We start from the raw sequence: 288,358 nt of genomic DNA, 5'->3' as shown, positions 1-288,358 counted from the left end.
TCATTCCCAGAACAGCTTTTTTTTTTTTAATTCAATTTTATTGAGATATATTCACATACCATGCAGTCATACAAAGCATACATTCAATTGTTCACAGTACCATTATATAGTTGTGCATTCATCACCAAAATTAATTTTTGGACATTTTCATTACCATACACACAAAAATAATAATACAAATTAAAGTGAAAAAGAACAAATAAAGTAAAAAAGAACACGGGGTGCCTGTTTTTTTTGGCACCCATTTTTCTATTCATCCATCCATACACTGGACAAAGGGGAGTGTGGTCCATATGGCTTTCCCAATCACACTGTCACCCCTCTTAAGCTACATTTTTATACAATTGTCTTCAACATTCAAGGGTTCTGTACTGTAATTTGATAGTTTCAGGTATTTACTGCTAGCTATTCCAATTCATTGGAACCTAAAAAGGGTTGTCTATATATTGTGGATAAGAGTGCCCACCAGAGTGACCTCTTGGCTCCTTCTGGAATCTCTCTGCCACTGAAGATTATTTCATTTCCTCCGAGAACAGCTTTTTAAAACAAGATGCTCATGATAACAGCTCTCTTAACTATCCATCAAGAAATATGCTTTATGTATAAGACACAGAAGGCTAATGGTGATTTCAAACAGGCTTGATTTGCAATTAAGATACTTCTGTGGGCAACTCCGTAAAAATGTCCCAAGGTTAAAAGCAACAGAAATTCATTTATTTAAAGATGGTCCCATTCCCAGACATTAGCCAGAAGCTGGCTAGTTTTAAATAAATAATAAACTGAACAGAAAAAGGAATAAACAATGGATCTACTTCTGAATAGATGCACCAGCAAAATGAAAATCCCTAACTATGAAACTAAGAAGTAGAAGAAATCGTTTTATTAATAAAAACAGGGAAGTCCTATCTACTAACAACCCTTAGAAGAGAATTACTCTGCAAAGACATGATGTTAGATAATGTTAGGTGATGTTCTATCATCTAATTAGCATGGAAAAAATCTGTTCTAACAACAAAAAGTATAATTACCCTTACATGAAGCATATTCCCAGACTCAGTCTAGATAAAATGGGGTGAGGAGGTGAAGGAGTTAATATCTACAGCAGTGCATCTCAAATGCATAAGAATCAACAGAAGAGCTAGCTGAAACACTGCTTCCCTAGGCCCCACCCCTAAAGATTCTGAATTAGCTTTTCTAGGGTACATCTGTGGATCACATTTTGAGTAGCACTGTTCTTGAACCAGGATCCTAGAAAGAGTGAAAACCTAGAGTTAAAAGTCTTTGAATCAACCAAGGGGGGAAAAAAAGAAGGAAAGTTCTTATGTTTTCCAAGAAAAAAACTGGAGCAGAATTGCTTGAATAGCTCACTAAAGCTCGGCTTAAAAAAAAAAAGTGTTTAGGGATGATATTTTTCCCAAATGCCATCCTTCTAGATGCCACTTTCCAACTCAGAATGCAACAACAAACACTGTTCCTTTCTTCTCAAGTAAGCATCATCGATGCCTACTGGATGAGTGCTGCTGGAGAGCAGGATTCTGAATACAGGATTCTAAGGTATTACCAAAAAGGACACCTGTGGTAAGCCTTCTCAATCTACAGTGGTGAGATCTGGTTGTTACCACCTTGACCAAGTGATCAAACTTCTCATCACTAAGCAACCTAACTGTACCTCCTGATTTGAAAAAATATGAAGCAACCTCACATTACTTATGATCTATTCTTCAAAAAAAACTTTGATCTGAATCTAACTTTAATTTACAGGAAAAAGAGGACAGAGAAAAGGCTAAACAGCACTAGGAAACAATGAAAAAAAAAATATCCAGAATATAGAATACTCTATAAGACAAGTAGCCCAAACTCTTCAAAAAGTAAATGTATGAAAAACAAAAAAAGGACAACTGTTCCATTTTAAAAAGACAAAAGAGACATAAGAATGAAACGCATGAACCTTGATTAGAGCCTATTTTGAAAAAACCAGCCATAAAGAACCTTTTGCATATAAAGCAGGTATTAAATATGAGAAACTTACTGTTCATTTTCTTAGATGTGCTATTACATTGTGTCATGATGTCTGCAACTCACTTTCAAATGGTTCAAATACATAGACATGTATGTATGTACATACTTACACATGCACATATGTAGAGAAAGCAAATTTTTACAAATGTTGAACCTAGGTAGTTAAGTATATGGTGTTCACTGTACTATCGTTTCAACTTTTCTGCATGTCTAAAATTTTAAATACTTTAAAGTAATACTTTAGAGTAATATATTAGAATCATAGTGACTATTGTCTAGTAAACACTCATCTAATAGACTGATACTTACCTGAGAAAAATTTCTGCTTAATTTTTGTATTCTTAATATCTAATTTAATACCAAAAAGTTGGTTGTTTTAAAAGTGTTTCATGATGTTGGGAAATGATAAAATAATAAGTAAAAAAAGGTAAGACTACAGTATATATATATATATATATATATATATATATATATCCTAATTTTGTTGGGGGGAAAAAAGTGTGTGCACACAAAAAGGACTGAAAGGAAATATATACCAAAAGGGAAGGGAGGTTGGATTACAGCTGATTTCTATTCTCTTCTTAAGCCTTTTCAATTTTTCTACATTTACCAAATGTTTTAATCGCATTGTTATAAGGGGGGTGTGCAATTTTTCTTAAATTGTTTTATAATACCATTAAAAACTCATTTCTTATTTCAGATGAAATGACATAATGTCTGGGATCTGCTTCAAAATAATGGGGGGGTGGAATGGGGGGAAGGTGGGGGCAGGAGTGGGCAGAGGCATAGATAAAAGACTGCCCTGACAGTTAAAATAATTTTTACATGGGAGCATCATTACAGTATTTTCTCTATCCCTGGATGTATATTTGAAATTTTTCAAACTAAAAACTTTAAAATTTTTTCTCTTTTTACAGTTCTGTTTACCAACCCTGGTTTGTTTTTATACTGTTTTCTAAATAAAAAATACCTAGTACAACAAATAAAGCAACCCTAGAAAAACCTCATCTCAGTTTCTCCTAAATCCTTTGATATTCTTGTAGCACATTTATCTTCCTAAAGTATTTTTATCTATTACTTTCAGCTAACACCTGAATTTGTACTAAGTGACAGGCACTGTGCTAAATGACAGGGATACCATGGTGAATAAGACACAAAGAGCTTTGCCCTCCCTGTCTGATAATGATAAAAACATAAGCAGAGTATAGCAAAAGCACTATAAAATCAGAAAACTACAGGGTGCTGGAAGCATACAGGGTGAGTAGCTAACCAGGCTGGTGGATGGGGAGGGCAAGGTAAAAGAGCTATTCCCCTAGTCAAAAACATTCTATCCCCTTACACAAACTGTCCACTTCCTTCAACGTGGTCAAATGGTCTACACCGTATCTTCTAAATATCCGTCAAGCTTTTCTATCACACTATAACTATGCCTTTGCTTAAAACTTTCAGACATGCAAAAGTATTTATAACACAACAGGGCAATGGGCTATAAGAAAACTATTATAAAATGCTAAGGGAGGTACTTGTACATCAATGTTCATAGCGGCATTATTCACAATAGCCAAAAAGTGGAAACAACCTAAGTGTCCATTAACAGTTAAATGGATAAACAAAGTGTGGTATATCCATACAATGGAATATTATTCAGCCTTTAAAAAGAATGAAGTTCTTATGAATAGGGAGTGAGGTTTGGTTGGTTTTTACAGGTTAGTATGAAACCCCGATAAATCTCAAGAATAATTTGGACAGAGAATAAAAATGTATTTGCAAAGCCCCCTTGAGGGATTGGGGGAAAATGTGGAAATACTAAACTTTCCCATCTGGGGAATCACTGATATTCTCACAAGCATTGGGGACTACCAATTTAGAAGGCCGAGCCCTCAATCTTGAGGCTTGCCCTTATGAAGCTTGTTACTGCAAAGGAGAGGCTAAGCCTGCTTGTAATTGTGCCTAAGAGTCACCCCCAGAGAACCTCTTTTGTTGCTCAGATGTGGCCTCTAAGCCAACTCTGCAGGTTAACTCACTGCCCACCCCTCCTTAAATGGGATATGACGTCCAGGGGTGTATATCTCCCTGGCAATGTGGGACATGACTCCCGACGATGAACCCAAACATAGCATCAAGGGATTGAGATAGTCTTCTTGACCAAAAGTAGAAAAAGAAATGAAACAAAATAAAGTTTCAGTGGCTGAGAGACTTCAAATCAAGTCGAAAGGCCATTTTGGAAGTTATTCTAATGTGTTATACAGATACCCCTTTTTGGTTTTCAGTGTACTGGAATAGCTAGAAAGAAATACCTGAAACTGCTGAACTGCAACCCAGTAGCCTTTATATTTAAAGACAGTTGTATAACTATATAACTTATATGGTGTGACCATGTGATTGCAAAAACCTTGTGGTTCATACTCCCTTTATCCAGGGTATGGACAGATGTGATGGTTAGGTTCATGTGTCAACTTGGCCAGGTGACCCAGCTGTCTGGTCAAGCAAACACTGGCCTAACAATTGCTGTGAGGATGTTTGAGGCTGGTTTATTGGATCATTAGTCAATTGACTGCAGCTGTGCCTTCCACAATGAGAGAATGCAATTGGCTGGATTTAATCCAATTAATCAGTTGAAGACTTATAAGCAAGACAGATAGAGGACCTTCACTTCTTCTTCAGCTGCCCAGTGAAGCATTTCCTGAGGAGTTCATCGAAGTTGCTGGTTCATTTCCTGAGGAGTTCATCGAACACGTTCGTCGAAGATCCCAGTTCACTGCCTGAGGAGTTCGTCGAAGTTGCTGGTTCGTTTCCTGAGGAGTTCTTCGGACATCTTCCTTGGAGTTGACAGTTTCTTGATGGCTCTACAGAATTTGGACTCGTGCATACCCACAATTGCGTGAGTCACTTTTACAATTTGATAATCAGACACACTTCTCATTGATTCTGTTTCCCTAGAGAACCCTAACTAATACAGACAGATGAGTAAAAAATGGGGACAAAATGTAAATGAGTAACATGAAGGGATGAGGGGATGGGATGTTTTGGGTATTCATCTTTAACTTTTATTTTTATTCTTTTTTGCAATGATGAAAATGTTAAAAATTAATTGTGGTTATGAATGCACAACTATATAATGGTACTGTGAACAAGTGATTGTACACTTTGGATGACTGTCTATGGTGTATGAACATATCTCAATAAAATTGAATTAAAAAAAAGAATTAAGTTCTGTTACATGCTGCAACATGGACGAACCTTGAAAACATCACATTAAGTGAAAAAAGCCAGACACAAAAAGACAAATATTGTAGAATTCCACTTACATGAAATATCTAGAATAAGCAAACTCATAAAAGCAGAAAACAGATTAGAGGTTACCAGAGGCTGAGGGAAGAGGAGAATGGGGAGTTAATGCTCAATGAGTTCAGATTTACTGTTTCAGATAACAAAAGTTTTGATAACGGGTGGCAGTGATGTAGCACAACATTGTGAATGTAATTAATGCTATGAATTGCACACTTAAAAAATGGTTAAGATGGCAAATTTTATGTTATATATGACAGGGACTAGGATGTAGAATGGAAAACTTTCAGCTGAGCAAGAAAAGTGATGAAAGAAGGGTATACCAGGTGGAAAAGGGAAAGGGGGCAATTCTAGGCAGAGGAAACAAGCAGGAGGAAAAGGGAAACGCTGAGTTTTTAAAAGTGGTTCTTACAACAGGTGGGTAGAAGAGGGAGCCGCAGAGGATAAAACTATAAACACAGGATAATATGTAGGAGCTGGAACCTAATATGCCTGTCATGCCAACCTGTCATGTGAGAACTTAATTCTGTCAAATAAAGCAGGAGGCCTCAACTGGGGTCTGCAGGTGTAGAGATGGGCAAAAGGAGATCAACGACACATACACCCTCCATCCTGCCCTCAGAAATTCCATGTAAAATTTCAAATGTATATGAATATTTTCATTTTTTTCTGGGGAAAAAGCATACACCTTTTATCAGATTCCCAAGTCATCCAAAATGTATAAAAACCCACTGTTGTACGTAGTGGTGAATTATTCCAGGAAAGTGAGATTAAAACTTGAATTTTAGAAGATAAATTATCATATGCAATATAAGGAAGCGATAAGCAAGAAAACAATTTAGTCAACTACAAAAATCCAGATAGAAGATGGACAATTTTTTTTAACTAAAAACTGTATTTCCTCATAAAATTTTGGCCTATACAGAATAGGATTCTAAACGACCGACTTTCAGGATCTACCTTACATAATGTATGCATCAAGTTGCATAACATTTTACTCCACAGAAATGTGTAACATACAAATTATCAAAAAGGGACAAATCAATGATTTTAAATTCCCTTTGTAACTCACAATGAAGAACAACTCTTCACCACATACTAAAAAGCAACATCACTTAAAAAAGCAATAATATAACACAGTGTCAATAAGGTGAGAGAAAAACAATCATACTCATACATTGATAGTGCACACACTCTTTGACTCAGCAATTCCACCTCAATGAATTTATCCCTACATATAAATTCACACAAACACGTATACATAAGGTTACTCAATGGAGACTGGTTTGCAGGGACAAAAGGCTGGAAACCACCCAATGTGTTATCAGTAGAGAACTACTTTAAAATAAATCATGAAATAGTCATATAACCTGTATTATACAACCATTATAAATAGGAGGCTCTTCTGTTTATGATCTCTAAGATATACTAAGTAAAAAAAGCAAACTGCAAAACAATGTGTAGAATACTACCATTTATATGTAAAAAGCTACAAAAAAGGGATACATACACAACACTTGTAGTTAATACATTTGCTAAATATAGCCCAAAATGTCTCTGGAAGAATTCACAGTTGATAACAACAATTACTGGATGGATGAAAAGAGGCCTGGAGGAGAGCCTTAGAAAGGAAAAAGATCACTGTACCCTTTACTTTTCAAAAAATGTATGACTACAGTGCCTATTTAAATGAACAAATGAATGACTTTAAAAAGTAACACCACTCAAAAATTTTAAATTGATGGACCTGGGTATGTGGGGTGGGGCATATGTTGGCATTCTCAGCATGTGTTTTGTATTATTTCTATAACTGTCCTGTAAATTTGAATTATTTCAAAATAAAAAGCTTAAGAGGAAAAAAAAGTTAACACATGTTCACACCAGAACTGGAAATGTCTACACAAAAGAGATGTAAAAAATATAGCTGGGAATGAACATTGTGGGTAGAAAACGTGGGTGAGAAAATTGCCCTAATAATATCATTTAGAAGTACTCGAGTACTCAGTACTTCATACATATGAGGGAGACAATGGGCTAGACACTTGGTATACAGATAAAACTCTCTCATCCTTAAAACATTCCTACAAATCTACCAAGAAAAATTCTGCTAAATTTCAGGATTATTTAACACTTTTAAAGACTGAAAATCCCTAAATCTAAGATGACTGAAATAAAAATATATCAAAGCCCTAGTTGGTAATCCACTTCTTAACAAAGCTAAATATAACAACTCCAAGACCACAAAAATAATTATGTAATCATTTGATTTCCTGATGGAGTTTTTCACTATTTTAGACTTTGCTAGCTATATAACTGGTATAATTTTAGCTCATACCAAAAAAACAATGAACTGAAAAGCTTCTAAGTTATACTATGAAATGTTCCATTTTGAATTTGTAAAAGTGGAGAAAAGAACACTAAGTCAGTATTCAGGTAATTTGGATTCTGCTACTAACTAAATTTAATCTCTTCAGTCCTGTTTTCTATGTCTAGATGATCTCCAGAAGGAAAATTCTATAATTTCAAGATTTCACAGGGACCCTAGACCTGTAAACATAGATAAGAATCTTACAGTTTCTTTCAGCTCATTTTTAATCCTAACTTAACAACTAAAACTGAAGGTGAGATTCAATTCTGAGTTTACACGTTGTAGTTAGTCCATATTGGTAAGGCATTATAGTGTTTGCCCTTGTCTCAGGCATACTCCACTCAAAATGCTATCTACAGGATCCATTCACCTTGTTGTTGCCCGTCTCACAGCTTCACTCCTTCTCGCAGTTGCTCAATATTTCACTGTATGCCTACACCACAGTTCCCCATTCTGTTCCTCAGTCGGTGTACCCTTAGGCCACCTCTACCCACTGCAAATCATGAATACTGCCTCCATAAACACCAATGTGCAAATGTTCATTCATGCTCCTGCTCTCAGATCTCCAAAGTACATACCCTATAATGATGTACCCCTTGTGACCCCCATATGCTTAGCTTCTTGTGGAACCACCACGCTGACCTCAAGAAAGGCTACACCATTCTGCCTCTTCATCAACAGTAAATAGGTACATCCCTCTCTCCATGTTTTCTCCAGCACTTTTAGGCCTATTTATATTTTTCCTACAATTTTATAGATATATTCACATACCATACAATTATCCACAGTGTACATTCAGTTGTTCCTGGTATCATCATATAGTTGTACATTTATCGCCATAGTCAGCACTTGAACATATTGATTACTATGAAAAGGTGTTTTGTTTTTTTTTTTGCAAATAAAATAATATAAAGAAAAATAAAACGTCATAAGATACAACAGTAAGGACAGAAAACAACACCACTATCAAGAATTCCATATCCCTCCCTTATCGCCCCCTCTCATACACATTTAACTTTGGTATATTGCCTTTTTTACATTTAATGGAAGCCTATTACAATGTTACTGTTGACCATAGACTCCAGTTTGCTCTGATTACGTTTTTTTCCCAAATACCATTCCTTTTTCAACACTCTGCATGGCTGACATTAATTTGTTCTCCCACATGTGAAAACATTTTTATATTTGTAAATTTAGTGACAGTCTTAACAGGGAAACGATAATTGCAATGGTCCCTAGATTGTAAGCTCTTACAGCAGTCAAATCTATTCGTGAATTGTAATGGCTATCTCCAAACTCTGAGAAGCTGATCCCTTTGTGTATAACCTGATTGGTCTCTGGAACACTGGGTATCTGTGTGACACCTGAGACTCAGAGATAGAGCTCAGCAGATATGAATGTCAGTATTAACGCATACAGCAACTGTAAAAAAAAAAATAAAAAAAAAAGCTGAAAAAGAGCTTTTTCACATATAAATAGATATTAGAGATATGAATGAAGCAGATCTGGTTAAGACTAGGGCAAATCAGGTCAAAGGGTAAAGGCTGAAACTGACTGTGTGCTAAAATTTCCACTTCCATGTAAGACCAAGGGAAGAGATATTTATTTGGTACAGGATCTATATTTTCTAAACAGTATAACTTCTACAGTCAGTTTGTTCAAACACCACAATTACATGGAACTTTGAATAGGAAGTGAGATATGGTTAAGTCTGTATAGGTTAGAGTGAAATAGCAACACATCCCCAAGTAATCTGGGCGGAGAATAAAAACATATACGCAGGGCCCCCGAGGAGCTGGGGGAAAATGCGGAAGTGTTGGACTTCCTCAACTGGATTGCTGCTGATGTTCTCACAAACACTGAGGACTGAAGGTAAAAACATTTAACAGAATGCAAAAAGATGGATCATTTTCAAAAGGTCAATCCTAAAGAGTTAGTCCTGAATATTTCAAACTTGTGAATTCCTATTTATCAACAGCAAGATCAAATTCAAGTTAAGGCTTTGGAGAGACCTGATTTCAGAAGCGGTTCTCAGTTTCTAGTTCTATTATCTGCATTGGCCTAAAAGCCTAAATAAATTCTTAGTGTATCTGGGATTCGCGGTGCCTTTAAATTCCCTTATGACACTTACTGCCTTAACAGTTTGGCATTTCCCTTCAAACAAGTCAGTCTGAATTTCAAAAGTACAGTGGTTATTAGGAATACAATGACCTGAAAGTTAGAAAAATTTTAAGTTCTACTTTAAAAGCTGTAAAACTATCTACAAAAACACATCTCTGGGCCCTCAAGACCTAAGATATTTGCTATCTGGCGCTTTACAGGAAAAGTTTGTTGACTCTGTGTTAAAAAGGCATACTGGAATATTTGTAGGTAAAACATATGTTATTTGGAATTTACCTTAAAATACTCTGACAAAACAAAATTGGTCCAGGATAGACAGAAAAAAAAAAAAAAAACACAAAACACACACACATCTCTGGCAAAGCTAAACATCAACATCATGATTATAATGAGATACCTGTCAGTTATATCAGATTCCAAAGAACTTTAATTCAAAGAGCAGTGTGGACTAATTTCTCACAAGGCCCAGAAAAAAGGCTAACCAGAGTAGTGTCAAAAAGGCCAGCGTTGTATCTTCTGCCTTTTTCTCTTGTGTTTCATTAAAATTCAACTGTCTGGTGTGGTGGTTCCACAAGAAACTAAGTATGTGGGTGCCATAAGGTCCTGCAACCCATTATGAGGTATGTACTTGGAAGATTTGAAAGCAGAGACATGAATGGACATTTGCACACTGGTGTTTATGGAGGCAGTATTCATGATTTGCAGTGGGTGGAGGTGGCCTAAGAGTACATCGACTGAGGAGCAGAATGGTGAACTGTTGTGCGTGCATACAATGGAATATTCAGCAACTATGAGAAGGCGTGAAGCTGTGAGACCTGCAACAAGGTGAATGGATCCTGTAGACAGCATTCTGAGTGAAGTATGCCAGAAACAAAGGCAAACACTATAATGCCTCACCAATATGGACCAACTACAATATGTAAACTCAGAATTGAATCTTAGAGCACAGCCTAACAGGGGAACGATTATTGTAATGGTCCCTAGATTGTAAGTTCTTAACAGCAGTCAAGTCTATTCCTGAATTGTAACGGCTATCTCCAAACTCTGAGATGCTGATGCCTTTGTGCATAACCTGATTGGTCTCAAGAACATTAGGTATCTGTGAGACACCTGAAACTCAGAGGTAGAACTCGGCATACATGAATGTCAGTGTTAGAACATATGGCAACTATTAAAAAAGCTGAAAAAGAGTCCAGACTTCAATTAGAGACAGGAATGAAGCCAATCTAGTTAGGACTAGGGCAAATCGGGCCAAAGGATAAAGGGTGATACTGTGTTTTAAAACTTCAACTTCCATGTAAAACCAAGGAAGAGATGTTTATTTGGTGCAGATCTATATTTCCTAAACAATTTAACTCGTAGTTTGTTCAAATACCATAATTACATGGAACTTTGAACAGGAAGCGAGACCTGGTAGGTTTGTACAGGTCAGTGTGAAAACAGTAACACATCCCAAAGTAATTTGGGCAGAGAATGAAAATATACATGCAGGGCCTCCCTGAGGAGCTGGGGGAAAATGCGGAATGTTGGACTTCCTCACCTGGATTGTTCCTGATGTTCTCACAAACACTCAGGACTGGCAGTTTGGTATACCAAGCCCTCTATCATGGCACTTGCCCTTATGGAGCTTGTTACAGAAAAGGAGAGGCTAAACCTGCTTATAATTGTGCCTAAGAGTCTCCCTCTGAGTACCTCTTTGTTGCTCAGATATGGCCCTCTCTCTCTAGCTAACCCAACTCAGCGGGTAAACTCACTGCCCTACCCACTCCGTGGGACCTGACTCTCAAGGGATGTAAATCTCCCTGGCAACACTGGATATGACTCCAGAGGACAAATCTGGACCCAACATCATAGGATTAAGAACATCTTGACCAAAAGGGGGATGCGAAATGAAACAAAATAAAGTTTCAGTGGCTGAAAGAGTCCAAATGGAGTCGAGAGGTTACTCTGGTGGACATTCTTACACATTATACAGTTAACACTTTTTAGGTTTTAATGTACTGAAATAGCTAGAAGTGAATACCTGAAACTAGCAAGCTGCGCCCCAGTAACCTTGACTCCTGAAGACAACTGTATAACTATATAGCTTACAAGGGGTGACAGTGTAATTGTGAAAGCCATGTGGTTCACACTCTCTTCATCCAGTGTATGGATGGGTAAGTAGAAAAATGGGGACAAAAACTAAATGAAAAATAGGGTAGGATGGGTGGGATGATTTGGGTGTTCTTTTTTACTCCTCTTTTTATTCTTTCTAGTGTAAGGAAAATGTTTAAAAAATAGATGGGGTGATGAATGCACAACTATATGATGGTACTGTGAGCAGGTGATTTTATACCATGGATGATTGTACAGTATGTGAATATATCTCAATAAAACTGAACTTTAAAAAAGTCAACTGTCTTGGGGAAACAAAAAAAATTTAACTGTGAGGAACATGTGGGTGGGGGGAGCAGCCTGAGGAGCAAACAAAGTTTGATAAAGAAAATACAAAACAAGCTCTTAAGGAGTGTTGGTGAAATGAGAAATTCATGTAATATGAAAACATGAGATTAATTAATGAAATCACAAAAGGAAAATATTCAGCTAAAGGAGAAGATCCCCAGATCGAAGCTCAGTTACTGAGCCTGCCTGAGACTGAAGCTAAATCTAGAGACTTCTAGATTAAAGATATTCCTGAAGCAAAGAGGAAACTCATATCCACAGAAAATCTTGAGAAAGATAGCCAGTTTTTAAATATCTCCTGTTCATTTCAAGTAAGCTTGCAAGTTCCTTATGAACTATAAAATTGGCAAGCACTTACCACCTTTGAAAAAAGAAGTTGTCCCAAAATGCATTAACAATGGGGAAATATGTGCAAAGAGAGGAAGAAGATGTGGAGGTTACGGCCAAGTGAGTTCCACTGAACTCAGAAGTCAGATTCCAGGTTCATGTGGAAGTTTCTAAAATAAAGATAGATGTTAATGAAATTCTTGACAAAACCTGAAGATCAGCTGCAAGACAGCTAAGTCCTGAAAGAGATGTGGAGAGGTAAAAAGTGAGGAGTACAGCAATACCGAAGCACTGTCGTGGCAGTTGTGGAAACTGGAACTGCTGACAAGATTCTGAAAAAGACTATCCTCTTAACATAAATTAACTTGGAATGTTGCAGGTATTTTCAGGAATCTCTAACAGGACTGTACTTCTCATCAGAATCAGAGACATTCAGAAGAAAATGTGCAGGATTTAGTTACTTTGAACGAGTGAAAAGGAACATGGAGAAGTAGATATAGTCAAGTGTTCTCTATGTCAACCTCAAATGGCATATTTTGAAGAACAGAGTGACAGAATCTTATGAAAATTATATTCTGAGCCCAAATTACTATAAATGTAAAGAAAATTTTCTTCTTAAAAAAATTAAAAACCCAACTGTTCCAGTTCTTCTCTACCTCTAGTTTTAGGACCACAGAAGTCATAAAGCTTATTTTTGTAAACTTAACTTGCCACGATGCAATATGAGTTTAGTTTAGACTCTATTACTGTACATGAATCTGAAAATTGTTTAAAATTTTTTAAATTACTTAAGATAAAAATTCCCTACCACCTACTGAAAAATAATTGACAGAATATGGAGTATTCCACATCAAACTGGTTAACACATGAAACCCTACCGCTATATTTCCTGCACTCTTTAGCAAAACCCTGAATATCTAATTTTCAAAAGTGAATATAGGAGAACATGCGAAATGAAATGAAATAAAGCTTCAGTGGCTGGAGATTTCAAATGGAGTCTAGACAACCCTTTTTAGGTTCTAATGAATTGGAATAGCTAGCAGTAAATACCTGAAAATATTAAACTACAACCCAGAACCCTTGAATCTTGAAGACGATTGTATAAAAATGTAGCTTATGAGGGACGACAATGTGATTGGGAAAGCCATACGGACCACACTCCCCTTTGTCTAGTTTATGGATGGATGAGTAGAAAAATGGGTGCAAAAAAAAAAAAAAAGGCACCCAGTGTTCTTTTTTATTTTAATCACTCTTTTTCACTTTAATTTTCATTCTTATTATTTTTGTGTGTGGTAATGAAAATGTCAAAAATTAATTTTGGTGATGAATGTACAACTATATAATGGTACTGTAAACAACTGAGTGTACACTTTGTTTTGTATGACTTCATGGTATGTGAATATTTCTCAATAAAATGAATAAAAAAATGGAGTCTAGAGGGCACTCTGGTGGACATTCTTATGCACTGTACAGACAACACTTTTTAGGTTTTAATGTACTGGAATAGCTAGAAGTAAATACCTGAGACTACCAAGCTCCAACCCAGTAGCCTCGACTCTTGAAGATGATGGTATAAAAATGTAGATCACAAGGGGTGACAGTGCGATCATGAAAACCTTGTGGATCGCACTCCCTTTATCCAGTGTATGGATGGATGAGTAGAAAAATGGGGATAAAAACTAAATGAAAAATAGGGTGGGATGGGGAGGATGATTTGGGTGTTCTTTTTCATTTTTATTTTTTATTCTTATTTTATTCTTTCTGGTGTAAGGAAAATGTTCAAAAATAGATTGGGGTGATGAATGCACAACTACATGATGGTACTGTGAGCAGTTGACTGTACACCATGGATGATTATATGGTATGTGAATGTATTTCAATAAAACTGAATTTTTTTTAAAAAGTGAATATATGTGGTGATAGAATATTACCAATATTGGATTATAAAAGTAAGGCTTTTTGAGTATCCTTTTTTTTACTTTATGTTTATTCTTATGTTTTTTTTTTTTTTTGGAGTAAGGAAAATGTTCAAAAATTGACTGGGGTGATACATGCACAACTATATGATGGACTGTGAACAGGTGACTGTACACCATGGATGAATGTATGGTATGTGAATATATCTCAGTAAAACTGAATTTTAAAAAAGGTAAAGTGTTTCCAAATATAATACCCAATTTTTAAAAAATGAGGATCAACATGGTAGAGTGAGACGATTCAGGACTTCATCCCACACAGAAGCTTTGAACAGCCAGCAAGAACTGGCAGTAACAGTTTTCTCAAGGCTCCAGAAAATAAAGGACTGCAGTAACAGTGCAAGCACCCAATCAAGAAAAAGACTACTTAAACCCCCTAACACCAAGAAGGGTGAGCTGCCGGAGATCCCAGTACGGATCCAGGTTCTGATAGAAGCAGAGTCGCCCTCCTACACATACAGGAAGTGTGTATGTCTGGCCGAATCTGTCTGGTGGCAATCTGAGGCACTGCCTGTCCCAGAACTTGCAATGCTTAGGAGGTGGTTCAGAGAGCCCTTCCACAGAATGCTGTGGGAGAGCAGTCAGGTTGTGCTGCCTGGGGCAAGAGACTGCTGGCTGTAGGACACTGTAGCACAGTGACAGGACTTCGTGAGGAAACTGTTTCCCAGGGAAGAGGGGATATTTAAACTATGAAACTAGGGGAATTCCTAGAGCCACAAGCACGTGTCCAAAACAAGACAACCGCACAGATCATATCAGAGTCCCCTAAACTCTGGCATGGAGCTATTCCCTAAACTCACAGTTTGGATAAACCCTGAAGGAGAGCACAGGTCAATCTGCAAAGACTGAGAAAGACACTTTCTTTTTTTCCTTCTTTTTATTTCTGTTACCTCCTGGCAAACAGGGAAAACTCAGTCATAGCACTAGCTAGATAAAGCTTAAGAATAGACATCAGAGAGTCTAAATATATAAAGAGTCTAAACATATAAAAAGAATACCCAGATACCTATCTGAGACTCTATAAAAGTTTCACACACTAAGTTTATTCCTCAAAAACTTAAATCCTCTAGAGCGCTCCTATGCCAGCAAAGTCCCAAAACCCAGAGGCAACAGCCTCTTCAAGAACATCAACCAGATGTGTCCCCTTTTCCCATAATGTTAATACTCCTTATCAACAAGAACAAGTTAGGGTGGTCACTCCCTAGACATCCCTGAAGATCAGGAAAGTGATTAAACTAGAGGGAGGGGAAGCAGCAGACAAGACAGAATTTAACAAAGGATTATGAATACTGAATCTCTATATAATTTTCTTTTTCTTAGTTGCTGGCGTATTGGAATAGCTAAAAGGAAAGAACTGAAATGGTGGAACTGTAGCCTATTGCATTCTTGAAAATTTCCTCTATAGCTACTTGTTAAATCATACTTTGAAAGGAAGGAGAGAGGACGCTCTGAATTAATACGAAACTATTTCCTGGATATATTATTAGGTGAAAAAAGCAAGGCACTGTACATTACCATTTTTGTAAGAAAGAGAAAATAAGAATGAATATATGTGTGTGTGAATGCATATTCACATCCACATACATATATGGAGTAAATGAGAACAGAGCTAGAAGGTTTAGACATGGAGGCAAGACCTGAGTACTCTTTCAGTTCTGAATTTTAAACCATGTAAATATTTACCATATTAAAAAATATACAATTAAATAAAAAAGGAAGATGGCAAACCCTGATGACGAGCACAAACAAAAAGAAACTAATCAAACTTTATATCCAATTGATAAACAAAAAAGTGTTTGTTTAAATAACTTTTGAACACAGTTCTATGACTTTATCTTAAATGGGATATACTCTAAGAACAAAGGACTAAAAAAGAATCAACTGTACCCAGTAGGTTCAGTTAGTAATAATTCTAGTACTGTAAATTTGAATCTCTTTCATTTGTAGGATTTCCTACAAATGATGTTAGCTTTTAAATGGAACTTAAAATATCAATAAAAACTTTTGCTATTTTTAAACGTTTCCTAGCTCTGTCCACCAAAAAGGGCCTAGAAGCAAAGACAACCAGTAGCAATGTGCCCATCTAGCACCCAATTTTGGTTTATAAATACCATTTTTTATCAAAAGAAACCCTGCTCCTTGGAGAAATGCAAAAATACAAAAAACAAAAAAGCACTCAAAGATGAATGGGGGGCAAAAAGGACATGGGAGCCAGCTTGAACACAAGCTTATGCTGGCCAATTATGGGACAGTTTAAGCAACAAAAAGAATAATGACTATAATTGAATTATATACTAAAATAATTAAAACTCATTCAGTCCATAGTAATAGTCAAAAAAAATGAGAACAAAATTAGTAGCCTATACTCTTAAAAATGTCAGTAACAAAAAAACAAAAGGCTAGATTAAAGAACACTAAAGAGAGAAGACAATTAAATGCCATGCTTGATTTTAGATTGAAGCCTGAATCATGGAAAAAAATTCCTATAAGGAAAAAATTCTATAAGGAATCTTATTTGGACAATTGGAGAAATTTGAATATAAGTTGTATATCAGATATTGTATCAAAGTTAAATGTTAACAGTTTGTTAATGTATTTAAGAGAATGACCTTGTTCATAGGGGGAAAAGGGCACAATGTCTACAAATGACTCAAAAGGGTTCAGAAAAATAAAAACTAGAAGGAAAGAAGGATAAAGAAAATGTGACAAATGTTAACAACTGGTAAATTGGAATGAAAAGTATATAGGAGTTCTTTGTAGTATTCTTCCAACTCTTTTGCAAATTCATAATTACTTCAAAATTTAAAAGTTTAAAATATAAAAGGGGAAAAAACAAACTTTTTTTGAAAACATAACTAATAAATGTAAATAAATAACAGAATTAGAAAACCACCTTTATACGTCACCCAATGAAATAAATGATTTGGTCAACAGCCATCAGTGGATGCTAAAACCATTATGTGAAAGATTTCGGAGGAACAAGACATCATGCGGGTATCACCTCATACACAAATTATAATTGCAAAGGGAAAAGTGTACCTCTTCAATGGAGAAAACTGGTCAACAACACACTACGTAAACCTAACACTGAAAATAATGTAGCAAACTAACATCCTGCAGTCACCACCACATTAAGAAATCACTACTAGAAGTGGGAGAACCAGACATTTGGTCCCTTCTGATGAAATGCAATACGGATTAAAAATACTTCATCAACTATGAAGTGTTTTTGGCAAAAAATATTTAACCCAAATTTAATCAAACCTCTTTAGGCCTAACCTCCAATTTATAGGAAATAAAGGGAACAGACAGACAAGCTAAATGACATTTTAGGTACACAGTGAGAAAATTCCAAAATACAGAACATTCTTTAGAAAGTTGAGGCTCCAATGTTAATTACCTAGCTATGATAATGGTATTGGGTTTTGTATGTTCTTAGTTGGAACCTGATTTGAAATTAAAATGTATAAAACGTTGAGGAAAATGGCATTATTTTAAAGGGATGCATCCTGAAATATTTAGCTAAGAAGGAGCACAAGAGCTGCAACTTACTTTTGAATGGTTTAGAGAAAAAAAAATGTATACAAAGAACTGAAGCAAAATGTCTTAAATGTAAGTTAACAGTAAAACCCAAAAGGCATATGGATGTTCATTGTATTATTTTTTCAATTTTACGGATACTTGAAATTTTCCTAACACACAGAGTTAGGAAAAACTTGCCAGAAAAATACGAACAGGAATCACTCCTTAAAAATATGCTACTTACACACTTTATAATTTAACTTGTATGGTCAGTTTATTCAAACACCAAATTACATGGAACTTTGAATAAGGAATGAAATCTGGTTGGTCTGTACAGGTTAGTGTGAACCCCTGAAATATCCCACAGTAATTTGGGCGGAGGATAAAAAAGGATTTGCAAAGCCCCCTTGAGGGACTGGGGAAAAATGTGGAAATGTTAAACTTCCCCACCCGGGGAATTAATGATATTTTTGCAAGTACTAGACTCTACCATTGTAGTAGGCCAAGTCCTCGATCTTAGGGCTTGCCCTTATGAAGCTTGTTACTGTAAAGGAGAAGCTAAGCCTACCTACAATGGTGCCTAATAGTCACCCCCTGAGAACCTCTTTTGTTGCTCAGATGTGGCCTCTCTCTATAAGCCAACTTGACAGGTGGACTCACTGCCCTCCTCCCTAGTGGGACATGACTCCCTGACAATGTGGGACATGACTCCCAGGGATGAACCGGGACCTGGCATCATGGGATTGAGAAAAGACTTCTTGACCAAAAGAGGAAGTTTCAGTGGCTGAGAGATTTTAAAAGGAGTCAAGAAGTCATTCTATGCATTATACAGATTTCCCTTTTTAGTTTTTAGTGTATTAGAATAACTAGAAGAAAATACCTGAAACTGTTGAACTGCAATCCAGTAGCCTGGATTCTGGAAGACGAATGTATAACTAAATAGCTTACACGGTGTGAATGTGTGATTCTGAAAGGTGGCTCACACTCCCTTTATCTGGTGTATGGGCAGATGAGTAGAAAAATGGGGGAAAAGTAAACGAATAATAGGGAGATGGGATGTTTTGGGTGTTCTTTTTACTTTTATTTTTATTCTTATTCCAATTTTTTTGGAGTAATGAAAATGTTCAAAAATTGTGGTGATGATGATTACATGATGATACTGCAAACAACTGATTGTACACTTCGGATGACTGTATGGAATGTGAATGTATCTCAATAAAATTGCATTAAAAATAAAAAAAAATTAAAAAAAAATTAAAAAAAAGCTACTTAAGAGTCCTGAGGCTATCCTGGAGGTTACTCTTTTACAAGCCCCAGCTAGATATTCCAAAATGGCCATGGTAAGCCAAGCCCTAATCAACGGTCATACTGAAAATACTAAAGAATACCTAGGTCCTACGTGAGATTCTATAAAAGTTTCACTCACTAAGTTTATTTTTCAGAAACTTAAATCTTCCAGAGTGTCCCTATGCCAGATAAGTTCCCAAACCCAGAGGCAACAACAGCCTCTTGAAGAACATGAACCAGATGCATCCCCCTTCCCCATAATGTTAACACACCTTTTCAGTAAGAACAAGTTAGGGTGGTCACCGCCCAGATATCCCTGAAGACTGAGACAGTGATCAAACGAAAGGCAGGGGTAGCAACAAACAGGATTTAACAAAGGATTATGAACACTGAATCTTTATGTAAATATTTTTTTGTTTTTGTTTTTAGGGTATTAGAATTGCTAGAAGGAAATAACTGATATAGTGGAACTGTAATCCATAACACTGTTTTAAATTTGCTTTCTAACTACTTGTTAAATTGCACTTTGAAAGTTATCACATTTCTGTGTATATGTTCTATTTTACAAATAAAAATGTAAAAAAAAAAGTATACTATTTAGAGGGACAGTCAATAGAGTGGAGAGCAGGTACCTATAAAAACAAACTCAACTTAGGGCAGTTTTGCATTTATTATCCTACTCAAGGACCTGCTCAAAACCATTATGGTACAGTGCCAGATAGTGTGTGGGACACAAAGTAACACAAAGCAGAGTCACACAGACCCTAGGTTAACTGGAAACAAGTTACAACTGAAGGCCTTGTGAATGTGGTGAGATCTCGCTGGATGGCCAATGTGCGAATAGTTTCAAAGGACTGAGAAAGCAATCCAGACAAAGAGGTCATGAAAAAAGACAAGAGGCAGAAATAAACAAGGTTTATGTGAAATACAGATCCCAGCAGAGTTAAGAGAACATTTGTACAAAATTCATTCATTCATTCATTCATTTCTGAATTTTTATAATACTTAGGTTTTAGGAATACAAAAATATAATGCACTGAAGTATCTGCCTTCAAAGAGCTCTCAACGCAGTTAAGATTCACAGTCTAATTAAATACATTATAATAATAAACAAAAAATCCTTTAATAACAGAGAAAGAATTAATTAATTTACCAGAGGAATGAGACTGTAAGTTTTCAGAAAAGATGATACTTGATCCGTAAAAACTGAAACAGGTTTCAACAAGTAAATTCAAGGCAGAAAAAGGAAAATGTCAATATTTATTGAATGGCAACTAATGCCAACCTCTGCGATAAGTACTGTAATTAACATTTTTAGATATAAGGAAACCAAAGCTGAGTAATTACTGATCCAATATTTAAAAAAAGCTAGTTAGTGGTAGGCCTGGCATTCAAACCTAGAATCTGACTGCTGCTGAAACCCAACCCTTTCCAATACTTCTCAACTCTGGAGATTCATAAGCACTCAAGTTATGAATATAAGGTAGGGCAGAAACTTTATGAAATCAGTCACTCTACAAGAAAATTATTTAAATGCTCAAGGGCCAGAAAGGATGACATACTGAAAATCCTCTGAATCTAGAACTAGAATAGCTGGTTTACAATGGGGTGGGGAAAGGTTATCAATAAAAAAGGGTGTTCAAGCAGAAAAATTTCGCACCTAAATCACTGCCAAAAACAAGACAAAATACTTTTAAGTACTGAAACTACAACCCGGTGTCTTACTAGAACCCTGAGAACACAGTCACATCATATTATAGCAACAGGGAAACTTTCATCATAAAAAAAATAAAACAACTGACAGCTCTTAACCAGCAAAAGTTTCAATGCAAATAAAATCTCGGAATAAGGTTTTGTAGAAAATTAGGACAATCTGGAATCCTTGCTTAAATGACAGTGTACCAGTTTATGACACCTAGCTAAACATACTTTGATAAAGAAGTTTCTAATCTACAGGCCCCAACTAATTAATACTACTTTATCTAAAAAGAACCCGCGTAATTCTTAATTTTTGATAAATAACCTCAAAAGGTTTACAAAGATAAATTCATAAATGTGAAATTTCACTAGTATCTCTGTCAGTATATCTGTCACAATTAAAAAGTTTTTCACTCAATTTCTTATTCTGAGGTATGGAACCATGCAAATTTCAGCCATAAGTAACACTCCCCCCGCCCCAAAGCAATGTGAAAAGTGTATGGACCTATTTCTTAGCAAATATAGAGTTCTGAATAACCACTTCAAGTGGTTAGCAAAAATGTAATTAAAAGATAAAAGTGGTGGCAAAATCTGGTTTTGTTTTTTTTTTAGTATTTTTCACCAACCAAAGAGTACAAGGTAAGTCTTACCTCACAGGCCTCACAGATGATAATGTTCTTCTTCCCCTAAAGAACTGTGATGTAAGGCCAACTTTCCACCAAATTTTTTACTATGAGTAGAGGAAAGAAATTTTTTCCTATCTTTGGGAAAGATAAATGTCAAGAAAACAGACTAAGGAACTTCAAGCCTCGGCACAAACTCAAACCGATACAATATTTTACCTTCTTCAGGGGTAAGGAGGCCAATTAAAAAGTGCAAAAATATCTTATAGTAATAAAAGATGGGTGCCAAAAGCAATTATTAAGATTCGGAAAAGAAAAAAGCCACTAATTAACATGTTCTTTCACCAAATAGCCTTTAAAAGTTTCACTGTTTGAATTAAATACATCTATCACTGCATCACGTTCACAGGCAAAAAGTACTGCGTGTATTAGGTCTCCAGAGTGTTATTTAAAACCCAACTCTGAGCTCCGAAGAAGTGTTCCTTTTAACACAGGTTTTTTATTCATGCTCTAATGTCTTCCCAAAGTCCCTGAACAGTTAACTTAATGTCACTGGTGTAGAAATTACTTCAAAACATTCCTGACAGGTATTCTACGAGTAACGCATGCTTTTCTGATTTGATTTAAACAAATACAATTCTGGAATTCCCTGACTACCCGCCTCCTCCTTTCTCCGGAATGGCCAACAGCCACAAGGGTCAGAAGCAGGTATGAATATTTATTTTATTTGCTTTAAAAAAGGAATGCTTTTAAGATCCTAAATATCAAGCTATCAAAAGCCTACTTAAAATTCGCGGTATGGAGGAAGTGAATTATTAAAGGGACGCTTGTAGAGATCATGACCTAAAGCAAACCAGTGCGGATCTAACTCTTCCGAAACAGTAGGGCTTTGCCCGCCAAACTACGGACTTAACCTCACCTACAAATGATGATTTCAAGCCGCGTTAACGTCAAGACTAAACCTTCTGGTGTTTTACAGGTTTCGCATTCATCCCGTGAACACCTTAACCAACCATTCAAAGCCACATTGCATTCCGCTCTCGGCCCACCCACTTTCACTCCCGCCCGGACTCTCAGTTTAAATGCGCTTCCCCCCTCGAAACTTCAAGTCTTATCCGTGGCCTGCCTGACTCGGTCTTCTCGTCGCCACCAGTCCCCAACCGGGGCCTAGTCCTACCCTGCCCCCTTTCCTGGTCTCCCGAGAGTTCCAGTCCCCTCCCCAAAGGTTCGACCCTGCCTCAATGAGGCCTCCTGGAAGTCGGTATTCCTTGCTCCACCGACCTGTTCCCCAGGCGCCCCTCCAGGCCCCCAAAGCACGCAACGGCCGAGCCTGAAAATGGCGGAGACTGCCACCGCCAGCTGCAGGCCAGCGGCCCCATGCGCCGCCCCACTCACCGTCTGGCACTGGGCAGAGCTCCTGAAGGTGACAAAAGTGTTCGTCTTCACTCTATCCGGCAATGTCTCTCCTGTTTGTCCTCCTCCCACCGCCCCTCTCAGTCCCACTCCGCCGAAGGAGCAGCCGCCATCTTCCCCTCTGAGCCACCGAGCGCACGCCCCTACGTCATCACGCACCGATATACGCTATTATACGTCACGCGCGCCTGGGCCACGGGACGCCGGAGGCCCCGATCCGTGCATGCGCATAGGTGAGGGGCCGGGCTTCTGGAGGCCCCGCGCGGTCGGTGAAGTGTTTTCTTTGTTCACGCTGAGAGGTCTGCAAGCTTCTTGGGGGATGTTTCTTCTCCTTGGGAGCTAACCCTGATCCTCTCAAAAACACCCTACTTTCCAAACTTTGAATAAGAAGTTTGTCCCTGGGCTGCGAGGTGGTTACAGCAGGCTGTGGTCAAGCCGGGGAGAGTCCTGTGGGCAAGGCGCTTGACCTCACTACTTGTTCTGCTATGAAACGGGGACCCCACCTCACGGGGTTTAAGGGATGAAAATGAGAAAGCACCTAGTAGGGTCTAGCGTGCCGTGAGGGTTCCCACCTCCAGGTTATCCTCTTTCCTCAGAGTGGAGAGACCTCAAGAGACCCGTTATAAAAACTGAGCCCTAAGGTACAACCACTTTTTGGAAAACTGCCTCACCACTCACCCTACGACCCAGCAATTCCACTCCGAGAAGAGTGAACGCCTGTGTCCACCAAAGGCACTTAAAACAATGTTCAGAGCAGCTTTCTTCCTAACAGCCAAAAACCTGGAACAACCCAAATGTCCAACAGTAGTGTGGGCAAATAATTGTAGTATAGTCATAAACTGGACTACAACACAGTAATAGGAAATAATTAAGTGCTGACAAATGCAACATCCCCAGTGAATCTCAGATACTACAGTAATAAGCCAGGCACAAAAGAGGACATCCTGTGTGGCTGTATGGTTCCATTTCTGTGAAGTTCAGAATACAGCATCAAAACAAGGGACTTGTCCTTCAAGTTTTTAGAATGTAATTTGGCAATAAGAGTAAGGAATCTTAAAAATATTTATAACTTTTGAATCCATAATCCCGCTGCTAAAAATCTGTCCTAAGGATAGTTTCAGAAATGTGACAGATTTGGGTGCAAACCATTCATTCACATATTACTGATGATAGCAAAAGAAGGGGAACGATATAGATGGTACATAAACACCAGAGAATGGTTATTGTGGGGAGCCAGGGCCTGGGCTGCCCCTCCCTAATAATGGGTAATTAGGTGCCACAGCAGGTAGCAGCTTGCGTGACTGGGACAGAAGTTGAGGGTCATCAGACCTCCTCAGGGAGGAAAGTATGTACAGATGGTATTGAAAACAAAGCATTGAGACTCCCCTCCCCTGATCACTGCTGATAACAAACCTCCAGAACCTTGTGCCACAAGACTTTGTTGAAACTCATAACCTATGGAATGTTATAAACTGCCCTTTGCACTCCCTGCCCTTGTGGAGCGCTGGCTTCCATTATCCAGCCAGTTGCCACCAGGAAGAATCTTCTGTTTGAAAGTCGTAATAAACCCATGTCTGACTCCCCTGCCTGGCATGTTCTTTGATCTTAGGGCTGCATGGACCCAAGCCCTTCAAGAACTGGTTTGGAACAGTTACATAATGACACATACATACAATCACGCTGCCATTACAGAGTATCTATACAAAGAATTTTTTATGATGACATCAGAAATGCATATAATCTAATTTTAGTGGAACATGAATACATACAACTATATATATGCCTAGAAATATCTAAGGAAATATCTTAAAATATTCATACCAGTAGTGGGATTAGAAATGACTGTTTTCTTCAAATGCAGATGTTTTTCTTTTGTAATCACAGGAAATGGTGTTTTGTTTTAAAGCAGTACCAGATTCCTGATGTTGCATGTTATTTGTGTTATTAAACACAAATAAACACAATATACTGGTCCCTGTTGATTATTTAACATCACACATCATTTGGGGATCCACCAGAACCACACACCTTCAAGAGTTTAGTCTTCACACCTTCTGTTCCAGGAAGGAAGGATAATTAAACCAGGAAAGCAACAAGCGAATATTTGGGAAAGTAAAAATTTTACTCCAGGCTGGACTGTAAGAGTTTGTATCTCTAAAAAAGTATATTGCAGGTCATGGGAGTTGGAATGGGTGATATGGAAAAACCCATAACTCAGTCAACAGACCATTTATTCATGCAGCAAATGGTTACAGCCCTGTATTTCTACAAACTTCCAGGCACAGAATAAACTGGATCTCAAAGAGTTCATCGTCCTGTAGAAGAGATGGACAATTGCAGCACCATATGGTAAGCATAGGTCAGGATAGCCAGGATGGAAGGCACCCAATTCTTATGGGCTCAAGGGGATCAGGAAGGTGACCCTAAGGAGTCCACCTTAATTTGGGTTCTGAAGGAACGGTAGAAAAGAGAATAAGCAAGTGATCCACTTCTAGAGGTGGTGGTGGGGAAAGCAATCAGGTATAGAAAGTGTCCTGCTTCTTGAAAATCCTTAAAATATGCTGAGTTGAAGCAGCCATCTAATCAAAGGCAAAAGCTAGTCACACATCTAATCTCATGGGTCCCTGCCTGGAAATTGTTATTTTAATTGATTAGGAGATAAAGGAACCTGTTAACGACAGTACAAGTAGGCATTCGGCCATATTCAGAATGTGGGAAATTCTATTCAAGTGGTCTGCTTTCTTCAGCAACAAAAATATGATTAAAAAATGGAAGCAAGAGAGCGGAACTTTAGGCTTCCAAGCGGTGATTTTCGTGTTGTGCGTGACGAAAGAGCGAATTCAAAATGGGTGATGTTGAGAAGGGCAAGAAGATTTTTATTCAGAAGTGTGCCCAGTGCCACACCGTGGAAAAGGGAGGCGAGCACAAGACTGGGCCAAATCTGCATGGTCTGTTTGGGTGGAAGACAGATCAGGCCCCTGGATTCTCTTATACAGATGGTAGAACAAAGGTATCACTTGGGACAACGAGACAGTGATGGAGTATTTGGAGAATCCCAAGAAGTACATCCCTGGAACAGAAATGATCTTTGCTGGCATTAAGAAGAAGACAGAAAGGGAAGACTTGATATCTCAAAAAAGCTACCAATGAGTAATAGTTGGCCACTGTGTTATTTATTACAAAACAAATGCCTTGTGACTTTTTTACATGTACCATATTTAAATTGATCTCATACACCAGAATTCAGATCATAAATGGCATCATTTTTGGATTAGCTATATTTTAATGAATATGATCAAGCTTTTTGAATTTTGATAGAAATTCTGGTTTGGCAAATGCTATCACTATTTCCCCCTTCTAAAGGTTTAATTGGACTTAGGCTAGGTTGAATTAGTAATGTTCAACTTTTCACAAAGATGCTGAATGTCAACTCACAACCTAAAGAAGATTGGTTTTATATTTAGATTTATATAACTGGTGTTATGAATATATTTAAATACTAAGGAAATTCCTTCACTGTTTCATGGAACAGAGCAAGACTCACTTGGTTTCAGTTGGTATTCATCAGCCTGTTTAAAGGCAAGTGCTGAAAATAAGCTAGCTGTGTCCACTTTATCTTTCTGGTCTTAACTGTGTAAATCTAATTAAAATTCCCTGTATCTGAAATGTTGCCTTTTAATTAACAAAAAGCATTTTGATGTGGTTTATGTATAATACCAAATAAAGCATGCTGAACACTTAAAAAAAAAAAAATGGAGGCAAAAGAACTGTTACAGATTAACTGCCAAAGATTAGAGACTTAAAAGACATATCAACCAAATGCAGTGTGTAGTCCTTGTTGGGATCCTGAACTGAGGATCCACCTTAATTTGGGTTCTGAAGGAAAGGCAGAAAAGAGTATAAGCAAGTGGTCCACTTCTAGAGGTGATAGTGGGGAAAGACAAGAAATTTTGAGAAAATGGGGCATTTGTACACGGACTTGATGGGACACTGATGAATTGTTAAATTTGTTACATGTACTAATGCTGTTTTGGTTAAATTAAAAATACATTTACATGTTAGTTATATTCTGAAGTATTTATGGGTGAACTGATACACTGCCTGGGATTTTCTTTAAAAGATTCTAGCCAAGAGCTTCAGTAAAAATGGTAAAGTAAGGACCTCTGAATATCCTTTCCTCCATAAAAGCAACAAAGACACCAGCAAATGTTGTCAGAATCAACTTTTTCAGCTTTTCAGAACCCTGGAAGTAACGAAGGACTTTCGACTTTCGGAGAAGTGTTTATTCAAGGAAAAATGGCTGAATCTCCCAAAGATGTGGGAGGGAGGAAAGAGGGAGAGAAATGAAACAAGATTGACTGGGTGACAGGTCAATGAGCATTCACTATGCTATTCTATTTTTGTGATTTTTTTTTATTTTTCTTTAATAAAAGATTGAACCAATTGTTTCATTGATTTGGACAAAATGATGCAAAATTCAAGTTACAAATGGGGATACAGTGAAAAGAGACTCCGTCTCTCCCTTCTGTCATCAACCACCTAGGTCACCTCTCTGGAGGCAGCCACTGTTACCAATTTCTTGGGTTTCCTTACAAAGACACATGAAAATATTGGTGCATATGTGCTTTTTTTTCCTACGCCGGTAGGATAGTATACAAACTTTCATTATTTGCTTCTCTTTTGGCAATATAGGCACTTTTCAGTGTCACTTCACATATGAATGTATCAGTCTTTTAAACAGCTTCTCTGTCATCCATCATATGGATGAATGATAATTTACTTAACAGTCCTCTTCTAATGGACGCTCAGGTTATTTCCAATCATTTGCTAATACAAAATGCTGCAATGACCATCTTGCATCTTCTTTATGCTCTTAGATACAGCTCCATATGTCACCTTCCACTGGATTAAAGTAGACTATTTCTAGGGATCCTGGTCCTCTGTAAGCTCTAGATAATGCACCCTTCTTCTCCCTCTCCAGAGACAGAAAAAGCAAGCCGGCTCAACCCAGGAACAACAACAGAGCAGAAAGACAACAAACTGAAGCAACACGTGTCTGAATTAAAGACCAAAGAAGAGAATGCATAGTTTCTTTAAATATGTAGTTCAGATGCCTCGAGAAAACAAGATGTGCATATCAGAACACTGCACACACAACTACAAGTTTGGCTTGCAAAGCAGGCAGGAGAAGAGAGAACACCGTGTCCCAGGCCAGCAGTACCAGGTCAGATTCCTGGTTCTGCCAACAGTCCCAGATCTCCTGGTTCTGCCACCAGGAGGAACTGATGTTGGTCCTGGTTGCCTCAGTTGCAATGCCTGTTACAGAATTCTGGGAGCACTTAGCAAATTCAGTCCCCAGCCTATGGTATGCCCTTGACCACTATTAAAGCTTCATCCCCTTGAATCCTAAAGACTTTTCTGTCTCCTGTCAAATAGTCCTGGGTTCAAGTCTTTTCCAGAGTTTCCATCTTATCTCTCTAAATTTGCTAGCTACAAAATCTTGATTTTTCTCAGTTTCAGTTTCCTCCTTGGTAAAATGGAATAATATGGCTTGGTCTTCAAAGCAACTTGCAAATCTGACCACATCTCCTCATCTCGTCTAATGTCATTCTAGTCCAGGTTTTGGCAGCCTGCACCTGTAGGCTAGCTAACAACAACTTTTACATTTTTAAAAGGTTGTTAAAAAAAAAAGCTAAGAACATGTGGCTGAACTGTATGTAGCCCGCAAAGCCTGAAATATTTCCCGTCTTCCCCTTTACAGGTAATGTTTATAAACCCCTGCACTAAGCGAAGCCATTTTTCTTGAACTTTTGCAGTGGCCTCCTAAGGATTCACCCTGCTTCCCCTATCCTGTTTCCCCTCCTACCTAACACTAATCCATTCCCCACACTGCAGCCCTGATAATCTGTTTAAAACAATCATATATGACTCCCTTTCTTAAAACCCCATACCCCATGATCCAGGCCTGCTAACATCTGCAACCTCATTTTCTGATTCTTCCCTGACTCACTTCGGCTTGTTTTCTCTGCACCCCTACTGTGCACCTCCTCCTCTCCCCTGCATTTCTTTTTCTGCCTTTACTCTTACTCTTGTTCTGTCTCTCTTTCCCCTAGAATTTCCTATAGCTGTATCCTTGGCAGCCACCGTTTGCATCTCCTCAGAGAACTTCACCAAGCACTGACACTGGTGGGGCAAGTGTTCCCCTTCTGAGCTAATCATTGCTTCTTCTTGTCTGGTCTCTCCCCACTGGAATGTGCGCTCCAGGGAAGCTGGAGCCTTGTCACCTTGCTCCTTTTTATATCTCAACCTATATACGGTGGGTGGGTATGCAATAAAGTTTGTTGAATTAATGAATTATCGGATATTGAGAAGGATATAAGAGTATGAGAAGGCGTAAGTGTGTAAGGGTGGCCATAGAGTGTTTCTAAAAAAAAAAAATTCCCCAAAGAGTTGTAGTGAGGTTTCGATAAGATACATAAGGCACTTAACAGGGCATAGCCGCAAACAGGTGGGCTCCCCGCCGCAGCTTGCCGCTTTCCTTCCCTATTTCAAATGCAAATGAACCCGGGAGTTACATGCCCTTTTTAGCCAGCATCCCGTGTGTGTGTGTGTGTGTGTGTGTGTGTGTGTGTGTGTGTGTGTGTGTGAGAGAGAGAGAGAGAGAGAGAGAGACAGAGAGAGACAGATATGGAGGGAGGGAGGGAGAGGGAGATAGAGATTGATTCAGCCAATGGGGACTGTATTATTTAGGGTTCTCTAGGGAAACAGGATCAACAAGAGATATCTATAAATATAAGATTTTATAAAAGTGTCTCCAAGCAACTGTGGGGATACACAAGTTCAAAATCCATAGAGCAGGCAGTGAACTGGCAACTCCGAGGAAGGTGTTCGATGAACACCCCAGGAGAGGCTGGTTGACTCAAGAAGAGGTGAAGCTTCTCTCTTCTCCCTTAAAAGTCTTCAACTGATTGCATTAAATCCAGATGACTGAATTCTCTCATTGCAGAAGACATAACCTTCATTGATGTAATCAGTCACAGCTGCAGCCAATTGACTGATGATTTAATAAACCAGCCTTCTGGTTTATTAACCAGCCACATATGTCCTTGCAGTAACAGTTAGGCCAGTGCTTGCTTGACCAGTCACCTGGACACCATCACCTGGCCAAGTTGACACATGAACCTAACCATCACAGGGACCCCAGTACCACAACCATTATTAAAATATTGAAAAACTTTCATAAGGAACCACTGACCATCCCCACCTCCCTGGGCCTCACCATAATCCAGCAACTAATGGGTTAATGTCTCACAGCACAAAGGCCAGTGGCCCTTAGGTTGTTAAATATTTCAAAACCAATCCCTGTTTCTTGGGAATTAGTTTTAAGGCAGAAGCAAGTTTCTGTAAAGGTGGGTTCAAACTAGACTCTGAAAGATTCCAGTTTTATCAAGGGCTGCCCCTGAGCAGTCTTATATAGGGAGGCAAGCTGGCATCGTCATCGTTGTCATTGTCATCAGTCACCATCATCACTGAAGCCAGCCCATTTCCACCCACTGAGAACAGGGTGTATGTATTGAGGGTAGCTTTGTTCTTCCACTTCACAGAGGCACATGCAGCTGAAACATCCTCCTCTGATCCCGAAATGCAAATAGCCCATATGAGAGGAAGAGCTCTGGGTACCCCGGCTGCAGTTTGGAGGAGGTATGCCAGCACGGTGACCCCACAGAACCCAGGCAAAAGCTTTCTCAGGTCCCTGGGGGTGGCTGCAGCCCACTGGTCCTATCTGCCGTCTCCAGGCGTGCACACCCAGGCCGGTAGGGGTCCAGTAGGGGTCTGCAGGCATGAGCATCTAGAGTTCACATGTCCACAAGGGGAAATGGAGGTGGGCATTTGGTGCTTTCCTGTCCATGCTGAAATAAACTGACCCAGGTGAGAAGGCAAGTCCAGTTCCAAAGTGTCCCTTAAGGAATGACCAATGTTTACCCCTTGTGTGTGTGTTCGCCTTACTCTCTGATCTTTATATGAAGTCAAGTAAAATATTTCAGTTGTGAACCATTTGGCATATGGAAAAAGATGAGTAATATTCCTTGAACAAATGACCATAATGCACTACACTTTGTCCACTTTGCTAGATAAAGGGTGTGTTTAGAATAAAGTTGTGGGGCATAGAGCTTTTTCTCTATTTAGGGTATTTGTGCTACAGAATAATTTCCAGAAGTGGAAACACGAGGTCAGAGTATGAACACGTTTATGGCACTTGCTCCATGTGGGGGGTTGTCTTTGTTTAAATAAACCACCCAGACCCTCTCCCCTTCACCTGAGAACAGCACTTCACCTCCTTGCCCCACCGACCCCGGGGCTCCTCTGGGAGCTGCAGTGTTCTTAGAGCTCCCACCACCATGACTACTGTGTGAGTTGAATTGTGTTCCCAAAAAGACAGGTTGAAGTCCTAAATCCATGACCTGTGAATGTGACCTTATTGGGAAATAGGGTCTTTGCAGATGTCATGAGGTCACACTGTATCAAATATGATGGGTATCCTTACAAGAGGGAAATTGGCATGCAGAGATACAGACCCAGAGGAAAAGGCCACATGAAGACAGAGGCAGGCAGATTGTAGCAATGTGGCCACCAGCCAAGGAACACCTGGGGCCAGCCAAAGCTGGACGATGCCAGGAAGGATTTTCCCTTCAAACCTTTGGAGGGAGCCTGGTCCTATTTCTGGTTTTCAGCCACCTGGTTTGTGGTGCTGTGTTACGGAAGCACTAGGAAACCCCTTCAACCGCATCTAGGGGTGGGCACAAGCCTTGTGCCAGGCAATTCAAAGTCCTTCCCCGGGATTTTTGAATCCAAGTCCATAGAGAGCCTGTAGCAACCCCTCTCAGGTGGCAAGAGTGTCAGGGTAAGAAACTCAGGAATATTTATAAAAGCCTGTTCCCTGCTAAATGGAGGACGGTAGTCCATGATAAGAGGGTGACATTAAAGTGAAGAGAATAGGAAAGTTGAAGAAAGAATGTGGAGGGCATGTGAAGACTGGTTTCAATTGCTCCTTTATTCCCGCTCTTCCCAAGGTTTGGACGTTCGGTCCTTCATTGAATGAATCCCCTTTTTGCCTCAGGTTTATGGTTGGTCTTCTTGCCTTGTCAACCATTCATACAGATAGACCCAGGGCTTTCTAGGTAATCTGACTACACTTCCCCTGTTGATTCAGCCTCTCACTCCCCCAAATAATCATTTCATACCTTCTCTTTAAAACCTCACTTTCAAATAATGACATATTAAAAGAACAGGACCAGCATCTTTATTGTGACAACACCAAAAAATCTATGAAACGTTCCTTGCTAAACCTTGGAGACATGGAGATTTAATAAAATGAGCACACGTTCTGCAGATTAAGGATGCTCTTAGTTCAATGAACCTGGTGACACTTGTCTTCATGGGACCATATCTACCAACCTACAAGCCCGGCATTCACGTTCTCCGCCTTCTTTCCTATTAAAACAGACAAACCTCTGTTCCTATCCTCTCAACCACTCAACTGCTGGACTGTTTCTCCTCTCTTTCTGGGCTCTGCTTCTGCAGTCCTCCTCCACCCTACTCAGGAAGTTTCTCGGTCCCCTGGATCCTTCCCAGCAGTGTGCAAACACGTGCCATCTTGGAAAGGGACTCTCCCCACCTTCCCGTGTTCCACACAGCCCCTACAGTTCCTTCTCCATGTAGCCATGCACTGACCTCCAACCCACTATCCTTTGCTTTCCCCAAGCTCATGCCCACCTTAGAGCCACTACACTTCTACTCTGCCCAGCAGGACCTGCCACCTGATGTCACAGAACTGTCTTGTCCATCATTCCAACCTCCTCAGAGAAGCCTTTGAATAATCCACCTAAATTAGTCCCCTGTTCCAGTTTGCTAATGCAGCAGCAAAACACCAGAAACGGATTGGCTTTTATAAAGGGGGTTTATTTGGTTACAAAGTTACAGTCCTACCATCCTACAGCCATAATAGTGTCCAAACTAAGGCATCAAACAAGATGATATCTTCACTGAAGGATGGCCAATGGCATCCAGAAAACCTGTTAACTGGGAAGGCACATGGCTGGTGCCTGTCGATCCCAGGTTGTGTTCCAGCTCCTCTCTCAGCTCCTGTGTGTTCTTGATTCTTTCTCCCAGGATATTTCTCTCTAAGCGCCTGGGGGTCCTGTCTTAGCATATCTTGGGGCAAACTCTGGACTTCATCTCTTAGCTAAATGTCCTTCTGTCTGCATCTCCAAGCATGTCTAAGCTCAACTTCAGCAGGTGTCTGGGTCTGTGTGACTCTTTTTAAAGGACTCTAGTAAACTAACCAAGACCCACCCTGAATGGGCAGGGCCACACCTTCAGCAAAATAATTCAGAGTTATCACCTACAGTTGGGTGAGTCACATCTCCATGGAAACAACCTAATCTAAACATCCCAATATTTAATATTGGATTAAAACGTCTTTTCGGGGGACATAACATATCCAAACCGGCACATCCCCCTAGTCGTTCTCAATGTTATTACAGTCTATCTCCATTGCATTTAACACCACTGGAAACTTTCTTTGTTTATATGACTATGTCCCCTTACTGACTGGAAACTTCCTGAGAGAGGTTCTCAGGACCTAGAAGAGACCCTGAGAGAGCTAACAGGTGCTCAGGATACATTTATCCATCTAACAAAAGCCACATGGAATGTAGCTGAGATACACATAGAGAACATACACAACTAATGTACCAAGAGATTAAAGGAGTTTTGACAGAATGTTGGAGCAAAGTCTCGAGGGCCTGGAAACAAACTGTCACATGGAGGGAGGGAGCAGCATGCTCTGCTCCAGGCCAGCGATGCTGATCGGTTGGTTTGAAGAATCCTGAGAAGTCCCCTGTAGCTAAATCATGGAAGGACTGGTGGAATGTGAAATAATCTCATTTATGTACGTGTTTACATGAATGCTCTCTAGAGACATCTGCTTCCAGCATCATTGCAGAGAGAACCCCTCATGACACAAAAGCCTGGAAACACCAGGTTGATAGAATATGCCAGCAACGAATCTCCCCCCCAAAAATTAATGAAACTTGAACGTCCAGTTAAGCAGGAGAATCTTGAGGGGCAAGAAATACCTTGGGACCCCAAAGCCAGAGGAGATGAGGTTGAACGCAGTGATGCAGCAGTCTCGGCTGGGTGGGGGTAGGTGACCAGCTAGAGGCCCGAGTTCATCCTCCAGGTGGGGTCTTGGGCCTGGGCATGCAAAAGATGAGAACTGACCCCCCTGCATAAAGCCAGGAAGCTGCACCCCCAAAAGGACTTTGCACACATGCCCAGGGAGACAAGGAGGCTTGTCACTGTCTATGGCTCTTGGTGAAAAAAAATCTCTCCTGAGAAATCCAAGCCTGAAACTTGTACCCCATGTGGGTATGCCATTCAAATTTAAAGTGACCATGTGGTGTAGGAATCCCTAAGCTGAGAAATGATTATAAAAACTGTTCACCAGCCACAGATGCTACCGGCCTGGAGAAGTGCAAACCCCTCTGCAGAAAGACTTCTGTACCTCAGGCTGCATGCATTTCCAGAGTAAGAACAATCCCTACCAAGAGGAAAATAATTATCAAACAAATGCAGAACATATCTTAAGAACCTGAATAACTAAACTGAGACTGAGGCCCTGAATAAAGGGAACAGAAGGACTTATTTGGAAAAGATCAAACACAGTATCATGACTTAGAAAATCATAGCTATCGAAATTTAAAACTGAGTGAACAGGGCTGGGAATGCCAGAGAGGGGCAAGGGATATGTATGGGGAGAGACTGCTAACCAGACAAGGTTTTTTTTCTGGGTGATAAAATGTTCTAAACTGAAATGGTGACAATGGTTGCACAACTCTGTAAATACAATGAAAACCACTTTAGTGAATCTTATGGGACATAAATTATATTTCAATGAAGCTGTTAAAAACACCTCAGTGGATACATAAAACAGTAGATTTGAGGAAATCAATCAAAATATAGCACTGAGAGATAAGATGACCAATGTGAAAGAGAGGCTGAGAAATGGAGGAAAGAATAAGAAAGTCAAACATAAATCTCATAAAAGTCATGAAGGAAAGAAGAGGAAGAATGGAAATGAAATGGCAGTTAGAATGACAATGACTGAGAATTGTCCAAAATTGTAAATGACATGTGTCCACAGACTGAAGAAGCACTGTAACAATCAAATCGAATAAATAAAATTCATCTGTTAAACACTTTGTACCGAAATTGTGAAACACACACACAGAAAAGAAGAAAATCACAAAAGCAATCAAAAGCAACACATTATCCATATCCAAATAGCATTAAGATTCTCAGGATTCAACAGAAACAATGGAGACCAAAAAACTATGGAATAATAGTATTTTCAAAATACTCTGGAAAAGTTAATGTCTATGTGGAATACAGAATTCTACAACTACTACATAAAATGAGGGAGAAAGACACATTTGGCCAGAGGAAGGCTGAGAGAATTAGCCCTCTAGCTCTTATTCAAAGAACTAGCAAAGGAGGATCTTTGTGAAAAAGAAAATGAACGCAAAGGAGGAAATGGGATGTAGAAAGCAATGATGAGCAAATTGGTAAATACGAAAAATGTTTCCTTCTGGCAAGATGGCGGCATAGAGAGGTGTGGAATTTAGTGAGTTCTCTAGAGCAACTAGTCAATAGCCAGGAACAACCAATAAATAGTCTGGGGACAACCGTGACTGTCCACACATCGCACATCAGCATGGATCGCAGCATAAAAGCTGTTAGTAAAAACTGCAGAACCACACCAGGAGCCTCCTCCCCCCATGGCAGGCTAAGCTGCAAAACTTCGTTGTGGGAGAAAGCAGCAGAGGAAGGTTAGGAGCATGTGGGCCACCAGAAGGAAAGAGGGACGATAAAGACTGGGACTGTATAACTTAGTGAAACCTAGAGTGGTCAACAATTGTGATAAAATGTACAAATATGTTTTTACATGAGGGAGAACAAATGAATGTCAACCTTGCAAGGTGTCAAAAATGGGGAGGTATTGGAGGAAAAATACAATCAATGCAAACTAGATTCTATAGTTAACAGAAACATTGTGTTATGCTTCCTTTAATGTAACAAAGGCAATATACCAAAACTAAATGCCTATAAGAGGGGGATATAAGGGAGGGGTATGGGATTTTTGACATTGGTTATGTCTTTTTTATTGTACTTTAATTTTATCTTTATTTTTGTTGCTTTTCAGCTGTCATTTTTTTTCTTTTTCTTTTTTCTCTCCACCTTTTTTTTTTTGACTCTTCCTCTTTCTTTGTGGAAGAAATGGAAATGTCCTTATATAGATAACGGTGGTGGTGATGAATGTATAACCACGAGATTATACAGGGAACCATCAATTGTTTACTTAGGATGGAATGTATAGTGTGTGAACAAAACCATCTTAAAAAAATAGGGGTTGATGGATAAACCTTGAGGACATTACATTGAATGAAACAAGTGAGACACAAAAGGTCAAATACCGTATGATCTCACTGATATGAACTAATTATAATATGTAACCTCAGGGACATGAACCGTAGGTTACCAGAATATAGAATGAGGTTGCTTATTATGGGGGATGTTTAAGTAGGTTGAACTTAACCATTTGGAAATGGACAGAGGTGGTGACAGCACGTTATTGCAAATGGTGCTGAATGATGTGTGAATGTAGTGGAAAGTAGTGGAAAAGGGAAATTTAGAGTCAAGTATGTCACCAGAAGGAAAGTTGGAGGTTAAAACATGGGAATGTATAACACAATGAATCTTGTGGTGGACAATGTGAGTAACTGTACAAATATTAGAAATTTTTTCATGAACTAGAACAAATGTATGAAACTATTATTAGAAGTTAATAACGGGTATATAGAGAAAAAATGCACCTATTGCAAACTATGTACTACAGTTATTAATACTGTAACATTCTTTCATCAACAGTAACGAAAATACTATATCAACACTATGAGTCAGTAATGGTGTCGGGGGGATAAGGTTATGGGAGGATTTGAGTTTTCTTTTTTATTTTTCTTTCTTTTCTGGAGTAATGAAAATGTTCTAAAATTGAAAAAAAAATAATTGTGGTGATGAATGCACAACTATATAATGATACCATGAACAACTGATTGTGTACTTTGGATAATTGTATGGTATGTGAAAAATCTCAATAAAATTGAATTGGGGAAAAAAAAAAAAAAACTCTCCAGGGTTGAGACCATTGGTCTAAACAAATCAGGGCAACTATCTGCCCCTTGCAAAAGCCTGCTGAACCATGCACAATCCTCCCACGCCAGGAGTCAGCACATAGCACTCCCCAGGCTAGATCATCAGAGGTTTAAGGTGGGGCGGTGACATGGAAGACTTTGATGGTTGTGAAAGTGAAGCCTTCTCTTTTGAATGGTCTGAAAGGGGTGGTGCACAGATTTGATACCTGGAAGCACTATGGCTGGTCTAAAGCTAGACTGTGCAGTCTGACTAAAAAGCTAAGGATGCAGGGGAGCAGGAGGATCTGAGTAAGAGTTAGAGCCCTGATGAAACCACATTGGAGGTCCAGCCAATTTTTGGACATCCTGTTAGAGGGTCCCATAAATTCACTCTTGGAGTTGAAGCCTGGGAGTTATGTTTTCTCTCACTTGCAACCAAAAGCATCTTGCATTTGGGAAGGAGTTGCTTAAGAGAGAAGGGTAGGAGTGTAAATTTCCGCTTCCCAAGACAAGGTAGAGAAAACTGTGTTTAGTATTTCCTACTCATGCATGGCATTTAATTGGTATGAATTTCTGCAGCCTGAAACTTTTCCTGCTAGTTTCTGGGATACCCCAATTAAACGAGATTTGGGGTCTGCAGCCTACAGTGTAACAGGAGCCCTATGAAACCCTGCTCAGCTGTATGCAATACAGCCTTTCTGAATCTATGTGATCATAGAATCCTCATAAAACATTTAGGAACTTCACAGAACTTTACAGAACTAGTATTTTGAGAAGTAATTTTCTGAAAAGCTAGCATCATTCATGTAGCCACCAAAACCCCTTCATTGTGCAATATGTGAAATTTGACTAGACCCAGTTTCAAGAGCTATAATCAATTTTGGGGGACAACTGGGGAACTCTGAATATGAACTGGATATTAAATATCAGGAAATTCTTATTGGTGTTCGTAAGTGTGATAGTGCTAGTTATACAGGTGAATGCCTTCATTTTTTAAAAAAGCAAGCTTAAGTATTTCAGAATAAAGGGCTTTCAAATGTTTCCCAGCAAAACATACTACAGATGAAGCAAATGTGACTAAGGGTATCTGTTAGACATAGATGATGAACATACTCAATGAATATACTTTTCTTTCAACTTTTCTCTAAGTTTAAAATTTTTCATAATAAAAAGCTGAAAAAAATCTCACACCAATGGCATATCCTGTGGGCTTCAGTGGGTTTTACCAGTCAGCTTAGAACATTTATGGTGTCACTACCTAGCAATGCTAATTTTCAAGCTTCAGCTTTAATAAAACCAGAATAACTAGGATTTTCAGAAAAGGCTCTTCTGGTTGATTTAGTTCTCTGGTAAAACCAGAGTTTGCCAACAAAACACCTTTTTGTTTTCAACATATCCCCAAATTCTTTCCTGATTTTGCAAACATAGTTTGGTGAGCCTAACAATAATGATTCACAGTGGAGTAAAGATTTTGCAGGGTCTCTTGTTGACTATTCTGAAGAGCAAGAGGCTGTCCAGGACCACACAGGACAATGACTCTTCTGCAGAATGAGATGACCAGGCTTTGACCCGTAATACTGCATGAGGTTTCTTTTGCAAGAAATTACCTAATTTTTAAAATCTGCTTGTACTTCTCTCAGTAGCTACCATTTACGAGTGCCTAACTGTATGCCAGGCACTTTCCACTCTTCCAACACTGCTGTTGGGACTACATACCCCTCCTGCCACACAGCACACAAGCCTGGGGTTTAACTCAGGTCTATCTCCCAGCCTGGGTTCTTTCTGTCCCACCACTTGGTGACAACCTGCACACAAAACTGCCTCATAAAAGCAGTTCTGAAATGGGTTACCAGGGGCTGGGAAGAAAAAAAGAAAAGTTGGGGTTAATGGATGTTGGTGATGGAAGCATACTACTGTGAAAGTAATTAATTCTATTGAACACTTGAAAGAGGTTAAAAAGGGAAATTTTAAGTTGTATGTTTGTACAAGTTTAAGAAGATGGTTAGGAAAAAGGCATGTACTCAAAGGGCAAGATTTAATACAATTAATAATTCTTAGGGTTTCATCAAGGACACTTAACTGGCAAAAAAGTAATCCTGGAGACTTGGATTCTTTTCATAGTCTGATACCAGTATCAGTTGCCACACTACCAAACTCTTGCAGTAAGTTCTATCTAGAGAAGCAAGCTGACTTACCATCTATATTTGTTCGTCTGATGGTGCTAAAAACAGCTAACTTTAACTGAAAGCATACTATGTGTCAGCCACCACTAGGCTCTTTGTAATAATTTCCTTATTAAGTCTTCTCACAAAATCCATGGGATAGGTAGGTCCTATACTTATCCATATCTTACAATCAAGAACACTGAGGCTCCAAGAAGTGAAGTTGCCCAAGGGAAAAAAGATAATTGTAACACTGATGGAGAATATTGGTAACTCAGGAACCATGTTATTTCCAGATGAGCAAGAACTTCTGAAAATAAAAGTATTTTATTTTTGCCTTAGCCAGCCACTGCCATAAAACTCTCATGACCTTTAAAGCCAACTGTGTTCTTTCCCCAGCCTTCTCCTTGGATCCTGAGTTCATATCCAGCTGGCAAGTGCTCCAAAGAGAAAACCCCAAATTGTGAGGACAACAGGCCTATTTCCAGTCAGAAGAACCAAAGCTAGAATGTAGAGCCCTCAGGGTTCCCCCAACCCAGCCTCGGACCACGGTGCTTCACCTGTGATGGCTCATGATAGGACAGGTGCTCTCCCCAATCACCCCATCGAAGCACACCTGTTGCCAACCCGCAGTCCCAGCATTTGTACTGGATGGCCTTGAAGAGGAAGAGACTTCAAAGGGTTAGAGCCCTACAAAGTATGGGCTCTAAAGGAAAAATCTTCATTGGGGTAACAAAATGAGTGCTTCAGGACCACTTACTCCAAATTTACATTTTGCTCAACCTCAAAGCTATGTCCCCTCTCACCACCCCAAACAGGTTGCACCATCGTCTTCAGGTGGAAACACTTTCCATGTGAGCTCCTTCTCCGTCTCCTGGGTTAGACCCAATGGTACCAAGGCGCCCTCACAGTCACTAACAGTCATCCTTTCTTTAAGAATTCCAAACCACAAACTGGTCCGGTTTAATTTTTCCTTTTGCACCTGGGTAAGAATGTTCTTTTCCCCAAACGCATTTTACATGTTCTAGCCTGGTTTCAAAACTGTAAACTCACTGAAATTAAAACATGAAACCAAAAGTAACGTAGGGGCCAAATACCATGTTTCGAGGTAGTCAATAGTGTAGCGTATAGTTCAACTGTCCCACAGCAGCCTTCCCAGAGGCTCAGGAAGATTTAGCATGCTCAAAAGCCACAGGCAGCCACTGCAAGGTCCCTCTAAAGGACGACATGGTCACCTGGGTCCAAGAGTCCAGTTTGAGATGGCAACAAAACCAACACCAAGCTGTGTCGTTCTAGCCACAGGAAGCCCGTGTGTGTGTTTTCTAGCATAGTTTCTGCCCCAGCCCCAGGGCTGGGGATGTCAGCCCCCAAGCTGCCGTAAGTTTGGAGATTAATACTGAAAGCTACGCTTTGTCTGGATATCATCAAGAATCTGTTGCAACTCCTCATCTTCAAACCGCCCCTCCAGGCTACAAGAAAACCAAAAGAAATGGGTGATTAGTGACTGAAAATTCTCCCCACACCCTTCTTTAATGCATGCTTACCTGCCCCACATTCACTTATGGCCTCAGCACTTTCAACTATATTTCTTTTCTGTCTGCTTTCTTTTTCTTTTATTTCAAACATATAAATGGTATAGAAAGTAAGTTAACCTTAACAGTTAACTCTATTTGATTTAGATTTCTTTACTAAAATCTGACAGAAACTGATGGTCCTATATGTGCTGCCTCATTCCATACTTTCCCTTCCTTCCCCCAAAGGAACCACTATCCTATACTTGGTATTTATCATTCTTATACATATCTTTATACTAACAATACCCATGTATCCATAAATATGTAGCACTGTTTTCCAACTTTATAAGAAATGGCATCACACTACACATCTCCTCCTGCAAATTTTCTCTCAAAATTCATTTTAGCATTTATTACGTTATTCCATGTTGTTCTAGCTCATTAATTTTTTACTGCTATAAAATATGCATTATGACTATATAGCAATCTATTTACTCATTCTCTTGTTGACTGACAGATAGTTGCCAAATTTCTGCTACTACTAACCATGATGCAACGAACACTGTTAATATATATCTTATAAACCTGCCTGAACTCAAGGGCACGTACCTAGGAATGGATGCCTGGATCACAGGGTATATCATCATTAACTTTTCTAGATGTAGCCAAATTGCTCTCCAAAGTTATTGCACTAATTTACACTCCTACCATTCTTGCTAACACTTGGTATAATATAAATCCACCATTCTCACACATTGTCAACCAGGCATTTTCATTCAATGTTGGCTGTGTATCTACCCAAATTTTAAACATAATCCAATATACACAGAACTTACCATACCCAGTACTAACCTTGGGATCAGAGCCTTGGACTCCTCAGCAGTCTCCGGACAAAGGTTGGCCAAACAGGCCAACTCAAACTTATGCAGCTTTTTCTGGAGCAACAAGCTGATTATAGGGAAGAGAATCCAAATGAAAAAAATCAGCGACAGGTCCACAGGAAAAGGGAATCAAATACAGCTAGCAAGGGAGAGAGAAAGGAGAACACTTGCAATCCTTCTACTAAGGCTAGGTACGGCTGCAAAATCCTGCTTTCAAATCACTTCCTGTTCCTCTTCTTGGAGAACAGGGAAGTTCCAGCTATATCAGCCAGAGACAAAGACACAGCAGCAGAGCAGCCTCTGTCACCACAACTTTTGAAAAGCCCCTATATGCACAATTCAGGGACTACACAACCTTTGGCCCAGAATTTTATATCTCCTGTTCCCTGCTTTTCCTTGGCTTCCTTTGTTTTTAATTTTATATCAGTTACATGATGTTAGACATCCCCAGTCTAACAAGTATTTTGACTTGAAGGAAATTCTCTTTAAAATTTATCTAAAAATAAATCAACACAGGCATGGGCCTGCTTCTGTGCAAATATATGTGTAAACTGCATCTCCCATTAAATGTACTAGAAATGTTCAAACTGCATAAAGGAATGTTAATACAAATAATATTCTGGATTTTCTTGATTTCTTAAATAGAGCTCATCTATAATAAATTTGATTTCAGAGCAGACCCTCAATAATCCCTAGTAATCCCAAAGGATCTTCTTCTCCATCAACAAAAAACATTTACTGTGCTTATTATTCTACTACCAGAGTATTAGTCAGTGCTCAAAATTTAGAAAACAGAGAAAGGCAAAAAAGTAAAATCTACCTGTATCACAATCTAGACATAACCGACATCATTTCAGTACACCATTTCACACATCTTTCTGTTTTGAACATAAACTCACACATTTCTGTTTTTTAACTTTGTCACTTAATAAAGTGACTTTCATTTTGTAAAGACAATAGTGAGACTTAGTGACCTGGGAGGATGTTCATGATTGTAGTGTGTATGTGTGGGGAGGCTTGCTGTGAAAGGAACATGCACTCACAATCAACACAAATACCAAAAAAATCACCTGAAATTGTAATAATCAGGACTAAAATTTTCATGGAGAGCCTCCCTCCTTTCATGTATAACTTTAAGTATGTATATAATTAAATTATCTGTACACACACAACTTTTTTAAACAAAAGAAATCACAACAAATGCTGTTCAGTTACTGCCTTCTTTTTGACTCGACAATACGTACAGAAGATTTTCTCCATGTTAGTATACACCTAACTCTTACCGTGAACGTAGCATTCTATTGAAAGGTGGTGCCCCAATTTTTATATCAAATTTCCTGCTGTTGAACATTTTAGCTGTTTCCTATTATTCACTATTGCAAAACACACCTTTTGAATATAACTGTAAATATATTTCCTTGTACACTTATTTACTGCTTTTAGAGGATAAATTTGTGGAAGTAGATTTATTCAGACCAAGGACATGCCCATTCAGAAGGATTCTGAGATGCAGTACCAAAGTGAGCCCTGAAAGGAATGTACAAAGGAACTTCCCAACATAAATTTCCACCAGCAATGAAAGCAAAGTGCCTGCATCCTCGACATGTCACACTGCGTTTCCCATTCTGTTCAACCTTTTTAAATCTACTTGGGTGTATTACCATTTCTTTGATTTCCTTGAGGATGAACATTATTTCATGTGAATAAGCTAGCCAAATGAAGTTCTCATAGACTAAGTCCATTTTTTGAAATTGAGTGTCATCTTTTTCCTTTTTTTTTTCTCATGGTTGAAGTATTTATTAGCATCATTGAGAAAAGATCAAGAATCTGAAGAATTTGGCCATCCATAGCTTCATATGTAATGGAATGAGGTCACATATGGAGAAAGAATAAAATAAATCATATTACAAATGTTTTACAAAATGAACTTTAAACCTGGGGAACAGAATGTGGGAGGCATGAAAGAACACTGGAGTCATCAAGGCCAGGTGGAAAATCCCTGGGTGGTAGAAGGGATAGGATGGGCACTCTCAAATCACATGCTGTTGGGGAGAGCTAAGGATTCCCATTGCTTACTTTATTATCTGTAAGAGCTCTTAATATAAAGGATATCAACTCTTGCCCAGCTTTCTCATACTTACATTTTATAAATGGTATTTTATTTGATATAGAGAAGTTTAAAGATGTTTGTGCAAATTCATTTAAGTATTCAAGCAACTACTTAGTGCCTACAATGAGCTGGAAATAGCAGTGGTGAACCTGACCAAGTCCCTGACCTTACAAAACTCATATTCAACAATGATCTGTCAATTTTCCCCACACTTAGAAGTCTTGTTGGCCACAGCCAAGATAAAATGAACATTCACTGAAGTTATCATCTTGCACTTTTATGAATCAGAGTCTACATTTAAATCTTTAATCCCCTGGGAATTTATTTTTTTTGGTGTAAGTTATAAAGTAGAGTTCAAAGTCTGTTTTAAAAAAATTCCCCATTAACAATGTGATCTTTATCATGTTCTGGACTCTTCACTTTCTACCACAATATTTAGTGATGATAAAGCAGGGCATCAAATGGATTTACCACAATTTATTTAATCACTGTTGAAGGTTTAGATTGTTTTTTATCTTTGGCTTATTATCATAAATAACTCTCTGAAGAATATCTGCATATCTACACATTTTTGTCCATCTGCTGTTTCCCTAGGACAGCATTTCTCAAACTGTTTTGCCAAAATAGAACAAAGCACTACCTCCAGAGGACCTGGAAGCATGGGCTTTCTGCAACTTCAAGTTTTTTTTTTTCAATTCAGTTTTATTGAGATATATTCATATACCATACAACCATCCACAGTGTATAATCAATAGTTCACAGCACAGTACCACTGTATAGTTGTGCAATTTCAAGTCTTTAAGTCTCATGATTTAATTTAAAAATTCCTGAACATTTTTTGTTTTACTCCACAACATACTGTTTTTCTGTTTGCTTTCACGTAAAACTGGTACCTTGGGAAGATGTGTTTTCCCTGTGGCCTCCCATATGCCCGGCACATCACAGTGTTTCCCAGGCACACCCAACCTGACCTGAGACGCAGTACCTTAGGAACAAGTCTAGAAGTCAGTCACCTTTGAAAAGCAAAGCAGAGATCCAGAAAGAGAGAAGCTCCTGAAGAGATCTGATTTCATTAAAATAGAAAACCCTCTAAGACATTTTAGGTAACAAGTACGTCCCTCTTATTAAAAATCAAACAAACTGTACACTTTGAAGGATTCTATGTTATGTGAATATATCTCAATAAAATTGCATAAAAAACAAACAAACCAATCCCCACAAAACAATGCTACATATTTCTAATAGGTGTTTATGTGAATACATGGAAAAACGCCTGGAGGGCTACACTCAGCAAACTGAGCATACCGGCTTTGCAGGGAGATTACAGGATTACAGAAGATGGTCACAGGGGAATTTGGCCTCATGAGCAGTTGGTGTGTGTGTGTGTGTGGGGGGGTGTTCTACATGCAGACACTTGGCGTTCGGATGGATAAAAACTTCCTTTCAGCACTCACCTCCGGACACTGGCAATGGTCTCTCTGTTTTTGAACCTGCTGAAACGGGCCGTGTAGTTTAAGGTCTTCATGAAGACCTCGGAGAGCTCCTGTTCGTCCTCTGCACTCTCGTTCTGCTGCTTCCGGTGCTCCAGGAGCATGTGAACTTCTGAATTGAGAAGTGTCTCAGCAGTTTCAAACTCTGTGAGGAGCATAAATGGCAGATGAATATATCCATTCAAAAGCCTGGTTCTAAATGTTCATTTTCCACCTGAGACTAATAGCAAGTCTCTGCCTCCACTGAAATGTAGAGGCTTTAGATTCCACATTTTGACCTTCATCCACACTAGTGAACCATAAAGTACAGTGGAGGCTATGCAATGCTACAATTTAGATTATATGAGAGGGGTGTGTGTGTGTGTGTGTGTGTGCACACGCAAACACAATTCCTGACCTCAAAGAACACGACCTAGACATACTATTAAATAATGATGCATTATCATAACTAATCCACTTACTGATTTCAAAATAGAGCATAACTAAGCATTATTTTCCTCTAGTTTGCATGCACTCATAATCTTTATATTTCCATAATGCTAATATTATACTCTCAATTTTAAGAATTATCACCTTAGAGAAGGCCAAGGTGTCTGATTGCATTATTAATAACGTACTCCAAATTCTAGTTTTATACCTGCACTAATCTATTATTTGCTCATTCAACCTGGTCACAGCCTACTTTGTCCTATGCATTGGGCCAGGGGCTAGAAGCTCCCACCCTCCAGATGTGATAGCCTCATGTAGCCCACCAACTAAACCCATTTCAACTACTCCCCATTACACAAATCTCTTGCTCCTCATTTAAAATAATTCTCTTGACCACTGGGAATACCTATAAGCAATCTTTAAAAATCAGGTCTGAAACATAGAAAAAAAACCCTTAGCTTCTTTCCATAATACACAGCAACCTTTTCCTAAATTTTCAGATGGAACACTGTTAAAAACATTATTATCCCTTCGGGAAAATCATTTTTTCCCCTACATTCCCACAAAAGCATATGTTTCTAATACTTATCATAAAGTGTGAAGAGCTGGTTTCTATCTGTCTTTCCCATTTATCAGTGAGTGTCCCCAGAGCAGGACTGTGTTTTATTCACGTTTATAATCCCACCCTGATGAAAAGGGTGGGGTCTTCGTTTGCCAGGGCTGCTGTAACAAATACCACAGACTGGACGGCTTAGTTATGCAACCAGAATTTATTTTATTTGGAGGCTAAAGTCCAAAATAAGGTATCATCAGGATCGTGCTTTCTCTGAAATCTGTAGATTCTGGTGGTGGCTTGCTGGCATAACTCAATCTCTACATCCAACACGTGGTCATCTGTCTCCTACTCATTCTGCTTCTAAATTTCCTCTGTTTACAAGGACATTGGATCAAGGTCCACCCTGATTCAGTCTGGCCTCACCTAACCAAACAGATCTTTGAAAATACTGTTTACAAAAGGGTTCACATTCACAGTACTGGGAATTAGGACTTGAACGTGTCTTTGTGGGGGACACAATTCAATCATAGAAGGTGGCAATTTCAGAATTATACTGTACATTTTCTCTCAATTAAAAAAATAGTTCAAAGGATTTCTTTAGTTGGGAGGGGTGGTGGGCTTGACCAAAATTGAATCCTTTTTGGAAAAACTGGCCTACTACCTAATGTTTTCAATAGAGTTGCTGTTAATTACATCCCAAAGATGAAGGACAAATTTTACTTGTGAGTAAACATGCTTGTGAATACTCCACTATAAACTCTCAGAAACTTTCAGTACTGTTATCTGTAATTTTAGTCTTACAATGAAATACTACATATTTGTTTACTTTCTATCCTACAGCAAAGGCGTTCCTTCCCTTTTCAGTGCTTACTGCTGTTTGTATTTATCTAAATACATTCTAAAATACACAATTTTAAATTTTATATGGCTATACCATCTGAGAAATTGGTAAAGAGATATTGGGAACTCCTGAAACTGTAAATTAATAGGATATAAGCTCTAATTATATTCCTTTCAATTAAACTTCATGTGTATCAGATGTTACCTAATTTTACCAAAAACAAACATATTGAGCGTTAAAAAACAACAACAACAAAAATTAAATAAAAAGTCCCTAGACAAAACCCAAATGCAAAAAATTGGGTTAATTTATAATGAAATTAAGAAAACGATCTCCTTTTTAATTATTATACCTGTAGCCCTTAAAAAAGAAACAAACGTTTATTTCCATTACGCCTGAATTCCATGACACTGTCCTATGGCAATAATAGCCCAAACGTATGCCCATGACTTCTGCATTTTGTGCAACAAACTGGAAACAAACTTTATGTCTATTAACAAATAAATCACATTGTAGTACAACCATTAAGTATGATCCAGCCCTTTAAAAGAATTGGACAGGCTGCCTAGCTGTCTGGCCCCACAGACCAACCCACCGACGGTCGGACAAGTTTCTCTGTTTTCGTGCGCGTCATGTCTGGTTCCTCCAGCGTTGCCGCTATGAAGACGGTGGTTCAGCAGCTCCGGCTGGAGGCTGGGCTAAACCGCGTGAAGGTTTCCTAGGCAGCTGCAGACTTGGAACAATTCTGTCTGCAGAAGGCTCAACATGATCCCCTGCTGACTGGAGTATCTTCAAGTACAAATCCTTTCAGACCCCAGAAAGTCTGTTCCTTTTTGTAGTAAAATGAATCTTTCAAAGGTTTTCTAAACCACTTATCATGAACCAGTGAATATTCAAAGGAGGGCTAAATTTGAAGCCTGTACAAAAGCTTATCCCTGTAACACGTGCCATACTATACAGATTGCTACTTTTGTCAGTCCTTAATATCTACCTCTCTAAATTTTCATGAGTTTCTATTTCACATGGGTAATTATTTTATATACACTGGCAACAGCATACAATAAAAGACTTGGTATATAAAAAAAGAATAAGACATTTCTTTACACTGTATCTTTAAATTAAAAAGCTGTAGAATTTCTACAGCATAACTCCATTTTGGAAAGAAAAAGGTGCATGCCGGCTTATGTCTAATTGCTAAATAAGCATAAGATTAGTTTTGACGGATAAACAAGCACTAAACTGCAGTAGTTTCCTCTGGATGAAAAGGGTACGGAATTTCATTTTTTACTTTGGATGTAATTTTTAAAAGGGGAGGGGATTGTTAAAGATTTTCAGCGATTTTCAGTACCTTTAATAAGAGGCACTTTAAAATCTTGAGCTATCTGCTAGCTTTGGGTTTCTAAATTACAAACCAAGTACCTCCTGCTGCACAGAGGACACCCCCTGAGAGTGCAGTGTGCTTCCCCGGCTACCATCCCTCCAGCACCACGCAGTTTATTACGTAGAACAAACTCCTTAAGCCAGGTGGCCTGAGGCCGCAGAGGGGCGCGTGGGGAGAGCTAGTTGCACTTCTTATACTCCTGTGCACCGGCCCGAAGCTCCCCACTCAGGACGTGGGCCTGCCCGGGCGCAGGCGAGGGCCGACCTCGACCTCTGGTAGTTCTCCAACTACTCCGGCTCCCCTACGCCGGGTAGGTAGGCCCGAAAAGGCCTCACCGTCGGCGCCAAGGACGCCAGCGCTGGGGGCGTGAGATCCAGTCGGCCCCATCCGGCCGTCTGCCCGGGACCCGCCCGCCGCCTCCAGCTAGCCTCACCTTTGGGAAAGATGAGCTGTGACGCGTCCTCCTCCACGTCGCCGGTCCGCGGATCGCCGCCGCCCGCCGCCATGGCCACACTACCCGCGCGCCGCCGGAAGCGGAAGCGTGGGGCCGCCGGCTGCGCCTTGGGGGCGGGGGCGGGGGCGGGGCGGAGAGCACGCGGGGCGGACGTGGGTCCGGGGCAACCGCGTCCCGCTGCCCGTCCCCCCGAATGCCGTCGATTCGCGTTCTGGTGGGGGGTCCCTGCTCCTGAGGCTCGGCTTCCTCCTCTGGAGAGTTCGGACGACTCTTCCGCCCTCTCTGGGCCCCGGCGAGGACTGAGCGCTGAGCAGGAGACTCCGAAAGCATGCGGTGGGATTTCGGCAAATGCCTGAAACAGTTAAGACCTGCGATGGATTTGTAGCCGATCATCTGACGCTTCTGAGCAGGTGGGCAGTAAGATTGAGAGACTTTTAACACATCTGTTGGATCGTGTGGGTGGTACATAGAAAACTAAGCAAGTGGAAAAGGATAGGTCGTACAATCAAATGATCATAGTGCAGGACTCAGTAGTGAACAATATTTAGGTCGTCACAAAGTAAACTCTATTGATTTAACCAAAAATGTGTTGAGATATACCATGGAAGAGTATGTGCCTACAACTTGGCAGGTGAACTCACTGCCCTACCCCCTACGTGGGACCTGACTCCCAGGGGTGTAAATCTCCCTGGCAACGCAGGATATGACTCCCGGGGATGAATCTGGACCTGGCATCCTGGGATTGAGAACATCTTTTTGACCAAAAGGGGGATGCGAAATGAAACGAAATAAAGAAAGCTTCAGTGGCTGAGATATTTCAAATGGAGTCCAGAGGTCACTCTGGTGGACATTCTTATGCACTGTATAGATAACACCTCTCAGGTTTTAATGTACTGGAATAGCTAGAAGTAAACAACTGAAATTATCAAACTCCAACCCAGTAGCCTTGACTCTTGAAGACGATTGTATAACAATGTAGCTTACAAGGGGTGACAGTGTGATTGTGAAAACCTTGTGGCTCATACTCCTTTCATCCAGTGTATGAATGGATGAGTAGAAAAATGGGGACAAAAGTTAAATGAAAAATAGGGTGGGATGGGAGGGATGATTTGGGTGTTCTTTCTTACTTTTATTTTTTATTCTTATTCTTTCTGGTGTAAGGAAAATGTTCAAAAATAGTTGGGATGATGAATGCACAACTATATGATGGTACTGTGAACAGGTGATTGTACACCCTGGATGACTGTATGGTATGTGAAAGTATCTCAATAAAACTGAATTTAATTAAAAAAAAAAAAGAGTATGTGCCTGTTTTCTTTTGGTTTGTGAACGTAATAATTTTTCTAAAGATTGATTTGTTCTGTATCCGTATTTCCAGAGGAAATATATTGGGTCAAATCATAGTGGGCTACATGGTGTTGGCTTTCCTGCTCATCCTTCCATCATTCCGTCCAGCAGGCCTTCACGGAGCACCCACTACTGGGTATAGACCTTACTACGCACTGGTCCAAGGACTAGCCTGATGGCCACCACTTGGTACCCTTTGCACACAGACAGCAGGAGAGGAAACATGTGGAGAGGGAAGAAAGGAGAGTAATAACACATGTGGTGATGCTTCACAGGGCAATTTGTTCCTGAGACTTTTTCTTTCATGAAATTTTATAAACAATTATATGCAAGGCCCTGGAGTTAGAAAGATAAATCAGTCACAGATCTTAAACCACAACAAGTTCACAAAGAGTAGTCTATGCAAGATCTGGACACGATTAAACATAATAAAGCACAGAAAGCAGCAAATAGTAGGAGAGAGTCAAAGAAAGTGCCATGGAAGGATACTGAGGAAAAGAGGTCAGCTCTGGTTAGGGTTAGGTAGGTGGATTTGGGGTATTGGAATCGTTCCCTAATATTTAGTCAAACAGAGATGGGAAGAGGAGTATCATGAAAGTAGTCATCAGGTACATAAGAGTAATATTCACCTTTTAAGGTAAATTCAAATTTCATCTTCTTTATATGTCATTTTCAAGGTATCATTCTTAGGAAATGAAGGAAAAATATACTATTATATAGACCTTATACAAACAGGACAATGTTTGCTATAATAAATTTTTCATTAATGTCACTGTCATGTTTTCAATCAAAAGAATAATAAAAAGAGCTTTTTTTAGCTCTCTGAGAAGCACCATGGCAGTTGGAAAGAACAAGCGCCTTACAAAAGGTGGCAAAAAGGAGCCAAGAAGAAAGTGGTTGATCCATTTTCTAAGAAAGATTGGTATGATGTGAAAGCAGCAGCAATGTTTAATATAAGAAATATTGGAAAAACACTAGTTACAAGGACTCAAGGAACCAAAATTGCATCTGATGGCCTTAAGGGTCATGTTTTTGAAGTGAGCCTTGCTGATCTGCAGAATGATGAAGTTGCATTTAGAAAATTCAAGCGAATTACAGAGGATGTGCAGGGCAAAAACTGCCTGACCAACTTACATGGCATGGATGTTACCCGTGACAAAATGTGTTCCATGGTCAAAAAATAGCAGACCATGATTGAAACTCATGTCGATGTCAAAACTACTGACGGTTATTTGCTTCATCTTTTCTGTGTTGGTTTTACCAAAAAATGCAACAATCAGATTCGGAAGACCTCTTAACGCTCAGCACCAACAGGTCCGCCAAATCCAGAAAAAGGTGATGGAAATCATGACCCAAGAGGTGCAGACAAATGACTTGAAAGAAGTGTCAATAAATTGATTCCAGACAGCATTGGTGAGGACATGGAAAGTCTTGCCAATCTATCTATCCTCTCCACGATGTGTTTGTTAGAAACATAAAAATGCTGAAAAGCGTAAGTTTGAATTGGGAAAAGTCATGGAGCTTCACGGTGAAGGTAGTAGTTCTGGAAAAACAGCTGGAGGTGAGGCAGGTGCTAAAGTGGAACGAGCTGATGGTTATGACCCCTTGTGAGCTGAGTTACTCGTTTTCTGCCTGGACCCAGGTGATCTGCTCCTAACATAGAATGATGACATGTTTCCCAGTTCTCCGTATATGCGAAGTTAATGCACAGAACCTCCCAATTTAAGGTCCTCTCCCATACATGTTTGAGAAATCGGTTATCTGCCTTTACTTGCAAAGCCCTCACTCCCCGACATCCGGCTAGACTTACTTCAAGGAGCCTTTCCTAAACTTCCAGCCCATTAGGACAGACAGACTTGAAGAGCTTTGCTGCTTCAAGTGCCTGGAGAAGTTTCAGGTTCCGCAGGGCTTGACACTTGTCCACGTGTCCCCATACTCACCCAGCACTGGCTGTTAGTCCACACACCCAGTGGTTCATCTGGCTGGGGTGCCACTGGGTACCACTTCCTTGCTGGGGGCTGGGCAGAGTGTTTCCAACAGGCTCCATGTGGACTTGCACTCCTGACACAAAGCAGATCAGGTCCTGTGAAGTAACGGGTTGTCTGGTTTCCAAGTGAGGACCAAGATCTCAGCTCAGGCCTTGAGTCCAAGCCTGTGCAAATTGCAGTTTTCCACACCCTGGGTCACTTCTTTGGTTGGAAGCCAGGATCAGACGAAAAAGTGGGGGTGCTGGGGGTGGGGGTGTCTGATGGCAAGAGGAATTTGTTGGGCGACAGAGGGTCAACTCGGAGACCCCTCCTGCTCCTGTGCCCCATCAATGGATAGTACTGCAGTTTTGAAACTGGAGAGTCCCTTGTTTTTCGATTGGCCTGTATGCATGGAATTAGAGCAAGTAAGATGCAGGAAGAGACCCTAGAATGCTCGTCCAACAGCCTCATTTTACGACGGAGAAGGTACAGGACTGGCACGAAGTTGCCCAGAGCATTACTTCCTTAGGACTCTGCTATGGTTCTTTGTGTGGTATTGATTCAGAAAGTCATGTTCCCTCAGCCAGCCCCTAGAATAATGTTTACAAAATCAGATAGTCGAGCCAGGGTTGCAGAACCTAGATTGAGCTGGAAGCAGCTTTAGCACGCCTACCCCACCCCTACTCCCATCTCTGCTGATCTCCGACCAGATGGCTGATTTTTCAGATTTCAAAAGAATGTCAGATCCTTTAAAGCTGCCCTTTAATCTTCAAAAGAAAAAAGGCAAGATGGAATCCTATGCTGTTTGACTACAGGTGCTATGCCTGTAACCTCTAGAACCACCATTTCTCTTGAAGAAACACACGGGAGCTTAACCAGCAACCTGCAGCCTGTTTCCAAAATTGTCATCTGAGCCTGCCAGCATGGATATCTGTGGCCAGGTGTTTCTGGGTTCTGCCGGGGTAAGGGCCTCAGGACAGGGTGTATTTTTTAAAAATAAAGTTTCACCCTCCTTGCAAATGAGAATTAAAGCCAAAGACTGACAATCCCCAGTAGTATCCGAATGTTTGTATAAGAATGTTGCGTTTCTCCCAAATTTGTACCTCATCCTTTCTGGGGTATCCAAAAGGCAACAATTTTTTCCCCCTTAGGCCAAACCATCCTCCTATGACCGGGTTCTTTAATGGGATTAACATCACCAAATGATCTCTTAAAATGGAGCATTTTTTTCTTCAGTTTTAACTCTTTGGGCAAGGTGAGTTTCATTTGAAAACTATGCACCCTCTTTCTAGAAAAATCCACACACATACTTGGGGCTGCATACAATTTCAAAGGACGTGGAACACTACTTCAGGAAAGCTGACTAATAAAACCAGAGGCATTGCCACCAACCACAAAAAATATACGAAGTGCCAAGTTATGGGGGCATCATGAATCTCACACAAAATATGCTGACTGAATACTGTATTGTTGGCTATCTTAAAAAAATAAGACTTATTATTGCATGTAATTCAAATCAGATGATTAAAAAAGGGCAAGGAACAATTTTTTTACCCATTATGATTTATTCTCTACAATACTTCGTTAAAGAGTTCAATGATTTGCACTCAGAAGTTATATAGCCAAGAGGCAACCAAGTGTAATACAAAGAATTGGTCTGAAGTCTTTGTACTGAAGGCCATATAGTCTCTTGCTTCAGGGAAATAAGAGTGAAAACAAAAAGAACATAGAGCTTCCTAGATTCCAGAATTCCAATAGAAAATAACATCAACAGTTAGTGAAATTGTAGATGTTAACACATCATGGAAAACAGATCTTGTGCAAATATTAACACCCAGGACTTATTCTGTATAGATGATTTTTATCATAAACAATAAAATATATGTAATGTCTCAACTACAGACCTTTCATGTTGAAAGGGTCTCTAACATGAGTTGCTTTAATATTATGAAGCGAAAAAGTTAAGAACCTCACAGTGGAAACAATCCAACACCGACAAACTAATGATCAAAGACATTCTCTTTTAGTTAATGTAAAACAAGGACAATTCATAATTACAGAGAGAGAGAATGTCTTGGCTGTGGGTATCGTGAGACAAACCAACTTTCCAGACCGAAAGGCACTCACAGCTAGGGAAGTCACCAGCTCTAAACCAGGCCAGCAAAGTTGAGCTGGTTCCTGGAAGACAGTGGTTCCCTACTGTTCAGCTTGAGCAGCCCAAGGACAAAGGAAACACTAAGCAGAAAACATTCCCTCTCCCTAAACCTACCAATCACCCTCCAGGGATCTGGCCACCCTCCTCACTGCTTTGCAAGCACACGGAAGGCAGTTCCAGTTCCAGTTTGGAGCTGTCATCTCCCTACGCAAAGCTGCCCTGAGGGTGACCCCGACTCGGTGTTTTTTCCTGAGAACCCCCCACCCCCTCCCGCCCCGCTTCCCACCAGGTGACCGTGACCATGCACCTGCAGGCTGCTTCCTGACAAGGTCCCGCTCCGGACCGGCACCCGCGTGCCCATTCCTTGCAGGGCAGATGGTTTTTCCTTGGTCAACTCCCGCAGCCCCTGGACAAGGCCAAGGACTTGGAGCATTTCGTTGCTGGACTTGTGTGAGAGCATGAGGGAATGTGCAGGGAGTAAGGCTTCACTCCAAAAACCACTAAGCCCCCTTCAGTGTGGTACTGGGCTTCAACCAGCCCGATTCTTGTGCACTGATTTTTTTTTTCCCCATTTCATGGGTTTTTAAAATTTCTGTTCATTTTCTTAAATGACAGGTATCCTACCCCAACCTCAATAAAATAAAACAAAATTAAAAACATACTCTACGTTGGGGAAGACAAATAGGGCAACAATTCTACAAGAAAAAAAAACAGGCTTGAAGAGCATGGCACTGTAGATGCTTGCATGACTAGTCTCACTGAGCGTGCTCAGGGGTGAAAAGTTTAGCACCAATTTTTTTGCTTTTTTTAATCTTTAGAAATTAAACACAACTCTTAACATAGAACACTTGAACAGTAATGAGTGTAGCCCTATGTGTCAATACTCTTGTACAAATTGGAGATGGGTGGCTGAGTCCAGAGCTGACCACCCCGACATCGATCCACGGCACCTAAGAGTAACTGCCGTCACACTGGTTTGTAACAGGAGTGATTTACTGTTCTCAGCAGCAGGAAATCATGAGGCAATCCCTTCATCTTCAAAAGCTTTTTCTCATTAATACTGCCAGGGAAAGTGGCAGGATGTGAGAACCCGGCTCAACAGAAAGTGAGGGTGATGTGATGCAGGTGTCTCGATGATGTCAGCCCCTGCCCTTGCCCTTTCCACATCCTCGTGAACAGCAGAGGATGATGCCACGCAAATCCACTCACCCTTTCTCGTGTCTTCCAAGAAACGAGACAGCCGTGCCTAGAATAGCAAGCATGTCGTTTCTTAGATGGTGCCCCCACAGCCCTCCCACCCTTCCTGGCAGAAGAAAACTCTTGAAAAAATCTCTCGACTTAGATATTTGCTTATTTCAGAAAACCACACCATCACCACATCAACTAGAAAAATTATATTAAATCAAAACACGGTGTTTACTGGGTCGACACCCAATCCACTTCAAGAGTTCTCTAATCATGCTGTTGAAAACCAGTGTATCATCCTTAGGATCCTTTCTTCCAACTGGCCACATCTTCCTGGGAATCACTGTAGCAGTGCCTTTGTGATAATGATTTCAAAGCATCTTCCAAGTCTCCTAGTTCTATGAACTTTGCCACCAAATGAATGGAGAATAGGCAAGAGGGAGGAGAAACTTGCTGACAGATAACTTGGAAATCAGCAACATTGGGAAAGGGAAATATGTCCCATGAAAGTTTGAATGATCGAGAATAAAATGAGCTATTTGGAAATTTGCCCTGGTGGGGTGAAAGTTCCCAGCATGTGAGGCAAGATCAAGATTCACCTTCTTTAATCACACAGCCTTGCTCTAAAGTCCCATAAAGGACTGAAACATCCAGTCTTCCCGCTTCCACAGACAAACCAGGAAAACGAACTCCCCTGCTTAAAGGTCCCTCGGATGTTTGCCTGAAAAGGGAAAGAGCTTGGGGACCCTGGATCCTCCACTCTGCCAGCGTGTCCTCATAAAGCCCACCCAACTGCTCATCTGAACCTCTCTGCCTCCGGGAACCTAGATCCTCAGGCACTGCTACCGGTGGAGGAGTGAGGTGGCCTGGTGGCCGGGCAGGGACCGCTCCTTCCATGCCTGCGTGCAGTGATGCTGGCAAAGCCCTCCTGGGGGCACCTGTGCTCCATTCCTCAGCAGACGACACGACAGCTGACAAGGCCAGGAGACTCGATGCAGAAGTGTCGGAAACACCAACCGAGAGCAGGCCGAGGGAAGCCTTCGCAGCGTACCGAGCCGTAATGAGAACTGCCGCACCGTCCGCAGGGCTTCCGATCTCCATGTGGGTCTCTGTCCAGGAGCCTCAAAGGACTCGTGGTGCCCACAGTCAACCCTAACATGGCATCCACTTGTGAAGCACGGACGTTGTGATCAACTCTTGGTACACAATAAACTGGAAGTTTAAAAAAAGGAATTTAAAACAACCTAAAAATGTTTCTTGTTGGTCTCCGTTGCCCAGACTGCCAGAGGAACACACCTCCTTGCTCTGGGGAGGCGGCAGGGGTGTGTGTGGGGGGTCAGCCTTTAGAGACCACCAATTCCACCTTCCACTGTGTGGCCACCACGCATGCAGTGAATCGCCAGGGGCCCCTGCGCGCCGAGGGTCTTCTAAACCCACACAGCGATTCTTACCGCTCGTGGAGGAGCCCCAATCCAACGGAACCCCGTATTGAGGAAAGGCTGAGATAAGGCTTGGGCCCCTCAAGTTCTCTTTCATTCAGTGTAACCCCACCCCCCTCAGTCAGAGGGAGGCAGACTTGGCAACGGAAGCTAGCATCATAAAATGGTGCAGTAATAGAAGTAACTGGACCAGGAAGAGGAGGCATCTGCTCCAATGATGTCATAGCCACTGGTGGCCACGGGGGGATGGGACGGGTCATGCAGCCGTGTGTCAGGAGTAATGATTGTAGAGGGGCGGGGCATGGAGAGTGCCATTCTGGAAACAGTGCTGACGAGAAGCAATATATTCTGCATAACTGATTGTCACCTTCTCACTTCGGTACCTGTGTGAGCAAACGGGAAAAGAGTATCAGGAACCCCAGATGATTCATTCGGTAGAGTCACGCAGCAGAGAAAACCAAAAGCTTATCCCACATTGTGAAAAGAATAAGATGGAAGACCAAGAGCAATCTTATTACAAAAAATGAAAGACAGCACAAGAAAACAATGTTGTTATTACGAATGAACAAGATGAAAAAGCACAATCACAATTCACACCTGAGAATGTACTTTCAGAAAATCCCACACGTTTAAAAACTACAAAAGCTTATCATCAGGCTGCTCTTAAGCAATCTGCTGCTGGGATCTGGATGAAGAATTTCAGGGTCAAGTTACACGGGTGGAATATTGGAAGATGGTTACACCAAAGCCCAGTTTAAACTGCACATCTACTTTCAGGTTAAAGTGTGATAAATTTGACAGAAATGCAACAGTATGTACCTCGATTTGCAGAAGAGCAACAAACAAGTTACTTTTAACTGAAAGGGGCACAAATACCTAATTCTGGGTCAAATTCTGATGCAGCAGGTTAAAGGATCCTGGGGCTACACAGGACGGGTCCCAATTCCCGGATGAGTATGTCATATCACAGGGTCACCAGAACAGAATTCAGAGCACTTTGGCTTTGCTCTCGGAAAGAGCCATGAGTCGGATGCGAAGCATGGGGTGTTACAAACCTATGGAGCCTACTACAGACCACAGGAGCTGGGTGTGACAATCCTTACCCAGAGCCATCTCTTTCCCACTGAAATCACTCCTCCACTGCAAGGTGATTATTCCTGAATTTTGACAGGGAAATGGCTGTTCAAATAAATTATAATAATAATAATAGTAATAATGCTTTGTATTTGAAGAGTGTTCTTTCTTTTCCTCTCTTTCTCTCTCTCTCTCTTTTTGGAATCCAAAGCATTTAGAAAACACTGGGTTAGCTTCCAAGTAGACCTGGGAGGTTAGTACATGATTGTCAGCGTCTTACAGGTGAGGGGGCCACAGAGGCTGAGCCTCTCAGTGTTTCCGATTTCAACAGGGAAGGGGAGAGCACTGAGGGCTACTGCCCACCTCTAATGGTGCCTGGCCCTGGACTAGAAATTCTACATTCATCACTTGACCTCATCCTAAAACCACCCCAAGACATTGTCGCTCACAGTTTACAGAGGAGGAAACAAGGGTCAGAGCAGATAGTAGGCGGCAGAGCCACATCTACATGCAAGCTACTGCCCCAGGAGGCCTCCCCACGGAGGTCCTAGCTCCACTGCGGCCAAGGCACTTCCTTCTCCCTTTCTGTGAAGTACTTCTGGACTACCCTGTTGGCATGCGGCCTGTACCCGCTGCCACCTGGCTGCAGGGACTGTGAGGCAGCAGCCGCCTCCCGGCCTCCTCTCCTCGTGCCACTCCTCGCTCTCAGCCCCCAGCCCAGCGGGTCTGGTAAAGACACTCGCCTCCTGCTCCGACTCTGGCAGCGGTTTGGATGTGGGGACACGCAGGATGCTGTGGGACAGTCCTGACCTCTGCTGCCACTGCTTCTTCGGAACTTAGTCCTTGCCCAATTCTTTAGCTTAGGGACATTGGCAGAGAGGGTTTTTCTTCCCCTGTCCATCAAAAGTATCTCCCATCCAACCCCGATTATGTCAAAATGACAAGGAAGATGAGGTAGTGCCTTACCTGGTGAGTTTGATCGTTTTTCTGAATTCACTGGTAATTGGAGCTTTAAAGCCACCTTTCCTGAGCAAGGAGTCTATTGTCTGGATCTGATCCCAGTCTGGGGAGAGGAGAGGCCACACTGAGGTCAGCACACAGTTAGTGTGAGGGGAGAAACGGGATTCCAGAGGCAGCCAGGTCTGTGTGGGGCCAGGAGAGCCCCAGCTGTCTCTGAAGGTGCATGGCGGTCTCTGAATCGTGAGCCGGCAGCCCGACCCTGGGCACGATGGCTGTCCCCAGCTCCCCGCTCCTGCCAGATGTTACCCAAGGGCAAACATGGTCCCACCCGAGACCAGCCCACTGTATAGTGCTAGCCCTAGGGCCGCTCTGTGAGAGGAAAAGCAGCCAAAGCCTGCAGCTTTTACTGTTTTGTGTGGCCTTCAGTTGGACGACTTCTAGGAATCCTGTTTTCTATTAGAGAATTGGATGGCTGGAAGGAAGGAAGCAGTTCCTTTAGGAAGGAGAGGAAAAGCTGTACATCTACATACAATACACTGTTATATTTTTAATGGATAAAACCAACACATCAAACTGAAAACCAAAGAAAATCCCCTAAATTATAGCACTAAATGCCCAAAATCTTTTCCTCAACCAACTTTCAAATGGCAAAAGTAATTTGTCATTTACCCAGTATCATCTCAACTCACTATTAAAAACCATTTATAATGTGCCTCCCTGTACAGAATGTGTTAGAATATGACCTCAAAGAGGTGGCTAACTTGGGAAGACTGTTATAGCAAAGGAGAGGCTAGGTCTGCTTATAACTGTGCCTAAGATCTCCTCCTAAATGCCTCTTTGTTGCTCAGATGTGGCCCTCTTTCTCTAGCTAAGCCAACTTGGCAGGTGAAATCACTGCCCTCCCCCTTACGTGGGATCTGACACCCAGGGGTGTAAATACCCCTAGCAATGTGGAATGACTCCTGGGGAGGAATCTGGACCCGGCATTGTGGGATGGAGAACATCTCCTTGACCAAAAAGGGGATGTGAAAGGAAATGAAATAAGTTTCAATGGCTGAGAGATTCCAAAAGGAGCTGAGAGGTCACTCTGGTAGGCACTCTTACACACAATATAGACAACCCTTTTTAGGTTTTAATACATTGGAATAGCTAGCAGTAAATACCTGAAAGTATCAAACTACAACCCAGAACCCTTGAATCCTGAAGACAACTGTATAAAAATGTAGCTTATGAGGGGTGATAATATGACTGGGAAAGCCATATGGACCACACTTCCCTTTGTCCAGTGTATGAATGAATGAGTAGAAAAACGGGGGCAAAACAAAACAAAACAAAAAATAAATGAAAAAACACCAAGTGATCTTTTTTACTTTAATTGTTCTTTTTCACTTTAATTTTTATTCTTGCTACTTTTGTGTGTGTGGTAATGAAAATGTTCAAAAATTAATTTTGGTGATGGATGCACAACTATATGGTGGTACTGTGAACAACTGATTGTACGCTTTGTATGACAGCATGGTATGTGAATATATCGCAATAAAATTGAATTATTAAGAAAAAAAAAAAGGTGGCTAAAAGACTTCCTTTTTTGTGCCAAATCCATCTTGCTGTTGAAAAACTTTAAACAGAACCACAATGGAAACTAACAAGGCAAGTCTTTCCATATAACTAGTTCCATGATATTCCGAACAAAGTGTTTTTCTCTATTCCAGCTTCATACCCAATGAATACTGTATTTCACATACTATTTTCAAAAACAGACTAATTCCAAGAGAGAAAGAACATTGGGTTCCATATCACAGAATGCACACTTAAAGGTATACTTCTAGATACTTTTTTAAAGAGAAACTTGCCCAACCGGCTTCCTACCTTTTTAATGTCCCATTATAAGAACTTATAAACTACTGAGTTCTTTAAAAAGCAGCAGGGAGTATTCTTTGCCCTTTTCCTCTTCCTAGCTCCTACATGTCTTTTAGATTGCACCCGTAGCTCTACAGGCATTCAACATGTGTTAGGAAGGACACAGGCACTTTCTTAATCGCAGTTGGGCTGAGAGATGATGTGCTTCATCTTCCTGCCCCGTAATTGGCATAACCATGAACAGCAGTTATAAAATCCCAGGCGTCCAACTCACCTTGTTCCTTAGCAACCTCAGGCAAATATGTGGCCGTACGCTTGACGCCTTTTTCATTGATGAATTCAATCCGGATTCCATGGACCCCTACCTACAGAAAAATACAACCAAGTAAATGTCATTTACTTATTCTAATGGGACTTCAAGCATTCACATATATACTGACATTATCCCCTCAACAGGCTCAACTCCAGGTCTGGGGAAAAGGAGAATCTTGCTTTTCATTGCTAACTAAGCATTCTCTCTCAGGTGCTAAAGAAGTTTCAGATGTGAGATTATGTTTAGCCACCTCTCTGAGAGTATGAAGGTTAGAGAAATTTCTTTAAATAGCTCATCCAATAATTAAAAATATTTTACCTTTAGCCTGTTCCATTAAGTGAACATGCTGCAAAGTTTTAATTTGGGGTTTCATGATTCTTCACATCTGATTCCTAATAAAAACTTCTACCCAAGGGCCTTTCCAAGAGGGGTATGGAATATTTTCCCTTATCGCCATTACTATTTCTTATCAGACAATGGTAAAAGGATATGGGCGAGAGTGGATCGGGAAGGGGTGGGAAAAGAGGAAAGCCTTCCTGTTTTTCCTGTTCCCAACATGGCAGTACTTTTCCCATCACCTATGCTGCCCTCAACTGGCTCCAATCTCAGCTTCCCCATTCTCGTACCCTCTCTCTTAATGAAGGAGATACATTACCATGTACTAACCCGAACCCAAATGCAACGAGAGATGCAGAGTTCCAAATGCGGCTGTTCTCACCTCCCAGTCCAGGTAATCACTGGCATCCTCAAAGTTAGTGAGGAGGGAGACAGAGCAGAAAAGTTTAGGCAGCTCCTCTCGGGTCAGGGGGGGAAATCGGCTGTCCTTAAGTGCACTGGAGGGGGACAGAAAACACAGGTGAGGCTGCTCTGGAGTCGGGAGCCAACATTGGTGCCGAGAGCCTCAGTATTTGTGACTCTGGGGATGTGCGGCAAATATCTACTGTCTGTCAACACTAACAGGCTATGGACAACTGGGTGCTATTAAGTGACAAGTGACTCACCAGATTAAAACCCCCTACATTTCGTGATTACCAAAGAAAGAACACTCAAAATTGATCACTTAGGTAAAATAAAGTCAGGCAGTTGTTCTGAGTTTAGCAAATTCATGTATGGTTCCTAGTCTCTGGCGTCATTACCTGGTTAACGTGTATTCCCTGAGTCCTGAGTGAAGATTCATGGCTGAGAAGGTCCCAATGCAGCCACGAAGCCGCTTGTCCCGCCCTGTCTTCCAAGTCACAAAGAGCGGGCTAAAGGAAGCAAAACACAAAACACTCTCCAGCCCCAAATCAATCATGTATATGAACAGAACCTCTGGCTTTGTCCCTGTTCATCTCTGCTATTCCCCCAACGACTGTTTTCTGAGTTGCCAGCTAGCTGGAGGACTCTGCCTTTCTGGCTGGAAACAGAGAGGAAAACTGCAAGGTTCTTTGTGCTGCCTTTCCTGTGTTCCATGCCAACAACTTTCATTCACCCTGACCACATGTATGTGCTATTTTCCTCTTCCTCTGCTCCGTGCCTTTCTCCTCATTTTTAAGGATCCATGTTCCCCAGCTCCAGCCTTCATCAGGACACACCTGGCCTGGCCTGCAAGCTCTCTTCATAACATCACATTGTTTCCTATAATTACGTTTGCCCCTGGCAAATACAAATATCTCCCGCTGCTTGAATTTCCAGCAAAGAAAACCAATGTTGCCTCAAGAAAGCTTTTAATTAGCAGAAATTGTCACTTTCTGTTTCTAGACTGAAGTCACGCTTGACTAAGCTACATCAGGTTGATGGTGACAGATTTTTTAGGAAGAGGTTACAGGGTTGTCATCTCTTCCTGAAATTCTCGCCCTACCGCATACTCCTATGCCCTTACCTCTTAGATTCTCGAGTTACTCATTTCTAAAGAGTCACTTACGTTTTATCAGTTACCTATGTCTTTGTCCTTGTTACAAAGACTTCCAGCTTACCTCCCAATTCCCATCTTTTCCCTCTAATAAAACACCTGAACAGCGTTAGCAGAGTTGCTGATCCAAAACCTCCTCAAAAACCCCTTGAAGCTGCCGCCGCCTGCAGGATGGTAACATATACCAGACCCAACAGCCAAAAGCCTTCCCACTGGGACCACCATCTCCTCTTGCAAACGTGTGTCCCTCTCGATCCCATGGATGACGTTGATCCCACCCAGGCTCAGAACCACCACCCACTCAGTTGGGATCTTTCTGACCAGGCATCCCACGGTGATGAGGAAAGTCACCATCTTTTCCTCCACATTATCTCTCCTGATGCTACCCCATGCGATTAACTTCCCCCAAAGTACTATTCAAGTTTGTGTGAGTGTGATTTGCCACCTCAGAGGGATGGGACTTTTCACATGCCTTCCACTCCCTGCCCTGCAGGGCCACACACAACCTCAGTACGGCAGTAAGGTGAGGAAGGGTCTTAGGTCAGTGGATGCTTCAAAAGCATCTCCTGAAAACAAAACCAAAACGCGCCAGGGCTCTTCATACGTAACCTGGTCCTCTTCCATTACCGAATCCAGTGGATGTTCTAAATTTTGTCTGGACATTTCCTGTCATCCTATTCCCATTACCCCTTGCCCAAATGACGTTAAAGCTTTTTATAAGCAGCAGGCCCTCTCAAGAGAATGACGCCAGCAAGATGCCATTGGGTCTTCCTCACTGTCGCCTGCACCTGAGTTACTCACTAGGGGTCATTGGTGAATCTAGGAAGTCGCGGCTGCGGGAAGCCATAGAGGTGACAGTAGAGGACATCAAAGCAGTAGCAGCACATCTCCGCGGTCACCACCAGATTCTTGGCGGTGTTGGCAGTTCCATTGGGCCGGGGAAGAGGGCTCAGCGCTCCCGATGCGGGATTCATTCGGGTAATGGGAGAGTTTCCAGGCCCCAGAGTTAAGTCCGACACGTTCTCCCGCCCACTGCTGCCATCCACATGCTGGTGGTTTTGAAGAGGTCCTGAACTAGAGCCGGGCACAGTGGTGGACTGGTTCCCGTGACTGTGCGTTCCACTTCCAGATAATTTGGGCTTCTTGACCCCACAACAGCCTGCTGCCAACTTGGGCTCAAGTGGAGGAACACAACGTCTTTTTCCCATCCTGATTCAGTGCTTGAGATCTGGAATGCTGCAGAACCCTAACCAAAAAAAGAACAGTTAAGCATTAATTCAAATGGTTAGTTAAAAGGAGAAAGCAAAAATCAAAGAGAAATAGCCTGCATGGAGAGGGTAAGAGTCTTGGTCAAGTTCTCTTTACCACTGAAGCTCTGGGCCATCTGGTCACAGGGCTAGAAGGTATCTTAGTGCCAGGCCGGGGACTCCTAGCCTCTTCCTGAAGAGGAATAGTTTTTCATTTTCCGTAAAGGCTTATGCAGTGGCGGCAGGCCACCTGCAGCTCCCTCTCCCAGGCCTTGCCAGGACAGCCAAGGATTACAGACATTAACTCCTTAACCATCATTGTAACCCTATGAGTTGAGTGTGATTCGTATCACCCCATTTTTCGAGTTGAGAAAACCGAGACTCAGAAAGCTTAAGTAATTTGCCCAAGGCCACAGAACAGCTGAGATTCCATCAGAGACCAACTGCCTGTGCTGTTTTTAAGGAGAAAGCAATACTAAACAGAAGCATAAAAACTCAAGACTCTCCTCACTGCAAGTGTGCAAAGGTTAAGGAGTGGGGCAGCAGCTGGCTGGAAGCTGCAAGAGGGCATTTTTCCAGACAGACCCCACCTAGGGCTGCTCTCAACCCTTCTGTAGGCCCCAATGGTGTCATCCTAACTTGAAAGAACTCCAGAAAGACTTTCATGTTCATATTCTCCTTGTTAGTTAGCTGCCATTCTGAAAAGCACCCACTTAGAACACAAGGCTCACCTTTTCTGTCCTCAAAGTCCTCCTTACTTATTTACTCATTGGTTCTCCTTTGAATTCACTCTGATTTTTATACATGTCTCTAACCTTGAAAGACCCCACTCACAAAAACTGCAACCAGCAGCAACCTTTATTCACAAAACTGACCCATGCTCCCCAGTCCTTTTGTGAGGTAGCCATGCTGCTCTGTCGCAGCACAGCGGACAGACACAAAGCCACACATCCCAACAAGACCAGGAACCGAGGGCCAGGGGCCAGCACATCCCATGTGATGACAGAAGGGGAGGTGGAACACCCTTTTACTCACTTTTTCCCCTTAAAAAGTCTAAGATAAAAATGAATAGCTTTCTTCTGCATCAGCAAAGTGCCAATTCTGTACAGAATCAGGAAAGTGGATCCTAGATATTTGAAAGCTGATAAATCACAGTTTGTACAATTTTGCTAACTTAAGAAAATTACTTTTTTCTGAACTCATTATATATATATTTTTGGCAAAAAAAAAAACAAAAACAAAAACAAAACCCTGAAAAACAAAAAAATCCTAAACTTCTCCCAGTGATTTGAGCACGCGGGACAGAATTGTCTTTTCGGGCATGGCTCTACCACACCCTCTTCAGTTGTAAATTCTACAGCCTTTCAAATCAAACAGATACTCACATATCCATTAAGAAAGCCCTTCTTTCCACTAAAACAACTTGTTGTTCTAGTTGAAAGAGATTAAAAATTTTGACAAGCATTGTTTATGTGCTTTATGTCTGCTGATCCATAACAAAACATACCAGTTGTGAGTGATAAAGTTGTCTGAAAAATAGCCTGCACATGTTAACGTCTGGCTTGAAACTGCTTCCTTTAAAGAAAAGCCTTATGTACTTGATATAGTAAAACCTCCAATGACCTGATGTCAATGTCAGGTTTAAACTGCCAAGAGAGGGAGCATAAGATCTTGGTTAAAAACGCCTTCAGAACAAGATGGTCTGGGTTCAAATCACGGTTCCTCCAGAATGGGCTCTCTCTGACTTGGCTTCTTCAACTTAGGGATAACAGTGGTGCTTGTCCCATGGGGCTGTTAAAGAGTTAAGTGAGTCTGTATTTTCTTATTTATTTTTTAGAGCAGGTGGAGGTTTACAGAAAAATCATGCAGAATGTACAGAGTCCCCCACCTCTACCCACCGCCAGGTAAAATGAGCTTAACGTCTGCAAAGTGCTCAAAGCAGAGCCTGGCTGCTTAGTTCCACTGCCTCCACCCAAAAAAAGCTCCCGAGGGCCAGGCCTTGGCTGCAGGCTCAGTGCAGAGCCTCAAGGAGCAGGTGCCCTCCCAACATGACTGCACTGCGTCCCCGGAACCCTCACTGTGCAGCCAACGTCAGCTCAGGCACCACAAGCAAGACGACCTGCCCAAAGCCACACTGCCTCCACCAGAGTTCAAGGCCTGGGACCACCCAGCAAGCCACACTGAGGAATGAGGCTGTTGGATTCAGCCCCTTGCCTGAGGGTGTGATTAAAGAAAAAAAAAACAAAAAACATTCTAGAGTATACTAAAAACTTATCTAGTAGTTTGCAGAATCTTGTCAATGAAATTGGAATCCCAAAGCCAACACCCAGGTGCCATATTGAACATCCTAGGTCCCGCCACTGTCCAGAGTCTGCACGGTGGGCAGCAGCCAGAGTTTCTCACTTGACTTTCTGCCTCATGAAGAACTGAGGGTGGGGTCAGATGAAGTAGCAGGACTTATTTCCAGAGAGTTGGGGGTTTCAAAGGGCTAGCCCGGGTGAGGTTGATCAGGCTTGACACACACAAAAGTTAAAAACAAATCATCCTCCATGCCCACTGCCCCTGAGCCCAGCCACAGCTCAGGAAGGGCTCGCTGCCGCTCGCTGGTGGCACTGATGAGCGTGTTCCACACCCACAACAGGGCGACAGGAGGGGCTTCCAAATCGTGCCAAGGCAGAGGAACCCGGGACTAGAAGACTCTGCCCACGCAGCACACCCAACCACTCAGCCACAGTGGGACCCGATCACAACTCATCTATCAAGTGAAAACACTTTTACAACCGCCCACACCCATCCACACCATGACTGGAAACAGAGAACCAACCAAAACCCCATGGCTCTGAAGGCCCAGGCATTTCTCTGGAGGCCACCAGGCAAACAATTTAATCAATATTCTCAATTAGCGGCCAAAGGCAGAGTTAGAAATTTTCTGCATCAAAAAATACATTAGAAGGCATTTCTTGAAAAAATATTCTGTAAGTTTAGCTCTACGGAAAATTTTAAAGGTAAACTAAATAGAAATGAAGCCAGAGGACCCAATACCCTGATGTGACAAATTCCAACATATGCCCAGTCTTCCTTCATCTACACCCCACCTATTGAATTATTTTGAAGGCATATTTTTAAGGGAACTAATATTTCACTTAACTGCCAATATAGAGCAGATACTACATGAAGTACAGTTAAAGAATGTGAGCTAAATCGGGGTGCTGCTAGTAAGTAAAGGCTTCTTAGACAACGTGAACCACCATCTACTACAGTTTCATCAAAGCTTCCTGCTTAGGTATGACACTCTTCTAACCAGACTCCAACAAGGTAAGCTGTTCCACTCAGTTCCCAGGACTGCCCTACAATGGTCAAAGACACACTGGTTCCAGAGGCTTGGTCTCTGAGAGTGGAGCACAAGGTATCTCCAATAGAGGAGCATTTTAATAAACAGACTAGCCATCTGTCTGACCAATGATCACCTTTTCTAAAACTGAATGAATTTGTTCTCACCCTTCCCCAAAACCTCAGAACCACCAACAACAATCGATGATCTTTTGACCACAGTACAAGTAACTTAATGATTACTGTTAAGTGAACATTTCAGTTGAAATAACTGGATGGAATCAAGTGTAAAAACCCTGGAAGCATCTCTATCACCAAGACCCTTCTGAGCCTGCAGCTCAACTCCAGGGCCAAGTAAAGAGCCAGCAGTGGTGAGCTCTTGTTCCCACTGTCTGTCCACTTCAGAACACTCAACAGAATGAACTCCTAACAGGCCTATTTCCACCAGATGGAGCCAGTAGCCACAGTTGGACAAAAAGCTGGAGGAAATAACAGGAATTGCTGTTACCTCTTCACTGGAGCCGCACCAGCCTCCTAAGCCAGCATGAGTCAAATAAAGACAAGGGATCCCCTGGCACTGAGCACACCACCACACCCTCTTCAGTCACGCTGCTGCAATCAAGGGGGTCCTACACTTCATCAGGGTCCACAACGGAGGCCAAAGAGATGGGACTCTCCCCGTGTGGGGGCAGCGAGCAGGCCTTGCGGTTGTGGGTCGGGTGGCTTACACTTAGAAATCCCAGTTGGCACTGAACTGGCCTCACCTTCAGTTTGGAGGCTGGTCGCCCTCCTGTTCTCTCTCACACGGTGCCCTGCACAGAGTAGGCATGCAAAAGGAAAACAAAAGTGATGACCGAAGAAATGGTTTCCACCAAGAAATTCTCTGCATCATCTCTCGGTAATTTTATTAGTTTGTCTGTTTTATAAGCGGACCACTTATGGCCCAGCCCAATCTTTAGTTCCTTGGTTCTGTGAGGTGCTGAGGGTGATGGAATTCCAAGGATCTGCCTTCTCAATGATTCCAACTCTTCTCCGCCAGAACCAAGGGACAGGTTCATGATTATTCACAGCAAAGCGGACACTCCATGTGGAGAATCCATTCTAAAAAAAATTAGGCCAACTACCACCTAAATTCACTCTGGGTCCAATTTACATTGACAACTACCTTCTTTGAGACTTGGCCTCCAGTGCTACAACTGGGGGATGATTTTTGCTCTCATTTAACTTCAGGTGGCTCAAGGCTTTCTTCTGTCAGGCCATGTGATCTAAACTGCACTGGAGAACTGTTTCCCTTTTCGAATGAGGGGGTGTTTTAAGAACCACCCACTGGGGCATTCATTTGCTTGGGTGGCAAGTTACGATTTCAGAGATTAAGACAAACCATTTCTCATAAACTTGTTTATAAAACAAAGTATCAAGGCCAGTATCAAGAGAAGAGTGTGGGAGGGCCCTGATTGAGGTGACTGGCTGGGTGGGGGCCTTCCCCCCTCGCTGTGGGGCCCTTCCAAGGCTACGAGGTCCACTGAAAATGAGCTGACCTCTTCCCAAAGCAGCTCCCATCTTACTAAGACAGAACGTAGGCTCTGGGGTGAGACAGTCTAAGGTCAAACCCCAACTCTGACTTGGAATGGGCCGGGTACGTAAACTCGGGTGAGTTATCACATCTCTGTGGGACCCGGGCTCCTTGTGAGCACTCAGTGAGAAACACATGAAACCGCGCCTGGCACGGTGCCTTGGCAAATAGCTGCTTTTTATTTAGTTTCTGCTCTTACTAATACCACCACTATCCCTACCAATATAAGTAGGATTACTTCTAACAATAACATGGTTCTGAGTTCTTATAGTTTCTACAGAAATAAACACCCTCATAGTAGAATTCTATTAAGGATTATCACGTAGACTGAAGATCGTATTATTAACATCAAATTATTACTCTGATGACCTAGATGTTTTTCCTCTTTGGAGAGCAATGGCTACTAAAATCGCTTGTTGTTCTTTTCATTGAGATGCCAGGAAATTTAAAGAATCTTGGGCTGTGTGTGAGTTGTACAAAGGTCTGTTCTACTGGGATCCTCATTTAAGTTTACAGACTAACATTAAAAAGGGACTAAACTTGCCTCAATACACTCTGAGTATTCTGTCAACTGTGATAGGGGTTGATTTCAAATAATGACCAGATTAAAATATCTAGAAAAGCCTGGAGATTCCAAAAAAAATCTAGATTTACCTTCTGAAGACAAGCCTCAAAACAGCTTATTGGAGGACATGACCTCATAATAAAGAAAATGGATTTGGGAGGTGGGAAAAACCCAAAAAAGGATTCTCTGCATTTTCTTCCGTTATTATTTAATGTCTAGATGTCTGCTCAAATTAAGCTTTCCACAGACAGGAACAAGCTGTTGTTTCCTTTGTGACACAGGGAGTTGAACTGAAATTCAATTTAATAATTATATTATGGGTACTGAAATGGCACCTGAGCTATAATTCTGGCCTACTTATGGAACTATTCCAGGAAATAGATGAAAAACCCACAAACATTCTGGCAACCATTCCGAACCATCATTTCTCTTTTTGGAATCCCATCGCACACACACAAATGTATACCCAAAACACTTGGTATGTGAAAACTTTTCCCACAAAATACACATCTACCTATAAAACTGCTTTCTAAATTAACAGACTTAGAAAAATGTGCACAATTGTGCATTTCTGTGTCAACTCAGCTGAAGAAAAACATGAACGTGAGTCAAAAGTTTTGTTTTGAGCCTCCTATGAGGTACCAGATCTTTCTGGGCCTTGGTTCCTTCATTTGTGCAATGAAAATATTTATTCCCTGCCTCCCTCACAGAGGGGTGGTGACAATCCACTGAGAAGTGAAGCACTCTGAAAAACTCATCTTATAAACATTATCATAAATAGCATCATTAAACTGGAGGGAATGCAGTAGTCATGAACTTTCTTCCAGAACTCTGCTTAAAGTTTACATGTAGAATTTTAATTACTTTCAAATCTGTGATGGGATTTCCAGTAAAATAGTGGAGTCAGAGCCTAATGTTCCAGAAATCTCTGAAGACTATAACCCTACGAAGGACTTCCAATAGTTGACCTTGATCAGGAACTATATTAACCTCTGGGCTATGATCCTTGGTTGTCTTTCAAAAACTGGAAAGAGTCGGGAGTGAGCCCTCACGTACTAGAATGCAAAGGAAGTGCAGAACTTCATCCATCTAGGTCAGTCTGGGGGATTACAGAAAACAAACTTGTCTTTGCATACTTAAATTACTTTAAAAGGGACCAACTGGAAGAAACTTTGTCAACATTAGGACATGGGAGTAAAAAAATTAAAATGAACAAAGTGCACCTACATTTAAAGTCCTTGCACAGGCCTAAAACCAAAACAATGACAAAATTCTATTCTAAATATAGCCAAGGTAATACTCACTGAAAGCGGAAAGTCTGTATTACCAGGAGAACAGCTATCACAGAGGAGAGAAGCTATTTTGTCTCTGGAATGAATTCTCTTCCTTCCAATTCCATTCCTTCTTCCTGTACCTAAGGTTGGAAGGCAGGTGCAGTGAACAAACAAAATCAATGTGCAGAGGTAAGACACAGCTTTCGAAAACTCACAATCCAAGAGTGCGATTTCTGGAAAACAAACAGCTGGAGAAAAGGCCCTCCTACTTCAAAGCATTTCAAGATCCTAGTGCAAGGGTGTGACGGTAGTCTCATCTATTGAGTCACCTGGTCGTAAGAGTCATCACCAAAGGGGAAGGACACTGTGATCAAAGGTTTTATTGAACTTGGGAGATGAGACATACATTAAAACTTCTCCAACCACCAATTTAGATCGCAACCTGTTCTCAGACCAGGATATACTATTTCCAGGCTATCCCCTGGTTTCAGAACACAACTACATTCCCAGATCCTCTGCAGAAAGGATGCTGAAGAATCACTGAACAGCACTCCTGGCCCAGCCGGATGACAGACCCCCTTGGTACTCAGGTGGAGGTGATCCTGGACGGTAAGAATCATCCATCCTTACTGTCAGTTTTGGGTAAATCCCTAGACCACAGGTCTCCACCTGCTCTCCCCAGGCCCGCTTCCCCCCAGTACTAGTAAATTGAGATATTTCCAAAGATGTAAACAGGAGACTCCAGCCCCACCCACTCCATCCAAGGAGAGGGCAGTGAAAGAGGATAGGCCCGGAGGGATAAGGGTGAGGGAGTGGAGCAAAGAAAGGAGTTCAGATCAGGACAGGGAAAGGGGAGGACAAGGAATGAAGGGCAAAACCCATAGCCTGACAGGAGAGAAGCAAAAAACCCAGAGTGTAAAGAGGAGGGCTGGTGGAAAGGAGGGAAAGATTGAAGGTGGGATTGGGGGTGGGGAGCAGAGACGGGCAAAAGGAGGAAGCGCGCGTCTGAGCAGGGAGTTAAGCAAGAGGAGATCGAGTGGGGAGAGGAGAGGCCGGAGCGGGGAGGGGCATGGGAGACAGAGGGAAAAGGCGAAAGGTAAGGAAAAGGGCATAGAGAAGGAGAGTGCGGGGAGCTGGGGGGAGTTGGGGAGCCGACTGGGCGACGGGTAGAGCGGCCAGGGCCGAGCCGCTGGGGTGGAATCCAGACGCTGGGCGGGGGAGGGGGCGGCGGGACGGGGGCCGCCAGGCGGCGCCGGAGACCCCCAAACTTTCCACGGACCCGAGTCTGTTTCCAGGAGGGAGTCCGGGCGACAGCCTCGCCTCGCGGCCCGGTCGGGGACGGCTGTCCGCACCGCCGGCGCCCCCCGCGGCTCCCCACGACCCCTGCCCTCGGCGGAGACCCGCCCAGGCCATCCCCCCACCACGCTGTCCCGGTCCCCCGCTGGGAGCCGGCGCCCACCTTCCCGGGCCGGCGGGTCACGGCGCTCCGACGGGCCCCCCACTCGCCCAGGGGAGGAGGCCGGCGCGGAGGAAGGAGCGGCCGGGCACGGCGCAGCCCGAGTTTCCCACCTTTTCTTCTGGCCCAGACGCAGCCGGGGCGGACGGGACCTCTCGCTCTCTGCCTCCTCCTGCTGCTTCATGGAGCCATGCGCCTGGGTAGGGGTTCCCGTGAGAAGCGGGCCCGCGGGCGGGCCGGGCGCGCGGCGCGGGCGGGGCGGGGCGAACAAGGCCGGCGGCAGGCGGAGGCGGCGGCGACGGCGGCCAGGAGTCGCGGCTGGAGGTATTCCCCGAGCGGCTGGAGGACTGAGAGAGCCGGGACCCGAGTCTTCCGCTATCCCAGCAGCCCCCGGAGGCAGTGAGGTAATGGAGGAGGAGGCAGTCCTCCAGTGGACCACATGCCCTCTAGCGCGCCGCGAAAACCATAGAGATCAGGGACCCACCACAGCACCGCCCCGCCACTGTCACGTGGCTATGGTCCCCTCACTTCATTGGCTGGCGCCGACTCTACGGGGTTGAGTTTAGGAGACCGCTTTCAGTTCGCGGGATCGGTCCTCGGCAGTTGGAATGAGAAGGGAAGTGCTTGCTGAACGTTCACCCTGGGAGGAACGAGGCGGGGGCCAGCGGCCGGCCGGGAGCGGACCTCCCTGCTGTCAGGCTGCCCGCGCAGTGCACGCTGGGCTGCCCGGCTCGCGAGCGCGGGGCGCGCTGGGAGTTGTGGTGCGCGGGTCACGGACGGCGATGTGCGCGCCGAGTCTGCTGGTCTTCGGCTTCCTGCACAGAACCCCTGCCTTCCTCTCGGGTCCTTTGGACCTGCCGGCTCGGACTCCCGGCTCTGGTGCTCGGGTCCTCCGGCCCTAACGGTCGGACTTCCCGGCCTTCCGCTCCGGTCCTGCCAGCTCGGACCGCCAGCCCTGACGGTCGGACCCCCGGCCTTCCTCTCGGGTCCTCGGGGCCTGCCAGTTCGGACCCCCGGCCTTCCCCTCGGGTCCTTGGGGCCTGCCAGCTCGGTACCCCGGCCCTGACGAGCGGACCCCCGGCCTTCCTCTCGGGTCCTCGGGGCCTGCCAGCTCGGAACCCCGGCCCTGCAGCTTCGTACGCCGCTTGGGAGTTCCCGGCCGTTAGGCGCACTCCAACCTCAGCAACCCAACGCTGCGCCGTCAGCGGCTGTCCTGAAGCGCCAACGCTCCCGTCGCCTCGCCTGACCCGGCCGCAGTCTTAGAAAGCAGCCGGGAGGGACCGCTGAGACCAGCTTTAAATCCAGCCGAGCTGAGGCGAGGGCGAGGAAACTGCACCCGGCTTTAGATGTTGTATGGAAGCGGCGCCTACTTTCCTTAGAAGTCAATATCTTTTTTTTTTTTTTTTTTTCCAAAGCATCTTTACCCCTAAATCTCCAGGGGAGTTTACTGGAGTGGAATTACCCGGAGTACAGGATTATGCAGTTTGCCGCTCTTTAGTACTAGCAGGGCAAGGGCCTCAAAAACAATTGTTTTTTTAAATTAGGAGTAAATTATTTTAATTTAAAATACTTGTAATTTTGACAAGCTTTGATTTTACAGCTTAGCATTCTTGTTTTTAGTTATAGATGTCTTTATTTCTGCTCTGCTCTTTCACCCAATCTTTCCCAAACAGAAACTGCCTAGATCCTGCAGAAGAGGCATGCCCTGTTTTAAAGCAGTGGCCTGAATTAAGAACACAGATTCAAGCCTACAAATACACTGTTTTGTGTTTTGCTTTTCTGTTACTGCCCAAAGGAATCCTTAACATGTTTGCAGTCAAGGGCCAAAGAAAAGTATCCAGTAAAAAATGCAGATGAAATCTAATGGTGAAGATTTCCAGCAAAAACCTTTGCTCTAGGATGCATAATGTATGCAAGCATAATAAGATCTACAAAGCAACTGAGTGGCTGGTGCCTCATGGACCTGCAGGCCATAGAGCCTGCCAGGAAACAGGAAGGAAGAGATAGCTATGCTTTGTGGAATGAAGGTAACTTTAAACAAACAAACAAAAAAACAAGCCAGAAAACTTTCTAGAGTAGCCTTCAGTATTCCTGACATAGGCTTTGCTTACCTGCTGTTGAAGCTACATTTGCCTATTTCTAACCTTCTCTGAAAAATTACAAATTAGATGATCATAAGGCTTAAAGCCAGAAGTGCAGGAGGCAGCAAGCCAGAGATAGGTTTTTGTTTTTTTGCTTCTGAATAAGAAGACCAAATCCTGATTTAAGATAATCAGAATAAATTTCATGTAGTGAAGTTCTTTCTAGCTGAAAGTTCTAAAACATGGCATCTGGAAAAGGGCCTTAGTCTATTGCTCCCAGGGTGGTGCTATATAATCATTAAATAGCCCACAGATTTTGCTCCCTGGACATCAAGCTGCCAGGAGATAAATGATGGAACTAAGTTGGACTTGAAACCTTCCCAAATTAAAACAAAAACAAGCCTTAACTTTCAGCTTTGGAAAAGGCAGTTTACTGAAAAGGAGGATCCAGATGCTTCTGCAGTTTTTAGCTGATGCTGAAGGGCAAAGTGTCGAGGATTTCGAAAACGGTCACTCTGAGGTCACCAAGCCACAGCCTGAACTGAGTCAAAGATAAATAAAATGGAATTATGTGCAGGAGAAAGAAACTGAAGGCTGTATTTGCCATAAATATGGGAGAGGCTGTATCTTATTTTTAAAATTTCTTACACATAATACAGAAACCTAGCACATAGTAGGAGAACAATAAGTAAAGAAGGAAGCCAGCAAGCAGCAGGAAGATAATATACTTGGGAAGGGGGAACTGCAGAAAACTAGTGGCTCAAGCTCAATCCTGCCTGATCCTGAAATGTCACCCCAGTCCGCTGAATCATCTGTAAAATGGGGATTGTGGTAGGACATACCTCACTGGGCCATGCACTGATGAGCTCTGGGCAATTGCGAACCTGTGCTAATGAAATAAGGCTCCACAGGAGATATTGATGGGTAATGTACATTTTATCCATCCCGCTTTCCCGATAGGCATGAGTCTGGTCTTGGTTGGAGATAGTCTGTATCCATCCTTTTGGGCACAGAGACTAAGCCTCTCCAGGCACAGGGCCTGTCTCTGCTGTGTTCCCTATCACTGTCCAGCTGGGCACTTAGAAGGCATGACCAACACTTAGCTGACTATAATAAATCTTTCTCTGTATACACAGATGTGTACCTTGGTAGAAGATTTCAGAAATAGGAAGTAAGTTTAAATAAATTGAAGAGTCCCACAGTGTTTTGTATGTGGTATAATTAAACTGCATTTTTCTGAGAAGATGTGTTTTCAAAGTTTGTATATTCCATGAGTAGACATTTGAACCTCAAAAATTTCCAAACAGGTATTCATATTACCAATAAAATAAATGGAACAAAGTTGGAGAGCCCAAGTCACACAGTGATTTATTCCATAAATACTTCTCTTAAGGTCTACTTTACCAAATGCTGTGCTTTAGTATGTTGTGTTTTTTTATTGAGATTTAACATACATGTAATAACATGCACAAGTCTTAAGTGTACAGCATGGTGACACCTTACATCTGTGTATACCCATTAATCACTATCCAAATCAAGATGTAGGATATTCCCAGTAGCCCAGAAGCCTGCCTTTGCCTCTCTTCTCAGTTAATAGTCCCCTTCAAAGATAACCATTATTCTGATTTCCATCGCCATGGGTTAATTTTGCCTGTTACTGAATGTCATACAAATGGGCTCATACAGTCTATACTCTTTTGTTCAACATTATGTTGAAGAAATTCATCCCTTTGGTTGTGTACAGTTATAGTTCATTCTTTTTCTTTGCTGCATAATATTCCAATGAATGACTGTGCCACAATTTGTTTATCCAGCATTGTTTTAAAACAATCTTGCCCCCTTCTCTGAGTCTGGAGATTACATTACAAGGTTTCAGATTTTGGCACCCTCAGTGAAGGGGATGGAAGAGAAGGTAGGACAGTATGGTTCCATTCTACACACTAAATGTGGTTCATCCTCAAATCACCGTGGTTCAAAGATGGGCTCTTGTATCAGGCAGGACCCAGTCAGGAAGCAGGTCTTTCAGAGAAAGAAGTATCCCTCCACTTACCTCGCCTCATAGTGACTGAGCCCTATCCTGCTGTCTGCCCTCTGAGCTGTAGAGGACTTAACCATCGACATTCCAAAGAACATCACATCGGTACATGACATTTGTGACCCGATGAGCAGGAAGTAAGAATACTTTAGATGCTTTTAAAAGTCCCAGGTGTTCCAGAAGGTGGGAGATGAACCCTAATCCTGTGCCAATCAGGGCCCAGGCCACTGAAACCACTCTGGGCCTGACCTCAAAGAGCCCAAAGTGGTGGGGAGCCAGACTACCTATAGCTACGGAGGAGAGCCCTCCTTGCTGAAAACAGGCAGGAAGAGATTCCCATCTCTCCTCCCTCTTCCAGTCTTCCACCAGCGTCTCCCGTTGGCAGAACCGAAAGGAAATTGGGGAGTAAGGGAGTCTAGGAAGTGTCGTTTGCAGACCCCAGGCCCAGCATCACAGCAGAACAGAGGGCGGACTTGGCCTGAGCAGCAGTAGGGAAATATCAAGCAGAGCCATAACCTCAAGTTTTATCCTGAATAAGAAGATTACTGTTTTTCCTGGGAATATGTCAATAGCAACTCCTACTGATCTCTGTTGGAACCATAGAAGTCCTGGGCCTTCTTCCTCAGGTAGTGAAGGCTGTCAACCAGGCCCGAACTTTTTGGCACCTGAGGGCTAGCCCTGCTTTGGAACTTCTGGCCCCACCAGCGGCAGCTGTTAGATGAACCAGGGGAAGGAAAGGGTCAGAGGTCATATGCACTGCCCTTCCTAGCCCTGGCTGAAGTCAGGGGGACAAAGCCCAAGAGTCATTGCCCTATGAAAGTTACCTTTTCAGAGATATTCTTTTAGGAACCCTTGATATGCCAACACAGGATGGGGCAACAACTGGATTGAATGAACAATTAACATCTGACCATAAGGAGAAGGTCAGGGACCAGGGACCCAGAGGAAGAAGCTACATGACAGATGCTAGTATGGACTGAGGAAGATGACAGCTAGCACTGGGGCCCACTCCAGTTCATCCACATTGAATGGAAAGCCCTGAGCAGATGCAGGGTAATAACACATCAAAATACTGGGGGCACCTTGAGGGCCTGGGGAAAAATGTAGAAACATTAAACTTCCCCACCTGGGGAATTCCTGATATTCTCTCAAGCCTTGGGGACTACAATTGTAGTAGGCCAAGTCCTCAATCTTGGGGTTTGCCCTTATGAAGCTTTTTACAGCCTACTTATCATTGTGCCTAAGAGTCACCCCCGGAGAACCTCTTTGGTTGCTCAGATGTGGCCTCTCTAAGCCTACTCGGCTGGCAAACTCACTGCCCTCTACCCTACATGGGACATGATTCCCAGGGGTGTAAATCTCCCTGGCAATGTGGGACATGACTCCTGGGGATGAAACTGGACCCAGCATTGTGCAATTGAGAAAGCCTTCCTGACCAAGAGGGGAAAGAGAAATTAAACAAAATAGATTTCAGTGGCTGAGAGATCTCAAATGGAGTCAAGAGGTCACTCTGGAGGTTATTCTTAAGCATTCTACAGATATCCCTTTTTAGTTTTTAGTGTATTGGAATAGCTAGAAGGAAATACCTGAAACTGTTGAACTACAACCCAGTATCCTTGATTCTTGAAGATGATCATATAACTATATAGCTTATATGGTGTGACTGTGTGATTGTGAAAGCCTTGTGGCTCACACTCCCTTTATCCAGTCTATGAACAGATGAGTAGAAAAAAGGGGGACAAAAATTAAATCAATAATGGGGGGGGTATGAGATATTTTGAATATGAGTTCTTTTTTACTTTTATTATTATTTTCTTATTTTTTGGAGTAATGAAAATGTTAAAAAAATTGATTGTGATGAATGCACAACTATGTGATGATAATGTGAACAATTGATTGTACACTTTGGATGATTGTGTGGTATGTGAACATATCTCAATAAAATTGCATTAAAAAAAAAAAATCCTGGGGGCAACACCAAGGCTGAAGAAAAGGAACGGTGTATACCCGGAAGTAGCAGGAGTCCTTGCTCGCTGACCGTGCTGTCTCTCCCTGCTCTTAGAGCTCCTCAGGGTTTTCCAACTGAAGCTATGCAACTGCTGTGTTCACCTTATCAAAATGTGCAGCCCTCCACACACATCTACAGCACCAGACACAGATGCTTTTGGTTAAAAGAAAGAACAAATGAGTGAATTTCGAGGGCCAGATATACCATGAATACTTTCTTCCTTATCAGGGCAGGGATCTTAACTCATGAAAAAACTGAGTTCCTAAGCCATAGAGCCTTGGGACACCCGGTACATGTATCTCCAGAGATAGGGAGAACCCAGACCTCCCAGCCCTGGTGCTCAGCTTCCCTCTGAACTGCACAAAAGGGCAGGAAGAAGGGTGCAGGAGGTCCCAGGCACGGGATGGGACAGAGCCTTCTCTGCTCACAGTGAGGCATGAGGCAGGAGGGGATGGACATACGCACAGGGGACACACCGCAGAGCCCATGGGTCCCTGATCCACTGACAGCGAATATGGGTTTTCTAGCTTTCCAGCACAGAGGTATTTTTGACTCAGCACTGTGAAAGGACAACAATAGCTCAGCTTCTGCCAGCTGCTCAATTTAGAAACGAGACCTTCTCTACATGTTTCTCTCTCTTGCCTACTCTGAGAGAGGAGTTAACTTAGAATGTCCCCAAGTCAGAACTGAGTTTTTGCCTATTCTTTTTCTTTAACTGTGCACTTGAATTAAAAACAAATGAGGTTTCTGGGTCTCGAGGATCATGTAATACCTTGTGCTTGGGAATAAGAGGTGTTCCCAGTGAGGTGCAGGGAACGTCCCTGAGCCACTCCGCCACTCCCATCTCCCACCACCCCTTGCCCAGCCCATGGGGAGGAGAGGGCCGAGGGAAGATGGTCCCTTTCAGCAGCCAGTGCCTGAACCCAGCACCTGTACTCACCTCCTGGTTTTGGGTGTCTCCCTGAACTGCTATTATTTGCTTCCTTGTCCGTTTCTCCCTCTGGAATGAGAGCTGTTCCAAAATGGACCTGGAGATCATTCACCTCCATCTTCATTGCTCTCACTCAGCATAGGAACGTGCACATAGCACGGGCTCAATTAATGTTTAACATAAGATGGGGAAAACATGCTGAAAATGGTTTAAGAGACAGAGAATGGGGAAAAAAAGGAGACTCTATAAAATTGAGTTACTCACTAAGTTTATTCATCAGAAACTTAAATCCTTCAGAGTGCCCCTATGCCAACTAAGTCCTGAAACCCAGAGGCAACAGCCCCTTCAAGAACATCAACCAGATGTGTCCCCTTTGCTCATAAAGTTGACACCCCTTTTCAACATAAACAAGTTAGGGTGGTCACTCCCTAGACATCCCTGAAGATCGGGAAAGTCATTAAACTAGAGGAGGGGGTAGCAACATACAAGATGGAATTTAATAAAGGATTATGAATACTGCATCTTTATATAATTTTTTCTTAGTTGCTAGGGTATTAGAATAGCTAGAAGGAAAGAATTGAAATGGTGGAACTGTAACCTATAGCATCCTTTGAAATTTGTTCTATAGCAACTTGTTAAATTGTAATTTAAAAACTTTACCTTTTTTTGCCCCTTAAATTTGGGGCCCAAGGCAAATGCCTCACTATCTTTCCCTGCTTTAAAACCTGAAGCACACTTTTTCACTTTAATTATTATTCTGGTTATTTTTGTGCGTGTGGTAATGAGGGTGTTGGGGATTGATTTTGGTGATGAATGTACAACTATGTAACAGTACTGTGAACAATCGAATGTATGATTTGTTTTATATGACTGTGTGGTATGTGAATATATCTCAATAAAATGAATATTAAAAAAAAAAAAAACAAAAGTAAAAAAGAACACCTGAATCATCTCCCCCCCCCCAAAAAAAAAAAAAAAACTTTACCTTTTTATATATATGTTAGATTTCACAGTAAGGAAATAAGTGAAACTATGGTACTATAACTCCAAAAAAAAAAAAAAAAAGAAGCTAAGAGCCGACACAGACCCTAATGCTTGCTAATGCTTAGAGATGCTTGGAGATGCAGGCAGGAGGACATTTGGAGATGCTAAACTAAGAGATGAAATCTAGAGTTTGCCCTGGAGAAGCTAAGAGAGGACTCCCAGATACTCAGAGAGAAAGTCACTGGAATCAGAAGCTGAAAACAATGTAACTTGGGAGCAAAGATTAGCAGACATCAGCCAGTGCCTTCCCAGCTAACAGGTGTTCTGGATGCCATTGGCCGTTCTTCAGTGATGGTATCGTCTTGTTGATGCCTTAGTCTGGACATGTCTATGGTCTTAAAACTGTAACTTTGTAACCTAATAAATCGCCTTTATAAAAGCCAATCCATTTCTGGTATTTTGCATAACTGCAGCATTAGCAAACCAGCACAATAGGTTTAATGTGATTCCTGTCAAAATTCCAACAAGGTTTTTTGGAGGCATAGAGAAGGCAAAGGAACTAGAATAGCTTAAACTATTTTGTAAAAGAAGAATAAGGTGGAAGGACTCACTCTATCTTTATTATAAAGCTACAGTAATCAAGACAGTGTGGTATTGGCAGAGGGATAGAAACATAGATCACAGAATTCAGAACCCAGAAAAAGTCCCCAGACAAGTAGAGCCAACTGATTTTTAAAAATGCAATTTTATTGAGATATATTCACATACCATACAATCATCCAAAGTGTACAATCAGTTGTTCACAGTATCATCATATAGTTGTGCGTTCATCACCACAATCTTTGAACATTTTCGTTGCTCCAAAAAATAAGACTAAAAATTAAAGTAAAAAAGAACATCCAAAACATCCCATACACCTCCACACCCCCTATTGTTCATTTACTTTTTAAAAATACAGTTTTATTGAGATATATTCAAACACTATACAGTCATCCACAGTGCACAAACAATTAATTATTCACAGCACCATCATACAGTTGTGCATTCATTACCAGAATCAATTTTTGGACCTTTTCCTCACTCCAAAAAAATAAAAATAAAAGCAAAAAAGAACACCCAAAACTTTTGATCCCCTCCATCCCACCCTATCCTTCATCTGATTTGAGCCAACTGATTTTTGATAAAGGTGTGAAAGCAATTGAATGGAGGACTGATATTCTTTTCAAATGCTGCTGGAGCAATTGGGCATCAATAGACCAAAAAAGAACCTCAACCTAAACCTCATGCCTTATACAAAATTTAACTCAAAATGAATCATAGATTTAAATGTAAAACATAAAACTATAAAACTTTTAGAAGAAAACGAGAAAATCTTCAGGACCTTGGGCTCGGTGAAAATTTCATAGACATGACACCAAAAGCATGAGCCATGAAAGAAAAAATCGATTAACTAGACTTCATAAATACTTTTGCTCTATGGAAGACCCTGTTAAGAGTATGAAAAGACAAGCTGCATACAGGGTGAAAATATTTGCAAACCACATATCTGATGAAGGAGTCATATCTAGAAAATTTAAAGAACTCTCAAAACTCAGTGGTAAAATCCCTACATGAGTGATAAAATGACATAGAGCTATACACACACTTTATACCATGTCTGTTTCCTGGTATTGATCTAGTTATGGACAATCTAACCAATGAGGGCCTTTCTGTGCCATCTTTGCAACTTCCTGTGAACCTATAATTATTCCAGAAGGAAAAGTAATAACAACAACAACAACAGGCAAGCAAAGAGAACAACACAGATGAAGCCTGCACCGGTGGCAGAACCAGCTACATAGTTTGCACGGCCCAGTGCCAAGTGAAAACATTGGGCCCCTTGTTACAGAGTGCTTAAGGATTTCAAGATGGCGGGAGCAGAGTACTGATCAGTCATTGCCGAGAAAGCCACAGAGGGAGCCAGCACCTGTCCTTGCAGGTCACAGAGTTGATTCCAGGGAAGAATTTCCTAAAAACTCGCCCAACAGTGGAAAGGGTTGCCCTTCCCAAGTGCCAACGTCCATCTCCAGCCCCATTTCTGAGAGGTCCCCTGGGCCTGGCGCTGGCTCAAGCAGGAACATGTGACCCAGTTCAGGCCAGAGGAGGTTCTAAGCGGACGCCGTGGCTCTCCTTTTGCTGGGTCGGTGCATCCTGGCACTGGGCTGCTGGAAAGAGATGCCCTGCCATGACAATGTCTGAGCCTCTGCAGCAGTCAGCACCTGACGGTGAAACTGCCGCCAGACTTCTCACTTATGGGAGCTAATAAACTGTGTCCATTTAAAAAAAATTTTTTTTATTAGAGAAATTGTGGGTTTACAGAACAATCATGCATAAAACAGACCCCACCACCAGTACCTTGCGTTGGTGTGGATTATTTATTACAACTGATGTTAGCACTTTTTTTTAACTGTACTATTTTTTTTAATAGTAGATACCTTTGTTACAATTGATGAAAGACTATTAAAATAGTACCATTAACTATCATCCATAGTTTACATTAGGTGTATTTTTCCCCATATACCACCCTGTTATTAATACTTTACATTATAAACTATATCCTTTTATTAAAAAAATAATTAGTGTCTTGGACCAATAGAAACAGCAGCAGACAACAAAGGTGACTTCTGTGTGAGTGAGGGGGTTTCTTCACTCCCAAGGTCTACAGGGAAGAGAGAGTTAGCTAGAGGAAAGGTATTCTGTTACCTAAGCCCCCTCTTTCCTTCTCTAAAAAGTGGAAGGTCCCTAAAGAAGTCAGAAGACATTTTCAGGAGTAGCCACCCATTTTTACGGCCCCCTTTGGCAGCAGTCTCATTCAAGAATAACTTTCTGTTTGCCTCTGAGGAGGCAGATTTGGGTTCTTTTTCTTCTACAGAGACGGACCCCCCCAGTGGGGGTAACCCCACAAATAGAATGTGCTGCTGCCTTCCCACAACCCCCTGGAGGGTCCCGGGGGAAGGAGGGGACTCAGGCCCAATGGGGCCCTCTGTTTCTCACCTTCCAGGCAGAGTTCCAGGCTGGTTTGGGCCTTTGTTGCCGTCGACTGGGGTGGTGGAGGGACCGGCCCGGTGGCCTGGCTGGGGTCTCTAGCCCAGGGACTCCCCTGTGCCTCACCTGTGACAGGCCACCTGATCGGGCCCTGGCTCTTACCAAGCATAGCAAGGCACTGAGCGGACGGGCACACTCGGGCCCAGTAACCCATCACCTGAGCCACCAGCCAACGCTGTTTGCCATTTGAAATGTAATAGTGGCCCCTAAATTCAAACTAGTGTATTATAACCAATTCCACTGGCCAACTTCATATTTAAGGCCTTGTGACTTCTCCTACTTTAGCGGGCAATTGCTTCCAGGATTCTTATTACAAAGTGGCATTTTTTTCCCTTTTTTTTGAGATATTTCAGGAACTTTGGTGGGGACAGGGAACTGCCCCAAGATACCCTAACTAAACCCCTTTTTGAATCATCAGAAAGCAAGTGGTAATGAACAGCTTACGTCTGCAGCCTGGCCAGGCCTGAAGGAGCAGTTGTTTCCCAGGTGAACACACACGTGGCGTGGGGCCATGTCAGACCCCCTGGAAGAGCTGGCCCCTGCTGCCCGGCTGAGGAGGAAACGTGCCAGCCTGGGCTCACCTTGTGCAGGAGGGACTGGGAGGGGGTCACTCAACTAAATCTAATAACCTTCAACAGTAACAGTCAAAATTCAAAATTCCCTGGAATTCCTAATAACCACAATTACAGGGAGACCTTTTTCCTGGTTCCCAAGGGAGGTGTCTGAGGGAACATACATGAAGGGTGCCCTATACACAGTAGAAGGAGATGCCTTGCGCCATGAGAATATTTATGGTGTTCTAGGTAAAAGTCATGGGACCCTTGGCAAAGATTCTGATTTTCAGTCTTTGATCTGTGCTCCTCCTTCTGATGTCAGCCCAACAGAGCAGGAGAGGCTTTGCTTATTGAGCTCAGTCTGAGTTGGTTAAAAAATAAAACCTGTATTCGGAAAAAAAAAAAAAAAAAAAACACTTCCTCGATGATTCGCATCCCTCTCCAAACCAGACACACAAAAAAATCTCACAGAAGCTGTGGGGAGATAGATGTGTTAGCCGGAGAGAGGGCGGATGGGTAGGAGGAAGGCAAGGATGACAAATAGCCTGTTTCGGTGTGACGGCTCCGGGCAGTGGTTTTTCCCACCTGGGGAGCAGGTGTCCTCAAGGGAACCGGGCAGCCATATAGCAGCCACATAGAAGAAGCGTGGCATCCTGGGCCACTCTGCCAGGCCCTTCTGGATGGGGTCGGGGCTCTGAGTCAACAGCGTCCCCAGGACTGGAGGCTGGAGGTACCCTGGCTGGGGACATTGAGGAGCAGCAGAACCAGCCGGGTTTTAGCTATAAGGGGGAGGCCCTCCTTCCAGACCATTTTGCTCAAGCTCTCCTCTCCTGATTAAACTCCTCCGGTGCCGCATTTTGGGACTTGTCCTCAGGGTCCGACGGTGCTGGTCACTGTCTGGGCGTCCTCCAGGCCTGCCGGGAAGCCCTGGCGCTGGTTCGAGAGCCCCGGCCTGCATGCAGGGGGGCCTGGCTTCACCCCTGGCTCTGCTGCTCTACCCGTGAGTAAGGCTCTTCCTGGCTTTGGCCTCATTTGTGGAAGGCAGGAATTGTACTATATTTGGGATTTTCAGACTTCAGAGCAGCAAAACCCTGTTTTTGAAGAAAATCACTTGTGGAGCCCCAGCGAGTAACAACTAGCAATAGGCCTCCCTGGGTAGAAAAGGGAGGAAGACATGGAGATTTTGCTCTCCTGGACGTAGTGGCCTCTGATAAAGGTTACATATGTCCCGTGGGCCCAGGACAGACTCGGTTTATGCCTGAGGTCCTGGGATAATTAGTAATAGCACCCCTTTTCACACTTAAAGCGCTGAATCGTATGAGTAGAGGGTCCTGGGCGGCTGCTGAGCTCCCTCCAAGCTACATCAACCACAGCAGCACCACCGTCTGTAAGTTGGCCGTGGTTATGTTCTGATGAGCAGAGAAACCCCAAAACACACTCCAAATGATCTCTCAATTTCTAGAACTATTACATGGCTGTGCTCCTCCTTAAGTGAAAAGGAACTGTTTTTTTTTTTTTTTTAAAAAGACAAAAGGTAGAAACCCCAAACCAAAACATCTCACGGATATTAGAAGTGTTCTCTCCATCACATTAGGCAGCCACCTGTATAGCTGTTTGCAAAGACTCCTAACAAGATGTGGAAAACTAGGAGAAGGTTAAGTTGAGAAAGGAGAATATGAAATTTATGTACAGTCTCATCACAACTATGAACAAAATACACATAAATTTTTTTACAGAGACAGAACAAAACAGAATAATGGCTAAAGCATTCTTGAGTCCTAATCTCAAAATTCCAAAGACTCAACCTTCTCATCTGATAAACGGGTTCTAGGTGATAATGGATATAAACAGCAGAACAGTGCTGGCCACACAATGAATGGTAAGTATTAATACTATGAATAATAATAAAATATTAACAGTGTTTATCCCTGCATGAGGTTTTTGTTTTTTTAAGCAGTTTTATTGAGATACAGTCATACTCCATACAGTCCATCCAACTGTACAATCAGTGGCCCTCAGTATAATCACAGAGTTGTGCTTTCATCACCACAATCAATTTTAGAACATTGTCATTGCTCCAAAAAGAAAAAACCCATATACCTCATACCCCCATTATTGACCCTTAGCATTGGTGTGGTACTTTCATCACAAGTGATGACAGAATATTAAAATATTACTGTTGGTGTGAGTGGAGGCTGGGTGGGAGGGTGCTGGCGAGGAGGAGGAGCAGAAGGAGAAGGGGCACCTTCCTGGCCCTCCCCAAGGGACTGGCTCAGCCAGCCATTTGAAATTGTGCAGGAAATGAATGCTCCTAAATAGGTCCCATCTGTGGATGAAGGTCCCCTTCATTATTTGAAACCTAACAGTTTTGTGAAATTTCATGGCACGAGTCCGGATATGTGTGACCCTGAGTTTTACATGGGAGATGAGGAACAAAAGCATGCATTCTTTGTTTTAGAAAATATAGAAAGTGGGCCTCAACAAGAAGTTGATGTAAATGCTCCAGGAACTACCACTTTGGAAAGACAGACTTTCAATTGCATTCCAGCACCTGGGGAATGTACATGGGTAAAAGAAGCCCATGTTAATGCAAACCAAGCTCGAGTCAGTCCCCCATCATCCTCCATCCCAGTGGTCACAAGAGGAGCTGTGAAGATGATGAAGATGTGGACCTGTAGCCCAACCAGCATGAAGACCAACATCCAGGGGCCAGATGAGCAGGAAGTGTTGAAACCTCCAGTGGTCTGGAGAGCCAGAACATTTAGGAACTGAATCTTGCACTGGGCGACAACTGAACTCCCTGGGGCTCTCTTATCCTTTCGATGTGAATTTTCTCCTGCCGGGAGAGAAAGTCCTGCATGCCTTGGAAAGGCCTATGAGGATCGGGGTTGTTTTAAGGTAAATGATGTTCTTGAGTTGGCTGGCGTACTGTCTGTTAGCCCTGTGCTAAGTATACTGAATAATGGTGAAAGGGTCATGTGCCAGTTTGGATATATTATGTCCCCTCAAAAGCCATGTTTTAATCCAATCTTGTGGGATATTTAGATTAGGTTGTTTACATGGAGATGTGACTCACCCAACTGTAGGTGTAACATTTTGATTAGATATTTCCATGGAGATATGGCCCCAACCATTCAGGGTGGGTCTTGATTAGATCACTGGAGTCCTTTAAGAGGAGCCAGAGCCAACAGAGATGCCTAGAGATGCTTGGAGATGTGGACAGACAGACATTTGGAGATTCTAAGCTAAGAGATGAAGCCCAGAGTTTGCTTCGGAGGAGCTAAGAGAGGACTCTCAGATGCTTAGAGAGAAAGCCACTGGAATCAGAAGCTGAAAACAATGCAACCTGGGAGCAAAGGACCAGCAGATACCAGCCATGTCTTCCCAGCTGACAGAGGTGTTCTGGACACTATTGGCCATTCTTCAGTGAAGGTATCCTCTTGGTGATGCCTTAGTTAGGACACACTTGTGGTCTTAGAACTGTAAATTTGTAACCTAATAAATCCCCTTTATAAAAACCTATCCATTTCTGGTATTTTGCATAACAGCAGTTTTAGCCAACCGGAACAGGTTGCCTCTTCACTGCCAGCTCTGATGGAATACACACACAGCAGAACAAACTGCCCAGGCCTCCTGCTCCATTACTGACAAGAATTCATGTGGTTTTAGCCCAGAAGTTACAGCACATCAATCCATTACAGCTACTTGCCTTAACAAAGAGGAGAGCAAAACTTTTGTTTCAGGTTGCATGTCTGAATTGTCTCCCATCAGAGCAGAACTGCTTGGGTTCTTCATCCATGCCCTTTTGGGAGAAGGTTTGGCCACAGAATACCCTACATGCCTACGTGACCACTCATCTTTACAGTATATACAAGAAAGAATGTTCTTCCCTTGGGAAAATTTACCGTCAACTCAAGGGCTTGCCTGCAGAACAGCACCTTCACAGAACACTTATACTGAATTATTTGACAGCTTGTTCCAGCATCTTTTCATCTGCAGATGACTTCAGAGAACAGGAGCCATTTGAAATTCATTCTCCACAAAGACTATACAGCCATGGCTTGGGGAGTAGACCCCTCCAGTTGCCCAGTAATGCTCCTCTTGCAAGTGGTGAAACTCTCCTGGAGCAAGGGCAGCTTGTCACCCCAAGCGTCCACAACCTGATGGCCCTGAGCAACCCGATCAACTGGCAGAAGGAGGGTTATGACTTCAGGTACCACCAGATGGAACTCTCCTACAATATTAATCTTCATATTTCTTTGGAGGGGTGAGCCCTCCTCCTGGTGGACTGCCAGATGCACTCACAACCATGGATGATTCCACCAGACATGGTGAAGTTCCTGAACAGCCTTCTCTCTGTGGTGCTGCCTTCTCCACTCAATCAATTCTGTGTTTAACCCAGTTGAGAGTCCTGGATTATGGCAAATCTGATGAGATAACCAATGCCTTGTGTGCCAGTTTGTATGTATTATGTCCCCCAAAACGCCATGTTCTTTGATGCAATCTTGTGTGGGCAGACATATTAGTGTTGATTAGGTTGGAATCCTTTGACTGTTTCCATGGAGACATGACTCAATCAACTATGGGCAAAAACTTTGATTGGATAATCTCCCTGGAGGTCTTGCCCCACCCATTCAGGGTGGGTCTTAATTGAATCACTGGAGTCCTATAAAAATGTTCACAGACAGAAGGAGGTGCTGCAGCCAAGAGAGACATTTTGAAGAATGAACAGAAGCTGAGAGTGGAGCAGGAACACAACCTGGGATTAGCAGATGCCAGCCACATGCCTTCCCAGCTAACAGACATTTTCCCGATGCCATTGGCCCTCCTTTGGTGAAGGTATCCTTGTGTTGATGCCTTCATTTGGACATCTGCATGGCCATAAGACTGTAGCTTTGTAACCAAATAACCCCCTTTTATAAAAGCCTACTCATTTCTGGTATTTTGCATAATGGCAGCATTAGCAAACCGGAACACCCCGGAAGATAATTTCATGGAAATGCTCAAAAAATGACTCCCCAAGTTTCACAGCGGATGCTCTCCGCCAGTTGCCGTCACATCTCAGATTCTGTCTCCCAAAGCTGCTCAAAGTTGCCAAGAGAACGACGGCTTCCACAGCAGAGATGCGTGAATGGAAATGGACTTTAGAGAGGTGGTACCTATGAATGTAATGTGCAAATTGTAGTCACATTACTGTAAAATTCAAATACCATTTATACCATGCCGTTTTGTAGATAATTTGTATCCAAAATCAATGATTTTCCTGAAATCAAGCCTGGTAACATCTGAAGTTTACATAATGTTCAATAACGGCTTTTACCTTAAGGATTTTATGGAGCTTTTGAAGTTTGTCTTATAATTATGTAAATTAGTAACAAGGTATAAAATGTGTTTGATATTGAAAGTTTAATATTGATAATGTTGCTGATGATACCATTTCCTTAGCTTCAGCCAGGTCATCAGCCAGACTCTGTTGAAATGCTAATGTTAACGTCATTTGAAGAAAATTGTGATATTGAAAGAATAATTCTTCACTTCAAATTTCTATGTCTTTCCAAATAACAGTGGGTCTGAGTGTGTTCAGTGGTCAAAAGTTGGGAAATGTGGGAGACTTGCCATTGATTCACATGATCACAGTTTATATGCCATGAGAAATTCTGTCCTATCATTTCCCAAATGACCACTGAAGCTTTTTTCCATTTAATAGTTGTTAACAACCTGCAAAACTACTCTTTCACCTGGCAGTGGTTCCTAGACTTGGATTTCATGGACCAGTAATATTTTCAAAAATGTGGGGACAGTGTTGCCAATTTATTTTGCCAAGTAATCTGAGATAAATCACTGTGTATAGTTACCATTTTTTTTTTCATAAAAGGACAACCTCATAATAAATGTTAGCCCTTTAAATGGAAATAAATGTAGCTTTTTGCAAAAATGCTACATTGTCCTTGTTTTTCACATTTTGCCCCAGCGCATTTGGGAACCACTGTTTGTTGGGACTCACTTAAGGGAAAGCAGCCCCACAAAGTTGTGTTGTCCAAATATGAAAAGAGCAAAATAGCTCTCTTATTTAAAAAAGGTTTTCAGTTATTTTGCTAATAAATGTCATTTAGTTCTGTTACTGTTTGCTAAAGCTGCCAGAATATACCAGAAATGGGTTGGATTTTACCATGAGGACTTATTAGATTACAAATGTACAATTCTAAGGCCATGAAAATGTCCAAATTAAGGCATCAACAGGATGATACCTCCTCTGAAGAAAGGCTGTTGACATCTGGGGCTCCTCTGTCACCTGGGAAGGCACATGGCTGGATCTGCTTGTCCTTCTCTCCCAGGTTTCGTTGCTTTCAGCTCCTGGCATCAGTGCCTCCCTCTCTCAGCTCTTCCAAGGGCTTTTTCTCTCTTTGCTTCTGGGCTTTTACTGTCTTTTTTCGTCTTCACAAAGGACTCCAGCAAAAGGATTAAGACCCACCTTGAATGGGCTGGGTCACATCTCAATTGAAATAGCCTAACCAAAAGTTCACACCCACAATAGGTCTGCACCCACAGGAATGGATTAAAAGAACATGGCCTTTCCTGGGGTACAAACTCTAAACCAATACAAGTACCTTTGACTGTTTGAGACTTTAACATTTTTATTTAAGTTTATCAGTCATTCTAGATGTGCTAGATCAACTGCCATTGTCTGCAATGTCCTGATACAAGTGCAGGTAGGTTTTTCCCAGACCAATTATGTTTTTAACATAACAGTTTTCCAAGAAAATTTGTTTGTGTTAGAAAGCACATTAATAATACTCTAGTAGTGTAATTGTGGCAACAAGAATCTTTGGAAAGTTTAGAACAATACTTTTGTTAATTATCAGTTGTTTAAGTAAAGATTAATTTCTTTAAGTTAATAAATTACCTAGTTGGAAACAGATCAATTAAGTGATTCCTTTAAATATTTTCCTACGCAGCCTAAATTGACCTTGCTAACCAAGAAGACAGGGTCAACCTTGAAAATCAAGGAATTCATTATGCCTAATGAACTGAGGTGAAAATTACTAATTCTTTTAAACAATACTGTTAACTTCCTAAACTGAAATCTAGTTTTTAGTAAACTAATGTAAATAATCTGTTTATAATTAGAATCTTACCTGGTTTTCATTTTTTGTAACTGGTTAGTCTAGACCTTAAGCTTTTAGAAATAAAATCAAGGCTCCACTGGGTTTGTGGGAATAAAATTCATTTTGCATAATTGGCCTAGAACAAATTAAGATTAGTTTACCATGTACTTATTGTGCCAATGTGAATTGTAATTTACCAAGAAAAGTACATAATTTGCTTGGTCTTGCAGAAAAGCTCCCTTGAAATCTTTTTTTTTAATCTTCATTTTATTGAGATATATTCACATACCACACAGTCATACAAAACAAATCGTACATTTGATTGTTCACAGTACCATTATATAGTTGTACATTCATCACCAAAATCAATCCCTGACACCTTCATTATCACACACACAAAAATAACAAGAATAATAATTAAAGTGAAAAAGAGCAATTAAAGTAAAAAAGAACACTCGGTGCCTTTGTCTGTTTGTTTGTTTGTTTCCTTCCCCTATTTTTCTACTCATCCATCCATAAACTAGACAAAAGGGAGTGTGGTCCTTATGGCTTTCCCAATCCCATTGTCACCCCTCATAAGCTACATTTTTATACAATTGTCTTCAAGATTCATGGCTTTCTGGGTTGTAGTTTGATAGTTTCAGGTATCCACCACCAGCTACCCCAATTCATTAGAACCTAAAAAGGGTTGTCTAAAGTGTGCATAAGAGTGCCCACCAGAGTGACCTCTCGGCTCCTTTTGGAATCTCTCTGCCACTGAAGCTTATTTCATTTCCTTTCACATCCCCCTTTTAGTCAAGAAGATGTTCTCTGTCCCACGATGCCAGGTCTACATTCCTCCCTGGGAGTCATATTCCACATTGCCAGGGAGATTCACTCCCCTGTTGAAATCTTTTTTTAAATAAATAAAACCTGCCCAAATTACAAGTAAAAATAGGTATGTCACTGTTAACTATAGTCTATGGTTTGCATTAGGTGTATTTTTTCCCCACACACTGCCCTATTATTAACACCATGTAATAGTGACTTATTTTTTTTCTAGTTCATGAAAGAACACTTATATATTTGTACAATTAACCACAGTCATCATCCACAACAGGGTTCACTGTTATACAGTCCCATGTTTTATCCTCTAGCTTTCCTTCTGGTGACAAACACAAACCCTAATTTCCCCTTCAGCCACACTCATACACATAGTTCAGCACTGTTCATTACACACACAGTAATGTGCTACCATCACCTCTATCCATTTCCAAACATTGACAATCAATCTAATTAAAAATTCTGTACAAATGAACCATCAGTTCCCCATTCTCTACCCTCATTCTATCTCCTGGTAACCTGAATTCTAGATTCTGTCGCCATGAGTTTGCTCATTATAATAGTTCATATTAGTGAGATCATACAATATTTGTCCTTTTGTGTCTGACTTATTTCACTCAACGTAATGTCAAGTTCATACATGTTGTCGCATGCATCAGGACTTCATTTCTTCTTACAACTGAATAATAGTCCATCGTGTATATATATACACCACAATCTGTTTATCCATTCCTCAGTTGATGGACACTTGGGTTGTTCCCATCTCTTGGCAATTATGAATAATGCCACTATGAACATTGGTGTGCAAATGTCTGTTCACATTCCTGCTTTAGGTTCTTCCGAGTATATACCTAACAGTGGGATTGCGGAATCATATGGCAGTTCTATACTTAGCTTCCCGAGGAACTGCCAAATGGTCTCCAACAGTAGCTGCACCATTTTACATTCCCACCAACAGTGAAAAAGTGTTCCTATTTCTCCACATCCTCTCCAATACTTGCAGTTTTTTTTTTAATAGTGGCCATTCTAGTAGGTGTGAAATGATAGTTTGTAGTTTTGATTTGCATTTCCCTAATAGCTAGTGAAGATGAGCATCTTTTCATGTGCTTTTTAGCCACTTGTATTTTCTCTTTGGAGAACTGTTTATTCATGTCTTTTGCCCATTTTTCATTTGGGTTGTTTGTCTTTTTATTGTTGAGTTGTAGAACCTGCATGAGGTGTTTTTTTTTTTTTAATACAGTTTTATTGAGATACATTCACATACTCTGCAGTCATCCACAGTGTACAGTTAATCACAGCACCATCATATAGTTGCGCATTCATCACCACAATCAATTTTTGAACATTTTCCTTATTCCAAAAAGAAAATAATAAATAAAAGTAAAAAGAACATCCATCCCACCCTATTTTTCATTTAGTTTTTGTCCCCATTTTTCTACTCATCCATCCATACACTGGATAAAGGGAGTGTGAGCCACAAGGTTTTCACAATCACACTGTCACCCCATGTAATCTACATAGTTATACAATCATCTTCAAGAATCAAGGCTACTGGGTTGCAGTTCAACAGTTTCAGGTATTTCCCCCTAGCTATTCCAACATACTAAAAACTAAAAAAAGATATCTATATAGTGCATCAGAATATCCTCCAGAGTGACTTTGCGACTCCATTTGAAATCTCTTAACCACTGAAACTTTATTTTGTTTCATTTCACTTCCCCCTTTTGGTTGAGATGTTCTCAATCCCACGATTCCAGGTCCAGGCTCATCTCCAGGAGTCATATCCTGCCTTGCCAGGGAGGTTTACACTCCTGGGAGTCAGGTCCCACGTAGAGGGGAGGGCAGTGAGTTCACCTGCTGAGTGGGCTTAGCTGGAGAGAGAGGCCAAATCTGAGCAACAAACAGGTTCTCAGGGGAAGATTCTTAGGCACAATTATAAGTAGGCTTAGCCTCTTCCTTCCTACAGAAGGTTTTAAGAGACTTATTTTTTTCTGACTTTCCTAATTTGTGTCATGGACACATATTATATTTATAAGAAAAATTCAAAGTTTTCAAAAAAAAAAAAAAAAAAAATAGAAGTTAAATCAAATGCACCAAGAAGAAACGTTTTGCTCCCAGGAGCCCAGCCTGCTGCCTTTCCAAGTTTGAAGGGACTAGCATCTCAAGGGCTTCTGGAAGGCAAGACCATGTCCCTCTAGACTCTAGAGTTCAGAGGGAAGTGGGAGGTGGGGTGGGGGTGGTGGGAGACTGTGAGCACACAGCAAGAGCAGGTGAGGCCTGACACACTCCAGGCTTGCCCCTTTACCTTAGAAACAAACAGTGGGGATGACCACTGATTGAGGGGTGGTGGTGGCCATCTAAAGTCAAAGATAAAAAGAAAAAAAAAAGTCCAGCCAGAGGTGGGGCAAATGGGGGGAACATGAGAAACATGTTCCAACTCTAACCCTCCATGATGGTAGGGCTTTTGAAACAAGGGCTGCACTCACGTCCACAGTCCCTCAGCCCTGGGCCCACTGCCCCCAGGAAATATCCGGAGACCTGCACTGGGAAACACCAATGTTTGGTAAGTGAGCATTACCACAAATCCTTCCAATGAGGTTCAAGCCCTTCAGTTAGAAAGAAAAAGGAATGGCGGCCGACGTCCCACGACAGGACAAACCCCAGGAGGGGTGGCAAGGTTGGACGCCTGTCAACACCCATGAGCTGACAGCCCAGAGGGAACTATATCCGCAGAGGTGTTTACCTGCTGGAGTCCAGAGGCTCAAAGTCTACCTGGAGCAACTGGAATTGGTTTAATAGAAAAGTTCTGCTCTCCTTTCCACCTGCTCCCAGTACCTGAGGGACAGAGTTTTAGTTCCTGGCTTTTGCTTATTTTATCTGGAGGTCATGGTGGATGTTGAGGTATGTTGGAAACCACTGAGTGCAAGTCCAGTTACTCTGGGTCCTTGACCTAATTGCTCAATCTTTTTGGGCATCAGGTTTCTTCAGATGTAAATAAAAAAAGGGATAAATGCCCTCCTTTTACAAGCACCCAAATGCCCACCACCCATAGGACAGGTAAATCAGCTGTGGCATATTCACACCAGCATGGGTGAGTCTGACACTGGGTTGAGCAGCAGAAGGCAGGCCCATGGCATGACCCCCTGCATAGAATGTTCAAGAGCCAGGCAAGGTGGGTGCCTGGTGTTCAGGGTCACTGGGGGGTAGGGGGTGGTGGGATTAATGACTCAGAGAGGCCACAAGGTGAGGCTCTGAAACTGCTCGTGTTTTCTTTCTTTCTTTTTTTTTAAATTGTTTTATTCAGATATATCCACACACCATACACTCATCCATGCTGTACAATCAGCTGTTCACAGTACCATCATATAGTTGTCCATTCATCACCTCAATCTATTTTTGAACATTTTCCTTACACCAGAAAGAATCAGAATAAGAATAAAAAATAAAAGTAAAAAGAGCACCGAAATCATCCCCCCATCCCATTCTATTTTTCATTTAGTTTTTGTCCCCATTTTTCTACTCATCCATCCATACACTGGATAAAGGGATTGTGATTCACAAGGTTTTCACAATCACACTGTCACCCCTTGTAAGCTACATAGTTATACAATCGTTGCAGTTTGATAGTTTCAAATATTTACTTCTAACTATTCCAATGTCATGTTTTGTTTCTTGATCGAGATGTAATTACACGGGTGTATTCACTCTGGGAAAAATCCACTGGGTTTTATACTTAGGATTTCTGCACTTGTATGTACTTAAGACTTAAAAAAAAAAAAAAAAAAAAAAAAGACAACAAATAAAAAGTTCACAAACGCTTACCTCTTAGAATTGCACGGATTAGAAGAGCTAACGTGGGTGAGCTGCCTGAGAGTTTCCATCAGGCGCTAGTGCTACTTTCCATCTCTGCTCTGCAGTAGATGAAAGGTCAAATGACCAGGGCAGTGGCCAGATTGGGCAGGGAAGGATCATGATGCCGAATGAGCCGCGACCTCCCTGAGGCTCGGCTTTTGCCCGGGTCCATAACCATCCTGCAGGGGGCTGTAAAGAGCGCGGGCACGGCTGCAGCCCCCGTCCTGGCAGCCGCCGTGCAGACACGGGAGGCGTCGAGGCGCCCCACGGCGCTGCGGAGAGGGCGCCTGGAAGCGGGGAGGCCTCCCGCCCTCGCGGTCTAAAGCAGCGCCCGCCTTTGCTTCCGGCTCGGACGGAGAAGGCCGAAGGGACGCGTGGGACCCCGGGCACGGCTGCCGGGCTGCTCCGCGCCGGGATCCCGCAGCGCCTGCTCCTGAAGCTGTCACCGCGGCGCTGGAAGGGCAGCCCTCCAGGAAACGCCGTTCACGGTCTGCCTCCCAGGAAACTGCCTGCATTTCCAGCGGCCGCGTCCTCGCATTGAGATCTTGCCGGGAATGGCCGTGCCAAGACACCTCCATCCCCAGTGACCTTAAAAAAAATTAAGCTAATGGCAGTTTTATGTTTTGTGGACGCGGTCCCTTTCTACCCCGTGCCAACAAGAGCCAATCTTGGCCTCTGCTGCTTACGTCTCAGCCTGGACTGTTCAGGAAACTCAGCAGGAAACGGCGGCGGTGCGATTAAGATGCTTCTTAATGGCATTGTTAATTTTAGGGGGTAAAGTCGTACAACTAAGTTCCCGAGGAAACGTAATTGTAAACGTGCTAAATTAAGGTACGGAGTAAAATTGTCACCACCTAATCAGGCCCTGCTATGTTAAAACAGACATAACAGCAGGCATTTTGTGCAGGTCACTCCCATGACAATAATTTCCAGTGTTTACTCAGCCCCCAGGTGAGGGGGAGCATTGTTTTCAATGGCCCTTGTTCTCTCCCAAGTATCTTGGCTCTGCAAGGGCTAAAATCCACATATGATATCTTGCTCAGTACATAAGGCCCATATAATACATTCAGAATACGCACAGCCAGGATCAAGCAGGGGTGAACATGTCTAAGGCCAGAGGGGTGCTGCCTAGGAAGGGGCATTTAGTGCGACACAGACCAAACGAACGTGCTCTATTTGCAGAGCATCCTTCAGCAGGAGGAGGGCCTGGGGAAGAGTGACCAGAAGAAAAGTGAGCTTCCTGTGCAGAAGGGGGTGAAGGGAGGCACTCAGAAACGTGCCTCTTCTGGAAGACATGGCGTTCTGGTGTTGCACATGTGGTAGGTTCAGAATAAATGCTCTTGAATTTTCCAGGGAAAACTCATATACATAAAATATAGAATATAGGCTACAAGGATAAAGAATGGGGCTAAAGAATGGGGAGCAGTTGCTTAATATGTGAATGTTTAACTAGGTTGAACCTAAACATTTGGAAATGGACAGAGGTGAGGATAGCACATTATTGTGAGAATAATACCAGTGCTGAATGGTGTGCAAAGGTGGTGGAAAGCGGAAATTTAGTCATCTATGTCACCAGAAGGAAAGTTGGAAGTTAAAACATGGGAATGTATAACACAATGAATCTTGTGGTGGACAATGTTTATGATTAACTGTACAAATATAAAAAAGTTTTTTCATGAACTAGAGCAGATGTACAACATTTTATAAGAAATTAATAATAGAGGGGTATATGGGAAAAATGTACCATTACAAACTGTGGTCTATAGTTAACAGTAATATTTTAATACTCTTTCATCAACAGTAACAAATGTACCACACCAACACTATGGGTCAATATATGGGGGCATAAGGAGTATGGGAGGATTAGAATTTTCTTTTTCACTTTTATTTCTTTTCTGGAGTAATGAAAATGTCCCAAAGTTGATCATGGGGCTGTGTGCAAAATCATGTGATGATGCTGTGAACCAGTCAGTGATTGTATGCTTCTGATGGTTTCTGTACTGCTAATATATCTCAATAAAATTGCATTAAAAAGACAATGAATGGGGAGGCGGGGCAAGATGGCGGAGTGGTAAGGAGCAGAAATTCGTCTCTCCCCTAGAGCAGCTGGCAATTACCCAAGAACTATATGAAACAGTGTTTTCGGGGTCTCCAGTAACCAGTCACACATTGGACACAAGTTTGGAACTGGAGGAAAAGCTGAGATTGCAGTGAACATTGTAAGTTCCCCGGACCAGGGGTCTGGCGCCACTCCCCACCCAGACCTCACAGACTGTCTTGCTGCCCGCTCCCTGAAAGGGGGGAAAAAAAAAAACCAAAAAACAGCAATCTGCTGAGGGAAAGAAGGGAGGCTCAACCCAGCCTCAACTGCAGAATTAATTAACAAATTAATTAACTAACTTTGGGAGCTGGGGTGCTAAAGAAGGGGTGGGCTCCAAGAAGTGGGGGCACGTAAAAGCGGGCACCCATTCCCAGACTCCAAAAAAGCCATTTTTTTTTTTCCCTTACATTTTGTCCCTTCTGGCTTCTCACGGATCCCTTATCTTTTTGCATTTCAATAGCCCCCGGCAAGGGTGGAACTGAAGCGGTTGGAGAGTAATTATCAGACCATAGCCCAAAGCATATCTTTAAATGCTCTATTCTGACACTGACAAAACTTCCAGGCTGGGGAAAGACGTTTAAAAGAGACTCTTTTTTTTTCCCCTTTTTTCTTTTTCTTGATTTCTTTTCTACTTTTTTTTTTTTTTTTAATCTAAAAGTAGTATATGTGGTTATTTTCTATTGGAAAGCCCAGGTTGAGGGACTAGGCTGGGCTTGAGGGGAGACAGAGTACCCACAGTGTCTTTGAATTCCGTATTCACTACTGAAGGCCTCCATCCCCGTCTTTAATTGGCAACTCAGGCTGACCAAGGAATCTACCTGGAGAGGCCCCAAAGAGGAGAGAGGAGAAGGGAATAGTGCCCCTGAGAGGCAACTGGAGGTCTGAGGATTGGGAGAGTGGAGGGAGGCCCAGCTCAACTGGCAGTCCTCCTTCTGGGAATTCAGACCCCAGGGGCTGGAATTCAGATTCCGGCTCCAGTCAGCCACGCCCCCGATAGGATCAGAGTCACCAGGAGAACTAAAGTCTACATACCTCCTTACATTGGTGGGGGAGCTGTGGGCTGGCCAGCGCCACCTGCTGGACAGGAGAGGAAAAGCACCAATTCTAAAGGTCTCATAGGAGGGTCTCATTCTCAGGAAAACTCCATACCCTCCCAATGAGACCTGGGCCTCACTAGACTGGGAAAATCTGACTAGGGTCGACCATATCTGAGGAGACCCACTCACAAAAAGGTTACATAGAGGCAGAGCAAGAAACAGAAAAAAAAAAGAGGGGAAAAATTCTGATCAACTAAATAGAACCTAAGTTAGAGGTCTAGAATAAGTTGAACTGAATAACAGAGGCCAGAAAACAAAGCCAACCAATAAGAAAACCACTAGGTAAAAGACAGAAAACAAGCTCCAAAATAAACTAATCAAGAGAATCAGATGCCTAGACAATTTAAGATAACAAGCCATACCAGGAAACACGAAAACATGGACCAGCCAAAGGAACAAACTAATAGCTCAGCTGAGACACAGGAGTGGAGGCAACTAATGCTAAATAAATTTGATGAAATGAAGGAAGATATAGCAAAAGAGCTGAAGGATATAAAGAAGACACTGGCTGACCATAAAGAAGAATTCATAAACTTAAAAAAACAAATGGCAGAACTCATGGGAATGAAGGCCACAATGGAGGAGATGAAAAACACAATGGAGGGACACAACAGTAGATTTGAACAGGCAGAAGAAAGGATCAGTGAGCTGGAAGACAGGTCATTTGAATTCATACACACAAAAGAACAGATGGTGAAAAAAATGGAAAAATATGAGCAGGGTCTTAGGGAGCTGAGTGACAACATGAAATGCACAAATATACATGTTATGGGTATCCCAGAAGGAGAAGAGAGGGGAAAAGGGGCAGAAAGAGTAATAGAAGACATATTCACTGAAAATTTCCCAACTCTTATAAAAGACAGAAAATTAGAGATTCAAGAAGTACAATGTACCCCAAATAGAATAGATCCCAATAGACCTACTCCAAGACACTTACTGGTCAGATTGTCCAATGTCAAAGACAAAGAGAAGATTCTGAAAGCAACAAGAGAAAAGCAACCCATCACATACAAGGGAAAGTCAATAAGACTATGTACAGATTTCTCTGCAGAAACCATGGAGGCAAGAAGACAGTGGCATGATATATTTAAGATACTGAAAGAGAAAAACTGCCAACCAAGAATTCTATATCCAGCAAAACTTTCCTTCAAAAATGAGGGAGAGATTAAAACATTTTCAGACAAACAGACACTGAGAGAGTTTGTGAATAAGAGACCGGCACTACAAGAAATACTAAAGGGAGTGCTACAGGCTGATAAGAAAAGACAGGAGAGAGAGAGTTGGAGAAGAGTGCAGAAATGAAGATTATCAGGAAAGGTAAAAGGAGAGGAAAAAATAAGATATGACATATAAATTCCAAAAAACAAAATGGTAGTAGAAAGTACTGCCCTTACAGTAATAACACTAAATGTAAATGGATTAAACTCCCCAATAAAAAGACACAGACTGGCAGAATGGATTAAAAAACAGGACCCATCTATATGCTGTCTACAAGAAACTCACTTTAGACACAAGGACAAACATAGACTGAAAGTGAAAGGGTGGAAAAAGATGTTTCATGCAAACAACAACCAGAAAAAAGCGGGAGTAGCTATATTAATATCAGATAAGTTAGACTTCAAAAGCGAAACAATTAAAAGAGATAAAGAAGGACACTATATATTAATAAAAGGGTCAATTCATCAAGAAAACATAACAGTCATAAATATTTATGCACTAAACCAGAATGCCCCAAAATTCATGAGGCAAACACTGTGATCACTGAAAGCAGAAATAGATACCTCTACAATAATAGTTGGAGACTTCAATACACCACTCTTGTCAATGGATAGAACATCTAGACAGAGGATCACTAAAGAAACAGAGATGTTGAATTGTACGATAAATGAACTAGACTTGACAGACATTTATAGAACACTACATCCAACAACAGCAGGATACACTTTTTTCTCAAGTGCTCATGGAACATTCTCTAGGATAGACCACATGTTGGGTCACAAAGCAAGTCTCAACAAATTTAAAAATATTGATATTATACAAAACACTTTCTCAGACCACAATGGAATGAAGTTGGAAATAAATAAAAGGCAAAAGGTCATAAAATTCACAATCATATGGAGGCTAAACAACACCCTCTTAGAAAACCAGTGGGTAAAGGAAGAAATTACAAGAGAAATTAGTCAATACCTCAAGGCAAATGACAATGAAAACACAACTTATCGAAACTTATGGGATGCAGCAAAGGCGGTGCTGAGAGGGAAATTTATTGCCCTAAATGCCTATATTAAAAGAGAAGAGAGAGCAAAAATTGAAGAGTTAACTGCTCACCTGGAGGAATTAGAGAAAGAACAGCAAACTAACCCCAAAGCAAGAGGAAGGGAAGAAATAACAAAGATTAGAGCAGAAATAAATGCAATTGAGAACAGGAAAACAATAGAGAGAATCAACAAAACCAGAAGTTGGTTCTTTGAGAAAATCAATAAAATCGATGGACCACTGGCTAGGCTAACAAAAAAAAAGAGAGAGCAGATGCAAATAAATGCAATCAGAAATGGGAAAGGAAATATAACTACCGACCCTGCAGAAATTAAGGAGATAATGAGAAGATACTATGAGCAACTATATGCTAATAAACTAGACAACTTAGATGAAATGGACAACTTCCTAGAAAAGCATAAACAACCAACATTAACTCAAGAAGAAATAGATGACCTCAACAAACCAATCACAAGTAAAGAGATTGAGTCAGTCATCAAAAAGCTCCCAAAAAGGAAAAGCCCTGGACCAGATGGTTTCACATGTGAATTCTACCAAGCATTCAAGAACGAATTAGTACCAATCCTGCTCAATCTCTTCAAAAAAATTGAAGAAGAGGGAAAGCTACCTAACTCTTTCTATGAAGCCAACATCACCCTAATACCAAAACCAGGCAAAGATACTACAAAAAAAGAAAATTATAGACCAATTTCTTTAATGAATATAGACGCAAAAATCCTCAACAAAATACTTGCAAATCAAATCCAGCAACACATTAAAAGAATTATACACCACGACCAGGTGGGATTTATTCCAGGTATGCAAGGCTGGTTCAACACAAGAAAATCAATTAATGTAATACACCACATCAATAAATCAAAGCAGAAGAACCACATGATCATCTCGATTGATGCAGAAAAGACATTTGACAAAATTCAACATCCTTTCCTGATGAAAACACTTCAAAGGATAGGAATAGAAGGGAACTTTTTCAATATGATAAAGGCAATATATGAAAAACCCACAGCTAACATCACACTCAATGGGGAGAGACTGAACGCTTTTCCTCTAAGATCAGGAACAAGACAGGGATGCCCACTATCACCATTGCTATTCAACATTGTGCTGGAAGTTCTAGCTAGTGCAATTAGGCAAGAAAAAGAAATAAAAGGCATCCAAATTGGAGAGGAAGAAGTAAAACTTTCACTATTTGCAGATGACATGATTCTATATGTAGGAAATCCAGAAAAATCTACAGCAAAGCTACTAGAACTAGTCAATGAATACAGCAAAGTAGCAGGCTACAAGATCAACACGCAAAAATCTGTAGTGTTCCTATACACAAGTAATGTGCAACAAGAGGAGGAAATCAAGAAAAAAATCCCATTTACAATAGCAACTCAAAGAATCAAGTATTTAGGAATAAACTTAACCAAGGACACAAAAGACCTTTACATAGAAAACTATAAGAAACTGCTAAAAGAAATTGAACAAGACCTGAAAAAATGGAAGAACATACCATGTTCATGGATTGGAAGACTAAATATAGTTAAGATGGCAATTTTACCTAAACTGATTTACAGATTCAATGCAATACCAATTCAAATCCCAACAACTTACTTTACAGAAATAGAAAAACCAATAACTAAATTTATTTGGAAGGGTAAGGTGCCCCGAATAGCCAAAAATGTCTTGAGAAAGAGGAGTGAAGTGGGAGGTCTCACACTACCTGACTTTGAAGCATATTACAAAGCTACAGTACTCAAAACATCATGGTACTGGCATAAGGACAGATATACTGATCAATGGAATCGAATTGAGTGTTCAGAAGTAGACTCTCACATCTATGGACAACTGATCTTTGATAAGGCAGTGAAGCCGAAGCAACTGGGAAAGAGCAGCCTGTTCAATAAATGGTGTTTGGAGAATTGGATATCCATTTCCAAAAGAATGAAAGAGGATGTCCATCTCACACCTTATTCCAAAATTAACTCAAAGTGGATCAAAGACCTAAACATTAGCACCAAGACCATAAAACTCTTAGAAGAAAATGTAGGGCAATATCTTAGAGGTCTTGTGAAAGGAGGTGGTTTCTTAGACCTCACACCCAAGGCACGAGCAACCAAAGAACAAATAGACAAATGGGATCTCCTCAAAATTAAACACTTTTGTACATCAAAGGACTTTGTCAGAAAAGTCAAAAGGCAACCTACACAATGGGAGATGATATTTGGAAACCACATATCAGATAAGGGTTTAATATCCCGAATATATAAAGGAATCCTGCATCTCAATAACAGAAAGACAAACAATCCAATTAAAAAATGGGCAAAAGACATGAACAGACATTTTTCTGAAGAGGAAATACAAATGGCTCAAAAGCATATGAAAAAATGCTCAACTTCACTGGCTATTAAGGAAATGAAAATCAAAACCACAATGAGATATCATCTCATACCTACCAGAATGGCCATTATCCAAAAAACAAAATGACAAGTGCTGGAGAGGATGTGGAGAAAGAGGCACACTTATTCATTGTTGGTGGGAATGCAGAATGGTGCAACCACTCTGGAAGACAGTATGGAGGTTCCTCAGGAAGCTAAATATAGATTTGCCATATGACCCAGCTATTCCATTGCTGGGTATATACTCAGAGGAACTGAAACTTAAGACACAAACAGACATTTGTAAACCAATGTTTATTGCAGCATTATTCACAATTGCCAAGAGATGGAAACAGCCCAAATGTCCATCAAAGGATGAGTGGATAAACAAACTGTGGTATATACACATGATGGAATATTATGCAGCTGTAAGACAGAACAAAGACATGGATCATGTAATAATGTGGATGAACCTTGAGGACATTATGTTGAGTGAAGTTAGCCAGAAACAAAAGGACAGATTCTATATGGTCTCACTAATATGAACAGACATTAATGAACAAACTTTGGGAGTTAAAAGCTGACAACACAGGCGACCAGGAGATAGAAAGAGGGCAGAGATCAGCCATTTGATGCTGAAGGACTACAGAATGTTTAGGATTGATTGCATAGATCCAGAAATAGATAGCATAATACTGTGTGATGGTAGCACAGTATTATAAGTACACTGAACAAAGATGTCTGTGAGTAAAGCTGAAAGAGGTGGGATAGGAGAATGTATGACACCAGAGGTAAAGATAGATGATAAAGACTGGGACTGTATAACGTGGCAAAAACTGGAGTGGCCAATGACTGTTACTAAATATACAAATATAAAAATTTTTTTGCATGTGGGAAAGCAAATGAATGTCAACCATGTAGAAATTTGAAAAAGGGATGGTATTCAGGAAAAAACATAATCAAAGCAAACTGGAGTCTATGGTCAACAGTAACATTGTAATATACCTCCATTAAATGTAACAAAGTCAATACGCCAATGCTAAATGTATATGAGAAGGGGATATAGGGGAGTAATATGGGATTCTTGGTAGTGGTGTTATTTGCTGTCCTTAGTAGTATATTGTATTGTATGATGTTATTTTTCTTTTTATCAGTTTTTCTTATTGCTAAAAAGAAAAACAAACAATTTTTCTTGTAGTAATCAGTATGTTCAAATGCTGATTGTGGTGATAAATGTACAACTTTATGATGATACCATGAACAACTGATTGTACACTGTGGATAAATGTATGGTATGTGAACATAACTCTATAAAATTGTAGGAAAATATATATATAGGAGTAAAAGTGTTGGAGAAAACATGGTGAGAGGGATGATGCCTCACCAATATGGACTAACTACAATGTGTAAACTCAAAATTGAATCTTAGAACATAGCCTAACGTGGACACAATAATTGTAATAGTCCCTAGATTGTAAGCTCTTACAGCAGTTAACTCTATCCCTGAATTGTAAGGCCTATCTCTAAACTTTGAGATGCTGATCCCCTAGCGTATGTTGTCACAAACATTGGGACTGGTGGTTTGATGTGCTGAGCCCTCGAGCATGGGACTTGCCCTTATGAAGCTCGTGACCACAAAGGAGAGTCTAAAGTTGTATGTAATGGTGCCTAAGAGTCTCCCCCTGAGTACCTCTTTGTTGCTCAGATGTGGCCCTCTCTCTCTCTAACTGAGTCATCCCGACAGGTGAACTCGCTGCCCTCCCCCCTACCTGGGACCCAACTCCCAGGGGTGTAAATCTCCCTGGCAACACAGAGTATGACTCCCGGGGATGAATGTGGACCCGGCATCGTGGGACTGAGAGTATCTTCTTGACCAAAAGGGGGATGCAAAATGAGACGAAATAGTTTCAGTGGCTGAGAGATTCCAAATGGAGTCGAGAGGTCACTCTGGTGGACGTTCTTATGCACTATATAGGTAACACCTCTTAGGCTTTAATGTATTGGAATAGCTAGAAGTAAGTACCTGAAACTACCAAATTCCAACCCAGCAGTCTGGACTCCTGAAGACAATTATATAATACTGTAGATTACAAGGGGTGACAGTGTGATTGTGAAGACCTTGTGGATCACACCCCCTTTATCTAGTGTATGGATGAGTGGAGGAATGGGGATAAAAACTAAAGGACAAATGGGGTGGGATGGGGGGATGATTTGGGTGTTTTTTTTTTTTTCACTTTTATTTTTTATTCTTGTTCTGGTTCTTTCTGATGTAAGGAAAATGTTCAGAGATAGATTGTGGTGATGAACGCATAACTATGTTATCATACTGTGGACAGTGGATTGTATATCATGGATGATTGTATGGTGTGTGAATGTATTTCAATAAAACTGAATTTAATAAAAAAAAAGACAATGAATGGATAAACAAAATGTGATATGTATATATGATAGAATATTATGCAGCAGTAAGAAGGAATGAAGTCCTGAAGCATGCAGCAACATGGACGAACCTTGAGGACATAATATTGAGTGAACTAAGTCAGACACAAAAGGACAAATATTGTATGATCTCATTTTTATGAACTAATTATAATATGTAAACTCAAAGACATAAAATCTAGAATGCAGGTTACCAGGATGTAGAATGAGGCTAGAGAATGGGGAGTGGTTGCTTAATTTGTGCAGAAATTTTTAACTAGGTTGAATGTAAATGTTTGGAAATGGATAGAGGTGATGGTAGCATGTTACTGTGAATATAATTAACAGTGCTGTAGTCTGTGTAAATGTGGTTGAAAGGGGAAGTTCAGAGTCACCGGAAGGAAAGCTAGAGCTTAAAACATGAGACTATATAATATAGTGAATCCTGTGGTGGACAATGACTGTGATTAACAGTACAAATATTAAAAAGTTCTTTAACAAACAAAAACAAATGTATGTCACTATTACAAGGAGTTAATAATAGAGAGGTATATGGGGAAAATGTGCCTATTACAAACTATGGACTACAGTTAACAGTAATATCTTAACAGTCTTTCATCAACAGGAACAAATGTACCACACCAATACTGGGGGGTCAATAATAGGTAGGGATAAGGGGTTTGGGATGTTTGGGGTTTTCTTTTTCTTTTTGGAGTAATAAAAATGTTCCAAAATTGACTGTGGTGATGACTGCACAACGATATGAGGCTACTGCGAGTCTTTGATTGTATACTTTGGATGGAATGTATGGTATATGAATATAGCTCAATAAAATTTCATTTTAAAAAAAGAGGGTGGAGAAGGAGGGGCAAGATGGTGGAGTAGTGAGTGTGGAATTTAGTTACTCCTCTAGGGCAGCTGGTAAATAGCCAGGAACTGTATGGAACAGCAGTTTTGGGGACTTCCGTGACTGGACAAGCATTGTATACAGTCTGGAATGGGTGGAACAGCTGAGATTGCAGGAAAAACTATAAGTTTCCCTGGCCAGGGGGCTGGTGCCCCCCCGCCCCCCAGCAGATGGTCTTGGAACTGGTTCCCTGAGGGAAAAAGAAACAATTAGTGCTAGGAGCAAGGGGGGGGGGGGGCTCAACCTGACCCCAACTGCAGAATTAACAAATTCAGACTGCTCCAAGCACAGATAAAAGCTCCAAACACAGATAAACCAGGAGCGGGCACAAAAGGAGCCAGGAGGAATCTGTTCAGCAGAGAGGAGGAGGGGCTGACAACAACAACAACAACAACAAAACAGAGATTTGGAGTTGGAGGTATTCAGAATACTGGAAAAGGGATGGGCTCCAAGAAAAAGGGGCACATAGAGATGGGAACCAACTTGGGCTCTGGCTTCCAAACCTGGGGACCTGGGGTCTGGCTCTGAAAGTTTTTTTCTTCTTCTTTTCCTTTCTTTCCCTGCAACTCTTTATTTTTTTACTTTTCAATTGCCCAACAGAGCTGCACTCAGGCTTCAGCACTGCCCTGGGCAAGGGCAGAATTAAAGTTGTCTGAGTGTAACTATTCAGGTGAAAGAGATAATAGCCTAAACAGAATATCTTTAAATAGTCTCTACAGGGACTGTCAAAACTTGGGGACTGGGGAAAGACCTTGAAAAAGGATTTCTTTTCCTTTTTCTTTTACTTTTTTTTTTTGTTTATCTGTTTTTGTTTGTTTTTGAAATAACTATTCTAAGTAGCTCATTACAGAAAGCCTCAAATATTTGTAATTGGCCTCTGGACCCAGGCAAGGGCAGAGCTAAGATAGGTCTGAGCAACAAAGCAAAAGCCTAGTGGGGGAAATAATACCCTAAAGGACATAATGTTCCGAAGACAAGGTGGGGGGTGTGGGGGCATGTCCCAGCTCAAGTGGTGGCCCTCATTCAGAGAAAGACCCCGGGGCTGGCTTATAGAAACAGTTTGAGTCAGCCATGCCCCTGGCAGGGACAGAGTCTGCTGAGAATTAAAGGTGCTGCACCTCTTTACACTGGTGGGAGGCTGTGGGCTGCTGGACAGCATAGGAAAAGCACAGAGACTAGAGACTTCACAGATGGGTCTGACAAACTGTGGGGAATCTTATTCTCAGGGAAACGTGATACAGAGTACACCCCCCTCATGAGACCTGGTCCTGTCTGGACTCAGAAAATCTGTGGGGTCAATGATATCTGGGGAGACCCTCCCACTAGAAGGTTACACAGAGGCAGGGCAAGAAGCAGAGAAACAAGAGCTGAAAAATTCTGATCAACTAAACACAAGCTATGTTACAAGTCTAGAATAAGTTGAACTGAATGCCATAGAACAGAGACAGGACAAAGCCAATGAACAAGAAAACCACAGGTAAAAGAGGGAAAACAAGGGGTGACATCTTCAATGTGGCAACGTGAACAGCTACTGAAAACTTCTCTCCAGAGAGTCAATGAAAAAAAGGACAATTCTGAATTGTTTGAAACTCCAGAGGAGAATACAGACTGGAGAAGGGCCCTGCAGATGCTGAATTGAAGAAAGAGAAGAAATTTTAGGTAGGAATCTTCCATCCAAGACCCAGCCAGTCCTCTCCCCTGCCCCTTACTCAGGCTTAGTGTGGGAAAGGCACAGAATCAGCAGATGGGACTCTCCCACCAGGGACACAGATTTTAAAATCTCACAGCAGTGAGCTATATCCCCACTGTTTGAAGACCAGGGGGCAGGGAGAACATTTCAAGGCCCAGGTCAGTGAGGGACAAAGAGACTGAGAAAACATGCACAGAGACTGTGTTTCCAGCCCTGGGTCTGGAAATCCTTCCCCCACTCTCGAGGGAAGCAGCAGCTGGTGGCCATTTCTTTGCCTTGGGGATGGCTGGAGTACTGGGCCAGCTGAGGAAGTACTCTGCCACAGATGTAGCCCCACATTGAGCAAGATTTTGGTTGGCAAAGTGAGAACACAGGAATCCTGAAGTTTCAGCTTACCTGGGTAAGTAAAGCCTATGCTTGGAGGCAAATCAGCTTCTGAAGATGAGTAAGTTACCAAACAGTGCCATCTGCTGGACAGTCCAGAAAGTGCAAGGGATGAGAAGTCCTTTTAAAAAGATGCATCAGAACTTTTATTAGGACCACAGGAGCTGGTCTACATGCCCTGCACAGAAACTCAGCCCTGTTTTGGCTGAGAAATATGGACAACCCAACTGTCAAAGCAGGGCTCCAAAACAAACCCAGGTTTTGCTGGCCAGTGGAAAACAGCACCACTGGATGCCAGCAGATCTATATTACCACACATAGTGACTTGCTGAGGTGCCCAATGCCTACCTCTCATCCTATTCAAGCCATGGTGGGTGCCTGATTTGGGGGGAAGACTAGGCAGCAGAGCCAATCTGACAACTGGCCAGTGAGAGAAACAAAGAAATACAGAGATCAAAGAAAACCAACATGAAAACCCAAGACAAAAGAGAGAAAACAACCTCCAGGATAAACTAATCAAGAAAATCAGATGCCTAGACAGCAAAAAATCATGAGCCAACCAGGAAACACAAAGATATGGCCCAGTCAAAGGAACAAACTAACACCTCAACTGAGAGTCAAGAGTTGAAACAATTAAAGATTTTCAAACAAATCTTCTAAATCAAATCAATGAGTTGAAAGAAAACATGATAAGAGATGAAGGATATAAAGAAGATGCTGGGAGACCATAAGAAAGAATTTGAAAGCTTGAAAAAACAAATGACAGAATTTATGGGAATTAAAGGCACAATAGAAGAGATGAAAAACACAATGGAGACATACAACAGCAGACTTGGAGAGGCAGAAGAAAGGGTCACTGAACTAGAGGATGAGACATCTGAAATCCTTTACCCAAAAGAACAGATAGGGAGAAGAATGGAAAAATATGAGCAGGGGCTCAGGGAACTGAATGACAACATGAAGCACAGGAATATTCATGTTATAGGTGTCCCAGAATGAGAAGAGATGGGAAAATGGGCAGAAAGAATAATAGAGAAAATAATGAATGAAAAATTTTCAACTTTTATGAAAGACATAAAATTATAGGTCCAAGAAGCACAGTGTACCCCAAACTGAATTGATCCAAATAGACCTACTCCAAGACACTCACTAATCAGATTTTCAAATGTCAAAAACAAAGAGAATTCTGAAAGAAGCAAGAGAAAAGCAATCCATCACATACAGGGAAAGTTCAATAAGACTAAGTACAGATTTCTCAGTAGAAACCATGGAGGCAAGAAGACAGTGGTATGATATATTCAAGATACTGAAAGAGAAAAACTGTCAACCAAGAATACTATATCCAGCACAACTGTCCTTCAAGATTGAGGGAGAGTTTAAAATATTTACAGATAAACAGACACTGAGAGAGTTCTTGAAGAGCAGACCTCCCCTACAAGAAATACTAAAGGGAGTGCTACAGACAAATAGGAAAAGACAGAAGATGGAGGTTTGAAGAAGAGTGTAGAAATGAAGATACCAGGAGATAGAAAGAGTGTAGAGATTGGGCATTTGATGCTGAAGGAGTACAGAATGTTCAACAGAATTGATTGTATAGATCCAGAAATGGATAGCACAATATTGGGTGATGGTGGCACAATATTGTAAGTACCATGAACAAAGATGACTGAGTATGGTTGAAAGAGGAGTGCTAGAGGCATGTAGGACACTAGAAAGACACCAGAAGATAAAAACTGGGACAATATAGTTTATTTTAACCTGGAGTGGTCAGTGATTGTGATTGAATGTGCAAATATAAGAATGTTTTTATATGAGGGAGAATAAATGAATGTCAACTTTGCAAGGTGTTAAAAATGGGGTGGTATTGGGGGGAAATGCCATCAATGCAAACTAGAGTCTATAGTTAACAATAACATTGTAATATGCTTCCATTAATTGTAACAAAGGCAATATACAAAAGCTAAATGTCTATAAGAGGGGTGTTCTAGTTTGCTAATGCTGCTGTTAAGCAAAATATCAGAAATAGATTGGCTTTTATAAAGTGAGTTTATTTGGTTACACTGTTACAGTCTTAAGGCCATAAAGTGTCCAGGTAACACATCAGCAATTGGGTACCTTCACTGGAGGATGGCCAATGGTGTCCAGAAAACCTCTGTTAGCTGGGAAGGCACGTGGCTGGCATCTGCTCCCGAGTTCTGGTTTCAAAATGGCTTTCTCCAAGGAAGTTTCTCTCTAGGCTGCAGTCTGTCAAAAATGTCACTCTTAGTTGCTCTTGGGGCATTTTACCTCTCTTAGCTTCTCCAGAGCAAAAGTCTGCTTTCAACAGCCATCTGCAAACTGTCTCTCATCTTCAGCTCCTCTCTCAGCTCCTGTGCATCCTTCAAAGTGTCCCTCTTGGCTGTAGCAAGCTTGCTCCTTCTGTCTGAGCTTATATAGTGCTCTAGTAAACTAATCAAGGCCCATGCTGAATGGACGGGGCTACACCTCCATGGAAATTATCCAATGAAAGATCTCGCCCGCAGTTGAATGACCACATCTCCATGGAAACATCCAATCAAAAGTCTCCAACCCAATCAACACCAATATGTTTCCTGCCCACACAAGACTGCATCGAAGATAATGGTATTTTGGGGGACATAATACACCCAAACCAGCACAAAGGGGATAGTAGGGAGGGGTATGAGATTCTTGACATTGGCTGTGGTGTCTGACTTTTAAATTAAATTAAATTAAATTTTTATTTTATTTTGTCTTTTGTTGCTCTTTAGTTGTCATTTCTATTCTTTTTCTTTTTTTCACCTCTTCCTCTTTCTTTGTGGAAGAAATAAAAATGTCCTCATATAGACAGTGGTGGTGAATGCATAACTAGGACTAAGGTAAATCAGACTGAAACGTAAAGGACAATATTGACAGTGTTTTAAAACTTCAACTTCTGTGTGACACCAAAGGAAGAGATGTTTATTAGGTGCAAGCTCTATATTTTTTAGTACCACATTATATAATTTAATTTGTAGGTCAGTTTATTCAAACAACATAATTACTTGGAGCATTGAATAGAGAGTGAACTCTGGTTTGTTTGTACAGTTTAGTGTGAAGCCCTGATGCATCGCAGAGTAATTTTGGCAGAGAACAAAATGTATTTGCAAAGCCTCCTTGAGGGACTGGGAGAAAATATGGAAATATTAAATTTCCCCACCTGGGGAATTAATGATATTCTCACAAGTATTGGGGGCTACCAATTTAGAAGGCCGAGCCCTCAATCTGAGACTTGACTTTATGAAATTTGTTACTGCAAAGCAAAGGCTAAGCCTACTTAAAATTGTGCCTAAGAGTCATGCCCAGAGAACCTCTTTTGTTCGAATGTGATCCCTCTCTCTAAGCCAGCTCTGTAGGTAAACTTGTTGCCCTCCCACCCTATGTGGGACATGATTCCCAGGGGTGTAAATCTCCCTGGCAGTGTGGGACACTCATAGGTATGAGCTTGGCCCTGGCATCGTGGGATTGAGAAAGCCTTCTTGGACAAAAAGGGGGAAGAGAAATGAAACAAAATATCATTTCAGTGGCTGAGAGATCTCAAGTAGTGTTGAGAGGTCATTTTGGAGGTTATTCTTATGCATTATACAGATATACCTTTTTAGTTTTTAGTGTATTGGAATAGCTAGGAGGAAATACCTGAAATTGTTGAACCGCAACCCAGTAGCATTTATTGTTGAAGATGATTGTATAACTAGCTTACACTGTGTGACTGTGTGATTGTGAAAACTTTGTGGCTCCCGCTCCCTTCATCCAGTGTATGGACAAATGAGCAGAAAAGTGAGGACAAAAAGTAAATGAATAATGGGGAAGGATGGGGGTTATGACATGTTTTGGGTGTTCTTTTTAACTTTAACTTTTTTTTAAATTTTATTTTGAAATAAATTAAAACTTACAGGAACAGTTGCAAAAACAATACAAACCCCATACAAAGAACTCCAGCATACCCCAACCCCCTCCACTGATACCCAGATCAACCAACTTTAACATCCTGTGACTCCACCATTTCTTTCTTTCCCTCCCTCCCTCCGTATCTATCATCCATCATCTATTGCTCTGTCTTCTGAACATATGAGAGCAAGCTGCACACATCCTTGAACAAGCCATATAATTCACATATACATTTCCCACGAACAAGAACATTCATTTATGCAATCACATTAAGTGCAGCTAAGAAGTTCAAGAAATTCCACATTGATACAAAGCTTACATTCTATATTTCATTTTTTTCTTATGTCCCAATTGTGTCCCTTTGAGCCTCCTCTCCTCCATCCTCAGATCCCATCCAGGATCATCCTTGGCATTTAATTGTCATTATCTATTTAGACTGTCTTTTTTTTTCAATTCTGGAAACATACATACAGCATAAATCTTCCCATTCCTACCCCTCCCAAGCATTCCATTAGTGGGATTAATCACATTCACAATGTTGCAATGTCATCACCTTCCCACCATCCATTACTAGAAGTTTCCCCTCACCCCAAACAGAAACGCTACACTCTTTTCTTATTAACTCCCCATTGCCCCTTCTCCTTTCTCATAACCCATACTCTACTTTTCATCTCTATGATCATATTCTCTGATACTTTCTTTGTGTTTACCGTGGGGCTTAAATTTAACATCTTAAATCTATAACAATCTTGATTTTCTTTGATGCCAACTTAACTTCAATAGGACACATAAACTATGTTCTCCCCAACTTTGTCTTTGTGGTGTGTGGGGGTCTGATTCTTGTGGGGTTCAACTGGCGAACCAAGTTTGGGTGTGTTGTTGGTGCTGTCTGCCCTGAATGTAGGGCATGTGTCTGAGTGGTTAGGGAGGCAGGGCAGCTTTAATAATCAAACCTCTCAGGTGTTCCCAGAGATTTAAGGCTGTTCCAAGAGTCTAAACCTTCAGTTTGGTCTCGCCACAGATTGTCTCTGCTGCTGACCCACAAGTCCTTGGTATTGGCGTATGGTCCCTGGGAATTCCAAGTGGGTCCCTCTTCCCAGCCATGCCCTTCTAGGGCGTCTGCTGAGGGAAGGCTGTGCGAGGTCACAAGTGCACGCCGTCCCTCAAGGGAAACCCTGAACCGCTGAGCTGTGCACGGGTATTCCCAGCCTGCTGTAAAGATGGCTGAATGGGATGTGTTAATTTCTCTCTTTTCACATAGCTCCACCTTCCCAGCTCCAGGACAATTAGCTGTGGGTGCACAAAAGCCTATTGTCCATGCCCAATATTGTGGTGTGTGCTCATGTTGCTGGAAACACTTTCTGTCACATTGGGTTTTTTGGCATGGCTCTGGGCTGTGGCCCCACTGCCGGGCAGGAGCATTCCCAGCCTGCTGGGAAGATGGCTGCAGGGGCGTAGGTTTTTTCCTCTTTTGGCTAACCTCTACCTTCCTCGCTCTGAGACAATTATCAGTGGGTACATGAAAGGCTATCTTCCATGCCAGATATTGAGGTATTCACACAGCCCATTCCTGCCGCACTTCACTGTGTGGTTTTTGCTGCCATATCTGTAGCTGCTTTTGGGTTTTTTTTTTTTTTTAAAAAGAACTAGTCCACCTCCAAATGCCAACCCCTGATTTATCCATACTGAAGCACAGCTGCCAGGCATTCAGCAGGCTCACTCACTCATTTCAGAACACAGACTCCCGGTTTCACCAAGTGCACGGTCCCTGTGGATTTAGCAGACCTTGTCTAGCTGGTGCATCACTGGAACTGGTGTTCTGGGTCACTTTCTGGCTTTTATCTAGTATTTCTCATGAAGCTGTTTTCTTGCCCTGTCTCACCTAGCCACCATCTTAGGTTCTCTCTTTATTTTCACTTTTATTCTTCTTTTTTGTGTGTGATGATGGAAATATTCACAAATTGATTTTGTTGATGAATGCACAACTATATAATAGGAGTATGAACAATTGGTTGTACACTGTGGATGACTGAATGGTTTGTGAATATATCTCAATAAAATTGAATTATTAAAAACAAAATAGGGAAAATGAACTCCAGAATAAACTAATCATGAAAATCAGATGCCTGGACAGCTAAAAATAATGAGCTATACTAGGAAACATGAGAGTATGGACCAGCCAAAGGAATAAACACTTCAACTGAGATTCAGGAGTTGAAACAACTAATTAAAGATTTTCAAAGAAACCTCCTAAATCAAGTCAATGAGCTGAAGGAAACTGTGGCAAAAGAGATGAAGGATATAAATAAGACATGGGATGACCATAAAGAATTCAGAAGCTTGATAAAACAATTGGCAGAACTTATGGGAATGAAAGGCACAATAGAAGAGATGAGAAATACAATGGAGACATACAACAATAGATTTGAACAGGCAGAAGAAGGGATCAGTGAACTGGAAGACAGGACATCTGAAATCAAACACACAAAAGAGCATATAGGGAAAAGAATGGAAAAATACAAGCAGGGTCTTAGGGAACTGAAAGACAACATGAAGCACACAAATATATGTGTTATAGGTGTCCCAGAGGGGGAAGAGAAGGGAAAGGGGGCAGAAAGAATAATAGAAGAAATAATCACTGAAAATTTCCCAACTCTTATGAGAGACATAAAATTACAGATTCAAGAAGCAGAGCACACCCCAAGCAGAATAGATCCCAATAGAACTACCCCAATACAGTTACTAATAAGATTGTCCAATGTCAAGAACATAGAGAGAATTCGGAAAGCAGCAAGCAAAAAGCAATCCATCACATACAAGGGAAGCTCAATAAGACTATGTACATATTTCTTTGCAGAAACTATGGAAGTGAGAAGGCAGTGGTATGATATATTTAAGACACTGAAAGAGAAAAACTGCCAATGAAGAATTCCTATATCTGACAAAACTGTCCTTCAAAAATGAGGGAGAGATTTAAGTATTTTCAGACAAACAGACACTGAGAGATTTTGTAAATAAGAGAAAGAGACCTGCACTACAAGAAATACTAAAGGGAGTGCTACAGCCTGATAGGAAAAGACCGGAGGGACAGGTTTGGAGAAGAGTGTAGAAATGAAGACTATCAGAAAGGGTAAAAGAAGAGAAAGAAAAAAAAAAGATCTGACGTATAAAATCCAAAAGACAAAATGGTAGAAGAAAGTATTGCCCTTACAGTAGTAACACTAACTGTTAACGGATTAAACTCCCCAATAAAAAGACATTTAATGCCATAATGGATTAAAAAACAGGACTCATCTATGTGCTGTCTACAAGAAACTCACTTTCAACACAAGGACAAAAATAGGTTTAAAGTGAAATGTTGGTAAAAATATATTTCATGCAAACAACAACCAGAAAAAAGCAGGAGTAGCTATATTAGTATCAGAGAAATAAGATTTCAAATGTAAAACAATTAAAAGAGACAAAGACACTTATATTAATAAAAGGGTCAATTCATCAAGAAGACATAACTATCACAAATATTTATGCACTGAGCCAGAGTGCCCCAAAATACATATGGCAAACACTGACAACACTGAAGAGAGAAATAGATACCTCTACAATAATAGCTGGAGACTTCAATACACTGCTCTCATCAATGGATAGAACATCTAGACAAAGGATAAATAAGGAAATGGATATGAAGTGTAGGATAAATGAACTAGACATGACATTTATGGAACATGACACCCCACAACAGCAGGATACACATTTTTCTCAAGTGATCATGAATCTTTCTCTAGGATAGACCACACCCTGGGTCACAAAGCAAGTCTCAAAAATTTAACAATATTGATGTTATACAAAACACTTTCTCAGATCATAATGGAATGAAGTTGGAAATCAATAACTGCAGAAGGTCAGAAAATTCAAAAATATATGGAGGCTATACAACACACTATTAAACAATCAGTGGGTAAAGGAAGAAATTACAAGAGAAATCAGTAAATACCTTGAGGCAAATGAAAATGAAAACACAACATATCAAAACTTATGGGATGCAGCAAAGGTAGTCCTGAGAGAGAAATATATTGCCCTAAACACACATATTAAAAGAGAAGAAAGAGCAAAAATTGAGGAATTAACTGTTCACCTGGAGGAACTAGAGAAAGCTCAGCAAAACAGCAAACTAACCCCAAAGCAAACAGAAGGAAAGAAATAACAAAGGTTAGAGCAGAAATAAGTGAAATTGTGAACAACAGGAAAACAGTAGAGAGAATCAACAAAACCAGAAGTTGGTTCTTTGAGAAAATCAATAAAATCAATGGAACTTTAACTAGGCTAATGCGGGGCGGCAGGGGGGGATGCAAATAAATACAATCAGAAATGGGAAAGGGGATATAATTACTGACACTGCAGAAATACAGGAGATAATAAGAGGATACTATGAACAACAATATGCTAATAAACTAGAAAACTTAGACAAAATGGACAACTTCTTAGAAAAGCATGAACAACCAACACTGACTCGAGAAGAAATAGATGACCTCAATAAACCAATCACAAGTAAAGAGATTGAGTCTGTCATTAAAAAGCTCCCCAAAAAGAAAAGCCCACGACAAGATGGCTTCACATGTGAATTCTAACAAGCATTCAAGAAAGAATTAGTACCAATCCTGCTCAAACTCTTCAAAAAAATTGAAGAGGAGGGAAAGCTACCTAATTCATTCTATGAAGCCAACAGTACTCTAATACTAATGTCTGACAAAGATACAACAAAAAAATTATAGGCCAATCTCTTTAATGAATATAGACCCAAAAATCCTCAACAAAATACTCACAAATCGAATCCAGCAGCACATTAAAAGAATTATACACTATGACCAAATGGAATTTATTCTAGGTATGCAAGGCCGATTCAACACAAGAAAACCAATAAAAATAAATAAATGCAATACACCACATCAATAAATTGAAGGAAAAAAAACCACATGATCATCTCAATTGATGCAGAAAAGGCATTTGACAAAATTCAACATCCTTTGTTGATGAAAACACTTCAAAGGATAGGAATAGAAGGGAATTTCCTCAAGATGATAAAGAGAATATATGAAAAACCCACAGCCAACATCATTCTCAATGGAGAAAGACTGAAAGCTTTCCCCCTAAGATCAGGAACAAGACAGAGATGCCCACTGTCACCATTGTTATTCAGCATTGTGCTGGAAGTACTAGCTAGAGCAATTAGGCAAGAAAAAGAAATAAAAGGCATCCAAATTGGAAAGGAAGAAGTAAAACTTTCACTGGTTGCAGATGACATGATCTTATATAAAGAAAATCCAGAAAAATCTACAGCAAAGCTACTAGAGCTATTCAATGAATAGAGCAAAGTGGCAGGCTACAAGATCAACACGCAAAAATCAGCAGTGTTTCTATACACAAGTAATGAGCATCAGGAGTAGGAAATCAAGAAAAAAATTCCATTTACAATAGCAACCAAAAGAATCAAGTATTTAGGAATAAACCTAACCAAGGCCACAAAAAACCTATACACAGAAAACTACAAGAAGCTGCTAAAAGAAATCAAACAGGACCTTAAAAAATGGAAGAACATACCATGTTCATGCATTGGAAGACTAAATACAGTTAAGATGTCAATTCTTCCTAAACTGATTTATAGATTCAATGCAATACCAATTAAAATCTCAACAACTTACTTTGCAGAAATAGGAAAACCAATAACCAAATTTATTTGGAAGGGCAGGGTGTCCCAAATAGCCAAAATATCTTGAGAAAGAGGAACAAAGTGGGAGGTCTCACACAAGCTGATCTTAAAACATACTACAAAGCTACAGTGGGCAAAACAGCATGGTACTGGCATAAAGATAGATCTATTCCATTGGTCAGTACAAATGGAATCGAATTGAGTGTTCAGAAATAGACTCTCACATCTACGGATAACTAATCTTTGAGAAGGCAGTCAAGCCAACACAGCTGGGACAGAGCGCCTCTTCAATAATTGGTGTTTGGAGAACCGGATATCCATATCCAAGAGAATGAAAAAGGACTCCTACCTCACACCTTATACAAAAATTAACTCAAAATGGATCAAATACCTAAACACTAGTGCTAAGACCATAAGACTTTTAGAAGAATATGTAGGGAAATATCTTACAGAGTTTGTGATAGGAGGTGGTTTCCTAGACCTTACACCCAAAGCATGAGCAATCAAAGAATAGATAAATAGGATCTCCTCAAAAGTAAACACTTTTGTACATTAAAGGACTTTTTCAGAAAAGTTAAAAAACTGGGACTGTAGAACCCAGATTTGTCAATGATGGTGATTAAATGTACAAATAAAATGTTTTTACATGTGGGAGAACAAATGAATGTCAACCTTGCAAGGCGTTGAAAAAGGGATGGTATTTGGAGAAAGAATAAAAGCAATGCAAGCTGGAGTCTACGGTTAACAGTAACGTAATATGCTTCCCTTAAAATGTAACAAAGGCAATACACCAAAGCTAAATGTCTATGAGAGGGGGATATAAGGGAGGGTTATGGGATTCTTGTTAGTGGTGGTGTTGTCTGACCTTATTGTATTGTATTGTATTTTTATTTGTTCTTCTATCTTTTTTATTATTCTTTAAAAAATTTCTTTTGAAGTCATGAATATGTTCAAGTACTGATTGTGGTGATGAATGCACAACTATATGATAATACTCTGAACAACTGATTGTACACTGTGGATGATTGTATGGTATGTGAATATATCTCTATAAAATTGCAGGGAAAAAATAAACAGAAGGATACAAGTGCTGGAGAAAACATGGAGAGAGGGATGTACCTATTTACCATTGGTGGGGAGGTAGAATTGTGTAGCCTATCTGGAGGTCAGTGTTGTGGTTCCACAAGAAGCTAAGTATGTGGGTGCTATAATGCCCTGTAACCCCATTATTGGATATATTCTTTGAAGAACTGAGAGCGGGGTACAAATGGACATTTGCACACTGGTGTTTATGCCAGCAGTATTAATGATTTACAATGGGTGGAGGTGGCCTAAGGTACATCAACTGATGAACAGATGGTAAACTGTGGTGTATACATACAATAGAACACCGAGCAGCTGAAAGAAGGGATGAAATTGTGACATGCAACTAGGTGAATGGATCTTGAGGACAGCATTTTGAGTGAAGTTTGCAAGAAACAAGAAGACAAACATTATAATGCTTCACTAATATGGACTAACCATAATGTGCAAAGCTTGTCACTGCAAAGGAGAGGCTAAGCCTACTTATAATTGTGCCTAAGAGTCTCCCCCAGAGAACATCTTTGTTGCTCAGATGTGGCCTCTTTCTCTAAGCCAACTCTGCAGGTAAACTCACTGCCCACCCCCTCTACGTGGGACCTGACTTCCAGGGATGAGCCTGGACCTGGCATCATGCGATTGAGAAAGCCTTCTTGACTAAAAGTGGGAAGCGAAATGAAACAAAATAAAGTTTTTGTGGCTGAGAGATTTCAAATGGAATTGAGAAGTCACTCTGGATGGCATTCTTTTGTACAACATAGATATCCCTTTTTAGTTTTTAGTGTATTGGAATAGCTAGAAGGAAATACCTGAAACTGTCGAACTGCAACCCAGTAGCCTTTATTCTTGAAGATGATGGTATAACTATGTAGCTTACACTGTGTGACTGTGTGATTGTGAAAACCTTGTGCCTCACACTGCTTTATCCATTGTATGGATGGATGAGCAGAAAAATAAGAACAAAAATTAAATGAAAAATAGCATGGGATGGGGGGATGGAATATTTTAGGTGTTCTTTTTTTCTTTTCGTTTTATTCTTATATATATATATATATTGGAGTAAGGAAAATGTTCAAAAATCGATTGTGGTGATAAACGCACAACTATATGATGGTACTGTGAATAACTGTACACTGTGGATGACTGTATGGTATGCAAATATGTCTCAATAAAACTGAATTTTTTATTTAAAAAAGGGCAAATTGGGAACTTCTTTTCTGTTTGCTTTGCTTTTCTTGATACGAGCTGATAATATCAAGGCATTAGTAAATTTTTGCTAATATGATCATGAGCAAAAGGAAAGTAGTAAAATTGTTGGGAAAACAAGGTTAAAGGGAAAGTTTCACATTGGGAGAAAATATTTGTAACATTTTAACAGTCAAAAGGTTCATATCCAGAATGATTATAGAATAATTGCAAATCAATAAGACTCCAAAGAGAAACTGGCCATAATACAAATAGGCAATGTATAGCATAAACCATGTGTTCTAGTTTGCTAATGCTGCTGGAATGCAAAACACCAGAGATGGATTGGCTTTTATAAAAGGGGGTTTATTTGGTTACACAGTTACAGTCTTAAGGCCAGAAAGTGTCCCAGGTAACACATCAGCAATTGGGTAACTTCACCAGAGGATGGCCAGTGGTGTCCAGAAAACCTCTGTTAGCTGGGAAGGCACGTGGCTGGTGTCCGCTCCAAAGTTCTGGTTTCAAAATGGCTTTCTCCCAGGACATTCCTCTCTGGGCTGCAGTTCCTCAAAAATGTCACTCTTAGTTGCACTTGGGGTATTTGTCCTCTCTTAGCTTCTCTGGAGCAAGAGTCTGCTTTCAGCGGCCATCTTCAAACTCTCATCTGTGGTTCCTGTGCTTTCTTCAAAGCATCCCTCTTGGCTGTAGCTTCTCTTCAAAATGTCACTTACAACTGCACTGAGTTCCCTCTGCCCCTCAGCTCATTTATATGGCTCCACTGATCAAGGCCCACCCTGAATGGGTGGGGCCATGCCTCCATGGAAATTATCCAATTAGAGTCATCACCCACAGTTGGGTGGGGCACATCTCCATGGAAACACTCAAAGAATCACAATCTAATCAAAACTGATACATCTGCCCACACAAGATTACATCAAAGATAATGGCATTTGGGGGGACATAATACAGTCAAACTGGCACATCATGTGAATAGCTAATGAACCATATACAAAGTGCTCATTCTTACTAGTAATCAGGAAACTTTTCAGTCATTAGACTGGTAAAAATGAAGATGATACACCGACACTTTCCAAGGTAAGGGATTATGGGGAAAACACCTGGCAGCCCCTATCCAAATCCAACCCCTGTCCTGCTTTCATTCCTGTACAGACACTGCAGTGTGTTTCCATTTACTCTTACCTATCCATGTGTCACTGGAGAGAGACTGGACAGATGTATGCCAACTGTTAGCAGTGGTTTCCTCTCAACTCAGTTGCACGTGTGCACAGTGGCACGAATACAAAGACGGGCAGCAGGGTCCAAGAGGCAAAAGTGAAACAAACCAAAACTACCTAATTCCATCATTAGGGAAAAAGGAGCCTGTATTAACTATGGTATAGCCACCCTTGGGAAACTCGGTGGCTGGGGAAAAGAGCCAGGCAGAGCTCTCTATGCATGGACTCTCTAAGAAATTGTGAAGTGAAAAGAGAAGCTGCACAACAACCAATTCAGTCCAGATTCCATTTGTGTAAAAACACTGCAAGATGTTTCCATACATGCTATCTATTTGGGCTACTCCACAGGAAAAGAGGAGGTACATACCAACTGATAAGGGTGCTTTCCGCTGGTGAGAAGAGGGGGATTTACAAAGGGCAGGGTGGAGGTGAATTCTTTGTCTTCTCTCCTTGTCTTCTTCCCCAGCGAGGAGATGAACTTGCTGACCTGACCTCAGTGGGAAGGTGACCTTCAGCAGATGTATTGGTCAATGCTCATTTAAAGGCTGTATGTACTCCTTTAATAAAAGTAAACATTACTAGTGTAAATTAATGAATATGTATGTCATATATATGAATGTTAAAGTTCTTGACCTTGATAACGCTACCTAATGCGGTTATATAAATGAATATCTTTGCTCTTAGGAAATGTACATGGAAATATTATGTGTTAATGGAGCATGATGTATGCAAACTACTCTGAAATATTTAGAAAATGAATAGATAGACAAATAGAGTATTCATCTATAGATAAATAGATGGAGAGATAGATATAGATAGATGGATAAATAGAATGATGTGGCAAATGTATCAAAATATTAAAACTGTTGGATCTGGGTCTCTAGGGTGGAGGTGGGGTTTCAGGATTTCTCTGTTACATACTGTCTTCTAAATTTGAAACTATTTCAAAATAAAAAGTTTAGGAAAAAAATAATGCTGCTATGTATATTTGCATATGTCTTTATGTAGAAACGTGTTTTTATTTCTTTTGGGTATATAACTAGAAGTGGAATTACTGGGTCATATGGAACTTTAGGTTTAACATTTGAGGAGCTGCTGGATTGTTTTCAAAGGTGGCAGTACCATTGTACAATCCCACCACCAATGAATGAGGGTTCCAATTCCTCCACATTCTCGATAATACTTGTTATTGTCGGCCTCTTTTATTTTAGCCACCTCATGAGTGTGAAAGTGGTATTGCATGATTTTCATTTACATTTTCCTAATGGCTAATGGAGTTGAGCATCTTTTCATGGGATTAATGGCCATTTGTACATGTCTTTGGAGAGATGTCTATTCAAGTCTTTTGCCCATATTTAATTGGGTTATCTTTTTTATCACTGAGTTGTAATAGTTCTTTATATATTATGGATACAAATCACTTAGATATATGCCAGAAAATATTAGAATATTTTCTCCCATTCTGCGTATCTTTATTTTTGGTAGCTGGAAACTACTTGGCACCTCTATTTCCTTTCCAAAATGGGTTAGCATTTAACTGTAGTTTAGTGCTTGAGAAGTTATTCCTATATCTCACCCTGAAGTGCTGGCAGAGCTGCATGTAATGCTCAATTACTGATGAAGTAAGCCCTTAATTTTGGGAAAGAAATGGGGCATGTATGAGTGTGTCCTTGCATACTTGGTAGAATGCATTATTTTTTCTGTTTTTGTTTTTGAAGGAAATAAAAGCCAAACTAACAAGGGTAATTCTGATGGTGGCCCCAGTTGGGAACTGGGACTGAAACCTATTATGCCCAACCCATGCCAAATTCAACGTTTCTATTGTGAGTCTTACCCTTATCTGCAGAATGAGCTCTGGAGAAAGTGGATTGTTTTGTTTTGTGTTCAGCAGGCCCCCGTCGGTCAGGACCCTCAGTTTCAAGTGACAAAAATCCACCTTGGCTGCTTTAAGTAGATAAAGAATTTACTGAACAGAGGTGACAGAAGCACGTTATTGTGAGAATAATTAACTGTGCTGGATGGTGTGTGCATGTGGTGGAAAGGGAAAGTTTAGAGTCATGTGTGTCACCAGAAAGAAAGTTGGAGGTTAAAGCACAGGAATGTATAAAACAGTGACTCTTGTGGTGGACAATGTCTGTGATTAACTGTAAAAATATTAAAAGTTCTTTTATGAAGTGGAACGAATGTATGACACTATTACAAGGAGTTAATAATAGAGAGATATATGGGAAAAATGCATATATTGCAAACTATGTACTATAGTTAACAGTAATATTTTATACTCTTTCATCAACAGTAACAAATATACCCCACCATTACTGTGGGTCAATAATATGGGGGGATAGGAGTATGGGAGGATTAAGGTTTTCTTTTTTATTTCTTTTCTGGAGTAATGAAAATGTCCTCAAGTTGATCATGGGGCTGTGTGCACTACTATGTGATGATACTCTGAACCAGTAATTGTATACTTCTTATGGTTTCTATGCTGTATGAATATATCTCAATAAAATTGCATTAAAAAAAGTGGTATATATACTAAATGGAATGTTTTTCAGCCATAAAAAGTAATGAAGTTCTGATGTATGCTACAACATGGATGAATCTTAAAGACATTGTGTTAAGCAAAGTATGCCAGAAACAAAAAGACAAATATTGTCTGATCTTGCTTATATAAAATGCCTAGAAGAAGCAAACTTCTTATAGACAGATAGTTTATACGTTACCAGGGGTAGGGAGCAGAGGAAAGAGAGAATAAGATGATGAAAAATATTGTGAATATAATCAGTACTACTGAATTGTACACTTGAATGTGGTTAAAATGGGAAATTTTGAGTTGTTTGTTACAACAACAAAAAGTTAAAAAAAAAAAAAAAAAAGAACTTACTGGAAGACACAGGCTCCTTTGGAGAGCTGGAGAATCAGGCTGGCTCTGAGACAGGCTAATTTTGTACCTCGCCCCTTGTCCTGGGGACAGGGCTGCAGCTAACGAGCATGAGACCCCAGAGCTCAGGACACCCACACTGCTGCTGGCTGCATGTCCCAGCATTAAGTCTTTTCTGCCAGCTCAGAGGCCTAAGGTTCTCCTGACCATGTGCATCATTAGGGATGTACTTACAACCAGGGCAGACAATCTGACTGGCTCAGTCCCAGTCTCATGCTGTGGTAGAACCTTCTAGACCTTACTCACATCCAGTTCTCCCTCTCTTCCAGGGAATTAGAAGATTATACTCTCTAGTCTAGTGCAGTTAAAGACGGAAGAGTGTGATTAGTTCTGACCAAAAAGCTGTGGGTAAAAGTGATGGGTCTGACTTCTGGGCTAAGGCCTTGTATCACCCATGTGAGATCTTCCAGCTGTCTTTTCCCCTGGGGAGGTGACAGTGGGGGCCAGGTACCCCAGTGTGGCACTGACAAGATGCTGGACCCCCTTTCCGTCTGTGTCCCCCGTGCCTGGCTGCGTGGAGTGAGGACTTTGGACAAGCAGTGTCCGAAAGGGTTCATAAAGTGAGGAATATTCTGCTCTTAAGCCACTGAAATTTTGGAGTTGTTTGTCCTTGTAGGGCAGCTTAGAGCCTATACTGACAACATAAAAAGGATCTAAACATCAAAATCAAAAGGCAGAGGGAGGGGAAGAGGAAGGAACTTCAACATCACTTTTCAACTCATCTCTAAAAGAAGGGAGTTAATGATCAGTTTATTTCAAACCATATATTCCCTATTGCTTAACCTTGGGTCTATAATGTGTCACCCATCCTCTACCTTGACTTGTCCATTCTTGGGTTCTTTATTTTGAATCTTTCTTGTTTGGCTGGATTTCATCCTCAAGTAGCTTTTTCAGCAATGTCTGTCTGCCTGTTGCTTTTATATTTGAATAACCAACTTCACTGTGTATATTATTCTTAGATCACAGTCTTGGGTCATAGTCTTCTGGTACCAAATCTGGCATGGAGAAGCCTTAGGCCAGGCTGAGTGTACACCCTTGATGGGGCTTGCTTTTTGTTATTTTTTAAAGCAGTTTTGAGTTTTAATTTATATAACATAAAAGTCACTTATTTAGAGTATTCAGTATAATGGATTTTAGTATATTTACGGGGTTTTGTGATCATATTCTGATGTTGGAAATTTTCATTGCCCCCAAAAGAAACCGCCCACCCATTAACAGTCACTCTCCATTCCCTGACCCCCTTCGTTCCTGGCAACACTAATCTACTTTCTATCCCTATGGATTTGCTGATTTTGGACATTTCATATAAATTAGAAAATATGTGACCTTTTGTGCCTGGACTTGGCATGTTTTTAAGGTTCATCCATGTTGTAGCATGTATCAGAACTTCATTCCTTTTTATTGTCAAAGAGTATTCCATTGTATGGCTACATTGAATTTTGTTTATCCATGAGTTGACTGACATTTGGGTTGTTTATACTTTTGGGCTATATGAATATTGCTATGCCTTTAATTTTTGTGTGAACATCTGTTTTCAAATCTCTTGGGTATGCACCTTGGAGTGAAATTGCTCAGACATATGATAACTCTAGTTTTAATATTTTGATAAACTTCCAGTCTGTTTCCCAAAGCCTTTATACCATTTTACCACCCCTCATGAAGTGGACAAGGGTTCCAATTTCTCCATATCCTTGCCACATTTGTTTTTCTGTTTTTTAAATTATAGCCATACTAGTGGGTGTGAAGTGGCATCTCATTGTGGTTTTTTATTTGCATAACTAATGATGTTGAGCATCTTTTCATATGCTTATTGGACATCCATATATCTTCTTTGAAGAAATGTTTATTCAAGTCTTTTGCCCATTTCATTAATTGGGTTATTTGTCTTATTATTGAGTTGTAAGAGTTCTTTACATTTCTGAATACAAGTTCCTTACAGATATAAGACTTACAAATATTTTCTCCTAGTCTGTGGATTGTCTTTTCACTTTTTTGGTGGTGTCATTTAAAGGACAAACGTTTTTGATTTTGATGAAGCCCTATATATCATCGTTTTCTATTATTGCGTTTGCTTTTGGCACTGTATCTACAGAATTATTGCCTAACACAATGTCCTATATTATCTTCTAAGAGTTCTATGATTTAAACTCTTATATTTAGGTCTTTGATCCACTTTGAGTTAATTTTTCTATACGGTAAAGTAGGGATTCAAAATCATTATTTTGCATATGTGGCTATTCAGTAGTCTCAGCACCATTTGTTGAGAAGACTATTCTTTAGTTCAGTGAATTGTCTTGGTATGAACACTTATTTTTTATGCCTGAATGTCTGAAGAATTCTTTATCCTTAAAGTTCAGAAACTTAACTAGGTAGGGCTTTATGGAAATTATCCTGGATCACTTTTTATTTGTGTGTGTACCTTTGACACGTAGCTTAGGACTCTTCATTTCAGGGAAAACTATACTATATATTGGAATTGACTTTCTAAAAGAACTAATATCTCTTTCTGTTTCACTAGTTTTTATCATCTTTAAAGTCAAACAAAATTAATTTAATGTTGTTTATATAAAACATAGCTAGTACAGTAAATCTCTTCTATAAAATTATGTTTATCATCTCTATTATCTCCACATTTCTATCCAAATATGCACAGTGATATCTAGAACTATGATCACTAAAAGTTAACACTGATTTTTTTCCTAAGTGGTAGAACTTTGGGAGATTAATTTCTTCTCTGTACCTCTCTCAGTGGACTTCATTTTTAAAACTAAATATGTATAATTTTTATAAAAAAGCAAAGTCACTACTTATAAAAACGAGTACTGTCTTCAGCTTTTCAAACACCTTGAAATGTTTGAAAGTTATTCCATTCCTTTTTTTTTCCAAACAGATGCTTTGTATCAATGTCCATAGCCACATTATCTACAATATCCAATAGGTGGAAACAACCCATGTGTCCATCAACAGAAGAGCCATTCCTTTCTATCACTGTGATGTTTCGCTTTCCTAGTTTCTGACTTAGAGGTTTTCATTTATGATCAAACTAGGTAAATTTCACCATAGTCCAAATATTGGCCCCTTAGCACTATCTTAAAGGGTCTGCAAAGAATATCTCATTTAATCATTTCATCAATACCTTGGAAATAGAAAGTCTTGTTATGCCAGTTTGATGGGTATGATGACAGAGACTCAATGAGGTTCATTAGTTTGCCCAAGGACACCAGAATATGTGCAGGGAAAACAGTCCTAGTGGTGCCTGTCTTGCCCTCCACTAGTCACTAAGTGTTAATTTGGTGGACTGCTGAAGGCTGAGTGGGACTAGTTAGAGAGAAAAACTGGGGGCCACAGTCTTAGGGAGGCTCCACACTTCTCTAGTTTTTACCTGCAAGAATTCCACCAGGTTCTCATGGTAAGGAGCCAAGGAAAATCCCTTTCTGTATCTGGAGGGGAGGGAAAAGTAACCATTTTTGAAATATGGCCAGCGTGTTCTTCATAATAAGGCCTACTCTCCAGGAGAAAAGAGTTTACCAGAGCCTCATCTCACTTGGGGGAAGGACAGTTACCCATCTCTGGCCCACTCTTGTCTTCCTGTCTCACATAAGGCGGAAACAAAGCTGAGAAACACTTATGGGGGCCATAGCATCCCAGGGACAAGGGGCCACTAAAAGACTGAGGTTTAATCATAGACTGTAGACTGCTCCCCTGCCCCCCCACATACCTTACCATTGCACCGCAGGGCTGCATTGCGCAACAGAGGATCACAGCTGAAAGAGCGTGAGGCTCAGGCTCTACCTAAGAAAGAGCTCTTAGGGAAACCCAAACACAATGGGGAACAAACAAGGACACAAGAGGAAATGGAAGTCTCTAGCACCTACAGTTACAGCAAACACTAAGGACCGACTCCTACCCAAATTAACACAAATCCTCACACTAAAAGCTTACTTACCTCACTTCTGCTTACCTGAGACATCATGTCAGGCTTTCAACACAAAATAACAAGTCATGCCAAAGGCAGGAAAAAACACATGAAGAGACTCAGATACAACACAGATGCTGGAATCATCAGACTGCAAATTTAAAAGAACGATGGTTAAAATGCTAAGACTCTAATGAAAAAAGACAACACACAAGAACAGATGGGTAATCTAGGCAGAGAGCTGAAGACCCTAAGGATCAAAAGGGAAAGCTAAAAATAAAAACACTGTAACAAATGAAGAATTCCTTTGAGGATCCTTAAGTAGACTAGACAGGGTGAGAAAGAAACAGTGAACTTGAAGTTGGGTCAATAGAACTGTCCCAAACTGAAACACAGAGAAAATACACTGAAAAACCAGAAGAGAACATCCAAGAATTGCAGGACAGTTTCAAAAGGTGTAACCTATGTGTAACTGGACTATCAGAAGGAAAAGAGAGTCAAACTGAAGCACTATTTGAAGTAATAATGGCTAAGAATTTCCCAGAATTATCAAACACCAAACCACAGATCTTGGAAGCTCAGGAATCACAAAGCAGGATATATATGAAGAAACCTCATCCTAGGATATCATATTAAAACTTCAGAAAACCAAAGGTAAGAGAAAATCCTGAAAGAAGACAGAGAAAAATAAACTGATAAAGGAAAAAGGATGAGAAGCCCTCTGGGCTTCTTGTCAGAAACCATGCAAGCAAGAAAAGAGTGGAGTGAAATATTTAAAGAGTTCAAAGAAAAAACCCCATCAAACTAAAATCCTGTATCTAACAAAATTATTCTCTGAAACTGGAGGAAAAATAAAGACTTTCTCAAACAAATAAGCACTGAAGGAATTTATTGCCAGGAGATCTGCCCTGGAGGAAAAGTTAAAAGAAGTTCTCCAGGGAGCAGGAAAATGACATAGGTTAGAAACACAGATCTATGTAAAGAAAGGAAGCACATCAAAGAATGAATAAATGAAGGTAAAATAACTTATTTTATTTTTCTTATTCTTAACTGACGTAATAGATAACTGTTAGAAGAAATAACAGTAAACAAAGTACTGTATAAACGACATGAACAACAGAAATGTTATGACAGGAGCAATCATGAATATTGTGAATATTGTGTTATTATGTGAAGCAGTGCAGTGTTATTTGAAAGAGGAGTTCCATCAGTTATAAAAGGATGTGGCAAACTCTAGGGCAACCACTAAATATTTAAAAAAAGAAAAATAATTGATATTCTTATTTTTAATAATAATAAGAGAAGAGAGAAAAAGGAGTCATAAAAAATGTTCAATTAAACCAGAGAAGGCAGAGAATAAAGGGAAGAAAACAAAGAACAAGTGCAATGAAAAGAAAAAAGTTATCAACATGGTAAGACATTAATCCAACTATACCAATAATCAGTTTAAATACAAATGGTCTAATTACACCAATTAAAAAAATTGTCAGCGTGTATAAAAAAAAAGATCCAACTGTATATTTTCTACAAGAAACCCACTTTAACTATAAAGACACAGATAAACAAAAGTAAAGGGATGGAGAAAAATATACTAGGTTAACACCAATCAAAAGAAACATGGAGTTTGATGGGCTGAGCCCTCAATCACGGGACTTGCCCTGGTTAGACTGTTGCTGCAAAGGAGAGGCTAGGCCTGCTTAAAATTGTGCCTAAGAGCTTCCTCCCGAATGCCTCTTTGTTGCTCAGATGTGGTCCTCTCTCTCTAGCTAAGCCAACTTGGCAGATGGAATCACTGCCCTCCCCCCTACATGGGATCTGACACCCAGGGGTGTAAATACCCCTAGCAACGTGGGATATGACTCCTGGGGAGGAATCTGGACCCGGCATCATGGGATGGAGAACATCTTCTTGACCAAAAGGGGGATGTGAAACGAAATAAGTTTCAGTCGCTGAGAGATTCCAAAAGGAGCCGAGAGGTCACTCTGGTGGGCACTCTTACGCATAATATAGGTAACCCTTTTTAGGTTCTAATGAATTGGAATAGCTAGCAGTAAATACCTGAAATTATCAAACTACAACCCAGAACCCTTGAATCTTGAAGATGATTGTATAAAAATGTAGCTTATGAGGGGTGACAATGTGATTGGGAAAGCCATATGGACCACATTCCCCTTTGTCTAGTTTATGGATAGATGAGTAGAAAAATGGGGGCAAAAAAAAAAAAAAAAGCACCCAGTGATCTTTAATTGTTCTTTTTCACTTTAATTTTTATTCTTTATTACTTTTGTGTGTATGGTAATGAAAATGTTCAAAAATTAATTTTGGTGATGGACGTACAACTATATGGTGGTACTGTGAACAACTGATTGTACACTTTGTATGACTGCATGGTATGTGAATATATCTCAATAAAATTGAATTATTAAAAAAAAAGAAAAATGGAGTAGCTAAATTAATTTCAGACAAGGCATATTCAGAACAAGGTAGATTATCAGGAAGTAAAGGGGTCAATTCTCCAAGAAGTCACAATCCTTAGTGCATATGCACTTACCAATAAAGTGTAAACTAAATGGAAATGAAAATACAACTTATCAAAAATTATGGGATGCAGGGAAAGTAGTGTTTGGATGAAAATTTAAAGCACTACATATATATATAGGAAGGGAAGATAAAAAATCAATTATCTAAGCTTCTAGAATTGGAAACAAGAGAAAAAAGAGCAATTTAAATCTAAAGCCAATAAAGCCTAAAGCAAACAAATTTTAAAAATTAGAGCAGAAATCAATGAAATTGAAAGCAACCAAATGATACTGAAAATAAGTGAAACCAAAAGCTAGTTCTCTGAAAATATTTTAAAACGTGATCAACTTCTATCCAGGCTAACCAAGGAAAAAGAGAGATCACAAATTATTAATGCCAGAAATGAAAGAGGGTACATTACAATCAACCTTATGGAAGTAAAAAGAATTATAAGGGAAAGCCATCAATAACCGTATGTCAACAAATAGATAACTTAGTGAAATGGACAAAATCCTAGAAAGACATAAACAACCAAAACTGACTCAAGAAGAAAAAGAAAATGTGAATATAAGAAGAGTTTGAATTAATAATAAAAAACTTCCCCCAAAGAGAAGTTCAGAACCCAATGGCTTCACTGCTGAATTCTAACAAATGTTTGTAGAAGAATTAATACCAATCCTCACAAACTCTTAAAAAAAAATGGAAGACTCCTAACTTAGTTTATAAGGCAAGTATTACTCAAATACCAAAATCAAAGACATCAAGAGAAAAGAAAGCTACAGGTAAAATCTTTTATGAATATAGATGCAAAACTCCTTTACAAAATACTAGCAAATCAAATCTACCAATATATAAAAAGGATCACACACCATGACCAAGTGAGATAGATCCCAAGAATTCAAGGTTGGTTTAAAAATCCAAAAATAAATTAATGTGATATACTACACATCACGAGAATAATTATGATTATCTCAGCAAATGCAGAAAAAGCATTTGAAAAAAATCCAATACCCCTTAGTATCAAAATCATTCAGTGCACTAGGAATGGATTTTAGGATCAAGATGGCCCAGTGTGACGCTTCAGAGCTCTATCCCACCAAAGAAGCTTTAAACAACAAATAAGAAATGGCAGAAATATCTTTCTCAAAGCCCTGGAAAACAGATACAAGGTTGTAGTAACAGGACAAAACTGAATCAAGAAAAAGGCAACTTTAGTATGGATGATGGTGATGGAAGACAGCATTTTTTTAAATTTTAAATTCAGTTTTACTGAGATATTTTCACATACCATACAATCATCCACAGTATACAATCAACTATTCACAATATCCTCATATAGTTGTACATTCATCACCACAATCAACTTTTTTTTTTGAGCAAGCAAGCAGAAAATTTATTAAGTACACATGCAGAAGGGCATGTGGTTGCTTTTGCAAGAAGAAAGAGGTGAGAGGCACCCCACATTGCAGGAAGGGGTTGCTTTTATAGTTTTTTTTTTTAATTGAGATTGTTCACATACCATACAATTATCCAAAGATCCAAAGTGTACAATCAATTGCCCCCGGTACCATCATACAGCTGTGCATCCATTACCACAATTAATTTTTTTTCAACTTTTAGAACATTTTCATTACTCTAGAAAAGAAATAAAGACACCATCACCACTATATATTTAAGGATGTCTCCATTTCTTCCACAAAAGAGAGGGAAGAATCAAAGAAGGTAGAGAGACAAAAGAAAAAGAAAAAAAAATGACAGCTAAAAAACAACAAAAGTAAAGACAGAATTATACTAAAGTACAATAAAAGAGTCAGACAACAACACCAATGCCAAGAGTCCCATACCTCTCCCTTATGTCCCACTCTTATAGGCATTTAGCTTTGGTATATTTCCTTTGTTACCTTAAAGGAAGCATAATACAATGTTTCTGTTAACTATAGTTTCTAGTTTGCATTGATTTTATTTTTCCTTCAATACCACCCCATTTTTTTAATTAAATTCAGTTTTATTGAAATACATTCACACACCATACAATCATCCATGATACACAATCCACTGTCCACAGTATGATAACATAGTTACGTGTTCATCACCACAATCTATCTCTGAACATTTTCCTTACATCAGAAAGAGCCAGAACAAGAATAAAAAATAAAAGTGAAAAAAAACACCCAAATCATCCCCCATCCCACCCCATTTGTCCTTTAGTTTTTATCCCCATTCCTCCACTCATCCATACACTAGATAAAGGGGGTGTGATCCACAAGGTCTTCACAATCACACTGTCACCCCTTGTAATCTACAGTATTATATAATTGTCTTCAGGAGTCCAGACTGCAGGGTTGGAGTTTGGTAGCTTCAGGTACTTACTTCTAGCTATTCCAATACATTAAAGCCTAAGAGGTGTTATCTATATAGTGCATAAGAATGTCCACCAGAGTGACCTCTCGACTCCATTTGGAATCTCTCAGCCACGGAAACTATTTCGTCTCATTTTGCATCCCCTTTTTGAATACCACCCCATTTTTAACACCTTGCAAGGTTGACATTTGTTTTCCCTCATGTAAAAATATATTTGTATATTTTATCACAATTGTTGAGTACTCGAGGTTTTACTGAGTTATACAGTCCCAGTCTTTCTTTCCTTTTTCCTTCTGGTGTCCCTTATACTCCTAACCTTCCTCTTTCAACCATACTCACAGTCATCTTTGTTCAGTGTACTTACATTGCTGGGCTACCATCACCCAAAATTGTGTTGTAAACCTCCCACTCCTGTCTTTTCCTATATATCTGTAGTGCTCCCTTTAGTATTTCCTGTAGTGCCAGTATCTTGTTCACAAACTCTCTCATTGTCTGTTGTCAGAGAATATTTTAAACTCTCCCTCGTATTTGAAGGACAGTCTTGTCGGATATAGGATTCTTGGTTGGTGGTTCTTTTTCAGCATCTTAAATATATCACACCACTTCCTTCTTGCCTCCATGGTCTCTACTGAGAATTCCACACATAGCTTTATCAAGCTTCCTTTGTAAGTGATGGATCGTTTTTCTCTTGCTGCTCTCAGGACTCCCTCTTTGTCTTTGACATTTGATAAACTGATTATTAAGTGACTTGGCATAGGTCTATACAGATCTATCCTTTTTGGAGTATGCCGTGCTTCTTGGATCTGTAATTTTATGCCTTTCGTAAGAGATGGGAAATTTTCATTGATTATTTCCTCTATTATTGCTTCGACCCCTTTTCCCTTCTCTTCTCCTTCTGGGACACCCATGACATGTACATTCATACACTTCATGTTGTCATTCAATTCCCTGAGACATTGCTCACCTTTCTCCATTCTTTTCCCTATCTATTCTTTTGTGTGTAGGCTATCAGGTGTCTTGTTCTCCGGTTCCTGAGTGTTTTCTTCTGCCTTTTGAGATCTGCTGCTGTATGTATCCATTGTGTTTTTCATCTCTTGTGTTGTGCCTTTCATTTCCATAGATTCTGCCAGTTGTTTTTTCAAACTTTTGATTTCTACCTTATGTTCACCCAGTGTTTTCTTCATAATCTTCATCTCTTTTGCCATTTCTTCCCTGAACTCATTGATTTGGTTTTTGATTTAATTTAGCATATTTCTTTGAAAATCTTTGTTTCATTAAAGTGAAACAATATCTCAACTGTATCTTAATTGAGGTATAAGTTTGCTCCTTTGGGCCATATCTTCATTTTTCCTAGAGTAATTTGTAGTTTTCTTTTGTCTAGGCATCTGGTTTCCTTGGTTACCCTAATTAGGTTTTCCCAGACCAGAATGGGTTCAGGTCTCGGAATGGGTTATATTCAGTTTTAAGTTTCCCTGAGGGTGTATCTTAGAAGATTGCCAGACTTTCCTGTGAGGTCTCTAGCTGCTGTGCTTTTCTTAACCTGCCTAGTAGGTGGTGCCTGTCAGCCTGTCACTGCTGACTGGTATAAGGCAGTGTGGCTCCTTTAGTTTCTGTTTTGACTGTGTTCCCCCAGGCTCTAGGGAAGGCCGGCCCTAGAGCTGGGCCCCACCTCCTTCCTCTTAGGGAAGATAACACCCTCTAGGGAGTTATCTTCTGCCTTTGAATTGTTCCTTTGTCTCCCTGACTGTGTTATCTCCACCCGTTTGAGTCAGATTGCTGCGAACTGAAAATGGCCAAGACTCTCTCCACTGAGCTACTCAGGTTGAGAGAGCGAAAAAGGGAAAGACAGCCCTCTTTCAGAGCCAGTCCAAAGCCCCCCAGTTTTGCCTATTGGTCAAGAGAGAGCACCTAGTCTTCTGGGCTCCCTTTCTCGGGGCACAGTTTTCTGTCTCTTTAAGGTCTGTTGTCTCTAAAAGCCTCTGTCTGCTTGTTAGGGGTTTGTCCATGTTTTACAGCTTGTATTCAGCAGTCCACATTTGTTAATTAAAACCCCAGTTGGAGCTGGGCTTAGCAATATTCACTTGCTCTGAGACTGCTGCTTTCTCCTACAGTGAGGTCTTGTAGCTCAGCCTGCCATTGGTGGAAGAGGCTCCTGGCCCAGTTCTGCAGTTTTTACTTACGTATTTATGCTGTGATCTCAGCCATTCCACACAATCTAGATTGGTGTATGATCCCAGGAGTTGTTACAGATTATTTACTAGTTGTTCCTGGTTGTTTATTCATTGCTCCAGGGGAGTAACTAAATTCCACTCCTCTCTATGCTGCCATTTTGCCCATCCTCCCCTTCCACATCCAGCAGATCTATATTACCACATACAGTGAAACTGCTGGGGTACCCTGTGCCTATCTCCTATTCCTGTAGCATGCCACAATGGGTGCCTGATTTGTGAGGAAAACTGGGGTACAGAGCCAGTCTGATGACTGGTCAGCAAAAGAAATAAAGAAATATAGAGACCAAAGAAAACCAACATGAAAACTCAAGGCAAAAAGGAGAAACAACCTCCAGAAAACTAATCAAGAAAATCAGATGCCTGGACAGGAAAAAATCATGAGCCACACCAGGAAACACAAAGATATGGCCCAGTCAACGGAACAAACTAACACCTCAACTGAGATTCAAGAGTTGAAACAATTTAAAGATGTTCAAACAAATCTTTTTAAATCAAATCAATGAGTTGAAGGAAAATTTGATAAAAGAGATGAAGGATATAAAGAAGACCACAAGGAAGAATTCATAAGCTTGAAAAAACAAATAACAGAACTTATGGAAATGAAAGGCACAACAGAAGAGATGAAAAACACAATGACGGCATACAAAAGCAGACTTGGAGAGGCAGAAGAAAGGATTACTGAACTAGAGGACAAAACATCTGGAATCCTACACCAAAAGAAGAGCTAGGGAAAAGAATGGAAAAATATAAGCAGGGGCTCAGGGAACTGAATGACATGAAACATAGGAATATATGTATTATAGGTGTCCCAGAAAGAGAAGAGAAGGGACAAGTGGAAGAAAGGATAATAGAGGAAACAATCAATGACTATTTCCCAACTCATGAAAGACTTAAAATTACAGGTCCAAGAAGCACAGCATACCCCAAACAGAATTGATCCACACAGACCTACTCCAAGACAATTACTAATCAGATTTCAGATGTCAAAGACAAAAAGAATTCTGAAAGCAGCAAGAGAAAAGCAATCCATCACAAACAAGAGAAACTCAATAAGACTAAGTGCAGATTTCTCAGTAGAAACTGTGGATGTGAGAAGGCAACAGTATGATATATTCAAGGTACTGAAAGAGAAAAACTGCCAACTAAGAATCCTATATCTGGCAAAACTGTCCTTCAACAATGAGGGATACTGTTTAAAATAATTACAGATAAACAGACTCTGTGGGAGCTCATGAACAGGAGACCTCCTTTACAGGAAATACTAAAGGGAGTGCTATAGACAGATAGCAAAAGACAGGAGAGAGAGGTTTGAAAAAGAGTGTAGAAGTGATGATACAAGAGATAGAAAGAGGGTAATGATTGGGCATTCGATGCTGAAAGAGTACAGAAGGTTCAACAGGATTGATTTTATAGATCCTGAAATGGATAACACAATATTGGGTGATACCACATTAATACGATGAAAGAATAAAAACCACATTATCATCTTAATTGATGAAGAAAAGGTGTTTGACAAAATCCAGCACCTTTTCTTGATAAAAATACTCAGAAAAATAGGAATATAAGGGAACTTCCTGAACATAAAAAGGGCACATATGAAAAACTCACAGCTAATATCATACCCAATGGTGAAAGACTGAAAGTTTCCCCCTAAGATCAGTAACAAGATAAGGATGTTCACTGTCACCACTGCTATCCACATTGTACTAGAAGTGCCAGTCAGAGCAATTAGACAAGAAAAAGAAAAAGCATCCAAATAGGAAAGGAAGAAGTAAAACTACCTATTTGCAAAAGCATGATTATATAGATAGAAAATACATAATAATCTACAAGAAAGATACTAGAACTAATAAACAAATTCAGCAAAGTGGCAGGATACAAGATCAATATGAAAAAATCAGCAGTATTCCTATACACCAACAATGAACAACCCAAAAAGGAAATAAAGAAAATAATTCCATTTACAATAGTAACTAATAGAATAAAATATCTAGGAATAAATGTAACCAAAGATGTAATAGACTTGTATGCAGAAAACTATAAATTAATGAAAGAAATTAAAGAAGACCTTAGTAAATGGAAAGATATTCCATGCTCATGGATTGGAAGACTTAATATTGTTAAGATGTCATTATTTCCCAGAGCAATTTTCAGATTTAACACAATCCTAATCAAAATCCCAAAAGCCTTCTTTGCAGAAATGGAAATCTAATCATCAAATAAATATGGAAGAGTAAGGGAACTCAAATAGCCAAACCACCCCCTGAACAAGAACAAAGTTGGAGGACTCACACTTCCAGATTTCAAAACTTATTACAAAACTACAGTAAAACAGTGAGATACTGGCACAAGGACAGACATATACACCAACAGAATACAGAGTGCAGAAATTAACTCACACATTTATGGCCAATTTATTTTTTTAATCATATTTTTTATTGTGGAATATAACATATATACATAGAAGTAATAAGTTTCCAAGTGCAATTTAACAAGTAGTTAGCAAATTTCGAAGAATGTTATGGGTTACAGTTCCACAGTTTCAGTTATTTCCTTATTGTGAAATATAACATATAAGCAAAAAGATAACTTTCAAAGTATGATTTAACAATAGTTATACAGGAAATTTCCAAAAATATTATGAGTTACAGTACCATAGTTTATTTCCTTATATGTATGTAGCACATATTGAAAAAGGTGATAACTTTCAAATTACAATTTTTTTTTTAAATTTTATTTTGACATAAATTCAAAGTTACAGGAACAGTTGCAAAAACAATACAAACTCCATACACAGAACTCCAGCATACCCTGACCCCCCCTCCCCCGATACCCTGATCCACCAACTTTAACATGTTGTCACACCGCCATTTCTCTTTCCCTCCCTCCCTCCCTTCCTCCCTCCCTATAATCCATCATTTACTGCTCTGTCTTCTGAACATATGAGAGCTAGCTGCACACATCCTTGAACAAACACTATAATTCACATATACAATACCCATGAACAAAACATTCTTTTGTGCAATCCCATTAAGCACAGCTAAGAAGTTCAAGAAATTCAACATTGATACAAAGCTTACATTCTGTATTTCTTTTTTTTTTCTTTCTTATGTCTCAGCTGTGTCCTTTTGAGCCTCCTGTCCTCTATCCTCAAATCCCATCTAGGATCATCCTTGGCATTCAATTGTCACCTATCAAATTACAATTTAACAAGTAGCTATAGAGCAGATTTCAAAGAATGTTATGGGTTACAGTTCCACCATTTCAATTCTTTCCTTCTAGCTATTCTAATACTCTAGCAACTAAGAAAAAGAAAATCATATACATTCAGTATTCATAATCCTTTGTTAAATTCCATCTTGTCTGTTGCTACCCCTTCCTCTAGTTTAATCACTTTCCTAATCCTCAGGGATGTCTAGGCAGTGACCACCCTAACCCTTTCACACTGAAAAGGGATGTCGACGTTATTGGAAAAGGGGACACATTTGGTTGATGCTCCTGAAGAGGTGATCACCTCTGGGTTTCAGGATCTAGCTGGCACAGGAGTTCTCCAGAGGATTTAAGTTTCTTAAGAACAACCTTATAAGTGAGTGAAACTTTGAGTCTCAGATAGAGATCCGGGTATTCTTTAGGATTTGGGGGACTACTGTTGACTTGGGCTTACCATACTGTGGCTGTTTGGCATATCTAGCTAAAGCTTGCATAGGAGCAACCTCCGCGACAGCCTCTCAACTCCATTTGAAATCCCCCAGTCATCAAAAGCCCACTTTTTTGCCTTTCTTTGTTCCCCTTTGGCCAAAAGAGCACCCTCAACCCCCTGGTGCCAGGGTTAGGCCCATCCCCAGAATCTGTGTCCGAGGTTGCCAGGGAGACTCATTCACCTGGGGGGTCCTGTCCCATGTTGGGGGGAGGAGGATGAATTTACTTGCAGGGCTGGGCCCCATCCCTCAAGGTGCAGTATGGCCAATTGATTTTTGACAAGGGAGTCAAATCCACTCAATGGGGAAAGAACAGTCTCTTCAACAAATGTTGCTAGGAAAACTGGATATCCACATGCAAAAGAATGAGGTAGATACCTATTCACAATTGATATAAAAATTAACTCATAATGAATCAATAGCCTTCATGTAAGAGCTAAAACTATAAAACCATAGGGAAACATCTTCGGGAACTTTTATTAGGTAATGAATTCTTAGACATTACACCAAAAGCACAAGCAACAAAAGAAAAAAAAATAGATAAATTGGACTTATTCAAAATTAAAACCTTTTGTCCATCAAAAATCATTATCAAGGAAGTGAAAACAAAACCTACAAAATGGGAGAAAATATTTGAAAAGCATATATCTGATAAGGGTATATCCAGAATATATAAAGAACTTCCACAACTCAACAACAAAAAACGCAATCAACCCAACTGAAAAATGTAAAGGCCTTAAATACACTTTTCTCAAAAGAAGATACACAAATTGCCAGTAAGCACATGAGAAGATGTTGAAAACATTAGCCATTATGGAAATGCAAATCAAAATCACAATGAGATATCACTGCACACCCATTAGAATTTCTATTATTTTTTTAAACAGAAAATAACAAGTGCTGACAAGGCTGCAGTGAAATAGGAACCTTCGTAAATTGTTGGTGGGAATGTAAAATGGTGCAGCTACTGTGGAAAAGTTTGGTGGTTCATCAGAAAGTTAAACATAGAAATACCCATATGACCTGGTAATCCCACTTCTATGTTTATACCTGAAGTACTGAAAGCAGGGACTGAGAAAGATATTTGAACACAATTATTCATAGCAGCATTATTCACAGTAACCAAAAGGTGGAAACAACCCAAATAACCATCAGCAGATAAATGGATAAACAGAATCTGGTATATACACGTAATGGAATATTACCCAGCCTTTTAAAAAGGATGATTTTCTTATTGAGTGAAACAAATCAGACACAAAAGGACAAATATTGCATGATTTCACTTTAAAAATAATTAGAATATGCAAATTCATAAAATCAGAAACTAGAATATAGGTTACCAGGGGCCAGGGTGGTGGTAGGGAATTGGGAGTTAAATGCTTAATTGGTACAGAGTTTCTGTTTGGCATGGTGGAAAAGTGTTTTTGTTTCCTCCAATTTAATTATAGGTTTACTGGAAGTTGTAAAAATAGTACAGACAGGTCTATCCCCTCTACATTCACCCAGATTCTCCCTATTACATCTTGCATAACGACAGTACAATATTAAAACCAGGAAATAGGCATTGGTTCAACTTGTGTGTATAGTTTCATGCCATTTTATCACACAAGTAGGTTGTGTAACTACAGTCAAGATACAGAGTTATTTCATCACCAAGATCTCCCTCAAGTTCCACTCATGCCACTATCTCTAATCACTAATTTCTTCTCCATTTCTGTAAGTTTATTCTTTCAAGAATTTTATAGAAACAGAATGATACGGGATGTAACCTTTTGGGATGAGCTTTTTTTCTCTTGGTGTAATGCCCTCAAGGGCCATGAAAATTGTTGCATGTATAGAGATTTTTAGAGGTTGATACAGATGTTACATTATATACATGTAACACAGCACAGTCTATTGGTGTGAAAATTCACCCGTCCCTTTAAATGGCCTTTACCCTTCTTTTTTCTTAATAACTTTTATTTTGAAATAAATTCAATCTTACAGGAACAGTTCCAAAAACAGTACAAACTCCATACACAGAACTCTGTCATACCCAGAACCCCCTCCCACGATACCCCGATCCATCACCTTTAACATCCTGTCACACAACCATTTCTTTCTTTCCCTCCCTCTCTCCCTCCCTCCCTCCCTATCATCCATCATCTATTGCTCTTTCTTCTGAACATATGAGAGCAAGCTGCACATATCTTTGAACAAACAATATAATTTATATATACCTTTCCCATGGACAAGAACATTTTTTTTTATCTTCATTTTATTGAGATATATTCACATACCACGCAGTCATACAAAACAAATCGTACTTTCGATTGTTCACACTACCATTACATAGTTGTACATTCATCACCTAAATCAATCCCTGACACCTTCCTTACCACACACATAAAAAAACAAGAATAATAATTAGAGTGAAAAAGAGCAATTGAAGTAAAAAAAGAACACTGGGTACCTTTGTCTGTTTGTTTCCTTCCCCTATTTTTCTACTCATCCATCCCTAAACTAGACAAAGTGGAGTGTGGTCCTTATGGCTTTCCCAATCCCATTGTCACCCCTCATAAGCTACATTTTTATACAACTGTCTTCGAGATTCATGGGTTCTGGGTTGTAGTTTGATAGTTTCAGGTATCCACCACCAGCTACCCCAATTCTTTAGAACCTAAAAAGGGTTGTCTAAAGTGTGCGTAAGAGTGCCCACCAGAGTGACCTCTCGGCTCCTTTTGGATTCTCTCTGCCACTGAAGCTTATTTCATTTCCTTTCACCTCCCCCTTTTGGTCAAGAAGATGTTCTCCGTCCCACGATGCCAGGTCTACATTCCTCCCCGGGAGTCATATTCCACGTTGCCAGGGAGATTCACTCCCCTGGGTGTCTGATCCCACGTAGGGGGGAGGGCAGTGATTTCACCTTTCAAGTTGGCTTAGCTAGAGAGACAGGGCCACATCTGAGCAACAAAGAGGCATTCGGGAGGAGGCTCTTAGGCACAACCATAGGGAGGCCTACCCTCTCCTTTGCAGCAACCGTCTTCCCAAGGGTAAAACCTATGGTAGAGGGCTCAACCCATCAAACCACCAGTCCCCTATGTCTGTGGTCATGTTAGCAACCATCGAGGTGGAGTAGGCCAATACCCCTGCATTCTCCACAGGCTCCTCAAGGGGGCACTACATCTTTTTTTCCTTGTTTTTTTTTTTTTTTTTTTTTAACTTTCCCTTCTTTTTTAAATCAACTGTATGAAAAAAAAGTTAAAAAGAAACCAAACATACAATAAAAGAACATTTCAAAGAGACCATAACAAGGGAGTAAGAAAAAGACAACTAACCTAAGATAACTGCTTAACTTCCAACATGTTCCTACTTTACCCCAAGAAAGTTACCTAATATAGCAACATTTCTGTGAACTTGTTCCTACTATATCCATCAGAAATTAACAGACCATAGTCATTCCTGGGCATCCCCAGAACGTTAAATAGCTTATCTGTTCTTCTTGGATTATTGTTCTCCCTTCCTTAATTGCTCTCTATTGCTAGTTCCCCTACATTCTACATTATAAACCATTTGTTTTACATTTTTCAAAGTTCACATTAGTGGTAGCATATAATATTTCTCTTTTTTTGCCTGGTTTATTTCGCTCAGCATTATGTCTTCAAGGTTCATCCATGTTGTCATATGTTTCACGAGATCGTTCCTTCTTACTGATGCGTAGTATTCCATCATGTGTATATACCACATTTTCTTTATCCACTCATCTGTTGAAGGACATTTGGGTTGTTTCCATCTCTTGGCAATTGTGAATAATGCTGCTATGAACATTGGTGTGCAGATATCTGTTCGTGTCACTGCTTTCCGACCTTCCGGGTATATACCGAGAAGTGCAATCGCTGGATCGAATGGTAACTCTGTATCTAGTTTTCTAAGGAACTGCCAGACTGACTTCCAGAGTGGCTGAACCATTATACAGTCCCACCAACAATGAATGAGAGTTCCAATTTCTCCACATCCCCTCCAGCATTTGTAGTTTCCTGTTTGTTTAATGGCAGCCATTCTAACCGGTGTTAGATGGTATCTCATTGTGGTCTTAATTTGCATCTCTCTAATAGCTAGTGAAGCTGAACATCTTTTCATGTGTTTCTTGGCCATTTGTATTTCCTCTTCAAAGAACTGTCTTTTCATATCTTTTGCCCATTTTATAATTGGGCCGTCTGTACTATTGTCATTGAGTTGTAGGATTTCTTTATATATGCAAGATATCAGTCTTTTGTTAGATACATGGTTTCCAAAAATTTTTTCCCATTGAGTTGGCTGCCTCTTTACCTTTTTGACAAATTCCTTTGAGGTGCAGAAACTTCTAAGCTTGAGGAGTTCCCATTTATCTATTTTTTCTTTTGTTGCTTGTGCTTTGGGTGTAAAGTCCAGGAAGTGGCCGCCTAATACAAGGTCTTGAAGATGTTTTCCTACATTATCTTCTAGGAGTTTTATGGTACTTTCTTTTATATTGAGATCTTTGGTCCATTTTGAGTTAATTTTTGTGTAGGGGGTGAGGTAGGGGTCCTCTTTCATTCTTTTGGATATGGATATCCAACTCTCCCAGCCCCATTTGTTGAAAAGACCATTATGACTCAGTTCAGTGACTTTGGGGGCCTTATCAAAGATCAGTCGGCCATAGATCTGAGGGTCTATCTCTGAATTCTCAATTCGATTCCATTGATCTAGATGTCTATCTTTGTGCCAGTACCATGCTGTTTTGGCAACTGTGGCTTTATAATAAGCTTCAAAGTCAGGGAATGTAAGTCCTCCCACTTCGTTTTTCTTTTTTAGAGTGTCTTTAGCAATTCGAGGCATCTTCCCTTTCCAAATAAATTTGATAACTAGCTTTTCCAAGTCTGCAAAGTAGGTTGTTGGAATTTTGACTGGGATTGCATTGAATCTGTAGACGAGTTTGGGTAGAATTGACATCTTAATGACATTTAGTCTTCCTATCCACGAACATGGAATATTTCTCCATCTTTTAAGGTCCCCTTCTATTTCTTTTAGTAGAGTTATGTAGTTTTCTTTGTATAGGTCTTTTACATCTTTGGTTAAGTTTATTCCTAGGTACTTGATTTTCTTAGTTGCTATTGAAAATGGTATCTTTTTCTTGAGTGTCTCTTCAGTTTGACTGGGCAATAGCTTCATTTTTCTTAGTGTAGGTTGTAGTTTTCTATTATCTAGGCATCTGGTTTCCTTGGTTACCCCAATCAGGTTTTCCCAGACCAGAAAGGGCTCAGGTCTTCGAAAGAGGGAATAGTATCTGGTTTCCCTGAGGGTGTCTTAGAAGATTGATGTACCCTGTGAGGCTTCAAGTGACTGTGTTTTTCTGCCCAGCAGGTGGCACCTGTCAGCATGTAGCTCCAGACTGGTGTAAGGAGGTGTGGCCTGTGGCTGTTTTCCCCCAGGTTCTGGGGTCTGGGTCTGAATGGAAAGTGGGTAGCAGAGCTTGGCACCACCTTCTTCCTCTTAGGGAAGGTACACCCCCTAGGGAGAGGTCATTTACATTTGAATAGTCTCTCTGCCTATGCTATCTCCACCCTTGTCTGGGTCAGAGCGCTGGGAACTGAAAATGGCTGAGGCTTTCTCCACAGAGCCGGAAAAGGGACAGAAAGCCCCTTTCAGAGCCAGTCTTTGGCCACCCTCCAGCTCTCCAAGGTCAGTTGTCACCAAAAGCCTCTGTCTGCTTGTTGGGGATTCATAGCTTGTATTGAGCAGTCCATGTATGTTAGTTAAAACCCCAGTTGGAGCTCAGCTGAGCTATATTCGCTTGCTTGGAGAGTGCTGATCTCTAGCACTGTGAGGCATTGCAGTTCAGGTTGTGGGGGGAGGGAGCTCCCAGTTTGGATCCACAGTTTTTACTTACAGATTTTATGCTGCCATCTTCAGCATTCCTCCCAATTCAGGTTGGTGTATGATAAGTGGATAGTCACATTTGTCCCCCACCACAGTTATTCCAGATTATTTACTAGTTGCTCCTGGTTGTTTATTAGTTGTTCCAGGGAGACAAACTAGCTTCCACTCCTCTCTATGCCATCATCTTCTTCTGTCTCCCCTACATTTTCTTCTAAGAGTCTTATGGTCTTAGCCCTTTCCTTTTTTTCTTTCTACATTTTGTCCCTTCTCCTTTCTCACTGACTCCTTATCTTTTTACACTTCAATAGCCCCTGGCAAGGGCAGAATTAAAGCTATTGGAGAGTAATTATCCAGATAATAGCCCAAAGCACATCTTTAAATACTTTATTCTGACACTGACAAAACTTCCAGGCTGGGGAAAGGCTTTAAAAAGGGACTTTTTTGTATTCTTTTTTTTTTTTTTAATTTAAAAGTGACATGAGGCTTGAAAATTTAAAGCAACACATGCAGTTATTTTCTGAGATAGCTCAAGCTGAAGGTCTAGGCTAGTCTTGGCGGGAGGCAGAGTACCCAGAACTTGAGTTCCAGATTCACCTCTGAAGAAAGTCACCACCCCAGTCTATGAAGTGTGTTTTTGTGTGGTAACGTGTATACAACCTAATATTTCCTTTTTTATCCATTTTCAATATACAATTTACCACCACCATCATCCATTCCAAAAACTTTTTCATTACCCCAAACAGAAATTCTGTACCAATTAAACATTTAACTCCCCATTCCCCTCCTCCACTTGGCATCTTGTAACCTGTATTCTAGTTGCTGACTATGAATTTGCATACTCTGCTTATTTTATGTAAATGAGATCATACTTATTTGTTGTTTGGTGTCTGGCTTATTTCACTCAGTATGATGACGTTTTCAAGCTTCATCCATGTTTTAGCATGCATTAGAGCTTCATTCCTTTTTACAGTTGAATAATATTTCTGTGTGTTTGTGTGTGTGTGTGTATCAAACTTTATCTATTTAAGTCTTGACAGGCACGTGGGTTGCTTCCATCATTTGGCAATTGTGAATAATGCTACTATGAACATCGGTGTGCAAATATCTGTTTGAGTCCCTGTTTTGAATTCTTTGGGATACATACCTGGGATTACTGGGCTATACGGTAATTCTATAGTTTCTGAAAATTGCCACTGTTTTGCCTAGCATGTGTACCATTTTACATTCCCATCAACAACATGAGTGTTCCTATTTCTTCACATCCTCTCCAACACTTGTTCTTTTCCATTTTTTAAAAAAGTAGAAGCCACTCCAGCAGGTGTGAGATGGTACGTCATTGTGGTTTTGATTTGCATTTCTCTGATGACTAATGATGTTGAGTATCTTTTCATGTATATCTTGACCATGTGTATCTCTTCTTTGGAGAAATGTCAATTCATGTCCTTTGTCCAGGTTTTAATTGGGTTGTTTGTCTTTTGGTGGTTGACTTGTAGGAGTTGTTTATGTATTCTGGATATAAACCATCATCAGATACATAGTTTCCAAATATTTTTCCCCTTCTATAGGTTATATTTTTACTTTCCTGATAATGATTTTTGATGTACAAAAGTTTTAAATTTCAATAAAGTTCGATCTACTTTTTTCTGTTGTTTGTGTTTTTGGTGGAAAGTCTAAGAACTCATTGCCTAATAGGTTGTGAAGATGTTTCCCTATGTTTCTTCAAAGAGTTACAGAGTTTTAGTTCTTATGTTTAGGGTATTTGATCCATTATGAGTTAATTTTTGTATATGGTGTGAGGTAGGGGTCCACCTCATTCTTCTTCATTCTTTCACATATGGCTATCTGGTTCTGCCAGAACCATTTATTAAGGAGAATATTCTTTCCCAAATGAGTGGACTTAGCACACTTGTCAACAGTCAACTGGCCAAAGATGTGAGGGTTTATTTCTGAACTCTCAACTCAATTTTATTGGTCAGTATATCTGTCCTTGTTCCAGTACCATGATGTTTTAATTACTATAGCTTTATAATAAGTTTTAAAATCAGGAAGTGTGAGTCCTCCAACTTTGTTCTTTTTCAAAATGGTTTTGGTTATTTGGGGCTGCTCACCCTTCCATATAAATCTGATGATTAGCTTTTTCATTCTATGAGGAAGTCTTTTGGAATTTTGATTGGAATTGCATTGAATCTGTAAATCACTTTGGGCAGAAATGACATCTTAACAATATTTATCTTCCAATCCATGAATAAGTGTCCTTCCACTTATTTTGTCTTAATTTCTTTCAGCAAAGTTTTGTAGATTTCTGTGTAAAAGTCTCCTAAGTACTTGGGTAGATTTATTCCTAGAGAGTTGATTCTTTTTTTTTTTTTTAATTAAATTCAGTTTTATTGATATATATTCACATACATAAAATCATCCATGGTGTAAAATCAACTGTTCACAGTACCATCCTAGTCATACACTCTCAACCCAATCTATTTTTGAACATTTTCCTTACATCAGAAAGAATCAGAATAAGAATAAAAAATAAAAGTAAAAAAGAACACCCAAATCATCCCCCATCCCACCCTATTTCTCATTCAGTTTTTGTCCCCATTTTTCTACTCAACCATCCATACACTAGAGAAAGGGAGTGTGATCCACAAGGTTTTCACAATCACACTGTCACCCCTTGTAAGCTACATTGTTATACAACTGTCCTCAAGAGTCCAGACTACTGGGATGGAGTTTCATAGTTTCAGGTATTTACTTCTAGCTACATGAAAATCTAAGAGGTTTTATCTGTATAGTGCGTAAGAATGTCCATCAGAGTGACCTCTCGACTCCATTTGAAATCGCTCAGCCACTAAAGCTTTATTTTGCTTCACTTTGCATCCCCCTTTTGGTCAAGAAAATATTCTCAATCCCATGATGCTGGGTCCAAATTCATCTCCGGGAGTCATATCCTGTGTTGTCAGGGAGATTTACACTCCTAGGAGTCCGGTCCCACTGCAGTGGGGGAGGGCAGTGAGTTCACCTGCTGAAGTGGCTTAGCTAGAGAGAGAGGCCACATCTGAGCAACAAAGAAGTACTCAGGGGGAGACTCCTAGTAACAATTATATGCAAGTCTGGCCTCTCTTTTACAGTAATGAGCTCCACAAGGGCTATTCCCATGATAGAGGCCTTGGCACATCAAACTGCCAGTCCTCAATGTCTATGAAAACATCAGCATCAGTCCAGGTGAGGAAGTCCAACTCTTCCACATTTCCCCCTCGTTCCTCAGGGGGACCCTGCAAGTTTATTTTTATTCTCTGCCTAAATTACTCTGTGATGTGTCAGATAGTTGATTCTTTTAGTTACTGTTATAAAAGGAGTTTTTTTTTTTCTCAATTTCTTCTTTGGATTTTCAATACTAGTGTAAAGAAATACCTCTGATACTTGCGTGTTAATCTTGTACCCTGCCACTTTGCCAAATTCATTTATTAGCTCTAGTAGCTTTGTTGTGGGGTGGAAAAGTTTTAGTAATGGATGGTGGTGATGGTAGTACACAGCCACTGTCAATGTAATTAATACCACTGAATTGTATATTTGAAAATGGTTATAACGGGAAATTTTATGTTGTATATAAGTTATGACAACAAAAATTTAAATACATAAATTGAAAGACATCCCATATGCATATTTCAGAATACTTTATTGTTAAGATAGCAAAATTGTCCAAACTGATCTTCAGATTCAACACAATGGCTTCTCAAAATCCAAGCTGATTTCTTTGCAGAAATTGACAAGCTGATCCTGAAATTCCTAGGAACATGGAATGGACTCAGAATAACCAAAACAACCTTGAAAAAGAATAAAGTTTGAAAATCCACATTTCCTGATTTCAAAACTCACCACGAAGCTACAGTAAACAAAGTATAGCACGAACCTAAGGACAGACTTTAATAGCATAGAATCGTGAGTCCACAAATAAATCCTCATACTGATGGTTAACTGATCTTTGACAAAGGTATGAAGACATTTAAATAGGGGAAAGAATAGTCTTTTCAATAAATGGTGCTAGGATAAATGGATACACACATGCAAAAGAATAAAGTTGGACCCTGTGTTAGTTTCCTTTAGCTGCTCAAGCAAATACCATGCAATGGGCTGGCTTAAACAATGGGAATTTATTACCTCATGCTTTCGAGGCTGGGAAAACATCCAAATCAAGACGTGCTCAAGTCGATGCTTTCTCCTGAAGACTGGCAGTCTGGGACTGGCTATTGGAAATCCCTGGTCCGTGGCTCCTCTGCCACATGGCAATGCACATAGCGGCCTCTCCTGGCCTCTAAGTTCTCTTCTGGGTTCTGATGAATTTCAGCTTTTTACTTCCTGTGGCTTTCTCTTCCTCTATCTGAATTTCATTCTCTTATAAAGGACTCCAGTAATAGGATTAAGACCCATCTTGACTGAGGTGGGCCACACCTTAAGTGAAGTAACCTCATCAAAAGGTCCTATTTACAATGAGTTCACACCCATAGAAATGTATTATGTTTAAGAACATGTTTTTCTGGGGTACATACAGCTGCAAATCCCCACAGAACCCTACAACAAAACATATACAAAAATTAACTCAAAATGCATTGAACACCTAAATGCAGGAGTTAAAACAATATAACTCTTGGAGGAAAACAAAGGTATGTAAATCTTCATGACCTCAGATTTGACAGTGGTTTCTTAGATATCACACTAAAAGCACAAGTGACAAAATGAAAATTAGATAAATTGTATGTCATCAAAATTAAAATGTCATGTAATGGTTTTTCAGACATGACTCCAAAAGCACAAATGATAAATGTCATAAGATGGATGAACCTTAAAAACATGCTAAGTGAAAGAAGCCAGTCACAAAGGACCATACAATGTATTATTCTACTTATGTGAAAATCCAGAATAGGTAAATTTATAGAAACAGAAAGTAAATTGTAGTTGCCTAGGGCTGGGGAGCATGGGGGCATTGGGAGTTATGGGTAAGGGGTGCAGGGTTTCTTTGTGGGGTAAGGAAAAATTAAAATTGATTTTAGAGATGGATGCACAACTCCATGAATATACTAAAAGCCACTGATGTACACTTTAAATTGATGGATTATATGGTATGTGAAGTCTATCTCAATAAAGCTATTAAAAATGAAATCATCACTACTGATCCTATGGATACTAAAAGGATCATAAAGGAATACCATGAATAATTCTATGCCCACAAATTTGATAATTTAGATGAAATCTATCAATTCCTTGAAAGACACAAACTACCAAACGCACACAAGGAGAAACAGACAATCTGAATAGACCTATATCTATTTAAAAAATTGAATCAATAAACAATAATCTTCCAAAAAATAATGTATCAGGACCAGATGGTTTTACTGGTGAATTTTACCAACATTTAAGCAATAAATCATACCAATTCTCTAAAATCTCTTCCAGCAAACTGAAACAGAGGGAACACTTCCTAACTCATTAGATGAAACTAGCATTACTCTAATACCAAAACCATATAGAGACATTACAAGAAAGGAAAACTACAGACCAATCTCTCTCAGGAACATAGATGCAAATATTCTCAACAAAATATTAGCAAACCAAATCTAACAATGTATAAAAATTATATACGACAACTAAGTGGTATTTATTCCAGGGAGGCAAGCCTGGTTCAACACTCAAAACTCAATGTAATCTACCAATTCAACAGGCTAAAGAAGAAAAATCATACGATCATAACAATTGATGCAGAAAAGGCATTTGGCAAAATCCAATACATATCCATGATAAAAAACACTCAGCAAACTAGGAGTAGCAGGAAACCTCTTCAACTTGGTAAAGAACATCCACAAAAAACCTACAGCTAACATCATAATTATTGGTGAGAAACTGGACAATCTCCTCTAAGACTGGGAACAACACCAGGATGTCTCCTCTCACCACTCCTATTCAAAATTATACTGTATATCCTAGCCCGCACAATAAGACAGAGACAGAAAATAAAAGGTATACTGAGCGAGAATAAATAAAACTGTATTTGTTTACAGAGGGCATTGACAAAAACCTTCTGCAAATATAGCAAGCTTGCAGGATACATGCTATCATACAAATGTCAACTGTTTTCCTATATACTAGCAGTAAACAATTGGAATTTGAAAAAAAGCAGAATACCATTCAGAATAGCAGGAAAAAAAGAATACTTAGGGATGTATCTAACAATAAGTACAGGATCTATATGAGGAAAACAGAAAACTGTGATGAGAGAAATCGAAGTGATCTAAATAAATGGAGGGATATTCCGTTTTAAGATGTCAGTCCTCTGCAACTTGATCTACAGATGCAATGTAATCTCAATGAAAATCCCAGCAAGCTATTTTGCAGATACAGACGACTTGATTCTAAAAATTTATATGAAAAGACAAAGGCACAAAATAGCCAGCACAAATAGAAGAACAAAGTTGGAAGACTGATAGTACCTAACTTTGAGATTTACTATAAAGCTAAAGTAATCCAAATAGTGTGGTATTGGCAAAAGAACAGACAGGTAGGTCAGTGGAAGAGAACAAGAGAGCCCAGAAGCAGACCCATGTAAACACAGTCAGCTGATCGTTGACAAAGGAGCAAAGGAAATTCAATGGAGAAAGAATAGTCTTTTCAACAATGGTGCTGGAACAACTGGATGTCGACATGCAACATAATGAAATCTAGACACAGACCTTACATCCTTCATAAAAATTAATTCAAAGTGAATCACAGACTTAAAAGTAAAAGGCAAAACTATAAAACTTCTATAGAAGATAACATAGAGGAAAATTTAGGTGACCTCGAGTTTGCGGATAATTCTACATACAACATTAAAAGCACAATCCATGAAAAAAAATTATGTTGTCTTTATTAAAGATAAAAACTTTTGTTCCTTGAAAGACATGGCTTAGAGAATGAAAACATAAGCCACGGTCTGGGAGAAAATATTTTCAAAACACATATCTGATATAAAGGACTTGTATACAAAATATACAAAGAACTCTTAAAACTCCATAAGTAAACAAGCAACCCAATTAAAATATGGGCAAGAGGTCTGAAAAAAACACCTCACAAAAGATATCCAGATGGAAAATAAGCATATGAAAAGATCATGTCACTAGGAGATTGGAAATTAAAACAACACTGAGATACCACTATGCACCTATTACAATGGCTAAAATCTAAAAATCTGACAATACCAAATACTGATGGGGATGCAGAGCAGTCATGGCTGGTGGAAATGCAAAATGGCACATGCACTTTGGAGGACAGTTTGGTAGTTTCTTACAGAGTTAAACATATTCTTACCATATGACGAAGTCATCACTCTTCTAGGACCTTACTCAACTAAATTTAAAACTTATGTCCAAACAAAAACCTGCACATGAATGTTTATAGCAGCTTTAGTCACAACTGCCAAAACTTGGAAATCACCCAGAAGTCTTTCAATAGGTGAATGGATAGACAAACTGTGTATATCCATACAATGAAATATTAATTTGTGATAAAAGAAATGAGTTATCAAGCCATGAAAAGATATGGATAAACCCTAAATGCATATCGCTGAGAGAAGCCAGTCTGAAAGTCTACATACTCTATGATTCCAATTGTATGATATTCTGGGAAAAGCATAACTATAGACACAGTAAGATCAGCGGTTGTTGGGGAAAGAGGGGCAGGGTTGAATAGGTGAAGCATAGAGGATTTTTAGGGTGGAGAAACTCTTCTGTATGATACTATATTGTTGGATATGAGACATGCATTTTTTTTTATAGCAAAAAGAGTGAACTTTAATATATGCAAAATTTAAAAGATCATTTAGGAGGCTAGGGGTTCCCAGTAAAGAATGCAGGTTGTGATAAGAGAATTGAATTGCATTACAAACGTGTGAAACAACCTGGCTGAAGGAGGTGGGTGTGGGGAAAGATGATGACCTAAGTAACTATGGAAATTAGCGGCAACTCTGGGCCTAAAGACAAAAGGAACTGCACACAAGCACTGTACAGTAGTTGATAAAGTTGTTTCTCATGGGGGTTTCAGGGTAACAATTCTGGTACTGGTACACATGTATACTGGAATTGAACAATTAAGTGAATGGATGGCAGGTGGTGGGAGCCAGGTTTCTTACTTTTATTATGGGAATTTACAGATAAGCAAGGGGAAGAAGTTACTATGTGGTAATGGATTAGTGTTGGAGACATCAGTATGCACTCATGTTTATACAGATACAGATGGCTATACACAGAAATATTTATAGAAATGTAATTTCTATAACTATTGAATGAATAAATGCAGGGAGAGAGAGATCTCCAAAAACCCCCGAAATATGTAATATGTAATTGGGTTAGTATACATATATTTCCCTGCTGTTAACTGAGAAGGTCAAAATCAAAAGATACCCCAGTAGCAATGAGCACACCTAGCAGGTTTCTAAAACTATTGCCTAATAAAAGGAACCAGGGTTCCTTGGTGAAATGGTTGATGCTAGGATGGGCCCGGGAAATACATAAGATAATCCTGGAGCACCTTGTAGTGCCAGAAAGTAAAGAAGTGCTAAATAAACAAACGGAATGGGAAGGGATGAGAAAGGAAAGTGGGGAGGGGAGAGGGAAGGGAAAGAAACAAAAAGAAAAGATCCTACCAAACCAAACCAAACCAAACCAAACCAAACCAAACCCAGTATGATGGGGGTATGTCAAAGGGACACTGGAGCCAAATGAAAGTGCTTCTGATGCCCAAAGCTGGAACAATTTTAGCAATAAACAGTGTTGGATTATAATTCAAAATATAAAATAAATATCATGAGTCCATACAAATATAAATGATTGAATGAATAAATGTGGGAAGAGAGAGACATCTCCAAAAACCCCTGAAGAACAGAAGCATAAGTCTCCACTTTTTAAGTGTGGGGTGGTGCATAGGGACTGTCTTCCATAGAGTACAGTATGGGAAGGTGGGGTAACTTTATAGTAGAGAAACCTGATAAACATGACCTCAGCCAGGGGATTAAGGTCAGGCTCAAGAGTGATAAGCGATGTTGAAAGTATGTACCCTTGGGAGGATGTGATGAAACTCGCACTTTACCTCTGTGGTCATCCTCCTCCAAAGCCATAACGTTGCCTAAGCATGAGAAAAATATCAGACAAATCCTAGTTGAGGAGCATTCTACAAAATACCTAACCAGTACTCCTCAAAACTGCCAAGTTCATAAAAAACAAGGGAAGTCTGAGAAACTGTAGCAGCCAAGAGGAGCTTAAGGACACATGACAAATAAATAGAATGTGATAACCTGGAGAGGACCTTTGAACAAAAAAAAAGACATTAGGTAAAAAGTAAGGAAATGCGAAAAAACTATGGACTTTAGTTAATAATAATGTATCAGTATTGGTTCATTAATTGTAACAAATACACCACACTAATTAAGATGGGAATAATGAGGAAACTGGGTGGGGGGTGGTATGGGGATTTTCTGGAAATTGAAAACTATTCTTAAAAACAAAGCATATTTTACCCTCCCCCCTACGTGGGACCCGACTCCCAGGGGTGTAAATCTCCCTGGCAACGCAGAGTATGACTCCCGGGGATGAGTGTGGACCCGGCATCGTGGGACTGAGAGTATCTTCTTGACCAAAAGGGGATGCAAAATGAGACAAAATAGTTTCAGTGGCTGAGAGATTCCAAATGGAGTCGAGAGGTCACTCTGGTGGACATTCTTATGCACTATATAGATAACACCTCTTAGGCTTTAATGTATTGGAATAGCTAGAAGTAAATACCTGAAACTACCAAACTCCAACCCTGCAGTCTGGACTCCTGAAGACAATTATATAATAATGTAGATTACAAGGGGTGACAGTGTGATTGTGAAGACCTTGTGGATCACACCCCCTTTCTCTAGTGTATGGATGAGTGGAGGAATGGGGATAAAAACTAAAGGACAAATGGGGTGGGATGGGGGGATGATCTGGGTGTTCTTTTTTCACTTTTATTTTTTATTCGTGTTCTGGTTCTTTCTGATGTAAGGAAAATGTTCAGAGATAGATTGTGGTGATGAACGCATAACTATGTTATCATACTGTGGACAGTGGATTGTATATCATGGATATTTGTATGGTGTGTGAATGTATTTCAATAAAACTGAATTTAAAAAAAAAAAGCATATTTTAAAAAAATCAATACCATCTCTATTCTCCTTGAAAAAAATCACTTCAGTCCAGAATTTATCAAGTGGGAGCAAAACAAGGTTGGCCTGAAATGGTGGAAACCATGGTGCACACCATGGGAATTTAGAACCCAAGTGGTGCATGTAATCTTTCGGGAGACTGCCTGGGAGGGGTTTTGGAGTCCAAGCACAGGGAAGACTCCCAGGAAGGAAGGAAAGGGAGATGGGAATTGGGTTAATACAGAGGGATTGATCAAGTAAGTACATATGTGGAAGATTCTTATTGCCAGAGAAAGGCAATACAAATATGGAAAGGGAGAAAACCAAAATGAACAATATGGTGTTGAAGTAGAATTGAGATATTGCTGAGAACTCATGGTTTTCAGTGCATGTGGACACAGAAACAAACACAGATATAAATGTGTGTGCATGCATGTCCGTGCATGTGCACGTTCCCAGCTCTGTCTGCCCACTGAGATGAACTGAGAACTGCAATACTGCAAAAGCAGTAAGTACACCTAAGGCTCAGATCTTGATTTCTAAATAACATTCTCCAATAAAAAGAACCACTGCTCTTTGGAGGAACTGCTGATTCCAGGGGATGGGTCAGGAAAATACAAGGTGAGCCTATTACATAAGAAAGTGCTCAAAGAATGATTGGGACATGTCAAAGGCTCCTTACAGGATAATTTGAACATCAAAATAATAATGGTGGTAATGATTTGTAACACAACAAATAAAAATAAATGATAAATTGAAAGTTTGATGAAAAATGGGGTATCAACATAGTCTCATAGTACCTCTTCACTAATAACTTTTTAATTATAAGGGAAGAAGTATAACTTCCCTGTGGAGAAAGCTGGCAGGCTTGACCATAATTGAGTGATCAAAATGAGGATCATCTCTATCCGGTTCCCCCAGTGGCCCTGCCATGGCTCGGGCGGCAGAAGGAGCGGCGGAGACCAGCAGTCCCGCTTCGTGAAGGCTCTTGGTGCGCCGTGGCCTGCAGCACCCAGCAAGCGCCTGCTTCGCTGCCAGGATGCCCAAGAAGAATGTCAGTTTGGCCGATGCCACAGGGAAGGAGGAGCCCAAGAGGAGGTCAGCGAGGCTGTCAGCTAAGCTTGCTCCTGCAAAAGTGGAAATGAAGCCAAAAAGGCAGCAGGAAAGGAAAGGATAAGTTTTCAGACAAAAAACTGCAACCAAAAGGGAAATGAGGAGCAAAGGGAAGACAAGCTGAAATGGCTAACCAAGAAACTAAAGAAGATTTACCTGCAGAAAGGAGAAAGTAAAAACAAAGAGAGTCCAGCCTCTGATGAAGCAGGAGAGAAAGAAGTCAAGACTGATTAATCTCATATACCATGTCTTATCAGTGATTCCTGTTTCTCCCTTCTTATACAATCCAGAAGAATACTGTTATTAACTATTTTGTAAATGTAAGTTTTATAGTAGCTCTAGAAGAAACATTTTCAAGGAGGAGATTGAAATCCTTCCTCATTCCATTTTTAAAATGTAAATGCTTTTTTTTAAAGAGGAGAAATCATTTGCTTGGCTCTCCCTGTCAGAACTGTGTGTGCTCTGTAACATCCTTGGTTGTGGTCATCCAGTTTTCCTAATAGCTTTGTTATATGCTGTGAAAGACTGGAAATGTGAGTATGTAGTGTGTATGATATTAAATTGTGAATTAGTAGGACTTAAGATGCAATAGCTTATCAACATTTGAAGATATTGGTACTTGATGTCCTCTTAGGGAAAACTTGCCTCCAAATTTTAAGCTGGAAAGTCACTGGAATAACTTCAGAAAAGAATTACAACTATATGGCTTTTTAGATTTTTGGCACATACATTAATTGTGTACAAATTGTTCATAATGTCTGTGTGTGATCTTCAGAACAACCAATAAAATCTCAATTATGAGAGGAAAAATCTGAGGATCATCAGTAATGGAATGAATCTGAATTGTACCACCTGCTAGGATGCAATGAGAAGAATATATCCTTGCTTCTGTGGTATTTCTGCCAAAGATGTATAATCTGAATCCAAACAATGAAGAAATCCAAATCAAGGGACAGTCTACAAAATGAAAGGCCCTCAAACATTCAAATATGCCCAGGTGTGCAAGTCAAAGAAAAACTTAAGAATGGCTCCAGATTGAAGGGGACAAAAGAAATATGACAAAACAATAAATAACATGTGATTCTGTATTAGACCCTTAGGCTATAAAGTATAGTATTAGAATTAGTGGGTCTGAGAATTATATAGTAGTATCATTGCAGCATTCATTTCCTGATTTTGATGGTTGTGTTTTGGTTACATAGGAGATTGTTTTTGCTTATAGGAAACATACAATGGAATATGTGAGAATGATGAAATATTATGTCATAACTTATGTTTAAATGGTTTATGGAAAAAAAAAATCATTGTAGTTTTCAACTTTTCTGTAAGTTTGGAATTGTTTAAAAATAACATATAAGAAGATACCATTTACAATACCATAAAAAGAAAAAAAAAAAAAAATCAAATACCCAGAAAGGAAACAAAAGATTTCAAGACCTCTGCATTGAAAACAATGAATCACTGCAGATGGAAATTAAAGAGGACCTAAAGAGAGGAGAAACTAAGATGGCGGCTAGGTGAGACAGGGCAAAAAAACACATCCGTGAAAAACACTAGATAAAAACCAGAAAGTGACCCAGAATACCGGTTATGGTGATGTGCCAGCTGGATGAGGTCTGCTAGTATCACAGGGGCCATATACTTGGTGAAACCGGGAGTCTGCATTCTGAAACGAGTGAGTAAGCTGGCTGGAAGACCCGCAGCTGCGCGGCATTGTGGGGAAGCCAGGGCTTGGCATTTGGAGACCGACGGGCTCTTTTAAAAAAAAAAAAAAAAGGGAAAAACCCAGGAGTGGCTGCAGTTGTGGGAGTGGGAACCACACAGTAAAACACAGCAAGAGGGGGCTGGGCCGGCCTCTCGGTGTCTGACCTGGAGGATAGTCCGCTACAGATACCCTCGGGGCCGGGGGAACGGAGGGGAGAGCCAGAAGCTGAAAGAAACCCCACAGCTTGCAGCTGGCCTCCCAGAGGGCAGGATAAACTCCTGCCTGGGGCCATGCCCACAGCCCAGAGCCCTGCCAATTGTCCCGGAGCTGGGAAGGAGGAACTGCGTGAGGAGGGGGGGTTGAGACGCCCCGTTCGGCCATCTTTGCATCAGGCGGAGAGCGCTGCTGCACGGCACGGCGGCCCAGGGCTTCCCTTGAGGGACGGCGCACACTTGTGACGTAGCCTGGCATTCCCTCGGCAGAGCTCCTGGAGGATTGTGGCTGGGTGGGGGGACCTGCTTGGAGAACCCAGGGACACTATGCCAAGTCCGGTGGTTTGTGGAACAGTGAGAGAGAGGGTCTGGGGCTGAAATGAAATGAAGGCTTAGACTCTTGCGGCAGCCTTGAATCTCCGGGAACCTGGGGGATTTGAATATTAAAGCTGCCCTTCCTCCCTGACCACCCGTTCACACGCCCCACATTCAGGGCGGATGGCTCCAGCAACACACCCAAACTGAGTTCTCCAGCTGAACCCCACAGGAATCATTTCCCCACACACCGCGGGGACAAGGTTGAGAACTGACTTGAGGGGTATAGGCGACTCACAGACGCCATATGCTGGTTAGTCAGAGAAAGTGTACGTCACCAAACTGTGTTTGTAAAAAATTAGATTGATATCATTTTTTTTACAACTTGAAAGAACCCTATCAAGCAAAACAAATGCCAAGAGGCCAGAAACAACAGAAAATCTTAATGCACATGATAAAACCAGATGATATGGAGAATCCAACTCCAAACACACAAATCAAGGTATCAGAAGAGACTCAGTACTTGGCAGAATTAATCAAAGAACTACAATCAAGGAATGAAAACATGGCAAAGGATTCAAAGGACATCAAGAAGACCATGGCCCAGGATATAAGCGACATAAAGAAGACCCTAGAAGAGCATAAAGAAGACATTGCAAGAGTAAATAAAAAAAATAGAAGATCTTATGGAAATAAAAGAAACTGTTGGCCAAATTAAAAAGACTCTGGATATTCACAATACAAGACTAGAGGAAGCTGAACAACGTCTCAGTGTCCTGGAAGTCCACAGAACAGAAAATAAAAGAACAAAAGAAAGAATGGAGAAAAAAATCGAAAAAATCGAAATGGATCTCAGGGATACAATAGATAAAATAAAATGTCCAAACTTAAGACTCATTGGTGTCCCAGAAGGGGGAGAGAAGGGTAAAGGTCTAGGAAGAGTATTCAAAGAAATTGTTGGGGAAAACTTCCCCAACCTTCTACACAGTATGAATACACAAAGCATAAATGCCCAGTGAACTCCAAATAGAATAAATCCAAATAAACCCACTCTGAGACATATTCTGATCAGACTGTCAAATACTGGAGAGAAGGAGCAAGTTCTGAAAGCAGCAAGAGAAAAGCAATTAACCACATAAAAAGGAAACAACATAAGACTAAGTAGTGACTACTCAGCAGCCACCATGGTGAGAAGATAGTGCATGACATATTTAAAATTCTGAGAGAGAAAAATTTCCAACCAAGAATACTTTATCCAGTAAAACTCTCCTTCAAATTTGAGGGAGAGCTTAAATTTTTCAGACAAACAAATGCTGAGAGACTTTGCCAATAAAAGATCTGCCCTACTTCAGATTCTAAAGGGAGCCCTACCGACAGAGAGACAAAGAAAGGAGAAAGAGATATAGAGAATTTTAACAGACATATATAGTACCTTACATCCCAAATCACCAGGACATTCATTTTTCTCTAGTGATCACGGATCTTTCTCCAGAAGAGACCGTAAGCTGGGACATAAAACAAGCCTCAATAAATTAAAAAAAAAAAATTGAATATACTCAAAGCACATTCTCCAATCACAATGGAATACAAATAGAAGTCAATAATTTTTGAACTGTAACTCCACTATTTACTTCCTACATGATATAAAATACACAAACTCTAATGACAAATCAGTGGTTTTGAACTCAATGAAAAATATGTAATTTTAGACAACTATATAAAGGTGGGGGAATGAAGGAGTATAGGAACATAGTTTATGTGTCCTACTGAAGTGAAGGTGGTATCAAAGAAAAACAAGATTGATATGGATTTAAGAGGTTAATTTTAAGCCCCACAGTAAACACAAAGAAATTATCAGAGAATATAACCAGAGAGATGAAAAGTAGAGTTTGGGTTAAGAGAAATGGGGGAAGGGCCAATGGGGAGTTAAGAAATGAGCGTAGGGTTGCTGTTTGAGGTGAAGGGAAATGTCTAGTAATGGATGGCGGGAAAGAGCATTACAACATTCTAAATGTGATTAATCCCACTAATGGAAGGCTAGGGAGGGGGTGGAATGGGAAGATTTAGGCTGTATGTATGTTTCCACAATTGAAAAAAAAAAAAAAAGACAGTCTAAATAGATGACAATTGAATGCCAAGGATGAACCTGGATGAGATTGGAGGATGGAGGACAGGAGGCTCAAAGGGTCACAGTTGACACATAAGGAAAAGGAAACATAGAATGTAAGCTTTGTATCATGGTTGAATCTCTTGTACTTCTTAGCTGCACTTAATGGGATTGCATAAAAGAATGTTCTTATTCATGGGAAGTGTATATGTGAATTATAGTGTTTGTTCAAGGGTGTGTGCAGCTAGCTCTCATATGTTCAGAAGACAGCAATAGATGATGGATGATAGATAGGGAGGGAGGGAGGGAAAGAAATAGCGATGTGACAGCATGTTAAAGGTGGATTGAGCTATCGGGGGAGGGGGGTCAGGGTATGACGGAATTCTGTGTATGGGGCTAGTATTGTTTTTGCAACTGTTCCTATAACTTTGAATTTATTTCAAAAAAAAAAAAAAAAAAAAGAAGACCTAAAGAAATGGAGAAATATGTCACGTTCATTGGCTGGAAGACAATAATGTTAAGATATCAATTTTTCCAGATTGATCTATAGATCCAATGCCATCCCAATCTCAGGAGCTTTTCTGAGGAACTGACATGATGATGCTACAATTTAAAGGAAAATGCACAGATCATAAAAGAGCTAATATGATTTTGCAACAACCAAGCTGAAGAACTTATACTATCTGATTTAAAGGCTTATTGAGCTACAGTATTCAAGACAGTATGATTTTGTTGTAAGGATGGATACATAGAATAAGGATACAGGCTCAATGGGAAGTCTTTTCCACAGAGGGAACATTTGAATAACTCTACAGGAAAAACAAACACAGAAAACTATCCCTACACTCACATCATGTACAGAAAGTATTCAAGATGGATCACGTATCAGTTAGGGTTCTCTAGGGAAACAGAATCAACAAGAGATATCTATAAATATAAGATTTATAAAAGTGTCTCATGCAACTGTGGGTATACATGAGTCCAAATTCTGTAGGGCAGGCACCAAACTGGCAACTCCAATGAAGATGTTTGATGAACTCCTCAGGCAGCAAACTGGCAACTCTGATGAACTCCTCAGGAAATGCTCTGCTGGTTAGCCAAAGAAGTGAAGGTCCTCTATCTGTCCCATTTAAAAGTCTTTAACTGATTGGATTAAATCCAGCTGACTGCATTCTCTCATTGTAGAAGACATGCCCTTCGTTGATGTCATCAATCACAGCTGCAGCCAATTGACTGATGATTTAATAAACCAGCCTTATGGTTTATTAAACAGCCACAAATGTCCTTGCAGTAACAGGCCAGTGCTTGTTTGACCAGACACCTGGGTACCATCACCTGGCCAAGTTGACACATGAACCTAACCATCACAGATCATAAAAGTAAATATAAGAAGGAAAACTATACTGTTTCTAAAAGAAAAATATACTTATATCTTCAAGATCTTGAGGTATGAAAATATTTCTTAGCACACATAAAACACTCTGTAAAAGAAGGAGATTGACAAAGTAGACCATCACGATAAACATTCCTGCTCATGAAAGGATACCATCAAAAAATGAGCCAGAGACTGGGAGAAAACATTCAGAATACTCACCTGAAATGAATATACAAAGAACTCCTACAAAAAATAAAAAGATGCTCAACCTAGTCTTTAAAAATGGGCAAAAGATGCAGACATGTCGAAAAATGCATATGAATGGCCAATAAGCACATGAAAAGAAATTTATCAATGTTAGTCATCAGGGAAATAAAACATAAAACCACAGAGAGTCCACTCCCACCAACTAGAATGGTTAAAATTAGACTGCCAGTATCAGAGGTTGCTGAGGATGTGGAACATTTTGTTGTATACAAATATTACTTCAATAAAATTGATTTTAATGAGGTAGAATCACTGCACCTCTGAGCTTACAGTCTAGTGCAGACTCTTAATGGGAGCTTATCTTTATTGTTTGCTGTCTTTCCTCCCCCCTCCCTAGAATGTAGAAGAAGGGATCTTGCTTTTCTGGTTCACTTACCCAAGTGCCTAGAACAGTGCCTTACACATAGTAGGCACTTTATAAATATTTGTTAAATGAATTATTTTAAAAGGTGCTCACCAGCTTTATTCGTCAGAGAAACACAAATTAAAACTACAATAGATACCATTTCACACCACTGAAGTAGCTAAAATTTAAAGAATACTGCCAAATGTTGGTGAGGATAAGCAGCAACTGGCACTCCATACATATGAAAAGGTATGGCCATGTTGAAAACTGTTTGGCAGTTTCTCATAAAATTAAACACATGCCTATCGTATCATCTGGCATACTTTTACTCAGGTATTAAATTAGCCCAAGACAAATTAAAACTGGAGTCGACAAAACACTTGTACACAATTGTTCATAGGAGATTACTACATAAAAGTCCAAAACTAGAAATCCAAATGTCCATTAACAGGTGAATGGATAAACTGTAGCACATTCACACAATGGAATAAAAAGTAAAAACTTACTGATACAACATCCAATTAATGGAAGAATCTCAAACTAGGTTGAACAAAAGAAGCCAGACACAAATAACTAAGTACACCACATGATTCTATTTATACAAAGTTCAAGAACAGACAAAATGAATCTGTGATGACAGACAGTAGATTAGTGTTTCCCTTTGCAGGGGTGAGGGTGGGGGTGGAGCAGTGGGGTAATGACTGCAAATGGGCATTTTCTAGGGTGATGGACATGTCATGTATTTGTACTGGGTGTTGGCCACATGGATGTCTATATGCCAAAATGCAAAGAACTGTACATTTAATTTCTGGGCATTTTATTCTCTGTAAGTTACACCACAGTAAAATTAGTTACGTGGGGAAAAAAAAGTCAAGATAATGGTTACTTTTGGGGGGAAAAAGGGGCCTGTAATTGGGACAGAGCTCTTTTGGAGCTTCTGTGATAGCTAGAAAGATCTACTACTTCTCCAGGTGGTGATTGCAAAGTTATTCTTCTTTTAATAACTTAAAAAGCTATGCATTTGTTTTATGCAACAATAAAAAAGAAAAAAATACATGCTTTCAAAGGTATCCAGTTCTTCACAGACTGTGTTGATTATATAACTTATAAATAAACTTTCAACTCTAAAACTCTATGAAACTATATTATTACTAGGCCAGTCACTGAAAATGAAAATATTATAAAGCATTTTCTATTTAGCAATTTTATGAAATATCCAGGTTTGTAAAAATAAGATATAAAAGATTTGCTAGGACCAGACAGAAAGGTTAAACCTTTTTTTCAAGATTTATCTTTCTTTGATTTTCCACTGTAAAGAATAGAAGCCAAACATATGTCTTAACTCAAATATGTTTAAGGTCTCCCTAATCTTTACATTTGTGAAAGACATTTTTCTGGACCAAGTCACTTGGCCTGTGGACCTCTCAGCACTATCTTCTGGTCATAAGACAACTAGAAAGCACAACTTAAAACATAAAATCACCAATAAAAATTTGGGTACAAGCATATGTCCACAGAAAGGCTTGTACACAAATGCTCATGGCAGTTTTAATTGTAATTACCAAAAACTGGTGTCTCCGTTTCCTTGGGCTGCTGTGAAGTACCACTAACTGGATGGCTTAAAACAACAAATTTGACTCACAGTTCTGGAGGTTGGAGGTCTGGACTCGAGGTGTCGGCAGGGTTGCTCCCTCCAAACCTGTCCCCGTTTCTCTCCCAGCTTCTGGTGGGGTGTGCGCCCCTTGGCATCCCTGGGCTGGCAGCCACACAAGCCAATCTCTGCTCCTCGGTCTGGTGGCTGTCTTCTCACCTCTTCCCTTCTTGGAAGGACACCAGTCGTGTTGGAATGGGAGCCTGCCCGACTCCGGAATAACCTCATCTTAATTTAACTAATTCTATCTGCAACCACCCAATTTCCAAATGAGTTCACATTCTGAGGTACTAAGGGTTAGGACTTTACCAAATCTTTTTTGGATAATGTAATTCAAGCTGTGACAACTGGTAACACTCCAAATAGTGTGAATGGATAATCAACATGTGGAATATCAGTACAATGGAATGCTAGTCAGCAATAAGAAGCAATGAACTATGTGGAAATGCAAATCAAAACCTCAATGAGACCCCACCTCATGCCTAGCAGAATGGCTAGAATAAAAAAAGAAAGAACAAGCGTTGTTGAGGATGCAGAGAAACGGGAACCTTTGCACACTGCTGGGGGGAAGGGAAAATGATGCTGTTGTGGAAGAGAGTTTGGTAATTCCTCAAAAAGTGAAACACAGAACTACCAGATGGCTCAGCAATTTCACTCCTAGGTATATACCCAATAGAACTGAAACTAGGGACCCAAACAAATACTCATGCACAAGTGCTCACAGCAGCATTATTCTCAATCACCAAAATGGTGGAAATGACCTATATGTCCAGTAACTGATGAGCAGATAAACAAAATGTGGTCCAACCACACAGTGGAATATTCTTCAGCCATAAAAAGGAATGAAGTTCTGATACATGCTACCACATGGATGAAACTTGAAAACATTGTGCTCAGTAAAAGAAGCAGACACAAGAGATCACAGGTTGTATGATTTCTTGATATCAAACTTCCAGGATAGGTACATCCATAAAGACAATGCAGATTGGTGGTTGTCCAGGGCTGCGGAGGGATGGGGAGAAATGGGGAGGGACTGCTCAGGAGTACAGACTTTCCTCTGGAGGTGATGAAAATGTCTCATAACTAGACATAGGTGACACATGCACATCACTGTGAATGCGCTTAATGCCACTGAATTGTGCACTTTAGCGTAGTTAATTTCATGCTATGTGAATCTTTCCTCCCCCAAAAAGCGCAATTAACTACTAAAACAAGTGACAGCATGAATAAACGTCAATCTCCTCTCTCCCCTGAAAAAGAGCATATATTATTTCATTCATACCAACTCCTAGAAAATGCACACTAATTTAGTGACAGGAGACAGATGAATGGTTGCTGGGGATGGAGAGTGAAGAGGGGAGCCAAAGGCATTTTTTGGGGCTGATAGACACATCTACTTTGATTATGGTGACAGTTTCATGGACATACACATAGGTCAAAGCTTATCAAACTGTACATTTGTAAATGTTTAGTTCATTGTCAGTTATTCCTCCATAAAGCTGTCTTTTTTAAATGATGTCCATTGATGAAGTTCACACCCACAACCTCTCCCAACTTCTGGTTGTACTGTCCTCCTGGGGAGTGCACGGACATCAAAGCTTTACTGACACACCTCCTCAAAAAGGGACAAAATGTAAGTTTCATTTAAATGGAGGTAACAATACTTTCCAATATCACAGGATTCCAAATACTTGAATCCCATCCTTTACCAGTCAGCACACCTCATGACATCTCTATGGTTAAGATGTGGGCAGGGGAGACACTGAGGCAAAGGGACACTACCGTAGCACGGTCACACTACACTGGCACCCACTAAACACTCAGGAATATCTTTCAAATTGGCTCCAACCCCAGCAAAAAACCCGAGTGACCCAGTCTATGGCTTCAAGAAGTCTTTAGCACAGGCTCTGCAAGATGAAGTGGTATAACCTGAGGAAAGCCAAAGGCGTGCTTTGCTTCATTTCACCCCAACCCAGCCCGAGAGCGAGCTTACTGCTCTGACATGAGGAAGGCCATCTCAAGCCAGCCCTTCTGAATAGGGCTGGAGTGTTGGTCCCAAAGACCAGGGCACGACTGGCTTGGAGGTCTCAGATCTGTTCAGGTCAAGGTAAAGAGAAGAGCCCCAGCCCCAAACTAGTAACCGGACACAAGTGTCAGGAGGGAGGGTGGCCAGGTGTCATCTCCAGGAGCAGCAGCCTGAGGCAATCTTCCCTGCCACATGCCTGTGAGAAAGAAGGGACAGTGAGCCTGGGCCGCCACTCAGGCTAGTGGAGGAAGGATGCACCACCCTGGGAAGAGCCTCTGTCCACCTGAAGGCTCCAGCCCCAGAACTCAGCTTACTCGTCCATGAATTTGACCGATTTATAGCTGTGCTGGGCCACAATGTCTTGTATTTACGATAACCAGGAGCCAACAGACTTCGCCACTGTGACACCTTTAAAATACTGGGTAAATGGCATGCTTCACAAAGAATAACAAAACTTAGATGGAGCAGATGCTCACAGACGTGTGAGAAACTACACAGAGTAAACGCTTCAGTGGTGGCTCAGCACAGCACTGATGGACTTGACAAAAAGACCCAAACTGCTCATGTACAAAAACCTCTTTGAGTCCTTTATTTAAATGTTTGGCGATGTGTGGTACATACAATTAACAGCATCACACCAGCTACAGAAGTACAGAGACCCAAGAACATACCTCAGAACAAGGGTCTCAGAGCCACATAGGGTGTTGCCTGCTCTGAACCACAAAAACCCAACTCAGACACACGCAGGACAGACAATGTAACAATTTCACTTTGAAATGGTTCTTTTAAAAAAATTGACAAGAACTAATAGTTCAAACCCTTTTGATGGTGAGATGCAGCAGCTCTCGGTGCTGTGGCACTGCTCTACAGGGCCAGCTCGGACATCTGAAGGTCAGACAAAGAACGACCAGGGTGAGAGGGAAAGGTTTTATTTTCAGTGTAGAGAGATACCAGATGGTCTGAGTGGATACTTTCAGTCCAGGCTCAGTATGGGTCCTGCAGAAATCCACCAGATAAATAGTTTATAAAACGGGGAGGCTAAGATGCACCAGTCATCCATTTGTGTCACTGATTCTGACTGGCAGACGCTGATGCCTCAGAAGTCATTCATGACCACAGAGCAGGATTAAAGGGGACACACCTGAAAGAAAGAATGGGGGTTCACCGTGTCAGGGCAGCGCTGATCCTTCTGTGCCAATGGATGCCATGGGTCCCTCTGCTTTCACGTGTGAATTAAGGAACGCTTCCTTTATTTCAAAGTTCCACTTTGAAAAGAACCAAAACCCACCCCCACCCCCACCATCATTCTTCATAAATTCTTTTTCCAAAGTCCTGATTATTCTGGGTCTAGACTTTTTCCTTTCGCTTCAATTTTGACACTTTCTTGACAGTCCCGTTCTTGTTTAGAAGCTTCAGGACACGGTCTTTATGATCTAAAACTTTAAGCATGGAGTCTCTGGCCTCACTGATTTGATCCATCACAAGTTTACATCTCTGCATATTTCCCTGAAAGAAAGACATGACATCATCAACCAGTAATCATAAGGACAACCCAGCTTTTAAACGACTTCTCATCAACTGGGCAGGTGCCATATGAGGCTTTCACATGGAAAAAATGTCTTAGTGTTTTTGTTAATTCAGACTGATATAAATAACAGGTTTTTACTAAAAATATTAGTAGATGGGGGAGGGAAAGGGGAGAAGTAAAGTGACAGGGCTCATTCAAACCTGTATTAGCTCATTTATTCGGTGTAGATCATCATCAGTTGCTGCTTTTTTCTTTGGGATAATTCCTTCCTGTAGGTTAGTAAGTCTTTCATAAACATCATGTTCTAGATTTGTCTGCAACACATAAGAGAGATGACATCGTGATCTCAGAGAAGTTTTTCTCTGTCAACCTCAGGCAAACTGCACTTCTAAAATGAACCCACCTTGAATCAGCTTTGTAAACTGGTACAAGAGCTTTTCAGGTGATCAAGTTCTTTCTCCCAAGAGGTAAATATACATTAAGGGAAATTGATCCACATTAATTTACATAATAATCTACCATGGTTAAGTCTCCATCTTCAAGGGTAACTTTCAAATACTACACTGAATTCACAATCTCTCTAAAAAATCAGTCTACAATTTTCATAGAAATATGCTTTTCTGGTAAGTACAACACTAACCAAGGCACTACATTTTTAGATACTCATAACAGGCAGTATTCTTCAGATCACTCTTCCTCCAAAGATGGGAAACTTTAGGAGGTGGTTCCATGTATTATGGGCCCAGGAATTAGAACTAAGATATATTTACATCAAAGCATTTTAGGCACATATAAAAATTCTACCATGACCCATGCTGACTGGGAATGCATCAGAAACTGCTCAAAGGAAAATGTTCCGTGAGCTTAGATGTCTCCAGCAATGTTTCCTTTTTATAGCATGACACACAAGTGCCAGAACTCTACCTACCAGCTGTAGTAACTGGGCAGCACAGAGGTGGACTTTCCAACCCTGGGCACGACAGGACACTCCTTTCTGATTAGCTATTTCTTGCAGCATAGCTTTCTTTTCCTCTGAAACCATATAAAAATAATCAAGCATATTTCAATTTTTACAAAGCTAAAATTACTAGCATTCAGCACCCTAAAAGCTAGTATTTTATTAAGATTTTTTTTTACCTAGAACAATTGTCTTAAAACACATCCCAGGAATTTCAGTCATTAGGAATAGCAGTCAACAACACGAAGGAAACTTTCCCACTTTTCTTCCACCCCCTCCCCCAAAATGCTTTAAAGATATATTCTAATAATCTTGTGAGATAAAAACTTATCTGTAATGCTTTAATTTTTGTTTAACTAGGAACTTAGAATGTATTCACATATTACATGTACAATTAAACTACACTTTAAAAATTAATCTTGAAAACCCTATAGTCAGCAAATACTAACATGAATATACTCAGCTTTTTTAAACTTTTAATTTTGAGATGATTGTAGATGTGCATGCACTGAAGTACAATATCAGAACCAAGACACTGATACAATTTTATATATATTCATGGTATTTTGCTCTAAGCATTTAAAAAATATTATTTTGAAATAATTAACAGATTGACAGGAAGTTGTAAAGTTAGCATAGAGCTATATCTGATAAGGAACTTGTACCTAGTATAAATTCTTACAACTCAATAATTAGAAGATAAGTAACCCAATTAGAAAATGGTCAAAGGATCTGAACAGACATTTCTCCCAAGATGATAAACAAATGTCCAGTAAGCACAAGAAAAGATGCTTGACATCATTAGTCATCAAAGACATATAAATCCAAAGTACAATGATACCATCTCATGCCTACTAGGATGGCTATAATGAAAAAGACAGATGATAAATGTTGGGGAGGATGCGGAGAAACTAGAATCCTCCCTCACACATTGCTGATGGGAATGTAAAATGGTCCAACCAATTTGGGAAAACCTGACAGTTCTTAAATAGTTAGATAGCTACCAGATGATCAGCAATTCCACCCCTAGGTAAATATCCCCAAGTAATGAAAACATATGTCCATGCAAAAACTTCTATACAAATGATCATAGCAGCACTATTCGTAATGGCCAAAAGGTGGAAACAACGCAATGCCCATCAAATGATGAAGAAACAAACTGTGGTATAGCTGTTAAATGGAATATTACTTGGCAATGAATAGTGATGAAGTCCTGCCATGTGCTACAACACAGAAGAGCCTTGCACACATTATGCTACGTGAAAGTAGTAGACATAAAAGAACATGTATCATCTAGCCTATTTATATGAAATGTCCAGAATAGGCAAATTCATAGAGAGAGAAAGTAGATTGCTTAGTGGTTGCTGGGAAAGATGGGACAATGGGGTAATGGCAAAAGGCTAAAGGTGCAGGGTTTCTTGTTGGGTAAAGAAATGTTCTACAATTGATTGTGGTGGTGGATGCATAAATTGGTGAATATACTAAAAACCACTGAATTACACTTTAAATAGGTGAACTGGATGGGATGTGGACTATATCTCAATAAAGTTGTCATTTAAAAATGAGGTATTACAGAGCGGTCTATGGACCCTTCACCTCGTTTCCAACAATTCAACAATAATTACATATAACAGTACAATATCAAAACCGGGAAATCGAGACAAGTACTAGCTTTGAGTACAATTTTTATGCCATATTAGCATGTGTTGATTTTTGTAACCACCATCAGAATCAAGATACAAAACTGTTCCATCATCATAAAGTTCTCCCCTGTACTACCCCTTTATAGTCACCCCACCCCCTGGACCCCCACCATCTCTAAGCCCTGGTATCCTCTCATCTCTGTATTTTCTAATTTCAAGAATGTTATAAAAATAGACACAGAGTATGTGTCCTTCTGAGACTGGCTTTCATTCACTCAGAGTAATTCTTTTGAGCCACACTGCTGCACACACCAAGAACCCATTCCTGTGCCTCGTGGGGCATATTCCGTGGTATGGATGTGCCAGTTTGTTGAACCACTCTCACTTGCTGAGTGTGCCAGTTCGATGTACTATGTCCCCCAAAACGCCATTATCTTTGATATAATCTTTTTTTTTCAATTTAAAATCAATTTTATTGGGGTATAATTTACATCAAATAGTCTACCACATTTCAAGTGTAACATTTAAAGTGTTTTGACAACTGTATACCCTTGTGTGACCACTACATCAATCAAGTTATAGAATATTTTCATCACCCTAGAAAGTCCCCTTGTGCCCCACTTTAGTCAGTGATCTCCCACTCCCAGCCCTGGGCAACCACTAATCTGATTTTTGTCACCATAGATTGGTTTCCCTTTTTCTATAATTTCATATATATATGAAATGGTATGGTAGGTACTCTTTTTTTTTAAATATTAATTTAATACATTTATTGTGGAGCCACAGTCTTTCATTTATTATATACCACAAAAAATGAGGAAGTCATTTTACTGTGGGTAAATAGTTGACTAATTATTTTTACTTTTTCCAACAGACTGCAAGTTTCTAGAAGAAGTGGACACTGTGCCTTGTTCACCATACGTCCCTAGCACCAAGCACGATCCTTCCCACACAGGCACTCAATAAATATCTAATGCATAAGTCAGGAAAACACGTAGCCAAAGAAAGGAAGCCAGGCAGTCAGTTGATCATGGTGGTCAATCAGTGGTTATTCAACACTAGTATGAAGATAAAATAGTAACCAATTTGTAAACTGTGGTATTTTGGAAGTTGTTTACGAATTGGTTTGGGAGAATGCTGAAGTACATTGTCTTACAGAAATGTTAAACATAATAGGTAACTAGCTACCTCCCTAAAAGCTTATTTGATCTATAAGGTAGGTAAATTGTATTACTGATGGTTTCTATAGACTCTTTTTATTAATTTTTTTTATTGAGATTGTTCAGATACCATACAACTATCAAAAGACCCAAAGTGTACAATCAATTGCCCACGGCACCACCATACAGCTGTGCATCCATCAACACAATTTTTAGAACATTTTCACTACTCCAGAAAAGAAACAAAGACCAAAAATAAAAGGAAACTCACATCCTCCCATACCCCTAACCACGCCCCCCTCTCCATTACTGAGTCATAGTTTTGGTATAGTACATTTGTTACTGTTGATGAAAGAATGTTAAAATACTACTTACTGTAGTATATAGTTTGCAAAAGGTATATATTTTTTCCCTATATGCCTCTCTATTAGTAACCTCTAGTTATAGTGACACACATTCGTTCTAGTTCGTGAGAGAGATTTCTAATATTTGTATAATTAATCACGGACACTGTCCACCACAAGATTCACTGTTTTATACATTCCCATCTTTTAACCTCCAACGTTCCTTCTGGTGACATGCATGACTCTGAGCTTACCCTTTCCACCACCTTCACACACCTTTTAGCACTGTTATTCTCATTACATGCTACCATCACCCCTGTCCATTTCCAAATATTTAAGTTCACCTTAGTTGACATTCTGCTCATAATAAGCAATTGCTCCTCATTCTTTAGCCTCATTCTACATCCTATTAACTTATATTTCATGTCTATGAGTTTACATATTATAATTAGTTCGTATCAGTGAGATCCTGCAATATTTGCCTTTATGTGTCTCTTATTCACTCAACATAGTGCTCTCAAGGTTTCTTCATCAACCCATTTCTTTTAAGATGGTTTTGTTCAAACACTACACATTCTGCCCTAAGTAAACAATCGTTGGTTCCCCGTATAGTCACATATTTATGTACTGAGCACCATCGCCACTCTCTATATAAGGACATTTCTTGCACAAAGACAGAGGAAGAGCCAAAGAAGGCAGAGAGGCAAAAGAAAAAGGAAAGAGAAAGAGAGAAAAACAAACAAACAAAAAAACTTGATAGCTAGAAGGTGACAAAAGGAAAGACAGCATTAACCTAAAGTAGAATAAAGAGTCAGATAACATCACCAATGCTAGGAGTCCCATATCCTTCCCCTTTTCCCCACCCCCCCCATATGCATTTAGCGTTGGTATAGTGCCTTTGTTACATTAAAGGAAGCATAATATAATGTTTCTGTTAATTATAGTCTCTAGTTTGCAATAATTGTATTTTCCCCCCAATCCCACCCTATTTTTAACACCTTGCAATGTTGACATTCATTTGTTCTACCTCATGTAAAAACATATTTGTACCTTTTATTACAATTGTTGAGCACCCTAGGTTTCCCTGAGTTATGCAGCCCCAGTCTTTATCCTTTGTCTTTTGTTCTAGTGTCCCACATGGTCCCAGCCTTCCTCTTTCAACCATATTCACAGTCATCTTTGTTCAGTGTACTTACACTGCTGTGCTACTATCTCCCAAAATTGTTTTCCAAACCTCTCACTCCTATCTTTTCCTGTCTGCAGTGCTTCCTTTAGTGTTTCCTGTAGAACAGGTACCTTGTTCACAGTCTGTCATTGTTTCTTTGTCAAACAATATTTTAAGCTCTCCCTCATATTTGAAGGATAGTTTTGCTGGATATAGGATTCTTGGCTGGTGGTTTTTCTCTTTCAGTATCTTAAATATATCACCCCACTTCCTTCTTGCCTCCATGGTTTCTATTGAGAAATCCACACATAGTCTTATCAAGCTTCTTTTGTATGTGATGGATTGCTTTTCTCTTGCTGCTTTCAGGATTCTCTCTTTATCTTTGATGTTTGATAATCTGATTATTAAGTGGCTTGGCGTAGGCCTATTCAGATCTATTCTGTTTGGGATACGCTGCACTTCTTGGATCCGTAATTTTATGTCTTTCATACGAGACGGGAAATTTTCATTGATTATTTCCTCTATTGTTGCTTCTGTCCCTCTTCCCTTCTCTTCTCTTTCTGGGACACCAATGGCACATAAATTCTTGCTTTTTGTTTTGTCCCTAAGTTCCCAGAGACAGTATTCATATTTTCCCATTCTTTTCTCTATCTGTTCTTTTGTGTGTAGGCTTTCAGGTTTCTTGTTCTCCAGTTCCTGAGTGTTTTCTTCTGCCTCTTGAGATCTGCTGTTGTGTGTCTTTCATCTCTTGTGTTGTGCCTTTCATTCCCATAGATTCTGCCAGTTGGTTTTTTGAACTTTCAATTTCTACCTTATGTACGCCCAGTGTTTTCATTATGTGGTTCATCTCTTTTGCCATATCTTCCCTAAACTTTTTGAATTGACTTATTAGTTGTTTCAATTCCTATATCTCAGTTGAAGCATAAGTTTGTTCCTTTGACTGGGCCATAACTTCATTTTTCTTAGTGAGGTTATAGTTTTCTGTTGCCTAGGCATGGTTTCCTTGGTTATCCCAATCAGGTTTTCCCGGAGCAGAATGGGCTCAGGTCCCAGGAGGAAGAAATATTCAGTATCTGGTTTCCCTGATGGTGTGTCTTAAGAAAATTGGTACACCCTGTGATGCCTCAGGTCACTGTGCTTTTCTGTCCAGCAGGTGGCACCTGTTAGCATGTAATTCTTGACTGGTGTAAACAGGTGTGGTTGTTTTCCCACAGGCTCTGGGGTGTGGTTCTGAATGAAAGGAGGTAGTAGAGCTGGGCCCCACCCCTTTCCTCTTAGAGAAGATAGATCCCCTAGGGAGAGGTCATTAGCATTTCAATGGTCTCCCTCTGCCTGTGCTATCTCTACCCTTGTCTGGGTCAGAGCACTGGGAACTGAAAATGGCTGAGGCTTTCCCCAATGAGCTGAAACAGGGACAGAAAGTCCCCTTCAGGGCTAGTCCGTGGAGACCCTCCGGCTCTCGAAGGTCAGTCATCACCCAAAGCCTCTGTCTGCTTGTTGGGGATTCGTAGCTTATAGTGAGCAGTTCACACTCGCTAATTAAAACCCCAGTTGTAGCTCAGCTGAGCTGTATTCACTTGCTAGGAGAGAGCTGCTCAGGCTGTGGGGGGAGAGGTCTCCCAGCTTGGTTCCGCAGTTCTTATTTACAGATTTCACGCTGTCAGGTTGGTATATGAGTGGATGGTCACGTTTGCCCCCCCCCGCAGTTATTTCTGATTATTTACTCATTGCTCCTGGTTTTTTATTAGTTGTTCTGGGGGGACTAACTAGCTTCCACTTCTCTCTATGCTGCCATCTTAGAGCCTCCCTCCCAGATTGCAACTTTGTTTCTGTTTTGGTAGCTTGTGGTTTGCAAGGAATTGGTCCATTTTAGATAAGTTGTTGAGTTTATGTTCAAAAACTCAATTGTAGTATTCCTTATTATCCTTTTAATGGTTGCCTGATCTGTAGTAATATCCCACTTCGTTCCCAGTTTTTATCTTTGTCAACCATTTTTTTTTAAATTGAGGGAAAATTCATACAACATACAACCATTTAAACGTATACAATTCAGTGGTCTTTAGCGTATTCGCAATGCTGTGCAAACACCAGCTCTCTCGTTTCAAAGATTTTTCATCACCCCATCAAAACACTCTATACCCATTTTAAGTACTCAGGATTATATTCTGTTTTACGGCTAAATTATATTCCATTGTATGAATATACCACAATTCATCTAACCATTCATCCAATGATGAACATCTTCATTATTTCTACCTTTTGGCATAATGCTGCTATAAACATTCATATACTTCAAATTTCTGTCTGGGCATGTATTTCCATTTCATTGGGTATATATACCCAGGAATAGAGTTGCTGGGTTATGTGGTTATTCCACATGTAACTTTCTGAGGAACCGTCAAACTGCTTTCCACATATTCCATTCCAACTAGCAATGTATGAGGATAGTTCTTTTTCTACATCCTCACCAACACTTATTTTCCTTTCCTTTTTTTTTTTTTTTTTAAATTAAAGCATGATATGGTATCTAGTTGTGGTTTTGATTTGCATTTCCTTAATGATCAATGACGTTGACCTTCTTTTTATGTTTTGGCCATTTATATTATCTTTCTAGAAAAGTCTATTCAGGCCTGACAATTTTTTCATTGGGTTATCTTTCTGTTGTTGAGTTTTATATATTCTGGATAACTAAACCCTTATTAAACAAAATGATTTGTAAATATTTTCTCCCATTCTGTTGATTGTATTTTCACATAATTAAATAAAGTCTTTTGTTGCACAAAGATTTTTTATTTTGATTAAAGCCAATTTATTTATTTTTTTCTTTTGCTGTTCCTGTTTCTAGTGTCAAATCTAAGAATCCAATGCTAAATCCGAGGTCATGATGACTTCTCTCTCTCTTTTCTTTTGAGAATTTTATAGTTTGGCTCTCAGAGACCTATCCTTATGCCAGTACCACACTGTTTAGATTAATGCAGCTTTGCAGTAAGCTTTGAAATCGTGAAGCGTGAATTCTCCTACTTTGTTCTTCTGTTTCAATATTATTTTGGCTATGTTGGGTCCATAAGAAGAAATGAAAAACCCAGTCCTCAAATCTTTCTCAGTCTTGCTAGAGATTTATCAAGTTTATTGTTTTACTTTCAGAGAATCAGCTTTTGGTTCACTGATTTTCACTACCGATTTCCTGTTTTTAATTTCATTGATTTCTGCTACCTTTATTACCTTCTTCCTTCTGCTTGATCTATGTTTCTTTCGCTCTTTTGTTCCTAGTTCTTGTGTCAGGAAGTTGAATTGAGATATTTTCTCTTTTCTAAGTAAGAGTAAGCATTTAGACCTATAAATTTCCCTCTTATTCTTTAGCTATATCCATATATTTTGATACATTATACTCTTTTCATTCAATTTAAAAAAATTTTTCCCTGTGACTTCCTCTTTGATATCTACATTATTTAGAAATTTGTTGCTTAATTTGCATATTTTCGGAGGTTTTTAATGTTATCTGTTATTGATTTGCAGTTTGATTCCATTACGGTCATTGAAAAAACTCCATGAATTCAACTCTTTTCAATCTGTTAAAGTTTGTTTTATGATTCAGGACACAGTCTATTTTTTATATTCTTTGGGTGCTTGAAAGTGTGTGTATTCTGCTGCTGTTGGTTGGGATGTTCCGTCCATGTTGATGAGATCTTGTTGTTCACGATGGTGTTTAGTTCCTCTATAGCCCTGCTGATTTTCCATGGCGTGGTTCTGTCAACTTCTGAGAGTGGGATGTTGGAGTCCCGTGTATAACTGTGCATTTGCCCATTTGTCTTTTAGCTCTATCTGTTTTTGCTTCATGTAATCTGAAGCTCTGTTTTTTGTTGCTTACACATGGGATGGTTGTGTCTTCTCACTTGGTTGAGACTTATATTGTTATGCAATGTCCTTCCTGGTAGTTTTCTTGGGTTGAAGTCTACTTTATCTGATACTAATAAAACTACTTTCAGTCTTTTTTTAAATTAATGCATAGATAGTATGTATTTCTCAATCCTTTTACTGTCAATTTACCTATGTATAAATTTGCAAATAGCACATAGTTAGATCATGTTTTCATTACTCTGACTATCTTTTAATTGGTTGTATTTAAACCACTTCCATTTAAGGTAATCACTGATATATCAGGGCTTAAGTATACCACGTTATTACTTGTTTTCTGTTTGTTTCCTGTGTTTCTAGGTCCTCTATTTCTCTTTTTGTGCCTTCCTGTGAGTTACTTGAACATTTTTTTAGGATTCCATATTGATTTATTTTTGTAAATATGACTTTAGAGCCTAGGCAAGCTAGTTCAACTTAAGTTTAGAAGTCAACAGGCGAGGAGGCGGGGCAAGATGGCGGACTGGTGAGCTGTATGTTTTAGTTACTCCTCCAGGAAAGTAGGTAGAAAGCCAGGAACTGCGTGGACTGGACACCACAGAGCAATCTGACTTCGGGCATACTTCATACAACACTCATGAAAATGTGGAACTGCTGAGATCAGTGAAATCTGTAAGTTTTTGCGGCCAGGGGACCCACGCCCCTCCCTGCCAGGCTCAGTCCCGTGGGAGGAGGGGCTGTCAGCTCCGGGAAGGAGAAGGGAGAACTGCAGTGGCAGCCCTTATCGGAAACTCATTCTACTGATCCAGACTCCAACCATAGATAGACTGAGACCAGACACCAGAGAATCTGAGAGCAGCCAGCCCAGCAGAGAGGACACAGGCATAGAAAAAAAACAACACGAAAAACTCCAAAATAAAAGCGGAGGATTTTTGGAGTTCTGGTGAACATAGAAAGGGGAAGGGCAGAGCTCAGGCCCTGAGGCGCATATGCAAATCCCGAAGAAAAGCTGATCTCTCTGCCCTGTGGACCTTTCCTTAATGGCCCTGGTTGCTTTGTCTCTTAGCATTTCAATAACCCATTAGATCTCTGAGGAGGGCCCCCCCTTTTTTTTTTTTCAATCCTTTTTCTTTTTCTAAACAATTACTCTAAGAAGCCCAATACAGAAAGCTTCAAAGACTTGCAATTTGGGCAGGTCAAGTCAAGAGCAGAACTAAGAGAGCTCTGAGACAAAAGGCAATAATCCAGTGGCTGGGAAAATTCACTAAACACCACAACTTCCCAAGAAAAGGGGGGTGAACGCTCACAGCCATCATCCTGGTACAGGAAACACTCCTGCCCATCGCCAGCCCCGTAGCCCGGAGCTGCCCCAGACAACCCAGTGTGACGGAAGTGCTTCAAATAACAGGCACACACCACAAAACTGGGCGTGGACATTAGCCTTCCCTGCAACCTCAGCTGATTGTCCCAGAGTTGGGAAGGTGGAGCAGTGTGAATTAACAAAGCCCCATTCAGCCATCATTTCAGCAGACTGGGAGCCTCCCTACACAGCCCAGCAGCCCAGAACTGCCCTGGGGGGACGGCACTCACCTGTGACATAGCACAGTCATCCCTCAACAGAGGACCCGGGGTGCACAGCCTGGAAGAGGGGCCCACTTGCAAGTCTCAGGAGCCATACTCCAATACCAAGGACTTGTGGGTCAGTGGCAGAGACAAACTGTGGCAGGACTGAACGGAAGGATTAGACTATTGCAGCAGCTTTAAAACTCTAGGATCACCAGGGAGATTTGATTGTTAGGGCCACCCCCCCCCCCCCCCCGACTGCCCAGAAACACGCCTCATATACAGGGCAGGCAACACCAACTATACAAGCAAGCTTGGCACACCAATTGGACCCCACAAGACTCACTCCCCCACTCACCAAAAAGGCTAAGCAGGGGAGAAGTGGCTTGTGGAGAACAGGTGGCTCGTGGACGCCACCTGCTGGTTAGTTAGAGAAAGTGTACCCCACGAAGCTGTAGATCTGATAAATTAAGAGATAAGGCCTTCAATTGGTTTACAAATCCTAAAAGAACCCTATCAAGTTCAGCAAATGCCACGAGGCCAAAAACAACAGAAAATTATAAAGCATATGAAAAAACCAGACGATATAGATAACCCAAGCCCATGCACCGAAATCAAAAGATCAAAAGAGACACAGCACCTAGAGCAGCTACTCAAAGAACTAAAGATGAACAATGAGACCATAGTACGGGATACAAAGGAAATCAAGAAGACCCCAGAAGAGCATAAAGAAGACATTGCAAGACTAAATAAAAAAATGGATGATCTTATGGAAATTAAAGAAACTGTTGACCAAATTAAAAAGATCCTGGACACTCATAGTACAAGACTAGAGGAAGTTGAACAACGAATCAGTGACCTGGAAGATGACAGAATGGAAAATGAAAGCATAAAAGAAAGAATGGGGAAAAAAATTGAAAAAATCAAAATGGACCTCAGGGATATGATAGATAATATGAAACGTCCAAATATAAGACTCATTGGTGTCCCAGAAGGGGAAGAAAAGGGTAAAGGTCTAGGAAGAGTATTCACAGAAATTGTTGGGGAAAACTTCCCAAATCTTCTAAACAACATAAATACACAAATCATAAATGCTCAGCGAACTCCAAATAGAACAAATCCAAATAAACCCACTCCGAGACATATACTGATCACACTGTCAAACACAGAAGAGAAGGAGTAAGTTCTGAAAGCAGCAAGAGAAAAGCAATTCACCACATACAAAGGAAACAGCATAAGACTAAGTAGTGACTACTCAGCAGCCACCATGGAGGCAAGAATGCAGTGGCACGATATATTTTAAATTCTGAGGGAGAAAAATTTCCAGCCAAGAATACTTTATCCAGCAAAGCTCTCCTTCAAATTTGAGGGAGAGCTTAAATTTTTCACAGACAAACAAATGCTGAGAGAATTTGCTAACAAGAGACCTGCCCTAATGGAGATACTCAAGGGAGCCCTACAGACAGAGAAACAAAGAAAGGACAGAGAGACTTGGAGAAAGGTTCAGTACTAAAGAGATTCGGTAAGGGTACAATAAAGGATATTAATAGACAGAGGGGAAAAATATGACAAACATAAACCAAAGGATAAGATGGCTGATTCAAGAAATGCCTTCACGGTTATAACGTTGAATGTAAATGGATTAAACTCCCCAATTAAAAGATACAGATTCGCAGAATGGATCAAAAAAAATGAACCATCAATATGTTGCATACAAGAGACTCATCTTAGACACAGGGACACAAAGAAACTGAAAGTGAAAGGATGGAAAAAAATATTTCATGCAAGCTACAGCCAAAAGAAAGCAGGTGTAGCAATATTGATCTCAGATAAAATAGACTTCAAATGCAGGGATGTTTTGAGAGAGAAAGAAGGCCACTACGTACTAATAAAAGGGGCAATTCAGCAAGAAGAAATAACAATCGTAAATGTCTATGTACCCAACCAAGGTGCCACAAAATACATGAGAGAAACACTGGCAAAACTAAAGGAAGCAATTGACGTTTCCACAATAATTGTGGGAGACTTCAACACATCACTCTCTCCTATAGATAGATCAACCAGACAGAAGACCAATAAGGAAATTGAAAACCTAAACAATCTGATAAATGAATTAAGATTTAACAGACATATACAGGACATTACATCCCAAATCACCAGGATACACATACTTTTCTAGTGCTCATGGAACTTTCTCCAGAATAGATCATATGCTGGGACATAAAACAAGCCTCAATAAATTTAAAAAGATTGAAATTATTCAAAGCACATTCTCTGACCACAATGGAATACAATTAGAAGTCAATAACCATCAGAGACTTAGAAAATTCACAAATACCTGGAGGTTAAACAACACACTCCTAAACAATCAGTGGGTTAACGAAGAAATAGCAAGAGAAATTGCTAAATATATAGAGACGAATGAAAATGAGAACACAACATACCAAAACCTATGGGATGCAGCAAAACCAGTGCTAAGGGGGAAATTTATAGCACTAAACGCATATATTAAAAAGGAAGAAAGAGCCAAAATCAAAGAACTAATGGATCAACTGAAGAAGCTAGAAAATGAACAGCAAACCAATCCTAAACCAAGTACAAGAAAAGAAATAACAAGGATTAAAGCAGAAATAGATGACATAGAGAACAAAAAAACAATAGAGAGGATAAATATCACCAAAAGTTGGTTCTTTGAGAAGATCAACAAGATTGACAAGCCCCTAGCTAGACTGACAAAATCAAAAAGAGAGAAGACCCATATAAACAAAATAATGAATGAAAAAGGTGACATAACTGCAGATCGTGAAGAAATTAAAAAAATTATCAGAGGATATTATGAACAACTGTATGGCAACAAACTGGATAATGTAGAAGAAATGGACAATTTCCTGGAAACATATGAACAACCTAGACTGACCAGAGAAGAAATAGAAGACCTCAACCAACCCATCACAAGCAAAGAGATCCAATCAGTCATCAGAAATCTTCCCACAAATAAATGCCCAGGGCCAGATGGCTTCACAGGGGAATTCTACCAAACTTTCCAGAAAGAACTGACACCAATCTTACTCAAACTCTTTCAAAACATTGAAGAAAATGGAACACTACCTAACTCATTTTATGAAGCTAACATCAATCTAATACCAAAACCAGGCAAAGATGCTACAAAAAAGGAAAACTACCGGCCAATCTCCCTAATGAATATAGATGCAAAAATCCTCAACAAAATACTTGCAAATCGAACCAAAGACACATTAAAAAAATCATACACCATGACCAAGTGGGGTTCATTCCAGGCATGCAAGGATGGTTCAACATAAGAAAATCAATCAATGTATTACAACACATTAACAAGTCAAAAGGGAAAAATCAATTGATCATCTCAATAGATGCTGAAAAAGCATTTGACAAAATCCAACATCCCTTTTTGATAAAAACACTTCAAAAGGTAGGAATTGAAGGAAACTTCCTCAACATGATAAAGAGCATATATGAAAAACCCACAGCCAGCATAGTACTCAATGGTGAGAGACTGAAAGCCTTCCCTCTAAGATCAGGAACAAGACAAGGATGCCCGCTGTCACCACTGTTATTCAACATTGTGCTGGAAGTGTTAGCCAGGGCAATCCGGCAAGACAAAGAAATAAAAGGCATCCAAATTGGTAAAAAAGAAGTAAAACTGTCATTGTTTGCAGATGATATGACCTTATATCTAGAAAACCCTGAGAAATCGACGATACAGCTACTAGAGCTAATAAACAAATTTAGCAAAGTAGCGGGATACAAGATTAATGCACATAAGTCAGTAATGTTTCTATATGCTAGAAATGAACAAACTGAAGAGACACTCAAGAAAAAGATACCATTTTCAATAGCAACTAAAAAAATCAAGTACCTAGGAATAAACTTAACCAAAGATGTAAAAGACCTATACAAAGAAAACTACATAACTCTACTAAAAGAAATAGAAGGAGACCTTAAAAGATGGAAAAATATTCCATGTTCATGGATAGGAAGGCTAAATGTCATTAAGATGTCAATTCTACCCAAACTCATCTACAGATTCAATGCAATCCCAATCAAAATTCCAACAACCTACTTTGCAGACTTGGAAAAGCTAGTTATCAAATTTATTTGGAAAGGGAAGATGCCTCGAATTGCTAAAGACACTCTAAAAAAGAAAAACGAAGTGGGAGGACTTACACTCCCTGACTTTGAAGCTTATTATAAAGCCACAGTTGCCAAAACAGCATGGTACTGGCACAAAGATAGACATCTAGATCAATGGAATCGAATTGAGAATTCAGAGATAGACCCTCAGATCTATGGCCGACTGATCTTTGATAAGGCCCCCAAAGTCACTGAACTGAGTCATAATGGTCTTTTCAACAAATGGGGCTGGGAGAGTTGGATATCCATATCCAAAAGAATGAAAGAGGACCCCTACCTCACCCCCTACACAAAAATTAACTCAAAATGGACGAAAGATCTCAATATAAAAGAAAGTATCATAAAACTCCTAGAAGATAACGTAGGAAAACATCTTCAAGACCTTGTATTAGGCGGCCACTTCCTAGACTTTACACACAAAGCACAAGCAACAAAAGAGAAAATAGATAAATGGGAACTCCTCAAGCTTAGAAGTTTCTGCACCTCAAAGGAATTTCTCAAAAAGGTAAAGAGGCAGCCAACTCAACGGGAAAAAATTTTTGGAAACCACGTATCTGACAAAAGACTGATATCTTGCATATATAAAGAAATCCTACAACTCAATGACAATAGTACAGACAGCCCAATTATAAAATGGGCAAAAGATATGAAAAGACAGTTCTCTGAAGAGGAAATACAAATGGCCAAGAAACACATGAAAAAATGTTCAGCTTCACTAGCTATTAGAGAGATGCAAATTAAGACCACAATGAGATACCATCTAACACCGGTTAGAATGGCTGCCATTAAACAAACAGGAAACTACAAATGCTGGAGGGGATGTGGAGAAATTGGAAGTCTTATTCATTGTTGGTGGGACTGTATAATGGTTCAGCCACTCTGGAAGTCAGTCTGGCAGTTCCTTAGAAAACTAGATACAGAGTTACCACTCGAACCAGCGATTGCACTTCTCGGTATATACCCGGAAGATTGGAAAGCAGTGACACGAACAGATATCTGCACGCCAGTGTTCATAGCAGCATTATTCACAATTGCCAAGAGATGGAAACAACCCAAATGTCCTTCAACAGATGAGTGGATAAATAAAATGTGGTATATACACACGATGGAATACTACGCGGCAGTAAGAAGGAACGATCTCGTGAAACATATGACAATATGGATGAACCTTGAAGACATAATGCTGAGCGAAATAAGCCAGGCACAAAAAGAGAAATATTATATGCTACCACTAATGTGAACTTTGAAAAATGTAAAACAAATGGTTTATAATGTAGAATGTAGGGGAACTAGCAGTAGAGAGCAATTAAGGAAGGGGGAACAATAATCCAAGAAGAACAGATAAGCTATTTAACGTTCTGGGGATGCCCAGGAATGACTATGGTCTGTTAATTTCTGATGGATATAGTAGGAACAAGTTCACAGAAATGTTGCTATATTATGTAACCTTCTTGGGGTAAAGTAGGAACATGTTGGAAGTTAAGGAGTTATCTTAGGTTAGTTGTCTTTTTCTTACTCCCTTGTTATGGTCTCTTTGAAATGTTTTTATTGTATGTTTGTTTTCTTTTTAACTTTTTTTTCATATAGTTGGTTTAAAAAAGAAGGGAAAGTTAAAAAAAAAAAAAAAAGAAAAACAAGGAAAAAAAAGATGTAGTGCCCCCTTGAGGAGCCTGTGGAGAATGCAGGGGTATTGGCCTACCCCACCTCGATGGTTGCTAACATGACCACAGACATAGGGGACTGGTGGTTGGATGGGTTGAGCCCTCTACCATAAGTTTTACCCTTGGGAAGACGGTTGCTGCAAAGGAGAGGCTAGGCCTCCCTATGGTTGTGCCTAAGAGCCTCCTCCCAAATGCCTCTTTGTTGCTCAGATGTGGCCCTCTCTCTCTGGCTAAGCCAACTTGAAAGGTGAAATCACTGCCCTCCCCACTACGTGGGATCAGACACCCAGGGGAGTGAATCTCCCTGGCAACGTGGAATATGACTCCCAGGGAGGAATGCAGACCCGGCATCGTGGGACGGAGAACATCTTCTTGACCAAAAGGGGGATGTGAAAGGAAATGAAATAAGCTTCAGTGGCAGAGAGATTCCAAAGGGAGCCGAGAGGTCACTCTGGTGGGCACTCTTACGCACAATTTAGACAACCCTTTTTAGGTTCTAAAGAATTGGGGTAGCTGGTGGTGGATACCTGAAACTATCAAACTACAACCCAGAACCCATGAATCTCGAAGACAGTTGTATAAAAATGTAGCTTATGAGGGGTGACAATGGGATTGGGAAAGCCATAAGGACCACACTCCACTTTGTCTAGTTTATGGATGGATGAGTAGAAAAATAGGGGAAGGAAACAAACAGACAAAGGTACCCAGTGTTCTTTTTAACTTCAATTGCTCTTTTTCACTCTAATTATTATTCTTGTTATTTTTGTGTGTGTGCTAATGAAGGTGTCAGGGATTGATTTAGGTGATGAATGTACAACTATGTAATGGTACTGTAAACAATCGAAAGTACGATTTGTTTTGTATGACTGCGTGGTATGTGAATATATCTCAATAAAATGAAGATTTAAAAAAAAAAAAAAAAAAGAAGTCAACAGGCTTGGCCCAAAGGAGATGAGTGTTGCGTATATATCCTAAAAGGAGACTCGCTTCATCAACAGTTCCAGCTTTCAACTTGTTTCCTGATAGCTTTTTAATAGGGTTTAACTATTTAAATAATGAGGATCGATTAGTATAGCTTAACATACCACTAGGCAAATCCCTCAATATTTTCCTGCTACAAATACAGAATTTTTAGTGGCGTGGAGATTTGTCTAGTGGCCCATATCCTACTTGCAGCAAAAGTCAGCTTCCTCTGACTTCTGGAAATCACATCCCCTCTTCAAACCTCAGAGAACAGTTATGAGGAAGGGCAGCTGGGAAGTGCAGCCATCTCTATTCTTCCCTCAGAGAGCGAACTATCAGTACCTTTACCTGCTCACAGACATTAGTTAGTAATCCGCCCAAATCTGATTTATCTTGAGGCTTGAAGGAAACCCTCAGAGAAAGGTTCCAAATGGAATCCGCATGAGGGAATTAGAAATGTGACCAATTCTCTGAAAACTCACAGGTCTGGTGCATTTATTATATCTGAGACTAATGAAACTTCATAGTCTGTAAGTAAAAATATTTGCAGTACATTTGCAAAGTACTATCAGCCATTTTGATTAGATGTGGGGTTATTAAAATGTTATCCTCACGTTCAACAACAATAACAAAAACATTTACTGAGGACAGTCTCATGGACCATTCCAAGAACTTCACGTATATGCTCAAGTAGAGGTCCTTCTGGAGGTGAAATTCCTGGGATTTAAGAAGCATGCATGTTTTAACATTCTGGGAACTGCTGCAGACTATGTCAAACAACAATCTAGATTGTTCTTCCACAATTACTCTGGGAGCCACACAGGTCATCCTATCACCAATTGGAAGGCCGTTAACTCATAAATTTTATTAAAAACAAGGTTGCCCTTGGCAGGTGAAATCACTGCCCTCCCCGCTATGTGGGCTCTGACACCCAGGGGAGTAAATCTCCCTGGCAACATGGAATATGACTCCCAGGGAAGAATCCAGACCCGGCATCATGGGATGGAGAACATCTTCTTGACCGAAAGGGGGATGTGAAAGGAAATGAAATAAGCTTCAGTGGCAGAGAGATTCCAAAAGGAGCCGAGAGGTCACTCGGGTGGGCACTCTTATGCACAATTTAGACAACACTCTTTAGGTTCTAAAGAATTGGGGTAGCTGGTGGATACCTGAAACTATCAAACTACAACCCAGAAGAATGTTGAAGATGATTGTATAAAAATGTAGCTTATGAGGGTGACAATGTGATTGGGAAGGCCAGTGTATGGATGGATGAGAAGAAAAATGGGGGCAAAAAAAAAAAAAAAAAAAAAAAGGCACCCAGTGTTCTTTTTTACTTTAATTGTTCTTTTTCACTTTAATTTTTATTCGTATTATTTTTGTGTGTGTGGTAATGAAAATGTTCAAAAATTAATTTTGGTGATGAACACACAACTATCTATATAATACTGTGAACAACTGAATGTATGCTTTGTATGTCTGCATGGTATATGAATATATCTCAATAAAATTGAATAAAAAAAAAACACATTTAAAAAAAAAAACACAAAACCCAAGGTTGCCACCATTTAGCCATTAGACTGAGTTTCCAATAAAGTACACATAGCTTTCTGAGGGCAAAGTATAATTTTCCACATTTTATATTCACCTCACTACTTTACCATAGTTGAACAGTAAAGTCATGAGATTTTAGAACAAACATTTATGGCTTGGAAGCTGGTTAACTTGTAATTCTTTTCTACTGTACTGCAATACAGCCAAGTGTTATACCAATTTCACACATTAACAACGGATGCATCTGGGGAAACTGACCTTTGACCCGGACATCACTGTATCGCTGAAAGTGGTGATAAGCAGCTTTCCAGGGGTTCCGATAGTGACGGAGCAAAGTAATGGGAGGCCTTGGACGCACTGGGACATACCTCACACCTTCCTCATCTGTTCAAAAGGGGAAGAAAATACGACATGAAACAGCTTGGCATAAATCTGCAACAACCCTCCAGGTGACACTCTAGCAAGTGAGCTCTGAGCCTGGCTGATGGAACCCGGCCACACAGAGAGCCCAGGCAGCACTCTGGCAGGGTGCTACAGCGTTAGCCCAGCGACCATTACCAATGTACTCTTTGGGAGGAGACTTGCGCTTCTCGGCCTTCACCAGCATACTCTTGGTGGTGGATTTCTCATCGTCAGTGCTGTTGGTCTCCATCATGTCACCTTCTTCTGTGGAAATCACGTGCTGCTGCTTTCGAGGCTTTTTCCTCGGGGAGGCACCAGGTGGTAGGTCGCTTGTAGGCATGGACAGGTTGTTAGCCAGCAACGCAAGAGATGGAGACACAGTGTTGGTGGCCAGCGGCGGAACTGCTGTCAAAGAAAAAGGAGCACACACATGGATGAGAACCCAGACCCAATGGAAAGCTTCCCTGAGCTTCAGCAATAAGAATGATTAAGGAAACTGAAGACCACTCACAGCCCTTGAGTCTTGCTGTGGTCCCATGGTCATTGTGGCAGGGGCCACCAAGTGCCTGCCTCACGGACCCACCTTCCTACCAGGACCATCCAACTAAAGACTGTATCTCCTAGCCCCCTTGTAGGTAGATGTGGCCATATGAGATGGAAGTAGAAGAGTTCTGTAGCACTTTTAGAGTCTCCTTAAAGGGAAGAAGGTGTAATCTTTCTATATCCCTACTTCTTTCTGTGGCTCTGGAACTCAGATGTGACAGCTAGAGTTGTAGCGCTATATTGAATCAAGAGTAGAAGGGTCACATCCTAGAAGTCTGGTTTCCTAATGATTGTATGGAGTCGCCATAACTTTCATGTACTGTCTGCCTCAAGGACTGTTTCAAGGGAGACAATAAAATCTTTTGTGTTTAAGCTACTAATTTTCAGGTTTTTGAACACATTTACTAGCAGAAAATCTATTCACTCATGTAATCTTAAAATAATCTGAATAAATAGCTATTATTATTATCCCCCAATTAACTGAAAAGGAAATGAGGCCAGGCCAGGTAAGGAAGAAGTGGCAGAGTTGGGACTGGATAAAGGCAGTCTGGCTTCAGAGCTTGCAGTGGCCACCAGGGCATACTGCCTCCAGAGAAAAAGCATTCTTACTGATGAAGTAAAAGTTTGTTTGAGATTTTATGGGTCATAAATCTAGGAATTAAACAATAACTGCACCCCACCTCCTACGCCCATATCGATTTGCAGGATCCCACTCTCCAGCCAAAACCCAACTTTCTAGGTCACTCCACTTAGGAACCAGCTTCCAGCAATCCTGAGATCCCCACCAGGAGCTGTTACCCCTCCGTCCTACCAACCCTTTTGCTGCCTCCCACCTCTCTCTGTCCCATCTCTCCTATCGCCCTGCCCAATTTTATTCACTACGTTCCTCTGTATCCCTCCTCTTCACTATACTCAGCAAAATCATGACAGCTTAAATCTCACCCCCCACCCCCGACTAGCCTACATGCAGAGAAAGACACCAAGCGGTGCAGCTGGTCTCCCTGTACCAGGACCTCAGGCTCCTGGGCCCTCACTGCCATGTGGCAGCCAAACCATCTGCTCCCCGGGCCATCCGCTCTCCAGATGTTTAGCTCACACCTTCTCCTCCCTCTTCATATGCTCAACACCACCTTCACCATTCTCACTCGCATCTGTTTTACCGAGAAAAGGGGTGGGGAGAAGCAATCAGAAGAAAATTTCCACAAATCCCCACCACAACTACCCACCTCCTTGCACTGCGCTCATATACTCTCTCCTCTCTAGGCTTTTGGCAAAGACCACCCTTCACCCCCCACCCCACCCCCACACACAACAGATCCTGCTGCTCTCATATACTCAAGACACTGCTCCAGGAATTCTCATCACTTTCTGTTGCATAATCAATCCTTCCTTCTCCACTGGACCATTCCCATCTTAAAAAAAAAAATCCCCCTTCACATATTATCCTTCCTCTTTCCATCCCTTTGTCGCAAACTCCTAAAAAGTGTCATTTACACTCAATTTAAATTTTGTCCCAACTTTATCTTGAACCCACTCCCACGCTTTTACCCCAATCATTACATGGAAACAGCTCTTCTCAAGGTCTTGACCTCCATATTGCTCAACCCAATGGCCAGTCCTCAGTCTTCTTGCTACGTCTCCCTCAAGCAGCAGGTGACCCAGCCAATCACTCCCTCCTCCTGGAAATATGGTTTTCCTCATCTCCCAGGACACCACATTCTTCAAGTTTGAGTCCAACCACTCTGGCCTCTCCACTCGGCTTCCTCTGTGGGATTCCGCCTCCTTCACCAAACTTGTTGCGCTGCAGTGACCCATGGCTCTTTTTTACCTGTACTCATTCCTTATGCAATCATATTCAGTCTCATGGCTTTACACACATTTTATACTATACATACACTGACAACTCTCAGATTCATACCAGCAGCCTCATTTTCTATTCCAAATGCCAGGCTCACACATCCAACTACCTACCTGACATCTCCATTTGGATGTCCACCAGACACCTCCAACTTCCCCAATCAAAAACCAAACTCACTGAACTCATCTCCTCCCATCAAATGTGTTCCTCCCGGAGCCTTCCCTACCTTGCCGATGGCAACTTCATCCTTCATGAGTGGCCAAAAACCTTGCAGTTGCCCTTAATACTGTTCCTTCCCACTCAACGCCCAATCTGTAAAGAAATCCTCTCAGCTCCGCTTAAAAATACAACTAGAATCCAACCACTGCAACCACTTCCATGGCTACTGTCCTGATGGACGTCTTTACTGCTTCTTGTGATTATTCCAATAGCCTCTGAACAAATCTGCCTGTTTCCACCTTAGTTCCTCTAGTCATTTCTCTACAGCAGCCAGAATGGTCCATTTAAGACTAAATCAGCTCATGGCACTGCTCAGGTCAAACCCTCTCACAGCTCTTAAGGAGACCCACCAAAGCCACTCTTTACACTAATACCACCGACCCAACCCTGGACCCTCCCTCTGACTTTGCCCTCTACCACACCCCCTCAATTACTAGCTTCACTTACCTTTGCATCTTTGCTCTTCTTCGCACCCCCCAGGTAAGCTCCCATTGCTCACCCTAACAAGGCTTACTGCTCTCATGGTTGGAACATTCTGCATCCAGATACTCTCATGGCCAGCACCTCCTCTTTCTCATCTCTACTCAAAGGACACTTTCTCACTGAGGCCTTCCTTTTAAAGGCCATTAAAAAGTTGCAGCCCCAGCCCTAATTTTTCCTCATCTTCCTTCCCTGCTTTACTTTTTTCCATTGCACTTACCACTTAAAAAAACTACATATTTTACCTATTTCTCTTTTTATTGATCGTCTCCCTTGCTAGAATGTAATCGCCAACAGAACAGATATGTGTTTGCTTTCAACAATGCATCAGTATCCCGGGTGCCTAGAACAATACCCAGTGCAGAGTAGATGCCTGATAAAGACATGATAAACCTTACAGTTCAAGGCAGCATTACTGTCATCCTCCTATCACAGACAGGGAAGTGGGAGTATACAAAACAAGAGAGTAAACGAGTAGCAAAACAAAGAGCATTTCACTTTACTTCCCAAGTTATCCATGTTACCCTTCAGTGATGTGATGAAGCTAAATATACTCACAGGCGGCTAGCACCATGGCATAGTAAATTCAGAAAAAGAAGTACAGAAATATACAGGTTCAAAAAGGCACGAACACAGCACAACCACACTTGATGCAACAACCACCTGGAAAATGGAAGCCTGCACACTGAAATGGCAAGAGGGGTTATGGCTGGGTAAATAGAGTACAAACTTATTTGTTTTCCACTTTGGAATTATCTGTAATTTTTAAGTTTCCTTAAGTGAACATGTTACTTTTGTAGTCAGGAAAAACAAGATCCCATCATAAGTTATTTTAAAAAAACAAAACAGAAGGCAAAGAAGAATACTTCTGAGACCCGACTTTCACCAACCGGAAGTTTAGAGTTGAGAGTAAAAAGGGAAAAGGAGTAATGAATATTTTTGGGTTTTACTAATCACCTGCCCATTTTTTAAGGGAGTATTTTCAACATAATTCTTACTTTACTGCACAGGACAGCTTTTAAACTTCTTTCAGAAATTTTTAAGGAATAAATTGAAAATTTATAAGGGAGGTGGACTTGCTGATTGAGGGTCAAACATGGTTTGGCCTCTAAGGTGAGTTAGGAAAAGGAGAAGAAACAGCTGGCAGCATATTCTGGAAATGAACTTACCAGAAACCGGCCTCACGATGTCCAATGGTTCCAACTCTTCTTTCACTTTTATCTCAGGTACCGGAGGGCCCAAAATGGAGGAGAGACTGCCGCCCACAGCTGCCGATGGTGGAGGGGCTGCTGCGATGGTGGTAATAGGTGGCGTGACAGGGACTGCACCAGGAATGGTGGAGAGGGCGACTGCGGGTTGTGACGGGGGACTGGCTGCTGTGATCATGGCTGGCATGGCTGGTGGGGGCTGCTGAGCAGTGGGGGGGACCGCAATGGTGGGCTGGTCATTGTTTTGATTAGACATGGTCTCCACAGACACAGTGACTGGAGTGGCCATAGATACATGGATTTCCGACTTTGGTTTGGCACTGAAACACAAAAGCAAAGCATATATAGCAAACAATAGAAAAATGCCTTAATCTATTTGTCTAATTCTTTTTGTACAACACATGGCACATCTGATATTCTATTCCTTGATTCTGAAAGTTGACATTAAGGTAACTTTTGAAGGGAATTCAGGTTTTAAAAATAACCCATGGGAATTCTGATATGGATTGCATTCAATCTGTAGATTGCTTTGGGGGGAGTATTGCCATCTTAACAACATAAGTCTTACATTCCATGAACATGGATGTCTTTCCATTTATTTAGGTCTTTAATTTCTTTCAGTGAGGTTTTGCAATTTTGGGCGGACAGGAATTTTACCTATTTGGTTAAATTTATTCGTAAGTATTTTATTTTCAGACTGCTCATTGCTAGTGTACAGAAATTTAAAATTCTAATGGCATTTTTTTGTAGTAATGGTAAAGCCAATCCTCAAATTAATATGGAACTGCAAGGGGCCCTAAACAGCCAAAACAATATTTAAAAAGAGAAAAGAAAATAGGACTCACGCTCTTCTCAGTATCAAAACTTACTACAAAGCTAACATATTCAGAACAGTGGGGTACTGTCCTAACACAGACAAATGGACCAATGGAAGACAACTGAAAGTCCATAAATAAACCCAAACATCTATGGACAACTGATTTTTCAACACAGGTGCCAAGACCATTCAACGGGGAAACAACAGTCTCTTCAAGAAACGGAGCTGTGAGAACTGGATATCCACATGTAAAAGAATAAAAGTTGGACCCTTACATCACACTATATACACAAATTCACTCAAAATGTATCACAGACTTAAACACAGAGCCAAAAACCATGAAACTCTTAAAAGACAACATAGGAGTAAATCCTCATGACCTGGATTTGGCAATGGTTTCTTAGATATAACACTAAAAGCACAAGCAGCAAAAGAAAAAGATAAATTAGACTTCATAAAAATAAAAAATTTTTGTGTATCTAAGGACATCCTACAGAATGGGAGAAAATAGTTGCAAATCATATACTGTATGGCAATGTAGCATCCAGAATACATAAAGAGCTTACAATTCAACAACAAAAAGACAAACCACCCAACTGCAAAAAATAGGCAAAGGCCTTGAGCAGATATTTCTACAGAAAAGATATACAAAGGACCAAACAAGCACATGAAGAGATGGTCAACAACACTGGCCATTAAGGAAATGAAAATAAAAACCCTGAGATAGCCACTTGACACCTTCTAGGAAGGCTTTAATTAAAAAAAAAAAAAAAAAAAAAAAAACCTATTGTAAAATAAGTGTTAGTTAGGATGTGGAGAAATATGAATCCTCATATGCTGCCAGTGGGAATGTAAGATGTTGCAGCCCCTATGGGAAACAGTTTAGTAGTATCTCAAAAAGTTAAACATAGAATTATCAAATGACCCAGAAATTCTAAGATATATACCCAAAAGAAATGAAATTATGTCCATGCAGAAACTTGTAGAACACAAATGTTATGGCAGAATTAATCACAATAACCAAAAAGTGGAAACAACCCAAATGTCCGTCAATGGATGATAAACAAATTAAGGTACATACATACAATGGAATATTATTCAGCCATAAAAAGGAATGTGATACTAATACATGATATTTAGGGATGAACCTTGATAACAGTAAGTTAAGTAAAAGAAACCAGACAAATGGCTACATACTGTATAATTCTTTTTATATGATGTGCATATCCATAGGGTTAGAAAACAGATTAAAGTTACCACAGGATGCAGTGAGGAGAATAGTGAGTGATTACTTAAGGGCATGGGGTGTTTTCATGAGGTGATAAAAAAGTTTTGAATCTAGGGAGAGCTGTGTTTGCACAACATTCGGAGTAGACTAAAAGCCATGGAATACTTTAAAATGGTTGGCTCTCTTTTGTTAGCTCAGATATGGCCTTTCAGCCAACTTTGCAAATAAACCCACTATCTTCTCTCCTACGTGTGACATACTCCCAGAGATGAGCCTGGCCCTGGCATCATGGGATTGAGAAAGTCTTCTTGACCAAAAGGGGGAAAGAAATGAAACAAAATATTTTAAGTTTCAGTGGCTAAGAGATTTCAAATAGAGTTGAGAGGCCATTCTGGAAGTTACTCTTAGGCTTTTTATCTTTTTTATTTTCTAGTGTATTAGAATAGCTGGAAGGAAATACCAGAATCTGTTGAACTACAATCTGGTAGACTTGATTCTTGATGATAACTAAAACCATGTATCTTTAATCGCGTGACCATGTGATTATGAAAACCTTGTAACTGACACCCCCTTCACCCAGTGTATGGGCAGATAAATAATAAAATAAAGAATGAATATATGCATATATATATATAAAATACAGGGGGATAAGGGGTATGAGATGTTTTGGGTGTACTTTTTAATTTTTTTTTTTTATTTTGGAGTAATGAAAATGTTCTAAAATTGATTGTGGAAATGAATACACAACTATATGATGATACTGTGAGCCACTGATTGTATACTTTGGATGGCTTACATGGTATGTGAATATATCTCAATGAAATTGCATTAAAAATAAATACATAAAAAATGGTTGACTGTTTTTATGTACTTTTCACCTCCAATAGAAAACAGAAAATGAAAAATATTCTCTGCTTGCCCCATCCCTCTAAGTTTTTATAGGCAGTAAAGAAATTAACTTAGAAACAGAAAATTGTAAAGAAATCATACAAAGCTACCCCATAAAAGGATGATCAACTTTCACTGCATTTTTGTATTTTTCCTTCAGAATTCCTTAGTACATATGCTGTCTTTGAGGTTTTTTTTTTTAATGTGGCTGTACTCATATTTCATATATAGTTTCTTGTAATGTGATACCTTAAAAGAAAAACGTAATTCACGCACTTGGCAAAGGTCTAAAATTTACAGAACTACATAAATTGAAAGTAGTTGTCCTCCCTGGGGAACACCACTTTTACAACACTAGGGTATTTTTCCAGATACTCGACGCATATGAAATAGCTACAAGTATTTTCTTTAAAAATGTAAACCTTATTTGTAAATTCACTCATATCAATACAAATTCTTCATAAATATTAATTTTTAAATTAGTAAAATATTTCATCAAATAGATGTGATGGTCTAACACTGCTGAAAATTTAGGTTATTAAAAAACACAAAACCACAAGCCCTCAAGTTTAAGACCCAAACAATGGTACTTCCATAGGCAATCAAATGAACTTTGGCCTAAAGCTCACATCACATATAAAAATGAGCTCAAAAAGGATCATACATCTGAATATAAAATGTAGAACTATAAACCTTTTAGAAGAAAATATAGGAGAAAATCTTTCTGAACTAGGCTTAGACAAAGAGTTCTTAGAAATGAGACCAAAACTACCATACATAAAATAAAAAACTGACAAACTGGGCTTGACTAAAATTAAAAACTTGTGCTTTGCCAACTTGAAAGGTGAAATCACTGCCCTCCCCTCTACATGGGATCAGACACCCAGGGTAGTGAATCTCCCTGGCAACGTGGAATATGACTCCCGGGGAGGAATGTAGACCCGGCATCGTGGGATGGAGAACATCTTCTTGACCAAAAAGGGGATGTGAAAGGAAATGAAATAAGCTTCAGTGGCAGAGAGATTCCAAAAGGAGCTGAGAGGTCACTCTGGTGGGCACTCTTACGCACAATTTAGACAACCCTTTTTAGGTTCTAAAGAATTGTGGTAGCTGGTGGTGGATACCTGAAACTATCAAACTACAACCCAGAACCCATGAATCTCGAAGACAGTTGTATAAAAATGTAGCTTATGAGGAGTGACAATGGGATCGGGAAAGCCATAAGGACCACACTCCACTTTGTCTAGTTTATGGATGGATGAGTAGAAAAATAGGGGAAGGAAACAAACAGACAAAGGTACCCAGTGTTCTTTTTTACTTCAATTGCTCTTTTTCACTCTAATTATTATTCTTGTTATTTTTGTGTGTGTGCTAAGGAAGGTGTCAGGGATTGATTTAGGTGATGAATGTACAACTATGTAATGGTACTGTGAACAATCGAAAGTGCAATTTGTTTTGTATGACTGCGTGGTATGTGAATATATCTCAATAAAATGATTAAAAAAAAAAAAACAAAAAAAACCTTGTGCTTTGCAGAAGACCCTTTTAAGAAACTGAAACCACAAGGTACATATTTGAATAAACTACGTGCAAAACACATATGTGACAAAGGAACTGTCTTCAGAATATAGAAAGAATTCCCTAAACTTAATTCTGTAAGAAAATGGGCAAACAACAATAACAATAAACAGAGAGACTGTTCACTAAAGAGGATACACACAGATGGCAAATAAGCACATGAAATGAGCATACAACACCCTTAGCCATGAAGGAAATGCAAATTAAAGCTCTTATGAGATACAACTACACACACATCAGAATGTCCCTACCCCAAAAAGGCCCTACAATACTAAGCTGGGAAAGGACATGGAGCAACTAGATTGGCCAAAAGACTCTTGCACTAATAAAAAATGGAGGTGAAGGAGGGCTAAAGATTATTCTGGATTTTAAAGGAATTAAACAGAAAAACCAGTGACGTCAGCAAAAAAGGCAAAGGAAGGGAGTCTGAAAACTCTCCTGTAAGAAAGCAGGGGGAAAAGGTGGCAAAATTTGAGAGTTAATTTTTTTTAGAATGCTGGAAATTAACCAAGGACATAGAACTACCTGGCAAAATTACTCAATGAAAATGGCTGAATCTTTGTAAGAATGGTGAAGTTTATGTTGTTTTAGTTTGCCCTATTTCTACCTCATTTTGGCCAACTCAGCAAAGGCCTTAAAAATCAATGGCCCACAACAGTGAAAACCAACATCTTGGCAGCTGCTGGAGGGGGACATCATTTGAATTTAACATCAGAACTGTCATCATTTGACCTGTCTGGTGGTTCCCTAGAAGATCCCCAATTGCGAGCATGTCCTTAGATGACCTGATCTAGAACTCACCCAGTGCAAACCAGACTTTATCTTAGGAGCATTTGGCTTAAAAAATTAGAGGCAACTGATCAACTTCAAAGCACACTGAGGCAATGGATAAGAGTTGGGAAAAACAAGAGCTACTAAAAAAGCATAAAAGGAAAAGCTGGGAATTGAAATGTCCAGAGGTGCTCTGAAAAGCTCTGACATACTCCTGGGAATCCAAAAGGCTATGTGTATGCAGAGGCCTGTGCACACAGCCAGGGCTGTGACATGATGACGACAGACATGAGAAGGTCCGACGCGCTCATCTCTGGCTAATACTGAAGCTCTGGACACTCAAGTGTGAAGTGAGGTGAAGACAGAGTTGTAAACTGCATGGGTGACTGCTGAAGCATGCCCCAAAACACAAAGACACCCTTGGAAAGGACTGGGAGACTTACTTGTTCCAGGTCTTTCATCACTAGCTAACCAAGAACCAAGAAGCAAACAAAAGAAACTTCAGTAGCTACATACAACGAAGACCCAGACTTTACTGATTTAGCTAAAAATTCAAGAAGCAAACAGACAACAAACAGCAAAACAGCACCAACAAACAACAACAACAAACCCTGGGGAGGGGGCAGAATCTGCTCTCCAGAGTTGCCATATTTGTGTTGTTTTAAAAGTTTAGTTTTCAACAAGAAATTATGATGTGCGAAGAAACAATAAAGCATGGCCCACAAACAGGAAAAAAAAAACAACACGCAATGAAAATGTCACCAAGGAATCCCAAATGTTGTACTTGCTAGGCAACACTTTACATAAAATTCTGGAGTTGAAAGGTACAATAACTTAAATGGAAAATCGACAAGAAGGGCTCAAAAGCAGATGTAAACAGGGAGAAAGACTCTTGAAAATAGGTCAATTAAGATTATCTAAGGAAGAAAAAAAGGAGAAAAATGATCAGAGCCTCAGAGGCACATGGGACACCACCCAGCATACCAATATATGCATAATGGGAAATTCCAGAAAGAGGAAAGAGCAGAAAGACTATCTGTAAAATAATGGACAAAACCTTCCCAAATTTGAGGAAACAATTACTCTACAAAGCAAAAGCTCAACAACCTTTAAGCTCAATAAACTCAACTCAAAAAGAGACCCTTCCTAGATAATCATAACTAAACAAAGAGAGAATCTTGACAGCAGCAAGAAAGAAGCAACTCACAATAAAATCAATAAAATCGACAGGTGATTTCTTATCAGAAACTATGGAGCCCGAAGGCAGTGGGACGACATGCTCAAAATGCTGAAAGAAAAAACTGTAATCTAAAAATTCTATATCCAGCAAGCACACACGCAAAAATCTTTCAAAAATGGAGGAAAAAAAAAATTTAAGAGATAGTAAGACATTCCTAGGTGAATGCAAACACAGAATTAGTTGTTAGCAAACATGTTCTATGAAAAATACTAAAAGAAGTCCGTCAGGCTAAAATGAAAAGAAACTAAACGGTAACTCAAATTAACATGAAAAATAATACTTGTAGAAGTAACTACATAAGAAAATACAAACAGCAGAATAAATAAATTTTGGTTTAACTTCTTTCTCCTGATTTTAAATTCAACTGCCTAAAGCAATGATTACAGATCTGTGACGATGGGCACACAATGTATAAAGAGGTTATTTATGACATAAACAGCAAGGAGGGGGTAGAGGAGAGTTACACAGGAGCAAAGCTTTCACATACTATTAAAATTAAGTTGGATGACTGTGTTCAAATTTCAACTTCCATGTGAGACCAAGGGAAGAGATGTTTATTTGGTGTAGGATCTATATTTTCTAAACAACAGAACTTTTACAGTCAGTTTGTTCAAACAGTACAATCACATGGAACTTTGAATAGGAACTGAGCTATGGTAGGTCTGTATAGATTAGAATGAAATAGCAACACATCCTAAAGTAATTTGGGTGGAAAATATTCGGGCCCCCCCCCCCCCCGAAGAACTGGGGGAGAATGCAGAGTTGTTGGACTTTTTCACCTGGATTGTTGCTGATGTTCTCATAAACACTGGGGTTTGACGGCTTGATGTGCTGAGCCCTCTGTCTTGGGGCTGGCCTCTGCTTGTGGCTGCAAGGAGAGGCTAAATCTGCTTGTAATTGTGCCTAAAGTCTCCCCCTGAGTGCCTCTTTGTTGCTCAGATGTGGCCTTCTCTAGCTGAGCCACATGGGCTGGTGATCTCACTGCTCTCCTGCCTACCTGGGACCTGACTCCTAGGGGTGTAAATCTCCCTAGCAACGCTGGGTATGTCTCCCGGGGATGAATCTGGACCCAGCATCGTGGGATTGAGAATATCTCCTTGACCAAAAGGGGGATGCAAAATGAGACGAAATAGTTTCAGTGGCTGAGAGATTTCAAATCGAGTCGAGAGGTCACTCTGGTGGACATTCTTACGCGCTGTATAGATAACACTTTTTAGGTTTTAATATATTGGAATTGCTAGAAGTAAATACCTGAATCTACCAAACTCCAACCCAGTAGCCTTGACTCTTGTAGATGACTGTATAACAATATAGCTTACAAGGGGTGACAGTGTGATTGTGGAATGCACTCCCTTTATCCAGTGTATGGATGGATGAGTAGAAAAACGGGGACAAAACCCAAATGAAAAATAGGGTGGGATAACGGGGGGGGGGGTGTGATTTGGGTGTTCTTTTTTTATTTTTATTTTTTATTCTGATTCTTTCTGGTATATGTGTGGAAAATGCTCAAAAATAGATGGGGGTGATAAAAAAAAAATTAAGTTGGAGGTGTGAGCTATGCAACTAGGTGAATGAATAGTGAGGACATTATGTGAAGTGAAATAAGCCAAAAAAGAAGGGACAAATACTGTAAGGTCTCACTAATATAAACTAAGTATAATGAGCAAATGCTGAGAAATGAAATGGAGAGCACAGGTTATCCAGGGATAGAACTGGGGCAGAGATTGGGCAACTGATGATTAAGGAGTACAGAATGTTCAATAAGGTTTATTGCTAAGGTTCCTAGACTGTATGCTCTTAATAGCAGTCACATATACTCCTGAGTTATAACTGTTATTTCTAAATTCTGAGAACCCTGTGCTCTTTGTGTATAACCTGTTAGTTTCCAGAAAATTTGGGCATTTGTGTGACACTTGAGACTCAGAGGTAGAGTTCAGCAGCCCTGTAAGTCAGTATATTACTTCATGCAGTAACTCTTAAAGAAGCTGAAAAAGAGATTAGGCTACAATCAGAGATATGAATGAAACAGACTGGGTTTAGGACTAAGGTAAACTAGAATACAAGGTAAAGAATGATACTGACTGCTTTTTAAAACTCCAACTCCTGCATGCGACCAAAGCAAAAGAGATTTATTTGGTATGAAATTTGTATTTTCTAAAGCACACTATCTAATGTAACCTGTCTGGTAAGTTTATTTAAACACTGTAATTACATGGAACCTAAAATAGAGTGTGAGTTTTTATGCTGTACAGGCTAATGTAATACCCCAACACATCCTAGAATATTTTGGGCAGAGAATAAAAAAATATTTGCAAAGTCCCTTTGAGGGGCCAGGGAAAAATGTGGAAATATTAAACTTCCCCACCTAGGGAATTCTTGCTATTCTCTTAAGCAATCAGGTCTCCCAATTTGGTAGGCCAAGCCCTCAACCTGGAGACTTGCCCTTATGAAACTTATCTCTCCAATGGCGAAATTATGCCTACTTATACCTATGCCTAAAAAGCCATCCCCAAAGAACCTCTTTGTTGCTCAGATGTGGCCTCTCTCTAGGCTGACTCGGTGATAAACTCACTGCCCTCCCCCTACATGGGAGATGACTCCCAGGGGTATAAGTCTCTCTGGCAATGTGCAACGTGACTCCCAGGGATGATCCTGGCCCTTGTATCATGGAATTGAGAACGCCATCCTGACCAAAAAGGGGAAAACAAAAGAAATAAAATTAAGTTTCAGTGGGTAAGAGATTTCAAACAGTGTCAGAGGCCATCCTGGAGGTTATTTTTACACATTACACAGATATTCCTTTTTAGTTACTAGTGTATTAGAATTGCTAGAAGTACCTGAAACTGTTGGAACTATAATGCAATAGCCCTGATTCTTGATGATGACTGCATTACTATATAGCTTTTATTATGGGACTGTATGATTGTGAAAACCTTGTGACTGACACTCCTCTTTTCCAGTGTATGGGAAGATGAGTAATAAAATAAAGACACACACACACACACACACACACACACAAAAAAAAAACCCAAGAAGGAATAGGGATTAGGGATTAGTCCATATTTAAATAGATAATAGCTGAGAGTTTTCTAGAACTGATAAAAGACCTGCATCTACCAATAAAAGCAATTCAACATATACAAAGCAGTATAAGCAAAGAGAAATCCATAAATAGACTCATTGTAAAACAATTACAAAACATTAAAGAAAAGGATAAAGTCCTTAAAATAGCTAGAAAGAAAGGAAAAATCCCTTACAAAGAACCACTAAGCTTTCAACAGCAATGATGGAAATTTGAGAACAATGCAATTATATAATCAAGGACATGAAAAGTTCAAAACTATCAATTCAGAATTTTGTATCAGCAAAACTATTTTGAAATAGTACCTGCCTTAAGACATCTATGCAGTTCACCATACAATACAATTATTTGTGTTCATTGTATCCATCCTTCTACATTAGAACATCCTGTGGACACAAATATCTGTAAACAGCATAATACCTGCATAAAACATATGTCCTTAAATGTAAGAAAAAAAAAATTTAAGTTGTTATTACTCTGAAGTAGAATGTCATAACTTGTTATTAATTATAATTTCCTGTCAGCTATGAAAGAAATAAGTATACACACACACACACATATATATATACAGTAAAAGAAATGAAAAGGAAATTATAATGGTACAATAGAAAATATCAGTTTTAACACAAAAGCAGGCAATAATGGAGTAACAGAGGAACCAGTAAGACATAAAATATAGAAAACAAAAAACAGGTGAGAATAAACCCAGGTGGGGGGACTAACAATTTAGTAGGACGAGCCCTCAATTTTGGGGCTGGCCCTTATGAAGGTTTGTTACTGCATATAATTGTGTTACTACTATAATTGTGCCTAAAAGTCTCCCCGAGAAAACCTCTTTGTTGCTCAGATGTGCCCCCCCCCACACACACACTCTCTAAACCTACACAGCAGGTGAACTCACTGCCCTCCCCACTATGTGGGACATGACTCCCAGGGGTGTAAATCTCCCTGACAACACAGGATATGACTCCTGAGGATGAGCCTGGACCTGGCTTCACGGGATTGAGAACATTTTCCTGACCAAAAGGGGGAAGTGAAATGAAACAAAGTGTCTGGCTCAGAGATTTCAAATGGAGTCAAGAGGTCACTCTGGAGAGCGTTCTTATGCACCATATAGATATCTCTTTTTAGTTGTTAGTGTATTGGAATAGCTAGAAGGAAATACCTGAAACTGTCAAACTGCAACCCATGAGCCTCAATTCTTGAAGATAACTGCATAACTATGTAGCTTACCCTGTGTGACCATGTGATTGTGAAAACCTCGTGGCTCATACTCCCTTTACCAGTGTATGGACACATGAGTAGAAAAATGGGGACAAAAACTAAATGAAAAATAGGGTGGGATGGGGGGATGGAATGTTTTAGGTGTTCTTTTTTACTTTTATTTTTATTTTTATTTTTTTTGGAGTAAGGAAAATGTTCAAAAATTGATTCCAGTGATGAATGCACAAAGTAGATATGCTGTCTACAAGGCACACATACAGGCTGAAAATAAGAGGATGGAAAAAGATACACTATGCAAAATAATTACTGGTCAGTTTGCATAGTAACCAGGGTGGCTGTACTACTGTCACACAAAATAGACTTTAAAACAAAAATTAATACTAGAGACAAAGAACGATACATTATATAATGCTAAAAAGGTCAATCCAAGAAGATATGCACCTAACAGAGCCCCAAAATACATGAAGACAAACTGACGGAATTCAACTGAGGAATGATAAATCAACAATAGTTGGAGACTTCAAACCCCATATTCTAAGGAAAAATGATTTCCAAAGAATTTTCCCAGCAATTCTGTCATTTAAGAGGGGAGGACTTCTGCTTCCAGAATAGACAGAGTAGACTTACTATTCCCTAATCCTCTTGCTATGCACAGCTAAAAACCCTGAGTAACATATGTAAAATACTATATATCAAAGCATTATATGAAAAAAAGGAGAAGGAGGAGAAGACGACGGATGGCTAAGGACCCAGCATCCTGAGGAACGGTAGGTGGTGAGTATCCTGGGTTCCTACTTGGCCTCACAGGTCGTGGACTGGGTGTTGGAGAAGTCAGGAACCCAGAAACATCCATGGGCACAGACAAAAAATGCTCTAAGAAAACTCTGTTCTCTGTAGCCAAAGAAGCAGGAAAGAGGCAACCTAGTAAGACAAGAAAATTTTCAGACAACAAGCACAATACTCCAGCAAAACCCCACAGAAACAACTGTGGCTCCACCCTCAACCCCTCCAGCAAAGGCTGGGGAGGTCTAGACTTATATTTTGCCAGGACCACCCACATGGTCCCCCCACCACACACACACGCATGCACACGCACACACACACTCTGGAGCAGTGTCACACAAGGCCAAATGGGACTCCAGGGCTTTCACCCCCATCCAGTAGTAATGAGTAACCTCTCCCCTCTGGGTGTCAACAGAGGCTAAACAGGTAATCTCAATTTTCATTCCCGTCTGGTAGTAGCAGGGCTCGGATCCTGCTTGCCCTTGTGGGGGGTGACAGAGGAGCCCTACTATAATCTAAGATGTAAGTTTCGGAGTTTCATAACATATACCTAAAATGTTCAAGTTCCAACAGAAAAACACTCATCATAACAAGATCCAGGAAAATCACAACCTGAATGAGATGAATCAGATGCTGTAATTATTTGAGGAGGATTTTGAAATAATTTTTAAAAACCATCAATGAGGAGGACCAGAATTGGCACATACCAGACATACACTTTTAAAAAATGGTCCTAAATATGCTCCAGGAGCTAAAGGAAAACATGGACAAAGAACTAAAGGAAATCAGGAATAGGACAGTAGCCGAGACTGTCAAATCGATGAAAATTATGAAAAGGATCCAAACAGAGTTGAAATCCACAGTAATAGAAATGAAAAATTCCCTAGAGGGGTTCAACAGTAGATTGGAGATGGGAAGAGAAACAATCAGCAAACTTGAAGATAAGACAACTGAAATCATTCAGGAGGAGAAAGAGGAAAGAATGAAGAAAAGTAAACAGAGCCTGAGGAACCTGTGGGACACCATCAAGCATTATGGGAGTCCCAGAAGGAGAAGAGAGAAAAGGGCAAAGAGACTATTCAAAGAAACAATGGCTGAAAACTTCCCCAATTTAATTAAAACATGAATATACACATTCAAAATGCACAACTAACTCCACAAAGGATGAACCCAAATAGACCCACACTGCGGCATATTATAATCAAACTGTCAAATGTCAATGACAAAGAATTCTGAGAGCTGCAAGAGAAAAGCAAAGTGTCATGTAGAAGGGACCCCTCAATGAGACTTCAATTTCTCATCAAAAACCATGGAGGCAAGAAGGCAGTGGGATGACATATTTAAAGTGCTGCAAAACAAAAACTTGCCAACACAGAATTCTATAACCAGTAAAACTGTCTTTGAAAAATGAGGGAGAAAATAAGACATTAGTAGATAAATCAAAGCTGCGAGAGTTTGTCACCATTAGACTGCCCCTACAAGAATCACTGAAGAGAGCTCTACAGGTTGAAAGGAAAGGACAAAAGACCATTTATATTGTTTATTACAATAGCAACAACCTAAGTGTTCATTAACTAAGTATTACTATGGGCACCAACATACCGAGGATCACAGAGTACAGCACCGCAGTTTCCTTGCCTGGTATATCACTTTCCTGATCTCTAATGATGGTTATGTCCTACAGCTTGGTCCCTGGGCCACTTTTATTCTGTATTTAATTCACTGTCAATGGGCTCTCTTCCAATCTTGTTGCATATGGCTTTAAATAACAAATATGCATACAATTTCTAAATTTACACCACCAACATTGACCTCTATCTCCAATTCCAGAATTATATATACACCAGAATTTTATAACCAACTACCTACTTGACATCTTAGCTTCACTCTTGGAGATATTTTATGGTATTGAAAACACAAAGGATAAAATGTTGGAAGTGGATCCAAACTTTGAAAACTGCAACAAGTCACCAAGATGCAGAAAAGATGCTTGCTCTGTATAATAAATTATATAAGAAAACAAGCCCTATTCCAACTACTCAAGTTTTTAAAGAACACTTTAATTCTCAGTTTCCAATATTTTAAATTATAGTGTACTAAATAAATATTAGTTTCACTATTCTTTTCATTACCCTATAATCTATAATCAACAATAAGAGTCTTCAAATATTTTGACAAGTTTTTTTCCCTGTTTCTTTTCATTGGAGAAATTGTAGGTTTACAGAAAAATCATGCATAAAACAGAGTTCCCTATTATTAACACCTTGCAATAGTGTGCTACGTTTGTTACAAGTCATGAAAGAACATTTTTCTAATTGTATTATTAATTAGACCATCATTTACAAAAGGGTTCACTGGTTGCACAGCATTGTCGTTTTTATAAATTTTTATTCTAGTAATATATACAACCTAAAATTTCCACTTTAAACCACATTCAAATACATAATTCAGTTAACAAAAAGTTTTTACAGGTCACAGAACAATCATCATTTTCCTAACTGATTATTAAGACTGCTCTGCATGGTTTCAGCTTGTACCATCATTTTTACTGTCCTGCCTTAATGTACTGCAGACACTCCTACATCAGTCTTTTTCCCTGTCCTTTCCTCTGCTTGCCACATTCTGACATCACGGAGCACGTGGCGTGTTCAAACCAGAGCTCCAAGAAGTCTTTCTGTCTACCCTCTAAACCATCGCCTCTCCCCCTCCCATAACTTTATATCCCCTTTACACTTTATTACTATATTTATTATTTCTTTATACCTATTAGAAAGTGAGCTTTAAGAGAACATGCTTTATCTGTTTTAGTTGCTGCTATATCCGCAGAGCCTAAAATGACCCTTTTTTCTTGAAGAAAGTGTTATGAAGAAGTAGACGAAAGTATACTGCGCTATCACTGATAAATACAAATACAAAGCGAAGAACAGTCTATGCAGCAAGAGCCTGTGTTTAAGAATCTATCAATGTATCTACATGTATACATGGGAAAAGATGCGGAAAGACACTTACCCAAGCTGTTTCCAATCAATATTTCTGGGGAACAGGCTTGGCAAAGTAGGTGGGGAACAGGACAATGACTTGCACTTTACACTTTAAATACTTTTATATTGTCTGATTATTTTTTTCCAAAATAATCCTACTTTTGGAATTAAGATAAAGAATAAAGCAAAAGCATGCATTAGCTTTGTCATGATGCCATTTTTGATAGCAGTAATTACTGGGTGTTTACTATGAGTAAGGCTCTGTTCTAAAGGCTTTGAAGCCATCTTTTCATTCAAGGTCACTGGAATTATATAAGGTAGATATCATCACACACCCATTTCATAAATGATGTAATTGAGGGTCAGAGTGGTTGAGAAACGTACCTGGTCAGACAGTGAGAGTGGGTTTAAAAAGATGCATGCAGGCAAATTATGTGAAATTAGCCACACGTATCAGACTAATCCCCCCCACCAATCACAAGCAGTTAAAAGCAATGGCGCTAAAACAACTGCTGTCCTCACCCCGCAGGCCTGGGCGACCCGGATGTGCTCCGCAGAGAGCTCTCCACTCGAGGGCCAGCCACGTCAGGAGGCTGAGGAGGAATGAGAGTTTTCCGAACGGCCATTCTGGAAGAGACAGAGACAAACCCGGAGAACAGCATTCCAAGGGCATTAAGGGATAAGAAGTAAAAGACATTCATTTGCCAGCCAGACGTATAGCAAAATAAAAGCACTGCCTTGGCTATGTTTCTTATTAAAGTTAATTTTAATTTCATCCAAGTAATACATGCATATTATTTAAAAAGCCAAGTAGTACTAAAAGGCTTTGAATGCCATATAGCGTTCAAAGACTTCCTGCCAGTGTCCCTCCAGGAAGCAACTCTGCTTCTAGCATGCCACATCTCCTTTATACTTAACATTATGCATATAGTATCTGTGACCTTTTGAGTACTCAATTAGAGACTTCAACTATCGGCTATCTATTAGGGTAGATGAGCATTTTGCTCTCTTATATGCCAACACTTCTGCTTCCCTTCCCATTCTCCTTTCCAATATAATCACATTAAAACTTACATCCAAATTAAGTTTTTGGAATCACTATTATGTGCTAGGGACTGAATCATGTCCCCCACCAGACACGTTCACATCCTAAACTCTGGGGCAAGTGGGTACGGACTCATTTGTAAATAAGACCTTTGAAGATCCTATTAAGATGAGCCTAAACTGTACCAGGATGGGCCTTAACCCATATGCCTTGAGTCCTTATAAGCAAAGGAAATTTGAACATGGAGGTAGAAGCCAGAGGAGGAGAAAAGACAGATTGCCCTGGGTTGGAGGCAGAGATGCAACTACAAGCCAAAGAAAGCCAGGACACTACACACTTCAGAGAAAGCACGGCCTGTCAACACCTTGATTTTGTACTTCTAACCTCCAAAATGTTAGAAGATAAATTCCTATTGTGAAGACAACAAGTTTGTGTTATCTGCTATAGCGGACCTGGCATTTATACAGAGCTGAGCTATTCCTGGAAGCCAAGTGAAAAAAGGTTACCAAAGGAAGGAGTAAGTGATCAAATGTGTCATGCTGCAGACAAGCCAAGCATGGCCAAGAGTGAGCACTAACCAGTGGGCTTAGCAATACGGAAGCTACGGGAGAGTGGATTTAAGAGAAAATGGCAAGAACTAGAATAAGCCTAATAACTAATGGATCTGGGTATCGATGACAGGGGCTGCTAACATCTCAACAGAGGGGACCTCCAGAGAAGACATGATATTCCTGTTAAAAGACTTTTTTTTAAAAAAGTGAATCTAATCAAGCCTTTAGATTCAACTACAAATTACAGAAAATGTGGGGGACAGAGAAGAACAAGTGAAATTACACTGCATAGATGCAATCAGCAAAATCTAGGGAAGAAAACGAAAACTCTTTAGGACAAAAGACCAAGTTTCTTCAGCAAACAAATTACAAGGAAATAAGACAGGGAAGAAATCCATAGGTTACAAGAGTCTCAAGAGATCTATCAACTAATCACAATGTGTACACCTTATCAGAATACTGATTCAGATGAATAAGAAAGAACATACGTGTGCTACATTTAAGACAAAGGGAAACATTAAGAAAGACTGGGTATTTGATGATGATAGGGGGCTACTGTTAATTTTTTAAAATATGTATCTCTCAGGAGGCACATGCTGAAATACATACAAATGAAATGACATGATGCTTGACATCTGCTTCAGAAAAATATGATGGAAGGGGTAGGGTAGGCATACAGATAAAACAAAATTGGCCACGAGATAAATGATAAGCTGATAATTGAAACTGGGTGATGGGCACATATGTTTAAATTCTTATTTTTTAAATTTTCCATAGTAAAAAGTAAAATAACAACAAAACATCAAGACATTCTCCTACTCTCCTCAAAACAAACAAACCAACCAACCCAAACACAAAACCCAATGAGATGTATCACTGTAAACCCACAGAATGACCAAAAAGATTGATTATGTCAAGTGTTGGTAGGAGTGAAGCAATAATCCTCTCTGCTGAAGAGTTTAAATCAGTGTAACCATTTGCAAAAACTGCTGGCACTACCTGTTGCAGTTGAATTCATGCCCAATGGCCCAGGGAATCCCCTTGTAGGTAAAAAACAGAAACAAATGCATGTATGCATCAAAAGTCATGCACAAATATGTTCAGGGTTGCCATGATAGTCAATAACTAGAAACAACCTAAATACCCATCAGCAGAGGCACAGATATATACACTATGGTATAGAGAATGGTATTTTATACAGCATTAAAAATAAATTACTATCACAAGTAATACTGAGAATAAATCTTACAAAAGTGGGTGAAGGAAGTCCAACACATACAAAAAAAACTGCATAATATATGATTCTTCTTAAGTTCAGAAAGGGGCAAAACAAATCAGCTACCAGTTATCAGCTGGGGAAAGGTGTTGATGATACTACGTTTCTTGGCCTACATAGTGGGTGCACACTGGGTTTACCTTGTGCTTTAGGCTATACATGCAACATCTGTGCAGTTTTCTATACTTCAGTGAAAATAAAGAAAGGGAGGCTAGAAGAATTGGAGACAGCAAATATATACAACTCCTTTATGTTCTTTGCAAATCCGAGCAAATAAATGGACTGGTAGTGGAGTAAAAAGGGATCAAGGAGGATTTTTTTTTTTAGACAGAAGAAATGATGGGATGTTTATATTTTTGATGTGACTAATCCACTAGTTAGAAAAAACTAATGATGTAAGAGAGACAGGGAGAGAAGCCAGAGCACTGTCCTTGAGAAGACACAACAGGACGAGGGCAGGTGCCTGGAGAGGTGCTCAGAGAGTGCACCTATGGTAACAGACAGGAAGACGGAGTTTGGGGGGCAGATGCAGGCAGGTAAGTAGACGCGATAGCTGGAGTTTGTGCAAGTTTTCTTTTGACTGCTTCCATTTTCTCAAAAAAGTAAGAAGCAAGTTCATCAGTAGTGAAGATGGGGTAGGAGGTGTGGGAGTTTGCAAGGGGGAGATGTGGACCAGTTGTCCAGGTGAGTAGTTTAGGAAAGTACATGCAGATTGCTGGTCAGTAACAAGGTCCCAGTGGAGGTTTGGGAGGCCAAGCAGACCAGTCAACATGGTTGTGATTCCTTGCCACATTCTGCTGCACAAGTACAAGCAAAACTTACCCAGAAAGTTGGATTTAACTAAGGTTTTGACAAGGTGAAGAGGGGTAAGGAAGTTGAGGTTGTATGCAAGGAAGTGACTGTAATTGACCAAAGAATCTGAACAGGGCAAAGCAGAGAAAAAGGTCATCAAAGGTTGTGAAAAGGAAAGTGAGGAGGTGGTGGGATCAGTGGACTGAAGGCTCCTGGTGGGGTTCTTGTAGGACCACTGGAGTGAGTGAGGAGGAAGGAGACAGCTGGGGCACAGAACACCAGGGACTCGGAAATGAAGTTGGGCTTATGGAGGGGTGCTGACGAGGTATGTGGAGGGAGGAGAGGCATTCATGCAACCAGAGGTCAGGCTACTGGAAAATCGTTTCTATTCATATTAAGCACAGGAATGCTACCATCAGGAAAGACAACCAGACACTGTGTGCCTTCTGATGGTCATTCCAAACAACCCCCAATCAAACTGGAATCCAATCAAGCCACTGTCCTGTTCAATATAGCCAGTCACTAGCCATTAGAGGCTACTGAGTACTTGAAATGAGGAACAGAATTTTAATTTAAGTTCAATTGCTTTTAACTTAAAAACTGATAATTAAGTTAGTAGAAAACTTCTAAAGTGTGTCTGGAATAACGTGGCTATGTGAAACTTCTTTTTCAACTGAGATTATGAAATCAAAATACAAATCAAGTACTTCTGAGAAGGAATGCCCTGAAAATGGTAGTGATGAACAAAGAGAACATCACACACACACATATCCATGACAGTGATGGGGGGTGTGGAGAAACATAAGCCGCCTGCCTGTTTGGAGAGAGCTGCAGGGGACATCGAGGCCCAGGGGAAGTGCCAGCTTTCATTTAAAGCAGGAAGGCGTGTTCAAAGAGGTAAGGACATAGGGGATCTGGGTGAGAACAGGCTGTGAACTGCAGAGGGCACAGCAGAGGGTTTCAGGAGTACCTTCCTGGTGAAGTATGGGGAGAAGGGAGCGGACCTTTTGGTCTCCAGTGCTGTGAAATTTCAGTATTTTGTATCCAGGTGTGGGTTTATTTACATCCACCGCATCCACTGTGCTTAGTTCCCCCACTCCCAAAAGTTTTATTTTGAAGTAATTTCAGACTCACAGGACAATTTGAAAAAAATAATACAAAACCCATACAGAACACTCCAACATATCCCCTTCTCAGACACCCAGATCCACCAATTTTATTATTCTGCCACAGCTGCTGTATCACTCTATCCTTCTATCCATCATACAGCTATCTGTCCATCATCAATCCATCTATCTGCCAACTTATCAATTTTCTAAAGGAGAGTAGGTTGTACACATCCTTGAACAAATAATACTTCCATATGCACCCTGAACAAATAATACTTCTAGGTATGTTTCCTAAGAACAAGGATATTCACTATGTAACCACCTTAAGCAAAGCTGTCAAGTTCAAGAACTCTAACACTGATGTAAAGCTTTCAGTCTAAATTCCAATTTCCTCATACATCCCAATAATGTTCTTTTGGGCCTCTCCCCTCCATTATTTGATCCAGTTGAGTACTGTGTTTTACATTTAACTGTCAGTCTCTGGTTGATCTTTCTTTTTTTTATTTTTGTTTTTAATTGTGGAGACATATATATAACATAAACTTCCCCAATTCAACCGCTCCAAAGCATACCACGTAATGGGATTAATCAGATCCCCAATTTTGGGCTAACCTCATGTGCTGAGCTTTCAGTGGGTTTTTAAACCAGGGAACTCACGCTTGGCAGTTCTGTTAACTGTTTGTGAATTATTTTGTCAATGAATCCCAAAATCCTTTTCTCTGATCTCTCCTTCTAAAACCCCATTACTTGGAGGTTGGACCTACTGAAACAGTTCCTGGAATTTTCTTTTCTCTTCCATTTTCTACTTTTTGTATTTTTGCTCTAATTTTGAGATTTCCTAAACTTTATCTTCTAACTTTTCTACTGGATTTTTAATTTCTGCTATCCTATTTTTAATTTCAGGACCTGTTCTTTTATTCTGCAAATGTTCCTTTTGTATAGCATTGTATTCCTGTTTCATGGATGTAACTCATATTTCACAGTTTTTTATTCTTAGTTTCCTTCTCCCTGCCTAGCCTCATATCTTCCAAGGTGCTTTTTTCAGTATGTTCATTTGTTTGCCTATTTATTGTTTGAGGTCCCTCTCAAATACCTGATTATCCTTGGTTGTATGATCATGATTAGGAGTGGGAGACTAACAAGCTGACTGGAAGCTCTGAGCTGTAGAATAGCGTGTCCCTGTGAGGTGATCTTTCAGGCCATATATTGAGGGAAGCCCTAGTGTCAATACCTCTCGGTCTTTCCCCTTGGGCTGGAGAGACTCCCCAGAAGGTTAAGCCCAGAGAGTCACGTTCAACGCCAGGTTTCTGGTCGCTAAAAGGGAAAGGGACCAGGAAGTCTCAGCATTCCACACAACCTGCTCCCTTAATCTCTGTCTCTGACACTATCTGCATGGCCCCCTTTGTGCGGGCTCTGCTGTGTGGGTGGGGAACGGAATGGGGGCTCTTGCTGCTTCTTAAACAGCTTTCAGCCTGGCCTCCATGAAAGGGCACACCTACTTCTTTCACCCCCAGCTCTGCCTGTTGCTCGTCCTCTGGAAGATTCTGCCACCTAAATGAAGATGGTTGTTAACTTCCCCCTGTGGAGGCTTAGCATCCAGCTCTCTCACGGCTAAGGTCTCCATGCCTATCTGCTTTGCCAGCTTCCGAAATTTTGTTGCTATTGTGTGTCCTCTCCTGTTCTCCCCTTCCTTGTGTATTCATAATCTGAAAAACAAAAACTTCTTTACTGAAGTTCTACAGGGTTTTGAGAGGGAGAGGAATTTAGATATGTATATTCAATCTGCCCTCTTAACAAGCAATTAATAAAAACTTGTGTTTTTATCAATAAAGTTAACTCACCATGGGCTGATTTACCCTCAGAAGGAAGATCTTTAAAAAGCACTCGCAAATGACATGGACAGACACAGGTTGAGGCAATGCTTGGCACACATCTGAGAACCCTTTATGGACTCTGGTCCTGCAGGGTAAGTCTGCCTAGGCTTTAACCTTTGGATGTTGAGCTATCAGCTCTGCTGAGCCCTGGAAACTCTGCTCTCTAAAAATGTGACTGAGCATCATCCACCACCAAAATTTTTAAGTTTGACAGCATAGCACACACCTTCTTAAATGATCCGCCATCTCAAACAACACAACACATGTTTGTGTATATGACAACACAAAACACAAGTTGATTATTAAATGAGTCTTAATACACTTGAAAAATTACTTGCTGGGCAATGAGAAAAAACATGGTACATGTTAATGTACCTATTAGACAAGTCTGAAGAGTTCATTACAAGCTACTTTAAGGGTTCTAGGATTAAATCCCCAGAACTAGAGAGAACTCCTAAAGCAGCATGCAACAATTGCTTATAAATTGATATCCCAGTGACTCATGGATTCTTAACATCCTATAGTCTGAGTTTGGCAAGGCTCTACTGAACAATTCTGTGGTTGAGTTATCCTGGAGAAAAATTTAAAATGTCATAGAAGATGAGATTAGATTTTGCTACCAGCATTGACTGTCCAGAATTGGAAGTGTCTTTGGCACTACAGAGCCTACTCACCCATCTGTGGCAGGTTTCTTCCGGAGAATACTTGGCCGGGGGGACGAGCCCTGGGCTGGGGCGTTGGTGCTGGCACTCTGGCTATGGGTCTGTACCACAGTCGTGGCCGCCGGAGCAGCACTGAATGTACTGCTAATAGGGTTGGCTACAATGGTGGCTCCATCCGCCAACACCACTGCTGAAGGAAGGGAGGGGCAGGAAAGAACAATGAGGAGAGGGAAACGGACTGGCATTAGAGCACCCATGCTGTCCACAAGCAGACGGCAAAGTGGGAGAGGATGTTAGTCTACTGATGCATGACCTGAGCTACTAAGTTTTATTTGCTCTACACTCACTAATAAATGAGATAAGACATGTAGAGTACACAGTCTCTATCACAGTATTTCACTGTACTAGGCATTTACATATTTTATTCACATAGATTTTACCACCGTTATTATTCCCATTATAGAGATGAGAGAAGAGACAAACAGAAAAGCAAGATCAGCTGGCTTAATAGCATGCTCCCAAGTATACTTTAAGAAATGTACCACTACATTTTATGTAAAACATCACTCTCCATTAGCCCCTAACAATGGGGCCATCATTCCAGTCTATCTTTAGGTCTATCAACCAGTAACTATTTTTAAGCAAAATATATTTAAAATTAGCAACAAAATATTACCGAGCATCAGGCCATAATCAGGAACTAGCCCACATGTGACCTACAAAAATGGCAGTTTCATACAATCAACTTAATAAAATGAGTTTTCTAGCAGATTCTAGTGAAGATGTAGGTACACCATTCTTCCTGTTGGGTCACTGTGGGTTACTTTTCTGATCAACTACATCTTAGCAACAGTCATTCAGAGTCTGGAAAACCTTTCATTAAATAGTGAAATTCAATATCTATTAAAAAATTAAAATGACTACTTACAATAATCGTCATGCTCTATAATTAACAGAGTCTCTAAAATAAGTAACAGCTAAGGAACAGCGATTTCTTTAACTACATCAGAGGAAACACTAATTAATACTCTAAGCACTGCAACTTAATCCATTTCTTAAAAAGCATATTTTTATTTTAACTTATTTTAAAATACTTTCACTTTCAAACTTACAGGACCGTTACAAAAATAATACAAACCCCATACAAACCCCATACAGAGAACTAAAACATATCCCTACCACCCTATCCACAAAAATCCACCAGTTGTAACATTTTGCCAATTTGCCATCTGTCTCTTTCTGAATATCCATTTATCAATCTATTTTCTGAACATGCATTACTGCCATCCAAATTTCCTAAGAACAAGGAAATTCACTTATGTAACAACCTTAAGTACAGTTATCAAGTTCAAGCAATTGATACAAAACTTACAGCCTATATTCCAATTTTTTCGTACGTTCTAATGTCCCTTTCAGCTTTTTCTCCTCCCTTGTTAGATCCCATCCAGGATCATGTTTTGCCTTTAATTGTCATCTCTTTACTTTCTTTTTTTAAATTGTGGGAACACAGATGCAATGTAAACTTTCCCATCTTGACCCCTCCCAAGCATGCCATCCAGTGGGATTAATCACATTCACAATACTGCAGTGCCCTCACCACCTTCCATTACTAGGACTCTTTCATCTCCAAACAGAACCCCTACTCCCAGCATGCATTAACTTCCCATTCCTCCTGCTTCCCACCCCTGGCAATCTGTCTCTGTGAGTTTTCATATTCTCTAATATCAGTACTGGCATTTATATTTACCTCAATTGTTACCCTTACTGGAGATCTCTATTTCTTCATGAGGCTTGTTCTATCATTCACTGTCCTTTCCATTCAACCTGCAGAACTCTCATTAGCATCTCTTGTAGGGCTGGTCTTGTGGTAACAAACTCCCTCAGCTTTTGTTTATCTGGGAATGTCTTAATCTCTACCTCATTTTTGAAAGATAGTTTTGCTAGATATAAAATTCTTGCGTGGCAGTTTTTTGCGTTCAGCACTTTACATATGTCATCCCACTGCCTTCTTGCCTCTATAGTTTCCGATGAGAAAATGACATTTAAATTTACTGAAGCTCCCTTATACATGACATGCTGCTTGCTTTTTTCTTGTGGCTTTCAGAATTCTCTATCTTTGGCATTTGACAGTTTCATTACAATATGCTGCAATGTGGGTATATTTGGGTTTATCCTGTTTGGAGTTCACTGAATGTCTTAAATGTGTATGTTCACGTCTTTTGTTAAATTTGGGGGGAGGGGTTTCAGCCATTATTTCTTTGAATATTCTCTCTGCCCCTTTCTTTCTTCTCCTTCTGTCCTCTCACTGGTGTTTCTCACAGGTTCCTCAGGCTCTGTTCATTCTTCTCCATTCTTTCTTCTTTCAGCTACTCAAACTGAATGACTGCAATCGTCTTACCTTCAACTTCACTGATTCTTTTTTCTGTCAGCTCCAATCTGTTGATGAACCCCTCTAGGGAATTTCTGCTTTCTGTTACTGTTGTCTTCAGCTCTGTTTCGCCCCTTTTCATAATTTCCATCTCTCTACTATTATTCTCTTTGTGTTCATCTATTGCTTCCCTGATTTCCATTAGTTTTGGTCCATGTTTTCCTTCAGCTCTTTGACTATAGTTAGGACCATTAAAAAAAAAATCTTTGCCTGGTATGCCCCAGGTCTGGTCCTCCTCACGGATGGTTTCTAACACTTTAATATTCTCTTTTGCCCGGGTCATCACTTCCTGTTTCTTTGCATGTTGAGTAATCTTTTATTGAAACTTGGACATTTTGATATTTTAATGTCTTACTGAGAGAATTCAGACTCTTACACCTCCACTTCATAAGGCTGTATCCATCTAGAGATATGACAGAACTTTCTTAAATACTAGGCGCTAACAACAACAGCAACGAAAGGAAAAAAAGAAAACCCCTTTCCCACTCTTTGTAGCCTGACCTGTGCTAGTGCTCTCGAGGGCTTATCCATATGAGTTTAGAGAACAGCTCCAAGCCATTGTGTAGGAGCCTCCCGGATCCTTTCTGTGCATGTATTTTGTCTTGGGCATGCATCTGTGACCCTTGGAATTCCCATTTACATGGTTCCGAATGTCCCCTCTTCCCTGGGAAAGAGTTTCCTCACGGTTTTAGGCACTGTACTGTATGTCTTACAGCCAGCAATCCCTCTCCCTAGGTAGCCATGGGGAGAGGTCTGCAGGGGAGCTCAGTGAACTGCTTTCTACACGTAGGGCAAGTTTTTGAATGGCAAGTCCCTCAGGCCACCACCAGACAGACTGGGCCAGACATACATGCTCCCAGTAGTACATGAGGGTTACTCTGCTCCCCCCATACCAGGACCAGGCATCCGGATGGGGAGCTGGTGAGGCTTTTAAGCAGCCTTGATTCAGCACATGCTGTTTCTGCAGTCCTTTAACTGTTTCCTGGAGCTTTGCGAAACATGTTTCTACCAGTCTTGCTGGTTTTCAAAGCTCTGAGGGGGGATGGAGCTCTGAAGCATCTCATCCCACCATCTTGATTCTAGTATATCTTTTTAAACACTGATACAGTATCTAACATTACTGTAAGATTTTACAGCTTTATAAAATTCTTAAGAAAACCTTAAACTGAACGAGAACACTTCCAGTATAAAATGAATTCAACCCTCAGCTAAGAACCCTTTATGGAATGCTTCCTACCATGTGCAAATGCCATATTAGGCTGTTTATGTTTGTTATTTCTAATACTTACTATTATCCTGCAGAGTAAATTTTAAGAAACTCATGTTACAAAGAGGACACTAAGTCCTAGATAAATTACCTAAGACCACAAAGCCAGCAAGTGACAGAGCCAGGATTTAAACCCAGGTGTTTCATTTCCCTCCACACTACCTTTCAGGCAAAAAGTTAAAATTACCTGAAGTCTTTCCCTCAGGCTGTGGCTGCGGAGTAGCCATCGGTGCCGGCTGCAGTCCCTGTGTGCTGATTGGGGCTGCTGAGTGAATGCCCTGTGTCCCGATCGGGGCCGGCTGTATGCCCTGTGTCCCAATGGGGGCTGGCTGTATGCCTTGGGTCCCGATTGGGGCTGGCTGTATGCCTTGGATATGTCGCGCGTGAGACGCATCCACTGTCATCAGCTGCATGGGGTTTAAGTGGACGGTGGACGCCACCCCAACACCAGTCTGAGCAGTGATGGCAGAGTTTGGCGCCTGAGCTGAAACTAACAATGACGCAAAAATTAGACGAAGTTGACATAAAGGAGGGAAAAAAACTAATATGAAAACACAACTTTCTCCACTATGCAAAATCTAAATCCTCAGGCTTTTTTTAAAAAAGCTAACTTGAAACTCTATATATTAACTTTGAACTTTTCTCCCCACTTCCTTTCAATTTGATAAGACCTTTTTTGTAGATTACTAGAGATAGGATTAAAACAAGAAAAAAAAAACAATTATTAAATTCCAACAACGAGCTAGGCACTGTACTAAATATTTAATATAAAACTTCAGAAAGACATCCTTGACTACCAAGTCAAAGAACTTTAATTGACAGAATCCCTATCGCAGGCATTTCTGAAACAACAGTAGTTAAACATTTAAAATTTCATACATCCACTGAAGACAGAACAAGCAAGTTTCCTTTTTTTCTACAAGTCAGAAACATTACTATGTGTATTTAAAACAAATGAAAACTGAAAATACCACCATTTCCAGGAAGCAACACAAAGAAGGAACTTCTTACTTCTCATGGAAAGAACCAAAAAGACTTCTCCTTAGTCATCAAGACAATCCAGAAATGGAGGAACCTGTTTCCAGAACTACTTAAATACCTTCTAATACTTGAAAACTTTAGTTTTCCAGTAGAAATATCATATAAGTCACGTATATTACTTAAAATTTTTCAGGAGCCACATTAAAAAAAGGTAAAAGGAAACAGGTGAACTTAATTTTAAAAATAATATATTGTACTTAATCTGATACATAAAAATGTCATTTCAAAATGTATTTCAATATCAAAACTAAGATCTTTTACATTCTTTTTTTCCATACTATGTCTTCAAAATCTAGTATTTTACTCTTAAAGCATATCTCAGTCCAGATACTAACTTTTCACCAGAAATATTTGCTCTGTATTTTGGTTTAAAGTCTGCAACTGAAAAGGTGGTTTCACATTGCCAAATTGTTCCCAACACACTTGAAATGTTTCCAGTTTTAATTAAATACAATTAAAAAGTCAGCTCCTCAGCTGCACTGGCCCCATCTGAAGTGCCAGTGGCCAATGGGCCTGTGCAGCCACGCTGGACCACGCAGCTGCCAGGGGACAATGCCCACAGGCTGGACAACCTGGCTGCTGGAAGGGAGCTGAAACTGAACAAACAATTGAGACCCATGAGAGTACAGCTTTATTCAATGTCGCTGGACCCCCGTTTCAAGGGGTACTAAAAACCGTTAACACTGTCTTCCGTAGGGAAGGATGAAAGCTTGCAAGCATCGCTAGTAAGTCACAGCCTTTCTTTACATCACCAAGAGATTTAAGACCTAAGAGATTCAGATTTTAGCTTTATCTGAATCTGAACATGGAAGCTGGAGTAATTAAATCCCAGGCTAGAAACACTCACTGATGAATTTCTACCTCATTCCTAGCAAAGTTAAAATGTCCAAGTTAAACGAGGGGCTCCTACCTGGATATTGTCGAATGGTGGACACTGAGCTGGTAATGGGGGTGTACGTGTGTGCGGCCAGCGGGTAGGCAGAAGGGGGGTAAGTGGGCAGAAAGTACTGGAACTGGACAGGAACAGATGGCCTATGGATGGAACACACATCACAGGAGTCTGAACAGTCTGTTTTCTTCCTGGCCTTCAAATAATCCCAACCCTGGTCTCCTCACACACTGCACACCTACCAGATCATCATTTCCCAAGTCAAGTCCCAAACAAACAATGTTAGAGCGAAGGAGACAATCCTACAGAGAGTAAAACCTTAAAAAATAAGTGGATACTATATAAATAACTTTATCAATAACTACCAAATCACAGATTTTTTTGTGAATGATTTTCTAGAAGTTGCCAAAACTGACTCACAAAAACTCAGGAATTAAAAGTCTTCCCTGCCCAACACCACTTGAAAGACACTAAGCTCAGATGGTTTTTACCAGCAAATTGTATCAAACATATACAAAACAGGTCATCCCAAACTTATACCAACTGTTTCAGAGAATAGGAAAGGAAGAAAAGCAATTCAGCTTTATTTTTTGAGCTTAATATAGCCTTGATACCAAAACTGGACAGGGAGAGTATGAGAAAAGATATAAGCAAATCACCTTTTTTCTATTAACACAATTCCTAATTACAAATGCATTGATTTTGGTATAAAATTAACTACATCATGATAAAAAAAAAAAAAAAACTCAGTGAAATATAATAAGAAATTTGGTTACTTTAAAAAGTTGGGTTATATGTAATTTTTACTTTTTCTCATTGAAACTTTTATATGTTTTCCAAATTTTATTCAAGGAGCATATATTTGTGTTGTAATCAGAAAATAAACAATAAACATTATTTTTACTGTTATCTCTAAAAAAAAAAAAAAATTAGTATTGTTGATATTCTACCTTTGCATCATGCTCTTAAATGGCTTGGCATGGCACCATTACCAATGTTATCTGTATCTGAAATTTTGATATTTTGTTCACCATGGACTTTTTGCATTACTTTTGATTTTTTAAAACCTTGCATTCAAATACTATTTCCCGAGTTTTTTGGTGCCCCTTAAATTTGGGGCCCAAGGTAGATGCCTCACTATCCTTCCCTGCTTTAAAACCTGAAGCACACTTTTTCCCTTTAATTATTATTCTGGTTATTTTTGTGCGTGTGGTAATGAGGGTGTTGGGGATTGATTTTGGTGATGAATGCACAACTATGTAACAGTACTGTGAACAATCGAATGTATGATTTGTTTTATATGACTGTGTGGTATGTGAATATATCTCAATAAAATGAATATTAAAAAAAAAAAATTTAACTACATCAGAATGAAAGAGAGCACGTCCCTTCAGTGCTATTCCCTCCAAAAATGCATCACCTCAGTCTAACTGACCAGGAGGCAACAACCCAACAAGCCCAAATGAAAGCATATTCAACAGAGCAACTGGGCCTATACTCTTCACAAACGTCCAGGAATGAGATAATGAAAAGATGAAGATCTGTTTCAGGCAACCGCACTGTGGTTAAGTGAGAGACTGTCTTTGCTCTCAGGAGATATGCTTGGAAGGGTGTGGAGATCAAGGGTCAAAATGCGGCCATCCCTATTCTCAAATGGTTCCAAAATATTATTATACACACGCAAAACAAAAAAAGGGATACTAGGAGAACATCCATCAAAAGGAGAATGGCTGAATGAACAGCACATTTTCATAAAACTAGAAAACTAAAAAAGAGGTTACACAATGTGTTATTTCAGGGGGGAAATCTGAAAACATGAATAAAAACATTTCCTCTCCTCATGACACATGGAGCCCTTCCCCACCTACCTGTTGTCACTGCGCGTTTCCATCGCCACAGGGTTTGGAGAGGCCCGGTGTCCTGAAATGGGGATCAGGCTACTCCTCTCCGCAGGGTAATCGGGCTGGATCCGAGGAGAAGTGTGTGAGATTTGCTGAGGAACCACCTTAGCTACAAAAAGGGAGCCCGACACGTTATCACTCGCACACTTTCACCGGCAGGCCAAGGCATCCTGCCAGCAACAGTCAGAAGAATGCGAACAATTACACAGAGTGTGGATCTTAACTGTGAATCACAATAAAAACTGAACAATGAACACAGAGTTCAAGGGAATTATTTATTTCACTCTAATAACCCACTGACATATTTGTACTGTTTTCTGCCAAAGTAGGGCTCAGCACAATACAAAATACAAAACTGTCAGCAAGCAGGCTTTTTCCGCATGACTTGGTGTGCCTTTTAGACCTTTTATTTATTTTTTTTTTTAAGAGAAAAACTGTTGGGTAAAAAAAATTTAAACAAAATTTTGAATGCAGAAATGGCAAGGACTTAGAATCTACTCCAGGGTCCAAGTCTTGGTTTCCTCATCCATGAGGAAGCCTGCTCTCGACTGTAACCTAATAATTTCTCAAGTCCTTTCGGTGTCCAGTGATTCCACCTAACTCTTTAGGCAGTATGGCATACATTCAAATTCAATCTGGGGCTTGAAAGTTTGCTTTCCTTTACAATTTCCAATCACATTTGCTTATTGGATATAGCCAGAGTAGGAAATCCATCACTGTTCTCCAAGACCTGTCTGTTAACCCTAACCCTGAGCATTTGGGGGTAGTAGCTTCCATTAGAATAAAGACCTGGGCCACACCAGTCACAGGCTCTCCAACCTAGAGACCAGGAGGATGCCACCGTCTTACCCAGAGTGCGCGCGCTGACCCCACAGGAAAGCAGTGCAAACCCACCGCGAAGCTGGCCAGCTCACAAGGGAGGGGGCTGGAGGAGGTGCTGCAGGATAACAGTTGGGAAGCTATTAGCTAATGCAGAGAGTAGCAGGCATGATGTGTTTTCCATCACGCAGGTAAAAAAGATAGTACTGGGGCGCTGAACTGACTAAGCCTTGTTTTTCACTGTGCCCCATAAAAAGCAGGAGAAAATAACAAGTCCAGTAGGGATGCAGCCACCATTCGGCAAAGTAACTAACTGTGGAAACTAACATACCAATGTATTTAAATCTTTAGTTGTTTTCCAATTAAAATTCAATACATTCTCAATTAAAAACAAAACAAAAGTGAAGACAATATGGCAGAACGCATAATGCCACCTTGGAGAGAATCAATTTTCTGAAGGATGTGATCGCTGCTTCTGCCCTCAATAATTCTGAGACCCAGCTGGGCCAGAGGCCTGGGAAAATAGGGATGATGTTCTATCACAGGTGAGCACACATGAGGGGGAAACCTCGTGCTGGGGGGGTAATCACTAAGTTTTTTGGACCCAACACATTTCTATTAGTAACAATGGTTGAATTCAAGATTTAATCTCACCTGGAGAAAGTAAGTGTGACTTGGAAAAAGCTGCTTCAGTGGCTTTATTACATCCCCTGCACGCCAACCTGAATATCAGAGCTCTAGGGTCATATCAGGTTTTCCTTCTCAATCAAGGTATCTCTTCAGAGAGACCCGCTTATGATATAACAAAGAAATATATGAGTTACTGTTAAAGGGGAAAATAAAACTAGAGCATAAAGTGGATAGAACTTAGGAGACAAACCATCACGGAAAGTGCCAGGTGTCAAATCTGCTTGGATACTGTATCAAATGATATTCATTTTCAGAAATTTAGTAAATGGTTTAAATTCCAAGATAAGTGACCTGGGGAGGTAAAGAATAGAGTGCTACACTGACTTATGACAGGTAAAAATTTAGTGGTTTTAGCCAAATAAATTAACATGTTTCTGTCTCCTGGTACTTTTAGTTTACTTCCACAGTGTGATCTCTTACGACAATACAGTGATGCTAATTAGAAGTAACCTTTAAAAAATTCTTCATAGTGATGGTTAAAAAGGAAACCAGATAGTCCCTATATGGCACACTGCCCTCTTCATAGATACAGATATCCCAGGCAGGCTCTCACATCAAGTCAAGATCACGCATCTGACTCTGTCCTTGGAGCACTGAGGATGACTGAGGCCAGAAAATGGGTTGACAAGTCAATATGCAGCATTCAATCACCTTTTTCAGCAAAAGTGTATTAATGATAAACACACACATATACCCCCCAAGCTTCCTTTCAAAGAGTGAAACTAAATTCGGTTTTCTCTCTGGTGCCAAGCTGTGGTGAACAGACCCATGAGAAGGATCCAGCCGCAGTGCCCTCTGCTAACAGCTTTCTGTGGGGGACGGTGAACATTTAGCGGTTGGCATGGCCACTGATCAAGAAGAAGGCCCTTCCAGGTGTGCTATACAGGCTGGGAAGCTGTGGCCTTACGTGGTGAGGGAGAAGGAGGTACACCCTGAGAAGCCAAACCCAGCAGGTAGGGAGCGCCCACCTCCAGGCCCAGGAACCAGGTTTCTGCAGGATGCCAGTGTGTCCTCTCCACTGAAAGCAGCCTGGCTCCTGTAAGTCCGCCATGTTGAAAAGATGGTGGCTGTCCCCTATCTCTGGAGGTGGAGAAACAGTGAGGGGACTTGATTGCTATTACAGGATGAAGGCAGAGGAAGCACCGCAACTGAAACCCACGGCTCGTGGTTAGGGAGCAGCTTTGGCCTCCCAGGCCTCTGCTGTGGGAGCTGAGGGAGTGCGAGACCAGCCCCGAGGACAGGAGGTGGCAACCCACGGCACATGGGCCAAATCTAGCCCACTGCTTTTTTTGTATGGCCCATGAGTGAGAAGAATGGTTTTACATTTTTAAACGTTTGGGGCAAAAAAATCAAAAGGATATTTTGTGACACATGAAAATAATATGAAATTGAAATTACTGTATCAATATAGAAGTCTTATTGGCACACAGCCACACCCATTCATTCCGGTACTTTCTGTGGCTGCTTCAGCTCTAGGTCAGCAGAGTTGAGCATCTGCAACACAGATCTCTGTTGCCTGCAAAGCCAAGAATATTTATTATCTGGGCCTTTAGAGAAAAAGATCGCCAATCCCTGCTCTAAATGACAGAAGTTTGGCTGTAATGAGTAATGGACTCAAAGTTCAGTGTTCTTCGCACTGTTGTATCACTCAGAGCTTTCCTGAAAAAATCTAATAAAGTGTGCACGCTCGCCTCATTCCTAACCTTCGCTTCTATTGTTCCTTTTCCATTTTTTGCGTCTACATCAGGAAAGCTGACTTATTTCTTTAAAAGGTACATATAGAGGAGGCAAAGTATGGCAAGTAAGTTACAGCTAGAGGCTAAAATAAGGTTTACACAGAAAAGGACAAATATTGGACAGTATGATTTCATGTGTATGAAATATGCAGAGTGAGCAAATTCACAGAAACCAAGAGTATCTAGAGGATACCCGGGGCTAAGGGTGGAGGGGAATGGAGGTTACTGCTAAATGGGTAAAGAGGTTTTGCTTAGGGTGATAAAAAAGTTTTGGTGATGCATGGTGGTGATGGTGACACCATATATATTGTAAATCTAATTGATATTAGAGAATGGTACACATGGAAGTGGTCAAAACGGGAAATCCTGTCTTGTGTCCATGTTACCAAAAAAAAAAAAATTTAAAAAAACACAAAAGTTTGCTTTTGTAGAGAACTCAAAGATTGTCCTCTTTTATCCTACAGTTAATTCCAAATCTGAAATATGAATAATATGAAAAGTCAGATTCAGTGCTACTTTGGAAATCAGCAACAATAAAGAGCTTGTGCCAGCCACCAACATCGAGGCCAGGTCACAGGGGCTGCGGTGCTCCTCCACAGCTGCAGAGCGAGGCGCAGGACACTTACCAACAGGGATGTTGGAGGTGGTCACAGCAGTAGCGTGGGACGAATGCGAGGGCACTGTCATGGTGACAATTGTGCTCGTGGGAGCCTGCGTGTGCGACACGGATCCTAACCAGGAGAATAAAGCAAGTTCTTCAACAGTGGCCTCTTTGCACACATTAATTACTCAAAAACCTGAGAAAGGCTCTTGGGAAACATTAATAGATAGTATTTCTAGCTATTCCCTTCCTCTGAGAAGCTCAGCAATGGGAAATCACCTCATCACTTGTGCCCCACTTTTCCCAGCAGGAGGAGCAGGGACCAACTCACCAGCTGTGGTGGCTGAAGGAATAGTGTTGGTTGCCAAAATAGGAGCCACGGTTGCTGCAGCCACTGGCGTGCCAGTACTAAAGATCGTCTTCTGTGAGGAAAAACACCCCCAACAAAGAATAATAAGCGAGAGCGTTTCTCCTCGATCCAGTATAAAAGCAAGCATGCCTCCAGGGCCACCGAGTCCTGAGCAGGGAGGGCACAGAGCTGCACCTACCCCCTACGTGGCGCCCAGGTGGGTCCTTCCCCTGTCTTACCTGAGCCATGGTGTGGAGCTGCTGTTTTGGTGTGCCTAACGCAGGGTGCGATGGCAGTGTGATTCTCGTGGTGACATCCCGGGACTGCGCAGGACGCTGGATACTAATTGCTGCAGATGGTGGGTGCTGGATAGACAGAGTTGGCCGACTGAAAAGATAGAAAAAACAGGATTGGTTACAACTTCCTCAAACACGATGCAGCCAAAGCCATGTACTATTATGTGCTAGCTTACAGACAAGATGTGTTTCTTCACAGGCCTGTGGAGTCCATAGATGAACCAATACTTGGTCTTTAATACACCACTGAAGGACATGGCCCACTAAGTCTTTTTCCCAAAACTGCTTTAAGACTCATTTTAAAAGGTATCAATATGTACCATGAACTGAACAAACTGAACCAGTTGTGCTTGATGTCTCTGATGTGCTTAGTAAACATCCCATAACAATCATGAAGGGCACATTATTAAGATGGACCCATAGCACTCTCTGGACAAGCCTGAAGTTGTACAATAACATTTGCATTTATGAATTCTTGACAAATTTCCTGAGGGAAGACTACAGGCAGCTTTGGTTAACAGCAGCTTAACCTGTGGTCCTTGGAGCACTGACCTCAAGTTTGCATTGTTCCTTCCCAGATCTAAGAACACTCCTGAAATGATGGCCACTTATTTAGTTATGATTGCCTGGTGATTAAAAAGTATCCCAGCACAGATTCACTGAGAGCAAACTAATAAAAACTGGAAAACTTGATACCATAGCAAAGTTGGCCTCTCAAATCAGAGAGGGGAAATGGACTATTCAAGAAATGGTTTCGGCTTTATATAATTATATATTTATTTTGGATGCTGGGGTGTTGGAATGGCTAGAGGGAGGTAAATGACACAACAACTGTAGCAAATCCTTTGGGATTTGCTCTATAGCTGCTTGTTGAATTGTGCCTTGAAGGCCTTCACCATTTTGTATATACCTTGCATTGCATAATAAGGAAAGAACTGAAACTATGGAACTGTAATCTGTAACAATCTTGTAATTACCTACATGACTGCTTGTTGAGTTGTACATCGAGAGATGACACCTTTCTGTATGTATGTTACATTTTACAATAATGGAAATGGCTGAAGTTGTGGAACATGACCCATGACATTCTTTGAAATTTGTTCTCTAACTACTTGTGAAATCGTACTTTGAAAATTATATGTTATATATATGTTAAAGTTCACAATAAAAAAAAAAATAAACGGTTTGGGGAGGAATAGGTAGCCAAGTAGCCATCTGGAAGAAAAAACCTGTATCCATACCTGACATAGTACACCAGGCTAAACACCAACAGGATCAAAGATTTAAAGGCAACTCAAGAAGTATGTGAAGAAAAGATGGGGGAATTCTTTTATCACCATGGAGTGGAGATCTTTCTGACTATGATTCAGAATCCAAAAACCATAAAAGAAAAGAGCAATAAATTTTACTATGCGAATAAACAAATAAGCAAATATCCTATATGGCCAAATACACTATAAACAAAATCAAAAGACCAATGACTAACTTGGAAAAAAAATTTGTGACTCCTATCACAGTCTAAAGAGTAATCTCCTTCATATACTAAGGGCTCCTAGAAATCAATGAGAAAAAGAACAGACCAATAAAAAAGTAGACAAAGTATTATGGGAAGAGGGAGTAGAGAGCTCCAGGAATCAGTCCCTCCACCAAGACAACTACGAACTGGCAGGAACTTTGCAAGTCAACCACTTTGAAGCTTCGAAGTCCAGGGGAACACTGTGCAGCATCCAAGGAGAAGCAGCAGGAAGAAACTGAAAAACTGTAATAAATACCAGTGAGTTCCACCCTCCCTGCAGCAGCTATCTTCCTCCTTCCCCCAGGCTTGTGTCAGGTGGCAACAGGGACAGGAGCTCTTGCTCCTGGCTCAGCTTGCTGGTGCCAGGGTGGGACATAAAGAACTCGTCCTCCAAACTCTGGGGAGGTGTGGTCTGATCCAAGGGAGTTGAGGAATGACTGGATCAGTTTGTTCAGTTCTCTACTTTGCATCGGCTACTTCAGATCCCTGGGGGCCGGCTCTGAGGGTGGCCATTGTTCCAAGCCCCTCAGGAAAAGGGGAATCTTAAAGACAGTAGCCTTCCTCAAAACTAAAGAAAGCCCTTTAAGGGGTGCATTACCCAGACAAGTGCTGATTTAAGAGAATGCAGCTTCAAAAGCCACAGTAGAAGCACCTGGTGCCCTTGCTGATCCTCCCCAAACTATCTACAAGACAGAGTGGAACCAGCTTGCGTTCCCAGTATGCATCCCTGGCCCTGTTCCAGAGGCCGCAGAGAAGCCCCTGTGTGCACAACAGGGTAAATGTATGTCAGTGCCAATCTACCTGGAGGAAGTCTGAGAGGCTGAGCTGGGGAATGCATCTCCTGCGGCTCTTCTGTCCAGAGATTGTCCTAAAGGTCTCTTGTAGACAGCTGGGACCATGTGAGATATAATTAAGTTGAAGTGGCACGGGGCGAAGGACTTCAATCAAGAGAGCACCTTGGAGGGGGAGGAAGACTGTTCCAAGGGAGTTGAGGAATGTACACTCAAACTTCCATGGACTCTAAATTGGGTATTCCCGGGGCCTCTAGGAAGCACAGGCCCAGGAGAAGAAGCAAGCTCCCTGGCTCTGGCTCCCGGCAGGCTCAGATGCTTAACAGGAGGGCTAAGCCCTGAAGGAGACAACCAGCCAAAGCACAGCCAATTTGCAATGACAATGAAAGGTGCTTTTTGCCTTAGTTGATTTCTTTGGACTAGCTCCTGGCATTCAAGAAAATCTTTGCCCTATCACTAGCCGAATACAAACTTAAGGGCCGGCCCAGGAACTAAATCCCAGAGTTCACATTTTAAAATATTAAAATGTTTGGTGTGCAACAAAAGATTACAAGACAAACAAAGAAACAGGAAATGATGGCCCATCCAAAGGAACAAGATAAAATCTAAAAACCATTAAGGAAGAGGACCAGACTTTGAACTTATCAGACAGAGACATTAAAATAATGATTCTCAATATGATCAATAAGGTAAAAGAAAATATGGAAAAAAAACTGAAGTATATGAAGAAAACAATGAATGAACAATATGGGAATCTTTCCAGAGAAATATAGGAGTTCAAGAACACAATAACTGAAATGAAAAATTCCCTAGAAGGTTTCAACAGATAGGATGTGGCAGAAGAATCAATGAACTTGAAGACAAGAAAACTGAAATGATTGAGGCTGAGGAGCATAAAGGTAAAAGAATAAAAAGAACAGTCTAAGAGACCTGTGGGACACACGGCTCAAGCTCCCCAATCTCCTGGGGCTCACCATGGACAACTGAAAACACCCAGGTACCGAAAAAGCTCCAGTTACCACCATCACGCTGGAGGAACCACGGGCAATGCTCACAGTCGCACGTAAAAACATTTCATTCCTTTTAAACACGGAAGCCACTTACTTTGCTATGCCAAAATTCTCCAGGCCACTAACCTGCTTCTCAGTCTCTATTATACGAACAGATGGCATGATCTCTAGGCCCCTGCAAACCCCTCCACTCTCTTATGCCCTCCATAGTTTAACTTTTTCTCACTCCTTAATAATCCCCCCCCTCAAAAAAAGCACATGAAAAGATGCTCAACACTATTAGGGAAATGCAAGTCAAAACCACAATGAGATACAATTTCATACTACTAGAATGGCTACTATTAAAAATATGGAAAATTAATAGTGTTGGAGAGGATCCAGAGAATAGGAACACTCTTTCATTGTTGGTGGGAATGTAAAATGGTGCAGCAGCTGTGGAAGACAGTGTGGCGGTTCCTCAGAAAGTTAAGTACAGAATTACCATATGACCCAGCAATCCCATTTCTAGATATATAACCAAAAGAATTGAAAGCAGGGACTTGAACAGATATTCGCACACCAATGTTCATAGCAGCATTACTCACAATTGCCAAAAGACGGAAGCAACCCAAGTGTTCTTAACTAAGGAATGGATAAACATGTGGTTTATACGTAAATGGAATATTATTCAGCACTAGAAAGGAATTAAGTTTTGATACATGTGACAACATGGATGAACCTTGAAGACATCATGTTGAGTGATACATAAACCAGACACAAAAGGACAAATATTGTATGATGTCTGGAACCATGTGAATACAAATCAGGAAAAAGAAAATGTGAGAAGCTGCATGTCTCCAAACTAAGCATTGGTTTTATCACACGATCCTCTCGAACTGCTTGAAATCAGACCTGGTGGGACAACAGGGAAAGGAGCTGTCAAACTGATTCGAAGATGGTTTTATGCATGCAAAAAAAATAACTAAATGGCATATCAAAGTTCAAAGGAAAACAGAAGACCCTGACACAGATGTGGCTACAAAGCTGGTGGAACTTAAGAGAAAGCCTACGACTGGAGACTGGTTTTCTAATTGTTGACAAAAGAGCTCATCTAGAACACTACCATAAAAGTAACTGCTTTCCCAGCATTTACAATTACAAATATTAAAAGACATACACATATACACCTAATTAAAATAATGGCATTTTATGTGAAGAACCTAGTTATGACAACAATTTGAAGATCACTGTAACCAAGAATGTCTACAGAATCACCAGGAAAGGGTCTCCTCAATTCAAACTTAACTGAACGCATATTTTAAGAAGTCCAACTCATGCAAAAATATACCCAAAGAGAATATTCATTTAAGTATTTAGATATGTTTTGAAATATTTTTAATGGTTTTGTAAGTTTAAGTGGTTTTATTTTCTCTTACTCTACAAAGAAGTAAAGGCACTGTTAGTGCTTTACATACATATGTTCCCCTACCAGTGGCTTCTGAGTAGGCAATACCATCACAAGCATGAAATAGCATGGGCCAGAATGTCCATGAGTATAGCCTTTTGGGGAGGGGGTCGGGGGGGGCGGGATCTGAGGACAATGTAGCCACAAAAAAAGGAATGAGTAAGATCTCTCTGTGCTGGCTTGGAATCATCTCCAGAATATGTCAATATATATATATGTAATATGCTACATATTGTGTAAGAAAGGATTGGAGAACAAAGAAAATGTAAACTGTGTGTACATACTTACGTTTGCAAAAGGAAACTAAGAGGGCAAACCAGAGACCCACCCACAGCAGATGGCAAAGTGGGAGGGCACAGGGCTGGGAGTGACTCGTGAGTTTCCTTTTCATACAGCTTTGACTTTTTTTTTAAAACATAATTTTACTGAGATTGTTCACATACCATACAATTATCCAGAGAACCAAAGTATACAACCAATTGCCCATGGTACCATCATACGGCCGTGCATCCATCACCACAATTTTTTTTTTTCCAATTTTTAGAACATTTTCATTACTCCAGAAAATAAATAAAGACAAAAAAAGGAAACTCAAATCCTCCCATACCCCTAACCACCTCTCCTCCATTACTGATTCATAGTTTTGGTATAGAACATTTGTTACTGTTGATGAAAGAACGTTAAAATACTACTGTGCCAGTTTGAATGCATTATGTCCCCCAAACGCATTATCTTTGATGTAACCCTGTGTGGGCAGACCTATCAGTGTTAATTAGATTGAAATTCTTTGAGTGTTTCCACGGAGGTGCACCCCACCCAACTATGGGTGAAGACTCTGATTGGATAATTTCCATGGAGGTGTTGGCTGACCCATTGGGTGGGTCTGAATTCAATTACTGGAGCACTATATAAGCTCAGACAGGAGCAAGCTAGTACAGCCTAGAGGGATACTTTGAAGAAAGCACAGGAGCTGCAGATGAGAGACAGCTTGAAAACGGCCACTGAAGGCAGACTCTTTCGCCAGAGAAGCTGAGAGAGGACAAATATCCCAAGTGCAACTAAGAGTGACATTTTTGAGGAACTGCAGCCTAGAGAGGAACGTCCTGGGAGAAAGCCATTTTGAAACCAGAACTTTGGAGCAGATGCCAGCCACGTGCCTTCCCAGCTGACAGAGGTTTTCCGGACACCACTGGCCATCCTCCAGTGAAGGTACCCAATTGCTGATGTGTTATCTTGGACACTTTATGGCCTTAAGACTGTAACAGTGTAACCAAATAAACCCTGTTTTATAAAAGCCAATCCATCTCTGGTGTTTTGCATTCTGGCAGCATTAGCAAACTAGAACTACTAACTGTAGTATACAGTTTGAAATAGGTATATATTTTTTCCTATATGCCCCTCTATTATTAACTTCTAGTTATAGTGTCGTACATTTGTTCTAGTTCATGAGAGAGATTTCTAATATTTGTATAGTTAATCACGGACATTGTCCACCACAATTCACTGTTTTATACATTCCCATCTTTTAATCTCCAACATTCCTTCTGGTGACATACGTGACTCTGAGCTTCCCATGTCATCACATTCACATATTGTTCAGCACTGTTAGATATTCTCACAATATGCTACCATCACCTCTATTTCTAACACTTAAGTTCAACCTAGTTGAACATTCTGCTCATAATAAACAACTGCTCCCCATTCTTTAGCCTCTTTCTATATCCTGCTAACTTATATTTCATGTCTATGAGTTTACATATTATTATTAGTTCATATCAGTGAGGCCCTGCAATATTTTTCCTTATGTATCTGTCTTATTTCACTCAAGATAGTGCCCTCAAGGTTTCTTCATCAACCCATTTTTTAAGGCGATTTTGTTCACACACCATACATTCTGTCCTAAGTAAACAATCAATGGTTCTCTATAGTCACGTATTTATGTATTCACCACCATCACCACTATCTATATAAGGACATCTTCATTTCTTCCACAAAGAAGGAGGAAGAGTCAAAGAAGGTAGAGAGAAAAGAAAAAGAAGAGAGAGAGAAACAAAACAAAACATGACAGCTAGGAAGCAATAAAAGGAAAGACAGAAATTAAACTAAACTAGAATAAAGAGTCAGACAACATCAATGCCAAGAGTCCCATACCCCCCATAGGCATCTAGCTTTGGTATTTTGCCTTTGTTAATTAAAGGAAGCGTAATACAATGTTTCTGTTAACTACAAGTCTCTAGTTTGCATTGACTGTATTTTCCCCCCAATATCATCCTAATTTTAACACCTTGCAAGGTTGACATTCATTTGTTCCCCCTCATGTAAAAACACATTTGTACATTTTATCACAATTGCTGAGCACTCTAGGTTTCATTGAGTTATACACTTCCAGTCTTTATCTTTCCTCTTTCCTTCTGGTGTCCCTCATGCTCCTAACCTTCCTCTTTCAACCATACTCACAGTTGTCTTTGTTCACTTTACTCACATTGCTGTGCTACCATCACCCAAAACAGTGTTCCAAACCTCTCACTCCTGTCTTTTCCTATTTGTCTGTAGTGCTCCCTTCAGTATTTCCTGTAGAGCTGGTATCTTCTTCACAAACTCTCATTGTCTGCCACAAACTTTCTCATTGTCTGCTTGTCAGAGAATATTTTAAACTCTCCCTCGTATTTGAAGGACAGTTTTGCCGGATATAGGATTGTTAGTTGGCGGTTTTTCTCCTTCAGTATCTTAAATACATCATACTTCTTACTTCTTGCCTCCATGGTTTCTACTAAGAAATCCGCACATAGTCTTATCAAGCTCCCTCTGTATGTGACAGATCGCTTTTCTCTTGCTTTCTGGATTCTCTATCTGTGTTTGACATGTGATAATCTGATTATTAAGTGTCTTGGTGCAGGCCTATTCAGATCCATTCTGTTTGGGGTATGTTGTGCTTCTTGGATTTGTAATTTTATGTCTTTCATTGGAGACGGGAAATTTTCATTATTTCCTCTATTATTGCTTCTGCCCCCTTTCCCCCCTCTTCTCCTTCTGTGGCACCCATGACACGTACATTCATGTGTTTCTTGCTGTCATTCAATTCCCTGAGACGTTGCTCATATTTTTCCATTCTTTTCTCTATCTGTTCTTTTGTGTATAGGATTTCAGGTATCTTGTTCTCCAGTTCCTGAGTGTTTTCTTCTGCTTCTTAGATCTGCTGTTGTATGTCTCCATTGTGTCTTTCATCTCGTGTTGTGCCTTTCATTTCCATAGATTCTGCCATTTTTTTTTTTCAAACTTTCGACTTTCTACCTTATGTTCGCCCAGTGTTTTCATGATACCCTTCATTTCTTTTGCCATATCTTCCCTAAACTTGTTGAATTGATTTAGCATTAGTTGTTTAAATTCCTGTATCTCAGCTGAAGTGTAAGTCTGTTCCTCTGACTGGGCCATATCTTAGTTTTTCTTAGTGTAGGTTGTAGTTTTCTATTGTCTAGGCATCTGGTTTCCTTTGTTACCCCAATCAGGTTTTCCCAGACCAGAATGGGCTCAGGTCTCAGAACAGGGTAATATTCAGTATCTGGCTTCCCTGAGGGTGTGTCTTAGAAGACTGACATACCCTGTGAGGCTGTGCCTTTCCAAACCTGCCCAGCAGGTGGCGCCTGTCAGCCTGTCACTTGTGACTGGTGTAAAGAGGTGTGGCCCCCTTTCAGAGCCAGTCCATGGCCCCCCAGTTTCACCCATTGGCCAGAGATAGCACCTGATTTTCTGGCTCCCCCTCCAGGGACAGAGGGGTCTTCTGGCTCTTTAAGGTCAGTTGTCACTAAAAACCTCTGTCTGCCTGTTGGGGGTTTGTAGCTTGTTTTGAGTAGTGCATATTTGTTAATTAAAATCCCAGTTGGAGACGAAGTGAGGTGTATTTGCTTGTTCAGAGCACTGCTTTCTACCACAGCAAGGTTTTGCTGTTCAGCCCGCCGTGGGGAGAGGGGACTCTCGGCAGCTTTTACTTACAGATTTTATGCTGCGATCTCAGGTATTCCTGCCAATCCAAGTTGGCGTACTATGTGTGGACAGTCACAGTTGCCCCTTAGCAGTTATTTCAGGTTATTTACTAGTTGTTTCTAGTTGTTTATTAGCTGTTCCAGGGAGACTAACTAGCTTCCACTCCTCTCTATGTCGCCATTTTGCCCCTCCTCCTGTGTAATTTAGCTTTGACTTCTGAACCAAAGAAATATTTTACAAGTTGTAAAACGTTAAACCCCCCCAAAAAAGCAAATCCTGAAATTCAAAACAAATTTTAGACTTTTATATTTTGCAACTATGTGAATATAAATTAGGAAAAAGAAAATATTACCACATAACCCATAGAGGAAAGAACCCCTCCTAGTGGCCCTCAAGCACATCTGCTTACTGGGATCTGGTCTGAAGACTCAAAGAACTGTGATGATCACTTAAATGTCACTTGGTTGTCTTGAAAATCATTTTTTGTCTATTGTAGGTTTAAGAAAATAAGTAATTATACTAACTTTTTTAGAAAACGAGGTTTTCAGTGTAAGAGAAAAGGCACACAAATATAAAATCTAAGCAAGCATGAAGACACCTGCAAAGGTAAATTTCATCTGGAAATATCAATATGGAGTTACAGTTGTTCTTCCTGTATTGACCACCACCTCTGACTACAGGGTACCCAACAGCAGTGATACCCCAGAAGCAATGAGCACCCACCCCTAGCTCACAGATCTTAGGTTCTTAATACCATTCTCCACTAAAAGAAATCAGGGAGCCTTGGAGAAATGGCTGAATCCAACACTTTGGAAGCAAGGAAAGTATAAGAGAGCCCAAAACATACTGTACCAGAAAAAACAAAGTGCTCAAAGACCTATAAGAGTCATCAAAAGGACATTCAACCGGCTTGAAGGGGTTATTACTAGCCAGATGTGGGATAAATGGATGAAAAAGAAAAGTGACTTTGATCAACAAACACAATGAATAAATAAAACATTCATGAGCCCATGGTGACAACCCTCCTTTCATAAATAAGAAATCAGTCACTAGGTCAGTGAGATGAAATCAGTTACCCAAGGTTATGCAGCTACAAAGTTAGTAAACTGACTTCTCCGGAAAGTAAGGGATTCATACACAAGTGGACTTGTGACCCTTCTCCAGTGCTTAGCTGGGTCCTTGCTTGACTTCTTTCATGTGAGGACAAGAAGTATGGCAGGCAGCGACCAGTTTGGTATTTTTCTCTTCTTTTCTCACAGAACAGTAGCAAGGAAAACAAAAAAGAGGAACGCACTAACTCTGACAGAACTAGGAAACACGTGGAATATCAAACCATACAACAGTAGCAAAACTGCAAAAGGCAGTGATAATACAGCAGGGACACAGAAGGAAATGGAGAAGATTCCATAGTTACCATTTCAAGAATAAAATTCAGGAAAGCATCATCCTCCAAAGTGAGGAGAGCACATTTTGACAGATGAAACTAAAACCTCTTCTTTGTAATTGTGGGAACAGAGCTGGCAGCAAAGGTAGTAGATTCCGAGATCCAAGAAGCAAAAGCAGGAGGGTCGAATTAGGAATCACATGGACACAGAGAAGCCCTGTCTGTGGCAGGCAGTGTGGGGAGACCCAAGGAAGTAGGAGCCCTGCCCTGCTGAGCCGTCTGTCTCCAATGGCCAGAAAGGAGTAATGGCCAACATCACTCAAGCTCGGGATGCCGAGGTGTCATCAGGGACATTTCTCCTGGGCCAATATGTAGCCCAGGCCAACACAAGAAGCAGTTACAAAGAGCTGAGCCAGGAAAAACTCAACCTATTCAAAGATGAGTACTCAGGAAAGAACTAACACAAGATATACTTAAAGCTGCTACAAGAAAAAAAAGGTGGAAAGAAAAGGGGAAAATTCTACTAGAAATGCTTCCACTGAGCAGCTGAAAACTGTGCCATGAATTTTAAAAATTAATGAAATGACTGCTTCTATGAAATGAAAACACAAAGCAAAGATAAAAGAGTTCACTGGAAGACAAGACAACAGGAGACAAAATAAATGGGCAAATCTCAAGAGAGCAACAGAAGAAAACCACTCAGCTGTTTCAGAAATGAAGACAAATAAAAATAGAACACAAGAGAGTGTAAGGGACAGAGAGGATCATGGGAAACTCAGCAGAACGAAAAGGAAAAAAACACAAAGTTTAAAAGGATTAGTCAAAGGATTGGAGTGCAGGCACAAAATGACAGAGTAAGAAGTTTTACAAAATCACTCCCTCTAATAGAAAAAGAAACTGGAATTAACTAAGAGGTAACCCTGGAACCAGAGTGGACATTTAGAACTACAGGAGTGCAAGAGGAAGCAAGAAAGAGGCTGCTGAGCGTTCAGCTTTTCAAAGTGCAAACAGAAACCCGTGACCAGCCTCTACTGCTTAGCTCTATGATGGCGGCTGCGGAAATGGCCACAATTGCAGCCACTCTTCCTGGATTCTTCCGGGAGGGGCCAGCTGGGGCCATGGCTGCAGAGGAAACCTCCTCCTCCAAAGGTGGCGTTGAGTCGATCTTGGGGATCTGTGAGGGACCAGCACAGAAGCTGGCCTCAGTTTCAGCCCTCCAGGCAACAGCACTTCCAGCCTCCCACCAGCATCCACTTCGATGTAAGTAGGTAGTGTTTGCGTTTTTTTCTGTCTGTGTGTGAGCATTTCCTGGCCTGGCAGACCCAAGGACACAGCACAAACCCTGGCCTTGGTTTCAGCTCTCTGCAGCAGCAGTTTCTGGCCCCACACCAGCATCTACCAGGACTTAAAGACCCAGTGCACTTTTCTCATTGGTTGGGTTTCTTCTTTCTCTTTCTTGTGTTGCTTATTCTGGCAGATCCCTGAAGGCCCATGCAGATGCTAGCCTCAGTTTCTCTCAGAAGCAGCATCTTTCGGCTTACACCAGCATTTACAGGGACACAGAGAGCCAGTGAACCTCTTCCATTTTTCCTCCCTTCTTCTGTTTTATATTTTGGGGTCTGGTTGGACCCCTGAGGGACAAGCAGGGACACTGACCTAGGTTCTGGCCTCGAAAGCAGCAGCTTGTGGCTTCCACCATCATCCCATCCATTTCCAAAACACTTTCATTATCCAAAATAGAAACTCTACATTTTAAGCTTTAATCCCCCATTATCTTTGTTCCTTGTTTTGTGTATCTGTTTTGTCTGTTAGTATTTTTCTCTTTTCCTCTCTTCTTTCCTCTCTCTAATTCTTTGCTTTTTGTTTGTTTGTTTTTTCTCTCTGTTCTTAGTTTGGCAGATTGAAGAGTGGGAAAACTAGATTTCCAGAGTGACCAAACATAATACTTAGAATGTCCAGTTCTCAACAAAAAAATTAGAAAACATAAGGAGACAGGAAAGTACGGCCCAGTCACAAGAAAAAAAGAATTCAATGGAAAATATTCTGGAGGAAGCTCAGGATCAATGAACTAAAGGAAATCAGAAAGACAATAGATGAATAAAATGAGATTTTCAATATTGAGATAGAAATTATAAAGATGATCCAAATGGAAATTCTCGAACTCCAAAATATAATAATTGAAGAGAAAAATTCAACAGATTTAAGAGCAGAACAGAGGAAGAAGAAGAAAGGATCAGCAAACTCAAAGAAAAAACAATTGAAATCGTTCAGGTTCAGGAACAGAAAGAAAAAGAATGAAAAAAAATCATGGAGCCTGAGGAACATATGGGACACATCAAGTGTAATGATACACACATGAAAGGAGTCCTTGAGGGAGAAGAAATAGAAAAGGGGCAGGGAGAAGATTCAAAATAGTAATGGGAAAAAACTACCCAAATCTGATGAAAGTTATGAACATGCATATCCAAGTTCCTTAATGAACTCAAACCAGAAGAGCTCAAAAAGATCTACACTGAAACACATTATGACCAAACTGTCCAATGTTATGGATAGACAGAGAATCTTAAAGGCAGCAAGAGAGGAGCAAAGTGTCACATAGAAGGGATCCTTTATAAGACTAACACCTGATTTTTCAACAGAAGGCAGTGGGAGGACATATTTGAAATGCTGGGGGGAGGAAAAAAACCATTACCAGAGAATGTCCTTCAAAAATGAGGGGAAATTAAGATACTTCCAAAAAACAAAACAAAAAAAAACAAAAAACAACCAAAAAAAAAAAACCTGAAGGAGTTTATTAACACTAGACCTGCTTTACAGGCAATGTTCAAGAGAGCTCTCCAAGTTGAAAAGAAAGGACACTAGACGGTGTCTTGGTGCGTAATGAAATAATAAAGAACTCTGGTGTAAGTAACAGTATGGGTAAATACAAATGCCAGTATTATTTCATTTTTCATTTGTAATGCTGATTTTTACCTCTTATAATTAAGGCTGAAAATTCCAATCCATATAAAAGCAGCACAAATCTTTAGTTACTGGGCACACATGCATAAAGATGTAATTTGTAACATAAACATACATAAAAGAGAGGCATAGACAGATACAGGTATTGTGTGTGCGTAAGCTACTTAAGTCAAGTTGCAATCAATATAACTAAACTGTAATAGATTTAGGATGCTAAATGTAATCCCCATGGGACAATTAAAAATATCTAAAAAGGGAGGCTAGGGTGTTACCGCTGGTGCTACACTACATCTTGGGCTTCTGCAGTCAGTGAAACCTGGGGCTGGTTAAGGGGGCTGCTGCATGGTTTATGGGCCATGGAGCTAGTTGGAGATGGTTTCACAGTACCCAGTGGATGCGGATTGATCCTATTAAGATACTAATGCTATCACTGTCTCCTACAATGGAAGAAAGGAACATTGTGAAATGCCTGAAAAACGAAGGTGAAGCTGTGAGTGCTGGAGATGCATTATGCGAAACTGAGACTGACAAAGCTCTGGCTACCTTAGTTGCAAGTGATGATGGCATCTTGGCCAAAATAGTGGTTGAAGAAAGATCTAAAAATAAAAAGCCAGGTTCACTAATTGATTTGATGGTTGAAGAAAGAGGAGACTGGAAACATGGTGAAATTCCCAAAGATATAGGTCCTCCCTCACCAGCTTCAAAACTATCAGTGCCTCTCCCGCCACCAGAACCACAGATTTCTAGCCCTGTCAAAAAGGAACACACACAGGAAAACTACAGTTCCATTTAAGTCCAGCTGCTTGTAATATTCAGGACAAACATGCACTTGATGCTAGCCAGAGCGCAACCACTGGCCCTCGAGGATATTCACTAAAGAGGATGCTCTCAAACTGGTAGAACTGAAACAGATGGGCAAGATCACAGAATCCAGGCCGCTCCAAGCCCTTCCAACCACTCCTGCAGCAGCACCTTTGCCCACACAGGCTACAGCTGAGCCCTCTGTATCCTGGCCACTGATCTCACCAGTATCAACTCCTGGACAACCTAATGCATTGGGCACAATCACTGAAATCCCTGCTAGCAATATTAGCACAGTTATTGCCAAGAAGTTAACTGAATCTAAAAGCACTGTACCTCATGCACATGCTACTGCTGACTGTGGCCTTGGAGCTGTTTTAAAAGTAAGAGAAGATCTGGTCAAAGATGACATTAAAGTATCAGTAAACGATTTTATCATCAAGGCAGCAGCTGTTACTCTTAAACAAATGCCAGGTGTTAATGTAAGTTGAGATGGAGAAGGCCCAAAGCAACTGCCCTTTATTGACGTTTCAGTGGCTGTGGCAACAGATAAAGGTTTAATTACACCAATTATAAAAGATGCTGCTGCCAAGGATATACAAGAAATTGCCGACTCTGTAAAGGTCCTAAAAGGAAAGCAAGAGATGGAAAGTTGTTACCTGAAGAGCATCAGGGAGGATCTTTCAGTAAGTATTTCCAACTTGGGGATTTTGGGCATTGATGAACTTACTGCAGTTGTCAACCCTCCTCAAGCCTGCATTTTGGCTGTTTGGAGATTCCGGCCTGTGCTGAAGGTCACTCAGGATGAAGAGGGGAATGCCAAACTGCAGCAGCATCAACTCATAACTGTCACAGTGTTCAGTGACAGCCAAGTGGTAGCTGATGAACTGGCTACCAGGTTTCTTGAAAGTTTTAAAGCAAACCTTGAGAATCCTATCAGACTTGCCAAGTCTTCAGAGATAAGAGGTTGGTCTTTGGTTCAGTTAATTGTTTAAATGTTACCAAGAAACATATACTATAGCAAAATGATAAGGCTATTTAAGTATGAAGAATATGAAATGTTTATTTAAGGTGAAAGATTTGGCCCAAGTTGTCATCACTGGGTTTAGTGTTACAGAACACTAAAGAGAACATTTGGTTGGACAGATACATCTTTTAACTGCTATACAAAAGGGTATCTGTAAATCAAATGATATTTTTGGTTTATTTGAAAGTTTTAGACTATTTGAGAATATACAATTAATTGCAAAATCAAAAAATTGTTAGAAATCTAACTTAATTTGTGTTCGAGTTAGAGGTGATCTTGAAAGAGATGTCCATTAATCTTAGCAGTGGGACCTTACTTTTACAAGCACCGTTCTAGATTTACTTGAACAATTTAAAATGTAAATAAGTTTATTCTGGATAACAGTAAACAAATAAGGATCACATTGTATTAGGGGTTGTGGCAACATTACTGAATTTTTTATATTATAAAGCAATATATTTAGGGTAGTTTCTGTCAGTCATATTTTTCACTTCCATAATACTGTGAACTTCTAAAGAGGAAGAATAAAATAAATAAAAATGGAGAGAAAGAAAGACCAAAAAAGTTGTGTGTGTTTGAATGGATAACTATAGTTAAAATATCTAAACTTTCAGATAAAAATTCTACACCTTTGTGCTGAATTGGAATATATTTTAAGGTGTTACCACCTGCGAAACATTTTAACATAGTGTTGATTTAAACACAAAACATTGTTTCTTAGTGCATTTTAATCAAATTTGTATTGTGCAATAAAATGTGAGAAAATAATTTTTAAAAAATACTTAAAACATCTACACTAAAGGAAAGGATAAGTGATTCAAAATAGGTCATCAAAAAAGATCATCTAAACAAACAGGAACGCATCATGACAAACAGGAAACACAAGTTCAAAGTAAACCCAAACATAGTAGAAGAAAGGAAATAATTAAGACCAGAATGGAGATAAATGAAATGGAGAACAGAAAAACAACTGATAAAGTAAACAAAACAAAAAGTGGGTTCATTGAAAAAAATCAAAGTTGACAAACCTTTGGCTAGACTGGCAATGAAAAGAGAGAAAAGATGCCAACAACTAAAATCAGAAACGAAACTGGTGACATTACTATTAACCTTACAGAAATAACAATAAGAGAATATTACAAATGACCGTATGCCAATCGTCATGAAAAAATTCCTAGAAATACATCAATTATCCAAACTGACTCAAGAACAAGCAGACAATGGCAAGAAACCTACATATAACATGCACAGAGATTGAATCAATAATCAAAAACCTTCCAGCAAAGAAACATCCAGAACAGGATGGTTTCACTGGTGAATTCTAACAAACACTTAAAGAATAATACCAATCCTAAACTCTCCCGAAGAATTTCAGAGGAAGGAATACTTTTTAATTCATTCTGTGAAGCCAGTATTACTTTGACACCAAAATCTGATAAAGACATCACAAGAAAAGAAAATTACAGATTAATATTCCCTTGGCTATATATGCAAAATTCCGTAACAAAACACAAGCAAACTAAACCTAATGGTATATTAAAAAGAATAGGAAAGTTCACTGAAATGTTGCTATATTATGTAACTTTCTTGGGGTAAAGTAGGAACATGTTGGAAGTTAAGCAGTTATCTTAGGTTAGTTGTCTTTTTCTTACTCCCTTGCTATGGTCTCTTTGAAATGTTCTTTTATTGTATGTTTGTTTTCTTTTTAACTTTTTTTTTCATACAGGTGATTTGAAAAAAGAAGGGAAAGTTAAAAAAAAAAAAAAAGAAAAGAAAAAAAGACAAACAAGGGGAAAAAAAAAAAAAAAAGATGTAGTGCCCCCTTGAGGAGCCTGTGGAGAATGCAGGGGTATTCGCCTACCCCACCTCCATGGTTGCTAACATGACCACAGACATAGGGGACTGGTGGTTGGATGGGTTGAGCCCTCTACCATAAGTTTTACCCTCGGGAAGACGGTTGCTGCAAAGGAGAGGCTAGGCCTCCCTGTATTTGTGCCTAAGAGTCTCCTCCTGAATGCCTCTTTGTTGCTCAGATGTGGCCCTCTCTCTCTGGCTAAGCCAACTTGAAAGGTGAAATCACTGCCCTCCCCCCTACGTGGGATCAGACACCCAGGGAAGTGAATCTCCCTGGCAACGTGGAATATGACTCCCGGGGAGGAATGTAGACCCGGCATCGTGGGATGGAGAACATCTTCTTGACCAAAAGGGGGATGTGAAAGGAAATGAAATAAGCTTCAGTGGCAGAGAGATTCCAAAACGAGCCGAGAGATCACTCTGGTGGGCACTCTTACGCACACTTTAGACAACCTTTTTTAGGTTCTAAAGAATTGGGGTAGCTGGTGGTGGATACCTGAAACTATTAAACTACAACCCAGAACCCATGAATCTCGAAGACAGTTGTATAAAAATGTAGCTTATGAGGGGTGACAGTGGGATTGGGAATGCCATAAGGACCAAACTCCACTTTGTCTAGTTTATGGATGGATGTGTAGAAAAGTAGGGGAAGGAAACAAACAGACAAAGGTACCCAGTGTTCTTTTTTTACTTCAATTGCTCTTTTTCACTCTAATTATTATTCTTGTTATCTTTGTGTGTGTGCTAATGAAGGTGTCAGGGATTGATTTAGGTGATGAATGTACAACTATGTAATGGTACTGTAAACAACCGAAAGTACAATTTGTTTTGTATGACTGCGTGGTATGTGAATATATCTCAATAAAATGATGATTAAAAAAAAAAAAAAAAAAAAAAAAAAGAATAGGAGAACCTAAGATGGCGGCTAGGAGAGACAGGGCAAAAAAACACCTCTGTGTAAAATACTAGATAGAGGCCAGAAAGTGACCCAGAACAACAGTTTCAGCAATGCACCAGCCGGACAAGGTCTGCTAAAACCACACGGACCGTGTACTTGGTGAAACCGAGAGTCTGCGTTCTGAAACGAGTGAGTGAGCCTGCTGAATGTCCGGCAGCCATGCTGCGGCGTGGGGAAAACGTGGGTTGGCGTTTGGAGGCGGACTAGTTCTTTTTTAAAAAATCCCAGAAGCAGCTGCAGATACAGCAGCAAGAACCACACAGTGAAGGGCAGCAGGAAAGGGCTGTGCGAAGGCTTCAATATCTGTAGTGGAAAATAGCCTTTCGCGCAGTTGCTGCTAGAGCGAGGAGGGCAGAGGTGAGACAAAAGAGGAAAAAAACACGCCCCTTGCAGCCATCTTCCCAGTGGGCTGGGAACGCTCCTGCCTGGCCGGGAGCCACAGCCCAGAGCTGTGCCAAGGGACCCAGTGTGATGGGAAGTGTTTCCAGCAACACCGCACACACACCACAGTATCGGGCGTGGACAATAGCCTTTCATGCACCCACAGCTAATTGTCCCAGAATTGGGAAGGCGGAGCTGTGTGAAAAGGGGGAAATTAACATGCCCCATTCAGCCATCTTTACAGCAGGCTGGGAACACCCCTGCACGGCCCAGCGGCCCAGGGCTTCCCTTGAAGGATGGTGCGCACTTGTGATGTAGCACAACCTTCCCTCAGCAGAGGCCCTAGAAGGTCATGGCTTAGAAGAGGAACCCACCCAGAAATCTGAGGGACCCTATGCCAATACCAAGGACTTGTAGGTCAGCGGCAGAGACAATCTGTGGTGAGACAGAAATGAAGGTTTAGACTCTTGCAACAGCCTTAAATCTCCAGGAACACCTGGGAGGTTTCATTATTAAAGCTGCCCTGCCTCCCTAACTGCTCAGACACAGGCCCCACATTCAGGGCAGACTGCACCAACAACACACCCAAACTTGGTGCACCAATTGGACCCCACAAGAATCAGACCTCCACACACCACAAAGACAAAGTTGGGTGGAACTGACTTGAGGGGAATAGGTGACTCGCGGATGCCATCTGCTGGTTAGAGAAAGTGTACGCCACCAAGCTGTAGATCTGACAAATTAGAGATTGGTGTCTGAATAATCCTTCATCTCTTAACAGAACCCTATCAAGTAAAGCAAATGCCAAGAGGCCAAAACAATAGAAAATTTTAAAGCATATGAAAAACCAGACGATATGGATAACCCAAACCCAAACACTCAAATCAAAAGATCAGAGGAGACACAGTACTCGGAGCAATTAATCAAAGAACTAAAGAGCAATTAATCAAAGAACTAAAGACAAACAACAAAAGCATGGCACAGGGTATAAAGGACATGAAGAAGAGCATGGCACAGGATATAAAGGACAAGAAGAAGACCCTAGAAGAGCATAAAGAAGAAATTGCAAGAGTAAATAAAAAAAATAGATGATCTTATGGAAATAAAAGAAACTGTTGACCAAATTAAAAAGATCTTGGATACTCACAGTACAAGACTAGAGGAAGCTGAACAACAACTCAGCAACCTCGAGAACCACAGAATGGAAAATGAAAGAACAAAAGAAAGAATAGGGAAAAAAACTGAAAAAATTGAAATGGATCTCAGGGATATGATAGATAAAATAAAACGTCCAAATATAAGACTCATTGGTGTCCCAGAAGGGGAAGAGAAGGGAAAAGGTCTAGAAACAGTATTCAAAGAAATTGTTGGGGAAAACTTCCCAAACCTTCTACACAATATAAACACACAAAGCATAAATGCTCAGCGAACTCCAAATAGAATAAATCCAAATAAACCCACTCCGAGACATATTCTGATCAGACTGTCAAATACTGAAGAGAAGGAGCAAGTTCTGAAAGCAGCAAGAGGAAAGCAATTCACCACATACAAAGAAAACAACATAAGAATAAGTAGTGACTACTCAGCGGCCACCACGGAGGCAAGAAGGCAGTGGCATGACATATTTAAAATACTGAGAGAGAAAAATTTCCAACCAAGAATACTTTATCCAGAAAAACTCCCCTTCAAATTTGAGGGAGAGCTTAAATTTTTCACAGACAAGCAAATGCTGAGAGATTTTGCTAATAAAAGACCTGCTCTACTTCAGATACTAAAGAGCCCTACTGACAAAGAAACAAAGAAAGGAGAGAGAGATATAGAGAAATTTAACAGACATATATAGAACATTACATAACCAAATAACCAGGATACACATTCTTCTCTAGTGATCACGGAACCTTCTCCAGAATAGACCATAGGCTGGGACATAAAACAAGCCTCAATAAATTTAAAAAAACTGAAATTATTCAAAGCACATTCTCTGACCACAATGGAATATAGTTAGAAGTCAATAACTATCAGAGACTTAGAAAATTCACAAACACCTGGAGGTTAAAAATGGGGAGGAGATAAAAACACTCCTGGATAATCAAAAGCTGAGGGACTTCACCACCAGTAGATCAGTCCTATAAGAAATGCTAAAGGGAATCGTGGAGGCTGAAAGGAAGGGACACTGAACAACTGACTGAAACCACACGACGAAATAAGGACTTCCAATAAAGATCATATGGTAAATAAGAATACCAATACTACTGTATTTTTTATTTGTAACTCCACCATTTACTTCCTACAGGATCTAAAAGACATAAAGTATAATGATAAATCAGTAGTTTTGGACTCAATGTAAAATATGTAGTTTTTGACAAGAAGTACATAAAAGTGGGGGAATGGAGGAGTATAGGAACATAGTTTATGTGTCCTATTGAAGTTAAGTTGGTATCAAAGAAAACAAGATTGTTATAGAATTAAGATGTTAAATTTAAGCCCCACGGTAAACACAAAGGAAGTATCAGAGAATATGATCATAGAGATGAAAAGTAGAGTATGGGTTATGAGAAGTGGGGGAAGGGGCAATAGGGAGTTAATAAGAAAAGCGTGTAGGGTTTCTGTTTGGGGTGAAGGGAAATTTGTAGTAATGGATGGTGGGAAGACGGCATTGCAATATTGTGAATGTGATGAATTCCACTAAATGGAATGCTTGGAAGGGGTTGGAATGGGAAGATTTTTGCTGTATGTATGTTTCCAGAACTGAAAAAAAAAGACAATCTAAATAGATACTGACAGTTAAATGCCATAGATGATCCTGGATGAGATCTAAGAATAGAGGAGAAAAGGCTCAAAAGCACACAATTGGGACATAAGAAAAAAATGAAATACAGAATGTAAGCTTTATATCAATGTTAAATTTCTTGAATTTAACTACACTTAATATGATTACATAAATGAATATTCTTGTTCATAGGAAATGTATATGTGAATTATATTATTTGTTCAAGGATGTGTGCAACTTGCTCTCATATGTTCAGAAGACAGAGCAATAAATGATGGATGATAGGGAGGAAAGGAGGGGGGAGGGAAAGAAAGAAATGGTAAAGTGACAAAATATTAAAGGTGACAGATTGGGGTATTGGTTGAGGGGGGTTGGGATATGCTGGAGTTCTGCATATTTTTGCAACTGTTACTGTAAGTTTGAATTTATTTCAAAATAAAAATTAAAAAAAAAAGGATATACACCATGATCCAGTGGGATACATCCCATAAATACAAGGGTGAGTAAATATACAAAAATCAATCAATATGATATACTATGAAATAGAACGAAGGAAAAAAACACAATAATCTCAACAGATGCAGAAAACAAAATCCAGCACCCTTTCTTGATCAACATGCCCAGAAAAGCAGGAATAGAAGCGAACCTTCTCAACATGATAAAACCTATTTGTGAAAAACCCACAGCTCACATCATAGTCAATGGTGAGAGACTTAAAGCTTTCCCCCTAAGATCATGAACAAGACAGGAATGCCTCTTTCACCACTGCTATTCAATACTGTACTAGAAGTTCTTACCAGAGCAATGAGGCAAGGAAAAGAAAAAGTATCTGTGTCAGTTTGAATGTATTATGTTTCCCAAAATGCCATTATCTTTGATGCAATCTTGTGTGGGTGGACTATTAGTATTGATTAGATTGTAATTCTTTGAGTGTTTCCATGGAGATGTGACCCACCCAACTGGAGGTGATAACTCTGACTGGATAATTTCCATGGAGGCATGGCCCCACGCATTCAGCATGGGCCTTGATTAGTTTACCGGAGCACTACATAAGCTCAGACAGAAGGAGCGCGCTTGCTACAGCCAAGAGGGACACTTTGAAGAATGCACAGGAGCTGAGAGAGAAGCTGCAGTTTACAGAGACATTTTGAAGATAGCTGTTGGAAGGTGACACTGACATTTTGGAGAACGCCATTTTGAAACACAACCTGGGAGCAGGCAGACACCAGCCACGTGCCTTCCCAGCTAACAGAGGTTTTCCAGGTGCCAATGGCCATCCTTCACTGAAGGTACTCTCTTGATGCGTTACCCTGGAACTTTATGGCCTTAAGACTGTAATTGTGTAGCCAAATAAACCCCCTTTATAAAAGCCAACCCATTTGTGGTATTTTGCATAACAGGCATCATTAGCAAACCAGAACAGTATCCAAATTGGAAAGGAAGAAATAAAACTATCTCTAATTTGCAGATGACATGATCTTACATAGAGAAAATCCAAAGGAATCCACAAGAAAACTATTAAAGCTAAAAAATGAATTCAGCAAAGTGGCAGGGTACAATATCAACACATAATATACAATTGTGTTCCTATACACTAGGAATGAACCATCTGAAGAGGAAATTAAGAAAATCCATTTACAAATGCATCTAAAAGAATAAAATATATAGGTATAAATTTAACTAAAGATACAAAAGATGTATTTACTGAAAACTACAAACACTGCTGACAGAAATTAAAGACCTAATTAAATGGCAAGACATCCCAAGTTTCAGAAATTGGAAGAGATAACACTGTTAATATGGCAATATTACCAAAAGCAACATACAAATTCAAGGCAATCGCTATTAAAATTCTAGCAGCGCTTTTTGCAGAAAAGGAAAAACCATTTCTCAAATTTATATGGAACTGCAAAGGGCCCCAATAGCCAAAACAATCTTGAAAAAGAAGAACAGGACTGGAGGACTCACACTTTCCAATATCAAATTCTATTACAAAGTGATAGCAAACAAAACAGTGTCATACTGGTATAAAGACAGATCAGAAAAAGAACTGAAAGTACCGAAATACACCCAACTCATGTAAAGTCAACTGATTTTTGCCAAGGATGCTAAACACATGCAATAGAAAACGAACTATCTCTTCAAGAAATGGTGCTGGGAAAACTGGATGAAGAACGAAGTTAGATCCTACCTCACATCATATACAAAAACCAACTCAAGAAAGAACAAGGGCTGGACTGCATCCAAGACGGTTGATTAGGGAGAGGCTGGGCTCAACTCTCTCCCAGAGAAACAACAAGAGTTCAGGTAAAAACTGTCCCCAGCAATGGATCTACAGCTCTGGAGATAGAGAAGAGTGCTCTACAACACCCAGGAAAGTGCAGGGCAAAGAGATGGAGAAGCTGCAGTGCGAGACTGTGAGTAATTTCCCTCATCCCCAGCTCCAGGCACCCAACCCCCACACCGAGGACAGAAAGCCTCCAGTTCTCTGGTTTCTGGCAGGCAGCTCCAGACTGAAAGCGCAGTGAAGGTCCACTCTCCTAAAAACAGGGTAGAACACAGTCTAGCACTGTGCCAGCTTTTGGTCCATGAATTTGGACTTCTGGGACCAGTGATTTCAATCCATCCTGCTGGGACACAGCTACACCACTGCCTGGTGCCTACAGCTATAAATAGCCTGCCTGCTGAGGGAACAGGTTGGCAAAGATCACCAACTGCTGGCAGGTGAGAAAAGTGTACCTCCGGAAAGAAGCCTAAAAGGCTTTTGGGAGACGAGGTCCATATGCTGGGTGGGCCAGGAAAGTGTACCCATGGGGAGTGGAATTAAAGACTTTTAGGCATCTTTACCTGGCCTTCTCCCTGGGGCCCTGAAGAGCTGGTGCATGCCTCTTTGTGGGTCCCAGGCCCAGCCCTGGTTGGGTAATACTGATGAACCAAAGTAGCAAAGAAGAGAATTAACACAAGGCCAGTAAACAACAAAAGCATTGAGAAAAGAGAATCCAACATCAGAGTAAACTCACCAATATAATCCAATGCCCTGAAACCAGCAAAAAATAGAGAAACTAAGAGAAAAACTCAAACACATTTTGGAAAAAAACATTTTGAAACTAGAATCCAGGAGAAGAAGAACCAGCAGACATTTCCATGTGCCCTCTCATGACAGAAGAACCCCAGATGCCATCGGCCTTTCCTCAGAGAAGGTATCTACCTCTTGATGTATTAATTTGGACATTTTCATGGCCTTAGAACTTTAAATTTGCAATCACATAAATCCCCATTTAAAAAGCCAACACATTTCTGACATATTGCATTCTGGCACCTTTAGCAAACCAAAACAGATTTTGGTGCCAGAGAAGAGGGGTGCTGCGATTTGCAAATACCAAAAATAGCGGACTGGTTTTATAAATTGGGTAAGAGAAAGATTCTGGAAGAATAGTGAGGAGCTTGATGGAAAAGGCCTAGGTTGCTCTGAAGAGACTACTGGTAAAAATATGGACTGTAAAGATACTTCCAATGAGGCTTTAGGCAGAAATAATGAATGTGTCATTGCAAACTGGAAGAAAGGTAACCCTTGTTTACAGTGGCAGAAAATTTGGCAAAATTAAGTCTTGATGGCAGATGAAAGGTAGAATTTGAAAGTGACGAGCTGTAATACTTTGTTGCAGGGATTTCCAAATTAAAATTGCAAAACGCAGCTTGGCGAGAGACGGGGAAGATGGCGGTATAGAGAGGAGTGGAAGCTAAGTAGTCCCCCTGGAACAACTAAAAAAAACAGAAACAACTAGTAAATAATCCAGAATAACTGTGGGGGGCCAAACGAGACCGTCCACTCATCATACACCAACCTGAATTGGGAGGAATGCCCGAGAACACAGCATAAAATCTGTAAGTAAAACCTGCGGATCCAAGTCGTGAGGCCCCCTCCCCCATAGCCCGAGCTGCAAAGCCTCGTGATGCCAGAGAGAAGCTCTCTCCCAGCAAGCAAATATAGCTCAGGTGAGCTCCAACTGGGGTTTTAAGTAGCGAGTGTGAACTGCTCACTACAGGTACGAATACCCGAAAAAAAAGACGGAGGCTTTGGGTGGCAACTGACCTTGGAGAGCCAGAGGGTCACCTTGGACTAGGTCTGAAGGAGACTATCTGTTTCTTTTTTGGCTCAGTGGAGAAAGCCCCAGCCATTACAGTTCCCAGTGCTGTGACTCAAAGAAGAGTGGAGACAGCACAAGCAGAGAGAGAGACCATTGAAATGCTAATGACCCCCCTCTAGGGGGTCTATCTTCTCTAAGAGGAAAGGGGTGGGGCCCTTTCCATTCAGAACCAGACCCCAGAGCCTGGGGGAACACGGCCATACTTCCTTACACTAGTCAAGAATTATAGGTTAACAGGCACCACCTGCTGGGCAGGAAAGCACAGTGGCTTGAGGCATTACAGGGTGGAGCAATTTTCTAAGACACACCCGCAGGGAAACCAGATACTGAATATTTCTTCCCTCTGGGACCTGAGCCTGTTCTGGTCTGGGAAAACCTGATTGGGGTAACCAAGGAAACCATGCCTAGACAAAAGAAAATTACAATCTACACTAAGAAAAACAAAGTTATGGCCCAGTCAAAGGAACAAACGTACACTTCAACTGAGATACAGGAATTTAAACAACTAATGCTAAATCAATTCAAAAAGTTTAGAGCAGATATTGCAAAAGAGATAGAGGCTGTAAAGAGAACACTGGGCATACATAAGGCAGAAATCAAAAGTTCAAAAAAACAACTAGCAGAATCTATGGAAATGAAAGGCACAACACAAGAGACGAAAGACACAATGGAAACATACAACAGCAGATCTCAAGAGGCAGAAGAAAACACTCAGGAAATGGAGAACAAAACACCTGAAAGCCTACACGCAAAGGAGCAGATGGAGAAAAGAATGAAAAAATATGAGCAACGTCTCCGGGAACTTCAAGATGAAACAAAGTACAAGAATGTACGTATCACTGGTGTCCCAGAAGGAGAAGAGAAGGGAAAAGGGGCAGAAGCAATAATAGAGGAAATAATTAATGAAAGTTTCCCATCCCTTATGAAAGACATAAAATTACAGATCCAAGAAGCGCAGCGTACTCCAAACAGAAGAGATCTGAATAGGCCTACGCCCAGACACTTAATAATCAGATTATCAATGTCAAAGACAAAGAGAGAATCCTGAAAGCAACAAGAGAAAAGTAATCCATCACACACAAAGGAAGCTTAATAAGACTATGTGCAGATCTCTCACCAGAAACCATGGAGGCAAGAAGGCAGTGGTGTGATATATTTAAGATACTGAAAGAGGAAAATTGCCATCCAAGAATCCTATATCCAGCAAAGCTGTCCTTCAAATATGAGGGAGAGCTCAAAATATTTTCTGACAAACAGACAATTAGAGACTTTGTGAACGAGACACCTGCCCTACAGGAAATACTAAAGGGAGCACTACAGAGTCACAGGAGAAGACAGGAGTACGTGGTTTGGAACACAATTTTGGGAGATGGTAACACAGCAACGTAAGTACACTGAACAAAGATAACTATGAATATGGTTGAGAGAGGAAGGTTGGGAGCATGTGAGACATAAAGGAGGAAAGATAAAGACGGGGACTGTCTAACTTGGAGAAATCTAGAGTGTTCACCAATTGTGATTAAATGTACAAATATGTTCTTTTACGAGGGAGAACAAGCAAATGTCAACCTTGCAAGGTGTTAAAAATGGGGAGGCATTGGGGGAGGGATGCAATCAACGTAAACTAGAGACTGTATCTAACAGAATCATTGTATTATGCTTCCTTTAATGTAACAAAGGCAATATACCAAGGTAAACGCAGGTAAGAGGGGGGGATAGGGGAGGCATGTTAGACAATTGACATTGGTGGTGGTGTCTGACTCTTTACTTTGATTTAAGGTTATTTTTCCTTTTGCTGCTTCCTAGCTGTCATTTTTCTTCCTCTTTCTTTTGCCTCTCTACCTTCGACTCTCCCTCCTGCCTTGTGGAAGAAATGTAGACGCCCTTATATAGATAGTGGTGAAGGTGGTGAACACATAAATATATGCCCATACAGAGAATCATCAATTATTTACTTAGGATGGAATGTATGGTGTGTGAACAAAACCATATTAAAAAAAAATGGGTTGATGACAAAACCTTGAGGGCAATATACTGAGTGAAATAAGCCAGACACATAAGGACAAATATTGCAGGGTCTCACTGATAGGAACTAATTATAATATGTAAACTCATAGACATGAAATATAAGGTACCAAGATATAGAACGAGGCTTAAGAATGGGGAGCGGTTGCTTAGTATGAGCAGAATGTTCAACTAGGATGAACTTAAATGTTTGGAAATGAACAGAGGCGTCAGTAGCAAGATGTGAGAATAACTAACAGTGCCGAATGGTGCAAGAATGAGGTGGAAACGGGAAGCTCAGAGTCATATATGTCACCAGAAGGAAAGCTGGAGATCAAAAGATGAGAATGTATAAAACTGAATCCTATGGTGGGCAATGTCCATAATTAACTTTACAAATATTAGAAATCTCTTCCATGAACCAGAACAAATGTATGACAATACAATTAGAAGTTAATAATAGAGGAGCATATAGGGAAGAAGTATATACCTATTGCAAACTATACACTACAGTTTGTAGTATTTCAACATTTTTTCATAAACAGTAACAAATGTACTATACCAGCACTACAAGTCAACAATTAAGGGGGGTTGGTTAGGGATATGGGAGGATTCGAGTTTTGTTTTCTTTTTTTCATCTTTTACTTTATTTCTTGTCTGGAGTAATGAAAAGCTTCTAAAAATTGAACAAAAATTAAGTATGGCTATGGATGCACAGCTGTACGAGGATACCAGGGGCAACTGATTGTACACTTTGGATCTTTGGATAATTGTATGGTATCTGAAAAATCCCAATAAAAATTAAAAAAAAAAAATGCAGCCTGGTTTCTCCTTGCAGGTTATAGTAAAATGTAAGAGGAAAGGGATAAGCTGAGAACTGAACTTTTAAGAAACCAGAAATTGATAGTTTGGAAAATTCTGAGCTTTTGGGAAATAAGTACCCAGAGGATAGTGCCCCATGTGAGGATTTAACCAAACATGGAACTAGCCAGCCTGAAATCCGGACAAGCCAGGATTAGAAATGTAGCTATCCAGAAAGGATTTGTGGAAAGTCTTATTGCCTGATGGTTGGGACCCCTGAGTGCTGCATGCAAAACCAAAAAAATTGTTGTGGGATCTACATAAACGGAACCACTGCCAGTCTGGATTGAAAGAAACAGAAAAGGGACACATTGAAGGAAAACTGATTACAAAGGCAGAACCATGGAAGGCAAGGTCTAGAACCAAGAAACCTTGGGCCACCCAGAGGAGAGCAGACCCACCTGGAGTTTGCCGAGGGCTGAAGATCTTCCCCATTGTTCAGGAAGAGTGCTGCTGCCCCAGGGCTCTCAGATGCCTAGGGAATTGAGGGGAGCTTAGCTGCCCCCTTGTTCAAGAAGAAAGCTGCCACCCCAGGCCTCAGAGATGGTGGAGCACATTCCCTGGGGATTGGGGAGAGCCTGGCCGCCACCCCACTGTTCAAAGAGGGTTGCGAGTGTGCCCTGGGCAGAGTCCAGGTGTCACCTCGATACTTGAAGAGGGTGGGGACTAGAACAAGGTGGTCTCCCCAGTGTTGGAGATGTTGAAGCCCTCACCCCAGTGTTTGGGGAAAGCAGGGCTGCTGTATAAGCACTTGGAAAGGGGGGGACTTGCTGCTCTCTCAAGACTCAAGAATAAAACATCCTCTGTAGATGACTTTCAGAATTTGATATCTAATGGAATTTGCCCTGCAGGTTTTCAGAATTGTTTTGGTCCCTTGAACTCTGTTTTCCTTTCAGTTTCTCCCTATGGCATTGGAAACGTTTACCCTATGACTGACCCTCCTTTGCATACTGGAAGCAGATAACTTGTTCTAAGTTTCACAGGTCCACAGCCAGAGGGGAATTCTGCCTAAAAAAAATTTTGGTAAAACTTTGTATCTAATATTGTTACTGAAATGGCTTAAGGCTTTTGTGATATTGTGATGGAATGAATGTATTTTGCATATGGAAAGGACATGTCTTTTTGAGGTCCAGAGGGAGGAGTGCACTGGTTTGGATCTATTATGTACCCTACAAAAGCCATGTTCTTTTAATCCATTTTTGTGGGGGCAGACCTATTATGGGTAGGACCTTTGATTAAGTTGTTTCAATTGAGATGCAACCCAGCCCATTCAAGGTGGGTCTTAATCCCCTTGCTATAATCCTCTATGAAAGGATAAAAGGCAGATGAAACTTAGAGACCTCAGAGAAGCTGACAGAGAAGTACCCAGAGACATTCTGGAGACAGAGAAGCCAGGAGAAGATGTTGCCATGTGCCTTCACATGTGACACAGGAGCCCCAGAAACCAGCAGCCTTTCCTCAGAGAAGGTATCTACCTCTTGATGCTTAAATTTGGACATCTTCATGGCATTAGAATTGTATATTTACAACCCAATAAATCCTCATTGAAAAAGCCAACCCATTTCTGGTATATTGCATTCTGGCAGCTTTAGTAAACCAGAATACCTGGCAATCCCACTACTAGGTATAAACCCAAAAGAACAGAAAGCAGGGACTTGGGCAGATATTTGCATACCAACATTTATCGCAACATTTTGACAACTGCCAAAAGGTGGGAGCAACTCAGGTGTCCAGCAACAGAGGAATAAACAAAATGAGGTCCATCCACAGAATGAGATATTACTCAGCCATAGACGTAAGTGCACTGTTGGCATATACTGCAACATGGAGGAAACCTGAAGACATCATGCTGAGTGAGATAAGCCAAGCATGAAAGGACAAATGTTACATGACTTCTCTTATATGAAATATTTAGAATAAGCAAATTCATAGAAACAGAAAGCAGAATACTGGGGACTTAGGGTGGGGACAGGGGAAAAGGATATTTATGGCTAAATGAGAATTGTAGTTGAGATGATGAAAACAATCTGGAAATAGTAGTGACAGTTATGCTGTATTATCAATGCACTTAATGTCAAAGAATTGTCCACTTGAAACGGTTAAAATAATTTTTATGCTATGTATATTTAACCCCAATTACAAATAAATTAATTAATAAAAAAAGCAGGTCTTTCAAGGTTACCACCTCTGGCTGCATTTAAAAAAAACATATCTGGGTATGATGAGACTGTGAACCATTGATCAAATACCTTGGATGGACTGTATGGTGTGTGAATATAGCTCAATAAAACCGCTTTAAAAAAACCTTAAAAAAAATAAGTGATATCAAGAAACAAGAAGATATGGTCCACTCAAAGAAGCAAATCAAAAAGAGGAGATACAGAATCAGGAACAACTAATCAAAAAATTTCAAACAAATCTAAAAAAAATTCAACGAGATGGCTATAAGACACTGCGGAGCATAAAGAAGAATTTGACAGCATGCAAAGAAAAATACAGATCAGATGGGAACGAAAGGCACAACAGATGAAATTAAAAATATACTAGAGACACACGAGCAGATCCGAACAGGCAGAAGAAGGATCAGTAAGCTAGAAGACAGAGCACCTGAATTCAAGCAGACAAAAGCATAGATAGAGAAAAGAATGGGAAAAATTGAGCAGAGTCTCTGGGAACTGAGTGACAACCCAAAGTATACAAAAATTCACATCATGGCTATCCCAGGGGGAGAAGAGAAAGGAAGAGGGGCAGAGGAAATATCTGAGGAAATAATGGCCAAGACCTTTCCAACTCTTATGAAAAGCACTGATAACTGAGTCCAAGCACAAAATACCAAAAACTTAATAAATCCAGATAGATCTACTCCAACTCACATACTAATGAGAATGTCAAATACCAAAGATAAAAAAGCTCAGGACCAGATGGCTTCACAGGTGAATTCTACCAATCATTCCAAGAAGGATTAATACCTATCCTGCTTAGACTCTTCCAAAACACTGAAGAGGAGGGAACTTTACCTAACAGTCTATGACACCAACATCACCCTAATACCAATGCTAAACAAAGATAATAAGAAAATTATAGACCAACTTCTCTAATGAATATAGATGCAAAAATCCTCAACAAAATACTTGGAAATCAAATCAAACAGCAGATTAAAATAATTATACACCCAGATCAAGTGGGTTTATCCCAGGTATGCAAAGGTGGTTCAGCAGAAGAAAATCAATGTAATAAACCACATTAAAGAAAATGAAGAACCACATGATCATCTGAATTAATGAAGAAAAAGCATTTGACAAAATCCAGCATCTCCTCTTGATAAAAACACTCTAAAAGAAAGGAATAGAGAAGAATTTTCTAAAATGATTAAGGGCATATGTGAAAGACCCACAGCTAACACTGTACTCAATAGTTAAAGACAAAGTTTTCCCTCTAAGACTGGGATCAAGATAAGGATGCCCACTGTCACCACTGTTATCCAGCATTGTACTAGAAGTTCTAGCTAGAGCAATTAGGCAAGAAAAGGAAATAAAAGGCATTCAAATTGGAAAAAGAAGTAATAAAACTGTCACTATTTGCAGATGACATATCCTATCTATAAAAGGTCACAAAAAGCCTACAACAAAGTTACTAGACCTAATAAATGAGATCAGCATAGTGTCAGGATACAAGATTAACATGCAAAAATCAGCAGAGTTTCTACTCATTAGTAATGAGTAATCTGAGGAGGAAATCAAGGAAAAAAAATCCATTTACAATAGCAATTAAAAGAATCAAATACCTAGGAATAAACTTAACCAAGGATGTAAAGGACCTGTACACAGAAAACTAAAAAACACTGCTAAAAGCAATCAAAGAGGACCTAAATCAATGGAAGGACATTCCATGTCCACAGATTAGAAGACTAAATATTGATAAGACACCAATTCCACACCAAATGATTTACAGATTCAACACAATCCCAACCAAAATTCCAAACAGTATACTTTGCATAATTGGAAAAGCCAATTACCAAATTTATCTGGAAGGGAATAAGGCCCCAAATAGTGAAAAACATCTAGAAAAGGAAAAATGAAGTTGAAGGATGCTCACTTACTGACTTTAAAACATATTGAAAGCTACAGTGATAAAACCAGCATGGTATTGGCATAAAGACAGACACACTGACCAATGGAATCAAACTGAGAGTTCAGAAACAGATTCTCACATCTATGGGTTTTGACAACTCCACCCAGTTGGGACAGAGCAATCTCTTCATCCAATGATGCTGGTAGAAATGGATTCCATATCCAAAAGCAAGAAAGAGGACCGCTATCTAACACTTCATATAAAAATTAATTTAAAATGGATCAATGAACTAAACATAAAAGACAGAAACATAAACCTCCTAAAAGAAAATGTAGTAAAGCATCTTCAAGATCTTCTGGTAAGAGGTGGTTTCTTAGACCTTATACCCAAAGTACAAGCAACAAAAGAAAGATAAATGGGACCTCCTCAAAACTGAACACTTTTGTGCTTCAAAAGACTTTGTCAAGAGGGTGAAAAGCCAGCCTACTCAATGAGAGAAAATATCTGGAAACCACATATCCGATAAGGGCTTAATATCTGGGACATATAAAGAGATCCTACAACTCAACAATAAAAAGAGAACCCAATTAAACAATGGGCAAAAGACATGAATACACACTTTTCCAAAGAGATATACAAATGGCTAAAAAGCACATGAAAAGAAGCTAAACATCACCAGCTATTAGGGAAAAGGAAATTGAAACTACGACGAGATATCATTTCATACCTACTAGAATGCCCAATATTATAAAAACAGAAAACTAAAAGTATTGGAGAGAATGTGGAGAAAGAGAAACACTTATTCACTACTGGTGGAAATGCAGAATGATGTAGCCACTGTGGAAGACAGTTTGACCATCCCTTAGGAAACTAAGTGTAGAAATGCCATTTGATCCAGGAATCCCGCTACTCAGGATATGCCTAGATTTGAAAGCAGAGGCAAAAACAGACATCTGCACACTGATGTTCATAGTGGCTTTACTTACAATTGTCTAAAAATGGAAACAACCCAGGTTTACATCAACCAATGAATAAACAAAATGTATATACACACAATGGAATATCATGCAGCTGTGAGAAGCTATGAAGGAGGTGGGGCAAGATGGTGGCATAGGGAAGAGTGGAATTAACTTAGTCCTCTAGAGCAACAAGTAAGTAGCCAGGAACAACTAGTATATAGTATGGAACAACTGTTGGGGGACATCTGTGACTGGACACACACTGGGTGGAAAGGCTGAGATCGCAGCATAGAACTGTAAGTAAAGCTGGCACCTCTCCCGCATTGACACTGCAGGCTGAGTTGTAATACTTCTCCATGAAAAAAGAAGCAATCTGCTAGGAACAAGGAAAAGTAACTCAACCAAGCTCCAACTGCAGTTTTAACTAACAAATTTGTACTACTGAATACAAGTTAGGAGCACAGATAAACCCAGAGCAAGCAGGAAAGGAACCCTGAGGTCTCTCCCAGCAGATAGGAGGCAGGACTGATGGAAAAAAAAAATAATAATAAACAAATAAATACAGAGGCTTTTGGAGATGGCTGAACTCAGAATACTGGAAAACATCTATGTCCCAAGAAGGGGGACATAGAACCGGGTACCAACTCTGGTTGACTGGTGAAACCGAGGGACTGGGGACTGGCTCTGAAAAGGGGATTTCTTTCTTTTTATTCTCTTATTCTAAGTAGCTCATTAGAGAAAGCCTCAGGCATTTTCAATTGTCAGCACTAACCCATGCAAGGGTGGAGTTAAGAAGTCAACTGTAGGAGATAATTCCCTAAACTGAGTATCTTTCCTAAGAAAAGGCAGGGGTGAGGTCAAGTCCCAGCTCAAGTGGCAGCCCTCCCTCAGAGAATTCAGATCCAAGGGCCTGGGGTGAGGGGAGAGGAACAAAAACAATTTACGTTTGGCTTCTGACACCCTTAGCCTGTCCTGGACAGGGTCTACAAAGAATTAAAGGCAACACACCTCTTTAAGCAGTGGGGGGCTGTGGGCTGAAAAGTGCCACTAGCTGGACAGGATAGGAAAACCACAGAGCCTAAAGGCCTCACAGAAAAGTCTGGCAACCTGCTGGGTTTCATCCTCAGGGAAACGAGATACTGAGTAGACCCTCCTCCTGAGATTTGGGCCCATCTGGTCTGGGAAAATCTGACAGGGGTAATCAAGGAAACCAAATGTCTAGACAACAAAAAATTACAAGTCACACTAGGGAAAATGAAGATATAGCCCAGCCAAATGAACAAACTTACACATCACATGAGATACAGGAGTTGAAACACCTAATTAGTTCAAACAAATCTAAATCAAATAAATGACCTGAAGGAAAATGTGGCAAAGGAGATGAAGGATACAAAGAAGACACTGGGTGACCCTAAGGAAGAATCTGTAAGCTTGAAAAAACAAATGCCAGAACTTACGGGGATGAAAGGCACAAAAGAGGAGATGAAAAACACAATGGAGACACACAACAACAGACTTCAAGAGGCAGAAGAAAACCTTCATGAACTGGAGGACAGGACATCTGAAATCGTACACAAAAGAAAAGATAGGGAAAAGAACAGAAAAATAGGAGAAGCATCTCAGGGAATTGAATGACAACACAAAGGGCACGAATATGCATGTTATGGGTGTCCCAGAAAGAGAAGAGAAGGGAAAAGGGGTAGAACCAATAATGGAAGAAATAATCAATGAAAATTTCCCATCTCTTATGAAAGACATAAAACTACAGATCCAAGAAGGGCAGCATACCCCAAATAGAACAGATCCAAACAGAACTCAAACACACGGAATAATCAGATAATCAAACATCAAAGACAAAGAGAACTCTGAAAGCAGCAAGAGAAAAGCAATCCATTACATACAAAGGAAGTTCGATAAGACTGTGTGGATTTCTCAGTAGAAACCATGGAGTCGAGAAGGCAATGATTTTAATTAAAGAGAAAAACTGCCAACAAAGAATTCTATATTATCCAGCAAAGCTGTCTGTCAAAAATGAGGGAGAGGAGGGGCAAGATGGCAGCACAGAGAGGTATAGAATTTAGTTATTCCCCTGGAGCAACTAATAAACAACCAGGAAACTAGTAAGTAATCTGGAACAACTGCTGGGAGACAACCGTGACTGTCCAAACATCGTACATCATTCTGAAATGGATGGAATGGCTGAGATCGCAGTATAGAAACTGTAAAGTAAAAACTACAGAACCGTGCAGGGAGTTCCCTCTCCCCACAGCAGGCTGAGCTACAAGATCTCACTGTGTGAGAAAGCAGCATTCCCAGAGTCAGTGAATATGCCGCAACCTAGCTCCAACTGGGGTTTTACTTAAATGCGCACTGCTGAATACAAGCTACAAACACAGACAAGCCCCTAACAAGCAACAAAGTACCCTGAGGTCGTTCCAATTGGAGAGAAGGTGGGGCTGATGGAAAAAAAAAAATTAAAAAAAAACACACACACACAAAAAAACAGAGGTTTTGGAGATGACTGACCTTGGAGAGCCAGGAAACAATTGTGCCCCAGAAGGGGGAGCCCAGAACACCGGGTGCTCTCTCTGACCGATGGGTGAAACTGGGGGTCTGTGGACTGGCTCTGAAAAGGAGCTTTCATTCCCTTTTTCTCTCTCTCAACCTGAGTGGCTCAGTGGAGAAAGCCTCAGCCATTTTCAGTTTGCAACACTCTGACACAGACAGGGGTGGAATTAACAGAGTCAAGAGAGACAAAGGAGTAATTCAAATGCAGACGATAACTCCCTGGGGGGGGGGGTATCTTCCCTAAAAGGAAGGAGGTGGCGCTCAGCTCTAGTGCCTGCCCTCCCTTCAGAACTCAGACCCCAGGGTCTGAGGGAAAAAAGTTAAAACAGAAACAGCCTAAGCTGAGAACTAAAGGGACCACACCTCTTTACACCATTTGAGAGTGACAGGCTGACAGGCGCCACCTGCTGGGCAGGTTAGGAAAAGCACACCGGCTAGAGGCCTCACAGGAAAGTCTGTCAATCTTCGAAGACACACTGCTAGGGAAACTTGACACTGAATATAGCCCCATTCTGAGACCTGAACCTGTTCTGGTCTGGTAAAATCCAATTGGGGTAACCAAGGAAACCAAATGCCTAGACAACAGAAAACTACAAATTACACTAGGAAAAACGAAGTTATGGCCCAGTCAAAGGAACAAACTTACACCTCAATTGAGATGCAGTTGAGATATTGTTACACTTTAATGAAATAATCAATTAAAGGTTTTTAAATAAATATGATAAATCAATTCAAATACCAAGTCAATGAGTTCAGGAAAGATATGGCAAAAGAGATGAAGGATACAAAGAAAACACTGGGCAAACATAAGGTAGAAATCAAAAGGTTGAAAAACAACTGGCAAGATCTATGGATATGAAAGGCACAACACAAAGAGATGAAAAACACAGTGGAGACCTCAACAACAGATTTCAAGAGGCAGAAAAAAACATTCAGGAACTGGAGAACAAGACAGCTGAAATCCTACATGCAAAAGAACAGATAGGGAAAAAAATTGAAAAACATGAACAGCATCTCAGGGGACTGAATGGCAACATGAAGTGCATGAATGTTCATGTCATCGTTGCACCAAAAGGAGAAAGAAGGGAAAAGGGACAGAAGCAATAATGGAGGAAATAATCAATGAAAATTTCCCATCTCTTATGAAAGACACGAAAATTACAGATCCAGAAGCGCAATGTACCCCAAACAGAACAGATCCAAATAGATCAACTCAAACATGGAATAATCAGATAATCAAACATGGAATAATCAGATAATCAAACGTCAAATACAAAGAGAACTCTGAAAGCAGCAAGAGAAAAGCAATCCATCACACACAAAGGATTTCTCAGTAGAAACCACAGAGGCAAAAAGGAAGTGGGGTGAAGTATTTAAGATACTGAAAGAGAAAAAACCACCAACCAAGAATCCTATATCCGGCAAAACTGTTCTTCAAATATGAGGAAGGGCTTAAAATATTCTCTGACAGACAATGAGAGAGTTTGTGAACAAGCTACCCGCTTTACAGGAACTACTAAAGGGAGCACTACAGACAGATAGAAAAAGTCAGGAGTGAGAGGTTTGAATCACAATTTTGGGTGATGGTAGCACAGCAATGGAAGTACACTGAACAAAGACAGCTGTGAGGATGGTTCAAAGAGGAAGGTCAGGAGCACTGGGACACCAGAAGGAAAAAGGAAAGATAAAGACCGGGACTGTGTAAGTCAGTGAAACCTTGCTCAACAACTGCGATAAAATGTATAAATATGTTTTCACATGAGGGAGAACAAATGAACATCAACCTTGCAAGGTGTTAAAAATGACGTGGTGTTGGGTTAAAAAAAATACAATCAATGCAAACTAGAGAAGCATTGTACTATGCTTCCTTTAATGTGACAAACACAATATACCAAAGCTAAATGTCCATAAGAGGGGGATACAAGGGAGGGGTATGGGACTCTTGGCATTGGTGATGCTGTCTGACTCTCATATTGTATTTTAGCTTTAGTTTAATTCTATATTTCATTTTGTTGCTTTTCAGCTGTCATTTTTTTCTTTCTTTTTCTTTTGTCTCTCTACCTCCTTTGCCTCTTCATCCTTCTTTGTGGAAGAAATGGAGACTCCTTATATAGATAGTGGTGATGGCAATGAATGCATAAATATGTGATTATACAGGGAACCAGCAATTGTTTACTTAGGATGGAATGAATGGTGGGTGAACAAAACCATCTTAAAAAAAAAAAAAGTTTATGAAGAAAGTTTGAAGGCACTATATTGAGCAAAATAAGTCAGACACAAAAGGACAAATATGTATGGTCTCACTGATATCAACTAATTATAATATGTAAACTCACAGAAATGAAATACAGGTTACCAGGGTATAGAACAAGGGTAAAGAATGGGGAGCACTTGCTTATTATGAGCAGAATGTTTAACTCAGCTGAACTTAAGAGTTTGGAAAAGAACAGAGGTGACAGTAGCACGTTGTGAGAATAACTAACAGTGATGAATGGTGCATGAATGTGGTGGAAAGGGGAAGCTCAGAATCATGTATGTCACCAGAAGGAAAGTCGGAGGTTAAAACCTTAGAATGTATAACACAGTCCATCTTGTGGTGGACAATGTCTGTGATTAACTGTACAAATATTAGAAATCTCCTTCATGAACCAGAAAAAAGGTATGACACTGTAACTAGAAGTTAATAATAGAGGAGTATATAAGGAAAAAATATACCTATTGCAAACTATGTATTACAGTTATTAGTATTTTGACATTCTTTCATCGATAGTAACAAATGTACTATTCCAATACTATGAGTCAACAATGGAGGGGGGGGTTAGGGGTATGGGAGGATTTGAATTTTCTGTTTTGTTTTTATTTCTTTTCTGGAATAATGAAAATGTTCTAAAAATTGAAAACAAAATTAACTGTGGTGATCAATGCACAGCTGTGTGATGGTACCGTGGGCAACTGATTGTGCACTCTGGATGACTGTATGGTATGTGAACAATCTCAATAAAATTGAATTTAAAATAAATAAATAAATAAATTTTTTTAAAAGGAAAAAAAAAATGAGAGTTTAAAATATTTCCAGACAAACAGACACTGAGAGAGTCTGTGAACAAGAAACTTGCTCTGCAAGAAATACTCAAGTGAGCACTACAGGCAGATAGGAAAAGACACGAGAGAGAGGTTCAGAAAAGAATACAGAAATGAAGACTATCAGTAAGGGTAAAAAGAGAGGGAGAGAAAAAAATAAAAATTAGATATGACATATGAAATCCAAAAGACAAAATGGTAGACAGCAGACATTATGTTAAGTGAAATTAGCCAGAAACAAAAGGACAAATACTATATGGTGTCACTAGTACGAACTAACATTAATGAGCGAACCTTGAAAGTTAAAGTTGAGAACACAGGTTATCAGGGGTTAGAAAGAGGGTAGAGATGGGGCATTTGAATGAGTACAGAATGCACAATAGGATTGACTGTACAGATCCAGAAACAGGTAGCACAATACTGAGTGACGGTAGCACAACATTATAAGTACTCTGAACAAAGATGACTGTGAGTACAGGAGTACGGGTGACAGAAGACTAGGGGCATGTATGATACTAGAAAGAAAGCATAGAGACTGGGATTGTATAACTTAGGAAACCTAGAGTGGTCAAGGATGGTGATTAAGTGTACTAATATAAGAATGTCTTTACATGAGGGAGAACAAATGAATGTTCAACACCGCAAGGTGTTGAAAACTGGATGGCATAGGGGAAAAAATACAATCAATGCAATCTCGAGTTTATAGTTAACAGTAACATTGTAATATGCTTCCATTAATTGTAACAAAGGCAAAATACCAAAGCTAAATGTCTATAAGGGGGATATAAGAGAGTGGTATGGGATGCTTGGTGCTGTTGTTGTTGTATGACCTTTTCATTTTATCATATTTTATTTTTTCTTCTATCTTATCTTTTTTTACTCTTCATTTTTTTCCCCTCCTCTTTCTGTTTCTTTGCAGAAGAAATGGAAATGTCCTCATATAGACTGTGGTGGTAAATGTATAACTACATGATTATATTGGGAGTCATTGACAGTTTACTTAGGATGGATTGTATGATCTGCGAATAAAACTGTTTAAAAAATAAACAGAAGGATACAAATGCTGGGGAAAACGTGGAGAGAGGGATTTTCCTATTCACTGTTGGTGGGAAGTAGAACGGTGCAGCCCATCTGGAGGGTAGTGTGGTGTTTCCACAGGAAGCTAAGAATGGGGTTGCTATATAGTCCTGCAGCCCTGTTACTGGGTACATACTCAGAAGAACTAAGGTAAGGGACACAAATGGGTATCTGCACACTGGTGTTTGTGGTGGCAATATTAACAATTTGCACTGGATGGAGGTGGCCTAAGGGTATGTCAACTGATAAACCAAATGGTGAACTGTGGTGTATTCATAAAATGGAATATTGAGCAGCGGCATGAAGGAATGAAGTTGTGAGGTATGCAACTAGGTGAATGGACCTTAAGGATAGTAGGTTGAGTGAAATAAGCCAGAAATGAAAAGACAAACATTATAACGCCTCACTAATATGGACTAATGTGCAAACAGAGAATTGAATCTGGGAGCATGGATTATCAGGGGAAAGCTTATGTAAAGGTTCCTAGATTGTAAGCTCTTACAGCAGTCACATCTTTTTATGAGTTGTTAAAGTTATTTCTAAATTTTTAGATGCTGAGCTGTTTTTGTGGGACCTGGTCAGTCCCGGCAGCTTCGGGTGTCTGTGTGGCACCTGGGACTCGGAGCCAGAGTGCAGCAGCTGTGAGTGGTGGCATTGCCCCGTGCAACAACTGTTAAAGAGGTTGAAAAGGACATCAGACTTCCATTGGATATATGAACAAAGTGGACTTGGTTGAGACTGTGGTAGATCAGACTAAAGGGTATAAGATGATATTAACTGTGTTTTAAAACTTTGGCTTCTGTGTGGGACCATAGGAAGAGATGTTTATTTGGTGCAAAATCTGTATTTTCTCTAGCACATTATATAATTTAACTTGTATGGTCAGCTTACTCAAACACCATAATTACATGGAATCTGGAATAGGGAGTGAGACCTGGCTGGTTTGTGCAGGTTACCATGAAGCCCTGATACATCCCAGAGTAATCTGGGCAGAGAATAAAAAGTATTTGCAAAGCCCCCTTGAGGGACTGGGGAAAAAGGTGGAAATATTCAACTTCTCCAGTTGGGGTATTCCTAATATTCTTGCAAGCATTGGGGACTAACAGTTTAGTAGGTCGAGCTCTCCATCTTGGGGCTTGCCCTTACAAAGCTTCTTACTGCAAAGGAGAGGCTAGCTCTACTTATAATTGTGTCTGAGTCACCCCCAGAGAACTTCTTGTTCTCAGATGTGGCCTCTCTCTCTAAGCCAACTCTGCAGGTCAACTCACTACCCTCCCCCCCTACATGGGACATGACTTCTAGGGGTGTAAATCTCCCTGGCAAAAAGGGACGTGACTCCCGGGGATGAGCCTGGACCCGGCATCAGAGGATTGAGAAACCCTTCTGGACCAAACGGGGGAACAGAAATGAAACAAAATAAAGTTTCAGTGGCTGAGAGATTTCAAATGGAGTCAAGAGGTCATTCTGGAGGTAACTCTTCTGCCTTATACAGATACCCTTCTTTAGTTTTTTTTGTTTGTTTGTTTTTTTATCTTCATTTTATTGAGATATATTCACATACCACACAGTCATACAAAACAAATCGTACTTTCGATTGTTCACAGTACCATTACATAGTTGTACATTCATCACCTAAATCAATCCCTGACACCTTCATTAGCACACACACAAAAATAACAAGAATAATAATTAGAGTGAAAAAGAGCAATTGAAGTAAAAAAGAACACTGGGTACCTTTGTCTGTTTGTTTCCTTCCCCTATTTTTCTACTCATCCATCCATAAACTAGACAAAGTGGAGTGTGGTCCTTATGGCTTTCCCAATCCCATTGTCACCCCTCATAAGCTACATTTTTATACAACTGTCTTTGAGATTCATGGGTTCTGGGTTGTAGTTTGATAGTTTCAGGTATCCCTTCTTTAGTTTTTAGTTTATCAGAATGGTTAGAAGGAAATATCTGAATCTGCTGAAATGCAATCCAGTATCGTTGATTCTTGAAGACAATCGTGTAACTATTAGCTTATAAGGTATGATCAAGTGACTGTAAAAACCTTATAGCTCACACTCCCTTTATCCAGTGTATGGACAAATGAATAGAAAAATGGGGACAAAAAGTAAATGAACAATGGGGGGTGAGGGGGTATGGGATGTTTTGGATGTTCTTCTTTACTTTTGTTTTTATTCCTATTTTTATTTTTTGGAGTAATGAAATGTTCAAAAATTGATTGTAGTGATGAATGCACAACTATATGATGATACTGTGAACAAGTGTTGTACACTTTGGATGTTTGTATTGTATATGAATATAAATTTAAAAAAAAAGAAGAAATGAAGTCATAACACATGCAACATGGATGAACCCTGAGGACATTATGTTGAGTGAAATAAGTCAGAAAAAAAAGGACAAATATTGTATGACCTCACTATTAAGAACTAAATATAACTAGCTAACTCTTTGATTTAAAATCTAGAATACAGGTTACCTAGATATAGAATGAAGGCAGGAATGGGGAGTTGATGTAATAATGTTGATTGTAAATGGATGGAGGTGATGGTACCACAGTAAAGAGAGTTTAACTAACAGCAATGATATGTGGGTGCGACTGTGTTTAAAAGGGAAAGTTTAGGGTTGTTTATATCACTAGAAGGAAAGCCAGAAGATGAAAAATGGAAATGTGTAACAAAGTGAACCCTCTTCAGGGTGAAAATGTTCTAGAATTCATTGTGCGGGTGAATGCACAAGTCTGTGAATATACTTAAAGACACTGATCATACACTTTAGAAGGATTGTGTGGTATGTTAATTTATCTCAATAAAACTGCTTTAAAAAAACGGACTATATGGTATGTGACTATATCTCAATAAAATTGAATTATTAAAAAAAAAATGGAACAAGGACCTAAATATAAGAGCCAAAGCAATGAAACTCTTAGAAGATAACATAGGGGCAAATCTCATGATCTGAGACCATGTAATAGATTCTTAGATATTATACCAAAAGCACAAACAACAAAAGAATCAACAGATAAATTTGACTTCATCAAAATTAAAAACTTTTGTGCATTGAAGGGGATTACCAAGGCAGTGAAAAGACAACCTACAGAATAGGAGAAGAGTTTCAAACCATATATTGGATAAAGGTTTAATACCCAGAATAAACAACCCCTGTAATTCAAAAATGAAAAGATAAAAAAAAAGCAATTAACAAATGGGCAAAGGTCTTGAATAGGCATTTCTCCACAGAAGATACACAAATGGCCAATAAACACAGGAAAAGATGCTTGATTATCATTAGCTATTAAGGAAATGCAAATTAATACCACTTCAAACCCACCTGGATGGGTACAACTGAAAGAAAGGAACATATAAATGTTGGAGAGAATGTAGAGAAATTGGAAATTCTAGTGCATTGTTTGTGGGAATCTAGAATGGTTTAGACACTGTGGAAAGCAACATGGTGGTTCCTCAAAAAGTCAAATACAGAATTACCATTTGGTCAGGAAATCCTACTTCCAGGTATAAACCCCAAGAGAGTGAAAACAGGGTCACAAACAGGTATCTGTATACCCATGTCTTTAGCAGCATTATTTGCAATAGCCAAAAGCTGGAAACAACGCAAATGTCCATTAACAAATGAATAGATAAACAAAATAAGGAAAATACACACAACAGAATACTATTCACACATAAGAAAAAAGTTATGAGACATGCTGTTATATATGAAAATCTTATTTATGTTCAGTGAAGCAAGGAAGACACATGAGGACAAAAATTCTATGATATCACTTATAAGACATGACTAGAAATTAGCAAATTCACAGAGACAGAAAGCATATTAGAGGCTACCAGGGGAGGGGGAAGGGGAAAAGGATGCATATTAAAAAAAATAGAGACAAATGATGTTTGATTGTATTGTTTAAATATTCAATACCTTTCCTAACTTTTTTGTTTCAGGTATCAATTACCGTGAGAAATGCTTTAAAATGTCCTACTAAAACAAACAAAGATTATTTAGATAAGGAAGTCGTGTGCAGTGATCCAACATACTCATAATTGGGTGCCCCAAAAAGAAAAAAACAGAATAGAATGAATGTTTAAAGATACAATTCAAGGAAACTTTAAGAAATAAAGATAATTTTATGCTACAGATTGAAAAGGCACACCACATTTCAGAAAAGAAATGCCACATTAATAGTCACCACAAAACACATTCTGGTAAAATAACTGATATTTGAAGATACATAGACAATCAAGCAAAAAGACCAAGGTTAAAGGGGTTAAAGAAAAAAAAATGAGGTGGCATCACTCTACATCATCAAACTTTAGAAGGCAGGATAGAAATAGTTATAAAATCCCCATGAAAAATACATAATTTTGTATTCTGTACCAGCTAACCTACTGCCTAAGTATAAAGACATCTAACAACAATTTTGTACATGTAAAAACTCAGAAAATATTATTCATACAAGTGCTTCTTGAAGACATTAATAAAGAATAAATTTAATCCAGCCAAGAAATGAATGAAAAAGTGATGAAAAACTAGCAGATAGGATTGACTCTATTTAGCAGGATTGAGACAATTTTTTTTTTGACCGTTCGTTAAATTACCAAGTTATCTGTCTTTTGAAAGCATGGTAGTATTATATGGATTGGTGTTTTTCCTGGGATATAGTGCTTTGAAAATTTTTTATTTCTTCTACAGAAATTGATCAATTCAAACATTCTATCTTCAGAATTCAAAGAGAGCTGGATATTAGGAAATTACCAAAATTACAGCTACAGGTAGAAAAATTATATGATCACTGATAGGGCTTTTGTCTGCTTAAGTCAATACCAAATTTCTAGTGCCTGGCACTTAGGAAGCACCCAATAAATACCTGTTGTATGACTGAATGCTGAAAATGCATTTGATAAAATCCAATACCCATTTATTTAAAAAAACTTAATATCCTGAAAAAGACACCAAAAAACCAAATACCTCAACCCAGTTTTCATTATATACCCGTTTATTCCTTCGCATTTCATCATATCATCTAAATGTATTAACTTTTCCAAAACAAGTGAAAATGAACAAGAAAAAAGTCTATTTCATGTTGAGCAGCTGTATCTTTTTATACCATGGGGAACAAATTCAATCCCCACAAAGTACAGCATCCCCTTTTGATTGATGAAGCGACTCAGGATCAGAGAAGTTCAGAAATTTGCCTAATGTCACATGGCTAGTAAATGATACAGCTAATAGCTAAAAAATAGGGGTCTAAGCAAATTTTTCATTTAAATGTTGTTTTCTTTAGAATTTCACCCCAGGCCCTCTTCTCAGTCTATTCATTCCCCTCAAATACTCAAATACCTCAAAGCTTTAATTGTGGTTCACCTGTTGGTGACTCCCAAACTTATTAACAACTACAGCACAGACATCTCGCCTGAGCTCCAAATGACAGCTGACAACAATCACTTGATTGGTCCACAGATCAACACAGTATCAACATTTTCTCTCAAACCTGGCTTCCCTTCCCTGTTGCCTTTTTATGTACGTGGTCAACCAAAGGAGAAACCTAGGAAGCATCTCAGACAACTGCTCCTTCTCCCTCACTAACCTGCCCTGCTTCCAACTGGTAGTGGAGTCCTGGGGATGGTCTCCAGCTTCTGACAGTTCTATCCTCCATGCCCACTATCCCTTCTTTCACTCAGGCTCCTTGGATCCTGGCCAAATGCTCCACTATCCAGTAAGAAGAAACAAGAAAGACTACCTGAACGCTGCATGCCCCTGGCAAGACCCAGATCCTGCGGCTCTCCCATATTCAGCAGAATGTCTTCATTCCTGACTGTGTCCCTTGTCAGAAGCCTCCCAGATCATCCCTCAGCAACCAGACTTTATCTCCATACGGCTCTTCCCTTTCCAAACCCCCAATCCTTCCACTGCACCCTCTGGACATAAAATCTGTCTGAGCAACAGCCCCTACAGCCTCAACCTCTCCTCTGAACATACCCCTTATCTGCCTGCCCTCAGGACCTTGGCCCACCCTGAGAAGGCTACTTCCTCCAACAGCCTCCTGAAGGGGAGCACTTTTCTCTCGTAAACCTCTTCCCTATCGGTACTATCCCTCGGTCATCTCTTGCAGACCTCTTCCCTCGACTCCAGACTCACAGATCAATCTGTCTTAACATCTCCACTTGGATGCTCAGAAGTCTTCACAAACTTAAAACGTCCAAAACCAAAAGTCTGGCATTTCTCCCCCAAGCCTCCTCCTCCCACTGTCCTCCATCTCCCGTTAATGCCAACTCTACCCTCCTAGCTGGAGAGGCCAAAAAGCCAGGCATCATCCTGACTCCTCTTTCTCTCACACCTCCATGTAATTCTTCAGAGATCCTCTTGCTCTGTCTTCAAAATACACCCAGAATCTGACCATGTCCTTCCATCTCCACCATCATCTCTTCTAGATTACCATCACAGCCTCTTAACCAACATCTCAGCTTCTAACACTGCTGTTCCACTGCAGCCAAGGCGAGCCAACTGAAACTTCAGCCATGGCACTCCCCTACTCTACCAAGGCTTCCCACTGCACTCCCATAAAAGCCCAAATCCTTATGGACATTCACAAGGCCCTAGTGATCTGGATCCCAGTTGTCTCTTAATACCCTGCCACTGTCCTATCACTGGCTTCCTTGCTGCTCCTCATGTGGCAAACACACTCCAGTCTGAGGGCCTTGGCACTTCCTGCTCCCAATACACAGAACACTCTGCTCCCAGATCGCCACTTAGCTTGTCTTAGCATACCTTTCAATTTTCTGCTCAAATGTATTCTGATCAACAAAGTTTTCCCTAATCACCTTAGATGAAATAGTACGTCTCCCTCAGCCTATTTAATTTTTCTCCGAAGCATTTGTCATCATCTAACTATGTATTTATTTGTTTGTCTCATGTCTCTAGCATAAATACACTCAAGGAGGGGAGGAATTTCTGTCTATACCCTGCTTTATCCCCAGTATCTATAATAGCACATGGCTCATTTAAAAAAAAAAAGCTCTCAATAAGTCTTTATTGAGCTAAAAAGAGAGAGAGAGAAAGGAAAGAAAAAGGAAGGGAAGGAAGATGGCCTGATGGCTCCATCTTCATATCCCCAAATATACCTAAGTGTTGAATCAGTAGCATGTGCTGCTGTTGTCGTAATGACTGGGGACTGAGCTCTGGTGGCTGAGACGGTGGCTACCACGGCAGGAGGGATGGTGTTAGAGGTGGTCACAGGTGGGCGAGACTACGAAGAGAAGAGAGAAGATATTTCACATCAAACAAAACCAACACAAGATATAGAAAGCTAAACACTATGAGTATTGTATGAAAACCGAGCCTCCTTAGTAATGTGTTTCTGGTCATATGAAAGTAAATTCTTACCATTTTGATACTAAAGAATTCTCTTTTCAGAGAGCTTGTTATAAGACCAAAAGTCAGAATTATCAAAAAAATTCTATTTTGGTTGGAGAGTACTCCACAGTCCTTCCTTCTGAATCTGCCCCAATGTTACTCTAACCTGGGCTCTGATCCGTCAGATCTGGCATTTCCACAGATGTGCTACTGGTCCGGGTGCAGACATTTTATGCTGACACACAAACGAGTGCCTTCCACAGAGGCCTACTGGCTGGTGGACAGAGCTCTTGGCTCTTGGGACATTCAAGTTATCATGCTAAGGGCAAAGATCTGATAACAGCACCTTTTGCCAGTGGAAAGCTCCGGGTGCCAGTTGCTTCCTGGATGCTTTCACCTGGATGTGCTGCATTACCACTACACCTGATAAATGAGTTCCACAGTGGGTGTTACTGCTCTTCCACTGTCATTCTTCCAGTTACCTGAACTCTCCTGATTGTGTCTGCTTGCTTGACCCTGCTACATACAGTTAAATCACCAAACTCTGCCCATTTTTAATCCCTGGTTTTTCACCTCTAGCCCTGTTATCTACTGCTTCTCATCTCATACCAGGGCCACTGCAGTATCTTCCTCACCAGTCATCTCCCTGTCTTGGGTCTCCTCTTTCTGCAATCCTTCATATATACTCCCAGGGGACTCATCACCCCACCCCACCCCCCAATTGTGTGTTCTTGGCCAACGAGGGGTTTTGTTTTAATTTGAAAGCTTTAGGCTAGAAATGTAACACCCAGTGCCCAATCAGTACCTTTTCTTAATGTCTTAAACCCAGCTGCTTCACACATACCACCTTCCTGGCAGCCAAAGGCAGGTGTATTTCCAAGCCTCTCATGTAATTCAGCTAGATTAATCTTTCAAAGATATTTCTTTGATCATACATTACTGTGTTCACAAAACTCAGTGGTTCTCTGCTGCCTAGAAGTCTGGTTTATATTCTATAGCTCCAAGGCCCCCAAGCTCCCCCCCCAGAAACCATATTATTACCCACTAATATACTACTACAGTAGTACTGAGGCCACAGATTTCCTTGAAAATAAATTGAAAGTCATGGATCATCTTCATGGAAAAACACAGGTATATAGAAAAATACACATAAAACTTTTAGGATCTCATAAAACCCCATCTAAATTAGAAGTCCTCAGTTCTAGCCAGTCAGCCTCACCAACACATCATCCCAATAGGCTAGGACTGTCCCTCTCTTCCTTGCCCTTGTTCATAGTATCTAACCCCTTAAAGCGTCCTCCTCTTTCCTTCGCTGAATCCTCATTACCACACCCATCCCTATAAAAGCCTTCCATACTACCTCTCCTCAAATTCCTACAACCTATCACAACGTATTGTATATAACTCAACCTTTCCTATGTTTTGGCAACTAGAACTAAAGTTACATGAGGTCAAGGAATGCCATGGGGCTGGCAGATGGAGTAACTCTGAGTCGGTCCTGAATGCTTGCTGGCTGACCACCCGACCTTGACATGCCTGGATTGGCTGGTGAAGGATGTGCTGCACGGCCGGCTGAGCCGTAGCAGCATTTGGCAACTGGGAAGTTGGCCTCAGGACCGTGGTTACTTTAGAGCTGGACATCACAGCAGCAGCAGCTGCACCTGAAAAGAAATTTTACTAATTAGTTTGGCTTATGGGCTCAAGACTTAAATAGATCCAATTTAATCCCCTAGGGTGATCACTACAATAATTTCTAAAACTCAGTTATGTCAGTGCTCCTCAAACATTTTAGCTTTAGGACACCTTTTACATTCTTAAACATTACTGAGGACCTCCAAAAAGCTTCTGTTTATGTTTATTACATCTACAATTTTTATCATAAATTTTATGCTGAAAAAAATTTTTAAGTATTTATTATTTAAGTAAATAAACACTTAAAATAGATATTTAATGAAAACATTTACATTAAAATATTCAGTGAGAAAAAAACAGTGTTTTATATTTTTACAAATGTCTTTTAATCATTGGCTTCAAGGAAGACAACTGGATTCTCCTCTGTGTTTCTGCATTTAATCTATTGTGATATATTGTTTTGGTTAAAGTATCTGAAGAAAATATGCCTCATACAGACATGTAGTTGGAAAAGGGAAATATCTGATAGTTTTTTTCAGATAGTTGTCAATATTCACCAAAACTCAGTAAGTGGTAGTTTAACAAAGGTGAGTTCTTGGCAACGTGAAATCTGAAACCGTATCAATGAGTTTTTCGTAATCTGTTATGTTAAAATCCACTTAATTTAAAAATCCACTTTGAATGACTCTTTTACTCATGCATGACTTTACAACATCCTGTACTGGTCATCTGGAAAGTACTGGTTCTCTGAGTTATGCAGATCACCTAACTGTTGACACAGCTCAAAAGGTCCCATTCATTAACAGCACCACCAATCTCATTAGAAAAGTACTGGGAAGCTGTCAAGCTCACAGTGGAAGACAGCAGCTTTCCAAAATTCTAATTTTCACTTGGATTTTATGACAGGCATCAAATACCAGTTGTTTTCCTTGAGAAAATGTCTGTCAAATTCCAAAGCCTAAGTAACCTTGGTGCGTCCATCTTGCTTTCAAGTAAAAAATACTGTTCCCTGAAAACAGCAGCTAACAGAGTTCACAACTCAAATATATGCACAAGGGTTGTTCCTCCAGACAATCATCGTATGTTAGTGTTCAGCAGAAATGCTTTATGTGTACTTCGCATCTCATCACACAGAAAATTAAGAAGACGTGCTCAAGAGTTGAGATTTGATAAAATTAATAATTTCATGGCTTTCTTAAGAACATTCTTAAATGAAAGGAAACTGGCTTTCTTTCTTTTTTTTTAAACTGCAGCTACGCAACAGTGAAGGACACAATGGCCAGTCAAGTTTGGTGCCACCGCCTTGGTTTGTGCTAAGGTGCCTGCAGTCTCACCACCAAAAGCACCATAGTTCACTTTAACCTTCAGGGCCTTTGCACCATCAGGGCAATGTCAATGCATGGGAAAGGCAAAAAACATCTCAATGTTTTTACAATACCATCAAAGAATTTGTGGGCCACACTTTTGACAACCACTGTGCTATATGATGACCAGGTAAACCTCATTTTGCATTTAATCTGATTTTGCCAACAATGAGTGTACATTCTGCAGTAGAAGTTAACAATTTCTGCTGGTCAGTGAGTTAAGAAATCTCATCAAAAAATTTACCTATGATAACTTCATAGTAAAAATAAATAAATTTTATAGCTACACGAGTAAAAAAAATTTGAGAAGCCATTATCGCCAAACATTTACAATATTCAGTATTAATATATTTGACTTATTTATTAAAAATGAACTCCACGTTTAGACTACCAGAGCTTTGAGGAGATCCCCAGTATAATTTGCACTGCTTTAGGTTTCTACACACATATATCCACACACACAAATTTTCTGTGCTATGTCTACAACGAGCACACATGCTGGAAATGTGTGCTGCTCTAAGTTGATTCCTCCTGTCCTGCAACTTTACTAAGCATGATCCTGGATACTGTCTGTGTTACTGTATCTTCTACCAGATGAGCTTGTGACATCATCGCATTGTGAGAGTCTGAAAAGATCATGCGGTCTACCTCGAGGTAAATGCGATGCTCCAATGTGAAGAGGGGGCCCGGGTGCACTGCTGCGGATGATTGACATCTGCACGTTGGTGGTCATGATGTGATGCAGGTTACTGGGATGTCCCTGCAACAAAAAGGACACAATGTCATCTTCCTATGCTTGGTTGTTCCCTAGCCACTGCTTCTAGGAGGTCTGTTACTACCAAATGTGGATGGTCTATTCAGGTAGTAAGCATTCAAAGGGAAAGGATGAGGGTGCTATACTGCAGAATGGCCTAGGCAAATAGCCACTAAAGTGACCATGAGGACCTATCACCTGCTTCTGGCCCATTTGACTGTCCTGTTTTAGAAACCCTCTTCAATACTAGTCTTCCACACTTGCCTCCTCTGTCCTGGCCAAATATGCTTATTTTTTCCCATTCTCACTATTCCTCTACATGTCTCTGCATGCATCCATTCTTTGATGCCACAGAGGATTTCTAAGAAATTTCAGTCAACATACAAGAACTTATTTCCCCAGCTCTCTGGTTCACCCCTTAAATGTCCCTTCCTCACATTCTCCGAACCTCTGCTACCACTGCTACTTGTTGGGGTTCCAGTACTTCCAGGAGTACTCAAAAGCATGATAAAAGGAAAAACAAAGTTCATCTTTCTGGAATACCAATTTTTCTTGGAAACATAAAGGAGCTTTGAGATTTAGTTCTTTCAAGTAATTTGAAATATTTGAACACCAAATCAAATACACATTATAGAGCAGGACTGCAAAATTTCAAAAAGCATTTAAACTAAAACAGGCAGCTTCAAAATAAATGTTCATGTCTAGTGTGCTGCCTGAGCAAACCCACCAGTCTCCCAAGAGATACAAATTCACCATCCCCAGAGAAAAACGTGAAGCAGCACTGCCCTTCAGTCCTGCTGCGAGGCCTTTCTGATCCCATGGTAGTTCCCTGCTTAGACAAGGACCCTCTGACTGCCATTTGCATCTTGCAGGGAGGGGGTGCCTACCACATAGCAGATGCTCAGTAAATGGCAAAGACCACTATGCATCAAGATTCCACTCTTTACAGCTATTCTTCTTTCTCAATCCCACTACCTGACCCTGCAGCTATCAGTCACCATTTAGTTTTTTATTCAGTACAGTGCTTAATGTACTGCTCGCATTCAGTAAGTATTAATCAACAGTCTGGCACCTCAGTTCAAAATTAGTAAATTAAGAGGAAAAGAACCTGTTGCCCACTGATTGTTGCCACAGGAATGGCTGAAGCTTGAGGGATGCTGCTCTCCATGGTAACGGTGACCTGCCCTGGAACCTTGGGGGGTAATGACAAGGTAGAAGGTGGAGCAGGAGCAATGGGACGGCTAGGTATGGTGGGCTTCGGGGGCGGCTGCAAACAGAAAACCACATGAAACATATCAATAGCCTTTTACCAGTGAGGCATTTTCATTCTTTACTAAAAAGTACCAAGATCAAACCCGAGTACGCAGTGAAAGATTCCAGAAGTCGTATGTATTTTCTCACAGTGTCACAGTTTTCCATTTACGTACTAACATTGCCATTTTACAGATGAGGAAATACACAAAGCAAGGCTAAGTGACTTGCTCAAAGACACACAGAGAGTAAAAAGCAGAACTGGGAATAGAGCCCATATCTGCATGGCTCACAGCCTGTGCTCTTTCTTCTACACAATGCAGTCTCCCAAATTTAGGTGGAAGTAAACAAAACTCCCAGTAACTGAAACATAACCATACAGTAATTCAGCAAGGCGATTTTCTCAGATACCCCCAAATTAGCAAGCAATTAAAACAAAACCCTGGAGAAGAGTGCCACTCCAAGATAAAAGCTGATTTAGCGTGCCCACGGCTTGAATAAAATATCCAAATGTATAATAGAAGAGACCCTGTGATGCCAACTGTCCAGCAGCACAAAACTAGCTGATGCAGAAGAGTAGGGATGGGAGCTAGAGAAGAGCCAAACTAACATGTCAAAAAGAGAAAGAAAGTATGATCCCAGGATACAGCCTAAGATAGCGTAAAAAGGGCTGTAAATATCAGCCAGCCTTTAGCTGTGATTTAAGGTCAAGTTTTAGCTTCTCCATTACCTTCATAAGTCCCTCCGAAAATGACAGTGGCACTGCAGGCGTCAGATGTGCTGGGGGGGCCGTGACTGTGACGGGCGCACCTGAGGCGACATGGTGTGTGGACAGCATCTGGACCTGCGGGTAGGGCCTCACCACCACAGGCTCCTGCTTCTCCTCCCGGGACTGCAGAGAGCTGCTGGAGCCCATGTGCTCCCTAGCAGTGACTTCAGCATCTCGACTGGATTCATCATTGACTAACAAAGACAGTAAGGGTTAAACAGTGTCATATCGGCCCCCCAAAGGTAACTAATACAGCTGCACATGCCAGACGGCACCTGTAGCAAAGTTGCAATGTTGACAAAGGGATCGTTTCCTTGCGAGATTTTGTTAACAAGGAGAATTTCAGCACTGGGTTCCTGTAAGGATGTCAGACCTCAGAGACGCAAACGTGGACTAGAGGACTTGTTCTGGATATTATGTCTTTCCCACCCCCATGAACAAAATGCCTGGCAACTATCTAAAAGGAGCTCAAAGAGTTGAATGTGTAATATAGGTTATAAGACTATTCTACATAAAACACTAATGTAAACAATTATAAAAACACAGCATTAAAAGGAAATTTAAGGAAGGACAGTTCAGAATCCAAGAACATATAATGTTCACAACAAATTTCTCAGTTAAAATCCCTACAAAGAGAGAATGTGGCAATATCTGTCATGATTACAAAGCAAGCATCTTTTGAGACTCGACAATTATACTTACAGGAATTTATCCTACAGAAACACAGTAAATATGTGAAAAGAGTTATGTACAAGGTTATGTATTCATTTTGCCATTTTTATGATAAATGATTTAAGAAAACCTACATGTCCATCGATAGGGAACTGGCTATAAAATTATCCCACTATGGAATACCATGTCACAATAAAAATAAAATGAGGATGCTTTTTAGGTACACACATGGAATGATCTGTAATACACATTAAATGAAAAAAAGCGAGGTATAGAACTATGAAAAGGGAAATAAAATCAACACACATGTATTCACTGAAATTTGTATATGGACAACCTATTTCCAAAATTATCTTGGTTGCTTAGAGGGAGAGAAAGTAGATGACTGGGGGTCAGGAACAGGAGAGATACTTTTTGACCATGCTTTTTTTCCTTTTGGAATTTTGAACCAAGAGAACGTTAACTTAATAAATTAAGTTAAAAAAAAAAATCAAGAAACAAATAATAATGTAAGAAGGAAGGAGAGTTCAAGAAAATATTAACTGATATTTGCCAATCATTTTTCCAAAATAAAATTAATATTATTATTCTGAACATAAAGATAATATACAATGACATAGAAAATTTTAGTAATATGGAACAAAGTACAAAGGAAGTAAAGCTCCCCCCGAAATCTATCCCCAAAGTTACCCAACAGTTAATAGTTTGAAAAAATCTTCATACTTTTCACCTCTTTTCAGTTTGAGGTAGGTTTCTATTTAATTTTTTATTGAGGTATAGCATACATGGAGATAAGTGCCTGAATGTTAGCTGTGCAGTTTAATGAATTTTCACAAACTGAATGCACCTATGCAAACAGCACAAGAAACAGAACCTTGCCAGGCCCCAGATGCTCCCTGTTTGGCTCCATTTCATTACCATCCCTCCCAAGGACACCCACTACCCTACCTTCTACTGCAATGCATTAGTGTTGTCTATTTTTGAACTTTATATAAATAGACTCATAACAAATGAACCCTGTTGTGCCTTGCTTCCTTCACTAGAGATGCAAGATCTATCCATGCTATTGCATATAGCTGTAGATGGTTCATTTTCAATGGTGTCTAACTGCCACTGCATGAATAAACCTCAAATTTTCTACCCACTTTACTGTTAATGGGCATTTGGCTTGTTTTCAGTTTTTTGCTATCATGAACACTAGTGCTACGAATGTTCCTGTGCATGTCTTTGGTGACTGTATGCACCATTTCTATTGGCTATATACCTACAAATGGAATTGCTGAATCATATACAATGTACAAAGCAGCACTTTTTTAAGACTAAATGGAATTCCATTGCATAGATATACTACAGCTTTTTTAACCACTACATCATTGAAAGGTTTTTTGGTTAGTTCCAATTTTTTTGCTATTATCAACACCGTGGCTGAATAAAGAGATCTTTGAGCCCTTGTCCAATGATCTCTTCAGGAAAAAAATTCTGAAAGTAAAAGTGCTGAGTGGAAAGACATATTTTATATCTTACTGCATACTGACTTTTTCCCTAGATCATTCAGAAATTTTTGAATCTGATTTTTAAAATCACTTTGTTGAGGTAGTTCACAAACAATATAATGGCTATTCTAAGAGTAGAGAGGTCGATTATTTTTTTTACCAACATCCTCACCAATACCTCAGAGCAGAAGGACTGGGTCAAATTGGCAAGTAAATGTTGAACATTATAATAAATTGCCAAAAGTGGTTTTACAACTCGTCAGCCTTGTGTGAGTGTTCCGGCTGCTCTTACTCTCACCGACACCTGATCTACAGCCTGCTAGTGGTTGTCTCTCACTGTGATTTTCATTTCAGGCTCACCAGGTTGAACATCTTTTTTAAAGGATCACTGGCCATTTATACACGTATTCTTTTGTGAGGTGTGTGTTCCTACCTTCTGTCCAATTTTAATCTTTATATATCATAAAATTCAGTAATCATTTGTGTAAAATTAGGCAAAATTTCACAAAAGTATACAGTAGCACAACCACAAGAAAATCATGATATGGAACATTTTCCATCACTCCAGCAAGTTCACTCATGCCTCTGTGCTATCAATTTCCTCCTTCCCATCCCTACTCCCTAGAAGTCACTGACCTATCACTAGGGTTTTATCTTCTCTAGAATCTCATATAAATGAAATCAGACAATATGCAGTCTGTGGCTTCTTTCTCTTACAATGCCTTGGAGGTGGGTAATGGAATTTAGTTCCTTTTTATTGCTGAGAAGTATTCCATAGTACGAACATAGTATAGTTTGCTTATCCAGTCACTGGTGGATGAGTATTGGGGCAGTTTCCACTTTGGGACTATTATGAATAAAGCTCCTATAAACACTCAAGTACAAGTCTTTGCATGAACATATATTTTCATGTATCTTGGGAAAATACCAAGGAAAGGGAATATTGGGGTCATATGGAGAGTGTGTGTTTTCCTAAGTGGCTAGAGCATTTTGCATTCCTACCAACAAATGTATAAGAGTTCTACTTGCTCTAGGTCCACACCAACACTCCGTACTGTCAGTCTTTCTAATTTTAGTCATTCTAGTAGATGTACAGTAGTTATCACTGTTTAAATCTGCACTGCCCCAAGGATTCATGATGTTGAGCATCTTTTCATGTGCTCCTTTGGCATTCACATATGTGTTTTGGTGAAATGTCTATTCAAAGATTTTGCTCACTTAAAAAAAAATCAGGTTGTTTGTCCTCTTACTATTGAGTTGTAAAAGTTCCATATATATTCAGGATATAAGTCCTTTGCAGATATATCTGTTATGAAAATCTCTCATTCTGTCGGTTTTAATTTTGATGAAGTCCAGTGAATCAATTTCTAATTTTACGAATAGTGTTTTTTGTGACCTAGGCAATTTTGGCATACCCCAAGACTGCCAACAGTTTCTCCCACATTTTCTTCTACAAATTTTAAGTTTCACAGTTAGGTTCATCATACATTTTGAGTTAATTTTTGTGTATGGTGAATGTAAAGGTCAAAATTCATTTATTTCCATATGGATATTCTGTTGTTTCAACACAATTTTGTTGAAAAGACTATCATGTCCCAAGTGTATTACCTTTGCAATTTTGTAAAAAAATCAATGTGTGGGTTTATTTCTGGATCTCCATTCAGTTCCACTGATCTGTATTTCTATCATTACCATACAGTCTTGATTAATGTACACTTATAGTAAGTCTTGGAATAAGGTAGTATACTCCTCCAACTTTTTTTTTTTTGAGGGGGGGTGTCAAAACTCCTTTGGCTACTCTAGGTACTTTGGATTTCTGTATCAATTTTAGAATCAGGTTGACAATTTTACAAAAGAGGCTGCTGAAATTTGTTTAGGATTTCTTTGAATCTATAGATCCCTTTGGGTAGAACTGATACCTCAAAAATACTAAGTCTTTCAATCCATGAATATGAAATACCTTTTCATTTTCTAGGTCTTCTTTATTTCCTCTAAGCCATGTTTTAGTTATCAGACTAAAGATCTTGCACATACTTTGTAAAATTTATTCCTATGTATTTAATGCTTTAAAAAAATGTATTGTGGTAACACATACAAAACACAATTTCTCATTTTAACAACTTTCAAGGGTAAAACTCAGCAACATTAATTACGGTCACAATTTTGTGCTCCAATCACCATTTCATGCTTTTTTTGATGTTGTAAATGACATTAACAATTTTTCACTGTTCACTGCTAGTATTTAGAAATAACTGTACACTGAACTTGTATCTTACTTAGGGAAAACTTTTATATACTTTTTTTTAATGCAATTTAAGGAATAAACTTCCATATACATAAATACTCTTCAGAAGTAAACTTAGAAATACTTTGGTCTAAATCAATTAAAATCCTTTTCATTTAACCAACAAGATTTGACAGCAATTATTGCTTATTAACACTTTCTTAAATGAGATGTTTAATTCCTCGCAAACAATAAGTGTTCAAAAATATTCTTTTTAACTATGCTCCTTTAAATTATCCTGTAGTGAATTTATCCCAAAGATAAAATACTGTCAAACATATTTGTTAAGGAATAAAAGAACTTACTGACCACTACCTTGAGCCCTAGTCATAAGTGCAGCCCACACAAAGGTGCCTGAGGCAGACATAACCCCAGCCCTCACGTAGCCTTCAGGCTCGGAGGAGGTCTAACCTGAACTGTGGATGATGGAGTCAGCAAAGATGCCATCAGCAGAGAAAGTGACATCTGAGATGAAACCTGAAGAACAGGAATTAGCCAAAGAAGTGAGTGTGAATAGGAAGAAGGAAGACTGCAACAAAAGGAACCATAAGTACAGAGACCTCTGAGGTTATGAAAATTGGGAATGTTTCATCATTCATTCAGAAATGATTAGATAATATTTAACAGGAGGTATAAAGTAATTTAAAGTATTTGTAAATCTAAAGAGCATGAAAATAAACTGAAAAAAAAATAGATAAAAAAAAAAGCAAAGGGCTGGAAGAAGGCAAAGCAGCAGGAAATGAGGCTGGAACTTTAGACAGGGGTCACCATGCATAAGAGCACAGACAAAGCAATCAAAGATGATGCCTGACGACCGTATAACTATATAGCTTATATGGTGTGACCATGTGATTGTGAAAACCTTATGGCTCACACTCCCTTTACCCACTGTATAGACAAACGAGTAGGAAAAATGGGGCCAAAAAGTGAGTATTATGGAGGAGGGGGATATGGGACGTTTAGAGTGCTCTTTTTACTTTTACTTTTATTCTTATTTTTATTTTTTGGAGTAATGAAAATGTTCAAAAATTGACTGTGGTGATGAATGCACAATTATATGATGATGCTGTGAACAACTGTTTTACACTTGGGATGACTGTATGATACGTGAATATATTTCAATTAAAAAAAGTAAATGGGGGCAGGAGGGCTATGGGAGGCTTTGAGTGTTCTCTTTTACTTCTATTTTTACTCTTATTTTCATTCTTATTTTTTGATGAAAGTGTTCAAAAATTGACTGTGGTGTTGAACACACAACTATATGATAAAATTGTAAACAACTGTTATACACTTTGGATGACTGCATGGTATGTGAATATATTTCAATAAACTTACATTAAAAAAAAAAAAAAGATGATGCCTGAGCTTCTGGTTTGAGCAATAGTAGAAGGTGGTGCCACTTACCATCATAAGGAACACAGAAAAAGGAGGGCTTCATTTTACTTTGCAATGCCACCTTTTGATTTGATACAGAGCAAGATGAGAAAGAGAACATTTGAGAGAGTATCAAGAGAAGACTGAAAGGCAAGGAACGTTCCTCCTCTGACTCCCAAGCACATGCCATCTAAGCAGGGCTTTGCAGGCCTCTGCAACCACAGCACTACTGGCATGTTGGGCCAGATGCTTCTTTGTTGTGCAGCTTGCCGGTGCACTGCAGGAAGGTCAGCAACAGCCCTGGCCTCTGCCCACTGATGCCAGTAGCACCCCCCACTGGGACAACCAAAATGTCTGCAGACACTTGACAAACATTTCTTAGAAAGCAAAATCATCCCCCACTAAAAAACAGTGATGCACAGCACTCAAAAGGTGCCCAACCAAAACTCTAAATTTGCATATAGACTTTTTAACCTCTTTTCCTAGATACTAAATTCCTAAAAGGCAAGACATATCCTTTACATATCTTTGGCTCCCCCATGGTGCTATTACCATACTTCTGGGCCTTGAATAGGAGCACATTAATCCATTTAAAAAATACTTTCCTTATAAGTGGCATGTTTACTATGGTGCATGTGAATGAAGTGGTTAAAAAAGAAAAAAATCTTGCTTACTGTAATATATCCTTTCCTCAAATTAAAATTACGTGGTATTTACTGATATTTTAGGAGGAATCTGCTAATTTTTAAATTAGAAAACTGGCAACACTCTCATATAGTGTAGTGTTACACATCTTACCTGCAACAGTTGGGTTTATCAATCCTGCAGAACCAGTGTTTGAAATCTGTGAAGGAGCTTGGCTCAACCCAGTGGAAGGGGTTCCTAATCGAGGAAACTGTTGAGAACTCATTTCCACCTGCAGTACATATAGTCAAATGATTATTGCTGGATTCTGAGATTAGAATCAATACTGGGAAACTATTATCTTTCCTTAAAAAAGCAAGTGCAACATCATTTCTCTAATAGAAAAATCACTTGTGATGGATACACAGTGCAGAAATCATCTAAATTCTGTAAGTTTTTGATGTGCACAGGCTCAATTAGTACTAAAATCCTCTGAGCAGTGCTGGGGGACAATGTGACCCTCTAAATACTTGTGGAATTGCCACACTAAGAAATCGACGTTGAATCCGGTACAAGAGCCACACGACAGCTACTGACATGATGCACGTGTGTCTGTCTATGCAAAGTTTTAGGAAAATAACATGTCTCTGTGGAAGGTTTAAACCTCACACTAAGGTAAAGAGAACGATGATCAACCTGCCATAGGAGAATTGAGAGAGGAAGGGCCGGATCCTGAGAGGATCAGAAATGGTATATCAAGACCTGACCCGAAAGAAATTCTGGAATGCTTTTTTTGTAGAGGCCTCCATTTACGGATTTCCTTTTTTCCCCCGTTTCACAGACTCCAGCGAGCGCGATGGACCCGAGACCTTCAGTCATACTCGTGCCCCACTTTCCCCGCAGGAGCCAAGCTCTCCTGATCTCCCCCGTTCATCTGCAGGCGCACCCCCAGCCCAAAGTCCACTGCAAAGAGCGGCGGACACAGGTTTCCAACCGCGGGGGCTCCAAAGCTCCGTCTCGGGGGTGGGGGGACCCAGGGACAATCAGCGCCCGGGTACCTGCAGCCTCCGCCCGCCGCCAGCTCCTATCTCGTCGGGCACTGGGGGCCGCGGGGGCCCCATGCCGCTGGCGGAGCTGGGCGAGGGTAACGGAGAGGACGCGGACCGAGCGCGCCGCTGTCCAGCCCCGCGGGGCGCCCTCGCCCCCGCCGCTCGGCCGCCTCCCGGCTCCCGGCCCGCGTCCCCCGCCCTCCCCCCGCCGCCCATTGGCCCCGCGCCGGGCGCGTCACCCGGAGCCAGCGCCAATCCGCCGCGGCCGCCGCGCTCCAGACCCGCCCCGCCCTCCCGCCGACGGCCGGCCAATCAGGCGCGAGCCTCGCCGGGGCGCCCCCGGCCCCTCGAGCCTGAACCAATGGCCGCAGCAGACAGGCGCTCCTGGTGGAGGGGGCGGGGAGCGGGCAGGCCCCGCCTCGGCCGGGTCTGAAAGCAGCGGGCGCAGGGCCCGGATGTGGGGAGTCACTTTAAACTGCTTCAGGAGCCAAACTCCCCGGGCCGCTGGCCCGCCCGCGCCCCCCAAACCTCTGCTCTCCGCCCAGGCTCCGGCCCGCCACGCCCCCACGCCCGGCCAGCCCGGCCCTCCCAGCCGCCGCTCCCCTCCCCGCCCGGGACGCCGGACCCTCAGGCCGGCCCAACCGCCGTGCCCAAGTGGCGAAGGAGCCCAGGTCCGGGATAGGGACGACGAGACCCGCTGCCCTTCCCCGGGGACGCGCGGCGGGACGGAGGCTGCAGCCCGGCGCGGCGCCCCGCCCCCTCGCCTCCTCCCCTCCCGGCCCCGGCGCCCGTCCCGCCATGACCTGGGCTCTGCGCCGAGTGGCCGTCCCGCTGCCTCGAGCTCTCCTCCGTGCGCCGTCCGCCTCCGGGTCCGCCGTCCTCAGGCTCCGGACCCGCCGCCGCCGCCGCCGCTGCCGGGGCGCTAGCACTCTGCCCCCCACCCCTCAGCCCAGCGCCGCTGCTTCCGCCGCCGTAACGAGACCCCCGCCGATTGGCCGCAGCTGGCCCCGCCCTCCCCGGGGGAGGCCAATCGCCACTCAGTGTGAGCGGGAGAGCGGACGGGCCCGCCTCCCGGGACTTCGTCTGCTTCTGGGAAATGTAGTCCGCGGCGTCGGGAGGGCGGGCCGGGAGGGAGGTGGTGAGCGCCGGGGCGGGGCCTGCCGGCAACTCGGGCCCCGGTGCCAGCCCCTCGGCGGTTTGGGGACGATCAGCCGCCTCTCTTCGCCGATCCGGGAAGCGGCGGATCCCGCCCTTTTGCCTGGGCCCGACGGCACTGGGTTCCATTTTCCTGAGGCACTTGGGGGCCGCGGCGCGGGAAAAGAGCAATGGAGGCTGTGGTACGGCGGGTCGCACTCCGCCGTGGCACTTGGCTCACGCCCGGGGCCCTGGCGCGCGAAGCCGGAGCAGCGTGGGGGACCCAGCGCCTCGGTGT

The 288,358-nt window shown here is 40.4% G+C and overlaps 3 protein-coding genes and 5 pseudogenes across 14 annotated transcripts; 5 read left to right on the top strand and 3 right to left on the bottom strand.

Moving 5' to 3' along the window:
* The first annotated feature begins 25,929 nt into the window (after positions 1-25,929).
* LOC119544443 lies at positions 25,930-26,238 on the top strand (annotated as a pseudogene).
* A 13,568-nt stretch (positions 26,239-39,806) lies between these two features.
* On the bottom strand, positions 39,807-49,234 carry POLR2D (RNA polymerase II subunit D). The gene is made up of 4 exons (XM_037850225.1): positions 49,134-49,234; positions 45,458-45,638; positions 41,865-41,960; positions 39,807-40,967 (listed from the first exon to the last, which is right to left on the bottom strand). The coding sequence occupies exons 1-4, from the start codon at positions 49,204-49,206 to the stop codon at positions 40,889-40,891; spliced, it is 429 nt and encodes a 142-aa protein (XP_037706153.1). The 5' UTR covers positions 49,207-49,234; the 3' UTR covers positions 39,807-40,888.
* LOC119544720 lies at positions 47,952-48,257 on the top strand (annotated as a pseudogene).
* A 2,101-nt stretch (positions 49,235-51,335) lies between the features above and the next one.
* Positions 51,336-52,112, top strand: LOC119544565 (annotated as a pseudogene).
* A 3,890-nt stretch (positions 52,113-56,002) lies between these two features.
* On the bottom strand, positions 56,003-73,134 carry AMMECR1L (AMMECR1 like). 5 transcript variants are annotated; one of them, XM_037849663.1, is made up of 9 exons: positions 72,904-73,134; positions 71,365-71,474; positions 68,687-68,734; positions 64,147-64,591; positions 62,591-62,701; positions 62,173-62,287; positions 61,416-61,506; positions 59,288-59,384; positions 56,003-57,630 (listed from the first exon to the last, which is right to left on the bottom strand). In XM_037849663.1, the coding sequence occupies exons 4-9, from the start codon at positions 64,551-64,553 to the stop codon at positions 57,519-57,521; spliced, it is 933 nt and encodes a 310-aa protein (XP_037705591.1). In that variant the 5' UTR covers positions 64,554-64,591; positions 68,687-68,734; positions 71,365-71,474; positions 72,904-73,134; the 3' UTR covers positions 56,003-57,518. The 5 variants fall into 5 exon arrangements, with proteins under 5 accessions (XP_037705591.1, XP_037705589.1, XP_037705590.1 ...); XM_037849665.1 differs by lacking the exon at positions 68,687-68,734 and adding an exon at positions 58,351-58,404 and having other exon boundaries at positions 57,510-57,630; XM_037849664.1 differs by lacking the exon at positions 68,687-68,734 and adding an exon at positions 58,351-58,426 and having other exon boundaries at positions 57,537-57,630.
* A 13,634-nt stretch (positions 73,135-86,768) lies between these two features.
* On the top strand, positions 86,769-89,598 carry LOC119544564 (annotated as a pseudogene).
* A 78,430-nt stretch (positions 89,599-168,028) lies between these two features.
* SAP130 (Sin3A associated protein 130) lies at positions 168,029-287,866 on the bottom strand. Of its 8 annotated transcripts, none has more exons than XM_037849054.1 (21): positions 287,730-287,866; positions 286,052-286,169; positions 279,392-279,624; positions 278,519-278,677; positions 277,305-277,416; positions 275,197-275,321; positions 273,429-273,553; positions 226,595-226,742; positions 226,338-226,428; positions 226,032-226,136; positions 222,128-222,269; positions 220,281-220,402; positions 218,517-218,819; positions 214,647-214,824; positions 207,848-207,952; positions 192,695-193,053; positions 188,582-188,830; positions 188,282-188,407; positions 169,919-170,022; positions 169,191-169,304; positions 168,029-168,968 (listed from the first exon to the last, which is right to left on the bottom strand). In XM_037849054.1, exons 2-21 carry the CDS (start codon positions 286,161-286,163, stop codon positions 168,810-168,812), a joined length of 3,171 nt encoding a protein of 1,056 aa, XP_037704982.1. In that variant the 5' UTR covers positions 286,164-286,169; positions 287,730-287,866; the 3' UTR covers positions 168,029-168,809. The 8 variants fall into 8 exon arrangements, with proteins under 8 accessions (XP_037704982.1, XP_037704983.1, XP_037704981.1 ...); XM_037849055.1 differs by lacking the exon at positions 287,730-287,866 and adding an exon at positions 287,552-287,572; XM_037849053.1 differs by lacking the exon at positions 287,730-287,866 and adding an exon at positions 286,936-287,072 and having other exon boundaries at positions 188,582-188,827.
* Positions 237,824-241,636, top strand: LOC119543980 (annotated as a pseudogene).
* Positions 287,867-288,358: the final 492 nt, after the last annotated feature.

The sequence above is a fragment of the Choloepus didactylus genome, chromosome 9, assembly GCF_015220235.1.
Source record: "Choloepus didactylus isolate mChoDid1 chromosome 9, mChoDid1.pri, whole genome shotgun sequence".
Classification (NCBI taxonomy): Eukaryota; Metazoa; Chordata; class Mammalia; order Pilosa; family Megalonychidae; genus Choloepus; species Choloepus didactylus.
The sequence above is the reverse complement of the archived record's forward strand: the minus strand, read 5'-3'. Positions and strand labels throughout refer to the sequence as shown.

Excerpts from the sequence above, each read along its gene's own strand:
- POLR2D (XM_037850225.1), bottom strand. The coding sequence starts at position 49,206 with ATGGCGGCGGGCGGCGGCGATCCGCGGACCGGCGACGTGGAGGAGGAC. Across the intron at positions 45,639-49,133 it reads ACAGCTCATCTTTCCCAAAG|AGTTTGAAACTGCTGAGACA; the intron begins GTGAGGCTAGCT and ends TGCTCCTCACAG. Across the intron at positions 40,968-41,864 it reads TCCAAGGCTCTGATCCCAAG|CCTGGAGGGGCGGTTTGAAG; the intron begins GTTAGTACTGGG and ends GTTTTCTTGTAG.
- AMMECR1L (XM_037849663.1), bottom strand. The coding sequence starts at position 64,553 with ATGGGAAAAAGACGTTGTGTTCCTCCACTTGAGCCCAAGTTGGCAGCA. Across the intron at positions 62,702-64,146 it reads AGATTCACCAATGACCCCTA|CCCGCTCTTTGTGACTTGGA; the intron begins GTGAGTAACTCA and ends TGCTTCCTTTAG. Across the intron at positions 62,288-62,590 it reads AGGGAATACACGTTAACCAG|TGCACTTAAGGACAGCCGAT; the intron begins GTAATGACGCCA and ends GTCCCCCTCCAG.
- SAP130 (XM_037849050.1), bottom strand. The coding sequence starts at position 286,998 with ATGGGGCCCCCGCGGCCCCCAGTGCCCGACGAGATAGGAGCTGGCGGC. Across the intron at positions 278,678-279,391 it reads TTTCGGAGGGACTTATGAAG|CCGCCCCCGAAGCCCACCAT; the intron begins GTAATGGAGAAG and ends TTCTGTTTGCAG. Across the intron at positions 218,820-220,280 it reads CACCATTCGACAATATCCAG|TTTCAGCTCAGGCGCCAAAC; the intron begins GTAGGAGCCCCT and ends CGTCATTGTTAG.